At 50.7% G+C, this 259,584-nt stretch overlaps 93 protein-coding genes and 1 pseudogene across 94 annotated transcripts in view, besides 4 other annotated features; 38 read left to right on the top strand and 56 right to left on the bottom strand.

The window, feature by feature from the left end:
* The window catches only part of ANIA_10755 (DNA-directed DNA polymerase alpha catalytic subunit POL1), a gene marked incomplete at its 3' end in the record, with an annotated part of 4,665 nt that extends 163 nt beyond the window's left edge, over positions 1-4,502 (bottom strand). The window contains exons 1-5 of the mRNA XM_050612446.1: positions 4,032-4,502; positions 2,260-3,969; positions 1,657-2,214; positions 870-1,610; positions 1-821 (exon numbers count right to left, since the gene is read on the bottom strand). The exon at positions 1-821 is cut by the window's left edge and continues 163 nt beyond it. Coding sequence (XP_050467045.1) covers positions 1-821; positions 870-1,610; positions 1,657-2,214; positions 2,260-3,969; positions 4,032-4,418 — 4,217 coding nt within the window. The 5' untranslated portion in view covers positions 4,419-4,502. The remainder of the gene's footprint in view (positions 822-869; positions 1,611-1,656; positions 2,215-2,259; positions 3,970-4,031) is intronic.
* Positions 1-103,670: part of a sequence feature (contig 1.101 1..209568(-1)) that runs on past the window's edge.
* ANIA_05933 (uncharacterized protein) lies at positions 4,557-6,830 on the bottom strand. The gene is made up of 7 exons (XM_658445.2): positions 6,628-6,830; positions 6,321-6,569; positions 6,152-6,276; positions 6,047-6,091; positions 5,854-6,001; positions 4,876-5,807; positions 4,557-4,815 (listed from the first exon to the last, which is right to left on the bottom strand). The coding sequence occupies exons 1-7, from the start codon at positions 6,762-6,764 to the stop codon at positions 4,772-4,774; spliced, it is 1,680 nt and encodes a 559-aa protein (XP_663537.1). The 5' UTR covers positions 6,765-6,830; the 3' UTR covers positions 4,557-4,771.
* On the bottom strand, positions 7,468-9,959 carry ANIA_05934 (uncharacterized protein; the record flags this gene model as incomplete). The annotated part of the gene is made up of 6 exons (XM_658446.1): positions 7,468-7,558; positions 7,673-7,797; positions 7,974-8,006; positions 8,037-8,107; positions 8,327-8,605; positions 9,056-9,959. 6 exons carry the CDS (start codon positions 9,957-9,959, stop codon positions 7,468-7,470), a joined length of 1,503 nt encoding a protein of 500 aa, XP_663538.1.
* ANIA_05935 (putative MFS phosphate transporter) lies at positions 10,621-12,775 on the bottom strand (the record flags this gene model as incomplete). Its single annotated transcript, XM_658447.1, has 4 exons — positions 10,621-11,981; positions 12,032-12,174; positions 12,227-12,406; positions 12,468-12,775. The coding sequence occupies 4 exons, from the start codon at positions 12,773-12,775 to the stop codon at positions 10,621-10,623; spliced, it is 1,992 nt and encodes a 663-aa protein (XP_663539.1).
* Positions 21,079-21,547, bottom strand: ANIA_05936 (trypsin inhibitor-like cysteine-rich domain-containing protein; the record flags this gene model as incomplete). Its single annotated transcript, XM_658448.1, has 3 exons — positions 21,079-21,213; positions 21,256-21,390; positions 21,464-21,547. 3 exons carry the CDS (start codon positions 21,545-21,547, stop codon positions 21,079-21,081), a joined length of 354 nt encoding a protein of 117 aa, XP_663540.1.
* ANIA_05937 (germin family protein) lies at positions 22,939-23,763 on the bottom strand (the record flags this gene model as incomplete). The annotated part of the gene is made up of 1 exon (XM_658449.1): positions 22,939-23,763. The coding sequence occupies one exon, from the start codon at positions 23,761-23,763 to the stop codon at positions 22,939-22,941; it is 825 nt and encodes a 274-aa protein (XP_663541.1).
* On the top strand, positions 25,646-26,789 carry ANIA_05938 (CIA30 family protein; the record flags this gene model as incomplete). The annotated part of the gene is made up of 5 exons (XM_658450.1): positions 25,646-25,711; positions 25,806-26,308; positions 26,339-26,496; positions 26,535-26,618; positions 26,782-26,789. 5 exons carry the CDS (start codon positions 25,646-25,648, stop codon positions 26,787-26,789), a joined length of 819 nt encoding a protein of 272 aa, XP_663542.1.
* ANIA_05939 (bifunctional metallophosphatase/5'-nucleotidase) lies at positions 27,472-29,318 on the bottom strand (the record flags this gene model as incomplete). Its single annotated transcript, XM_658451.1, has 2 exons — positions 27,472-29,099; positions 29,198-29,318. The coding sequence occupies 2 exons, from the start codon at positions 29,316-29,318 to the stop codon at positions 27,472-27,474; spliced, it is 1,749 nt and encodes a 582-aa protein (XP_663543.1).
* ANIA_05940 (GFA family protein) lies at positions 32,083-32,661 on the bottom strand (the record flags this gene model as incomplete). The annotated part of the gene is made up of 3 exons (XM_658452.1): positions 32,083-32,282; positions 32,360-32,522; positions 32,596-32,661. The coding sequence occupies 3 exons, from the start codon at positions 32,659-32,661 to the stop codon at positions 32,083-32,085; spliced, it is 429 nt and encodes a 142-aa protein (XP_663544.1).
* ANIA_11495 (uncharacterized protein) lies at positions 34,852-35,153 on the top strand (the record flags this gene model as incomplete). The annotated part of the gene is made up of 2 exons (XM_050612417.1): positions 34,852-34,988; positions 35,042-35,153. 2 exons carry the CDS (start codon positions 34,852-34,854, stop codon positions 35,151-35,153), a joined length of 249 nt encoding a protein of 82 aa, XP_050467044.1.
* On the bottom strand, positions 35,895-37,873 carry ANIA_05941 (uncharacterized protein; the record flags this gene model as incomplete). The annotated part of the gene is made up of 4 exons (XM_658453.1): positions 35,895-35,918; positions 36,315-36,416; positions 36,494-36,643; positions 36,728-37,873. 4 exons carry the CDS (start codon positions 37,871-37,873, stop codon positions 35,895-35,897), a joined length of 1,422 nt encoding a protein of 473 aa, XP_663545.1.
* ANIA_05942 (protein pcrA) lies at positions 39,303-40,517 on the bottom strand. The gene is made up of 2 exons (XM_658454.2): positions 39,814-40,517; positions 39,303-39,742 (listed from the first exon to the last, which is right to left on the bottom strand). The coding sequence occupies exons 1-2, from the start codon at positions 40,029-40,031 to the stop codon at positions 39,490-39,492; spliced, it is 471 nt and encodes a 156-aa protein (XP_663546.1). The 5' UTR covers positions 40,032-40,517; the 3' UTR covers positions 39,303-39,489.
* Positions 41,309-43,130, bottom strand: ANIA_05943 (uncharacterized protein). Its single transcript, XM_050612410.1, has 7 exons — positions 43,074-43,130; positions 42,856-43,021; positions 42,746-42,798; positions 42,430-42,649; positions 42,326-42,376; positions 42,135-42,266; positions 41,309-42,031 (listed from the first exon to the last, which is right to left on the bottom strand). The coding sequence occupies exons 1-7, from the start codon at positions 43,098-43,100 to the stop codon at positions 41,556-41,558; spliced, it is 1,125 nt and encodes a 374-aa protein (XP_050467043.1). The 5' UTR covers positions 43,101-43,130; the 3' UTR covers positions 41,309-41,555.
* ANIA_05944 (uncharacterized protein) lies at positions 46,110-47,912 on the bottom strand (the record flags this gene model as incomplete). Its single annotated transcript, XM_658456.1, has 3 exons — positions 46,110-46,119; positions 46,236-47,262; positions 47,339-47,912. 3 exons carry the CDS (start codon positions 47,910-47,912, stop codon positions 46,110-46,112), a joined length of 1,611 nt encoding a protein of 536 aa, XP_663548.1.
* Positions 50,800-52,203, bottom strand: ANIA_05945 (uncharacterized protein; the record flags this gene model as incomplete). Its single annotated transcript, XM_658457.1, has 1 exon — positions 50,800-52,203. One exon carries the CDS (start codon positions 52,201-52,203, stop codon positions 50,800-50,802), a length of 1,404 nt encoding a protein of 467 aa, XP_663549.1.
* ANIA_05946 (uncharacterized protein) lies at positions 52,511-54,417 on the bottom strand (the record flags this gene model as incomplete). Its single annotated transcript, XM_050612397.1, has 3 exons — positions 52,511-52,737; positions 52,934-54,349; positions 54,399-54,417. 3 exons carry the CDS (start codon positions 54,415-54,417, stop codon positions 52,511-52,513), a joined length of 1,662 nt encoding a protein of 553 aa, XP_050467042.1.
* On the bottom strand, positions 55,457-59,771 carry ANIA_05947 (uncharacterized protein; the record flags this gene model as incomplete). Its single annotated transcript, XM_658459.1, has 7 exons — positions 55,457-55,747; positions 55,870-55,898; positions 56,659-57,324; positions 57,385-58,161; positions 58,247-58,596; positions 58,941-59,530; positions 59,586-59,771. The coding sequence occupies 7 exons, from the start codon at positions 59,769-59,771 to the stop codon at positions 55,457-55,459; spliced, it is 2,889 nt and encodes a 962-aa protein (XP_663551.1).
* On the top strand, positions 61,461-62,004 carry ANIA_10761 (cold-shock protein). Its single transcript, XM_050612390.1, has 2 exons — positions 61,461-61,559; positions 61,631-62,004. Exons 1-2 carry the CDS (start codon positions 61,472-61,474, stop codon positions 61,876-61,878), a joined length of 336 nt encoding a protein of 111 aa, XP_050467041.1. The 5' UTR covers positions 61,461-61,471; the 3' UTR covers positions 61,879-62,004.
* ANIA_05948 (uncharacterized protein) lies at positions 62,062-63,038 on the bottom strand (the record flags this gene model as incomplete). The annotated part of the gene is made up of 4 exons (XM_658460.1): positions 62,062-62,310; positions 62,364-62,624; positions 62,681-62,718; positions 62,786-63,038. 4 exons carry the CDS (start codon positions 63,036-63,038, stop codon positions 62,062-62,064), a joined length of 801 nt encoding a protein of 266 aa, XP_663552.1.
* Positions 63,873-65,292, top strand: cwc25 (U2-type spliceosomal complex subunit CWC25). Its single transcript, XM_658461.2, has 2 exons — positions 63,873-63,917; positions 63,974-65,292. The coding sequence occupies exons 1-2, from the start codon at positions 63,892-63,894 to the stop codon at positions 65,193-65,195; spliced, it is 1,248 nt and encodes a 415-aa protein (XP_663553.1). The 5' UTR covers positions 63,873-63,891; the 3' UTR covers positions 65,196-65,292.
* ANIA_05950 (putative AP-2 adaptor complex subunit beta) lies at positions 65,421-68,447 on the bottom strand. Its single transcript, XM_658462.2, has 7 exons — positions 68,393-68,447; positions 68,068-68,332; positions 67,607-67,791; positions 67,482-67,557; positions 67,073-67,437; positions 66,597-67,025; positions 65,421-66,549 (listed from the first exon to the last, which is right to left on the bottom strand). The coding sequence occupies exons 2-7, from the start codon at positions 68,104-68,106 to the stop codon at positions 65,490-65,492; spliced, it is 2,154 nt and encodes a 717-aa protein (XP_663554.2). The 5' UTR covers positions 68,107-68,332; positions 68,393-68,447; the 3' UTR covers positions 65,421-65,489.
* On the top strand, positions 68,374-69,273 carry ANIA_05951 (chaperone EMC4; the record flags this gene model as incomplete). The annotated part of the gene is made up of 4 exons (XM_658463.1): positions 68,374-68,790; positions 68,853-69,112; positions 69,150-69,202; positions 69,236-69,273. 4 exons carry the CDS (start codon positions 68,374-68,376, stop codon positions 69,271-69,273), a joined length of 768 nt encoding a protein of 255 aa, XP_663555.1.
* Positions 69,495-71,102, bottom strand: bna5-1 (kynureninase; the record flags this gene model as incomplete). Its single annotated transcript, XM_658464.1, has 4 exons — positions 69,495-69,931; positions 69,982-70,465; positions 70,516-70,844; positions 70,889-71,102. 4 exons carry the CDS (start codon positions 71,100-71,102, stop codon positions 69,495-69,497), a joined length of 1,464 nt encoding a protein of 487 aa, XP_663556.1.
* Positions 71,590-72,707, top strand: ANIA_05953 (HesB/IscA family protein; the record flags this gene model as incomplete). The annotated part of the gene is made up of 2 exons (XM_050612380.1): positions 71,590-71,919; positions 72,336-72,707. 2 exons carry the CDS (start codon positions 71,590-71,592, stop codon positions 72,705-72,707), a joined length of 702 nt encoding a protein of 233 aa, XP_050467040.1.
* ANIA_05954 (putative eukaryotic translation initiation factor 3 subunit EifCl) lies at positions 73,400-75,043 on the bottom strand (the record flags this gene model as incomplete). The annotated part of the gene is made up of 2 exons (XM_658466.2): positions 74,663-75,043; positions 73,400-74,521 (listed from the first exon to the last, which is right to left on the bottom strand). The coding sequence occupies exons 1-2, from the start codon at positions 74,969-74,971 to the stop codon at positions 73,400-73,402; spliced, it is 1,431 nt and encodes a 476-aa protein (XP_663558.1). The 5' UTR covers positions 74,972-75,043.
* Positions 75,878-76,435, top strand: ANIA_10759 (uncharacterized protein). The gene has a single exon (XM_050612371.1). The coding sequence runs from the start codon at positions 75,953-75,955 to the stop codon at positions 76,367-76,369; it is 417 nt and encodes a 138-aa protein (XP_050467039.1). The 5' UTR covers positions 75,878-75,952; the 3' UTR covers positions 76,370-76,435.
* ANIA_05955 (putative C6 transcription factor) lies at positions 76,584-78,751 on the bottom strand (the record flags this gene model as incomplete). The annotated part of the gene is made up of 6 exons (XM_658467.1): positions 76,584-77,037; positions 77,092-77,445; positions 77,496-77,675; positions 77,755-77,906; positions 77,961-78,527; positions 78,617-78,751. 6 exons carry the CDS (start codon positions 78,749-78,751, stop codon positions 76,584-76,586), a joined length of 1,842 nt encoding a protein of 613 aa, XP_663559.1.
* ANIA_05956 (uncharacterized protein) lies at positions 80,384-82,275 on the bottom strand (the record flags this gene model as incomplete). The annotated part of the gene is made up of 4 exons (XM_658468.1): positions 80,384-81,464; positions 81,636-81,827; positions 81,940-81,985; positions 82,266-82,275. 4 exons carry the CDS (start codon positions 82,273-82,275, stop codon positions 80,384-80,386), a joined length of 1,329 nt encoding a protein of 442 aa, XP_663560.1.
* On the top strand, positions 84,372-85,971 carry ANIA_05957 (branched-chain amino acid aminotransferase, cytosolic). The gene is made up of 3 exons (XM_658469.2): positions 84,372-84,985; positions 85,039-85,643; positions 85,700-85,971. The coding sequence occupies exons 1-3, from the start codon at positions 84,571-84,573 to the stop codon at positions 85,880-85,882; spliced, it is 1,203 nt and encodes a 400-aa protein (XP_663561.1). The 5' UTR covers positions 84,372-84,570; the 3' UTR covers positions 85,883-85,971.
* ANIA_10758 (AAR2 splicing factor family protein) lies at positions 86,027-87,466 on the bottom strand (the record flags this gene model as incomplete). The annotated part of the gene is made up of 1 exon (XM_050612360.1): positions 86,027-87,466. One exon carries the CDS (start codon positions 87,464-87,466, stop codon positions 86,027-86,029), a length of 1,440 nt encoding a protein of 479 aa, XP_050467038.1.
* Positions 88,311-92,402, bottom strand: ANIA_10756 (TORC2 complex subunit TSC11; the record flags this gene model as incomplete). The annotated part of the gene is made up of 4 exons (XM_658470.2): positions 88,311-88,518; positions 88,572-88,738; positions 88,789-90,621; positions 90,669-92,402. 4 exons carry the CDS (start codon positions 92,400-92,402, stop codon positions 88,311-88,313), a joined length of 3,942 nt encoding a protein of 1,313 aa, XP_663562.2.
* Positions 92,950-95,091, bottom strand: ANIA_05959 (prephenate dehydrogenase (NADP(+))). Its single transcript, XM_050612354.1, has 7 exons — positions 94,888-95,091; positions 94,477-94,537; positions 94,309-94,420; positions 94,113-94,261; positions 93,453-94,058; positions 93,261-93,392; positions 92,950-93,189 (listed from the first exon to the last, which is right to left on the bottom strand). Exons 1-7 carry the CDS (start codon positions 94,980-94,982, stop codon positions 93,031-93,033), a joined length of 1,314 nt encoding a protein of 437 aa, XP_050467037.1. The 5' UTR covers positions 94,983-95,091; the 3' UTR covers positions 92,950-93,030.
* ANIA_05960 (40S ribosomal protein uS11) lies at positions 95,319-96,252 on the top strand. Its single transcript, XM_658472.2, has 4 exons — positions 95,319-95,437; positions 95,506-95,578; positions 95,662-95,822; positions 95,890-96,252. The coding sequence occupies exons 1-4, from the start codon at positions 95,374-95,376 to the stop codon at positions 96,039-96,041; spliced, it is 450 nt and encodes a 149-aa protein (XP_663564.1). The 5' UTR covers positions 95,319-95,373; the 3' UTR covers positions 96,042-96,252.
* On the top strand, positions 96,639-98,737 carry ANIA_05961 (putative ATP-dependent protease (CrgA); the record flags this gene model as incomplete). The annotated part of the gene is made up of 3 exons (XM_658473.1): positions 96,639-96,840; positions 96,886-98,230; positions 98,413-98,737. 3 exons carry the CDS (start codon positions 96,639-96,641, stop codon positions 98,735-98,737), a joined length of 1,872 nt encoding a protein of 623 aa, XP_663565.1.
* Positions 100,091-101,709, top strand: ANIA_05962 (RNA-binding protein; the record flags this gene model as incomplete). The annotated part of the gene is made up of 4 exons (XM_658474.1): positions 100,091-100,143; positions 100,509-100,530; positions 100,705-101,163; positions 101,221-101,709. The coding sequence occupies 4 exons, from the start codon at positions 100,091-100,093 to the stop codon at positions 101,707-101,709; spliced, it is 1,023 nt and encodes a 340-aa protein (XP_663566.1).
* On the bottom strand, positions 102,441-103,658 carry ANIA_05963 (annotated as a pseudogene). The gene has a single exon. A coding segment is annotated over exon 1 (1,218 nt).
* Positions 103,671-111,157: a sequence feature (contig 1.194 740..8226(-1)).
* On the bottom strand, positions 104,115-105,540 carry ANIA_09468 (40S ribosomal protein uS9). The gene is made up of 4 exons (XM_050612346.1): positions 105,362-105,540; positions 105,267-105,289; positions 104,836-104,907; positions 104,115-104,768 (listed from the first exon to the last, which is right to left on the bottom strand). Exons 1-4 carry the CDS (start codon positions 105,405-105,407, stop codon positions 104,478-104,480), a joined length of 432 nt encoding a protein of 143 aa, XP_050467036.1. The 5' UTR covers positions 105,408-105,540; the 3' UTR covers positions 104,115-104,477.
* ANIA_09469 (mitochondrial 54S ribosomal protein YmL23) lies at positions 105,709-106,410 on the top strand (the record flags this gene model as incomplete). Its single annotated transcript, XM_863758.2, has 3 exons — positions 105,709-105,776; positions 105,872-106,232; positions 106,292-106,410. Exons 1-3 carry the CDS (start codon positions 105,756-105,758, stop codon positions 106,408-106,410), a joined length of 501 nt encoding a protein of 166 aa, XP_868851.1. The 5' UTR covers positions 105,709-105,755.
* ANIA_09470 (factor-independent urate hydroxylase uaZ) lies at positions 106,730-107,800 on the bottom strand (the record flags this gene model as incomplete). The annotated part of the gene is made up of 3 exons (XM_863759.2): positions 107,623-107,800; positions 106,906-107,552; positions 106,730-106,851 (listed from the first exon to the last, which is right to left on the bottom strand). Exons 1-3 carry the CDS (start codon positions 107,757-107,759, stop codon positions 106,730-106,732), a joined length of 906 nt encoding a protein of 301 aa, XP_868852.1. The 5' UTR covers positions 107,760-107,800.
* Positions 108,043-108,769, bottom strand: ANIA_09471 (putative DRAP deaminase; the record flags this gene model as incomplete). Its single annotated transcript, XM_863760.2, has 1 exon — positions 108,043-108,769. One exon carries the CDS (start codon positions 108,767-108,769, stop codon positions 108,101-108,103), a length of 669 nt encoding a protein of 222 aa, XP_868853.1. The 3' UTR covers positions 108,043-108,100.
* Positions 108,980-110,982, top strand: ANIA_09472 (uncharacterized protein; the record flags this gene model as incomplete). The annotated part of the gene is made up of 6 exons (XM_863761.1): positions 108,980-109,066; positions 109,124-109,144; positions 109,193-109,250; positions 109,304-110,031; positions 110,088-110,190; positions 110,285-110,982. 6 exons carry the CDS (start codon positions 108,980-108,982, stop codon positions 110,980-110,982), a joined length of 1,695 nt encoding a protein of 564 aa, XP_868854.1.
* Positions 110,602-111,144, top strand: ANIA_05964 (uncharacterized protein; the record flags this gene model as incomplete). The annotated part of the gene is made up of 2 exons (XM_658476.1): positions 110,602-110,978; positions 111,141-111,144. 2 exons carry the CDS (start codon positions 110,602-110,604, stop codon positions 111,142-111,144), a joined length of 381 nt encoding a protein of 126 aa, XP_663568.1.
* Positions 111,158-243,156: a sequence feature (contig 1.102 645..132643(-1)).
* ANIA_05965 (uncharacterized protein) lies at positions 111,205-112,135 on the bottom strand (the record flags this gene model as incomplete). Its single annotated transcript, XM_658477.2, has 1 exon — positions 111,205-112,135. The coding sequence occupies one exon, from the start codon at positions 112,133-112,135 to the stop codon at positions 111,503-111,505; it is 633 nt and encodes a 210-aa protein (XP_663569.1). The 3' UTR covers positions 111,205-111,502.
* On the bottom strand, positions 113,339-115,821 carry ANIA_05966 (protein rfeC). Its single transcript, XM_658478.2, has 3 exons — positions 114,604-115,821; positions 113,792-114,544; positions 113,339-113,736 (listed from the first exon to the last, which is right to left on the bottom strand). The coding sequence occupies exons 1-3, from the start codon at positions 115,382-115,384 to the stop codon at positions 113,711-113,713; spliced, it is 1,560 nt and encodes a 519-aa protein (XP_663570.1). The 5' UTR covers positions 115,385-115,821; the 3' UTR covers positions 113,339-113,710.
* Positions 118,282-118,567, bottom strand: ANIA_11496 (uncharacterized protein; the record flags this gene model as incomplete). The annotated part of the gene is made up of 3 exons (XM_050612332.1): positions 118,282-118,308; positions 118,402-118,437; positions 118,514-118,567. The coding sequence occupies 3 exons, from the start codon at positions 118,565-118,567 to the stop codon at positions 118,282-118,284; spliced, it is 117 nt and encodes a 38-aa protein (XP_050467035.1).
* Positions 123,372-123,570, top strand: ANIA_05967 (uncharacterized protein; the record flags this gene model as incomplete). The annotated part of the gene is made up of 2 exons (XM_658479.1): positions 123,372-123,459; positions 123,527-123,570. The coding sequence occupies 2 exons, from the start codon at positions 123,372-123,374 to the stop codon at positions 123,568-123,570; spliced, it is 132 nt and encodes a 43-aa protein (XP_663571.1).
* On the top strand, positions 124,320-126,201 carry ANIA_05968 (amino acid permease; the record flags this gene model as incomplete). Its single annotated transcript, XM_658480.2, has 3 exons — positions 124,320-124,575; positions 124,628-124,739; positions 124,792-126,201. 3 exons carry the CDS (start codon positions 124,320-124,322, stop codon positions 126,134-126,136), a joined length of 1,713 nt encoding a protein of 570 aa, XP_663572.1. The 3' UTR covers positions 126,137-126,201.
* On the bottom strand, positions 126,635-127,533 carry ANIA_05969 (cytochrome b-c1 complex subunit 10). The gene is made up of 5 exons (XM_050612328.1): positions 127,500-127,533; positions 127,373-127,434; positions 127,082-127,135; positions 126,859-127,006; positions 126,635-126,773 (listed from the first exon to the last, which is right to left on the bottom strand). Exons 1-5 carry the CDS (start codon positions 127,500-127,502, stop codon positions 126,765-126,767), a joined length of 276 nt encoding a protein of 91 aa, XP_050467034.1. The 5' UTR covers positions 127,503-127,533; the 3' UTR covers positions 126,635-126,764.
* Positions 127,825-130,426, bottom strand: ANIA_05970 (putative disulfide isomerase). Its single transcript, XM_050612326.1, has 3 exons — positions 129,967-130,426; positions 129,827-129,908; positions 127,825-129,773 (listed from the first exon to the last, which is right to left on the bottom strand). The coding sequence occupies exons 1-3, from the start codon at positions 130,176-130,178 to the stop codon at positions 127,872-127,874; spliced, it is 2,196 nt and encodes a 731-aa protein (XP_050467033.1). The 5' UTR covers positions 130,179-130,426; the 3' UTR covers positions 127,825-127,871.
* ANIA_05971 (complex I NDUFA5 subunit family protein) lies at positions 130,586-131,602 on the top strand. Its single transcript, XM_658483.2, has 3 exons — positions 130,586-131,192; positions 131,248-131,352; positions 131,412-131,602. Exons 1-3 carry the CDS (start codon positions 130,645-130,647, stop codon positions 131,476-131,478), a joined length of 720 nt encoding a protein of 239 aa, XP_663575.1. The 5' UTR covers positions 130,586-130,644; the 3' UTR covers positions 131,479-131,602.
* ANIA_05972 (coatomer subunit beta') lies at positions 131,913-135,243 on the top strand. Its single transcript, XM_050612323.1, has 6 exons — positions 131,913-132,129; positions 132,241-132,303; positions 132,351-132,372; positions 132,431-132,462; positions 132,520-133,788; positions 133,848-135,243. Exons 1-6 carry the CDS (start codon positions 132,112-132,114, stop codon positions 135,003-135,005), a joined length of 2,562 nt encoding a protein of 853 aa, XP_050467032.1. The 5' UTR covers positions 131,913-132,111; the 3' UTR covers positions 135,006-135,243.
* On the bottom strand, positions 137,037-139,704 carry ANIA_05973 (serine/threonine protein kinase pkcB; the record flags this gene model as incomplete). Its single annotated transcript, XM_658485.2, has 6 exons — positions 139,238-139,704; positions 139,007-139,153; positions 138,196-138,958; positions 137,721-138,136; positions 137,306-137,670; positions 137,037-137,246 (listed from the first exon to the last, which is right to left on the bottom strand). The coding sequence occupies exons 1-6, from the start codon at positions 139,257-139,259 to the stop codon at positions 137,037-137,039; spliced, it is 1,923 nt and encodes a 640-aa protein (XP_663577.1). The 5' UTR covers positions 139,260-139,704.
* adaB (chromatin-binding transcription regulator ADA2) lies at positions 140,177-142,196 on the top strand. The gene is made up of 3 exons (XM_050612319.1): positions 140,177-140,413; positions 140,516-141,907; positions 141,973-142,196. Exons 1-3 carry the CDS (start codon positions 140,321-140,323, stop codon positions 142,039-142,041), a joined length of 1,554 nt encoding a protein of 517 aa, XP_050467031.1. The 5' UTR covers positions 140,177-140,320; the 3' UTR covers positions 142,042-142,196.
* On the top strand, positions 142,451-143,346 carry ANIA_10764 (chromatin-binding transcription regulator ADA2; the record flags this gene model as incomplete). Its single annotated transcript, XM_658486.2, has 2 exons — positions 142,451-142,679; positions 142,757-143,346. 2 exons carry the CDS (start codon positions 142,451-142,453, stop codon positions 143,344-143,346), a joined length of 819 nt encoding a protein of 272 aa, XP_663578.2.
* On the bottom strand, positions 143,354-144,964 carry ANIA_05975 (protein mpdA). Its single transcript, XM_658487.2, has one exon. It carries the CDS (start codon positions 144,841-144,843, stop codon positions 143,683-143,685), a length of 1,161 nt encoding a protein of 386 aa, XP_663579.1. The 5' UTR covers positions 144,844-144,964; the 3' UTR covers positions 143,354-143,682.
* ANIA_11497 (uncharacterized protein) lies at positions 148,861-149,154 on the bottom strand (the record flags this gene model as incomplete). Its single annotated transcript, XM_050612308.1, has 3 exons — positions 148,861-148,910; positions 148,941-149,047; positions 149,123-149,154. 3 exons carry the CDS (start codon positions 149,152-149,154, stop codon positions 148,861-148,863), a joined length of 189 nt encoding a protein of 62 aa, XP_050467030.1.
* Positions 152,615-155,141, top strand: ANIA_05976 (protein bglG; the record flags this gene model as incomplete). The annotated part of the gene is made up of 2 exons (XM_658488.1): positions 152,615-152,795; positions 152,854-155,141. 2 exons carry the CDS (start codon positions 152,615-152,617, stop codon positions 155,139-155,141), a joined length of 2,469 nt encoding a protein of 822 aa, XP_663580.1.
* ANIA_05977 (SDR family oxidoreductase) lies at positions 155,628-157,016 on the top strand. The gene is made up of 5 exons (XM_658489.2): positions 155,628-155,712; positions 155,783-155,834; positions 155,904-156,036; positions 156,110-156,400; positions 156,463-157,016. Exons 1-5 carry the CDS (start codon positions 155,691-155,693, stop codon positions 156,967-156,969), a joined length of 1,005 nt encoding a protein of 334 aa, XP_663581.1. The 5' UTR covers positions 155,628-155,690; the 3' UTR covers positions 156,970-157,016.
* Positions 157,202-158,758, top strand: ANIA_05978 (mitochondrial 37S ribosomal protein bS1m). Its single transcript, XM_658490.2, has one exon. It carries the CDS (start codon positions 157,222-157,224, stop codon positions 158,626-158,628), a length of 1,407 nt encoding a protein of 468 aa, XP_663582.1. The 5' UTR covers positions 157,202-157,221; the 3' UTR covers positions 158,629-158,758.
* On the top strand, positions 158,958-159,783 carry ANIA_05979 (40S ribosomal eS17 domain-containing protein). Its single transcript, XM_658491.2, has 4 exons — positions 158,958-159,013; positions 159,092-159,217; positions 159,298-159,495; positions 159,561-159,783. Exons 1-4 carry the CDS (start codon positions 158,993-158,995, stop codon positions 159,633-159,635), a joined length of 420 nt encoding a protein of 139 aa, XP_663583.1. The 5' UTR covers positions 158,958-158,992; the 3' UTR covers positions 159,636-159,783.
* On the bottom strand, positions 160,040-161,011 carry ANIA_05980 (Rtr1/RPAP2 family protein phosphatase; the record flags this gene model as incomplete). The annotated part of the gene is made up of 1 exon (XM_658492.1): positions 160,040-161,011. The coding sequence occupies one exon, from the start codon at positions 161,009-161,011 to the stop codon at positions 160,040-160,042; it is 972 nt and encodes a 323-aa protein (XP_663584.1).
* On the top strand, positions 161,844-165,607 carry ANIA_05981 (SH3 domain protein; the record flags this gene model as incomplete). The annotated part of the gene is made up of 3 exons (XM_658493.1): positions 161,844-163,596; positions 163,662-163,760; positions 163,821-165,607. 3 exons carry the CDS (start codon positions 161,844-161,846, stop codon positions 165,605-165,607), a joined length of 3,639 nt encoding a protein of 1,212 aa, XP_663585.1.
* On the top strand, positions 167,471-174,826 carry tor (phosphatidylinositol kinase-related protein kinase torA; the record flags this gene model as incomplete). Its single annotated transcript, XM_050612292.1, has 4 exons — positions 167,471-167,597; positions 167,662-168,613; positions 168,699-174,387; positions 174,437-174,826. The coding sequence occupies 4 exons, from the start codon at positions 167,471-167,473 to the stop codon at positions 174,824-174,826; spliced, it is 7,158 nt and encodes a 2,385-aa protein (XP_050467029.1).
* Positions 175,327-177,093, top strand: ANIA_05983 (uncharacterized protein; the record flags this gene model as incomplete). Its single annotated transcript, XM_658495.2, has 4 exons — positions 175,327-175,613; positions 175,678-176,107; positions 176,180-176,292; positions 176,370-177,093. The coding sequence occupies 4 exons, from the start codon at positions 175,327-175,329 to the stop codon at positions 177,037-177,039; spliced, it is 1,500 nt and encodes a 499-aa protein (XP_663587.1). The 3' UTR covers positions 177,040-177,093.
* ANIA_05984 (putative NAD binding Rossmann fold oxidoreductase) lies at positions 177,429-178,571 on the top strand (the record flags this gene model as incomplete). Its single annotated transcript, XM_658496.2, has 1 exon — positions 177,429-178,571. One exon carries the CDS (start codon positions 177,429-177,431, stop codon positions 178,494-178,496), a length of 1,068 nt encoding a protein of 355 aa, XP_663588.1. The 3' UTR covers positions 178,497-178,571.
* Positions 179,058-180,054, bottom strand: ANIA_05985 (inositol oxygenase; the record flags this gene model as incomplete). The annotated part of the gene is made up of 1 exon (XM_658497.2): positions 179,058-180,054. The coding sequence occupies exon 1, from the start codon at positions 179,994-179,996 to the stop codon at positions 179,058-179,060; it is 939 nt and encodes a 312-aa protein (XP_663589.2). The 5' UTR covers positions 179,997-180,054.
* Positions 180,378-181,689, top strand: ANIA_05986 (putative glycerol dehydrogenase). Its single transcript, XM_658498.2, has 3 exons — positions 180,378-180,555; positions 180,603-181,286; positions 181,372-181,689. Exons 1-3 carry the CDS (start codon positions 180,492-180,494, stop codon positions 181,566-181,568), a joined length of 945 nt encoding a protein of 314 aa, XP_663590.1. The 5' UTR covers positions 180,378-180,491; the 3' UTR covers positions 181,569-181,689.
* On the bottom strand, positions 181,754-184,495 carry ANIA_05987 (uncharacterized protein; the record flags this gene model as incomplete). The annotated part of the gene is made up of 2 exons (XM_658499.1): positions 181,754-181,791; positions 181,936-184,495. The coding sequence occupies 2 exons, from the start codon at positions 184,493-184,495 to the stop codon at positions 181,754-181,756; spliced, it is 2,598 nt and encodes an 865-aa protein (XP_663591.1).
* On the bottom strand, positions 185,636-189,064 carry ANIA_05988 (uncharacterized protein; the record flags this gene model as incomplete). The annotated part of the gene is made up of 1 exon (XM_658500.1): positions 185,636-189,064. One exon carries the CDS (start codon positions 189,062-189,064, stop codon positions 185,636-185,638), a length of 3,429 nt encoding a protein of 1,142 aa, XP_663592.1.
* Positions 191,931-192,899, top strand: ANIA_05989 (uncharacterized protein; the record flags this gene model as incomplete). The annotated part of the gene is made up of 2 exons (XM_658501.2): positions 191,931-192,258; positions 192,322-192,899. The coding sequence occupies exons 1-2, from the start codon at positions 191,994-191,996 to the stop codon at positions 192,897-192,899; spliced, it is 843 nt and encodes a 280-aa protein (XP_663593.2). The 5' UTR covers positions 191,931-191,993.
* ANIA_05990 (acyl--CoA ligase) lies at positions 193,012-194,782 on the bottom strand (the record flags this gene model as incomplete). The annotated part of the gene is made up of 2 exons (XM_658502.2): positions 193,012-194,631; positions 194,683-194,782. 2 exons carry the CDS (start codon positions 194,780-194,782, stop codon positions 193,043-193,045), a joined length of 1,689 nt encoding a protein of 562 aa, XP_663594.1. The 3' UTR covers positions 193,012-193,042.
* Positions 195,444-199,299, bottom strand: pex1 (AAA family ATPase peroxin 1; the record flags this gene model as incomplete). The annotated part of the gene is made up of 4 exons (XM_050612271.1): positions 195,444-198,691; positions 198,747-198,825; positions 198,879-199,118; positions 199,189-199,299. The coding sequence occupies 4 exons, from the start codon at positions 199,297-199,299 to the stop codon at positions 195,444-195,446; spliced, it is 3,678 nt and encodes a 1,225-aa protein (XP_050467028.1).
* On the top strand, positions 199,699-202,384 carry ANIA_05992 (mini-chromosome maintenance complex protein 7; the record flags this gene model as incomplete). Its single annotated transcript, XM_658504.2, has 4 exons — positions 199,699-200,098; positions 200,159-200,289; positions 200,342-202,259; positions 202,316-202,384. The coding sequence occupies exons 1-4, from the start codon at positions 199,781-199,783 to the stop codon at positions 202,382-202,384; spliced, it is 2,436 nt and encodes an 811-aa protein (XP_663596.1). The 5' UTR covers positions 199,699-199,780.
* ANIA_05993 (putative adhesin) lies at positions 202,850-203,448 on the bottom strand. Its single transcript, XM_658505.2, has one exon. The coding sequence runs from the start codon at positions 203,392-203,394 to the stop codon at positions 203,044-203,046; it is 351 nt and encodes a 116-aa protein (XP_663597.2). The 5' UTR covers positions 203,395-203,448; the 3' UTR covers positions 202,850-203,043.
* ANIA_05994 (NADHX dehydratase) lies at positions 204,604-205,982 on the bottom strand (the record flags this gene model as incomplete). Its single annotated transcript, XM_658506.1, has 6 exons — positions 204,604-205,488; positions 205,541-205,573; positions 205,623-205,633; positions 205,691-205,737; positions 205,793-205,832; positions 205,889-205,982. The coding sequence occupies 6 exons, from the start codon at positions 205,980-205,982 to the stop codon at positions 204,604-204,606; spliced, it is 1,110 nt and encodes a 369-aa protein (XP_663598.1).
* Positions 206,240-207,831, bottom strand: ANIA_05995 (uncharacterized protein). Its single transcript, XM_658507.2, has 2 exons — positions 207,635-207,831; positions 206,240-207,584 (listed from the first exon to the last, which is right to left on the bottom strand). The coding sequence occupies exons 1-2, from the start codon at positions 207,638-207,640 to the stop codon at positions 206,589-206,591; spliced, it is 1,002 nt and encodes a 333-aa protein (XP_663599.1). The 5' UTR covers positions 207,641-207,831; the 3' UTR covers positions 206,240-206,588.
* aspf8 (ribosomal protein P2) lies at positions 208,073-208,907 on the top strand. The gene is made up of 3 exons (XM_658508.2): positions 208,073-208,161; positions 208,227-208,391; positions 208,454-208,907. Exons 2-3 carry the CDS (start codon positions 208,233-208,235, stop codon positions 208,622-208,624), a joined length of 330 nt encoding a protein of 109 aa, XP_663600.1. The 5' UTR covers positions 208,073-208,161; positions 208,227-208,232; the 3' UTR covers positions 208,625-208,907.
* Positions 209,003-210,071, top strand: ANIA_05997 (40S ribosomal protein uS19; the record flags this gene model as incomplete). The annotated part of the gene is made up of 3 exons (XM_658509.2): positions 209,003-209,126; positions 209,584-209,938; positions 210,002-210,071. The coding sequence occupies 3 exons, from the start codon at positions 209,003-209,005 to the stop codon at positions 210,069-210,071; spliced, it is 549 nt and encodes a 182-aa protein (XP_663601.2).
* On the bottom strand, positions 210,466-212,097 carry ANIA_05998 (S-adenosylmethionine-dependent methyltransferase; the record flags this gene model as incomplete). The annotated part of the gene is made up of 3 exons (XM_658510.1): positions 210,466-211,377; positions 211,449-211,754; positions 211,822-212,097. 3 exons carry the CDS (start codon positions 212,095-212,097, stop codon positions 210,466-210,468), a joined length of 1,494 nt encoding a protein of 497 aa, XP_663602.1.
* Positions 212,579-216,673, bottom strand: ANIA_05999 (carbamoyl-phosphate synthase (glutamine-hydrolyzing) CPA2; the record flags this gene model as incomplete). The annotated part of the gene is made up of 3 exons (XM_658511.2): positions 212,579-213,061; positions 213,115-216,170; positions 216,316-216,673. 3 exons carry the CDS (start codon positions 216,671-216,673, stop codon positions 212,954-212,956), a joined length of 3,522 nt encoding a protein of 1,173 aa, XP_663603.1. The 3' UTR covers positions 212,579-212,953.
* On the bottom strand, positions 217,929-223,474 carry nscA (non-reducing polyketide synthase aptA; the record flags this gene model as incomplete). Its single annotated transcript, XM_658512.1, has 4 exons — positions 217,929-219,245; positions 219,299-221,941; positions 222,003-223,104; positions 223,158-223,474. The coding sequence occupies 4 exons, from the start codon at positions 223,472-223,474 to the stop codon at positions 217,929-217,931; spliced, it is 5,379 nt and encodes a 1,792-aa protein (XP_663604.1).
* nscB (metallo-beta-lactamase type thioesterase aptB) lies at positions 223,907-224,903 on the top strand (the record flags this gene model as incomplete). Its single annotated transcript, XM_658513.1, has 2 exons — positions 223,907-224,116; positions 224,184-224,903. 2 exons carry the CDS (start codon positions 223,907-223,909, stop codon positions 224,901-224,903), a joined length of 930 nt encoding a protein of 309 aa, XP_663605.1.
* Positions 225,049-226,302, bottom strand: nscC (protein aptC; the record flags this gene model as incomplete). The annotated part of the gene is made up of 1 exon (XM_658514.1): positions 225,049-226,302. One exon carries the CDS (start codon positions 226,300-226,302, stop codon positions 225,049-225,051), a length of 1,254 nt encoding a protein of 417 aa, XP_663606.1.
* ANIA_06003 (uncharacterized protein) lies at positions 227,105-228,911 on the bottom strand (the record flags this gene model as incomplete). Its single annotated transcript, XM_658515.1, has 2 exons — positions 227,105-228,737; positions 228,892-228,911. 2 exons carry the CDS (start codon positions 228,909-228,911, stop codon positions 227,105-227,107), a joined length of 1,653 nt encoding a protein of 550 aa, XP_663607.1.
* Positions 230,858-232,211, top strand: vip1 (putative actin cytoskeleton protein (VIP1)). Its single transcript, XM_658516.2, has 3 exons — positions 230,858-230,999; positions 231,050-231,136; positions 231,200-232,211. The coding sequence occupies exons 1-3, from the start codon at positions 230,917-230,919 to the stop codon at positions 231,840-231,842; spliced, it is 813 nt and encodes a 270-aa protein (XP_663608.1). The 5' UTR covers positions 230,858-230,916; the 3' UTR covers positions 231,843-232,211.
* On the bottom strand, positions 232,292-232,687 carry ANIA_06005 (uncharacterized protein). The gene has a single exon (XM_658517.2). The coding sequence runs from the start codon at positions 232,610-232,612 to the stop codon at positions 232,373-232,375; it is 240 nt and encodes a 79-aa protein (XP_663609.2). The 5' UTR covers positions 232,613-232,687; the 3' UTR covers positions 232,292-232,372.
* Positions 233,607-237,191, bottom strand: ANIA_06006 (karyopherin kapD; the record flags this gene model as incomplete). The annotated part of the gene is made up of 8 exons (XM_658518.1): positions 233,607-233,776; positions 233,826-233,946; positions 233,997-234,169; positions 234,217-236,084; positions 236,137-236,321; positions 236,379-236,839; positions 236,959-237,037; positions 237,102-237,191. The coding sequence occupies 8 exons, from the start codon at positions 237,189-237,191 to the stop codon at positions 233,607-233,609; spliced, it is 3,147 nt and encodes a 1,048-aa protein (XP_663610.1).
* On the bottom strand, positions 237,738-241,915 carry ANIA_06007 (SKI complex RNA helicase subunit SKI2; the record flags this gene model as incomplete). Its single annotated transcript, XM_658519.1, has 6 exons — positions 237,738-238,238; positions 238,291-238,470; positions 238,524-238,711; positions 238,762-239,038; positions 239,090-241,598; positions 241,689-241,915. 6 exons carry the CDS (start codon positions 241,913-241,915, stop codon positions 237,738-237,740), a joined length of 3,882 nt encoding a protein of 1,293 aa, XP_663611.1.
* On the bottom strand, positions 242,708-245,511 carry ANIA_06009 (uncharacterized protein; the record flags this gene model as incomplete). Its single annotated transcript, XM_050612223.1, has 5 exons — positions 245,158-245,511; positions 245,017-245,085; positions 244,483-244,959; positions 242,852-244,432; positions 242,708-242,792 (listed from the first exon to the last, which is right to left on the bottom strand). The coding sequence occupies exons 1-5, from the start codon at positions 245,178-245,180 to the stop codon at positions 242,708-242,710; spliced, it is 2,235 nt and encodes a 744-aa protein (XP_050467027.1). The 5' UTR covers positions 245,181-245,511.
* Positions 243,157-259,584: part of a sequence feature (contig 1.103 1882..69272(-1)) that runs on past the window's edge.
* Positions 246,609-249,261, top strand: ANIA_06010 (Hsp70 family ATPase sgdE). Its single transcript, XM_658522.2, has 3 exons — positions 246,609-246,785; positions 246,844-247,027; positions 247,090-249,261. The coding sequence occupies exons 1-3, from the start codon at positions 246,759-246,761 to the stop codon at positions 248,877-248,879; spliced, it is 2,001 nt and encodes a 666-aa protein (XP_663614.1). The 5' UTR covers positions 246,609-246,758; the 3' UTR covers positions 248,880-249,261.
* On the bottom strand, positions 250,389-250,712 carry ANIA_06011 (uncharacterized protein; the record flags this gene model as incomplete). The annotated part of the gene is made up of 2 exons (XM_658523.2): positions 250,498-250,712; positions 250,389-250,416 (listed from the first exon to the last, which is right to left on the bottom strand). The coding sequence occupies exons 1-2, from the start codon at positions 250,560-250,562 to the stop codon at positions 250,389-250,391; spliced, it is 93 nt and encodes a 30-aa protein (XP_663615.1). The 5' UTR covers positions 250,563-250,712.
* On the top strand, positions 251,630-253,577 carry ANIA_06012 (uncharacterized protein; the record flags this gene model as incomplete). The annotated part of the gene is made up of 3 exons (XM_658524.2): positions 251,630-251,842; positions 252,116-252,522; positions 252,585-253,577. The coding sequence occupies exons 2-3, from the start codon at positions 252,127-252,129 to the stop codon at positions 253,575-253,577; spliced, it is 1,389 nt and encodes a 462-aa protein (XP_663616.1). The 5' UTR covers positions 251,630-251,842; positions 252,116-252,126.
* ANIA_06013 (S-adenosylmethionine-dependent RMK5p-like methyltransferase) lies at positions 253,920-255,038 on the bottom strand (the record flags this gene model as incomplete). Its single annotated transcript, XM_658525.1, has 3 exons — positions 253,920-254,680; positions 254,743-254,904; positions 254,978-255,038. The coding sequence occupies 3 exons, from the start codon at positions 255,036-255,038 to the stop codon at positions 253,920-253,922; spliced, it is 984 nt and encodes a 327-aa protein (XP_663617.1).
* On the top strand, positions 256,269-259,081 carry faa4 (long-chain fatty acid-CoA ligase FAA1; the record flags this gene model as incomplete). Its single annotated transcript, XM_050612215.1, has 5 exons — positions 256,269-256,708; positions 256,762-256,787; positions 256,860-257,255; positions 257,304-258,448; positions 258,501-259,081. The coding sequence occupies 5 exons, from the start codon at positions 256,269-256,271 to the stop codon at positions 258,588-258,590; spliced, it is 2,097 nt and encodes a 698-aa protein (XP_050467026.1). The 3' UTR covers positions 258,591-259,081.

The raw sequence follows: 259,584 nt of genomic DNA, 5'->3' as shown, positions 1-259,584 counted from the left end.
GCCGCGGCCCGCGCCTTATCGACGTCCCATAGGCTGGCGAAGTACAATAGCTGGTTGTACATCTGCTTCTCGGAATACTCGTACGCCATGCGTCCCAGGCACCCTTCTGCCTGCCCACGCGGACCCAGACAGCGGTGCCCATACACGCTGATTTGGCGTGTTCGGTTGCCGCATGTTGATTCGTCGCAGACAAGCCATCCCTCGTAGTACTTTGAGGTCTGGGCGCGGATCTGACTCTCGAGCTGGGCGATGATGGTGAGAGTTGAGATTGGGTTTCCACAAGAAGAGTTAGGGCAGAACAAGCCGGTGGGTTTACACATGTGGATTGAGGCTGCGAGCCCCTCAAAGACGGAGCGTTCCTTGCAGCGGCGGCAGGTGAGGGTAAGTCTGGCAGCGGATTCGAAGCGGACAGAGTCAGGAATCTGGGATTCTAACGGGAAGATCTCGGTATTCTGGGTGCTGTTTGTGGTGGTTGTGTTTATTTGGTATTTTCGGACATCAAGACCTAGGCATTCGGCTAGGCGGACGGCGTCAGTGCCGGGTATTGGGGCGCAAAGACGTTCGATGGGGGGGAATATTTGTTTGAGGAGGTAGAACTCGATGTCGGGTTTGAGCCTTGAGTCTGGCTTAATTACGTCTTGGAGGGTGTAAGAGCGTTTGGCTGGGGGAAGAGAGGAGGTTTCTGAGTCGCCGGATGTGACAATGTAAGAGATCACATCATTGGGTCGGACTGTCTTGCCTCGCGCTAGTTCTCGTAATGCAACTTGAGCTGGAGGCATCGTTTCCTTGTTGGGGTACTCTTCCGGGCGTTTAGATAATTTCTAGAGTAAGTCAGCGAGTGCTCAGAAGGAACAAAGGGGCAGGCATACCGTGTAGATCACGTATTTCTGAACAGGAATAGTATACTCCCTCATATTGCCTGCTAGCTCACGCAAATAATCGTGAACACGATTCAGAACAAGCTCCTGGTCGTCGCCGGAAAGGATCTCATTCAGAAGACGCTGCGAAGCCTCCTTGGAAAGCGCACAGTACTCACGCCTCTTCATATCGAGACCCTTGACCTCGAGCTTGTCAACGTATTTACCGTCCACTTCGGTCATATTGATGGCAGCGTACTTTTTCTTGGCGTGCAGGAGGAGACGGCGGAAGACGTTATCAATGTCGATTTCCAGCAGCTTATACCGTTCGTTTACGGCAGTCTTAAGCTCCTCCCCGACCTTGAGCGCATCACTGATAGTGTCCATATTGGTGTTGATCATGACGGAGTCGGTATCGCCATATATGACCCTCAGCTGTTTGCTCTCTACTAGCTCCTTAGTGCTTCGTAGAATCTCACGACCTTTAAACGTCGTGAGCATGGCCAAGGGACGAGCATAGAAGCGGCTCTGTGTGTATCCAAGACATCCGTACATGGAGTTAGCGGTAAGTTTGAAGGCCAACTGCTTTGTGTCCCACAAGGCGAGCTGTTCGGGCGTCGCCCGTTTATCCTTCATCAGCTTCTTGACCTCTCGTCGACGACCGACAAGAGTTGCAATAAGACGAGGTAGGATACCCTGCTCCGCGTCGGACGCGGGGACTTCTGGCACTTTTTCGTCATTCTCGTTCTCGGCCTGGACATGTTAGCTTTGACCAAAAATGAGCGTGAAAATAACATACCGAGGATGTGCGATCCACCGTTGTGAAGCAGATATTGTATTCTTGAATAATACTGGGGTACAGACTGTTAAAGTCCATGACAAGCACGTATCTGTCATATAGACCCCTCTCAGGCTCGAAAACGAGACCACCCTTATATTTGTCCTTTTTCTTCTTATCCGTTGCGTCATCCTCGTCCCCTTCTTGGGCGATTTCTTCCGCCTTCTGCAGCTTAGACGAATACTTGTCTGGGCAAATGTACTTGTTTTTGTAGAACTCATGCAGCAGAATGTACTCGTTACGCTCAGCGCGAGTACCACTTAGTGTTCTAGCCCAAGAATTGCCGGCAATGTTCGTAAGTACCTTGGTCAAGGACAACATCTGAAGCTTCAGTACCAAGGCGGCAATAAAGTAGGTATCGGTATCGCAATGGGTAACGAAATTGACAAGCCCGTCTTTCGAGGTTGCCCAAGTCTTTAGTGCCGCATCGATGTCTAGGTCTTGCCGCCCGTTGCCAGACCCAAGGTAAAGATCGCACATTTCCGTCAAACTCCAGGATTGACATTTCATCATGAGTGACTACCAGCGTTAGTGATTTTCTAGATATACGGTGAGGGTCCTTACCTTGCCCATATCGTTAGCTACATCGCACACCAATCTTCCCGCTACTAGGTGTCGCTCGGTGAAGAAACCACCGCCCTTGTTGAAATTTTTAGGCCACTCTCCGCGCTTGAGTCGTCCAAGGCGATGCCACCCAGGGGTCTTTTTCTCTTTGAGCCTGCTGAGCAAGATACTGAGGTCGACTTCCTGGAGCTGATGCCCCATCAGGACATCCGGATCCATTCTTTCGAATAGAGCTAGAAATTTACTGAGTAGCATTTGCTCACTCTTCTCCAGCATGTACGTGCCCCGTTGCTTCCGGATTTCTGCCTCAAAGTTCACAGGGTACGACGAACCAGCTGGCCGCATCACAGTGAACGTCTTGCAAGGAAGCTTCTCTGGAGGAGTCGTCTCGGTGAGAGAGATATTCTCGTAAACTCGAGCGCTGGCGACTAAGATCTCCTGCTTGTTCTCTTTTACATTGAGCTGCGTTCGGAAAGCAAGACTGATCAAGGTGAGAGTTGGTGGGTCGAGGTTTTCAGAATCGGGGACTGGGCTGATAAGCCCGGGCTTCGAGGTCTGACATTCAAACTTACACCACGAAGCATTGTTGACGGCAGAGAAATCGGCTTCTTCGATTTTGAGCCAGCATGGGCCCATGATGTTCTTCCAGAGAACGAACTGCTCAAATAATGAGGTGTTTGTGCCAAAAACATGAGAAAAGGTCTCTCCCTTGGTGTCCATGGGTAGCGCTGGCTTGTCGTAAGGATAGAGTAGCTTTAAATACTCAGCTTCCTTTGGTATACCAGGCATCTCGAAGGCGTACTTGCGGGTGCATGCTTTGATCTTGTGCATGCCCACTCTGAGTCTCGACATCATCTGGTCGACTTCGTGGTAAACATCTTCCATGTCGACCTCTTCGTCAGTCTCTCGACCGCCCTTGTGTCTGTACTCACGGGGGAGGAAGTAAAGCTTGCGGAGGATGCTGTCGACCTTGACAAATGCACTAGCGTAGGATCCGTTCTGCTTGTTCTTCACCTTTCCGAATAAGCAGAGACTGCCGTTAACTTCAGTATAGTCGAGCCAGAAGAAGCGCAGACTCCCGTCTTGCTCAGCCACATCCTGGGGCCGTAACTTGCCAAAGGCACGTGTCTCAGTTGACGCTGGGCTATTGAGCACGTTCAATTTGTTGCGCACATCGTTCCACGAAGCATTAACATCTGCTGCAGACTTGACCGGAGACGAACTAGCAGGAGTCGCGTAAGGCTGCTTTTTGATTTTGGGCGGAGGCCTACTGCCAGAAATGTTGACACTTGGTGCCTTGGCTTCGTCATGACCGGTAGCTTGGACGACCTCCATCATATTATCATCATCGTCTTCCGGCTCTTCCTTTATGAGGACTGCGCTTTTCCTCTCGACCGCTTTCGTGACGGGGGAGGATGGCATCGTGTCGCTCATTGGGATATCGTCGTTTGTGTCAAGAGGCCCGTCCCCGTTGTCCATGTCCAGAACCGGCTCTTCGGCAACCGGAGGAACTGGACCACTATTTTCGTCTTTAATCGCAGGCTTCGATGTGCGCGTCTTTTCAGAGAGCGGAGGAGATAGAATGCGGACTTTGCGCCGTGTTTCCGACTTAACGACATTGTGCTTAGGAACCGTGTTCGAGACTACATTATTGTCGACCTCGCCAAGCAGGTCCGCGAGAAAGGCATCATCTTCCGCAGTAGCAACAGGCTGCAAGCGTACAAGTTAGCCCAGCGACCTTCAACCATTTTCGTTCAGCAACCCTCGCTCACCTTGGGTTTCGGAGTCGGCGCCGCAGCTCCACTACTGAAGTATTTTGAAATCCCATTGTTGATCTTCTCCTTCCGTTGCTTCTCCTCCTCGCGCTTACGCTTAGCAGCTTTCCCCCTAGCTGGTAAGTCGTCATCATCGCTCTCATCACTGTATTGTCCCGTTTGTTCGTTCCAGACTTCTCGACCGTCGTCTGCGTATCCCTCGCCATTATCGTCGACAACGAAGTCGTCCTCGTCAAGTCTGTTGCGGATGATTTTCTTGTAACCATCATCGTCAACTTCCTCGTAAATATCGCCCTGTTCCTCGACCTCGTATGTTGACAGACGCTTCTTTCCGGCGGCACGAAGAGCGCGGAGCTCCGCCAACTTCGCGCGGGCTGAAGCCATTGTGGTTTGGATTTCAGCCTGGCAATTATTCCATAGAAATGATAGGCATGGAATGTGATATTTGGAGTGAAATTTACCCAGTGGATTACGCACTGGCTGACAATTGTTTTGGGGAAGGATGCTTAGAGGCTCACTCGGCAAATCGTGACGCGGGTTTGGGAGAAGCGCGTTCTCGACGCGGTGGACGCGACGCCCGCAGCAACTCCACCAATCCCGTTGATTAATTTAATCCACATATCTAAGTTACTTAGAACAGACAATAAAAGGACTCAAGATGAAATTCAGATCGCTTGCCTACGCCAATACCGTGTTCAAGTCATCCATATCTGAAGCCCCTCATTTTTGGCGTGTCCCTAATCTGACAATTCAATCTCGGAATCAGGATCGCTGAACTCTTCTGCTACTATGTCAGTATAACTTGATTTCACTGCACGCAGACGACTGTAATAAATCGCACCTTGAGCGAGGCCAAAATCAAACGAGCCTTCCAGACTCCCTGCCAAGATCTCCCGAATCTTCACCTGCATTTCGCCCGGGAATTCAACAGCAGATGTTGCGTTGAGAATGGACAGACTCAGTCCATAATTTCCAGGACCAAGTTGCGATATGAAGTCGATGACCCCGCCCGCTGTGAAGTTGCTAAGGGCATATATGGCCAGACTCTTGAGTTGCGAGAGACACGAGAAGGCGGGCCAGATAGAATCGTTGAATGCTTCGCCGCTGATCCAAAGTCGTTCGAGACTGGGGAGGGACATGGTGAGTTCCCCAGCTTGTTCCATGGTGAAGAAGTCGGACACATCTTTGAGTTCAAGTTCGCGAAGCTCGTGGAGGTCGCCTACGCTCTCGACTAGTAAGTTGTTCTGGGCGGAATCTGGACTTCCTTCGCCGCGTAGGTAGAGATATTGCAGGGATCTGTGGTTTTTAAGGTCGTAAAGGAATCTGAAGCCCTCTTGTAACCTGAAGCCGGCAAAGGATAGGCTGGTGAGGTGGATGTTGTCGTTCATCAATACCTTGCTTAACAGTCTGGAATCGTGCATAAATCTCCTGACTTCGAGACGCTTTAACTTTGTGCAGGTCCCAATCCAATCAGCTGATTCATCAAGAGTCTCGTAGAATGGCTCGTCCCATGCGGCCGGCGCTGAGTCCGTTAGGCTCAGGACCTCTAATTTGGGCAATGGGCCCAATGAGGCCAGTTCGCGTATCGTTTCAATGTTGAGACTGGTCAATTTCAGCTCCGTCAGGGAGTCCTTCTGTGTTCTCAACGCGCTCATTGACCGGGGACCTAGATGAGAAAAGCTAAGCACTTCGAAGTATTCTAAAGAGTTTGGCCGCAGCGCATTGAACAACTCCTCTGCTTCTATCTCTGCGTTCCCGGGCGGTTTGTCTTGCCTGAAACGGCGTTAGTGCTAGGACTCAATAGTATACGAGATCGTACCATATGTAAATCCGGAGCTGTCTGAAATCAGGGCAGTGCTCACGGATTTTCTCGCCAGCTTGCTGCGAGAGTGTACTTCCAGACCAGACGGTCAGGCTTTGTAGTTGAGGTGATACCTCAATCCATTCGTTTAAGACTACGGGCGCAACTGTTGTTTATTAGAAGGGTAACACGTTGACCACGAAACACATACTGTCGCAAGACATTCCTCGTATCATGGCGTTTTTGTTAACGATCACTTCAAGAGGTAAGTAAGAGCCAGCAAAAAAACATCGCTAGTTATGGAACGAGGACCGACCTGACCCAAGCTTCCTTTTAATCCATTCATTATCGATCGCAGTAGTCTGCACACGCCGCCGCTTATTTCCATCTTTAAGACGCTCATGAGAGACAAATTCGAGAAGCTCTCGTGTGAAGAACTGTCTATCAACGGTCAGAGCTTGTACGCAGTGAGAAAAAGCACATACTCCTTGACAGACGGTCCAGAGCCTAGCAGATTCCCTAGGTCGTCTAGATCCAAGTATCGGATATAGCTGTAGTAAGGTAGATAGGTCAAATCCAGCGTTGAGAGAACAATAGATCGCCAGAGCGTAATCCATTTTCTCAGCGACGAATTATGCTCCTCTTTTGCGCCTGAATAGACTGGTTTTCGAGTCTGGGCTCTCAACTGTTCGTCCTCGGTGCCTCCGCCTCGTAAGGGTGAGGCGTCATAGATCCTGCCGGTGTAAGTATAGATCTTCACAGTTGATCCGACTTCACCGGATCTGTTCTCACCGATATAAAGCAGAGAGTGCATGCTCGGTAAAAAGTTTCGATGAGAGTGCACATTGATATAAGCTGTTGTAGTCCTTTTCGTCTCCCAGGTAATCTAGGACCATACAGAGAATCTCACTGGGTAGTGTCGCAGCCATTTCAGCGACAGTTCGACCAAACACCTAGCAGGTCCCTATGTGCAGAATGCTTTTATATGTCATTCCATGAGATCTCGATCAGAACGAAGACATGAAAGCATACGAAGGTGACGTTTGATTGCAGCTGGAGCCTCTCAGTTCATTACATCCTCGGCGTTGCTTATGTAATTACGCGTCTTGGAGCCTGTTCCTGGACCAACAACTTTATCTTTTTGCAATGATCAAAGACAGAAAGGTGATACGATACTGGAAATTCTTCTAAGATCTAGAAGAGATTGCATCTCACCGTAATTCAGCCGCGAATCTGAAGCAGCCAGGAATTGCTGGTCGGGCCCATGACGACTCTATTCTTCTCGCTCCTCCCGGAGGCTCTATCCCAACTACACGATGCCCTAGGATGCCTAGCAAAATACAGTGATACCGTCGGCATTGAAGCCGAATTTGACTTGGTATGTTAGTGGGGACGTTAGAGAGCTAAATGAACAGTTCTGACCATGGCCTCAGCTTCGTCTGAGCTCGCTCAACTCCAGCAAGACTGCATACTCATCCTTTGCGTTTGAAGCCCAAAACTTCTTTGAAGCATACGAATTCGGCATGAATGGTAATAACAGTGGGCCTCGGAAATTTAGCTGCGAAGTATATTTGAAGGTGCGGGTTCTGACTTCATTTTTGAGTTCCTTATGCTAAGAGCCTGCAGGCGTTACTATCCGTCTTCGCCGGGAGGACAAATCGACGAGATAAAGATACTGCAGTTGAACGCTGCGAGTTTGAGGTTCGTGAAGATCCAGACGTGACTGAATGCCGTCTAGTTATTCGGATGATATGCGGACTTGGTTAGGATCCTTGGTTGATTATCTGGTTCGTCGCTTACAGTGCCAGGCGTGATCAAATCATACAAGCTCACTTACGAGTCAACGACAGTCCAACATGCCATCTTTGACCGGTCACAATCTACTAATGAATGGACCGTTGAGCCGGCCTTCCTAAAAGAGATAGCCGTGCATTTCAGTCCTTCGGCGGAGCAGTTGGATATCTATTCAGAGAATTCTAAGGTGATCTTTACTAGCTTTACGACTAAAATAACAGACGGGAAGGGTTCGTCTATCCAGAACTTTCTCTTACTTAGAATGTACTGATCTTGGTCTAGACACCCTCCGACAACCAGTGCACACGTCAGTCGCCGTTGACAAAACAGATTTTGAAAACTACCTTGCCGACGACGGCGTCCACATCGCCATCAGCCTAAAGGACTTCAAAGCAGTGATAACCCACGCCGAGACGGCCAGAGTCCTGATAACCGCGCGATACACCCGTCCATGCCGACCTCTGCAGCTCGCGTACGACTTTGACGGCATCAGAACAGAATTCACCCTAATGACTACCGGCGAAGCAGGCCCAGAGGACCTTCCTAGTTCCGCGAGGCCTGTCCGGGAGCTTTCAGCTAGACAAACGCCTGCTCCTCGGCCTGCGCCTGTACAAGCTCCTCCTCAAACAAATAACAGCAACTCAGCCAGGGAGAGACAAACGGCTCCGCCGCGTGGTAGACCCATCCGCCCTCTTACAGGGACATCCACGCGAGGCACGCAACAAGATACACAGGCTACAGTTGCGACGCAACAGGCGCCGTCCACCAAATTTGATAGTCTTTTTGTACCGACGGATGATGATAGGCAGTGGGATGTCGCTGAGGACGAGGAGGCCGAGGCGGAGGATATGCTCGGCTGGGATGCAACTGCTGATCCAGTATGATCCATCTTTCGCCTTCATTAGCAGTGTTCTTCTAACAGCAGCAGGGCAATCCTGAGAGCCTGGGTCCGCTTTTGCGAGATATCGAGCCGAACCTGGGAAATGGCAACCAAATGGACGCAGGCAACGACGAGATGGGGATTCCGCCGACGCAACGAATGTCCCAGGTAAGTGACACTCGCACTGCAACTGCGTTCATGCTGATAGCCTTAGCTGCATGGCCTCGGACTTTTCGACTAGAATTGTCGTCACGATTACCACTCCCTCACACTAAAATGTGCTTTGCACCACTCAAGCCGCAATAATCCAGCTCGTCGCACAGCCCGCACCAACTCCAACGACCTTAACTCCCTCAGGTAGCGAAATTCGAGCGCAAACGCCTTTAACATCTCCTCTCGCATCCGTCTCAGGCCCGCAATTGCCATGCTCACCCCATCCAAACGCCACAACGCTACAACCAGGATCATCGTCCAGCATTGCAAGGCAATGCTCACTTCCCACGGCCACTTCTCGCGCCTTATGCAGGTTTGCCGGCGGCAACTGACCGCGGTCATTGCGTCCCCAGGCACAGATAGACTGGTCTTTTTGATGTACATAGACACCATGCCAGCTAGCATGTATACGCAAATACCCCTTAACACTTTCGAGCGCCGGGATCCCTGTTTGGATGCTCCACTTATCCTTCTCTCCCGGAGATCCAGAGCCAGGTCCGAGAACAGCAAACTCCCCCTTATCCTTATCACCGCATAAGACTGTAAACTCTCGTCCACAGACGGCGTCAGAGACAGCAAAATTTACGCTTATACCTTCCAGATCAATCTGTCTCGGCTCCCATACAATCTTCTCACTGATTAATTGAGCGCCGAGCTGTCCCTTCCTTGCAGCGCCCCATCCATACACTGATCCATCAGAACAAACAGCAACGGTGTGCCCCATTCCGCCTGCAACCGACAGAACTTCCACATTCCGTGGCGGAAACTTAGGGACCCTGGCTCCAGTAGTCTGAGCCTCTGTCACCTCAGCACCGAGTCCAAGTTCCCCCTTGGACCCAGATCCAAGGACAAAGACCGCGTCACCACGACTGTCCTGACTTTCTTTGGCAGTAGAGACAACCAAGACACTCGCTTCCCACGTCGCGGCCACACTCTTAAAGAGCCCATACTCGGTCCCTGTTTCTGGGTCGCTGACAAAAACCCGCTTGAATACAGATTCTCTGCCTCCCGCAATGTAGACCCGCCCATCGTCTAAAAGGACAAGGGTGTGATTTCCACCCGCTACTATCCGAGAGACATTATCGCTAATTTTCTTCTTCGGTGGCCCAGAATCCAAGCTTTGACAGGAGAAGTCATCTTTAAAAATGCATCTCTCCGGCGTGGAGACGTCCTCCACGTGCCCAATGCCCAGTTGGCCTGAACCGTTGGAGCCGAATGCGAAGAGTACTGGGGACATCCTTTTCTGGTCAAATAAGGTAGAATCGACTTCAGGCTGTGTTGGAAGGGAGAATATTCTAAACAGGCCTGAAATGTCTGTTCATACTAATATCACCAAAGTAAGAATGTGGTGTTGACTGTTGAAATGGTTGTAGACCGCCTAGGCTTTGCCACGCGCGAGAGTAGCGTAGCGCATAAAAAAAACGGCAGAATAAATTACCCATATAGGTCTAGTTAGTGGGGCAACAGAGCCAGGATTCACTGGTCGGGGTCCACCTTCCAGCGCTTCCAGAAGCCAGACGGAAGCCTCGGCTACGTGAGATTTGTTGAGAATTGAGATCTAGATTCATGTTGAGTCCTAAACAACCCTCGACGATTCGCAAGAATGAAACCATGGAGTCGCAAGATGAGATGCTGGGTCAGGGAAAATAGAAGACATGAAGCCACCTGTGGTGAAAGGTCCGATGGACCGCATGCATTGTATGATCGTGAGGCTCGATAATCTATGTACTAGGGTATGTATGTATGTAAAGCAATTCCGCCTGCCCATGAATGCTGAATGCATGCAAGTCTGAGAACATAAACAACGAAGAAGAAAAAAAAACCAATAGATTGCCATGTCTGATTTTGACTGCCTGAAACTCCAACGAAGGGTATTAAAGATTTTAACTATTTCGTGACTATTTTTCTTGAACGGAGTTCTGTGTGGAATCATCTGACCGCGCAGCGGGAGGAAGAGCAAAGTCGTCACCCTTGCCGGGTTTTGCTTCCATTCCACGGAACATTGGGCTTGTGCGATAGAAATAGTTGTTGACGTGGCCGGACAAGAGCTCTTCGTCGGCGTCTTCCTCACCGTCCTTGTCCTTCTCGGAGATCCTGGCAGACATGGCGGCTTCCCATTCAGCGCGGTACTCTTCGACCTTCTGCTTGTAGTCGAGCTCCGCATCATAGTACTTGCCGGTACCACGGACGCGTTCCCAGAGAGACAGGTGCTTGGGGTGGACGGCCGGGCCGTGATAGTCCTGTTCGCGACCTTCCCGGATGTACTTCCAGCGGCGCTCTTGTTCCTTCAAGTCAAGCCCGGTGGTGTCAGGGAGGAAGAAAAAGGTGAGAACGAGACCTGCCAACCCGAACCAGGGGACAACGTAAAACTTTGTCTGTGTGTCGATGTAGTTGTAGAGAACGGATGCAAGGAGAGCACCGAGTTTTCCCGCAGCGGCGGACATTCCATGCGCGGTGGCACGGATGGGCGTCGGGAATACTTCTGCGGCAACCAGGAAAGTGACCGAGTTAGGGCCGAATTGGTTGAAGAAGGAACTCAGGAAGTACATGGCCTGGAATTCCTTGATATGTTCAGGGGAGGTGTAATAGTCGAAGTGGAAGGCGGGAACAATGAAGAGAATAAAGTCCATCAAAAAACCGATGATCTGCATCCATTTGCGGCCATATAGCTTGTTGTCGATCAGGAAGGAAGCCAAGTAGTAACCACAGAGCGAGACTCCAACGTTCACCAAGTTCCAGAGCCAAGTAGGCATGATGGATGTCGACGCGGGGCTAATGACCTTGATAAACTCGGACTGGAACAGCTTGTTGCCGTAGAAAAAGACATCGTTGGCAAACCAAGCGCCGGTTGTTGCGACCAGACGGAATCCAAAGTGTTGGAAGGTCAGTTTCAGCGAGTTTACATCATAACCAGTAACCGACGCCTTCTTCTTTGCGGCCTGCAGCTGTTTGCTGGCGGCCTTCATATGGTACGTACGATAGTAGACGAGCCATAAGGTACCAACAGCGGGAATGGCGAAAGAAATGCGGTAGGTCCACTGAGCAGAGACAGTAGAATAGGGCGGGTTTCCGCTCCCGTGGTGGAAGCAAAGCAGTAAAATGATGAGCAGGACCTGGTTGAAAAATTGACCCCAGCCCTGCATCAAGAAAGCACTGGTGACTTTGCGGCCACGGTGCAGACGATCTTCTTTGGTAGAGACTTTGCCAGAGCCGACAGCATTTTCCATACCGCTGGTGGCAGTCATGGGGTATTCACCTCCTGCAGCGATATTAGCATGATCCGTGGCAGATGAAAGGACTTATCCATACCAACACCGATACCGTAAATAAATAGAGACCATGCATAGCAAATAACCCAGCCATTTTGGGTGACACCCCAGGCCGCCGTAAGCATAACGAGACCGAGAAGCATAATCGCGGCGTCCTGAATCAAACCCCATCGTCGGCCGAGCCTATCGAAAGTCAGAAAATTGCCCTAAACTCCAGTCTACTCCTGACGCATACCAGTCACCCACAATACCGACGAGGATCTGACCAACAATTATACCGCAAATCTCGAGATATTCTATCGCATTGAGCCATTGTGCGTTACAAATATGTTCTCCTTCATAGTCGTGGTCCCAGCACGAGGCAAAGGCAGCTTGGAAAAGGGGTTTCAGGTTTCCGATCGAAAAGAGGACGTAGCTAATAATAAAAACCGGGTTAGCACCATATTCCCGCCCAGAATCAGAATCGGCAGACTCACCCTTCTAGACCCAAACCAGCTCCGGGGAGGACCATATTTTGGAAGTAATAAGACATTGGCGACAAGGGATCGGCCTTGAACATCTTCCAGATATCGCTAAGCTCGCGCTTGGCTTCCCCCGCATCGTATGAGCTCACAAACTTGATTTTCCTGAAAAGCGACAAGTCCGCCCAGTAGGTCCCGTCCGCAGTATAGCTGTCATCGGGGCGAATGAGAGCGTCAAAAGCGTCCTTCTCGTGCGCATCCATATTTTGAAGGGGATCTTGGCCCGGCCCATGGGGCGCATGAAGAAGGCCAATATCGTTCATCTTGTCTTCTCGTGGTGTCTCTGAACTTTCGAGGCAAATGAATGCTCTTGGCCGCCGAAGACAAGACGGAAACCAAGCACGACAAGACTTTTGGCGGTCTTGGGAAGAGTGATGAGCCTTGGAATGATCCAATGGCTGTTTGGATGTGTTACACCTGGGCAAGATCGAAAGGATGCAGGGAAGATAAAATATAAGTACCAAGAAAACTTCGCTGGAAAGAAAGCGGGCAGTCCGAGCCAAACTGGTCCCGCGGAATTGGCACGAGTCTTAAAGTGGCAACCTGATAGGAAGCTGGCCGGTGGACATCCGGAACTCAGCGTTGCAGCCACTGGTCCACACTCAGCCAAGAGGAAGGTGCGACGGTGTCTGGCGAGGTAAGTGGCACTGCCGGGGCGCAGGATGGGGGAGCTTAGAATCCCGGATCTCAATTCGCTCCATTTTGATTTTCCTAGGCATCTTCATGTTCCGAGTTCGTGAGTTGATCTAGCACTTTGGGACTTGGCGGCGGAGAGTCAAAAATTATTTTACAGTAGCTGACCGACTCCTCCGGCCAATCATTTGCGCACGTGTTGGTAGGATTGGCTGTTAGCGGGCGGTAGACCACCCTTTCCGCAATCAGATCATCGCTGACGGCGGGGTTGAATCATGGAGGCCCTCGAACCAGACCAGCAGGCACCATCTTGCACTATGCATCTCCCTGTTATTAGTGCATTGGCATCTCATGGAAGAGGCAGTTGGTCGCGTGTTGAGTTACCAGATTGCGACCCGAGACGACGTGGGGGTACGCGGTAGAGCATGCACAGGTGGACAGCTCAGCCAACTGATGAGTAGGCTCCAGGAATTTTTTTTGTCCTGCTTGGACATCGAATGCACTCCAAAGACCGTGTTCTTGTGTATTCGTCGCGCTCTTGGCAGCCCGCACATTCGTGGAACACTAGCAAATCGCGCTCGGCTCATCGTGCACAACTTTGACAATGTCCACGATAATGGCCATTAGTGACGCCGCTGGCGCCTCTGCCGCTGGCGGCCTATCAACGACCGACTTACGTGAATCGTGGAATCGGCTGTCAGTCAAATCCCGGGCTGCATCTTGGTTTATGGATGTCGGGGTCCGCAGGCCGCCATCAATCGCGTCCGATATCGATCCCCCTAGCATAGGCACGTGCGTCTGTTCCGCAAATCCATAGGACTCTTCTAATGATGTTACGTGCCCCCAACAACCCATCAACAACCACATCAACCGCCATGCAGTATTGAACCTTGCGTTATGGCACTCTGATAGCGGTACACGTTCCATCCTATGCTTCTGCCTGGCAGCAAACATCATCTTTCGAGTCATTTGTCGCAGTCATCCCACGATCGAGGGACACGAGTTTTGGGAGGGCAATCCCAGCGCCGGAGAAGTATACTTGCTTCTGCCGTAGTTCCACTTTGTTTGGGCTCGTCAGATGAGCACGTGCTGCTGTCCCGTCCACCCATAGGGAATTGCGTATTTGCTGAGCGGAAGCACTGTACCCTTAAATGACGATGTGCTCCGTCTCTACCAGGATGATGATAACCTAGTGTCTAGTTAGTGCTGACCTGCGCTTGCGTGTTGCATCACTGAATCTGATGAGCTAGGTATATGGGCCGCCCAGCCGTAGCCAAGTTTGTTTAAGCACCTACAAGGTGTCGAAGCACTCTCGGCGCATGACACGCTGAGGCTTGTTCTGTTGGCGCCTTGTCACGTTCGTGAATGCTCGACATTGACTGGGCGTGTAATATAAACAGGGCGCTCCTGGCGGTCGCACTGGAAGATCCCTCAAACCTTTATGGAAAAGGGGGTTTTGATGAAGGGAATGGATAGACAGGGTCGTGGGTATCGGTTATGAGCGAAGTGGGAAGGAGTGGGATGACCTCTGTGTTTGTGTTTGTAACCACGAGGGAGGAGACAGATGTATACCCACGTGGGTGCGATTTTGGAGTGCATGAGAGTGGTGGCCGTCGTCAGACGGTCAGCGCTGCCGACCGGTAGTTTCATGCTCATGCTGTTAACTGCTCATCCTCATCTCATTTACCACTTATAATCAACGTAGTTTCCAGGAGAACGCCAGCGGATAAATTTGTTCTGATTGACAAAGAGAGCAGTTGATTTTACGTTGGGCCTCCTCCGAGGGTTAGGATTCAGGACGAAAATAGTCTCTGCCATTCTGGTCATTTGCGGTCGTCCTCATACTGGGCACAATGTATCCCGGCTGGTCCGGCCAGTACTCCCAACGTGTCCAACTGGTTGGACATCCTCGCGGTTTTGATCATGCCCCCTTTGTAATACCTTGCCCTGCACCCGCCATACCTGAGCCGACATTCAGTCACTGATCGTCTGTTATGGCCATCATTCTAGACTTCACATAATGCCTCCCATAGGAACTTAAATCTGAAGCAGGAACGGCAGGTAAGTCTGAGAAACGTTTCGCGCCGTGCTACTTGACGGCGCGGGATTCTTCTTATAAGTCGGCAGGCACGAATCGACCTATTCCGAGATCATCAAGAACCGATTTTTCTCTCGATGACTAGTTCTTTCCTTGAAATCCCAAGCAGAGCATGCAGCCGTGTAATGTGTTCGCATGCATGACAAGCGGGTGATAAGGATCGGAAACTGAGACGTGCGGTTCGACTGTTAGCCATCTTCAAAGGACCACTGAACCAGAGACTGATACCTCGCTCGATAATAACTAACACCCTTTCCATCGTGATGGTACGTAGTAGCGAAGCTTCACCTCCTGCCACGAAAATCTCCTAAATCGACAGAATCACGTCCAGATTGCAACGGCATATAAAACTACTGGACGGATGGAGTTCTGCTGGGCTCCGAATCTAGACTGTTGCTTTAAGGCCGTGATACTCTAGAAGTATTCCCTCGATGAGCTGCCGCCAAACCAAGTCAGCCTCTATCTGCTGCGCGCAGCTTCATGGCCATGAAAGGAACTCCTGTAGTTCGGCTCTGGTCTCTCCACTTGATTCTTTGATATTCGGTTGCTTGACCCATACTGACGGTGAATATTGGCGCTCTTGAAAGATGCGACCGCTGCTGATGAGTATAGAGGAAGATGTCTCGAGCAGCTTCTATTCATGGGGAGGAAAACAGAGAAGGGGGAGAACGGTAGACTCGTCGAGCATACTAAGAGACGTGAGTCGGATAAGCCTAAATCATCATGAGTTGGACGGAAGGGCATTGTTGAAGGGAGCAAAAAAGCAGGAGATACGAAGTTGGGAAAGTGCGCGTTAGGTGCCTCGCCTTTCAGAAGGGGCCTATTTCGACTGCCTATCTTCTCAACCTAGCAGGTCTTTTGCTACCCTACAATGGGCCTAAATTAAGTGTAATTTGTTTTAGTTTGCTGCATGATTTTTACGTAGAATAATATTCAAAGAGCAATAAATAGCTATATAATCTTAGCCCGTAACCCTGCCAGTACTGACAAAATAGCCGCTGACAGGTGGTATGAGGCATGGTTTTTACCAATGTTGTGCAAAATATATATAACTGTCCCACGTGTCATCCATTCGTTGTAACGAACTATCGTTCGTGCCTGCAAACATGGATTGGGCAATCAGTATCGATTGGGCGACAAAGAAAGCACGGGGTTGTCTATAGTACTCCCTACAAATTGAAATTCTTCACCAGAAGAAGGTAATTATAGCGGCCAACATTCCGCGTTTTGAGGTATCTGCAGAAATGGACATACGGTATCCCTCATAACCCTCATAAGTCCACACCTCATAATCTGAAGAAGCAGCCTCACCCAGTACAAGATTTGCTTACTCTACAACAACGTGAAATGTGCTCAGAAAGACCATAAGCCCGCTACTTTTCCTGAGAAAGTGGGCGCATCCACGTCGCTTCCACTGCGCACTTCAGGCGGTTCAAGGCCGCTGTTATCTCGATAACACGTCCCCATAAACCTCATTTCTAGCTCCCTGAACCATCTTGAACTCGCTCTTGCTCTGTCTTTGGCATCTATTCCGACTCTCCACCCTAGGACCCTAAGCCGGTCGCCCATAAGTCCCTGTGACAGCGATCACTCCCTGACAATCTCGCTCCAGGTTCCAAGTCAGCGAATAACAGACGGTCCCGACTTCGACACGATCCCGCTAGAAGTACAGTGCTTCTGTGACGAGAGAGATGTGAAATCTGAGAAAAGTGTGGCTATAAAGAGCAACAATATGCAGGACGTGATTGGGGTAAGGGTAGCGTCAGGTAGAGTGTGGGAACCCGCGAAGGATCTCGCTCAACACCTACTGAGCACTCTCTGGCCAGATCTGCTCCCGTGCCAAAGCTAGGTCTATGAAAATTGAAGATCTTTCCAGTGCTGGATGTCTGAACTGGGACTGCCAAGAAGCAAGCAGATGAGAGATGGGGCTGCCGAGTGGCCAGAGACCCGAAGTTCGCAAGGACAACTTATGCATACGATTATCGGAAGGTTGATACAATAATTGTCATGGGTCCAAGTTTCTGTACCGTCTCTCTGATGGGAACAACTCGCCCTGAAGCCACCAAATTTCGTTCTGAGATCCAGAGGACCTTGCCATCATCTGGAACGAAAGAAAACCCGCTGTGCGTGCTTTCCCAGTGAGTTCCCGTTCTCCGTGCCCTGAATGCCCTCACTAGCAACAGCCCTGCAGGTTCAAAAACCGATCGGGATCTTTCAGGCCTAGGTAAGCCATTATGGTATATGTTCTATCAGCTACACGATCACAGAGCGGTGCCAGCTGCAAGCAGAGCTAGTGTAGGACTTCCTACACAGTGGATAACCAATCCTTCCACTCTGATAGTGAGGTGAAGCCTCGAAGTAACCGACGCGCAAATGAAGGGGTACACAGGGTATGGCACAGGTTGCAAGTTTTGGAATCATGCGGTGGCTCTAAGCCCACCAGTTCGCTGTTGCCATAACGCCGGAAAAAGTCGCAATAAGAACGCGGCACCAACAAATGCGTGCTCCATAACATGACAAGGGGATCCAACAAGTCCATATTAAAAAGATTATGCCGCCGTGACAATAGCCACTTGTTGTGTCCTTGCAGGAGATTAATGTAACGGCTTTCGGTCTGCAAGTATAATTCGGAGTCGGCCCAATCCATATTCTGTATTATGGACGTTGAGTTTGACATTCTCATTACAGCGGCATGCAAATCGCAAGAAGAGTTTTCCATAAATTGATAGTGCTCAAATATATCGTGAAGCATGGGGACAGATTGGCTCTCAACAGCCTTGGCACTGGCTTCGATTATCTGAGTCATATCTGGGGATAGATTGGTCGGGCATACTTCCTCCAGCAATATTTTTATTGGCAGCCGTCGCATTATCTCATTGGTAGCTTTGTTGGGAGTCAAAGTACCATGTCCACCCTCAATACTCCAGCATGTCCCGGGCAATGGGACATTTTCCTCGAACAGCAGTTGTAAAACCCGCCGGAGCTTCTGGACAAGAAGAGCGTCTCTCCGCAGGATGAACTTGCACCATTGGCATAATTGCAAGAATCCGTTATCTGCCAGGCCTTTGCCGCGCCGTGTCGTCCACGGCACATCTGTCTGTTTAAGACACCGGAAGCACTCAATAGAAAGAATCTCTGAGCCATCATGATAATCCCATGCCAATTTTGTCATGTTATCAAAGTGCAGCCTGCAGGACGCGGGACATGAATATGTAAGGCTCCTTGGGTCAATACATTGTGAAGCCAGCTGGAGGGGGAACTGATCTTGCTTCAACTGTAAGGACACTACTTATATCAATACGTTTGCAAGCCGCTATCTACAAAGTGAGAATTAAAACAATTGCAATGGTGATGCTTGCATATGTTTGCCGGCTTATTTGAGTTATAGATCTATAGATCTGACAATACCATCCCATATACATATTTGGACGGCGAAGAAACAGAAAGCTCTTGGATTAATTGCCTATGTACGGTACTTCTTCTATCGGGTTTGGCCTTCATCTAGAGATACCTCGGCTCTAGGACTTGAAGAGAGCTCGTTAACGCCATCTGCTCTCTGTGCATCCACAACCTGCGCTAGCAAGTTAGCGAATATCATGCGTTTAGCTCTGGAAGTAATCGTCGCTGTCTTTTCAGCCCTGCAGATCCAACTCTCGCAATGTTATCTGTATGGCCGTGATTTATGTGAAAGGTTGCAACACAAGGGTCATAACAGGTTGGCAATCGTCACTTGATTGGGACTGAGTCAAATAACACAGGTTCGTGGGATAGCGTATACCAGGGATATCCTTTGACACAGGTTGGAACTCACAAGGGAGTGAGAGAGCTCCGTTCAAGGCCGTCAAAACATACCATTGGTTCTTGAACACTGAGCGTCGGGCTATAATCCGCACTGGACTGGTTATTCTAACATGAAGCACTTATGCCCCTTGAGGGTTACAACGCGACGTTCGGGTATGCTTCTATTGGTATGTTCCCCGACGACAGCGTCGACTCTGGCCTTCAGGACTTTGAGCCCAAGGAATGTCCTTGACTGGTGGCCAGGTTTGTTGAGTGCGCCTAATTCGGGAGAGGCTCTCATGGTTTAGAGGTACAGGCCGCGGTTGCGGTAGTCAATGCAAGCTTATTACGGTTATTTTCAGCCAAGAATATGCAAACTATACACCGTAGATCACCAGAAGATCCAACCTGCTCCGTTACAGGCGAGGCGGGTATGATGAGTCTACTCTGTAGGTGATGGTTGCCGATCTTGTGACCGCGGTTGTAGCTATGCCGGAGCCTAACTTAGGCATCACTCATCTCTCAATCTGTAGGCAGTGCTCCGAATTAACTGAAAGTGTTGGTGCCCAATACATTGTTGCATGCTTACAAGATGTAAAGCAATGAGAACCTAGTGCCAATTGTGAATCTCGCATGCTACTGTATGTTCATCACATAATTAGGGGAAGCCCATGGACGCACTGTCTCCAATCTCAATTCACCAAGTCTACAAGAACGTCAAACCCGGCCGTAAGATGGTTTATTCGCCGCTGACAAAAGTTTTGACCTTGCGGCCACGTTCACTTTGAGAGCAATTCAACACGGCGACTATTTGAACTTTGATGTACGAAAGTACTAGCATGAGTTCCAGTGGAGTCAGGAACCATTAGATGATACCAGTCACTTGCTTCCTCTTAGAGCGAATAACCTCTGATCTTACTATACAGACGGCTCGGGACTTCCAACCTCTGAGGCCTATGTTTCGAATAGAAGGTATCCGCGTATTTGCGAGCCTGTCCGCTTCTCTTGGCCCGCTGATCATGGAAGGCGGCTCATCCGGGGTTTGCGAATGCTTTGTCATTAACTTTAGGAGACGTACGAAGGAGTGGCTGAAGAAGCAGTATCCTCATATTGGATGATAGAACGTGGGCCTTTTGGCTGTGGTGGGTGAATTGTATATGTACCGGGGCCGTCCTTGGTATGACGTTAAGAACGCGAGATTGATACGTTGGCTATGCTAACTCGACCTTCTCCGTCTGAGTGGACTAGCCCTTGCGCCTAGATTTGCATAATATCAGGGCATCACTAATGCCTTGCCTCACAGACCCCTTGCATCTTCTGTGGAGCCCGTGCCCTAAGTCAACTTGCAAAAAGCTGTCAGACAGCTCTCTAGCTGTGTCATTGTGTCATGTCCAGCGGTAAGAACTAAATATACGACCCGCGGCTCAATTCTTGAAGTTTAAACCTCATCATGAGTACAAATGAGTATATACCAAGTACAGATGTCAGAGTTGTTCATTCTGGTAGGAATGCCGGGTCGTTCATGCTCTATCAATTCCTGTATTATACTGAAGGGCCCTTCATCCCACGTCAGATTTCAAGATGCCAACTCATATCAGCTACAGCAGAACAGGAGTGACTTCCAGAGAGCTTATGCTTCGTGGAATGCCGTCCCGCAAGAACGCCGCATTCCATTCACTGCCTATTAGGCATTTTTCTAGACCTGGATCGCCTGGTCCAGACATTGATTGCATCCTTGCCGTCATTTGTGCTACATGCGACATCAAATGCATGTCGATAGACGCCGATGCATCCCCGGATGCCCGCAGACATTATCTCCATTCTGGGCAGATCTCCTACTTATACCGATTCTCAACGGTGCCTCCTTCAAGAAACTGAAGCAAATGCATTAAATTTTTTTTGTTTTAATTTACTATCATACTTTTCAAGTGCTACTAACAGCGAGGGATTGGTATCAACCGGTCGAGCCCAGTGCCTGTTACACTCATCCCACCCACCTCTTATGCATTGCCAACAAACGTCCCACAACCGCCCATTATCAGAACGCCAGTTCAACTAGTAGTAGGACCACGTATCTTCATCCGCATCTTCGCCCGCGTCTTCGTCCCCGCCCTCGTCCCCATAGTCGCTCTCACTCCGGCCATCGCCTTGCCCCTGCTTACACTTATCCCCTGGTACGCAAGCACCGCTCTGCACTCGTTAGTATCTAGTGCTTCTAAGCTGTCAAGGTACGTTGGCTACCTCTGTCCTATACAGTCCATCTTTACAATAGCACCCGATGACGCATTGCAGGGTGCAGATATTGACATCGTCTTCGAATGTCTCGCACGTTGGGTGGCAGGCGGACCCGCAGTCTTTGTGGACTTCCTGTATTGATGGTTAGCAGACAAGTGCGAAAACTTGCCGTAGAAGAAGATTGGACTCTGGTAACGGTGCGTACATATTCATTGCATGGCGGACTGCTCACAGCTTCATAAGCCATGACACCAGCAGCCAAGGCTGCAAGGACGAGGAAGTACTTCATTATCAATCGGCCTGTGTTGTTGAATTAGAGACGTATTGAGACCTGGGGATGCCTGGGTTGCAGAGGTGGTCTTATATGGACGGCGAGTCGTGGATTCCTGGTCCCGCCCGGAATGTACTTCCTGCATGGGCTTCAAGGGTCTGATCCTCAATAGTGGCACCGCTAACAAGCGCGAATGCGTCCGTTCTGCGGTACGGAGTATAATTCCTGTCCTGCCACTCGGCTGGATCTGACAAGCATGTACCTGCATTCAGGGTACTCGGTGTCCACTGACATAAGATCCATCCCTTATGCACCCAGGAGTAAAAAGACGCGCCCCGCTGTTGAAACCCAATCTGTGGGTCTTGGCCGGTTTAGATTGTGGTCAGCTCATAATTACAGATGGCCTGGAAGGTTGTCCTTCGCTTGACCACAGATTGACCTTGGACCTTGAAGGAAGAATTGTTGGTGCACTCTATTCGACATTAAGAATCACACTGCTGAATTGCTGAAACATCTACATCAACAGCTTCAGAGTAAGCGGCGGCTATACCTTCCCAGTTGAGCCTCGATAATCGGTTCTTGTTGGTACAGACATGGACTAAAGGATAGCAGCAGCTCCCACCTTCCAACTGAACCAAACTCAGAGTGCGGACGATACTCTGCAGCAAAATGATAAAAGAGAGATCAGCGACATATTGTCAGAGCCCACTGAGTCAGTGTTTAATGCTCTATGAAGCATATCAGGTCTAGTCGCCTGATCTCTGGTAGAAGGAGTTCTAATTCACAACCGTAAAGCTGCGTCGTCCCTTTCATAGATACTTGACAGTGAGACCTCCCTTTTATCTCCTTTCACCACTGGAGAGTTCATCATGCCGGCCTAGACGGACAGGTTTGACTGTGAAGCGGAAATCTAGTAGCTGACCTACATGCCGCAAAGGCCAAACATGTCGACAATTCCGCGCTGCTGGTATCTGGACTTGGTGCCGGGAGGTACCGTTTATACCGCTGTCTACAGTCGATATATTGTATAGCTTTAGGCTTGGGTGGTACTAGCAGAGGGAGGACCCTACCGTACTCAACAGCCATCTACCCTACTCACAAGAAGGGCAAAGAATCTTCTCCGAAAGCATTGTTTCGACTAAAATATTGGTATTGAGCAGCGAGATGGACCGCTTGGATATTTATGAGAGAAAGGACAAATGGAGACTGATGAGACAGAACGGACGCTATGTATGCTAGATAGTCGCACATATATGAGCCACCAATGCAAGGTAAGGTAAGCAGGTAAACAGCCAGATATCAACAAAACTTGAGATGCTAACATGAAGCAAAAGAATCATAGTAACCAAACCAACAACCAATTATTGATTCCTGCCCATCTATTAGGAAGCGAAAACGAGTAGCCCGACTTAGTTCATCAACTCCTTCAACTCCCTCTTCTCATTCTTTTGCAGCCCGCACTTGGCCAAGCAAGCCTCGATGCCGAGCGCGACGTTCTTCGGAATCATCTCGCGGAAGCTCTCAATGTCCTGTCCGTTGAATGTCTGGATGCCACCAAGCGTCGCCTGCACCACATCCCCCCTCAAGCCGAACAGGCCCTGCGCCACCTGGCTGACTCCCGGGTCGGCATCGTTGAAGCCAGCAACAAAGACCGTCTCGCCGCAGTCGGGGTTGAATTCTTGGTGGATTGAGCCCTGCGGAAACACGGCCATCTGGTAGAGGTCCAGCGTGTTCTCGACGGGCGACACTCCGTTCTCAAGGATGAAATTTGTGACCAGCCGCCCCTTGACCACGACGTTGAGCTCGGTAGCGCGATTGTGCACGTGCGGCGTGTTCATCCCGCAGGGGCCTAGAAAGCCCAGCGTCATTGAGGCGCCGTTGCCGATAAGTGCAGGGAAGGTTTTGCTGTGGGCGGCGATGGAGAAGCCGCCTAGCCCTTTTGCCTCGGCGCCCTCGGGGGCGCCGCCCTCGTTGAAATCGAAGATGTAGTCGCCTGGTTCGGTGAGGAGGGCGGCGCGGTCAGCTTGGGTGGGGGCGAGCAGAAGGGAGGTGATGAGCTCCTTGTTGCCGGAGCGCGGGTTCACGGGAACGATGGGAGGGAGAAGGCTGTCGATGTTGCTGCCACTGCCGTCGGTGCTGTTGGAATGGGAGTAGGAGCCCGTGGGGATGGCTAGGGCAGAGCCCGCGAGAAGGGAGATAGAGAGGGAGGTAGAAATGAACTGAGTGAAATGCATTGTGACAGATCGGTGGTGTGTTTCTTGCTTGAAATTGATTGAAGTTGCTCAGGAGAGGAGAGATAGTGCTGGATTAAATGTGATGCTGATTGCTGTTGCTTGCTGTTGCTTGCTGTTTTGATGGTATGCCAACACGGCGACGAGCCTCCTTATATGCTTTTTTTGATCCCAACCGTATCTCTACACAGCTGGACAACATTCTATTACCGTCCATCACATATCCACTGTAGGATACACGGAGGAATAGAGGCTATGCCCTTCCACGCAGAGCCACCGCTCAAGAAGGCCCCATTCGGGCAGGGCTGACTACCATCCTCTACCCGATCAGTAAGCCTTTCCTCCCTCTCTCTATCTTTTTTCCCGCTCCGATGGCTATGCTACGTTAGGCCCCCCGAAGGTCGTGGGTCCAAAATCAAGGTTGCATGTAGGGGCTCCGCCAAAGAAGGAAGGGTCTAGCAGCTAACATTGGAGAGTCAGCCCACAGTCACTAAGCTATGGCACGAAGGATGAAGGCTAAACTGTGTATGGCAGACTATTGTTCTTTGGGAAGGATATGGGGAAGGAATAAGCACTAGAATAGAATACTCTGAATGTCGGGGTTCAACCGCTAGAGTGTGGAGACCATAAGCCTCAGCCCTAAGTGAGAATATCCGAGCACGACCAATCACACCCTTCTCTATACGAGGTGGGCATAATGATGATACCAAAAATAAACACCCTCCGGACGACAGCATGAGTACGAGCCAGACGCGGCTGAGCAAGGATAGCAGCGGCTGAGCCGCGCTCTCATAGGGCCACGACCGCGATAATCCAGAGCTAAGATAGCGACGTTTCCTGGATGCCAGTGCACAATTCGGCGCTGCACTCTGACTGCACAGCTCTGCAGCGGTGGATAAGTATAAACTGGCCTCTATTGGCTGTTCTTGTTGGTAAGACTGCAGGACTACCGTTGGGAGCGGTCCCCATAAGGCTGATGGTACTGCCTGTCGGTAGACACGTGAAGGGGTTTATTCAGTGCTGGTAATTAGGCTTAGCTCTAATCAAAAAGCATGTAGTAGTTTAAGAAAACCTTAATCGACTCTATCCAGTGCACCTCATCATTCCCCGTTTAGGCAATTCTTGATAGATCATCATCTCGTCACCGGGCAGCACCACGTAGCCCCATTACCCACTCCAGCTAGCCATGGGGGCTTTAGGTCATGCTGCTGCCAGATGATTCATCCACCGATATCCAATAATGACAAGGTACACTCATCAGATTCATCGCGAACGTGAGCTTTGGGCCCTCCCGGAGTCCTCCATGGAAAGGCTCAATATGGACAAAACCTACGGCCACAGTTACACTCAGCTTCACAGGATAGTGCTCTAGGAGTAAGTAGATTCGCCAGATCACTGGTACTCGGTGATATGATTCGCTGCCGTCCTGGCCTCCACAATACATACGGATTCGGCATACATAGCCCCCAAGTTGGGGCGCGCAGCCGGGTAAGGTAGCGAGGGTCCAATACCAGCCTAAACTGCACCTGATTACTGCAGCAGCTCCCATCAGCTGAAATTGCGCAGCTTGAATCTCCAAGAACTTTTTTTGGGGAACCGGCAGTCAGGGATTCCGCCATGATCCTGCACTCGAGGATCAAGCGGTTCTACCTGACTGATCCCGCAACGAAGGGAGAGTGGGACACCGCATAGTCCCTGTCAGTCATATCATCGTTTGGATCAGAGACAGCCGGTCTTAATTTTCTGTCTAGCAGGAAATGGTCGTAGAGATTCCGCACTAGTTAATCTGCCTGGCGTACCCTGTATGTATAGCAAAGCGCCGTATATAGAGTGGATCATCGACGTCATTCCTCAACTGCCCGATCAATTTGTGCCAATTGGCAAAATGACCCCAGAGCATTTCTGCTTCTCTTTTCTTGATTCTATAACTGTAAAAGGCTTCACAACCGAGGTATAATGGTTGAGTCACGGAAATACCTCTTCGGGGGTCCTCAGTATGCCTGGCCCCAATCCATCAATCATCCTCTTCTATACAACTCAATCAGCTAACCACCACCACAAGAAGCCCCTGGCTCTCAGCAGACTGGACGTCCACCGACGACCGCGTCCGTGGCGGTTCCTCGCACTCCTATTTAATTCCATCGCACGACGGGAAAACCGCGACATTTAACGGTCATCTCGACACCCGCACCCTCGGCGGTGCCGGCTTCGCATCGCAGCGGACCACCGGAGACCGAAGCTGGGATCTATCCTCATACTCGGGGGTGGAATTGGATATTGACACTGCGAACTCGGACACGAAACTGTACACGCTCATCGTGAAGGATGAGAAGGGGCTTCTCCCGCCTAGAGACGACGGACGCGAGCGGAGCGGGTTGAGCTGGGAGGCGGATTTCAGGCCTGGTTATAACAAGGGCAAAGTGGCTTTCAAATGGGAGGATTTCAGGCCGACGTATAGAGGAAAAGAAGTGCATGACGTCGAGCCGTTGGACTGCAAGGCTATTAAGAGGTTCAGTATTATGATGCGAAGGTTCGTGTTTTTTGGTGAGTAAGTGCTGGGATACTGACTCTTGAGTAGTTTCTTCGGTGAGCAGGAGGGCGACTTTACTCTTTCTATCGTATCTATAGCTGCTTGGAAGGATAGCAGGGAGGACAACCTGGGGCTGGAGAAAGAAGAGGGTGCTATTATTGTGGAGTCCAAAGAGGCGCCTGACTATGGCAGCTGGAGAGTCTACGGTGACGATTCATCACCAGCCTGCTGCGTGATTCTATAGAATTCAAAATATCTCTGCTCTCAGATGCCTGGGTACTTGATGTACCAACATATGGAATCCAGATGGGCTGTGGGATACAGAAGGGTAAGTAGGGTATGAGGGTTCTTGGGGACCCAAGGTTATCCTACCTACACCAGGGTAGATTTCTAAACGTTCTGAATCTGCAAGGCTGTAATAGGCTTGAAGTTGACAGACTCCGGGGCCTCAAATGAAAATCATGAATGATGAACTTAAGCTGTATATACAGAACGATGAATTATGTTGTACATATTTGTCGTTCAGCCGAAAGGTATATATCGTGTCAGCACCAGGTAACGTATCTGGTGGTATAAGCAGTCACAATATATAGTAGGCAATCAACAGCATTATGGCAAGAGGTTTAGTTTCAATAATGGAAGTCAATTGTTCATCTTACTGCTGCATTTGCCTTTCCATGGTATTCATGACACTATGCAAGGCATGGCCAGGACTGTTGGATTTCAAAAAGGTCTTTGGTTCTCTCTGGGACCTGGCGAAGCTAGTAGTTTTAGTCTTGGAAATATTTATGCCTCTTGGCGATACAACTCGGAAAACGACAATTTTGTTTCCTGAGACGGAAGGAATTCTCATCAGCCCGTGTCATGGAAACCACATATACCTCCTCCCTGTCAGCATACTCTTCTGGCTGAGTTCTGGCACTCAGCGTCTTGTTCGAAACCTTGCTCAACCCCGCTGCTGCTTATTTGATGGTTCTAGTAATGTAGAATGACTGTGTTCATATGATGAATCACCATGCTTGCTTAAGAATGATTCGTTATGACATGGGTGTTCCTCTTTTATTAAAACAGACTTACATGGGTTGCATGCGTTACATCGATATAACGTTTGTATGGACTATTTGGCAGGGTAAGAGCACTGAAGGGCATACCTAGCTCACATACCGGATGGTTATGCTGGGCTACATCGCCATTATCGCCACAGCAATACCAGCAAGAGCGGTCCAGGCCGGAACAGCCAGCATGCCAGCTGCGTCAGAAGGTCCATCCACCTCGTCGTTCTGGCTCTCATCCGCATTCTCGCCCTGGCCGTCATTCTCGACCACTCGCTCCTCAAGCTCGGGTGAGAGCGGCGTCCGCGCGACGATGTACTGCGTCAACACCTCATCCTGCGTATCCAGCGTGATGAAATCGTCCGTAGCGACAAAGATGCTGTCTCCACCGCCGGCCAAGAAGTCCAGGGTCACGACGCGGTAGTCACGCTCGTCGTCGATGGCCTCTCCCTGAATAGTTACATTGACGAGCCTGTCGCCCGGCTCGTTATCGGGATTGAACTCGATTCGCACACCGCGTGAGACCTGAAACCACGACGTAATCTCGTCTCCGTTAAATTGGTTGACGTACGAGACCGCACCCTCGAGGATCTTGCGGAGATCCGCACCGGAGAATTCGAGTTCGACAATCGCGTTGCCAAAGGGGAATGCCGTGAGCACTTCGCCGCGGGTGATGGGACCCTCATTGATCTCAGCGCGCACGCCCCCGGAATTGATCAGGGCCAAGGCCGGCTCGTCGTCGGTGCCCTCGGTCTGGTTGTAGCGGTACTCATACATCGCATCTGCCATGACCTGGCCTAGCAGACAGTCGCCCTCCTGGCACGTCTCCTGCACGAGCACCGCGTCCGTCTCGCCGAGCACTTCGGCGGCAAAGTCGGCGAACGCCTCGGCCCATCCCTGAATCTTCGTGTCGAGCTCCTCGTCCAAGCTGGTGCTGTTATCCATGTGGATGGGTGCGCCGTGGTACGCGAGCGCGTGGCCGTCGTCATCGAAGGTCAGGTCGATGGCCCCGAGGTACTCGCCCCAGCGGTAGGCGGTAACGATGAAGACCTCATGACCGTTCAGATCTTCGACGATGGTTGGATAGTCACCCTTGGCGTCTTCCATATCGCCCAGAAGAGTGTGTGAGTGGCCACCGATAATCAAGCTGATTCCCTCCGTCTTGGCGGCGAGGTCCTGGTCCTCCTCGTAGCCGAGGTGAGAGAGCAGGATGATGCGGTTGACCTCCGTCTCATTGCGGATCTGCCAGACGGCCTTCTGGACCTCGGCGACGGGGTCAAGGAAGGTGGTCGTGTTTCCGACACTGGAGATGCCGGGCGTCGTCGTCGTTGTAGCACCAATGACAGCGATCTCGTGCTCCTCGAAGATGTGGTAGTTCTTGATCGTCTCGTTGAGCGACTCGACCTCGCTCTTGACGTTGCACGAGACGATCGGGAAGGTCAGGTTGAGCAGGAATTGGCCGAGCGCCTCGTCGCCACCATCCCACTCGTGGTTACCCAGCGTCATGGCGTCGAATTTGAGCTCGTTAAGTGTCTCGGCGATCTTCTCGCCCCCGTAGTAGGTGTAGAAGAGCGTGCCCTGGAACTCGTCGCCCGCGTTCAGCCACAGGTTATCGGGGTACTGCTCGCGCAGCTCGGTGACCTTGGTCTTGATGCGCGCATAGCCACCGTAGCAGCCTTTTTCTGGATCGTCGCAGCTTGTGCCCGAGGAGGCGAACTGGTCCAGGTGCGCGTGGACATCGTTGACGTGGAAAAACGCTATGCTGGTCAGCTCGGCGTACTACGGGAAAGACAGCGCCATAGCGCCATCACAGTGCCTTCAAAGAGGCAACATTAGCAAACATGGCATTACTTACACACGTTGTAGTGGCCCTCATCGTCGACAAAGCGCTTGGCCAGACGTTTGCTGTAGAGGTAGTCGTCGGCAAGGACGGTGCCAGCTGCCGCAAGGGCGGCCAGCGACAGCGAGGACTTCATTTTTAGCGAGAGGACCTGCAGCCCGGCCTAGTTGGGGAGGATGTGCCATGTAGTACATTTATATATTTATATATAAATGTGTTTAATTTTGTATTGATGACAGGACGGAGGGCGACATGCCAGCCACCGTGAACTTGGCTTGGCAAGGTCTTGGCCCAGATACGAGATACACGTGGGGATGGCGATTGGCCAACACAGCGAAGCGGAGGAGGCCGAATGCAACCTTCAACTGATTGTAAGACTCTGTGAACGGAGCACGGGCAATCTAAAGTTGGAGCAGGTCTCTTGGCAGCTAGCCTGTCCGCCAATAGAGGTTGTCCTTTGTGCAGGAACTGGCAGCTGCCGAGGGACAGTCCTTACTGTAGCCCTGGAGCAGAATTGTAGAAAATTGCCCTATTGCAGCATGCCTGACTACATTATCTGAGGCTCTCAATGGTGGATCTGGATATTCAATTTACTGTGCTCATTGAGCATTCCATATCCCTTTCAGAGTTGCGGTCTGACTGTGTATACCCTGATTTTTAGACACCATGAATACAGACCAAACGATCCATTTCGAAATCCACCTCTCTAAGGATTTTTATCTAGAACTAGTTTGAACGGGAAACAAAAATAGCATATTTCCAACTCATCTGAGCCTACCAAGCCTCCAAGGGGGATCCTAATCATTATCATCTAGTCGACGATTGCACCGCCCAACTTAGTCTTTTTATACCGGTACATGATATCGGTATATAAACCACAAGGATTTCGAATTCTGGGAGTGAAGAGATAGCATTTGCAGAGCGGGTACGATAAATATGGGTAATTTGTTGCTATGAACCGTTCGCGGAATATCATGGATCAAATCTATGGCCGTTAATACGTCTCTTTTTCAATAAAATCAGCAGAAGGTATCAGGTGCTATTAGCGTAGTAGAGTACATCTCAATATCTTGTTGATGAGTTTGGGCAGAAGAGGCCGGTGCTAGCGACGTCGAGGTAGGGCACCAGAAAGCAGCCCTATTCGAGACCATATGACCAACTAAGACAGGGCTGTCATTTCCTCCACCTCCACGCAGCAGATTTCTGACCGGTCTGTATACGCGCTTGTAATAACACGTGGAATGAATCTCTTCTAGCATTGACAGCCAGTGTCAGTGAGTTCAATCCGTTACCGAACTAGAAGCTTCGATATACCGCAAGACAGCTGTGCAGTTAAGGCCGGTAGTCTCACCTTCTGGTAGATCATTTATCAGGGATCAGGAGGAGTACAAGCGCTCAGCACTGAGAACGTGCTAGATTGATTTTTAATCCTAATGGCAGTTTGTAGTCATCTATACAAGTGTCCTCGCCTTACCCGCCACACATACAAAGACACCTAAATTCCATGAGTGCCTGAACAGAACGGTCAGGACAGCATCGTGAGAAAATGGGATACATGATGGCGCATTGCCTCAGAAATATACGTATTGCGTGTTTCTCTGTTCAGTATGATTGTGGGCCCAGCCTGTATACTGAGAGTATCAACTTCGGAATCTGCGATTTGAGAGTGACTTGATGAAGATATATTTATATCGCCGATAGAGATCCTACCATTCGGAGACGCAGGGAGTTACTATCAATCTCTCGAATGTGGGACTAGAAAGGTGCATCAAGCGCGAATAGCCCATGTCTCTGATACTATTCCTTTCGTTGGATCCTTACCGGTCGTTTTGTCTATCTGCTTTTCCTTAGGAGACTATGCGTTCCGCGAAGCTCGCAAAAGTCCAACCCTCACGCACTCACAAAGCCCACTGAATTTAAATACTACAATGGAACGGTTGCTACCTTGACTTGAGACTCCAAAGCTGAGAACCAAAAACCAAGCGAGAGCCCTTCGGAACAGTTTCTCCATACAGAAAATAGAGGAGCCGGAGCCCGGAGCCATCAAATTGTCGAGGGAGTCACTGCACTGTTGGAATGGAAGAATTAGAAGGCTGTACGTGAGAAGCCTGCTGCTCTAGGAGCGCAACGTCCCAGTCTATCCCCATGGTCTCCATTGAGAGCTTAGTACAGCTGCTGCCACAACTCACAACGGTTGCTGAACCCTTCATATTCGATGTTGAGTCTGAAGAGCATCATTCATGGCTCATAATCGTGGTCTATCACTTTAACAAAAATATTCGACCATTACGGTAAGCCCTAAACTCCTAAGATACTACCGATGCCGACAACCGCCAGAGAGCAGTCTCACCTTTGGTGCGAGAAGTTCGGCTCAAACATACCAGGCTGGATAGTGCTACTCACTTTTATTCTTCTAGCCAAACGCAAAACAACGAATTGTTCTCTTTCAAAGGCATGGGCTCTGTGGCCGGGATCGCTGGTCCTGGCGAAATGCCTAGTATGATGGACAAGACCAGAAACAAAAACACAAAAAAGAAATCGCGGAGGACCTCTGGTACCTGTGGCCGTGTGGCTGCCGTATAAGTCCGGGAAACCTCCTTAAACTACAGAGAAATTAGCTTGAGTAAAGTCTATAGCTTTTCGAAGTGGCTTGCTTGAACGGTTGGTGTTGAGTCAGTCCCGAATCTAAACAAATATACGCCTTTCTCTCCAATCCAAAATGTATATTGCAACGCAGCAGACATACTCGTATCACCTGTTACTTCGGAGAATGATTTTTGTATCGATTACTTTATTGGCCTTTATTCAGCCTAGCAATCCCAATCTCAATCCCAATCTCAATCTCAACCTCAGTCTCAACCTCAACCCTCATCTACGCCGTAAGAGGAACAAACAGCTTACTAAGGCAAAGGCACCATCCCAACAAACTGCTCCGCCCCCTCAATCGGACACAGCCAGCTCACCCGTCCATCAACATACAGCTCCGCCTTGGGCTTCACCTGATTGAACAGGCTCAGGTTATCAAAAATTCCCGCCCGTACGATCATGCTCTCGCCTTGACTCCCATCGGGATTGACACGGAGGCCGTAGAGGGGAGTGCCTGCACATCATCATATCGTTAGATCATCCTATCATCAGCATAACGGGATAAACCGGATCGAAACGGCAAGGACGCACCACACTCATCGCAGAAATGGTTCTTGACTGTATTCCCGCTGTCGGCGCGTTTGGTGACTACTTTCGGAGACCCAGTGATCTTGACGTCGGCGTTCCTGAACACGAAACTGTAGGTAAACAGGGAACCGCTGTTCTTGCGGCAGTCGCTGCAGTAGCAGAGGCCCTATGCAATCGAGTCTCCGTCAGGTTCCGGCTATTAGGGGTGGAAGGGGGGGTTACGTAGGGGGAATCCTGACCGATGTAATTGGCGAGTTGGTGAACTCGAGCTGGATTTTCCCGCAAAAGCAGCTTCCGACGGGCATGGTGGCTGTTGTTGTCATTGAGTTTTATTGAAATTGTAAGAGAAGAGTAGCTCTGGGTGGCATGGGATCTATATAAGACGGCTGAGAGGAGAGTGCTCAGCTCGGAGTTTATGTACTCCGGCCTCAAGCTGATGAGAATCTAAGTCGATACTACTCTATACGGCCACAGTTCGGTTGAGGCTGGAACATGAGTCATTGTCTGCAAAGCTAGATCTAGATGTTGAGTATATTAAGAAGGATCTACTGTTAGCTTGGCGGTGCAAGCCTTCTGCGGGGCAGTTCCTAGCTTGTGAATGCTGACAAGCTTCTGGTTTCTGATTTATAACAGCTTACTCAGACTATACTCTAAGTTAGTTACATGCGTGTTCTTAGTCACGAGCCTCGGCCGGGAGAGATTATCTTTAAACGATAATATACTACTGTAAGGACAGAGAGGTAGCAAGGCTCACTTAATGCTGGCCTGGCTCGTGCTCGTAAAACTGAACCTTCGAATCTGAAATCTCTTCTTATCGACCGTAGGCAGTACTAGGAATTGCCAGTGAGGAGGAAAACAGACTGGTATAAGCTAACCTTTCCTTGTTGCCTTGTGCGCCCTCATACTCTTAGCCTCAAATGCTAGTCAATCCTAAGTCCTTCACGAAACTTTCTGCGTGGTTACTCGCACATCGCTTGCGCACGGGTTCGGGCTGGTGGTAGGCACCATGTCAGACTTAGAGAAGGACTGTTGCTACTGTCGCTGTCACTCCACCGGAGCCATTGAGACAATGTTGTGAGACGATTTGCTATTCCCATCAACATTCTGTATTCCACTCAAGTCTCGGGAGACTAAACTAGAAGCAGCATGAGCCTTCTAAAGGAAGACCTTGACGACGTCAAGTAATGACCTGATCTGCTGGGCGCATTTCGGTCTCTCAGGGGTGTCATATGCTAAAGCCCTACTGCCCGGAAAGACCTGTTTTACGGCCCATTAACCAACATACAGTGGTGATTGCTCCACTATACAACCGATATGGTATCTGTTAGTATGAAACTGCAATTGCTTGAACATATTTATATGGTTTTAGTCTTATGCGCTTACTGAGAGCAGAAGCTAGAAGTAGCTAAATGTGGATCATACTGTGGAAAGGACTGGAAAGACCTCTGAAGACTCAAAAGAGGCATTATATTACCGGTAACGAGAGAAGAACAACTAATATGTTGTTATGGTGATTCCTTCCGTTAATTCGTGTCTGATCACGTATAATACCTGGTTCGAAGCTGTTGTTTCACCGGGACTCCCATGAGGCGATGGCAACCAGCTCTGAGATGTCGAGTAAACCCACTTCAAATACAGTCGGCATAACCAATGGCCAGCGTTACTGGCAGATTACTTCCAGAGTACCTCCAATACCCACATTTGCTCCTTGTTGAGTCTGGCTGGGATCCATCACCTGTGATTTTGATAGCCACGTATACGGTCTGGAATAGCCTTCAGTCAGCCCTTAGATGTTGCAATCAAATTTCCTGCCCCGTCAGATACTTTCAGCTTGATCTCAAACTGATAAGACTTATGAAGGCGAGTTGTTTAGGTTGACGATGGTATAACCATCGCTTGCCAATAAGTCTGGCCGCGCGACACGAAAACAAATACAGCGCAGACACCGCATCAGCAACATCTACACGCTAAAATCCCTGCGAGACCATTTTCTTCCCATAGCCGCCTATAGCCGCCTAAGACCAAAACAATTCGTCTGTGCTCGTGCCCAGTTGTTCCGTCCAGGAGATGCCGTCATGGTGCGATAACGTCATGGCCCACTGACCTGTCCCGAACCAGGAGCGATCCGCTATACCAGAACGGGCCCGGTTGAGGGAACCTCGTCATTCGAGTCGAGTGGAAACAGTCTGAATATATAAATTTACTCTTTGTCAACCGCAACTCGCTGAAACAAAACCCCTTTGAGAAGGTTGAGTGGGCGGCCGAGAATCTACCATTGCGGCCTGAGTCACCCGATGAAGAAGCATCAATCACAACCCAAGTCTTTTGATCCACTCTCGAGCCAGGGACTTCGATAGTCGCCGTTCCTGTGTCTAGTTCATTCCAGTCCAGTTAGTTCGTACGTCGCTGTCTAGACCAATACCAACTTCATCACGCCAATAGCTTCACTGCCACCCTGAGCCACCCACGGCAGCTTCGACAACTGCCTCAGCATCATGCCTGGGCTCTCCAAGCTCAAGAAGCGTCTTGCTGCAATCAAGGAGGAATGGGGTCCCCTAATGGCCGCCAAAGAGGAGGGTGATGAGGAGTACAATTTCCCGGCTGGAGGTGGGCCTAGGCCTGGTCAGAACAGGTAGGCCTTCTTTCTCGTTGTCATGGCATGTCTCTAGCTGATCTTGAGCGCAGTTCGAACCAAACGCCCTCACAGAAGGAGAAACAGCCCGAGTCTACCGATTCGGATGGGCGAACGAGTGAACGAGCGCGACGTAGCCCAGATCTTGATGCTATAGCCGAATAGTGATCGAAGAGCTAATAGTTATCTGTGCTCTACTCGATTGGATTTTGTCCTGTTGTTGAACCTCCCCTTTCTGCTTAACTCTGCTTCGACTCTTAGTCCTGTATACTACCAAGTTTCTTTTCCTCTGTCTCGATCCTCGCTCTTCCATCATGTCGTATTTCAAGCCGTTTCGTTCTTCAGTACTGTTTGTGAATCCTTGTTTAAACTCCTTGTTTGTCAGCATTCCAACTCATTTCGCAAGGTATCACCACGAGGCTCTAGCTGAGATGATCGGCGAGCGAGTGATCTTCAATCTATTTTCTTCTTGGAGACTAGCATACTGTATATCTTCTATACCCTTCATATACTGTGGATACCCAGCTTCATCTCTACTCGCAATGATCTTCAAATACGTCGTACGGTTATCTGACCAGTAACCACTGTTTCTGTCACATCGTCGTCGCGGATGGCAGGCCTACACTAACGAACTGGAGTAAGCAATATACCTAATAATGGCCAGCAACTCCAGGTTATTGTTTCATACCGATAAGGACATTTAATCTTACTGAGCACCTATTATAGGGCCCTGATGGGTGCTCTTGAACTCTGCGTAGAGTGCATTTATTTAGGATACATCTGAATACCCTGAGTTCAGGCCGCTATCTCAGGTTGAGTTTTTTTACCTTGTGCATGTGCCACACCTGGCAAGCCCGCTACCGGGTAGCTAACGTAAGGTCACCAAAAAGTTACCTGCCGAAAATATTAGGGACCGATGTTGTAACCGAACTATGTTACTGGAGTAAGCGTGGAATTTGACAAGAAGGGGCTGAAGTTATATGCGTCAATGGTGGCCTGGAGTATTGTCCGTAGTGATAGAAAAGGAACGTGTCTCAGAGCTGGATTGGTTAGGGAAGAATACCTGTTCTTGGCATAGTCCAGCGGCAGAACGTATCTTGCAGCTATTTGCGAAGTAGCTGTTGGTGTTGGACTTCGGCATGGTCATGAGAAGTCCAACTACGGTCGCTATGGACGAGTCGCTGCACCGAATGCACAAGACAAACTTGCCTTTCTGCCCAGCTGACATCTTCTGGACATAGAGCCAGGTTACGCTCTCTGCGCATCCTTCTTGGAGAATACACCTCCAGCCGACAGCCAATAATGCACATAGCTTAGGGTACTGACCTCGAGCAGCTTCCGCGAGATGCCACCATCGCGGAAACGCACTTGATGCGTGCGCCACAGCCAAAACTCTCTTTGGTTTGGCAGGATCTTGCTGTCGCCCTCCTGTTAAGCAATACTAGAAGTGTCTTTCATTGATGTCGGCTTCATATCATCCCGCCGGAGTCATGATAAGGACTAACCAAACGGTTCCTGCTGAGACTGATACATCGGCATGACTGAGTATATGTACGTGTTTTTGTGAGCTGCGTGAGGTTACCGATTGGGTTTGCACCGCACATAGCAATATGACCTTTGAAGAGGGCATATATGCCTGGTACGGTGAGTCCGGCCTCCGCAAAAGTATTATGGTGCCTTCGAGCTTCTGAAAGTGTGCTAGGAAGTTGTCCCACGACGTTGGCAGGCTCTCAGACTACGAATGCGGAACGACTGTTTTCATCCTGAGCATCGGCAAATAGAGCCGCTGCAATGCGCCCGTGAACATTCGCATCATAGATCAACCCCGGATAGTCCCACAACGTCCCATCCAAAGCCCGCGCACCCGTCCATTCCTGAAATGTCGCGTAATCCTCTGCATCAAATGGCCCTGTTTTTGGCTCATTGATATACACCAGCTCCGGCTGAAACTGAAGGACTGATGTGGACCGAGCGGCAGTTTGCATGGTAACCATCAGTTTTCCCAGAAAGCTCTGCTCCCAGTTTCCTCGGTCAACATGCTGGGTAACCATCCTGCTCTCCCAAAAGTCCCACGGATGTGTAATTTCTAGAGGACCATCGCCTTGAAGGATGAGCACACGTTGCAGATGGCTAAATGTCTTTGCAAAGTCTAGTGACTGTACTGCTCGATCGGTATACAGAGACTCCATCTTGGAAGGACAAGTGAAAGCCAGATGCGTGAGATTTGAGCTCTGCCGCAGCGTCTCCACCAACAGGTGGTCAAAGGCTGGGTTGCACAAGGCCAGACGACGGAGCCGCGGCCACATAAGCGTCACTCCTAACGACCAGGCAGAGATGTCCAAGCGGTTAAGCCAGGTGTGCCTGTAAGGTGCAGTGCCGAGACCATCTCGCAAATAGCAGAACTCCTCTACGGCCTCAAGGCGCAAAATCGCGCCGTACACGACATTCTGAGCCCTACGATTTTCGGTATCGTTGAAAATCAGATGCCGCAGTGGCAGATCAATAATGAGGCAGCGGACGTTGGTGCTGAAGAGGGATAAAAGGCTGTCGATTTGTCGGTCTGTTGAGTTTAGGCTGATGGTTACTGGTGAGGGGAAGGCGAGGAATAGGGACCTCGCCCGCGTTCCTTTGTCTACACCCGCAGGGCCGTAGCGGCCGAACCTGTACAGTTGGCTCTGGTTGAGGACATTTTCAATTCGCTTGCCAGAGTTCAGGTAGAGACAGTGAGTGAAGAGGAGCTCGCGGGCCAGAGGATAGGTTAGCTTGCAGGTGAGGCTGAGGCTGAGGAGAGTGCGGGTGACAATGTGGCCAGGAGGCAGGATGCGTGACTTGAACGGAATGAGGGCCTCTATGACAAGCAGGATCAATTCGGGAGGGAGTTGCATTATGCCTCTGATCGTGGGTAGGAATATTGACGAAAGGTTAGGAGTTCATACAGAGTAGACACACAGATGGCGCTAGTCCTGATTTGACTATCACATGACCAGTCTAGGGTACTGAGAGGAAATTATCCTAGTATGATATCATTCCTAAATGTATATAGTGGGATTGATAGATACATACCCATATGGAAAGTCAGTTCAACAGGAAATTGCTAACACTGTCTTTCCACCGACTGAATAGTGTCGTTATACGGAGTCTAAGCTAGCCCAATGCCCTTCTGGCTAAAGCCATGATCAACCGAACGTCAGTGGATGCGTTAGTGTCCTCTATGCTTGAGCATTATCTCTCAATAATTCACTACATACTCAAACGGTCTTTATTTGAAGAACATGATCGTGTCTAAGCTCGGCGACCCCTCAACATCGGCCTCAGTAGCCAGCCAAAAATATCTCATAGAGAATTCTCAAAGAGGGTGCAAGCGCGCACATCGTCTCTTCGAATGCCAGCAACGTCACCGAAGCCACCGACACTCTACAGGAAGAGCACCCTTCTGCAAAATTTACCGACCATGTCTTGGGAATTAGTGGTGATCATGCAGAGCAAAACCTCATCAAGCTTTTTGACCACATTTTTCTCGCAGAGGACGGCTTGCTCACTATCAAACTACTGAGTATCGATATCTCCTCCATTCATCAAACCGGAAATCTGCTCTGTTATCCCTATTTTTCAAGCAAAGCTAGGCTCTTCGAACTTCCAGGCACATAATACCGGATAAAAGCTGTCACTTATCCCTACAACTGCAGTAATGCCGATAGCCGATACTGAACTAGACACTCAAACGCGTATATGACTGCTCTGGATGGGGCTATAAAGAACCTTGCACCAGTTTTTACCAGTTTTTAAACTGTCAGGGACCAGTATTGTCAGTGCCTGAACGCAGCGAACTCGTCGTGGGGCTAGCCGGGTTGTTCGAGGATGTAGACGACATTCGTTGACGGGCAAGGTTAGCACAGTGCATGAAATTGCAGAGGCGTATCTTTATCATCCAATGGAAGATCTGACTGCGGTGGCCTTTGTGCCAGGACAAAATCAACGTCTGCTTTGTTGATCAGTCTACCTGGAATTTGGATGGTGGCTTCGCTGAGAAAGCTGGTCCATAAAAACTAGAATCACGATACTGGAAGAGCTATCAGCTGCCACGAATAATAAAATGAGAGACAACACTTCTTTCCGAATGGAACCCTCTAAAGTGGTTTCTAAGTGATTCCAAAGGTATATCCTTGCTCTGCCATGACGGAAGTATACTAACAAGGCCACTCTTGTACTACCTAACCTTGATTCGCCCCTGATAGGTAGACAAGTAACCTCGTAGCGGTCATTTCTTCATGCAAGATTGACTGTAATTGCAATGTGATGAAGGAAGAAAATGCTGCATATGAAAACGGTATATCTCATGCAAAAAAATTAGTCTACTGATAACATCTCTAAATAAAGCCCCCTACCTGCCGTCCCTGCAATGCAAATGCTACAGTCTGAATGAATACATCCGCCATACATTATTCCCATACCCTATTCGTCTCCCACAATCCTCCAACCAATCAGTCCTTGATGTCATAACTTAAGCCTCCCTCTCCCGCAGGAAGAACCACCCTCCGTTCCTAGTCGAACACTCCACATCAATATTCCCAATTTCTCCCTCATACGGCTCACATCTGTACTTGGGGCCAAACTCAATGGACCCCTCGCCCTGCCCGGCTGGCCCGTCTACGACGACAGTCCAGTGCTGCGGATCCGGTGCGCCGTTCGGCAACCAGAAGGAATAGTTGGTGTCCTCGCAGACCTCAGGTGCAACGTAGGTGGCGCCGTCGATCCTGTTTCGAATCAGTATGGCTCTAGCTAAGTTGTAGGGCTTGCGGGGGAAAGAGTGAGGGGGTGGAGTTACCAGGCACTGTGGCAGGTAGTGGAACCCAGTGCGGCTCCGTAGGGATCGCGCGAAGTCACTTTGATGGTGAGATCCCAGGTGTTGCTTTCTTTCAGGTGGTAGAGCTTGACGTCATCGATGCTGAAGGGGAAGGGAGAGGGAGAGCTGGCTGATTCGGTAGCGGGAGCAGCAAAGGCGGCGCCAGCAAGGGCAAGCAGGGTAGCGATGGTGGTCTTCATGATGAAGGCGTCTATGTTGGAGATACTATATTGGTTAAGCGAATGTTCTTGATTTAGTGTATGCTGAGTATCGTTCTCCTCTACCAGGAGATCTGGGAATATTTATATCCCTTCGGTGGCAGTTGTACAGAAAGGCCACCATATGATGATGACGGTGATGATGATGATGATGATGCTGCAGATGCAGATGCAGACGCAGATGCAGGTGCTTGATCGTACGCCTTGAGTAGCATGTCTCACACCTCGTATTCACCGTCGTCGCCATCAAGGACTCAGCCCACTTCCACACCTTGCGTGGCGATAGTCACACAGTGTGAAGGTGGCTCTGTACCACTCTAAGGCTGCAATCCAGGCGAAGGCGTGTCACAAAGATAGATGGATTCGAGACATACCGAGGGGTAAGCATTACAAAGCACAAGTGGCCAACAGTCAGTTTAGGGCTGGAGTGAGACATCGCCAAGCCGCAGCTGGCACAAGCATAGCTGCTACTGGGTGATTTTTTTTGGACAGGCTTATTTGATGAGGATACATTGGCCGTGCCCTTATAAGGATTCTTACTCCAGAACGAATCATATGACATTCCTGCGTCAAAAAATAGATCGTTGGACTGTGAGATCACGGATCTTTCCGTGCAGGGGCCTCCCTGGTCCTTCAGGAGCATCGTGAGACAGATGCGTCCTATCATCCATGCAACCTGGACGGTCTCTGCTCTGGTAGGTACCTCCATCGGTCATTAATGGGTGCGAAGGGAGGTGGCGTAATGTGCTCGAGGCCATAGGCTATTCCTAGACTGCATCATCGCGAGCTCCTGCTGACAGCGAGCCCTGCAATCTGTGGTGTGCGAAGCCAACTATTTCCTTAGCGTGCATCTCTACGCCTGCATTCTACTTGTCGCTCGTTTTGCTAATAATAGCCTAGACAGGAGTAGGGTTTTGCTCGTCATGGGTTCAACACATCCGGTGCTGCACTCGGCAAGATGGCTGCCTATTGAACAGGATCAGCTCAGCTCAGCTCCTATGCATGGCCGCCACTAAAAGTCTAATAGTAGAATCAAACCGTCACTCGATAGTATTGGTCTGTGTTTTTTTAGTGTCTGAGTGAAGTCCATCCCCGGCCTCCGACCTTCCTCTATACGGTTATGGATTGGCCGTTCTAGCCCCGGCCATCGCTTGCAGGGCAGAATAAAAACCACTCTTTACTACGCCTAGCTGGCCAAGTTGATGCATTTCATGCCAGCTAATGGTGATTTTTAGTCCATCATCCGTCGTCCTTCAAAATATAATCAGATATGTGATATGTAGTTTAAGCCGCCACCACAAAGCAAGCGACCCTCTAGGTTGGTAGGGTATATACACGGGGTCCCAGGAGGGTAAGCTAGAATAAGTATACTCCCAAGTGGGTCTGTTAGGACTTTGAAGCACAAAGGAAAGAAAAGAAATGAATGAAAAATCGCCCTCGGCGATCAGTCAGGCTGTCCATGGGATCCCTGCCGAGCCAACAGTGAACTGAATCAAGCGCAGGCAGCTACCGCGCATGCAGACTCTGTCCATCCTCATGGACGAAATATTCGTGGCGCACTGCAATTCCAGGGCCCATATTGACCGGCTTCTCGACCAGCTCGTCCTCGCTCTCATGTCTTGAGAATTCAGTCTCATGATCCCGCTCATCTTGACTTCCCAGACGAGTCCCACTGCGGGCTCCAAATGTACCGCTCAGGCCCGGCGTGCTGATGACGGTTTGGCTTCGCGAGAGCGAGACACTGACAGTCGTCCTGTGCTTGCTGTTCACATTGGCGCTGTTGCTGTGGAGACCTCCCGAGCTAGAAAGCTCATAACCCCGCCGCTTGTTGGAGCTGTAGGTGCCGGTGCGGGAGTGCGAGCCAAAGACGAGCGTCCGGAGGACGGGGAGACAGGAGGCAATGATGGCGATGGCAGTTTCAATCATGGACACGGTGCAGGTGATCATCTGTTCATTGCGGTGGGAATAGATTGCTCTTATGACTGTGCCGAATAAGTGTGTGTTAGTCTACGCCCAGTCGGCCCGTCGATATAGGGTTAGGGGTAGAAGGAGTTGAATGGAGGGTTAGAGAACGGGGTAACGTACTGCTTGTGATAACGACAAGACCGCCGAGCAGGAAGACAGAAATCACACCCCATTTCTGTCTCGAGGGCATCTTTAACCGTGCGACTTGCGAAATTGGTAGGCAGATAATGAAGACGTCGGAGAAGATGTTGACTAGCAGTCGAGGTGAGGTTAGTATAAGCCCATGACATACCATATCAGAGAGTTCGTACAGAGGATCGTGAGCCAGTAATTGACTGTCGTCGGTTTCTCAGGGCACGCCACTAATGCACAGTTAGAACCTTTTTATCTGGCTTTACAAGGGGAAAGGACATACGAGTCGGATCCGTCAGTCCCTTCCATTGGCGGTTCGGCGGATAGCATTTGAGAACGATATCGAGAAACAAGACCAGCCATGTTGCGCCGAGCACGGCAAGCGTGATGTTATAGATTGTTTGGTACTTTGTACGATCGGCAAGCCGCTTGTAGAAGATCACCATGCTGGCCTTGATCAGCCAAAGCGAGGTGACATAGAGAGTGGATCCGGGGATGATCATCTGCAGCAGGGCCGTTCTTAGTCTCTTTCTTTTTTTGTTTTTTATTTTATTTTTTTTTTTCTTTTCTCAGCGGTAATGAAGTTCCTGCAGTGTTACCTTCATCATTCTGATCGCATTCTCGGTGCTGGCATGGGCCATGTCGGACATTCCTGTGCCAATGTTAACGCCTGCGCAGTGAATCTCTAGAGGGAAAGGTGTAAGCCCACCCTGATTAAACATGTAATGCTGGATCGCCAGATCTCCTATTAGACACAAGGCGGCCAGGGCGACGAATACATCATCGATGTAGAGGCGCTTGAGCAACCGCCATCGGACTGCGAGACGGGCGACCAGGAAGACGCAAGCGACGACGGTACAGACATACCAGGCCACCTGCACGCGACTTTAATTGGAGTGACTTCGACAAGGAGGAGAAGAAGCGTACCACTTGGCCAGTATCCGGACGCGCCATGCTACTTGTAGGCACAATCAGAGCACTGATAAATCGAGCATGATGGCCAGCAGCACCGGCAGCCGCAGGCAAGCAGGCAGGCAGGCAGGGTTATAACTCGCGGTCTGTCGTTCAGTGTTTGGCCAGCCAGAACAAGACGAGAGTGGTCGATGATGACCAGTACCAGTGGCAAAGAGCGATTATTCGTTAGACTTCAACCAAGGAACTCAATTATGGGGAGACGCAGTTGTGCCTGGGTCGGATGGAGCCCCAGCCATTGAAGGAGGGGAGAACCCCAATCATGAGCTGGGCTGCTGCCCTATTTACACGAGGGTCCTATTTCCTTTAGCAGAGTAAAGACGGCTACGTCGTCGAGCTGTTCTTTTCAACGAGACAATTCACACTGGAGTAACTATACTGCAGTCCGTTGTGGTCGTCTACCGCAGATATGATGTACTGAATCCTTTCCACCCCTCTGGCCAGAAAGCTGATACAGAGGTGCACGCAAAAACATCCCGCATGAACCAAGATCGTGTAATTGAAATAGAATGGACCCCGAGACAAAACCTGGCAGGGAATAGAGTTGATTTCCACGGAGTCTTTATCCAGATCTTCATATTCTCCGAGCCCATGGGCCCGGCTGGTTTGAGACCATACTCGCGTAGCCCTAGCGCAGCAGGCCAAGCATTCTTTTTCGTCTTCGTCTTGCTGAGCCCACGGGAGATCGAATTATTTTGACTTCGATCGATGCGATCATGCGCATCCATCGGTTATTAGATCCACGCTAAGAAACCACATATATGTGGGTCGGTCGACCCAAATTCCAGCCTAGCCTGCTGGCTGCTGAAGCTCCTGTTGGCCGTCTGGCAAAACCTCGGGGCCCATCCAACGTTGGCCCCCACCGCTAGGACACTTAGGGCAGTCGCTACGTCTGCTTGGGAAGTTACGGGGTACAGTTAGGGCTGTGGAGAGGCCTGAAACAGCAGTAATCACGACGGATGGGGCCATTCAATAGCTTCGGTCTCTACTACGGAGTACTCCGTAGGTCCAAGGTTCCGGCCCTTCCGAGGTCCATATAATCTCGAAATCCAAACTCTGATTTTCCTGCACGGCTAGTTGGTGGCTTCGGTTGGCTGCGGTGGGCTGAGGCTTCTGTTTTGATGCGACCCAGGTCCACAATGAGTGAAAGCGAGAGAGAGAGAGAGAGAGAGGGAGAGACGGAATGTGCGTGCGCGCACATGTTTGAGGGAGATCGTAAGAGAGTCCTGTGTCCAATTTAAGAGTGGTCCGTGGCGCAATTTCTTATTGCTTCACGAGAGCATAAGGTACAAGCTAAGCAGCTAGGCGCTATACGGACGTCCACTGCCGGTGCCGTATTCCGCGTATACGGGCTCGTTCCTGCATGCGCCACGGGCTTATGGCAGCGACACCGTATAGCGCAGGCAGGCTGAACAGGGATTCTGATCCTGCGAAAGTATAACTTTGAGAGAATTTATTCTGAAACTTTAGGTGAAGTGGGCAGGAAATGTAATTCAGGCCAATTGGTCAACAGTGCTGTGGGTTTGACTATGGATGCACGCCCGAGATGCGCTCAACAGCTACGCAAAGCGAATCATTGAACGAGTCTCATATTCCGTATCTTTGAGGTATGAAACATTGATATTGTTTTGACTAGCCCGTAAACGAGCTACGGTAGCTTTGCGACCCAGCCTGGGTCCGTATCTGGTCTCTCGAAGTCTGATATTGGCGCTGCCACCGTCGGCCACAGAAGAATAATAATAGCAGCTATGTTCGTCCAAACCTTCCCTTCAGGATACAAAACCCGATTCTCTGACTCGCTTCGACAACCTTCTCCTCGAGGGAGGATTTGTGGCGCTGGAAACTATTGAATCGCCGAGGTTCGAGGTTGGGCGAGTCATGGTCTTTTTACGTAGGCAGAGCTGGAGTTAGGTAACAAGATACAATGTCGGCGTTAGAATGTGACTTGGGTGCCGGCGCTATGGTAGTATATCAATACAAGTGTTCAATGGTCTAGGCCCCGTCATGCTTCGCAGGATCATCTACTCCTGGATCTTGCAGGTAGTGTCTCAGCTGGCTGGCCTTGGCCATACTCACAAGTCGCGCCACTAACAGCTCAGCCCACTTGGTACACCGAGCTTAGTCTGGCTGCCTTGTACCTCGGCTATCGGAGTCAAAGATCGGAAAATCTTGACACTGCTCAACTGCGTATTCTTCTCATTCGGGATTGATTGCATCTCGGCTTTCGCGGGGGGGGGGGGGGGGGGGGGCCGGTTAGGCCTGCCTGGTGGGTATTTATGTCTGAACTTTGACATGCCGTTCCACACTAGTTGCCGCTTTGAAAGCAATAGAGGCAGAGCTCCTGGTCAGGACGGGCGCATAGAAGCGTTTGCAAACGACTTCGCATGCGGCTAAGGCGGCGGTAGGCTACGGTACCATACCTAGGTATAGGCAGTTCAGGGATGATGCAGACACAGGTTGACGAGCCTGTCATAATGCTAAAAATCCAACGCCAACTATATAGGATAGTGGCTTCTCTCTTCTTCTGGTCGAACCATAAAGAACTGCCGAGGAACAATTTAAGTCTCGAATAAGGGTTACGGCCCGCTGGTGAACCGCCGTGCCAGGCCGCCTGGCCGAGGAGTCGGTGAATCATGGAGCCAAGGTCTCTTGATTCAATAAACTCAGAAGATTGAGTTGTTTGAACACTTAGCTACAGGAGAAGAGCGATGGCTCGATAGAAATTGGGATTGCTAATGGCGAAGTCAGTGGGTATCTGGTTAAAGGTTATTTCAGTATAGATACTTGCATACTCGTCATGTACTCTGCTTGAACATCTGGCGAATGCGTACGGTAGATCGCTATGTTAGAGCACATTAGCACTGGACTGTATCTGTCTGCCGTGTGGTGATCTTGTACAGAGAGTGAGAAGAATGAAGAGACGGGAGAAAGGAGTATGTGGTAAGTTTATTGCATACAAGGTGAGGGGCAATGGGGAACGCCAAGTTGTTCTCATGAGGCTCTATATTAGGATACAGGTAACTAGGGCAACAGTAGTCTATAGAACATTTGAATACAAGTCCAAAAAAGGAGTTTAAGCCTTCCCCTCTGCGGCCAGCCATTGCGATGCGAACTCACGAACTAGCCGCCAGCTCGACCGGGTTCAGCACATGCGGATAGTTGGGGTAGTTTGGCTTATACGTCTTCTGGCAGCGACTGTTGTACTCGCCAGTGGTGCTCTTGACAACCGCCTCCTCGCTACCAGGAACACCCAGTCTGGCCAGCGGCCCATCGACTGGCGTCGCACGTTCCCACCCAGGTCCGGAAGCGGGATTTTTAATCCATGCCACGAACCAGTCATTCATGTAGTCAGCTAGAGCCTGCTCGGCGTCCGTGACGCCGGAGATCGACTCAAAGCACTCGTTACCGCCGTGGAAGAACGGCACTTCGCTGCCGTGCGAGGGGCCCAGCCCCGGGATGGGGAGGACGTTGTCGTACTGCCCGAACCACCGGTAGATCCACGTTGGCTGAGCGGCGGCGCGAAGATCGAGGAGGTAGTCTGTTGCGCAGAAGAAGCGGGCGTCACCGTAGGAGGCGCCGCTCATGGCGGCGACGGAAGCATAATCGGCAGGGTCGTAAGCAGACAGAAGCTCATCCGCAGGGACAAAGGCAAGGTCTGCGTCAAAGGTGCCGATCCAGCTGCTGAAGTTGGTGTTTTCGCTGCCGTAAACGTAGCCAAAGATCGCGCCCTCTCGGTCGGAGTTGCCAACGATCAGGGGGAGCGAGGTCGGATACTGGCCCGCCGCGAAGCGGTCCGCATAGCTGGAAAATCGGGTGATGTTGTCGACGATGGGAGAGAACCAGGTGTTGGAGGTGGAGTTGAAGTAGGAGGTCTGGAAGGCGTAGGTGTCGACGGCGCGAAGGCAGTCGAGGGTGTAGTCGTCGGCGGTGCAGGAGAGGGCGACGCCTGCGTCGAGCATGTCCTGGACGACCTTCTTGAGGCCGACGCCGGACGGGGTGATGGCCGGGCCGGACTGGGCGTTGGCGGACATCTCGATGGCGCCGGCGAGGAAGGTCGAGGGGTGGTTCCAGAGATAGTGGTCAACGTGCACGCCGCCGGAAGAGTGGCCGCCCAGGACTATGTGCGATTTGTTTCCACCAAAGGCTGCAGGTCGTGTTAGAAGTTAAACCTTAGCAAACGTGGAGGTAAACAAGTATCAGGAGAAGACTAGATCTCGTACCTTCAATGTTGTCGTAGACCCATTGCAGCGCCAGCTCGACGTCCATGATGCCAAAGTTCTGGCTCTGCCCCTCCAGTTCGGGCGCATTCGGCGAGGCGTACAAACTTTCGCGGTAGTTGAAGTTGACATAGATGACATCCTTGCGCGCGAAGTTGTAGCCCTGCCACTGGGCATTACTGCTGCCTCCAGTAACCATCGCACCGCCATAGATGTAGACAAACACGGGCAGTTCCTGGTTACCGCTTGCAGCATGCGGGGTCCAGATGTTCAGGCTCAGGCAGTCCTCGCTCTGCGCCGTAATGGCCGTGCCAGACATCGCCTGCGCGCACGACGGGCCGTACGCGGTCGCGTCGAAGCTTCCGCCGGGGAACGAGGTCAGCGGGACAGGCGCCTTCCAGCGGTTCTGGCCGGCAGTCGACTCAGCAAAGGGTATGCCCAGGTAGACGTTGGTGTCGTTCTGGGTGAAGCCCTTGACCTTGCCCTGGTTCAGCTGGATGGTTGGCGTGCAGGCGCATGCCTGAGCAGCGCCCAGCAGAGCCGCCGTCACGCTGAAGGTGCCGCGGATGAAGCCCATGGTGACTGGCACAGACTGACGATCTGCGGGGAGGGAAGAGGTAGCAGGGCAGGGGCTGGCGATGAGGGGAGAGGCAGATGATAAAGAGGGGCACTGGAGATCGAGATCTAGTATTTATACCGGTTGCAGTAAGGATCTGTAGTACCGGGTCTTCTTCGGGGTAGTAGGCGAACCGTAAGTGCGACCTGCAGCTTCTAGATCGAATCCATGGAACGAGTCTATATTAACCAATCACATTTGCAGTTTCCTGCAGCTGGTGGGGAGAGTCTCTGTATTACCACGTGGCGCAGATACAACAAGAAACTTACCATACCGCTATATACCATTTACGAGTCAGGCTCCCACTGCTAGCGCTCGAGGCTGCAGCTCGTCTGCAGCTCGCCAAGAAGCAAGTTTGGGACTGCTTGGTGTCTCGTCTTCACGAAAATTCAGCAGCTGTCAGAATGGGCAGTTAACTGCCATTCTGCAGAAGGAAACCCGCTGCAGTCGCCCCCGAGAATACAAAGAACTGGAGTAGAGAAAGAACACATCATTAAGGGACAAGAGCTCACGCTACCAAGAAGCAATTTCATGACGTCTAGACCATCAGCCGAGCCTGAGGAGCCCCAAGCTCTTCTCGCTGGCAGGAGGAGTCCGATTTCCGATTAAAAACCATGTGGGTTTCCTACAATTCTCTGGATGTAGTGGGGACGTGACAAATAGTTGACGGAGGGGAGAGGGGAAAAGAAAACAAAAATAGCCTTGCATCTATCTGTATCCTGTATAACTCGTGGCCTTGTAATCTGCCGTAGCTGCACAGTCGAACGGAGGAACGTTTCCTGTTCTTGCTCAGGGCCAAGGAGCAGGCATTGGTCGCTCCCAGTCTAACTGGCAACTGCTGTGTTATGGAGATCTTGGCTGCGGTTCGGTCTGACGATAGAGATAAATGGAGGCGATATCTTCGAGTCGGCGATGGGTCTTGGATCTTGGGCGATTTCATTCAAGCTTTGCGTTTGTCAAGTCCTGAGAATGTTTCTGCTTGTGCGACGGCGAGAATTGCTGAGACATACCAGCACGCTGTGCTCCAGCTGTTATCTCTTTCATGAGCTCTGCTGTCTGATTTGCTTTCGGGTTGCTGGAGTGGTATATAAAGTGGATTGTTCACTTTCTGAGGTATATAATATCCAAGCAGGAGCGACTACTAGAGAAAGACTACTCTCGGTCAACTTGAGCAGGCTTTTTGAAAGAGCTACTGCGACGGGGACTAGGATGTGCGAAATATTCTAGATCTGCTCCTATATTACCGCAATGTGGACATCCGCCAAAGAAAAGTAGAGAGACCAATCTGGCGATTGCAGTGAAACAACAGTACTTGAAAACCTCCAGTCAGCAGTATCACCGGAAATACAGCACGCCAACCACCTCGAAATTGGCTCGTTGGCCTCTGGGGGCACAGGAGAGACCCTGAGAAACTGGCTGGCTTGGGTCTCTTGTCCTGGGGTGGTATCGGGCATCCACAGTAACCTGCATCTTGTTAACGCCAGAGATGCCACCCCTGCCAGTCGCAGTGACAATGTATGGGAACTATAATAGCGTATTGACCAGAGCATTTCCAGTGTCATCATCAACAGACAGTCTTCCACCAATACCTAGGCTACACAGTCCCTGGACAGCCTCTCGCGGAGTTGAGCAGCACATTTGTCGTTCCAGATGCCGGCTAGCGCAGATACGTGCTGGAGATGTGCTGCGAAGTGATCGGTATGTGGAGGGATTCTAAATTCTGTCTACTGATAGACTAGAAGTAATACGCGCACGGGTTATGCTTGTACCTAGAGTCCTTCTTCTCTTCGCTCTTTCGGCTTTCACAGCGGCATCCAAACAGCCTTGGACCCAAAGGCATGATGTGTAGACGTTGAAGATGGTTCCCTACAAATCTGGAATCGATAGCCAGCCTGCTGCGCAGGGAACCACGGTAAATGCTGTCCAAGTGCGTTTACAGTAGGTGTCGTTGAGCATGGCATCAAATTTTTGTGCGTATTAACGGTCAAACCCGGCCAGTTTAAGAAAAGTCGTGAGCTATCTCATGTAAAGTTTGCGTAGCATGGATTTTCAGCCTCTGGAAGGCAACAGCTTGGTGAGCCTTAGCGACTCCAAGGAGAACAATGCCCCGAATGTCCGGGGAAGTGGATGAGGCTTAAGAGTCCGCCCGGGGACTATACATCGCCCCGTTCTACAGGCGTACTCCATAGACTTGATTATATCGAGCGAGTATTCTCGAGCGTGTATTCTTCAAAGTCTCCAGCCCACAGGAGAGCTCGCACGCCGGGTCTCCAACACTACGGAAGGTCAAGCTTGGAAGCATTTTGAAGCCATGAAAGGCTGGCGCATTCATATTTCGGGGTGCTCTTCAATATATGATTTAGTTTATTTACACCCGCCTATTTTAGGAACACAACATGACCTTTCTCAGATCCTGGTAGACTGGTGCAGAATATAAGAGAGGACTCACCGGCAAGTCTGAGGGGTTATCTCTAAAGTAAACAGTCATGGCGCTGAAGAACATATTAGCAGCGTGAGAACAGCCCAGAATTTGTGTTCGGCAGTATGTAAAACAGAATCATCCAACCGGACAGAATATTCCTGAACCCTGGGAGGTTCTAAGCTTGAGAATGTGCAATGCTGATGTTGTAGCTTAGGTCTAGTACCTTGGATTACGGGAGTCATATCGTGACAATAGAATAGATCTATGAAATCTAACCACGCCCCTCCAATTCGTCATAACCCATACTCGCTGAGTCTCAGGGTCTCAGAGGTCAGGCTAATTACTGACCCCAGCCCATTTTGAGAAGCCAAAGCTATATTCTTCTCCGTATGGCATGGTAGAAGTCAGTCCCATCTTTGCTGACCTCTAATCCGGCCCTGGCCCGTCATCGGCGTAGGGGCCACTCACCCAGCCAAAGTAAATTCGCGATTCAGCCAGTAAGCGAAAGTCAATTCGCGGGTCGTGTTCACACAAGAAAAAATCCGTAAATTGTCCTTTTTTAGGCCAGTTGTCATAGACACTAAAATAGTCCTTCCTCTTCAGATGCATCTTGACCGACTTTAACCAGGGCAGATGCTGCCCGTCTCTCGCTGCCTCCGCTAGGTCCTGAAACTGCAGCAAATAATCGTTGTCCTCCCAAAGTCTATCCGAGTCCTCCGCCCCATGTAGGTCAGGAAGATTCAAGCCCGTAAAGTACTGCAATTGCGTGGGCAGGACATCTTTCAGTTGCAGTCCATCCGAGGGCGTCCCGAGTAAGACCTCCAGCTGCATGACCAGCCCTTGCAGTCTCGTGAAACTTTTCATTGAGCCAAAGTAGCCCTTGATGTTACTGAATTCCTGTTCCTTGCGCCAATCCTTTTCGTCGTTATTCGTCAGACAGATGGAGAGATATGTTAGGGTCGCGGCGGCGTGTTGCTCTAGGATCCGCTTCAGTTTAGGCGCGTCATGGAGGACGGGCCTGAAGCCCGTTCCGCTCATGTCCTCGAACCTGAGAGACCTCAGCCGGCTGGTAGAGCTGATTATTGTTTCCAATATCTCTATTGGGGGAACATAGTCGATCGCTCTGTGGGCGTCACTATCCACACCGGGGGCCAGCACAGCAAAGTCCAGTTCTTCCAGGTAGGGCAGCCGGAGAAACAAGGCCATGTTGGTAAACTTATCCGTGCGGGCCGTCAGGGCGAGCGACTTGAGGTTTGAGAGCTGGAAGAGCAGAATCCATTTTCGGGTCTTCAGAGTCGATCTCGTGAGCCAATTCAGATCGTTCTTCTCCAGGGCCTGGGAATACCTCGAGGCTGGATCGGACTCGAATGCGCGTTTGATGGCTTCTGCGGCTGCAATTATTACATCTCGGTCCCTTTTAGCCTTCCGTCGAGCCTCTGCCTTTAAATTGGAATCTGAACCCGGGTCGTCTTCGTCCTCGTCTTCCGATTCGTCTTCCTCTTCATCTTCGTCTTCGTCTTCGTCTTCGAACTCGTCTTCGAACTCGTCTTCGAACTCGTCTTCCGAGTTTTCCGCCCCTTCGTCCTCTTCTAGGCAAATCTGCTCAACTCGAGCACCGAGACCAGGCTGTGCGATCATTCTGTGGCAGAGGATCTCCACCGCACGATCTGATGGAGACCCGAGTTGCCTGTCTAGTAGAGGGTCAATGATAGCTCGGATAGTCTTTGAGACCAGCCGCAGCTTGAATGCATGTTTGCGACCATCCCTCTCATCGGCAAGCAGATGCTTGAATATACAGGTGTATATTTTCAAAGGAAGGCGAATGGCCATCTTCCCAGAGAAGAGAGGGAAAGATAGCGGACCAGAGCTCCATAGAGTCTGGTTTGTGGTGCTTTTTATACTCTGGCGGCATTTGAGGGGTCGATGTAGCCTAACGAGGCGGAATACGAGGCTGCGCCTAGAAGTGGGTCTACAAACTAATGGCAGTGATCTACAGGCTCCTGCCACTACTCACTACAGGGTATAGGATCTGCAGCACAGCAGTGGCTGTACGAAAGATCATAGGACGGCGGAGAGCAGCCTAGGGTTGACTGGGTCGGCCGCTGCCTGAATTTGGTATATCCACATGTTACTAGAACTAGGTAGGCAGGTCGACGGATGCGATATGACTCAGCAGGAGTTCGAGCTGCCCACAGTTTGGCGGTCCTTGTGTGAAGAGCATTCCACCTTGGTTGCGTGATTTGGGGGCCGTCACTGGGTTCACAAGACACTGCCTACGGTATAGGACTATCCTCGCCGCATCCGGAGTCAACATGATAAATACCAGCAGGCCGGCAAGCAGGACGGTTTGGAATACGAAATATGCTATACATTGCGTTAATAGTGCATTACTGGAAAACATTTACCAGTGTGTGCTGGCTTCAGAGCCAAATAGTGACGGGGTCTTGACCATGGAAAAGCCAGCAGCCCTATATCAGGCCAGTCACCTTGCTCAACAGCCCTAAACTCCGCATCCCACGGGAGCCTTGCGGGCACACGTCTCAATATTGCACGCTCAAACCCTCAAAATCAGATCTAATAGAATCACAGACCGCATTAACAAAATCGTCCTCCTCTTCGTGAGGCACACCCAGAGCTCCAACCTGCCAGTTGACCGCGATGACCGAGTTCCCACCCTTGACACTGATAATATTAAACACCAGCGGGCCACTGACCACGTTCGCCGGGGTTGCAAAGATCATCTTGGTGATTTTGCATTTACCCCCTTCATGAGCAGCACTGTCGAATGCAAGCAAATTGCTCACTTCATACGAACAGTCCCTCTGTTGCCCTACCTTTCCGGCCGTCCAGTTCCTAATGCTCGGCGCATATCGGAGCAGTCCAATTGCCTGATCCTGGAGACTGGTTGCGCAGAGGGCGAGGTCCTCGGTGATGGATCTGGCGGACAACCAGAATCCATCGCTGAATGTAGACGGAGACCCTTTCTCTGGCAGATCAGACGGGCGTGGATGGGTCTGGTTGTGTCCAGATACATAAAGACCCCAAGCGCAGCGCGGAATACCCACAGACCTCCGTAAATCGACCGCCGTTCCCGAGACATAATTCGTGACCTTCTCATCTGGGAGGACTCTGCTTAAAGCCATGATGATCATTTGATGTATTAGGCCCGTCAGTTTCGACCCATGTGCCCTTGAGGCCCTCAACGCCGCTTGAACAAGCGACGAATCAATCTCAAGCAGACGGATTCGGCTACTGTTGGGCGTTGACGGGTCAAAGAACATGGGCGAGCCGGTCCAAGTTCCTGCATCGATGGTGGTAACCGCTGCGCGAAGGCCGAGCAGTGTGGATAGACATCTTGGTAGATAGACTGCTAGAAGCGGGCTTAGGAGAAACTTCCATGAGATCGGGAGTCTCGAGGGGATGTCGAAGGGTGGCGGGAGCTGTTGGGTTGACGGGGTGATCAGAGAGGCGCTGTCTTCCTCCACAATACGCTCTTGCAACGCGTGGAGAAAGGTCTGGTGGAAGGCGTGTCCTACCAAGCCATCGCCCAGGGTATGCGAGAATGAAAAGGCTATGAAGACGCGCGTCGTTTGCTCGTCGCGTGGAGGGAGAGGGAGGACGACAATGCGCCAGGGCGGTATATCGGCTGGCCAAGGCCGGTCAAGAATTGGGAGGAGGAACTCCTCTATGGATTTGATTTCTGTTTGAGTGTTGATATCTTCATTATGGATGACTGAGATGTGGTTGTTGAGGTCTATGCTCGGTACTTTCTCGTAGAATGGCTTCTCAGTGTGCTTGTCTCTGACGACAACACCTAGAAATGGATACTCCTGGATACAATGTTTCAGAGGAGTGATATAGGACGCGGCTGCCTTCACGTCGATCTCTTTGTCGGTGACCTCGTAGACCCCTGCGATGACTAGGGCGTTGTAGAAGCCGAGATCCTCACGGCTGATGGTCCGGCGTTCATTGGGGCCTGCCACCTTGTTAGCCCTCACTCTCTTTCGCTGGAGACGCGCACTTGCTTGCGAATCTCATGAACATTCTGACGGCCCTGTCTTAAGCTGATGAGAACAGGCTGCAGGCCATGGCCTGTATAAATAACCGATTGAGAGCGGAGCCAATAGGTGTCTATTTATCCCTAGCCAATAATTAAATCACGCTAAATATCGGCCCCATCAGGTAATTCGGATGAATTCAACGGCCGTCAAGCCACCATCCCGCAAGAATTTCCTTTTTGGTACAAAGGAGGCAGATCGGGGTGCTTTTGTCCTGTATAGGTAACCAGGACTGGGCTGAACATGAGCCACACAGGGAGCCCAAAGCAGAACTTGCAGTGGCTTCTACTCCTGTTCTAATCTCGTGGTACTAACTGGGATTAAACTGTCATAATGTCTGTTTGACTAATTAATCATATTTTATCCAAGGGGGATTGAGAGTAGTCCATCGCATACACCCGACAACCCTGGGAACCGTAAATCCTAAAAACTTTAAACTTTCTACATAAGAAACAAAGTATCAGGTCAGAGTGGTTGCATTTTTCTTGTCTCAACACAGACATTGAGTCGCTCATGGCCTCCTCGACATCCGCTCGTCCATTTCTCTGTCATCACCATTCAAATTTCTCGCCTTGCGCTTTCAGCCCGCGGCATTCAATTGTTTGTTGGTGCTCCTTTTCTTCTCTTATTGGCCTTTTATTACATGACACTGCAGTTAAGGCTCAAGTACTATTGCAACAAGACTCAGTAAATCCATAAGAAGTGACGAGAATTGTTGAGGCAGCGTAGCTGAACATGAGAGCACTCGCAGCTGCGGTCCTCGATGGACTGTAAGGATAGGAGGGAAGTTCGAATCAGAAGAGCCATGGAATAACACCTTTGTTAGATACAATATTATATTGACATTACTAGAGTTTTATTTGCTCAAGATTTGGCCGCATGCTCATACCGTTGCGCTCTCTTCGGCCGGCCAGAAACTTAGGGCTTCCAAAGTCACGCTACTGTGCTTTTTGCATAGTCCTTCTCTGGTTGCATGTACCTACCGAGGTTATCACCCCGAATAGAAGGTATAGAAGATCTGGGACCTAAGGCAGAATGTTTGCTGCACGTAGACTATGGATTAATGGGTTTCTCCGAGAGCGCCATGTGGATGGCCAACCACCGCAGGGCACATTGAAGGGGAGTAAGAAGAAGGCCAAAAATACATTCTTGGATGACTGTGCACTTGTGAGGACAGTCCCAATTCTGGGTAGGACGGTCCCATTCAGGATGGATGGGACACTTTGGCAGGCCACGTCATCTTGACCCGCAATGTGCATGCCACGAACAAGTCCTCTTTCACCTTCATGTCTAGCCAGATATTGGCTGCCCTCCATCTAAACTGTCGAAAGCAAGCCAGTTGCAGGTGTACCTCACGAACTCAGAATTTTGCAGTAAGCACAAGCCAACCAGTTGGCCGACCACGGCTCGCACTACCTACCACTCAGTAAATACTTACCTGATAACAAGCAGCAGATGCGAAACCAGCTATTGCTCAGGTAGGATATCACCCTACCCGCACAGAAACGTGCCTTTCTTATTTGTAAGCTCGAGTTTCTCTGTTTTCTGTGTGTCTTCACTGCAGGAGTAGACATCACTGTACCGAGGCATACAATTCGACAACCCGAAAAGATAGGGCAACTATTGCGGACCAGAGCTGAAGCGGACATGGAAGGGTTCTAATTAATGACCTAGGGCTTATCATTTATCCTTTCTGGAAATGGAAATAAACAGGCCAAACAAAGCAACGCTCATCCCCTCTAATAAGCAGGGTAGGGGTATCCGGTCTTAGGCGTGTCTAACGAAGCCCTACTCTTCAGCCTGAGGATAGCCCTTTCAACTCCACTTTGTATGCAAGAACCCATGTGCGAAGACGGCATACATGCAATGAAAGCACACCTAAAAGGGAAGAATGGTTACTCACCGGGTTTACCCTATGCCATACTTTCGATTAGGCTGGCATTGCTGTGGATTGTTGAATTAGCGTAATGGTATGTATATGGACCGTCTACATCTGGTAGGGCAGATAGTAACGCTGGTTGACTGGGTCCAGACAGGTATAGATGTGGATGCCACAACAGAATCAAGACAAGTAATCCTCAACATCTACACGCAAAACATTTACAATACATTCACAATACCCAAGATCAAGTGGCGCGGGACGGAAGTGGGCGCTATGCGATGCAAACGACAGACGACGGATCCTTTGCCTTTTGAACAGCCTCATATACACATTCACAACACACACCCTCCTTAACAACGTAAGCAGCACCACCCTGCGCAATAGTAATCGCCGTTGCTGCAAGTTGTGCCTGCCAATTCAAACTTGCTACCACTATCGATGGCAGCTCCGGTCTTGCTAGATACTCGGCCCAGTTCTGGAGCGCGACCAGTAGATTTGGGCCGGATGAGCTCTCACGCTCCTTCCGGTCGTGGCTATGTTTACAGAAGTGCTTCTCACCTGGCGAAGGCTGCTCATGGCTGTCGGGTATTCGAAAAAGAAGAGAGCTTTGTAATGCCTCAAGGATGTCTAGGTCTGCCACCCATTCACCCCGTTCGTGCACACTTACAACAGACTCCAGCATGTATATTTCCCAGTCTTGCGCCCCGCGCGCCCCGACATCAAGAGGGACGTTGTAGCCGGTATAGGAGAGATGTAATGAAGTATTGTCGAAGTAGTCAACGTACTCTCCATCCCAAGAGTCATGATTACACAAATTCCATGAGTCGACAGTGCTTTCTCGAATCCGAGGTGCGGCCGGTGGGATTAGCAGTGCCATTCCACCACGTCCGATGTTTCCGGTGACATGGTGGATCTCATGCGTAGGGGGCTTCTCGGCAGGGCTACACAACATAGGCGCGGCGATGAATAGAGAACCATTGCTAGAGATTGCCATAACGGAAGTCAGCTTGCCTGGCGAAATGTCGTATTGTCCCGACTCGAAGAGAATTATACATGCGAATGCCTACTCACGCGTCGTGGTGAAAGGAATTAAAAAAGACCCAACTTGAAGCCCGATATGCCTCATATCAAGGACGTGTATGTCGGCTTCATCTGGAGCCTCAGCTAAATCGTCGTCCATGTCACCGGAAGTATGGGCGAGATCAGTCATGCTCAGCTGGGCCTCAAATTCACCCTCCTGCTCAGAGATCTTGACCTTGTCGGCGCCTGCAAACGGGTCATGTCGTGACCGGGCAAATGATCTGTAACTTGCGTTCGTCGGTTTCAACATGCTCATCAGCGGATGATCCAAGGTCTGAGAACTCGCCAGGGTCGCTGATGCTTGCAGCAGGCATACGGTCCTGCGAGCGATATTCAATCGAGAATTGCACCCAATGGGTAGACGATAATTGGTTTTCAACACTTTTATATCCACGGTCGCTCCCGGAAGGATTTTGTAGAGATCAACCATGGTTGCCACAGCCCTAAGAGAGGTGAGGTATGGCTTCCCCATTTGCTGCAGTCCTTTATCAAGAGCAATTAGCAGGCTAGGCGGCTGGGGCTTCGCCGTCTTGAAGAGCTGAACCAGCTGAGATAACTGAAAAGGTGCCAACTCAGGGGGCGATATAGTGTCCTGTGCATAAAACAGGGCTGCTTCATTTTCGTCTCCAAGCCAGAATGTGAAGTTATTCGATCTGCCAGCACAGCCAGCTGAGTCCCATTGAAATGCTGTTTCCCCTGCCAATTTGAAGTTCCTAATAATCTCGCAGTCAAGTGGCTGGACTTCTTCCTGTGGAAACATCCGGCTGCCTGCCTTATTTGGGTTATAGTAATATCGACCATCAATATTCTCAATAAACTGCCTTTGCAAAAAGCGCTGAGAGGCCATTCTCACCCAGCGTGTATGGCTCATGGAGTGAACGCTTTGGTCGTGGAAGTGCTGTTGCGTACTCGAAACTGGCAGATGTGGCAGATGAGTCTGGCCGATATCGAATCACTATGTCCGCGGATTCAAAAGCGGTGTTTTGAGCAATAGTCCTGAGATAGTGTATCCTCCCCTCAACGTCCGGGGGCAACCGCACAAAGATTCCGGGTTCGCTGAGAGCAAAGAAGGTCCGGTCCGGTTTTCCTATGAGTGCGGTCTTCCTTCGACCCAGATTGAGCAGCCTCGAGTACACCCGGCGATCCAGGTCGTCCGCGTAGAGATGCTCGTGCGCTGCCTCGGCAAGAATAGACAGCCAAGACCTGTGAAGGTCAATAGCAGAAATTGTCGGGAATGCTCCAGAATGGCTGCCTTGACCTCTTCATCCAACTCAATAATCCACTTCAAAGCAGAGGTTGTTTGTCGAGGATCGACTCCCCAGCCGCCCAGAACGCAGCCAAGGATAACTTGGCGGAATTGAGCAAGCGTCAGTCTGGAACCCTCAACGCGCGCCAGCCGAGTTCGCTGGACAGGGTCCCCGTAGTATCGAAGGCGCGCAAATGGGGGAGATCATTGAATGCCTGCGTCGTCATTGGCGTTGGTCCTCGAGAACCCGACGGTCAGAATACCGGGAACCAGGTCATCGTCTTGCCGGACCATGGGTTACTTCAGCGTGAGGACGTCCATGTCGGGGTAGAGATGCCACGCAGATAGCCCTAGGAGGACGTTGACGCTCCGCAACTCCTGCGACGAGCCGCTGACCAGCAGTTCAATCCCTGCCAGAGTGTCCTTCCAAACCTCAATGACACTGTCGTATGTGCTGGAGCGATTTATCACTCTGAGATCGAATTTGTCAATCGCGAGCCAGAACCTACTCTGCTGAACACTCTTGATTTTATCGGCAACGCACAACCAGGCCCGCGCACTGGCATGCCAGTCGCGCAGCTCCTTCCGGCTGAACTGTTGCTTGGCCACCACCCACGAAACCATATCGACGCTACCGCCTTCATTGCACTTAGCCAGAATCACCTGCTTCTGTGTACTCACAATCTCGTCCCAGATAGCCGTTGCCTCACCCGACTCCCAAATCCGAGCAAGGATGCAAGCCAGAAGATGGACCTTGATGGCCGCCGAAGTCGCCGATGCCCAGATGCTCGTTGCATCTGGGCCAACCTGACTCTCAAAGACCCCATAGTTTGTGTTCCGATTCTCATTCTTTGATTTGATGGCGATTTCCGACGCGCGGGAGCCGTAGGCCTTTATCAGCTGCAGCGTATCCGGGAGGAGAGGATCGAACAATGAGTTTACGCACAGTAGTATGTACGACGCCACTCTCTGCGGATTCTCGACGAATTGATGAAAACGCGTTCCCCACCGGGGAAAATTCTTTGGGTGCTTCGATCTTGAACAGCGAAAAGTCGAGGATGAGATTGACGAGAGTGGCGGTTGCTTCGCTGATGTTACTGACAACGGCCGCTTTGAACCTTCCTATTGACATTTTATCCAGCTGTCGTTGTAAGTGGACAGTTGGGTAAGTAATAAGGGCTGTAATCATTTGACTTGAACCTGCCCCTCATGCCAACGCTTCGCAAGGCTGAGCGAGAGCTACTGCACACTTGATTAGCTGCCGGCGCTTCGCTTCATCTTGCCTCGTCATGAAGATCTGTCACACGAAGCACGAGGAATCAGACTGCTGGAAGTCTGTGACATGTTTAGGAGGGGATGCGGTTTTCTTCGGGTTATAAGAGTATGTCGAATGAGTATATCTTCTGCGTCGATTGCTCGGAAGCAGCACCGCAGCACCGCAACAGGTCTCGCTCGAGATGTACCCAGATGTATATCACATTTCAAACGAGCATCTGGGGTCTGCCGGTAGAGGCATTGATGCGCTGGGTAGTGATGAAGGGAAGGGAAATTCCTTCATACTAACTTCGTTACCCGAGCTTGCGCCGAGTGACAAAGCGCCCCCTTTCCCCTTATTGGCGGATCTGGCTATCATAGCAGCCAGCTGATCGGGATAGACTTAGTCACCCTTTTGTCTCCGCACTCGTTGCTTGACTGGATCCCTAGGGGAGTCCTAGAGAGCCGCTGACAGGGGCTCTCCCTTGTGGACCGAGACAAGGAACCGCAGGCTTATATCTCGAATTGATATCTTGAAGAAGACGGAATTGGGTGAACCGTCTCCAGCTACAGTTCGATAGGAAGGAACAGCCATATGAGGCCATGTGGAATGACATGGCCAATAGACCTCAGCACCACTTGGGCTCAATCTTCGGTTGATGGAACAGCAGCACAATGCAAGCAAATCAGATCGACTTGTCTTCTAACCCATAAAGCCACGGAAGAAAAGAGAACTTCCTTGGAATCGACCTCTACCACTCCGGGAGGCCGGGGCTGGCAGCGTCGACCATTAGAAACACGGCACGAAGCAATTTTCGTCACGCGAGACCAAACCCATGGCATAACGGTCTGTGGATGAAAGTCTGGGTGCGGGGAAATCGGTCTTCTTTGCCTCGTAGCGAGGTCGTTTCCCGGTTCCTGCCAGGCGTGCGAATAGGATCAGGCCTCGCCTCGAGGGCCTGAGGACGAGCCTGACTGGTTCCTCTCACCAACTAATCTCAGTGGATTGGGTAATTTCTTAATCTCGAGGTCTAGGCTTTTTTCTGGTCTTCTGATGGATTGCGATTCAGTGCGCATTTGTCCATAGTGCCGAATTGGCGCCCCTGCAGACGCTTGCAGATAACTCGGAATGCCTCATTCGCGGTAGACACCGTCTGTATCAAGCCTACTATACTGTCAACCCGGGGCATTTTCGTATGAGCAGACACTTGCATTTACCTTTCAGCTCCTTCACAGTCCGCGTAGTGCGCAGCGGACGGCGTTGTACATTCAGAGGATCTTATCAATCGTTCACCAGTCTGCAATCGACGAACAATGGCTATTGAATTGAAATCAGTCGATCATGACATCACGTCGGTAAATGCAGCCAGTGCTAGCCAATGTTATGTCCTGGCCTGTTCTCCACCAGTTGCAGAGATCGCCAACCGTGGGGTCTCCGTGCTTCTGTAACGCCCTCGTCAGACCCAACCCGAATCTTTGCCGAGGACCGGGAAGAACCGGATGATATCATTCTGAGGGAGAAGTATAAATATGGGCAGAGGGGCACACGAGCAATTGCAATTATTTAGGCAAGGTCATATGTCGGACACGTCTGCGTCTGTTTCGCTCCCGCTGCATACCAAATCTCCATCTTCCTCTACTTCCTCTTCTTCCACACCGGCTCAAGGTACATTCTCACCTTCCCAGTTCACGTTTCTCTAAAATACGCTGAAGAAGATTAAGACTAACGATGAACAGCCAAAGAACAGCCCAAAATGCCTGTCGCCGCTCCTGCCTCTCCCAATCGCCAATTCGGCACGGTCAAATGGTACAATGACGCGCAGGGTTTTGGCTTTATAACCTCCGACTTTGGTGGCGAGCTCATCCTCCGCCGCCAGTCGATCACTGAGCACACACAGCGCCTGAAGGAGGGGATGAAGGTCTCCTATGAGGCGGTACATTTGCCCATGTTGCTCATGGCAGAGCAGGTGCAGCCGGAGGAATAGCTGTCTGACTTGAGGCTATAAGCCTGTGCTCATTCTTTGGGGTTTGGGTTTGGTTCTAGGTTTTGGTTTCGGTTTGATTTATAGCGAGTACCATCAATGATACCATGCATACTATCTTCTACCTTTCACGTTGCTGTTTCCTGGTCTAGATGGCTTTTCACACTAGAGGCTCGAGATTGTAGCCTAGAGTAGGAGTAGCCCCGCTGCTACAGCACCAAGCACTGCAACTCGCCCTGTAATGGCTAGTTTCTCCCCCGCATCTGTTGGAGTCGGACTTGGCTCGTCACTCGTGATCGACGCACTCGAGGCCGAGCCAGACGCCGCTCCTTCCTCAGAAACCTCGTCAGCTGAGTTCGAACTCGACTTCGGGCTTGAAGTCGAGGTCGATGTAGCCTCGACTTCAGTAAGCCATGGCGTTGTAGGCGTCGAGTCCTATTACATTCAGAACCTTCCTAGGGTGAACTCAGAGAGGGAGTAGCTCATACCACGATATCGCAGCAGTCCTCCCCTTCACAGAAATGCCCGTCCTCGCAGCAGGTCTGCCGCGTCGAGTTGTAGCAGGTTACCGACGGGTACTCCCCAGTGCACCAGTGAATATCCGGCCCGCCGCCTGAGCAGCACTCCTCGCCGGTCATGGTCGTATCGCACGTCCAGGATGTGTATTCTTCATCTTCGTCTTCATCTTCTTCGAGACTTGTATCGCTGGGGTAAGTGATCGTCCCATCTTCTCCTGGTTCGCCGGGACCCTAATTGTTCCAATTAATTCTGATAGGTTTATTCTATGCGGGGGGATCTACATTACATTCGGACAGCAGGAATCATCCCGCCCAACGCACATGTCTGTATCAAGACTGATCAGCAAGGATTCCAACTGTATCCATGCTACGCCGTATCTGTGGAAACATACACCCGTCCTTGCAGCATTGCTCGCCGTCGTCTGGGTTGAAGCAGCCCGAATTGTCGCAGAGGACGTAACCAAACCCGAAGCACTCCCCGCAAGTGTCACGGATAGTGCACTCGCTTGCATTGTCGTTTAGTCTGCGTGGAATAAGTTCGCCAATGCTTTCGACATGCATACCGGGGAAAAATCTGTGGGTTTGGGCAGAGGCTATAGTAGCCACCTGCAGCGCAGCCAGAAGAAGGATATTGGCAAATGACATCTCTGCGTGAGTTGGGTCTCTAACAACCCCAGTTCTGGAGCGCGAAAAGAAGAGAGGGGGAAAAACAAAAAGACGTTAGGGTCCCTAGTATAATTTCAGTCGGGGAGCATGGCATTTAAGTCACCGCGGCTCAAGCCAAGGTAGCTTAGCAGAAGCCATTTTTTGCTTCAGACGGAATGACCTGCGTAGGATTGCCTACCAAGGCTAACGGATGTCTGAGAATACGAGAACCTGGATTGACATCGAGAAAAGCGCCAATAAGATCGTCACCTTGTATTGGTGTTAGCGGCGCTTCCTTTGGCCGCTGGCGAGGCGAGCAAGAACAGTACTAGTATAACTGGTACTTGTGCTACAGTTTGATTAGATCTCGTATTTGCGGGGCCGGAGAGCCAGGAGAGCTTGGGCATGCTTGTTCTCGCACTCATCAGGGCCCTAGTCAGGGATAAGCTGCTTTGTTGCGCGGAAGAGAGGAAGAAATTAGAATTGAATACTGGAGGATGTTGGTGCAGTCGCGGTTCAGTGGCCGATAATACCAGGGAAAACATCAATGTCGACGCCCAATGAGTAAAATTATGTCTGCTCAGATAAGCATATTCGTCAGAGTCAGAATGTTCTCTTTGATAGGCCCAGTAGAGATGTGATGATATGGTCCTCTCCGGAGGTTTTAACTCATCCAGAAGCCAGAGGAGTGACACCATTCTTGTCGAGCAATGGGAGGTGGCCCTGATGCCTGACTTACTGCCTCGCCTCTCAGGCATCATGTGGCAACCCCGTGATTGGCTTTCCTGATTTGGAACCCTCGAGCTCAGCGACTCTTCTCCAACAACACCATCTCAACAACAAAACCGGCAAAATGGGTGGTGATCTGAACTTGAAGAAGTATGTCCTTCTCTTTCTACTTCAGCTTCCAGAGGAGTTTACTGACTTTTCACCAGATCATGGCACCCCTCTCTTCTCCGGAACCAAGAGCGCGTCTGGGCCGAAGAAAAGCGCGCCCTAGAGGAACGTAAACGCATCGACCAACTTAAGCGCGAACGGGATGAAGAACGACAGATCCAAGAACTGCAACGACTACAAGAGAGCGCGGGCGGTACTCGACAGCTCCAGCGCGTCGACTGGATGTACCAGGAGCCCTCGAGCGCGTCGGGACACTACGCCGAGGAAATGGAAGGGTATTTGCTGGGGAAACGACGTATTGATGGGATATTGCTAAAGAATGATGAGAGTAAGAAGTTGGAGAAGGGGGCGGCGACTGGCCCAGGCGCAGCCGCTGGGCTTCCGCCCGTCGTGCACAATACGCGCGATACGATGGCCAAGGTCATGGCGGATCCATTGCTTGAGATCAGGAAGCGAGAGCAAGCGGCGTATGAGGCTATGGTTAAGGAATCGGTCAGACGGCGCGAACGGGAACAAGGGAGGGAGAGACATCAAGAGAGGGAAAGAGAAAGAGGTCACAGGCACAGACGGGATAGTGGGAATGATTCACATCGGAGTCATCGGCATCGGCGCCGCTCCAGGTCGAGGTCAAGATCTCCGCGGGTGGAAAAGGACGATCGCCGGCATAGGGATCGAGAACACGATCGCAGAAGTCATCGGGACCGCGATGGGGAGCGAGAGAATAGGGTGGAGAGAGTTTATCATTCGAGCCGCCGGGACCATGATCGCGACGAGCGGTACGATCGAGCAGCGCGCAGATCCGCCTCCCCTCGACCGGACCGTCGCCGAGACGATAGACGAGATCGAGACCAAGACCAGGACTACCGGAGAGACAGAAACAGCCGCAGCAGTCGGCGAGATGCCCGTTCGTCAAGAGACAGGGACACCGATGCCTTCGGGCGAGATCGAAATCGAGACCGAGGGTCACATAGCAGAAACGGGAACGCAGACGCAAACGCGGACCAGCACGCTCAAGAGCTGGAAGAACAGCGCAAGCGCCGACTCGCCGAGATGCAGGCGAACGCTCAGGACATGGAAGCTACGCGACGGCAACGCGTTGCCGAAGTCACGGCCCTTGAAGAGAAGCAGCGTGAGGAAGATGACAAGCGGCGGTCAGACCGGGGTCAGTTCATGTCGGGTCTGCATCGGCAGCTGCAGGAGGACAGTCTGGATGAACGGATTCGGCGGAGTCGCGGTGCGTTGACAAAGGATGAGGATTGATGCTGCCGTCTACGCATGGCCATTCATCGTATTTATCTCAATATATCATATTACGGAACCTTTCCTAGACAGATTGATTGTGTCTAGTCTAATGATATGACTTCGGACTTTCGTCCATGATGCGCTTTCCAGATAAGCAAAAAAAAAATTCTCCTCGAAAAATATTATACAGAAAAGGTTTGTAGCAAGGAATATGGATTGTACAGGAGGTGTAAAAAGCCTCTAAAATTCGCTATAATGTGCGAAAACTACGAATACAAGCTGAAATTAAGATAACCTCCCTCCAAGCATCAATCACAGCAGCAACAGCTCCCCCGTCGCCGCTCCCCCTGCTAAATGCGGCTGATACGCCTGCTGCTGGCTCTGATTAACAACATACTGCGTCTGCGGCGCGCCACCACCACCGAACCCTCCATCCTCCCGCCCGCCCAAATCCAAGGCGGCCATCTGCTGTGTTCCTACGGCAACGCTATTGAAGTAGTTATCCGCTGCACTAATGGCGGCGCTCGTGTTCCCCGTTGGCGTCGAAGCGGATCCGTTCGCTGACGTTGCGGTTGCCGCAGTGGGCGAAGTAACGGGGTTTAGGCTTAGAGGTGGTGCCGGGAATTGCCAGGAGTTTGAGCCGTATTCTTCAACCCGTTTTTGAAGAGCCGGACTGTACTGGAGACGACGGGTACGCGCGGACCTGAAAACTTGTTGTACAGGCTTTAGATAGACCGTTGCGAGGGTTCCGACGTTGAGGCAGAGTTCCTCGAGGGTGCGGTTGTCGAGTTTCTCGCTCTCAGCGGAGATGGGTGGTTTCTGGCCCATGACGACTTGGCGGGCGGTTGTTGGGTCAGATGAAAGAAGACGCCAGTACATGTATCCTCTGTCACGGAGATCCGGATCATCTGTTTCCTCTGTACACCATTTTAGGACTTGCGGAACGAGTTGCTGGGCCTTCGTTGGGCGCTGGATGAAGAGCTTGACAGTTGCTGTAAGAAGGGAGAGTTGCACTTCAATTGTCTCGTCGTGGAATGTAGCGAGATAGTCTTGCAAGAGGTCGGCTGAGTTCTCGATGCGGTCTGCGTACTGGCCAATGATCCAGATTACGGCCGCCTTGGCTTCTGGTTCGTCCAGGTCATCGATGTTTTGGATGACTTGGCCGATGATGCTTTCGTACTGGTTGGGGTATTTGCGGAAGATATTACGGATGACGACGGTTGCCTCTTGCACGATATACGGAATCTTGGCGTTTACCAAGTCCAGGAGACAATCGATACACTGTTTGGCAGCGGACTCGATCTTGATGGCCAGTTTCCCAATCGCCCGGACTGCCTTGCGCACAAAGTGGACATCGATCTCAGTTGCGTACCTAATTAAATTAGCAGTGCTCTTTGCAAAAACACAGAAGCTGCTTACTCTCTCAGTTCTGCCAGCACAACTGAGATGTTCTCCTTAGTGGTCAACATGAATATCAACTCGAGCTTGGTCACCTTGACGTAGATTGGGTCATTGTAATTGCAGAAGAAGACCCGAATGTCGTTACGCAGAACTTCGGGCCGCTTCTGCAGGATAAGAATGGCATTGCGGAGGACAAGATATTGCACCTCTGGCGGTTTGGACAGAAGCGTCACGAGAGGTGGTGATAATTTCTTTGAGAGTGATGTGAGATGCCGTTCTTCGGCGATATAGTTCATAAGGTAGAGGATGACGCGGATGGAAGTGAGGACAACGGCGGAGTTCTGATGAGAGAGTCGAGGAGCGATACGTTCCGCCAAAAGGAGGGCTTCTGCGGAATCTTGTGGAACATAGGACATTAGGGCTTCCAGTATATAGGATTGACCCCATCTGCGCAATGTTAGACACGAACAGAACTTCAGTTGGTATATCCGTACTCTGAACAGTCTGGTAAGATTGATACCAGTTTAGACGCGCTTGCGTAATCAATCGTCAAAGATATTGTTTCGCTTCGTCCCCAGATATCCACTAATGAAGCCAGGACGCTTGAAACAACCGTTGGGTTTTCATCCTTCAGCATCGCATTCAGCCGGTCAATCAAATCGGATGCCTCCACCATCTTCCTATCATGCTCGTAGAGTTTGGCTACGCAAAAAGCGGCCGTCTTGCGAACATAGGGATCCATATCTCCCATCAGCCTCTTGAGCGGTTGTACAGTGGCCTCGACATATTCTCGAACATGGATATACGCGATTGTTCGAAGCGCCAAAGCGCGGACAAGCGGGTTCGTCGCCTCCATATCCTGCGGCCGTTAGCTTATATAGTTGGGCAGAAATAGCGTCGTACATTAATTAATATAGGAAGAGCCTTTAGTGCGATGTCAGGCTTCATCCTTGAGTAGTTGACCAGGAATAGAAAGCACCTGGGACAGCTGTCAATATCGCGTCACCCAAATATCGTCCCAGACCTACATCTTCTTGATCTCCAAGCTCGGCAAATTCATACAGTCGATAACATCCGGGAACAAGGCGATCATATCGTTGTTGCTCATGGTCATGTTGGCAACGATCTTCTTCAACGCAATCTTCTTGGCCGAATAGTTCTTGTCCTTCTTGCCGCCGCTGTTGAGTTCCTGCCGGAGCTCGGCAACTTTGCCCTGTGAAGTGCGAACCCATGGTGGTAAGCTAGATTGTACATAAGGCGCAATAAACATGGGGACAGTAGCAAGTAAGTGCTGGGTTGGAGATGCAAAACATAAAGTACAGATGCAGCATTAGAAAGAGGAGCAAAGAGGGGTATCAAGACCAAGGAAAGAGCACAGTTAATTCGCGGACAAAGTCATGAGACGAGCTTCATAAAGGGGGGTAGCGATAAACTATCGCGCAACTGGAAGGGCCAATGCGATAGAGATATAGTTTTTTTTTCCACATACCCTAGCGAACAGCTTTGCATCTCCCCCACTCGAACTCATGGCGGATTATATAGCTTCACGGCAGCGAATCGGACAGGTCTCTTCGTTTCTTGAAGGATACGGGTTTCCCAGTATGGTTCGCGCGGCTTCTTAGGTCGTCGTATCACATAAGAATTGCTGAGACAAGGAGGAATTCAAAATAGCGAATAGCTTCGACGGCGGGACGACTCCTTAGCTGGCACGATGCTTCGAAACGTCCATACCTTAGGTTATGACGGGATTTAGACTGTCAGCCCAGAAGAGTCAGCGTGGCACAAGCGTAGCCATATGCAGGCGGCAAACTCACCTAGACCGAGCGAATCCAGCCTGGCCTTCAACTACGAGCTGAGATTGGAATCATCTGGCGTCAGAGAGAATAGGAGTTCGAGACTGAGAATCAGGAGTGGACCGGCGCCGCCAGCTCCGCGGTTTTTGTGGAGAATCCTTTGCTTCCTGATTTTCCAGGCGATGATCAACTTCGACCTCCGCTGTCGTGCCGCTGAGCTAGCTAAAGCTCCCTTCGCAAACCCAGGACCTTCAACCATCTGTAATATTGGCTCTATCGCAATGGCCACTCAGCAAACTCTACCCCCTCTTCCACCCCCTAAATGGGTCGTCGATCTCAAATCACCGTTACCGCGCCCGTCAATTTCAGCGTCCAGCATCCCCGACCCGCCCGGCTTCTCGCGCAAGGCTGGTAAAGGCGTGGGTACCCCAAAGCATCCCATACATATATATACATCATGTCATACTAACTGTATATATAGCGCTCGGAAAAATCGACCACTTCCTCCGCCCCGTCCAAGCCCGCCGAAACCGACACGCTGAAGCTCAAGAAAGCTTGGGAAATCGCCCTCGCGCCGTCGAAGCAGATTCCCATGAACGCGATCATGATGTACATGTCCGGAAACAGTCTGCAGATCTTCAGCATTATGATGGTCTTTATGTTGTTCAAGGGCCCTATCCAGGGCCTCATCAACACCAATAATGTGTTTGCCAAGTTTGATTCGGAGACATTGCGGGGCAAGTTGCTAGGTGTAAAGGCTGTGTACGTCCTGATGCAGTTCGTTCTGCTGGGGCTGGGGGTGTGGAAGGTTAATGCTATGGGTCTTCTGCCGTATGTTCTCGTTACCTTACTCCTGCTTTGTAGGAGGTCCTTATGCGCTCTTCTGGCTTGCTAATGTGTGATGACAGAACTACGAGATCGGATTGGCTGGCTTGGGAATCGGAGCGGCAGCCTTTAGAAAGAGTTCACTTTGCTTTTGGTTGAAGTTCTTATGTGATACTGAAGTGGGTTTATATAAGAGTGATTGGTCATACTCGAAAAGAAATTTGAGCACGCAGATTGCCCTAAAACTGTGCCTTGGGTAAAATAGATCGTATAATGCACCCATAGAGAGACAAGGCTGCTAGTCTTTCTTTTCAAGAGCTTTGCGGCAGGCTTCTGAAAAAATCTGGCAAAACTGCCACACCTCCTCGTACGTGTTGTACAAGGGCGCGGGTGCAACCCTAATGACATCTGGCTTCCTCTCGTCGATCACAACTGCATATTCTTCCAACGTTTCTAAAACGCTATCCAGGAGACCTGGCGCCAGCCGCAAACTTAGCTGAGCACCGCGTTCTGAGGGGTTCGGCGGGGTAATGATAGAAAAAGGCTTGTCGGAAACTCCATCAAGAGACGCAAGGAGGAGATGCTCGAGATAGCCTGTTAGATTGAGGGACTTTTGACGAATCTCGGCCATGGATGTCCGGTTGAACAGTTCCAGAGAGGCTACAACCGCATTCATGTCAAGCACGGAAGGATTGGACAATTGATATCCTGCCGCCCCGGATTGGGGGACGAAATCTAGGTAATAGTCAGCAGAGCTCGTTAGTGTCCTTGGTCGGTGTGCATACGATTATCCATCAGAAATCTGGTAGCTTTGTCTCCTCCCCACCAGCCGGAAAGCCGAGGGCGAAATAATTCCAGTTCCCCGTCGCCTTGACCTGCCTTCACCTCTCCATGTTTTTCATGCACGAATATCCCGGCCATTCCGCCTGGGCCACTATTGAGGTACTTATAGTTGCACCACGCAGCGAAGTCCACGTTCCAATCGTGTAATTTCAAGTCGACATTTCCCGCTGCATGGGCACAGTCCCAACCGACCACGATGCCTTTAGACTGGGCGTGTGCAGTGATCTTCTCGATGTTAAAGTACTGGCCTGTGTAGTACTGGATAGCAGAGAGAAGAAGTAAAGCCGTAGTTGAAGCATGCTCGTCAATGACTCGAAGAATACGGTCAGTTTCGAGAATCGGATGTTCAGGATCCTGCGGTTCAATGAGAACCATGGCATCTTTGGGCTGGAGATTATGGTGCTTGATCTGAGATTCGACCGCGTACTGAGGAGAGTCAATTAGTCCATGTTCGACTGCACAGTCAAGAGACATACATGGTCACTGGGAAAAGCTTTCCCTTCGATGATGATCTTATATCTCTCAGTAGTTGGTCGGTAGAAACTAGCCATGAGCAAATGCAAGTTTGTTGTTAGACTGCCCATAACAGCTACCTCGCTCTCCAACGCCCCAACAACTGGTGCCATGAGCTTTGCGCCCGCTGAGTCGACGTCGACAAACGGAGGGAGCAATTCATCGTCGTGATGGGTGAAATGGCCCGTTACGCCCTTAATGGCCCAGGTTCGCAAATAGTAGTTAATGTACTTCTTAGTGTTGCGAGGCTGGAGGCCTAGGGAGTTTCCGCAGAGATAGATACAGCGGGCGTCTGAGCCATCAGAGATAGAAGCTGCAAGAGTCAGTGGACCACACCCAGGTACATAGAACTGTACTCGCCTTCAGAAGGATCCAGCGTTTTTCGCTTGAGGTCTTTTACAGAGGGAATGATAAACTCTTCTCGAAAGTGACTTAGGGGGTCTTGAGCGTCTAGAGATGCTGCATAGTCCCTGGTGAAAGCCCTGATATCGTCCTTGTACGGAAGTGGCGGGCCGTTCTTGATCTGCTGGACGTGGAGCCTGGAACCCATGTCGGAAATATGGCTCAATTGTTAGCCAGATCACTTTAATTGCACGTAACTAAACTTCAAGCCGGAGTGACTGCTATTATTATGGGAAGTATGGATAGAGGATGTGAGGGCCCCGCGGTATATTTCCCGCAACACACCCCGCCTCAAATCACGACAGAACTATCTTCACATCCTACAAATGTTACTATCACAAGTTACGGGCTCAGGACCACTTTATAGAAAGCGTATAGTTGTCTCAGGGTTCATCGAGCGGCCTCCAAACTCGATATCCTCCTTTCAGAACAAAAGATATAATGCACAAAGACTAATGCGCAGCTTAGTAATATGACATATGTCTGTGTTCAGCGGGAATTTTATTCTGCCGCAATCTCCCGACTAGATTCGCCCAATCGCATCTTCTGGATTGCTCTTGCTCGCCATGCGAACTGTATGATTATAAAGCGTCCAAAGGTCACTCAATCCAAAATCTTGCATATTACACCTCAATATGTCACGTCCAGCAGTGTCATCCGCCGCTCGCCAGATGCTCTGGGCTCGTCGCGCCGTCCCTGCCACCCCTCATGTCTCATGCTCGAGTCCAACATTGAACTTCGCATCGTTTTGTCATGCTTCATACCGAACATTGGCCATTTCGACATCTCCTGCGCCAGCGCGGAATATTCGACCTAGGATATCGAAGCAATTCCTGAGCCGAACACAACCTCGCTCAGCGTTCTCCTCAACGACTGCCACATCCGCGGCTCAAGTTACGCAGAATCCAAGGACCGATGACGATGGAAACACATTAATGGTGGAAATCTCAGAGCGAGCTGCAAATGTACGTGAAATGATTTCCATGCAGCTTTTGTTTAGTGTTGTTGGGTGAGTTGGCGCATATTGCGACAACGGCGTGGCAAGAGCATGGCTGTGATGCTTCGGGAAGAAACCTGCATATTCTTGTCCGCCCGATATGGTATGAAAGAGCCGGGGAATCTACTGCATTACATAAACCGTGCTCTGTATGCAATAAGTACATACGACCACAGGGTGTGGAAAACAGGGCTTCCCGTCCGCTCAGCCGTACTTAAGCCACACGCCGGTTGGTTAGTAGTATGGTGGGTGACCACATGCGAATCCCAACTGTTGTATGTTTTTTTTGCTAATCGTCAACCTGCACCTTTGCAATGTGCCTTTTTTCATTACTTTCTTGATCAAAAGCAGTTACGAGCGTGTTTGCTAATCCATGCCCTTCAGCGCCTCCGTCAAATAACAGACCCATCTTCGTCGCCCTCCGCCACAAAGGATGAAAACCCCTACCATCACCTTCGCATCACCGTCACCAGCGGCGGTTGTCACGGCTTCCAGTACCTGATGTCACTCGAGCCGGCATCCAAAATCGATCCTGAAGAGGACACGATATTTGAAGCAGAGCCGCCGGAGCAGGGTTCGGATGTGGCGGGCAATGGCACTGCGAAGATCGTCATGGATGAGCCCTCGTTGGAACTTTTGTCTGGGAGTACAGTTGACTATACGACTGAGCTGATCGGGAGCCAGTTCAAGATAGTGGATAACCCACGCGCGACGAGCAGTTGTGGGTGTGGGACCAGCTTTGATGTTGTTGATTAGAGCTCAGTCTATCGTTTGCGCATGTGCATCGAGGAATCATGTGTTGATGATAGGGCAGACGTCTAATCTCCACTCTTGTAGGTATTATGTTCGATAAAGCAAGCTAGATAGGGTATTATTGGTATATAATGCTGTACTATACTATATTATTTACATACACGGAAATAATCATTTATACTTTATTTTGATCGTGTTCACTGTTTCTCTACATACAGGTCTCTTAAGAAGAAGAAAAAGAAACCTCTTTTTATGCGCTGCGCAGAAAAGGATGCACAGCAGGACATATCACATATCGAACAACCAAAACAAAAACGTAAAATCAACTTGTGCAAATAGAAGAGCCCTACTGAAGAAAGGCTTAGAAAAGCCCTCGTAGATCCTTTTGTCACTCCAACCAGCCCTAGACCCTTATTAAGTAGTAAGGGTTAGAAGACGCGTGAACAATCATGCAATAATTTAAAACTGAAAATGGGAGAAAAGGGTCTTGATGTCGGCAAGAGACAAGACTCTCCTTGCGCCATGTGCGCCCTTAGTTCATGTCATGTCATGTCTTCTCCTTGTTGTTTCGTAATGCGAAGGTCCCCCTGGGGGTATCCACGCAAATGGCATACCGTCCAATTCATGTACCGGCAAGTAGCCATCCACTCGAACTCATTAGGACACACTTCCACAATCCAGGTGGGCTGGCTAGTTTAGTAAACGCGGGCAAGGTTCCTGAGATACCAGTCGACAAGGCGACGGCCAGCCTTGGTCTCGCTGACATGGATAAGATCCTTCTCGAGAGCATAGTCAAGGTCGTTGGCGCTGACGGTTTCACCTTCTAGTAGTCCTCCCTCAACCCAGCGGACCTGGCGGCTACGCTGCTTATTGACGAGGAGCCAGGAGCGGAGCTTCTCGGGCTCGACGTCGAGGAAGCCAGCGAGCTTCTGCAGGTCCATTGTTGTGTAGAGCTTGAGGTATGACCGAATTGTAGGATTGTAGAGGGTGTTCTTGACCTCGTCCATAAAGATGGCGGTGTGGTGGTCGACAGGGTCGACATTAAGGGCGGGGTTGTCGAAGTCAGGAGGGGTGGGGCTAATGAACTTGGGGCAAGCGGAGCGGAATAGTTCCTCGAAGAGAGGGAGGGCTTCGGGGCCGCCCTGCTGGAGGCGGTGAAGTTGCTCGCCGTACTTCTCGCGGAGAGCGGAGTGGATGGTGTCGTCGAGGCGAGTGGGGTGGAGGGCGACACAGATAGCAATCAGAGCGTACATCTGGTCATTCTTTTTGGCGATAGCATCGTAGCTATTTCCGCCCTTCTGGAAGTTCTTGGTCCGGGAGACATAGACGAGAATGTGGCTGAACATGCGGATGGCGTCGCCGTAGCGGCGGGTCATCATGTAGGAGAAACCGACATAGTAGTAGGTGGTGAAGTGGGCGGCCATGACACGGGCGAACATGGCCTTCTTGTTCATCTCGATGTCGTCAAGAGTCTTGAGGGCAAGAGTGAAGTCACCGAGCAAGCAGTGAACGCGAAGCAGACCAATGATGGAGAAGTATCCCAGCATCTTGTAGAGTGGGCGGGATCCGTATTCTCCAGCAAACGCGGCAGGGTCCTCACCACGCTTCATAGCAGCGAGTTGTTCGTTGATCTGAGACTTCTGGATGAGGGAGTAGAGCACGTTGAGCACTGAGTAGCAGCCCCAGGTATTCGGGTTCTCGCGGAGGAGCTGGGCTTCCTCCTCGTTGGAGCCGCTGCGGGCAACGCGGTTGCGGTAACGGCAGAACGACTCGAACTGGTAGATGAACTCATCGATAACATCCCAGGCCCAGTAGTACTATTAGAACGGAAAATTAGTACATCATATCATCTCATGGAAAACATTAGCCTGGCCCACACAAAGAGCTTAAGCTTTCAATGAGCAGCAGGAACAAATCCAGCAATAAAAGTGGATAATACATGGAGAATGGCCACATACAGAAGGAACCTCAAGTTCCACCGGCCCATCTGAGTTCAGAATGTAGTGGAAAAGACTGCAGTAGTTGTCGTAACTCGCAAACTTGGTTTCCAGCGTGGCCTGGTACTCAAGGGGAGTCGCGGCAGCAGCCAGCTGTGCCTGAAGGTCCTGCGTCTGCGAGGCTGCGCCGAGTGATGTAGTCCGGTCCAGCTCGCTCATGCCATCGTCGAAGTTGACCTGTTCGCGGTAGTCATTAACAAGCGCTTCCTCCTCGACATCAGACTCATCGTTCAAATTGGGGTGCGCATTGGCGCGCTCGTCGTAGGACATGTTGGATCAGAAAGTCGATAGACAACGACTACGAACTCGTCCAGATAATTGGCGACGGGAGAGGGAGAAGCGAGCACGGAGGTTGACTGGCGGAGACTCGGCGTTTCGAGGTGTGGGTTTTCAACCTTTGGGCGGTATCGAATTTTGAGGGTTTTCGCTTGGACGATTTGTGCTTATCTTATCTACGGATAAGTTGTTGCTGAGTCATCTATATGTGCATTCGTCTGTCAAATGAAACCTGCACAAATTTGGCGCTCGGGCAGAGACAACAAGCAAATCTCTCTTTGAACTAGTACCAGAAAGCCTGCCCCATATATACTCCGTCTTCCTATACAGTTCTTTCTTTCTGTAGAAAAATCCTATCCCCTTAGCGGCCAGTGCCTAAAGCAAGACGATGAAGCTCACTGATCCCCAAAAATGAGACACCGTTCGCTTTAGCCCCGAGTTGCGTACAACCATGTCAGCCTATACAGAGTAGTTAAGCGAAAGTATTAACTTGTAGTCGAAGATCTATATCCATGACAATTACGCTTCAAACGCAAGCACTTCTAAACCAGGAGCTATAGGGCTGTGACTAGTAAAAACAATGATTAAGGGAACAGTGCAGGGTTGTGGTGTCCTTGATATGACGGAATCTCGCGTGTCTTTCGTGTATTGTTCGTTGCATTAAGAACTCCAGCAGTAGTACGTCCGCGCCCTCGAGTTGGCCTTGAGGTACTTCAGCTAGCAATATTTATTGCCACTGCGCGCATTGTAATATAGCAATACCAATGTCATCATCGGTTAACGTTTTCATGGAATGTCCAGTTCTGTTGCATTATAGAGTCTCGGTGTTATAGAAGAACGTCATTACTCATAATTTGGGGCACAGACATTGGATTTCAGTCGAGTGGCGATATTGCAGCGTCATCAAATAGGCCGCGGAGTCCGTATGGATCTCAGCTAGGCGTTGTATTCATCTTTCTTGATCTGTCTATAAACATGTCTACAAGATATAGAGTTATCTGCAGTACCCTTAGAAGAAAGCCCAGAGTAAGGGTGGAGTCCCGAGCCATGACATCTCTGGCTGGCCTGTTGCATGCTACGGATCTTATATCCGCAACCGAATATCGCCCCATAGGGATCTCAAAATCGCCATCAGGACTCCCATTCAACAAGCTGTCAACGTCACGTTCAGGCGGACATAACTTTTCTTTATCCTACCTGTTCATGTACTCCTCTGTTAGCCGCCTGCCTCCTCAAAAGAAGTCACGCGCGTTCGTTGATAACACTCATACCGTCCATGGTAATGACTGGTATGAACTTTTGGCGAGAAAACACTGCCAGTCACTCGAAGTTCGGCTGTTATTCCGCGCGACGCCTTTTGTGGCATCGTCAACGTACACGTTCCCGTCGTAACAGCTGACTTTTTGCCGATTCTGCTGCCACCAGGTGCGATTCTAGGATGCCCTCTGATGTGAGCAGTCTCGTCGAATCGACTTTTTTTTCGAAACCCCTGAACTATCACGGTCAACGCTTTCCGGCCCAACGGGTCCCTCATCATAGCAGGCATTTCAAACGTCGCTAGGATATCCACGTTCGTGTCCAGATTTCCGGTTGTCACTCTATACACTCATTTGCGAGCAACTGAAACACGTTCCTGAAAGCCCTTACGAGTATTCCGAGCCCCGACGGTCAGCTGTCCCGACATCTCTAAGGGCGATGCAAGGTTCGAGTCACGAAAGAAGGCGTCGATCTCACATTTCGTTTGCTTAGCCGCCGAAAACCTCCGACTGAAAGATTCAAGGAAATCATAAAGCTGATTGAAAGCATTATAAGCCGATTCGTCATTCAGGAATGGGAGGAGTGCTAGGGCACTGCTCTTCGCGGGCCCAAACATCAAATTTGGAGTCTGCTGTAAATCATAATGCTCACGATATATCTGAAGATAATGAGCGATCTGCATTGCAGCATGAAACCGGGCCGATTTCACTTGTTCGATTTTCAATGGTCCTATTGATCTCTCGAAGTCTTGCTGCTCTAGCAGGAACTCGAACAGCGTAATAATGATTTGATTGCCTTTGACACTGGAAAGTTAAGTCAGATTAACGTCGCGACAACTAATGTCCTACGGCCCTTACTGCAGAAAAAGGATTTGCGGAACAGGTGGCGTCTCGATGACTGTCATGCCGTCCAGGAAAGCTTGGAGACGTGAATGCAACCTCTCTGCCTCTTTCAACAACTCCTTGATGCTCAGGTTAAGGTCAAGTGCTTTGTCAAAGAAAAGATCCTGCATGTCAATGATCGTTTCCGCGAGGTCGACCAGTCCGGCCATCACCTCACGAAGAAGGGCTGGCTTCCTAACGAGTTCTGTGTCGCTCGAGCGAGAGTGGTACGGTATCCAAACCGTGTCCTTTTCGGTGAGAGATATTCGGTCAAATGATAGTCTGGGAACTGCTAGATTTCCCGACTTTCGAGAATCCATGCAAAACTGCCTGCACAAAACATCAGCAGATGTCATACTATCAAGCATTGGTGTCAATACGAATTCAGGATGAAGAGACTCCAAGCAGTCCGTGCACTAGAATGCCGGACACGATCAGGCAATTGATCCCAATTGCCGTGCCCTGACTTGGGTATGTTGAATAAGCCAATATCCTGCCCAAGCTGCACGGCTTGTCTGATATAAAGCCAGCTAGCATCGTCTTTCCCTTGGAGTTTCAGACTACAATTTGTTAGCCATCAGCCTTTTGCGCGCACACACACTCATTTATAGCATTGCAAGACCTTCGCAGACAACTCACTTATGGCTCATTATTGCCAGGGCTTGAATGCTTGCCAGTGAAGGCCGACCTTCCTCAGCTTTCCAGCGCATCTCCGCTTCCTCAAAGAAGTGCTGGCCTCGAGAAGCCACATCGCCAGGCACGGCGTATACTTCAGGGTAGGGCGAATATGTCTTGTGGTAAGTTAGAAGGCTCAACCTTGGATTGAAGCTCTTGAGGAAACTTACGCTAGCCACCGCTAGAATACTATTCACCAGAACAGGGCTGCAGAACTCTGAACTCGTGTCACCCGCACTCATATCACGCAGGAACAACTCCTGGTCAACAACCTGCATAAGGGGATGATCCCATGTGAAGTATAAAGATATCAAGCCAGAGATAAGGTGGTCGTCACTTGTGACCTTCGTCCAAGGTTTGCACGGTACCTGGAACAAGGGACTATCACAGAGCTTCTCAACGCTTATCCTGGAGTCTCTGCGGACTTCGTTGGTGTCCATTGCTGTATCCTCGATAGGGGATCCCTCAGCGGAAGCTGTTTGAATGATTAGGGCAATATTCTTCTCTACATTCCCGTCGTCGCCACCAGCGCGTATTATCTCCAAGATTCGATAAATCCTTTCATCGTCGGCAGTGCGCAGATACTTTATAAGATCCCACAACAATTGCCTGTAGCGTTCCAAGTCGCCTTGGGCTTTTTGTGCAGCAATCTTCCGTCTCAAATCAAGGTGTTCATTGAAGACGCAATTGCCATTAGTGGCCTCGCATGCTTTACATGGAGCCGGTCGTCCGGTGCACTATGATCGAAAGCAAGAACCGTTAGCTAAGCACAGCGAATGCAAATTTGGGGAAAGTTCGGATGGCATTCTATGCTCCCAAGCACTACCTTTCTCTTCGCTTGCTTGCAGGGCAGGCACGCACTAGAACTCTTCTTGTTTTTCGTCAAAGGCCGAATCTCACGCAGCGGACCGGGACCGGGGGCAATTGAGGGGAGCTGTTTATCTTTGCTGTTGGAGGCCATTTCGGCAGTTCAGGTACGGGTGTGTCGACAAGGGCCCACGCTGCCAGAAAGATGTCTGAGTCAGGAAAGTTACTCCGGCAGCAAGAGACCCAGAGAACTTAAGGGCGCGACGCCGGTGATTTCAAAGGGAGTACTTCGTGAACGCATTTGAGGTCCGCCACCGTCGTCCGCGCGGTTGGTTAGCTCATACGCTGACAGTCGAGTCGCTGCTCGTAGAAATTCGCCACGATAGAAGCCGGTGTCGCGGGGGAAAGAGAGCCTGTTTGGAGAGGCTCTTCTGTTGGCGCTACGACGTTAGGGAAACAGCAGGAGAAGCAGGAGAAAGTTCGAAATTGGAGGGAAATCGGCGGTATGACGAGAAGGTCCCTATTGTTGATGGTAATATCACAGATGGCCCAACGGTTTTGAGTGCAGAGGATATGCGTCCTAGAGAGAGTAAGACTTTAGATACCGAAAAGCCAATGTTCGAAGAGAAAAGAGGCCTTGGAAGGGGCAACAAAAAAACAGGGTCCTCTAGATAGAGCGGGAGCGCCAACAAGGGTGGAACAGCGAAATCCATGATTGAAAGTGACAGCTCCGGGAGTTTGGAAAACAAATCCGACAAGCAAACACGCGTGATGTATGGGGCGCAGAATCACCGACGGCGGACGCATACTTACTCTGGTTGTGTGGAGCGGACCGAGGGGAGCAGGGCGGTTTGGGATTGAGCAGACGCGGTGGTCGACAGATCGAAGGCAACGTCGGCGTGCTCCAGTTCAGTGAACACCCTTCCTATTATGTCATTCGCTGGGCGCAGCATCGTCGGCCGCCACAAAGCTCCCAGAGCGTTGGTCTGCCGGGTGGGGGGAGACCTGATTTCATGCTGATGCTGATGCTCAGCGATAGCCTTTAACGACAGTTGGAAGTCTCGACCTTGCGCCTTGGCTCTCTGTCCCCCGTGACAACAGCTGTGCCCACTGCCTGCTACGCGCACGCCCTAATTTAACGACACTCGCTCCTTCAAGGCCCCCAATCTGCACACTCTCCAATTCTCAGGACAGGGGAAAGACCGGAGATCGTATTCGTGGGGATGGGCGAAAGCAGAAATCATGGCACGACCCAGTACTCGCAACGGGGTTCCGACAAACCAGTCAACAACATCGATTGACGGCTCCCCGATAATCCTTTTACAGGGGCCGGAAAGAATCCATTAACATCCAGCAGGCTGGACCCTCGGACACGTAACAACGTGCCCCCAATGAAAGACATATACAAAAATACCTACAGATAATTTCCTCACGGAAACAACGCCTGCGGATAAATTATCCGACAATCCAGGCCTATCAGAAATGGGCCTGAGTTTACTTTCGTCTATGAATCTTTAAGCAGAACCCTGTCTCTGCCGCTGCTGCTGGCTGGCCCTTTTTTTTTTGGGCCAGCTGTCCGGGAGAAGATTTGGAATTCACAAGATGTGGATAACCGATATATGTACACATTATCGGGCATGACTACCGAGCGACTCGCCTGAAGACTTCGGGATATGGACATCCAGACGTCTACTCTGGTATACCCCGGTAAGAATGTTAGTCCGGTGGGCCTTACAAGGATATGACTCCTTTGGATTCTGCCGTTCGTATTAATGCTAATATCTTACTAATATTTTGTATGGCCACCCTCTGCCTCGATTACTGCCTGACATCTGGCTTGCATAGACCCAATAAGGCCTTTCAAAAAGTCTGTAGGGACTGCATCCCATGAAGCTCGTACAATTTCTCGTAGGGCATCATAAGATAGCTGGCGGTCATCTGGATATCTCTCTTGGATCCAGTCTTTCATCCAGTTCCATACCATCTCAATAGGGTTCAGATCAGGGGAGAAGGCAGGCCAACTAATAGGATAGATACTACGCTCATGAAGCTCTGCTATAGTATCTTTGCTGGCATGGCCAGGTGCTCCATCATGCATAAGACAAAGATAGTTACCTTGCTGTCGGTTCAGGCGAAGATAGCCGTCAATAATAGGCATAATTCGCTCACAGTAACTCTCTACATTGATAGAGCCCCATTCTTTCTCCCAGAAAAGGCAAGGGCCTTTAGTATCTCCATAAAATGATCCCCAAAACATCCAACCACGCTTTTTGGGGGTAGACAAACGAATACAGGTCTCATCTAGCTCTTCTCCTGCTCTTCTGGTAACCCAGATTCTGGTATGGAAGCCTGGAGTAACCCAAGTCTCATCAGACCAAAGTATTCGATTCCATTGCTCAATTGTCCAATTCACATGCTCAAGGGCCCAGGCAAGACGTACACGCTTTGTATCGTCCGATAAAGGTGGCTTTCGAAGAGCTTTGCATCGGGAATAGCCTCGTTTTTTAAGTGCTCGAGCAAGTGCAGTTTCTCCGCAGGGAAGATTTAGTTCTTCAATAACTCGTTTATAAGATAGTCGGCGCGTACGTTGTGATGAAGAGATAAAGGTAATGATATTGTCCATATCCTCTTCTGATAGCTTCGGGCGCTGGCCAGGAGGCTTTCGAGGAGTAGATTGCTCATTCTGGCAGGTATATTGCACCTGACGATAGGTAAATCCAAGCTGAGAAGAGATCTGTTGATAGGTAAAACCAGCATCTCGTAGAGTCAAAATGCGAATCCGATCATCGCGACTTAGCCATCTAGAACTTTGGCTCCTTTCAGATATCTCAGTCACCTCCAAAGGCGCCTCTGGAGGGGTGCTAGGTCTGGGGATAGCCATATTAGCAATGCTCACCACCATGGATCTCAGGAGGATGGCGATATTGGAGGTTTTACTAGCTTCAAAACTAGGCTGAATTAAGAAAGCGGTGCTTTGAAGGCCTCACCGCTTCAGAGGAGTCATATCCTTGTAAGGCCCACCGGACTAACATTCTTACCGGGGTATACCAGAGTAACTCAGAACCATACCAGCGCCGGTCGCTATTGGATGGATAATTTCGAGTCGCAAATTTGTGCAAGGGCTCGCAGTCAGGAGACTCGAATTTGGCTGCTTCCATGTATCAGTTCCGTACCGGCCCGCTCGTTTAAACGGGACCAGCCAGGCTCTAAAGCCGACGGACATGGCTCGTCTATTATCGAGGATTGTCACTTATCAAGCTCAAAAGTGGCTCTATACCCCACAGCATACTGTCTGATCCTTCAGAAATGGAGCTCGGAAGTCTGATTGAGCTACTAGCTTACAACCGTGGCTCAGCATGCGTAGCTTTAATTGGCCGGAAGTGACTTCCTTGGAAAAAGTTTCCAGTCCGGTCACGCTTACCACGGTTTGGCCGCTTTCTTTAGAAGCTCGGAAGTCTATACCGACCACACTTGGCTGCTCCCTATGCCGCATGCGATAGTAGTCCGAAACACTTGCAAAACCAATGTTAAATACGGGTCAGTCGACTCGGACCATCTGATTGAAGACATTGATGGGAACTCCTGATGGAACTCCCGACGCCCAAGGTCGATTCGCAAGCCAGTTTTCGACGCAATCCGGTTGGACTTGCAGCATAAGACACGCTTACTCATAATCATGCTGTACTGCCAAGCATCATTTCAAGCCTTATATTTAAGGCTACAATTGCAATTGCACAAATATTGACTCCGCATAATAGCTTGCTTACACATCAAAATGCTTTAACGTAATCCACCACCGAGCTGCGCGGACCACCGAGCTGCGCGGTCACCGCCAAACAACGCGGCCACCCCTTTACCAGTTCATCATTCAAACACAACAACATGGCTGAGCTTTCAAAAGAAGGGTGTATGAAGCTAGCTATCGATGCTTATAGCTCAGGCCTTTTTCCGTCAAAAACCGCTGCTGCAAAGGCATTTGATGTACCACCAAGGACTTTGATGACCCGGCTTAATGGAACAGCTTCTTGGAAAGAAGTAATTGCCAATTGCAGAAAATTGACAGATCTTGAGGAATCAATATTAAAGAAATGGATTATTGATATGGGTCAGCGTGGTCTTCCTCTATAAATATCAACTGTTTGCTACCTAGCGCGGCTTCTACTTGCAGCATGATTATCTCCATTAAAGAATCCTACAGTTGGTGAAAACTGGGTGAATTGTTATATTAACCGACATGCAGAGCTAAGCTCTAAATATACACAAAAATATAACTATCAGCAAGTAAGATGTGATGATCCTGAGCTATTCCAGGAGTAGTTCTGCCAGTTTTCCAGTACTATTGAGAAGTATGGGATTGCTAAGGAGGACATCTATAATATAGATGAAACTGGCTTTCAGATGGGTGTGATATTAACTGCAAAGGTTATCTGTAGAGTAGATATAAGAGACAGTCGCGCCAAAGCTGTTCAGCCTAGGAATAGAGAGTGGACTACTGCAATTATTGCAGTAAATATATCTAGATAGGCTCTACTACTATATATTATCCTGGCTGCAGAGAACCATCAGTCTCAGTAGTATAATAATATACCAAGCAACTATCAACTCAGTATTAGCAAAAATGGGTGGACAAATAATAAATTAGGTTTGGACTGGCTTCAAAATTGCTTCGAGATTCATACAGCTCCACAAACAGTTGGAAGATATTGCCTATTAATTCTGGATGGCTATAGCAGTCATACTGCTGCAGGATTTGATAAGTTCTATACAGAAAGGATGATTATTCTATTATATATGCCTCCTTATTTATCTCATGGCCTTTAACTACTTAATATGACCTGCTTCTCACCGTTGAAGCATTTCTATGGCAACCAGACTGCAAGAATAATAGAAAATGGGATCTTCTTAATTAAGAAGGAAGATTTCCTATATATCTTCCCCTCTGTTTTTAAATGTTCTATATCTTTATCAAGCATCTAGAGTAGTTTTGCAGCAACTGGTCTTATCCTACTTGTACCTGAGAAAGTCCTATCAAGGTTACCAAAGCCTAAAACACCAACACCACCATCTACTTCTGAAAGCAACTAATTATTTGGTATAGGCAAGACTCCAGCAAATCTATGTTAGTTAGAAAAGCAGAAGCAGCAAATTGAACACCTTCAAAGCTGCTAATCAATATCTCCTAGTACAATAGAGCAGGCAGTGGATAAGATTGTTAAAAGTGCAGAGATTACTATACAGAATACTGTTCTAGTGCAGCAAGAGATCCAGCAACTTCATGCAGGTATAATATACCAAAAAAAGAAGCAGAAGACATCAAGGTATTTTATCTAGACTAGTGGCAGTCTGACAGGCAGTGAAGGGCAGCAAAAGGCTCGAGAACATGAAGAACTTGCCCAACAGGTACCAAAGCAATGTAGGCCACCAACCTGCAGCAACTGCAATCAGACCGGACATAATAGATTGTCATGTACTAATAGATAGTACTGTTCTATCTGATAGGAAAAATATAATATTTGTATTGCCTGAAGCCTGCAGTTCTCATTTATATTTCTGAACATTGTTTTTCTACATTTGGCCGCGCAGCTCGGTGGTCCGCGCAGCTCGGTGGTGGATTACGTTATGCTCACATTGCTTCTGCACTGCGCTCGGCTATCCGCGGCGTAAAATGCAAACGGTGGGGATTCTCATTAAAAAAATCATCGTGAAGTTTCTTGAATATTAATCTGTAGCACGGCAATTATCTGAAGAACTTTCTTTTCATTTTACCTTCACACTCTCTATCTCGGTTTGCGCATCATATACGCCAACTGAGATCTCAATTGACGCCGGAGCGAAGTCGGCGCTCGTTTGGATTCCTTATCGTGACTCACTCCCGAGATCGCGCTCAATCTATAACTAACACCAGAGTCTCGTCTACAACTCAGCACCCGATTCTCCCGCTTTTGTCTATATCTATCCCACGTCATTTAAACCATGGGCTCCATTGGCAACACTCTAGCTGAGCTCGACGCCTCGGTCGTCAAGATCACTCGTTCGACCGAACTACGCCATGTCCCCCTCCCAGGCTCGCTTGAGGAGCTAAGTCACTCCTACTGCACCGACCACATGGTTACCGCGCGCTGGACTGCTGCTGGCGGATGGGAGACACCCGAGGTGAAACCATTCCAGAATCTCAGCATCCCTCCGACGGCGTCATGCCTGCACTACGCTACGGAATGTTTTGAGGGCATGAAGGTGTATCGCGGCTTCGATGGGAAACTGCGCCTTTTTAGACCAGACCTCAACGGTGAGCGTCTATCGAACAGCGCTGTCAGGGCGTCCCTGCCGAGTTTCCGGTTCCAGGAGCTCAAGACCCTCATCGCCAAACTGATGCAGATTGACGGTTTACGTATGTTTCCCCGCACCATTTCCCCATCCCTACCGTCAAGCTAACATAAACAGGCTGGCTTCCTAAGGACCAGCCTGGTCGTTTCCTCTACCTTCGTCCAACCCTCATCGGATCCGGCACGCAGCTTGGCGTTCAAGCACCCGCCGAAGCCCTCCTTTTCATCATCGCCGTCCCCTGGCCCGATCCAGCCACCCGGCTCAAGGCAACCCCCGGCGAAGCCCTTGGCCTAAAACTCCTCACCTCCGCACCCGACACCATCCGCGCCTGGCCTGGCGGTTTCGGATACGCCAAGCTCGGCGCCAACTACGGCCCCTCGCTCGCAGCGCACGGCAAGGCGCAGGCGCAGGGCTTCGACCAGGTTCTTTGGCTCTTCGGTGAAGACCGTCAAGTGACTGAGGCCGGTGCAAGCAACTTTTTCATTGTCTGGGAGAATGCGCAGACGGGGAAGCGGGAGCTTGTGACTGCTCCGTTAGAGAATCAGCTTATCCTCCCAGGCGTAACGAGACGTAGTGTTCTGGAGCTTGCACGGTCAAGGCTCAACCAGGCTGTGGGCGACCTCGAGGCTGTCGAAGTTGTTGAGAAGACATTTACAATCTGGGATGTTGAGGCGGCGTGGAAGGAGGGCAGGGTTGTCGAGGCTTTTGTTTGTGGGACTGCAGTATGTTGCTTCCTCTCCATTTTCTTCAGAGCTCGAAATGTCTAACGTGATTACAGTTCTTCATCACCCCTGTCAAGCTCATCCGTAACGGTGCTGTCGATATCCAGCTCCTCAAGCCGGGCCAGACTGCGGGATACGCTGCTCAGATCAAGTCGTGGCTTGAGGCGGTTATGTACGGCAAGGATGGCGCTGAGAACCACGAGTGGTCGTACATTATTGAGAATGAGAGCGAAAAGTAAAGGATTTTATGCACAGCGGTAGACCGACGATCTGTTCATAGACGCAAAAAAGACTAGAACTATATAAATGCACGAATTACGAGCTCGCCTATGTACTGGGTATCATCCTTGACTTTTACGTAGCGCAGTAGCTACCTCATCTCACTAATAAATGCCATCCAATTCCACAACAACAGGCGCGTACTCCTCCTCTTCATGGTCCACCATTTCCAACTCCACCTCCTCCCCATCCTCCAGCTGCACCATCCCCTTCCTAAGCACCGCGTCCCGATCCAATTCCCAGTCAAGTTCTCGCCTCACCCACTCCTCCAGTTTCCCGAATTCCCTCTTAACTGGTGACTCTCCCCTATCCTCAAGAACCTCATACATAGCTGTCCTGAACCCCTTCAGCAACCGCCGCAGGAATTCGCCCCCCTCCGCGCCTCCTTCATTGCCCAGTTGGTCAAAGAGCCCGCCCTCCACATCGTCCGCCCGCTTTAGTTGCGTAAGAAGCAAGCGTAGGGCCTCCGCCATGAAAGGTGCCCTATCCGTGATGGCGGAGCGGCAGGTGAGGATCAGTCCGAGAAGGCGCTTCCACTGTTGAAGGCAGGAGTAATTCATCAATGTCAGGCCCATAAGGAAGGTGAATTGCAGCTCGCCAAGGATCTGGGCTTCGCCGAAGGCGTTTATATCCGTTTCAACACCGCCATCGGCAGCAATCTCAGAATGCGGCGACGAAGACGATGACACTCTGTGGATGATCTCGCCCAATGCCCAGGATCGATCGCGCGCTGCTTCGGTCCTCTCGCGGCCGATCGCGCCCTCGCGCCAGGTCCTTTTCAAATCCACAGGGAGAAATGAGAACTGTCTCTCCGTGTAGTCCTCAAGTCGTCCTTGACCCTCAGCACCAGACACGCCATCATCTATGGGATTCGAGTCCGGGTTTATATCAATTCCAGGAATATCATCGTCGTCCTGTTGCGCCGTACTTCCCGACGTAACCAACCACCTCGCCCTTCCGTCCCAATCTAGCGCAGGCTCACCCGTAATTCTGCTTAGGAGCTGCGGCGACAACCTATTTGTCAACGCAGTCCATTCCCTCCGCCCTTCCTCCTCCTCCTCCTCCTCCTCCTCTTCTTCTTCTAAGCCCCCGTTATCACCTCGACCGGCACCGCTGTCACCACCACTTCTCTGCAACGCCCCGGCATCCGCTGCAATCGCTGCAGAAGGTACCCGACTCCGATATCGCCACAGCCCACCGGAACCCCAGGCACTACCAATATTAGCCCTATAGCGCAGCCCCTCGCCCATCTGATGGGATCTCAATGGCTCAAGAGCTTCTGTGTTGTCATTCCATCGCCAGACAAGTATATCTTTTCCAATTTCTGTTTCCGTGCTGTTACCGCGGTCTACGTAAAACCACCCGCCCAGCCGCAGACTCAGCCCCGCCGTTGTACCGGTGTACACGAAATGCCAACCTGGCGGGATATCACGGATTCCGTGGAAATTTGGCGTCGATGTAAATGTGATTAGGTCGATGCCGACGAGGGTTTTTGGTGGGAGGTGCGGGATGAGGAGGGTTGGTGTTGGCGTTAGGGAGGTCATAGTATGAGTATGGTAGCGCTAGTTCCGTTTAGAGTTATATTTTAATAAGAAAAAGTAGGTAGGTTGCTAAATTATCCAGTTATGTGATGGTCATTTCGGTTCTTGTTCCGAGCAGCTGAGGCTTCGTGTTCGCAATAAGGTTGTTTGATTTTTTGTATCAAAAGTGCGGGGAGCATGAAGAATCTGGATTTTGACGTCAGTGTTGTTCTCAATCAAATAGATACGGTGACGGGAACCCCAGACTCGTGAGGCCTTTAGGTACAAAATAAATTATTATTCAACACAACGGATCTAATCAGCAAATTTGCATGCTTTGGCTCCGTACAAGCGCCAGGTTTCAAAGCAGTGATTGCGATATATATTAGGGACAAAATATCAATCCTCAGTGTGAGAAACCAAAGCCACCCACTTCAGGTTACACTTCTCAACAGGCTAGTTATCCAAAAAACAAATGCAAGTATATTGTCTTATACGCAATAATGCAACCGTAGCCAGCGGTTTAACGAATATATAAGAAGCACGTCTCGTAAACATCCCAATACGAACCCCCTTTGATGTCGTATGGAGGTATGTACAGTATATGACCGCTAAAGAGCAGGACATAGACCCCGAAAGACCAATCAGATAATAACAAAAGAGGATTCCAAAGGGAACCTCCTCGACTAGCTCCCTACCTACCCCGAACTTCGATCAACAGTATCCCTTTCACTCGAGAACAGAAAAGCACCAACTGGATTGCTTGGGGAGGAAATGACAGATATGATTATCCGATTGGACATAAGAAAACAGGTAACAAGTTTTCGCAATTTTAACGCCGAAAAAGACGCAACATGTAGCAAGCATGTTACTCCGATGCCTGCGAGGAGGTTGCTTCCGAGTCGGAATCAGACTGCGGCTGTTCGCCTAATACCACGCGTCGCATCACGCTCTTGTCGAAAAGATCAAGAGCGAACCGCCGGGCAGGGAGCCGGAAGTGGTGGCTTTCAATAATACTCAAAGTTTTGGTGAAAAGGTGAGGTTGATGGAACCGCTCGGGGTCTTTGGATTTGATGCTGCAGTTTGAAACGTAAGCCTCAGAAGCGGATTATAAGTTTGTCAGGCTTACCTATGAAGATCCGCTGCGGCTCTCTTGGACAGAACAGTGTTGCCCATATCGGCGATCAGCCTAAGAATTTTCTCGTTCACAGGGTCTGGATCCGATGTTGCTTCTTTGTGTTTTTCTTGAGAAGTGCGCTTCGCTTCCGCGGGTCTGGAATAAGATGGGAAATCAATCTAGAGTACCAGTCAGCAGGGATATCCGAGAAGCAGGTGCTGCAACGTACCAGGAAGAGCTTGCCAAAGTCCGTAGGAAGACATAGGCCGAGCGAATTTCCCTTCTGATCAATAGCAGAATCCCATCCAGCTTGTCTTAGAACCTCAAGACCATGTTGGCTGCGGGATATTAAGCCCAGGACAAAGAAAGCAGTCCCCCTCATTGTCAAAACCTCTGCACACTCGGCAACTTTTACGATATTTTGGACGAGCTCCAGACTCAGGAATGGCGCACCCAGCTCCATCGAGCCAACATTTCCCACCGCCCAGAGACAGCCTTTGACTTTGAGGAGAGTCTCATGGTCCTCTTCATCTAGTCGAAAATCAGAGATCGTTGCAGCAAACTCGTAAAAGTGACCTGATTGCTCTAATAGTTTGCAGCCTTCTGCTGTCCGAGCCAGTTCTCTGTAGAAGTGTGGAGGCACAAGACCAATATCCTGGAGATCAACGAGATCTTCAGGTACCAAGCTGTTTCTACGGGGATGGTCCACATAGGCTCGAGACAAAGCGGCTTCGACCAGGCTGACGTATGCATCGTTCCGTCCTAGGAACCAATCATCCATTTCCTGCGTGATATAGTCGAGTCCATCAAGATAATGGTAGCCGACTGAAGTGGACAAGAAGCGTAACAGCAGAGGCGCACCAATTTCACCTAGATGGTCCAGAGACGGCCGACATTTGACCACAAACTCAAGGTAATCGCGCTGATTGCATGCCTCCTCCAGAATCTTCACTGCTACTTGGCAGACGGAGACATCAGGGTCATATAATTGAGTTACAAGGAGCTTGATGACCCAGTCTGCATTGCTAACTGATGTGGGTGACACATTCCCCACAGTATATTTTCGAAGTAGCCTTGTCCCAAAAATGCGAATATCTTTGGAGCCAGTAGTAAGAGCTTTAGATAGCATAACCCGTAGATGGCTTGCCTGGGTGTAATCCATGTTCCCGATGAGCGTCTGGATTAGGTCGTCGCGATCCCGGAGTTCAATGATATGATAGAACATATTAAGCATATGCCATCGTTCCATCATCGCGAGCCCGTTGGGGTCGGCGCTCAGCGTCCCTAGCATGGCAAAGTAGCCGCCGCTCAGTGTGTTTGCCATTTGTTCTCGCGAGAACAACGGCGCCGACGATGTCAAACCACTCATATGGTCAACCTGCGCAAGACATTCGGCAACCTGTCGGAGGAATTTGTTCTCCGCCAAATATTTTATGCCTTCCGGCGTCTGCACCAGACAGCGCATCAAGGCGCAACCAGTGCGAACATATCGCTGATTTGGTTTCGTATTCGGGAGCACTGAGAATCTGTATTTGAAAGGACGATAAAATCCCATGAGACGTTTCATGAACTTTGATCCCTTGATTGCCTCGTCCAGCCTCTTGGGGTTTGAGAGAGGACCTTCCACGATGCGGTGGATCAAATCCCACTTCCACTTCAGGTAGTTCACAGTATTCAAGACATGCGTCTCCAGAATCGCGTTGCGGAATTGTGTCTCATCCATGGCTGGGCTCAGTTTGTCTTTGTTCTGATCTCCGGACAAAAGAGAGGCGGATATATCAACATCCACGCTATATCTGCCGGCTCCATTGGCGAGACCACCGAGGGACCGGGCCAATGTTCTATTGATACTTTCTATTTGGTAGATTGTAGATGTAGACACATCATGGTTCTCGACATCGAATCTAATGGCAGACGGTATCAAGTGTGGGAGCACCTGGAGCTTCGCACTGATATTTGAAGGTAGAGAATGGTGGGCCAGCTTTAGAACTTCTGTCAGAAGCAGGGTCGCTTTTCGCCTGAGGGACAAATCTTCCTCCTCTTCAATGAGATCACATAGTGCCTGCGGGATGTCAATACACATGGGCCACTCAATTGGGAATAAATTACCTTGGACAATCCAGCATCGATCAAAGCGGCGAGAATGAGAGTGGAGAAGTGAGCAGTTAGGTCAAATTGGCTTTCGCTGCTGTCAAAGAAGTTCCGGAGTTGTCTTGTGTCAGACTCAGATCTCAGGTTCGCGACCCGGCCGTATGTTGTAAGTCTTCGTCCAGCGAGAAACGAGGAGGACCACGATGGTGGCTTAATCCTCAGAGCATCGAATAGAAGTTCCATGATTAGATCCCTTGCCTGAGGGTCCGGATAATGTAATGACTCCAGAAGCGACTTTAGAGGCTTTGCCCCGTTCTTTCCAAGAATCACCAATCCTGGCCATGTCTTTAGCATCGCGGATATTGCCTTTGCTGATGACTTTAGACGCCCGTTGCGAATGTTGTCGGACAATGAATCGGTAAAAGGTGCGAGTACAGCCTCAAGTTCACACCCTCCCCGTAAATGCATCCTGCTGTGGGGAGTATCGAGCACATGCAGGAAGCATGTTATCAAACTCTCTGATGCCCCAAATGTTCCTTCTGATAATGCGTCATGCAACGGAGAAAAGCCACCAGCGTACGCTATTAGTTGAGGGTCTTTCACCAGGATTTCGGCGAGCGTCATAAGCGAAATATTTCGAAGACGATCATCATGGTGCTCAGCTACGGAGACGATTGTCCGAACAACAGCACGTGAAATCTCCTTCACTCCATCCTTGACATCGAGGAATGCACGCACGAATTTCAGAGCTTGCTCACGCTCGAGATTTGCTTTGCTTTCCTTGACCAATGACAGGATAACGAGCTCATCTGTGTGAAGTGACCGGATCATCTGAAGAGATTTCCGATCTGCGATGGCATAGCGAGTCAACCGATATCCGGCCGCCACAACTTCCTTGCTATCACTTAGAAGCATAACTTGAACGCGTAAGCCGAATACCGACCAAGCAAGGTCATACTTCAGTGTAGGATGTCGTCTGAAGAGTTCGACTAGACTGTTCGCACGCTCGACGTAGTAATCCGGTGACATTAACTCAATTTCTAAAGCCTGAAGGGTCTCCGCAAGGACATAGGTTGGCGACTCCATCTCCGCCTCGGTATCGTCCAACCGCTCAATATCGGACATATTCGCGCGAGAGGGTGACCGTATTGAAGGGCCCTGAAACAGACCGGAGAGACGACTTCGAGGAGGGGTTGATGGCGCCTGCGCACGCAGTTGTTCCTCCTCAAGTTCATGATGCAGTTCAGCGAGCTTACGATTAGACGAGCTCAGCTCCGACTCCGCCCTTAGTCTCTGCTCCCGCGTCTGTTTTGGATTTTTTGTCAACAGTACTTCCAACATATTCTCCGTTCCTGTCTTGATTTTCATCTCTTTGGCGATCCTATCTCTTATCGCGGCCTGGCGGTCTTCTGAGGTTGGTAGGTCGTCATAGTCGATGCTGCTGGGTCTTCGTGCGTAGTCAGGCCGTACTTCAGCTCGCGGAGTGGTACTTCGAGACGACTTCATGCTTTTCAGTTCCGCGCTAAAACTGCCGGGTCCTGTTGTTGAAGGCGCCAGCGACCCTCCCCGCGGGCCAATGCTAGTACTACCGCCAGACTCGGAGCGACGATTCCTCCCTGGTTTCGAGGAAGCAGGGCCGGGCCAACTACCATCCGCAAGTCCACCATCCTGACTAGACAAGGAGCGTCCATCGCCGGCGGCGCGGTGTTGGATCGACGTCCCAGAGAAATTCGAGTTGTATCCGGACGCCATGGGGCTCCATCTAGCCGCAAACGAGGCGTCTCAATCACCTGTCGCGAAGGGGATGAGGAGTAAAGAGCCGCATTGAGTACACGACAGATCTTTAGTATACAAAAGCAGACGGGAACTGGCGAACGTAGAAGTGCTCGTTTCGAGTGTTGCCGCCGATGTGTTGGAGGGGACAGGGCGTTGTGATCGCGGACGTCGCTAGTCGAATCGGAAAGCAAGTCACACGGGACAAGGGACGAACTAAGCAATCGGATGGGCGTCAATAATCCATTAGCTCTTTCTTTTTTAGGACAGCTGCCTTCTATCAAAGCATATCCTGTCAGTCGGTTTCGGGCTCAAGAAGTACGAAGTCAACCTGGGACTGCTGACTAACCAGCTATCATGAATTACCCAGTCGTGGGTCCGTACCTGTACATTCAGCTCTATTCAATATCTATTCAGGAACCAGGTACAGTCCCAGTTCACCGGATGAATTTACTTGCGACGGGATCGCTTAGATTATCTCAACAGGGTACCTATAGAAGCTTCTACGCTCTACAGTTCCTTCAGCCAAGTTGTCAAACTATTGCGTAGGGAGGTCTAGAGACCTCACTTGAGCATCCGACGATAATACATACTTGGTCCTCCACCGTTACGAACTCTCATTGCTAGTCTTCTCCAGAATTCTTTTCATCATCTCATTCCCAAGCTTGACGGCATCAGGGAACCGCGGAGCAAAGTACTGCTGGATTCTCTCGAATCGGTCACGGTACGATTCAAAGTCTCCAAATGAAACACAATCAGACCATGCCTGGACGGGAAGTAAGTTAGCACATAGAAGGATTGCCTGGTCGAGTACCAGCCAGAGCGGGTTGAACTTACGCGAGCCGCAAATGTGAATTCGAGGTCGTCAGACCTAAACGTCTTGTCGTCGATTGCTGTATCCAAGGCCTCGTCGAGAAGGTCTGGATTTCGAAACAGATATTCCGTTACTCCAAGCCACAAACGAAATAGCTATTCACATTAGCGAAGAAGTTCTAGGTATGCTTGATAATGAGGACAATGTAAACTAACCGGAGTCGAGCAGATCATATGGTCATAGGGCACGATGCCCAATTTCGACCAGCAGTCCACAATAGCTAGCAAACTGAGATGATTATTTGGCGGCGGCGGAGACGACTCGCGGGTCCCCTTTGACAGCGAAAATCGGTCAAGAACCTCATCGCTGAGCAGCAAATCCTGTTTCTCCGTACCGTCCCTAAATACTGCTGCACCCGCAGCCCTAACTCGGCGTTTAAGTTCATCTCGCTTCCCTTCAATCATGAGCTTGTAGAGCTCTGTTACGGACTCTGCATATTGGCGTATCTGCTTCTTAGCGGCTGGATTGAGGATCGCCAGGCCCGCGTAAACGTGCCATTTGTTCGAGTAGATGCGCAACGTGATGTTGATCTTGACGTTCTCGATTCCACCAACCCAGCGAGAGATCTCCCACGGGAATTGTTTGTTCGCCTGCCATGCTGTTCCCATGCTGAGGAAGGCTGCATGTGTGACGGCCTGGGTATCTGCTGTGATGCGGTCGTGCATTTCGCCGCTGAGGTAGACATACTTCGAGTTAAAGCAAGACAAAACTTCCTCAACGAACCGGAGACTTGAGTCTTTTGCACGGTGTTGTATAAGAACCTATGGCTGTGTTACTCCGGCTTGCTTCGTGAAAGGTGAACGACGTATGCATACCAAAGGCTGGCCCTTCGGGTTCACTTGAGGACCATGTAGTGAGTGACATGAGATGATTTCTACATCCTGCGGAAGATGTTTATCGAAAGCTGCGAGCTCAGGGGCTTTACAGGATGTTTGCCCACCGACAATAGCGCCGACCTTTGTTGCTTCCGACGGTTAGCTGCAGCCTTGACTGGCTATGGACAGGACATACAGGGCCCATACTCTGCGACCACTTTATCGATGACGCCGGCCTCTACACTGTAAAGTATGAAATCGCTAATCCTGGAGACAAGATGTCCATTCGGATATATTGTTACGCCACTCTATACATACAATGAGTTTAGGGACAGACAGCATGAGCTGCGAGTCGAAGACGTACATAGGCTTCAAATTCTTGCTTCAAATTATTAAAACTATCGGGTTTGTCACAAGCATTTATCCTTGAAAATTAGTACGAATGTTAGTTAACAAATACTTTATAAAGCGCAATTACAGTCGTCCTAATAATATCAAGTTAGCACAAGACACGACCGACTAACGATGAATCATGTAATGAGATGGCAATGAATAATTCAGACAAAGATAGTAAGGTAGCGAGAGTTTTACATCATCGACGGCCTGCCAGCTCACCAAACACCAGAATGGCGTCGGAAGGCTACACTGACAGACCATGCTCGAGCCAAATGCACTCGGGTCATCATATGAAAGGAGACAACAGAGCAAATAAGGGAGCTTACCATAAGGAATAATGAAACCACGTTGCAGACAGAATCAAAGTGATCATGATTACCTCCATCCTGCGGCACTCAACCGCTGGGTGTACATCTTGCCCATATCTCCCATCCCAATGATGCCAATGGAGGCGGTTTCCTTCGTAAACGCCATCTTACAATATGCTGTGCTCTGGAAGAGACACCCAGCAAATTAGAAGCTGACCTCAATTGAAACCCTGATCAAAATTTGTGCAGAGCCTGCTGCTTCGTTGTCGACTTAGTGTTGAAACAAAAAAACTTAAAAAGTTGACTGGCAAAAGAATTCTTAAATAGTAACGAAAACCGTCTCCTCACCGCCCGCCGGCCCGATCCAAGCCGGTACTTTTAATGCCTCAGGCTATAGATGCCTCTCGCTTGATCTTGCAATCCTCCAATCATAGAGCGCCAATCACTTATAGGGCACACGCACCTCCACCAGAGATTTTCCTTGTATCTTCAGAGCGGCACTGTAACTACTTCTTGCTTTCTCTCCATATTCCATCCCACATCAGCAAGTCGACACAATGGCTCCCAAGACCAAGGCCCCCGCTAAGGACAACGTCACTCTCGGCCCTCTCGCCGGTGATGGTATGCGCCCACCTAATATTATTCCAAGCGGCAGTTTGCCAGAGCAGATCTAATCAATATGTTTCCAGGCAAGCTCGTTTTCGGCGTTGCGCGTATCTTCGCCTCTTTCAACGACACCTTCGTCCACGTTACCGATCTCTCGTTCGTCTCCCTTATGCCTACGCCCTAATGGGTTGCATATATATAATACACATTGCGAGCAGTGAACACTAACGTTCTATCAGCGGTCGCGAAACCATCTGCCGTGTCACCGGTGGTATGAAGGTCAAGGCTGACCGTGACGAGTCTTCTCCCTACGCCGCCATGTTGGCTGCTCAGGACGTTGCCGCCCGCTGCAAGGAGCTCGGCATTAACGCTCTTCACATCAAGATCCGTGCTACTGGTGGTGCGTACTCTTATTTCACTATCAAATTACGGACCATGCGAGCAAATACTGATACCAAATGCTACAGGTAACGGCACCAAGACCCCCGGTCCCGGAGCCCAGTCTGCCCTTCGTGCTCTCGCCCGTTCCGGTATGAGAATCGGTCGTATTGAGGACGTCACCCCTACTCCTTCCGACTCTACTCGTCGCAAGGGTGGTCGCCGCGGTCGTCGTCTGTAGGTATGTGCGAGTCTGCAGCGCGCATCTATTTGTCTTGTATTCCGGTTGGCAGAGTTATTTACGCCATGTGGCTGGACTTTATGGGACATGGATTTGCTAGCTAGGCTTATTACCTGCTGAATGTGGATGGAATAAACGCGAAGAACGGCAATTTTGCCTGGTCTTCAACTTATCATGTCCAATATATGATAAAAAATTTTCGGTTCGCTGGAATGTTTTTCGTCGTAGACAACGAGTTCGCGTAGCTCCGTTATTCTTGAGTCAGTCAGCGTGTTATACGCTCACTCAATCTCGGGCTATCTTCAATAGCTTCGTAACCGCTCACTGCGACATTGTATACCTCGCTTGAGATTCTCTTCCAAGCTGATCGAAGATTCCCTGCAGCAAATGCTTACATAATTCATCAGAATCCCGCGGTCCGTGTACCGGTGCCGGAGTATCTTATTGCCCAGACCAAGGCAACTTGTTTTGTCGACAACTCACCTCAGCGCCATGAAGAAACGGCTAGCTTGCATTTGATACGAACAAAGTTTCCTTTCCATATATACTTTACTCGTATATAATCTACCACATACATACAAAACCAATAATACCAACATGGAAGATGAGGCTTCTCAGCACACTCTCCCGCACGGCGATGACCCTGATTCTCGCTCTACATCTCGCTGCATGACGCCGTCATTGATGAACCAGACTTTCGAGGAGGCGACTACTATCTCTCCGCATGCCATTATTCGATTGATACAATGCTCTCGTTGCTCGTTTCCTCTCCAAACACCCCTTCGACTTCCGTGTGGAGGTACGTTTTGTCGGAGCTGCTTACCGCCGATTAGGCCACGCATAGGGGTTTCATATCCTGCAATCGAGGAGCGGAAGCAGGGCTTTACGTGTTACGGGGGTGAAGGTGGATGCGGTGCCGATCATTGTCTGGGTGATTGTGGTACTGATGTCCTTTTATCGAGGTTGGTTGAGGTGTTTGACGAGGTGCTGGAGGACGACTCAAGTACAACTAAGGATGGAAATCCTGGGCAAACAGTCGCATGGGTGGGAGCTTTACCTGACAGGGGGAAGCTGGAGCAGAGTGCCGAGATTGGTCCGGAACCCCTGACGGGAGTGTTCAACTTGGTTAAGGGAGGTCGATTTGGCTATAACGTCTCGGAAGTCAGCTACCAACCTCCCCTATCTGCCTGCTACACAAAGTATACCCGCACGCTTACCAAACTTCGAGCCACAGTGCGCAATGAGCTAGATTGCCAGGTTTGCTACTCGCTGATTCTCGACCCATTGACGACGCCCTGCGGTCATACTTTCTGTCGTAGATGCGTCGCTATGGCTTTATCTCATAGTAATTTATGCCCCATATGTCGGCGGAAGCTGAATATGCCTTCATCTGTCAGGTCGGAGCGAAACAACAAAAGCCTATCGGATATCATTGAGACTCTTCTACCTGATGAGGTGGCATCTCGACGAGCAGACGTTGCTTCTAACATCGAGTTGAATAGTGAAGGCAAGCTTCCGCTTGCTGTAGTATCTCTTGCATTTCCGACTATGCCAATTGGACTTCATATCTTTGAACCGCGGTACCGTCTTATGATCCAAAGAGTCATGGAAAGCGGGAGTCGAAAATTTGGCATGGTGATGCCCAACCGAAGAGGCCATCTTCAACAGGGACTTGGAAGGGCACCGTTCATGCGGTATGGGACTATACTGGCCATCAACCGCCATGAACTGCTACCTGATGGAAGGAGCCTCCTTATTGCTACCGGAACATCCCGCTTTAAAGTGCTCAGTTGGGAGCTGGTGGATGGCTACCACGTTGGTAAGATCCAGCGGGTTGACGATGTTTCAATTTCCGAGGAGGAGGCCCAGGAATCAAGAGAGACTGCTACTATTGAACCAGGAAGCAGCACTTCCGACAGGTCCATAGATTCCATGTCAACCCAGGAACTATACCAGTTGGCGCTGGATTTTGTGCTCAGAGAGCGCAGACTAGGAGCACCATGGTTACACCCTCGTGTTTTGCTAGCTTATGGGGCATTACCGACTGACCCCGCTCTATTTCCGTGGTGGTTTGCGACAGTCCTGCCTAGGTGGGAGGAGGAAAAATATATGCTGTTGGAAACAACGTCAGTTAGGCAAAGGCTGAAAATTACCGCGCGATGGGTCAAAAGACTAGAGTCTCGACAGTGGTAAGTAGCCTACGAGTATTCCAAGCTGAGAGTAGGCAAATAAGCATTGATACTCACGCATGGTCTAGGTTCGCCCGCGGCCGTCCACCAATATCTGCTGTCTTATGACTAGCCGTCCCTCTCCTCGTCTTTACCATCATCTCTTGGCTCGTAGGGCCTGGGACAAGTATCTCGGGATCTAGGGTTGTCACGACTTTCGGGCCATTCCCCATGTCCGTCTCAATAACGTTCGGGCCGGGTGGGGCAGTTTCTCAGTTTGGTGGCCCGGACTTGGTTGCAACCAATAGCTCAGATACGTATTTGTCTCAGACCCTAGTGCTGGGGGTCTTCCTAGCCATTTTCATGGCACAGATGGCTGCCAACGTCGTCCAAGTAGTAAGGTCAAGGCAGCCGGCAAGAGTAGAAAACACCCAAACGCAGCGAGAGCAGCCCGATCTACCCGCAGAGGTACAAGAGGGGGCTGAGCAAGGACAACGCCAGAATCCAGCTGATATGGAACCTGGATGACACATCTGAACATTTGTGTTTATGCAGATTTAAGAACAAACTGGCAGTGGTGAAGCCGTCAGATCCAGCGCAATGTGTTGGTGAAAATAGCTTGGTCGCCAGCAATACTAACCAGACAGTATTTTCCTAGGTCAAACGCTTGAAAGCGAGGCTTATTGCTTTCCAAGGTTCCAGCCTACAACAGCCTAGAGGGAGACGGCGTGCTTCAGTTCATGATATCCGCAAGTCATCGAAATACAGTGTGATATCGGGACCATAATGCTTCTGTTTTCAGAGGATGTCTATTGAGCCTCCCGGTATGTGGAGTCAGCATAGCTGCACGAGTAACCATTGATGTTGCAATACTGATAGAGGCTTGTGGAGTCTGGAAGCAGTCCATGTACCAAATCTAATAAACCCAGGTTAGAAGAGAATAGAACGCACGCTTATTCGCCCATTGTCTATAGCTTTGGAGTCGGCGCTGGCCCGCAGTCACTTGACAGCTTGTCCATTAGTCGCTTTGTTGACACGAGCCACTGGCGAATCATTGCAATAAGGCCGCACGGACTTCCGCGCAAGAGAGGCCTAGGATGTTTCCGGACGTAGCGGTAGCCAGCCTTATCCAGTCTCAGAAAACCTCGCTGACTTGTCTGACGCCGCGATGACAGTTGTTTGTGGTTCCCGATCCTGGTGGCGCCATCCTCCAGCTTGCGCTGATCAATCGGAGCGGCGGTCCCAAGCCTCATTTACGAACTGACTAGTTGCGATAGATGATGGGCGCCGCTTTCTTGCCGCAGAATGTGGCTAGGGTAGTGGGAGAGGATAACGGAGATAAGGAGGAGCTGGCGTTATAACCTTTCATGCTTGCTGGTGTCTCGTGAGCCCGTTCGGTGTCGTGTCCAGTCCAAGATATTTGCGGAGTCTTAGCAGATCTGTAAATCGCAGCGGGACCAGGGACTACTGCAATCCTAGTGAGAGTGATTGGGTAGAGCTGTTGAGAGTTGGGAGAGAGACTTACAGTACGTAAGAGCCGGAAGCAAGAGTAAAGACCTGTTGGTGAAGAGAAGGCTGTAGCGGGAAACCGCAGAGGGACAAAACAGAAAGTCTCTAGGTCAGTCTGGAAGAAGGAAAAGCAAAATGGTGCAAGTGTTTCAGGCGTCGATCGCAGTTGCAGCGGCAAACGTGGGCTGCCGTGGGTGGTTGTGGTTGATATCAATATCTCTTTGGCCGTGCCAGCCTTGCGTCTTTCCCACTTCTTCTCTCCGTCCCAACTGTAAGGTACTGCGTACTTTTATACCCTTGCTTTTCATTAGAAATCTGTTCGTCTTCTCTTGGTTGATGCATCCTCACTAACAAAGCTCAGATCCAACCATAATGTCATCTTCTGTTGTCTCCGGGACTGTCTCTCCTGGGTGTTTGTCGCAAAGGTGAGACTTTATCCCATTTCTCCATAGGCTGTGGTTTTCTGTCACCCCGCAAGACTGGCTGTTTATCTTATGTCTTATCTGCCTTATCTACGCATCTTCTGTTGCTCTCTCTATCGCCTTATTGATCTATCATTTGCGGTGAATAGCTACTCACATATATCAAATCTTGACAGACCAAATTCTGTGAGTGTGGATTTCCACCTCTTTTACCTTTAACCTTGCACTACTTACTCCCTCACTCCGCCAGATTATGCCTTCTAATCCGGGTTTTGTGACCATCTCCAATGCTGAATATCAACGTCTGGTCAGTTGCCAACCCTCTCAGTGTTATACTCACGCTGACTGGTATGAAATCGGAGAAATAGCTTGAAACGGCGCGTCATTTCAGTATGTTATCAGCTTCTCAGCTTGCATGCTGATTGCTGTCGAGCTCGGACAATCGTTGACGGAGTACGATAGCAAAGCTCAAAGATTCGCTCATGAGCGGAGGGCTGTCTCGTGAAACCCTCGATGTAGGAGCATACTTGCCTAGGCCCATACCTTTCCTGGCTAAACCTGTAGATAATACTATACGGAACCCCCCCCTTTCCATCTGAGGCTCATGAAAACGGAGAAGAGTCCGTCAGAAACAAAGTTCCGCTGTCAAATGGTTACTCAGAACCCTTCTCTGCCGAACCCGACCATAGCCATCACAATATCCCGACCGAGCTCTGCGATGGCGGTGACAATGACGAGGATGCGCTGACAGACTCCCACAGCGATGAGAGGGATGATTACGGCGAGTCTTCAGGAAGCGCATCATCCTCGCCCCAGGCTGAGCAACGAACTATACTAATTTGCGGTCTTCCTGACAAGGCTACGCATCGCAATATTGTGGATGTTGTAAGAGGCGGTGCCATTCTACACATATATGTTTGGGCCCGTGACCACACAGCAAGTGTTTCGTTCGTTGAGGAATCTGCTGCTCAGGATTTTCTTGACCACACAAGGAGATATGGCTTGTATGTAGCTGAAAAAAGGGTACGTACTGCATGCTGGCAGCAACATAGTTGAATACTTACCTAGCTTGCCCTTCAGGTGGACGTCCTATGGAATGACCGGCAGTTTTATCTTCCACCTTTTGTTCGCTCCAAAATTTGCAGTGGAGCCTCTCGGAATCTGGTTATCTACAATGTGAACCCCAATATCACTGAAGGGCTCATCAGACGAGACATGGAACATATCCACAATCTGATTGTCATCTCTGTCAAGTTCAGACATGGCAATGCCTACATATCAACGAACTCTGTACACAATGCTCTCTTTGCGCGCTCTTGTTTGATGTCTCGTCTTACCTACAAAGGGATGAAGATCGGCTTTTACCCTGATGAATGCGCCGAACCGCTGACAAGGATCCCTGCCGGGCCCAGGCGGGACGCTCCAGCTTCGAAGAGGCCCGCTTCGTTGCCGAACAGGTTCCATCTTCTCTCTATTGATGTGTCTGAAGATGAGGAAAGTGAAGAACATGCACTGGGAGTCAGTCTCAACGGTGGTGTCTGCTGGCCAGACAACAGCGTGTCTGCTTAACATCCATTGTCAGGGCTTCGCACTTTTTCACGATGATAAAGATCTGAACCTTGCCTCGAATCTTCAAATCCTGGTTGAGACGGAACGTCCGTTCCAATTCCCCTCGATCTCTGAACCCGCCAAGAGCGAAGCAACGATCTGATGAAGCTGATAAGGGCATTACCAATTTGCCTCCCTTTTAAGTTCTTTTCCGTTCTTAGTGCCGTCTTTTTCCTCTGTAATAAGTGACCGGCTTACTTCATTGTAATTTGTCTTGTTTCAGCAGCCACATTTAGATGTGAAAGGGGGGTGTATTGTTGGCAGATACGGTGGGTATCGTGGAAAAATGATGGCTGAGACGAAGACTTCATTTAGCGATATGTACGGAGGCGTGCACCAAAAGTTTTTGCGCGACGCTAGTAATTTAATGCGCCGACGTAACAAGCTTACATACAAATTACTATAGCAACATGTTTTTTGACCCACAACTAACTATATCCGCATAAACCCCGAAATCAAAAACAAGAGAAATGAAGCTATTCAGGGGCCTCTATTGGCTGTAGAGCGAGGTCTACACGTGGTGATAGTCGCCCTTTAATCCGCCTGCCTGCCCAACTACGCGTATTGTGATCCTCACGGCCCTCCTTGTATTTATTACCCCCTTCTAGCTCGATAACAATCTGAATATGACGAATTAGACGCTCAATCCAGTGTTGTATAGTCTCCTGTGGGAGATCCGCCCAAGCCTGCCTCTATTCTGCTTCTCCTGTCTTCTTATCGCGGGGCGCACCGCGGGATGTTGTACGCTTCTTCATCCAAGCCCAGCACGGCTCAATTGCGTTGAGATCTGGTGAATTGCCAGGCCAGTCAAGGATCTTTTGCACATCTTCTGCTTTATAGACATGCTGCTGGATTCAGTGACAGTGGGCAGGCGCGCTATCCTCTAAAACAATAGTATTTAGGCGCTCAATCATGCATTCTTTTGCAAATGGAATAAGAAGAGGTTTAAGGACTTCCTAGGCAGTAAAATAAGTAATTAGCACGTGCTTAACTACTCTATAATAGAGAATTATAGAGATAAGGGAGCAAACTGTTTGATATCTCCACCAATCAATCCCCCCTTTACCTTTACATATAAGCTTACCGTTCTTCTCGTTCCAATTCCATTTAGGAACACGGCCGCGATTTGGGCGTAAATGAACACGAGAAAGACCTGTAGCCAACTCCCATTCCTCCCGGCATAGAGGTTCCAGCTCACGATTCATGGCTTCAATCTCTATATCTGCCTGCTTCCGCATGGCAGCAGTCTCCGGCTTGTAGATATGTAAAGGGCCCTTCTTATTATATGAGAAGCAACCCCATACCATGAAGTCAGAGCAGGCCTTCCAGCGCCTCCGTACACAATTCCTTGTATGTGAATCTTTCACAGTCCTCCACACTCGTATTGCTCCGCGGCGGTGGCCAAGAATAACACCAGTCTCGTCGGTAAAGATCACGCGTTTCCAGTCTTCTAATGTCCAATGTTGGTGGGCAAGGCAGAATTCAAGACACCTAAGACGAGCAGCTTCAGTCAGACCAGGCTTCCAGGAAGATTTTGCAATAACAAAGCCATGAGAATGAAGGATACGAAGAACAGAAGAATGGGAGATACCAGCTTCATAAGCAAGAATTTCTGATCATTTCTCATGCCCTGCTCGATCTGCAGTTACTAAAGTAATAACAGTATTCTGAGTAGCTTCAGTAATCTCAACAGGCCGGCCAGATTGCTTTCTATCCTCAACAAATTCAAGCTGCACGCGCAGGCTTACTTCCGGCCGGTAGCCACGATCTCTGCCTTTCTTTACGATGCTCTGGACCGTACGAGGAGAGAGATTCAAAGATTTTGAGATCTTCTCTGTACTAAATCCGATAGCTGATAAAGTAAGAACTTGGACACGGAGTTCTACTGGATGAAAGCCACCGCGAGGCATCATGAAGCTGGTGTTGAGGAAGGAGAGCAACTGTGGCAGGATAAGTTGAATTAGTATAAAAAGCGTGCTAAGCGTGCTAAAACACCAAATTGATCAGTCAAATAGAATATATGAGCAGTGTGAATAGCTTCAAGAGGCTGCAGGCAGCTGAAACAATGAAGAAGCAATATATGTCAAAATATTGATGTATGTATGGTAGTGGGGTTGCCATAGAAATTGTTATGTAGGGCGTAACAGTATTACATGGCGTGACACTAGCGTCGCGCAAAAACTTTTGGTGCACGCCTCCGTACCAATACCACTTATTCAACTATTAACGTGAATAAATTAAGTATCTAATTGTGGCGGCGTAGGGAAGTTAGGGTTCGTTTCTGATGGGGGCTTTGCGCCAAGAGTACATTCTATCGAGTATGACCAGACCTAGGCCCAGCACTAGAAGCACAGAAAGACGCGGTTGAAGAAAGGAAATTTGGGTGATATTTAATTTTTCTGGCCTATACTAATCCAGTCATGACAGAGCCAGTACCGAACCATTATTCCACCCCTGCTGTGACAACCACAGGTTGTGCATGATCCCTCCAATTGCACAGCAGAACGCGACATTATCATCCCTGCATCCTAGGGGTCCCAATACACCTCGCCAAGCACAGACACAGACACCAGTTCCTCTCTATTATCTTCTCATCATTGTTTCCCAGCAGTAAATACCGTTAAGAAAAGAAATTCTTAATATTCTTTTTTTAATTCCGAGCAAAGAGAAGATAGCATAGATAACAGGAACCGCGCGCCCACCCAACCATCGCAGCAGCAAACGACGCTTTAACGGTAGGATTTCTGGTACCTGGCGCGAGCACCGCGACCACCGAACTTCTTGGGCTCGGCACGGCGGTTGTCGGCAACGAGGAGTGTGCGGTCGTACTGAACGAAAGCCTGCTTCAACTGGTTCTTGGAGTGCTCATCGACGTACTTCTGGTAGTAGGCGACAAGGGACTTGGCGATGGCCTGGCGGATGGCGTAGACCTGAGAGGTGTGACCACCACCGGTGACACGGACGCGGATGTCAACGCCGGCGAATTTGTCGGCACCGACGATGAGGACGGGCTCGTAGGCCTATTCCATGTGATGTTAGAGAGATTTGTCTTCAGGTGAAGCCGGGTTTGGTTGGTGGTGGGTGTACCTTGAAGCGGAGGATCTCAGGCTGGACGAGCTGGAGAGGCTGGCCGTTGACCTTGATAAGACCCTTGCCTTGCTATGTGACTATTAGCTTCGTTGTGTTCCACATGTCCAAGTGTAGTGTTCGCGATTCAAAACAAGTCAGGTTCTGGCCAGGTTCGAATATCGGGTTCAGAGTCTTTTTGGCGTGCGATCGGGGTGTCGGGTAAGATAATGCCCGTCTCTTGATTTTCTTGATCCCTTCCTTCGCTAGACCATATTTATTTTGCCCCAAGTCAAATCTCACATATCCAATTCGCAGTACCAAACCGTCGTCTACCCGACCCGAATCCCGCACGCACATAACCAGACCATGTTTCAGAACCCAAACTCGTGCGGACGCGATGGCGATATCTAGTTGTGTAGGTGTATAAAAACGAAAACAATATCTCATACCTTGCAGTGGGCGACAGCGGTAGCTAAAGAAATTCAATGCGATTAGCCTCAACTCGTCTTCTTTTTTCAAGCCATGCGGGACGTCGAAAACCTACCCGTCTTCTTCTTGCCGAAGCATTGCACACTCGGGACGGAAGCCATGGTGAGTATATGGCCCTTGTCGGTGTCGAAAGGGGAGTGTGCTGGGTGGATTTGGTGGGATGAAGTTGTCGTCGACGTCTTGCACACTTCTTTCGACTTGGGATTGATGGGGACACAATAATCCGTGCGGGTGACCTTCGCTTAGTCTCGCGCTAGGCAGTTTTGGGTCAGGCATGGTAGGGCTTCCGCTCGAGTCACGTGCCTACTGTTTTGAGTGCGGTGTATGGTTCATCCGGTCCGGACAGACTCCGCGGACGCAAGTTTGGTTTAGCTGTGTTGGTGCAGTGCTCTGTTAGCAAGTCAGGCATTGGCGATAGAACCTGACAAGCCAGGTTAATCATTCTGAAGATGTCGCAAACTGTTGGAAAGGTTTGTATACCTCTTTTCTGCCCAGCACTCATACCCTTTCTCGTCTCCCTCTACTGCGCCTCCGAAAAAAGTTCGCCTACTGACGACCCATCCAGACCCGACTTGCCTACTCCCGAGCATGGCACCTCGTGGACGTCGGCTCGGACGGCCGCAGTCTCGGTCGCCTTGCCTCTTCCATTGCCCTCATCCTCATGGGCAAGAACAAGCCTATCTATGACCCATCCACAGACTGCGGTGACTACGTTGTCGCTGTCGGCTGCCACGATCTCCACACAACGGGCAAGAAGCGTTTTCAGAAAAAGTACTACACGCACACCACCCGCCCCGGTAGTCTGCGGAGCATGACGATGGACAAGATGTTTGAGAAGTGGGGTGGAGGTGAGGTCTTGCGACGTGCTGTGAGAGGCATGCTGCCGAAGAATCGGCTGCGAGATAAGCGATTGGCGAGGCTGAAGAGTAAGACTCCTTTCTTGCTACTTGATTGGCATTTATGATAGGTTACTGACTGCGTGTAGCGTTCGAAGGCGTCGACCATCCGTATAAGGATAACATTGTCCGCATTGGGGCTCCGTCGAACATTGGGGCGTTACCGGAAGTCAAGGCGGCTTTCCAGGAGGCTAAGACCTCGCAGTAAGAGGTTCCCGTGGTGACTGTTTCGTTTGATTGCTCGACTAGATACCAGCGGCATATACTGTATTTTATGTATCACTTTTGTATGATATTTCTAGCGCATGGGTGGGAGTTAAATGTTCAATTGTTTTCCAATTGCCGTCTTCCGTCAACATACGCAGATCTTGTATGATTCCTTGGAGCCCTACAATGCGTTTGACAGCTTACATGACTATGGGGCTTTTCGTGGCAGAAGTAAATGATATTCCAGATCCCGCTATGTACAGTCGCCCAACTCCTTGTGCAATGAATAGAGAAAAAAAAAAAACCTAGTCTATAGACGTCTATAGCTTAGCCTTGGACTTCCGGCCGACAGTGCACTTGATCAGTCCGTTAGGGTTTGTCTGGGGAACAAACACCTCAGCATCCTTGCCCGTGTTCTTAAGGCCCTTGTGCCAGCTCAGATCTAAACAAGCAGTCAGCCGCAGAAGCAAATGGAGGATATGTGGTAACGACTCACCAATCTCAAAGTAATGTTTATTCGGCAACGAGTACTCGACAGTCTCAAGAAGCGGCTGGTACGCTAGAATCTGCTCGCCCATCTTGTACATAGTCGCCTGGACACTAGCACTCTCCTCCTCGGCAAATGTCTTGAGCGTAATGTTCCGCGCCGCCTCCCAAGTCTCATCGAACTTGGGCACATTCCCACGGACCTCATCCAGCCCAGAGAACCTTTTCCATGCCCACGTCGCTTCAACATCGGTACTAAGGATGCGGTCCCATACTTCGGGGAGTGTTGTGTACTCGTCGCGGACGAAGCCCCAGAATTGCGAACCCGTGCTCTTGAGCACGGTGAGCTTGTTGATTGAGGACTTGATATCAATGCCGACGCCCTCGGTCACGTCGACTTGCACGTTGCGGGTTTCCTCGCTGTCGCGGACAAAGGAGTGTGAGTGTGGTTTGCCGTCGATGTTAAGGCGGGTCCAGCGGTGCGTGATGATGTTGGTATGCGCGACGTGGATGTGCTTGTACTTGTTGATGAAATGGGTACCAAGAATGGAGCCAAAGAGCTCGGGAGGCGTGACGGGGTTCTGCTTGGCCAGAATAAAGATGGTATTCTTGATGGAGTCTGTTGCGACGATGACGCTGTTGTCGGCTTTGGTGTAGCTGTGATCTATATTAGCGTCCTTCTACGCTTTATACTATAGGACTAAGAGAGGTGGGAGGCTGCGCTTACGAAGTATCGATTTCACCTTCCAGGAGGACGCAGACGGTCATTTCAGTGACGGTCTGAACTCCAGTCTTCGGGTCCTTGTGGACCTTGTAGACTCGAACATTGTCCTTACCATAGCGGGCAGCTGCAACGGTCGACATGGTGATGGGCTTAGTGAACGGACGAGACGATACGGATGAAGAGATCTAAGCAGTCTAGCTGCGGACGATAGCTTCACGGGCAGATCACCGTCTTTAAAGAACCGGGACAGGAAATCTGCGGCGCATGGCCTGATGAAAGACCATCGGCCACCTCCGATGGCCGCAAGCGATGGCCGGCCGCAGCCTCCCAGCTTTATCTTATCAGTCTAACCCAGTCAGCGCCAAACGCCATACACCAAATCCCGAGTCCCCAACGCTGAGGTGGACAGGAAGAATAATATATCCGGAAGCAGATACAGCTCATTATTATTACTGTACATTTTTATTAGTAGTATAGGGTACTACCGGGGAACGGTCGTCTCCATCACCCTCTTCATCGGATTCCGCCTCAACAAATCCTGCCTCTTTGCCTCATCTTCACTAATATCATCTAGGTTTGTCTCGACTTTGCTCAAGGCCTCCTTGACCTCCTTCTCTGAATTCTCATGTCCCGCCGTCGCAACTGTCAGGATCTCCCTCTCAAGCCCTTGCACAACCCTCCACTGGATCCCGGCCTCTGTCAGCATCTTGCACCCCTCCGACTCCCCTACAAACGTGGTTGGCTCCTTTACGCCAAAGTAGACCTTCTCGATACCTCTCCGTCCATTCTTCCTTGTCTGGATAATTCGTTGTACGCAGGGTAGGTTACCTGATAGGCGCTTTCCACACGGCTCCATCGTCACGTAGAGGACTAGTTTGCGGCCTGGCGTGTCAGGGAGGACTTCTGACACACGGTCCTCCGGAACGGAGTGTCTAGAGGCGTAATTTGACAGAAGGCATTGCTCGGCGTGAGTGTTCCCGGGTAATTCCATTGTGTAGCCCGTCGAGAGAAGCTCATCGTGTTCGGTCATGAGATCGCCGTCTTTGCGGGAGACGAGGAGGGCGCCGACGCGGAAATTTGTGGGAAGAGAAGGAGCTTGCTCGGCGAGGGAAAGGCATTTTTGAAGATACTGGAGGTGTGGAGAGCGCATTGTGTATAAGCAGGCAGTGGAATTGCTTCTTGTGTTTTGAGTTGGAGAGCTGCAGCCGGTGATTTATAGGCGTGGTGGGGAACTGATGTCAGTAGTCAAGCTTAGCGGCGATCCCTTGCTCCCTTGCTCGCGATCTGTGAGAGTACATCCATTGAAGAGATCGAGATATCTTTAGGGCGCAACGTATCAATTAAAAGTTAAGAGAACATAATGCAGTTGACACGGCCCCCTTGGCTCCTCCGGTTCCGTTCATCAACGGTCTTTATCATTGCGACAGTTTGGGTCTCCTCGTTCACAGTAAGTCAATCGCCGTCAATCGCAAAGTATCCGACGCCTTACTGACGTTTGTTATAGGGCTACTTTCTCTATGCAATGGTAAGAACCATATTCAAACTCTGACGAATCCGGTTGACATCTGTCTAGGTGGTGCCGATCCTCCCAACAGCCCTGGCTGAACGAGCGCATGTTCCATATCAAGACCGTAATTTTATGATCCATCCTCCATCAACAACAAAGAGCTAAAACAAAGCACAGGTGGCTACTGGGTAAGCCTGCTCCTAATGAGCGAAGCCTTGACAGCGTTCCTCTGCTGCCCGCTCTTTGGCTACCTTGTCGACATCGCGCCTACCCGACGTCTCCCCTACCTCCTAGGCCTGATCTTCCTCGGTGCCTCAATGGGCCTCCTGGCTATTGCCAAGACAACGGTCATGTTTGTGATCGCACGCCTTTTGCAAGGTGGCGCGACGGCTATGGTCGCTGTGGCGGGCCTCGCACTCCTCACGGACTCCGTTCCGCTCGATAATTTAGGGCAGACCATTGGGTATCAGGGGTCTGCCGTTGCGCTGGGGTTTCTGCTTGGTCCGTTGTTAGGTGGTATTGTTTATGATAAAGCAGGGTATGATGTTGTTTTTCGGATGGCATTTGCACTTGTGGGTTTGGACCTGGTCATGAGGGTTGCGATGATTGAGCAAGGAGTTGCTGCTAAGTGGACTATCACGAACCCTTCCGCTGCGACTTCAGAGGAGACTATCCTATCTTCTCAGGGAGATGCCGGATATCAAACCTTTGCGGAGGCCCAAGAAACTGAGACCGGGTCCGGTGAATCTACACTCACAGATGGGCGATCTCAGGACTACGAACAGAAATTTGAAAATGGGGATGCCCAGTCCCCAACGTTCTTCCAGATCGCAAAACAGCCCCGGGTCGTCATCTCTTCGTTTGGTCTTCTTGTCCAAGGCCTCTTATTCTCCGCTTTCGATGCCGTACGTACGCTTCATTCCCTTGGCAATCCTAAAGTTTTCGCATTCTAATAAACTAGACAATACCCATCTTCGTCGAAACAACATTCAACTGGACACCCCTAGGCGCAGGCCTCGCCTTCCTCCCATCGGCTCTAACAGCGCTATTTGAGCCATTCTTCGGTACGTATTCTCTTTTTTATCAACCCCAGTCCTACCCCCAATCCGCGATACCATCAGTGTTGACGCAGGAAAGGCTATATATCCGACAAACAAGGCCCACGACTCCCAGCATTCACTTCCTTCTTCATTCTCCCTTTCCCTCTCATGTCCCTCGCCTTCGTCACCACAAACTCCCCCGCCATGATCTCCCTCCTCCTAACCCTCCTAACCCTAATCGGTCTACTGATCAACTTTGCAACACCGGCTCTCTTCGTTGAAACACAGGATGTCCTTGTGCGGCTACAACAGTCAGTGCGCTCCCCGCTCCTCTCCACCCAAGATCGAACCCAGACCCAAATGAAGCGGGATGAGAGCCAAAGTCGGAAACAGAGCCAAGTCAAAGGCATAGCTCGAGCGTTCGGCATACAAACGATGGCACAGTTCCTGGGCATGCTCTTAGGCTCATTGTGGGGAGGGTTTGTAGAGTGGCGGTTCGGCTGGAAGACCATGGTTTATTCGCTGGGTGTGCTGTGTTTTGCTACAAGCTGGATGATGTTAGGGCTTGGAGAAGATGTGGGTGGGTACGGGACGAAGAACGGGGCCGTGGATGCGGAAGCTGGTACAGATACCGACGGCCCTGACAGGGTGTCTTGGTTTAGGAGGATGGATTTGCGAACTCGAACGATCTGGGGAAACATGAAGAGGGGCTGGAATGGGATCCCGGTACTTGGGAGGCAGGTTAACTCTGGGGCACAAACTGTAGATGGAGACACTGAGAGGGAAGGACTTTTGGCGGGAAGTGGGAGGGAGTAAGTTGGTAGCTATATTGTCCCTTGTCTCATCTCCTTTCTGTACCTGTAGGCAGTAAAGGAGTTATGTAACATCAGTCCAAGCCAAATGGAACGGGGATGAGCCTAAGACACAAGAGTGAATAGTAATGTATTTGCATCTATATTTTTTTTAAGACATAGTTAGATACAGTCATACAGGAATAACTGATCAAAGCCAGAGCAAGTCAACTCCGATGTCTCATATACAGGTAGGCTCTGTTTTTTTAGGGATCAGCGCGAACAGCACAATCACCAAGTCAATCATTCACAAAGGAAACGAACGAAACCTCAAACCAAGCAAAGCAACGAAAGAAAATAGCAGCCGAAGCAGGCTATAAGCCAACGCCCCCAAATGCCGAGCTTCGAACGCCCAATCCAGCCAGCCAGTCCAAACACATAAAAGCAGGAACTTTATTTTATCAATAGAGAATCATCCCATCCAACCCCGTCCCAAACTGAACCGCTCAGCAAAAAAGCAAACCATGTAATTGTAAGGCAGGCAATCACAGACTCAACTGATCAAAACTGCCGACTCTTCCACTCCCTCCTAACCGTCCACCACCCTTAGTCACCATTCCAAGCCGATAGAACCTCTCCTCTCCGGCCGCGGTCCTTCCCCCAATATACCATTTCTCGGGTCCCAGAGCATCGCGAAACCCGCCCGATCCGCTAGAACTGTCGCTTCCGCGCCGCTGACGGTCGCTATTTCTAATGGGGATGGGCGTTGAGGAGGAAGTTGGCGGCGAGGAAGGAGATGAATAGGAATCGGTTGCGGAGTTGTTTAGGTGTGATTGCGAGTTTAACGGTGCTGCGCGGCTGTGAGAGTGTGGTCTTGAGGGCTGATGGTGGTGGCTGTGATGGTGGTGGTAGTGGGAGGGCGAGGAGACCGTCTCAGATGATGATGGGGCATTGGTTGGGACTGTGGATGGCGAGGCGGAAGAGGATGAGGACGATGAAGATGAAGAAGGAGAGGATGTGGTTTTTGTAGCTATTGCTCGAGCGCCCTGTGAAATCTGAGATGGGGAGAGCGACGATGAGCCGGTGGCGGATTGAGAGCCGGCAGTTGATGCTTTGTAGGTTGACTGCGCGCGGAACGCAGCGAGGAAGTTTGCCAAGAAAGGCCGGTTGGTGGACATTCTGACCTGGATTGTCGGCCTATGGACTCCAGGGGGAGAGAGGAGAGTAGGATGATGGTAGTTTGAGGCTTAAACCAGTCAGTGTGGGGATGCTTGGACGATCAAAGCCGGCTCGAAATCGTGATATTATCAGGAGACGAGGATACCGGTATTGGTGCGGATGGTGCGGATGGTGCGGATATTTGCAGTTGTTATTGGGAATAATAACTGTCGGTTTGGCGCAGGTTGCTAGGGATTAGAGATGGAGAGGAGAGGAGGCACGCCGGGTAGTCTAGTACAGGCGATGGTGATGACTTCAGGAGTTGAATGAAGGTGGGAAAAGTTATCGCGAGCTCTCCGATTCGACCCGCGGGCGACCACCAATCAGAGGGTGCTGATATCTCCGTGCACCGGTGACGTCGTTTCAAACCCCACGTTGACTCCAGTTTGAATCTCCAGGTTCGATGGTCTCCAGACTCCATAGTTTGCAGTAGTACGCAGTAGATGGACAGGGTATTTATTCTTTAAAGCCCCCAACTGAGCCAAAGAGGGGTCAGGCGTTGGCGTAGGGAATTCTCGGGACTCGGATGAAAGGCTGGCAATAATACATCCTACTATGATTATAGAATAGATAGATGGCTTGCAGGACAGATCTATAATGTATCTCTTATTCTCTCGAATTTCGCTCTATATTCTAGTTTTTGGCCTTCTTGGCATTTTCTCACCAGAGCCCTGCCGGAACCGTGCAAACAACAGGACTGTAAAATGAAACACAGACGTATGGAACCTCGAGCAAACCAGGGTGCATATCAGAGCAGAGCAAACAGAAAGCCGACTGCATCTCTGTCGGGGATGTTGCACTCCCAGACATAAACGTATGGACATAAACGTATGTATCCGGTTAAGAGACATGGGGCCGTGACAGTAAAGATACACAAACATCGGCTTGTAACGGACGCAGAACGCAAGAGACAACAGCAACTCTCCGAGGTTGCAAGTAGCCATATCCGACCAAAACATACAGACCTACTTACATCGTTTTGAACGGAAAAGAACATGTGGTTGAAACGGCCGTAAATTTATGCAAATAACGCCCGAACACACATGTGGATCGGAATCGATAGTCGACAGAAGCCTTCCGCGAGAAAGAGATCCTTTGGCCGTATTTGGAAGAGAAAAACGAGAGGAACCAGAATCGCAAACACAAGAAACATGCCCGAGTCTATAGTTGGACGCCGGATAAACCACACCCCGTACCATCGGCCACTCATGATACCGCACTCGCCGTTGGAAAATGCTGAAACGATTTTTTGACAAGCTGAAGAAAATCAAACAAACTTGGCCAGATACCCACGGATAGAGAAATCGTTTTCGTAACTGAATGTTGCTGGGAAATCGAAGAAAAATATCATGTTGAGAGTATGCATGCTGGTCTGACCCCGTTGAGTATTCCGACCTCTTCGTAACGTACTCGGAAATCGCAGCGTCTTTGGTTGTAGAAACAGGAAAGCGTAAATCTATTTTTGACGAATAAGAACTCAAGCGGAGTAAAATACAGGACACGCGGTGACCCCCGAATGTCGATTTAATTCGCATCTATTGTCTGGCGGGCTGAACGGTGCCTATTGTTGATCAGTGACTGTTTGTGAGCGGAGTTAGAGACTAGGTAGTCCTTACCGTCGCCACTCATAGTCGAAGCCAGATAGAGACCGTTCATTCCACTCTCTTGACCAGCGGTAGTGGTGGGGTAATACTTTCGCTCGGTCTCGACATGAGCGTGGATGGGCTCTTGACCACCAGGCATAGACTGGGAGAACATGTAGCCCTCGGGAGCTTGAGGTTGGAACATAGACGTCCAGTCAAGCTCACCGGGGTGGCCGGGATGTCCTGGCATCACAGGGCGCTTGGGGTCTTGAACAACCGGTTGTTTTACCTGCTCGATGTTTCGGTCAATATTCAACTGGTGGCCAGAAGGGTCAGCACCCGGCTGCACGAGATACGGGCTCTGCTTGGGAGCTTGTGGCCAAGGGGCTCCTTGATGCGGCCGGCCGCCGGGAAACGCGTCTTCAGGCTGACCACGGCCCATCCCGTTGACGGATGACATTGGGAAGCCCATAGTCTGGTGATCCGCGTACCCTGGCCGGGCCGGAGCTAGTCCATTGCCGTTGACGGCTCCCTCGCCGTAAGTCGTGCCCGGGATGCCACTGGGAGGCGGGACGGTACTACTGACTTCATCCTGGACAGGTTTTACAGGATTCGCCGCAGCCTGCTGTTGGGACCTCTTCACATGCGCATTGGGGTGCGACAAGTGCGTTGCTCCGGTGGGGTTACCACGCCTGATTGAGCATTTTTGGAAATGACGTTTCAGGATATCACTGCGAGAGAAGGTGTCTTTGCAAAGAACACACATGTACGGGCGGTCACCAGTGTCTAGAAGACAGCAGTAGTTAGCAACTGATCAGCCATTGTATACAGACTGGAAAACTCACGGCGTAGCAGATGGCGCTTGAGATGCTTGGCATGAAGATAAGTCTTGTTACAGTTCGGGCAAGGGAACTTTCCATCGGCATCCTTGGCCGGGATAGTAGTGTTCTTGCCGGTGCCGTTAACACCATTTGTGACCGGAGTTGCGCGTCCCGGAACACTCGGAAGGATACCGCGTCGCCCCTGAGAACCAACAACCTGGGTTCGGGGGGAGTCCTTCCCGGGATACGGCGCAGCACCATTCGCAGCAACGGGGTCCCAACCTTGAGGCTTTCCGTCCGAATAACTGAATGCTCCTGAAGGAAGTCCATTGTTGAAGTCAGCACGACGGTCCCGGGGAGGCGCCGGCGCAATTGGCTGCGGGTACGACTGAGCGCTGGAAGCGGGCGGGAGCACGCTATGAGGAGGAGGATAGTGCGGCGATTGCTGCGCCTGTGCCTGCGCCTGCGGATTGGGATGAGAAAGGAAAGATGTCGGAGGCAAGCTGCCCACGGTAGTGTGGGGCATTATCGGCGCAGCAGAAGACGCGTAAACATCGTGACTTGATGCGGGGTACCTGTTCAGATCAGGCCGGTACGGCGGCTGCCCCATGTACGAGTGAGGAGCGGGCGACTGGCTATGATGGGGTTGCAGAGGAGGCAGGGTGTGCGGCTGAGAGACTGGGTACTGAGGCTGCATCGTGTACTGAGGCATTGGCATGCTCGAGATGGGAGCAGAAGGAAGAGGCGCCGATCCTTGAGGCAGACTGGTAGACGGAGGCCGAGAGGGATGGTTTCTAGGATCCATCACGACGCGGAGTGTGTTTGACAAGGACTGTAGATGGAGGGGTGGGAGATGACAGGGACTGAGGACTGGCGAGGGGCAAATTTCACGGTATCCCGATCATTGATCGCAAAACGTGAAAACTCTTTTTTCAGGTGTCTCTTCGACGCAGAAGCACTCGATTCGAGTGCGAAAAGCAACTGCCCACTCGATGACTTTAACTTATCGCGTCCTCGAAGAATTTTTTTCCCACGAGGGTTATCTCAGATCTTTCGTCCTCAATTCTTCGCCGCGATTGATGCCTTCCGACGCGACTTTGCTCGATCTAACCGAGAGGGCGAACAAAAAAAAAAAAAAGACAGGTAGGGAGACCGTGAGCGAGCGCAATCTTCACAAAGAGTGCTGTCTCGACGTGCTCGGTCAAGGGCGACGATGTTGTTGTACAGGAACAAGGCGACTCCACTGAAGGGAAGAAAGTCAGGACAGGTTGAGATGCTTAATCTGAGGTCTCCACGGCCACCCACCAGGAAAATCACAGCGTGTGGGAACTTCTTTTTATCCGCACGTTGTCAAAAACAGAAGATGGTTATGATCCACCACGAAAAGCCGGCGTGTAGGTGGGTCTTGACCAGCAGCAGACAAGGAGGATTGCTAGCCGATTTCTGCTTCGCGTCAACAACAATGCGCGATATCGACTAGGATATTTTGTTTGATCGTGCAATCTAGCCAGGGACAGGCGCGTATAGGTGCGGAGATCAAGAAGAAAAGAAACTGAAGAGGTGGAAGAAAAAGAAACTGTGGAAAAAAAAAGTATAATTTCACTTCTTTTTTGGAAAAGACAGGAAACGAAAAAAAAAAAAATTTAAAGACGTGATTCGGTAGGCAGAGGACCCAAGGAAAGCTAGCGAGACCTCCCACGGGAATGGAGGGAGGAGGGGAGGCGAGCACGGAGGGCGGCGGAGCAGCAGCAAGTTAGGGGAATTGAAAAGTACAGAGGAAAAGAAAGAGAGGAACTGAGGAAGAGAGGGGGGAAAAGTGAGCGTGAACGATTGAGCGGTGACGATCAGGCTCGGGGAGGCGAAAATGGATTTCTGATTATTATTTTTATTATTTCCAGAATTATTTCCAAAATTATTTCCAGATGATGATGATATGCTCATGTTATTATTCAACACGTTGACTTGCGCTGATTCGTGGCTCACTGATCAGATTCGAGGCCACCTCCTTCATCAATTGAGAGGAAGCCAGTCGAAAAGTGTTTCTGGTGTTTCTAGTGTTTCTTGTGTTTCTATTGTTTCTATATAATCACAAGGATAATTTCCTTGATACCGAGCGCAGATTGCGGTTTCTCTCTGAGGATCTGGTTGTTTCGCCTGATACAGGAACGTACGATGGACCAGGACAAGTCTCGACTTGCTGGGACGAACCAAGGCCGAACATTGCCCGGCAGAGCGGGATCTGGTTGGCAGCAGCGGCAAACAGGGGAAAATAGTATGATGTGGTCTGCACAGTTAGACTCGCTCCGTTGGCTCGTTTTATTGGGCTATCACAAGCCCAAAATCATCAGCTACAAGACATCTCCAAGTCCTTCCTTTCTGCGGTACTCTATAGGGTGCGGTGGCTGGTGATTGTCGGACGTGTGCCGAGAACGGTGATGATGCTTCACGCAGTTCCGCATCCAGCACGACCCAAGTCATTTTGGGTCGTCTTCACGAGTCCAACGCGATTCGAACGCACTAACGCAAGCGGAGTCGGCGAATGCACCTCTTTCCATGCTAAGGAAAGTATGTTAAGGAAAGCAAGCCTAAGGTGAAGTCGAAACTCGCAGCCGGTGCGCTTACCGGAGTCGGTCGATCCGATCTTACGACAGGCAATTACGCTGTAGTCTGGCTTACCAGGATGAAAGTCCAGGATGAAGGCTGTTGCTGCTCATTGGCCCTGGTCGATAAGCCAGGGAGCGGAATTGTATGCGCACAGTATACGCACAGGATGGCAGCAGTGTTGAGCTTCTGAGTGGCTGCGGCCGTGAATTTGCCAAAGGCTTTTCGAAGCCTTTTCCAGCTGCAATCTGGGTGCAATCTGGCTGCATTCCTGAAGGATCTCGACGCCCCTGTACTTTTGTCCGCGCGTTCAATGCTCAACAGCGCCAGCATGCAGAATCATCCTTCATCCCGTTGTCCCATAGGGCTTGGATCCATGCACATTATCCATTTCTCCGCAGTTGACAGTCTCCGCAGGCAGAATATTGGTCCAGCGACCTCATGGCACATCCACATTTCCACATCTCCAGGTAGGGGTGTCAACCTTATCAGTGTTATCAAGTGGAGAGATCCTGAGCTGAAGAAATGTCGAGTCCAAAGCACATCGTATGCCCACTTGACTCCACGGCAGGATCAATCTGCCGTCTGGAGATCCAGGCACGATTTTGCACGACTATGGGTGCTGTGGATACACTCAGATAAGCTTAATCTGTCTCCAGTACAGCATCCAGACAAATAAGCAACCAACCCCGGTGTTTATAGAGCACATCCTGGTCTTCAATTCTTACAGAAGGGATACAAGTCACCGCAGACGGCTTACTCGATGTGGGTATCCCTTAAACAAGTCGAACCGATCCTTCATGCCTCTAACGGCGCACAATTCGGCAAATCCTACGATTATATATTTAATCTTTTAATCTCGTACCGAGTACACTATCTGCTTCCGTGTTAGTCCTTTATTTCTTGGGTTACGATAAGCGCCAGTCTGTGATGGTGACGTCCTACGGTAGCAGGCGGAATATCCCAGCATTCCGCGCAGGCACCCTTCATTTCAATCGCTAAACGCGCGAACGCCGAAAGCCAACCTTCCATGTTTAATGACGGGATGTGGCAGATCCAGTGCGATTAGCACGCCAGCTTCCACGCACTCCCTTGATCAGTTTAACCCTGAAAGGGGCCAGCGCCAGCCTAGGTTGCGATTGTCAGAGACTTCCCCTAACAGGATAGAGTTTACCGTCCAGTCATGGTTTTGGTAAACTCTGCGCAATGTGATACACAAACCTTCGTATACATTATCCCCGCGGCTGTGACTGGCTCCTATTTAGAAACAGAGTTGGCGGCTGAGTTCCACAATAAAATCGTCACTGCTTCTTCGGCTTGATGTGGGCCTTACCATGGTGGCGGACTCGACAGCTGATCTGAGCCTGACGGTTCTGGTACTCGACATTTTGGTTACAGCACACCTTGTAGAAGTGATGCCACACCATGAATGCATCCACCATTTTCGGATTATGGCAAGCGAAAATGCTGAGAGATTTTTTTTTCCAAGACATAATCAAACGATGCGACCAGCCGGCAAGGCGCGGAACGGCTTGTCCCGAAAGGGAAGGTTTCCCCGGAAAGGATCGGGATGTTGTAAAGCCAGAGACACGCGGTCGGACGGAGAACACAACTCTTAGAGCTAGAGATTCTGTTCCAGATGGATGGATTCGCAGACTAACGTTCACTACTGACTCTTCGCACGTCACCCGACCATCATTGTCTCATTTTATGGCTATCGTGATCCTTCCATCCTCGTTCTAAGTTGGAGTACTAACCTCTTGCAGCTTGCAGAACCTCGCCCTACTTGCCACTTGTGAACGCTCCCATGGAACGTCCGCTGGCCCAGTCTGCACCTAGGATTTAGTCCACCTCTCAAACGCAACTAGCGAACCTATCCCTGCACCATACCCTATGTGGCGGTCCGATCACGGCAAGTCAACTCCACACAGAAGCCGAAGGCCCGCTCATGGAATCTTCCACGGGAGAAGCCCAGCCAGGCGGTGAGCGTCCCCTGTCTAACCCCGACGGTGCGGCGTGCGCAGCGTTATGCTCATCGCATCGCGCCTAGAGGATCTCCCTTCGAGGATACATAGAAGCAACAATACGGGTCTAGGAGAGCTTCTGGTTCCCACCCTGCAGCATGAAGAATTGCCCGTGTGGATCTCTATTTTGCACTCTTGAAGCTTCGCCCCGGATTATATAGAGGTCCCTTCCCGAGTACACCGTATGCTCAGCATTCCGCAAAGATATCTTCCGTGGGTTACCTATCGAGCCTTCGAGATATGTTGATACTACGTAACTGATTATGCACACGCCAATTACAAATCTTGGAAACCCAAAAAAAAAAAAAATATCATACGTGGCAGAGGTAAAGGCGCACAGTGGCTGGCGTCGATATCGGAAGGTTTTCTCTGCTTTACTAGACTCGCCGGAGACATCCGCCGCCCTCCTCCCACCTACCTGCTTCGGCATGGCGCGTCTGGTACCTTCGACCACTACTGCACGGCCTGCCTCAAACTTGCAGATCGTCGCTGCTCCAGCAAGACCTGGAATCGCGAATCATTGGAAAGGGGGGCGCATCAAAATGAAGCCTGCCTCGGCACTTTTCAACTTCTGCTATCCCGGCGAAGTTCTTCCGGGCTAGGACGGAGGAAGACCGAAGCCAAGTTTGGTTCGCTCTATTCTCAGGAGACCTGGAAGCCAATCACACCAGCGACCTAAACGCCACATACCTCATCTGCATGGGTGAATGTATGAGCGTGGTCTGAGCCAGACTTCGACCTTTTGAGTTGGCGCTTTTTCCCCGACTCATGATTGGGCAACAAAGACGAGGCAAGGATGCGATACTCAACAGTTCAACAAGGAAAAAGGTGATAGATTGAGTCCGACAATGCGTCCTGTGGTGTGCTGAGCTGCAAACCGTTGCAGCAAACGCTATCGGTTATACAAATACCTATAGTACTTTGTACAGTACGTATCGGCGAGTTTCATGCTGCGCAGGCCGGGGCGATGAATCCTCGAAAGTTGCCAGGCTTTCTATAATTAATGAGAGTCTAGAACTCTTAACCGTATGGGCTTGTGATCCTATAAGCCATGTCTTATATAACGCATGTCATTTCACACGCATGGGTTGTTGTACCGCGTTTACTCGGTCGATAACTCGATATCTGAACGGTCCGCCAGATATCAGCCGTGTCCACAATGGCATTTGCTTCGGCTAGCAATAATATGCCAGCACTCACAGCACGAATTTGACCTTGGCTCCCAATACCTGTCCAGTATTGTCATCGCAAGTTGCGACCCCTTCTCCTTTTGCCCCTGACACAACTGCGCGATTTTTGTGCAAGAGCAGGACTACGCGGACGATTGAACAAATCAAGGAAATTCTACCCCCCCAATCCTGAAGCTCAAGGCGTTTAGTACTACTATATTCCTTCGTGGTTTCAGGTGCTGTAGTTACAGGAGCACTCTGATGGCGTGCGAGTATCTGGCTGTGCGTACGGGACTGCATCGTCAACACTTAGCGCTACCATAGCTCCGCGTTATCCCAGAGTAGTAAAACCGACCATGAGTGATGATATCGAGCTAAGTAATAGGCTACCATATTCACGATTATAGCCACTACGGAGTAGGGTTGGAGACAAAGCGCGTCGGTACTCCGAGTACCTTGCTGGCTTGGGTACTGAGACACGTAGAGTACGACCGTCAACCCGCACCGTTCAACGTTTGTTGATTCTGGGCATCTTACTCCGTATTCAGATATAATCCAGATATATGCTATCTAATTTGACTCGGTGGCTTACATAGATAATCCTTTACTCCGGAGCTTCCCCAGAATAGCAAAAGGTAGGCTTCACTAGCACTCCACCCCAGAAGAGCCCCTTCCCCCTCCGGCAATTTCACACCACGTTGTAGGGGCTCGGGCTTGGAGGCTTGGGGACTCGGGGACTCGGGGTACAATTATTGTACGACGGTACATGTGAGTCGGATCTACCTCCAGGATTCCAGCACGAAATTGTCCCCTTGCACCACTTTCTGTTTGCCGCGCGGCCCTGCGTCGTGAGCCGCCAAAGCCCTGTCATACTACGTAGGTACTCCGTACGGGGAAAGCAGGTACAAAGTTACTAGTACTGCATAGAGTGCGCCCCTCCAGCTCTAGGTCAACCGTCAATAGTATTGTCTCCGTACCTATACTTAGACAAGGCTGTGCTAACTAGTAACCTTGCACTACTAACCGCTAAGGCACTAAGCACCAACATCTCCTCACCCTAAAACAGGCTACCTATCCAGGTGGGGACTTTCTAGAAGCTGAAGGCTGCAGCTAGGGTAGCCTTAGTGCACTCCGTATCTTGATAGCATCAACAACCCATCAATCACAACTACGATTTACGGAATACCGTCGAGATCCGGGATAGAGACTCGGCTAATTCGAATAAATAGGAGCATTGCTCTGACTTCGTTGGTTGTCGTTGTACCCAGATATTCTTATATATAATAGTAAAATACAGAGAACGGGTGAGCCTAGCATTCAGTATTTTACTCTATGTGGGGAATATCCAGCACGAAAGCAACTATATTGTAGCAGTATTGTACCATTATTGTGAAGTGAAGAATCTACTCCTAGCCGTCAAGAATTAATGATGCCAGGGAGTAGAGTACAACCTTCTATATTGTATACCAGTGTAATAAACCTCAGAACCTGAGACTGGTCTTGGCAACAAATGCGGTAGACATTACTATACATGATCCATAGCCCAGGCTAGCAGCTGCTCATGTAGACAAACAATTTCTGCAGTAGCCATGTTGTTGTTGTTGTTGTCGTAGATGCCTACTATGGATCATATTATGGATAGGTCGTTCATCCAGGTAAGAACTAACTGCAGCACCCACCGTTCTTTTCACTTTGTCGATGTGTCGCATCCCATACTATTACTGACGTACTGGATTTTAAATTGACATGTCGCAGTGGAGCACAGCTGGAGAGGTCTAAACTCACCCATGCAAGAACCATGCAGATGCATGTGAGCTGTAAGCTACCTGGGTAAGCTGTCGGGGTTGCCCGTCGGCCCGGCCGGGTGTAATCGAGATCCTCCGAGTGCTGTGGCAGATGTAGCAGCATAAGCGCTCCTGGCTAACTTTCGCACTCGGGATTTTGTATGGAGTTGCTGGTAACGCGGAACGCTCATAGAAGCTGACTTGCGGGGCTCACTGTTAGATTAGCTGTGTAAGGTTGTGATGACGTAGAGAATAAAGTAGAGCACTTGTCAATGCACATAGTCTGCAAAAAAAGTCTAAAGTGGTTATGATATTGACATACTCTTTATGACGAGTATATTTGCAGATGGTACAACGTTACCGGGCACTCAGTTTTCCTTCGACAGATGTGGGCGCATTTCAGTCGAGTTTCTTTATTTCTCAGACAGCTCAAGGATTAACTCTTATTTCCAAGAAAGAACAAAAACTGGCGTTCGGAAAACTGATCCAGTCTATGAGATCTGCCAGTCGGTATTGCTAGTGATATCACAACACCATTTACAAGTTCTTGAGCAGGCGGCGATCTGCCGCCTGAAAGATACTTGTGGGTAACTTTTCTGGTATAAAAAGCCTTTCCATGGCACTGACTAACAGGGATCCCTCACTCGAGAATACTATCCCTGTAGAAGTAAAATAGGGGACCAAGTAGGCGTGACCTTGCACACACCTTGGTTCAGGCGGCCTCCCTGAGGGTAGGAGCTTGCATAGAACGGTCGAAAGCAGAAGCTAGCCTGATCACGTATGGTATATTGTCTGCATTAGTCGTGGTTGGACGAGAGCTGGTAGTTTCTGTCAAAGTGAAGACATCGGCAAATATTAGTGTTAACCAGAAGTATAGGCATCGACTGTCAGACCGTGATTAAATTTGTGCACAAAAACTGTCGAGTTAGCGGTTGATACAATTGCCCGATGTCCAGATCTCTCGCTCAAAATCTATGTCCATTTCGCACATGAAGAATTGGGCTGCTTCCTAGGGTCATACTCCACGATAATGTACTCCGCGCGTCCAGGGTCTTCAGTCAAATTTCTGGTTCTAGTTCTGAGCCATAATTTGGAAAGTTCAGAGTGCCCTGTAGCCAAAGATGTAGTGATGGTTTATGAGGAAGATCGCAGCACGACTTACAAATTCATTAGTTACGACCTCTTGGGCGTCGTCGTAAGGAACGCAGTCGAACATGGGGATTCGATACACTGCGACACTTGTCGATCTGTTGTCTAGGTCTATGCTCGCTATCTTTCGCTTGGACTTTCAGTACGAGCACAGTAAGTTGGTGAGGGCGCCTTCATGGCAGCTTTCTGTAGCTGGGAATAACAACACATTTTTACCTAGAACGAAGTGCGAGGATCCGGATAACGGTGTCTGACGGAGGTTAGGTTAGCTGTTCATTAAAGACCATCGCCTGGTCCAAGGTTGTCTTCAGCTCTGTGAATGCCAGTACGTGCTGTGTGAACACCCAAAGAGCACAGTCTTCGCTATATAGGCTGGCGGTGATGAGGGGGAGTGGTGCGGAGTAGACAGCAGAGAGTAGAAAGCTGGGCTTGGCTTCGTGCAACACTGCCTGCAAGGAATTTCTTCTCCCTCGCTTCATTCTGAAACCAAAAACCCTCTGAAACACAGCATATCCAACCAGGATGTCATCGAGTCTTGAACTCGATAATCCTGTGCACTCCCATCCACAATCCATGACGGACAAATACTCTTATCTCCAGCTTATCTTCTCCATGCGCCTTGTCTGATAACCCGTCAAAGCTTTCCCCAGCCAGTCCTCAAGCCTCCGCCTGAACCTGCCTACTTGGGGATGGTTAGAATGCTTGCATTGACGGGCGGGGTGCTAAGTTCCCTATCGCCCAGCCTTCAGAGGCCCCTGTCTTGGATATCTGGGTTATCATGAAGATGATCTTGACAACGTCCCATCGGGGTCTCCGTCATCTTGCATCGACTCGGAAGCACCCCCGTGCTGGATGCATATATATGCATCTGGTGTTACCCAAAGCAGGACTTTGGCCATCCTCGTCATCCCTTGTACGATCGTTTTCCTTCCAAAGGTCGTGGCTCGTGGTCTCTAAAGAGTTTCTCTGGCCAACTGGACGCGAGTGAATGCGACCGCAATTGAACGACCACTATGTCTCTCCCAGGCAAAGCGCTAGCCGTGTCGGATACGCACGGTTATCGCGATGTTAGCCATGACCCTGTTACCTCAGCCCTACCGAACGGGGACGTCCCCGTATTCGACGACTCGATGGACGCCGATGAGCGCGTCATCACGGCTCTTGGATACAAACAGGAATTCAAGCGCGAGTTTTCACTATGGACTACATTCTGCGTTAGCTTTGCGGTGCTGGGACTGCTTCCGTCGTTTGCGAGCACTATGTATTATGGTACTCCCGCGGCTCGTCGAGATCACACAGCTGGACTGACTCGCGGCTGCAGGTATGGGATATGCAGGAACCGCAGGAATGGTCTGGGGCTGGATCATTGCCATGATCTTCATCCAATGTGTTGCAATGTCTATGGCAGAGCTATGTTCCGCTATGCCCACCAGGTACGTACACCGACCATAATATTTGACGTCCCACTTATGCTGATGTGCGCAGCGGAGGGTTGTACTATGCCGCTGCAGTGCTTGCGCCTCCAGGCTACGGCCCTTTTGCGGCATGGATTACTGGGTGGTCCAACTGGATCGGTCAGATCACTGCAGCTCCATCGGTGGACTACGCCTTAGCTGCAATGATTCTCGCTGCAGGGTCCATCCAAAATCCGGATTACATCCCTACACAATGGCAGACCTATCTTTTAACCGTATTTATCTTGATAGTCCACACTGGTATTAGCAGCATGCCAACAAAATGGGTAGCGGTTTTCAACTCTTGGGGTTCGACTTTCAATATGCTCGCACTGGTGGCTGTCATTATCGCCATTCCTGCCGGGACCACTAACTCTCCCAAGTTCACACCATCTAGGGAGGTTTGGGGGAACATTACGAACATGACCGACTATCCTGACGGAGTAGCCGTGCTCATGACATTCGTTGCTGTTATTTGGACCATGTCTGGCTATGACTCGCCCTTCCATCTCAGTGAAGAGTGTTCCAACGCAAATATCGCCTCCCCACGGGCCATTGTTATCACCTCGGGCGTTGGCGGTCTCATGGGATGGTTCTTGCAGCTCGTCGTCGCCTACACCGTGGTAGACATTGACGCAGTATTGAACTCGGATCTAGGACAGCCCTGGGCGTCGTACCTCTTCCAGGTGATGTCCCGTAAGGGTGCGCTTGCCATCCTCGCACTCACCATCGTCTGTGGTTTCTCGATGGGCCAAGGATGTATGGTGGCGGCATCTCGAGTCACTTATGCTTACGCTCGCGACGACTGCTTTCCCTTTTCGAAGCACTGGAAGCGCATCAACAACACCACCCAAACCCCGGTAAATGCTGTCATACTGAACACCGTCCTTGGAATTCTGATGTGTCTCCTCTTATTTGCCGGCGACGTCGCCATCGGTGCTTTGTTCTCCATTGGAGCTATTGCGCAATTCGTCGCCTTCATAATCCCTATTGCAATCCGCGTCTTCTTTGTCGGTGACCGGTTTCGCAAAGGACCATGGCATCTGGGTTCTTTCGGTCCCTGGATAGGAGCCCTAGGAGTAGGCTTTGTCCTGCTGATGGTGCCTATCCTGTGCCTACCTGCTGACACAGGTTCGGACCTCACCCCAGATCTGATGAACTGGACCTGTCTGGTCTGGGGAGGACCTATGATTGCGGTGAGCATTTGGTGGATATTTGATGCACATAAATGGTTCAAGGGGCCAAAGGTTAACTTGGAACACGTTATCCACGGAAATATAATTGATGGCATAGATGGTAGTCAGGAACAGACGACTGTGGTGCCAGGTGCAGGCGCACCTGCAGATGTCTCGCATAGGTCGTCTCCCAAGCTTTAGGTTACTAGTCTCCATCATATTTTAGGGGCTCCTAGGCTTCATTTAGTTTATTTATTGTCTATTAAATGGTCTTGCGCTCGAACCTAATATGTCGTAGCGTTTCCAGCCCTACTTGATTATGCGGAGTTGTTGCGTCACTTTGTTACGGCCAACCTACTTGTCGTGGTGTTTGCACCATTTAGTATCTACTTGGTCGGTAGATGTCCTTTCCAGGGATTACCGTATGGGCTCGGGTCCTCCTTGATAAAGTAGTCTACGTTGCGAACAGGTCTTACATCAATGAGATAATGATATATATAAATGAGCAATTGTATGCAAATCAGCTACGTGATCCGAACTTCAGACCTACGAAGACTAGGCTTGACTAGTGTTCCATTAAACTAAGAAAGGTCAAGATTCGTATGATGTAGATGTGTCTACCTGAGGCCCCATGCTTAGAACAGACTCTACTAATTTTCTATACTCCGAACTTAGCGGATTAGTCGGAGCAACCGAAGTCTATGTGCTAGTGCATCTTATTGCTATTCTACAGAGTACAGACCATCTCCATTTCCTCTATTTATCCACGACCCCGACGTACATAGCGAAGAAACAACAACGCGGGACACGACGAAGAAAAATGACTCATTTAGAAGGGCTGGACGCAGAGTAATCGGTTAGCAAACTGCAGTGAGCCCGCGAGAGCGATGCGACAAAGAGAACACGGGAAAAGAATGACATACGTTGTCCTCAGGAGCAATAGTCCGGTCGAGGTAGGTGTCAAAGAAAGGGAGCTTCTGGAGGATATCCTTGCGGACACGGGGAACTTCGCCAAAGAAGAAGAGGGCGAAGACACCGGCACTGACACCAAAGGTGGCGGCAATTCCACCGCTGTTAATGTCATGGGTTAGTCGGACTCTTCCTGTCCGAGGCGGTTGATCGGATCCTTGGGGATATAGCACTCACAGCTTGGTAGCGTCGTTGATGGTATAGCCGCCAATGTGAGGGGAGGGGGTGAACCTGTGTGTTTGATTCGAGTTAGTTACGTAGCATGGGGCTTGTGGTTCTCGTCGCGTTGGGTTGTGTAGTTAGTTTGCCGCTTGGTGCGTGCTTTTGTCCGTGTTCAACGGCTAAATTGATTGTCACAGATACCCAGTAGTCTGCCGCAGAAGTATCACATCAAGAATATAGGTAGGTAGGTAGACAGGGAAGGTATAGACAGTATGTGTGGCATAGCTTCGCCCGGGGAGTTCTCACCTTCCGGCAAGAGGAGATGACCGGACAGACTGAGCTGCGGCACGGCGGAGGGTCTGAGAGAACTGGGTTGAACCGCAACGTTAGCAATTAGCTAGCATAGAATACCAATGTTTAGGAATGTACACACCATTTTGTATGGTTCTTGTGGATTGAAACTTGCCAGCAGAGGACGTCAGACAATCGAGGTTGAGCGGATTCGCGACACTTCCGTCGACGAAAACCGGAGCCGGAGACTGTGTCGCCCGAAGCCAATCAGCGACTCAGAAATTGTAAACACGTGATCCTCAATTGATACAAGGGCCAAGGCTTAAGTTTCGAAGTTTATAATATATAGGCCCAAGAAGTAGAAATGGAAGAAGCATCCAAATTTCCAGTCATTCAATAATATAGTAAAGAACTAGGTTTATTCAAGTATTATCAAGAAAACAAGAAAGGAATATGAAAGCCTAAATATAGGGTAAACAAAGTAGCTTATAACTGCGCTGCTTTACATTCCACATCAGTCTACCTTTCCGGTTGAACCTCCGTTTAGAAGCCCTTCCTTCCCGTCAAGCTGAAGGAAGCCACCAGCATTGCCAGCAATGCCGAGGATTCCGCCACGAATTCCGCGCTTATGTGCTCTCCCCCGGGCAACATATGTCACACCAGCGATGGACAGAATTAGGAGGATGACGAAGAGAATAGGGTGACCTGTGATGAATGCGTGGGAGACGAAGAAAATGGACTCAAAAGTGCCGATAGTAGACTTAGGCGTCAGCTTGGGAGGGTTGGCAATGACGAGAGGGATGGTTTCAAGAATGGAGGTTCGCGAAGCCATTATGGAAGCACCACTGGAAGCAGTATCCCAGTAACGGCGGTTGTCTTGGTCGTTAATAATGACACGCTCGCCTTTGCTCACATCGATGCCATAGGTAGTTCTCAACCAGCGTTCCCAGAAATCACCATCAACCCAGGCAAACCTCACTTGCTTCTTATCGTCCTCGCGAATGGAGACGTGCATATTCTTGGCTGCACGCAACGCTCGCTGATCATTGCGATCCTCTGCCTCTTCAATCCGTAGCTGTTTAGCATCCCGTAGCTCTTGTCGTTCCAACTGGAACAGCTGCACTTGTTTATCCATCCACTCAAGCGCCGCATTCTTCAGCTCCCGCTTCGCTTCGACAAACTCGTTTGCACGACTGCGACTTAGAATACCGAGTACCACAAACTTGCCATCCATAAGCTCGCGGGCATTAGACGCCGTAAGTTCGGGGACAATGGGGAGCCAAACGGTCTGCATCCAATTGAGAATTTGCCGGATATCTCTCATATCTCTAGGGGCGATAGGATTGTAATAGTTCGCACGCCCACTTCGAGAGACGAGAAGGCGTGGCCACGTGGAAATTCTGAATCTTTCAGCGAGAGCAGCACTGTCTGTTTTCACCAATTTCGCGTGACCGATGAGCGGAAGGGCGAGACGTTCCAGGGCCTCGAAATCTTCAGACACTGTTGCATGGTCATAAAAGTACAAGAAAATCACATCTTCTGTTTCTTCCAGAGCCTTGAAAGACTCGGCATCGACATCCTGAATGCCGTTCCGAATCTCAACAGCTCTATTGGCGTAGCTGACTAGGTCGCCGAGACCTCGAAGACCGTTGTACTCCACTCTCTCTGTTCCGCGGAAGAAATACATGGTGGGGAATGCAGTAACACGGGCATCTTTGCAAAGTCTGCGTTCGACCTCACAATTAACTTCGCCAACGTTGAGTGTGTGTTGCATCTCTTTGGCCATTTGTGCCCAATTAGGGGCCAACGCCTGGCAATGGTGGCACCACGGAGCATAGAACTTGATAAACCAGGGTTCATCAGTCGGCGTAACAAGTTTCTGAAAGCTCTCAGCGGTAAGAGGAACAGATATTCCCTGAGGATTCACTGGCGCCTTGGCCTTCTGCTTCGACTTCGAAGTAGCGTCTCTCTCGTTGGCCGGATTCTCAAGGGCCATCTCGGCAGCATGTTGAGCAGCTTTCTCATTATGTTTCTCACCGGCCTTGACGCCAGCCTCAGGGTCCTTGTCCTTGGAAGCAGCGGTATCCGGGTTCGCCTTGGTGTCGACTGCCTTATCACCGGGTTCTGGTAGCTTAAGACCTTTCGCGGGGCGTGACCCAGGTTTGATAGCTTCCAGCTTCTCCTCAATATACTCACTGAAAGCCTCCATTGTTTTTGCTCCATCGTATCGTTCGACTTGCTTCCCATCATGGTATAAAGAAAAGGTTGGGTAACCGTCGATTTCGAGCTTCTTGCACAAATCACCGTATGCCAGACAATTCATGGCGGCAAAATGGAAGTTGTAAAAGCCCTCGAACGAGTTCAGAGACCAGCTGTCAGATTGTTTTGTAGAGGCTGCGGAGAGGGGATTCGAAGTCTAATATTTCCTGTCAGACAATGACACACAAAAGCACACTTCAAGATGCTCACATAATAAAACTCGTATAAAGTCTGCCAAGTGGGTGCAATCGCTACGCAATGAGGACATGCCGGAGAGTATTGCTTGATGAACCTAGTGAGATGTCAGGCCGCCTGCTCAGTTTGGTCTGGGAGTCGGTATTGAGGCGCACCAATAACCATCTTTAACCGTTTCCGCAAAGTTCTCAGGAGTTAGCTCCTTCATAGGCGGAACCTCGACGCCATTGAAGAGCGTCGGTGTCGAGTCATCAGAGTCAGCCCTTTTCACGAGGCGTTGGGCCGGGGTTGACCCTTCAGAATGAGAGGCAAAAGTCGGGAGGGAAAAGAGTGAAAGCAACGACCATGTCAATAAAGAGACGCGCATATTGGACAGATGTCAAGGTTTATGGCCTTGATGTTGTCTGAGGAAAACGAGAGTGCAAGTAAGGCGACCTAGTTCGGATTTATTTAAAGGTGGCACATGGGGGAACAAAGGTCGAAGGCGGGTCGATCGAAAAAGATGCGCCGTACAACCGCAATAGCAGAAGGCGTATGTGAGATCTCAAAGTCGGCAATATCGAGAAATATGCGGAGTAACCCGCACGCCCTCAGACGGAAAGACTTGAAAAGAATGTCTGGGATAAACGGGGGTGAGGTTAATCTCCTTTGCTAGGATTCAGACGAAGTGGCCGTTGCTGCCTCAGGCTCTGGAACGCTAGTTTCTCCGCCTCCCGATGGCACCTCAACCTTGTACAGTCCCGACGTACCCTATCCCGTGCGCAAGAGAGACTCTCATTCGGCATCCCTTTCGGGTCAATCCCTTTATTAGTTTTTATATACACCAGATCACGATGAGAGCTACACTTCGGCTGCTGGCCAGCGTTAAACCGGCCCGGTACTTGGAACCCTTTACTCCCACCGGTTTGACGGGTTTGAACACACACCCAAGCCCTCGTCCGACCCTGATCTACCTCTACACATCTACACTGGAGAAACTTAAGGCCTTCCCCGAATCTTCCGCCTACCGCCAGGCCACTGAGGCATTGACTCGTCACCGCTTGCAGATCGTCGAGTCGACGAAGCCGGCCGGATACGAAGCTTGGTTGGAACGCGTGAAGAAGGCTGTTGCCGCCGAGCCCGAGCGATTTGCTTCCCTACGTCTGGCAGACGGTTCCTATGCTGCAATTCAACGTGACGACAACAGCGATAACCCCCGTGGAGAAGAGTGGGATGGAGAAAAGTTGGAACCAACTACGGAAGGCCCTGCTCGCACGGCGGAACAACAGGCGCGCTGGGAGAAGGAAATTGAGGAAGCTACCTCCTCTGCTGCGGACGCCAAATCGGACTTCCACACTAAGCAGATGAAGTGGGAGAATGAACCGGCCCTGGACGCTGACCAGTAAGTTGATTCGCTTTCCGAGTCGTAGAGCGACAGACTGACAAAATCTTCGCAGGATCGCCGAAATTGAGAAGAAGATTGGTGCTGGCCTCATTGAAGAAGTCATTCAAGTCGCCGAGGGTGAATTGAAGCTTGTGGACGAGCTGTACAAGTCCAAGTCGTAAGTTTTCATACGCGATCCCTGATAGCAGGTTATTGTCCTAACTGATGCCTTTGTAGTTGGGAGGAGCTTGAAGAGAAGCCTAGACCTGGTCAGTGGACTTACTTTGAACGCAAAACGGATTAAAGGATTGTTGCTACCATGAATGATCAATAGAACCACAAATTACTTGTACTTATTAGCCGACGGTGTCCATTGGGTTGGACGCAAATGTGACAATTATACTTTTTGTAGTCACATACACTCATTGTTTCAAATTTAGTTTGTGTTCGCTGTTTTTCAGTCCACTGGATTGCAAATTTATACTCGCATGAGAGCTCGGGCTTCGCAATTGACTCATTACTGCACTTATGAAGTCGGTACCGCAACCAGCAAGGTCAAACAAATAGAATGAATCCGGCTCCATGTGATTATCGCACCTGCTCGCTATATGATAGTGGTGAAGCTGGAGCCAAAGATGACTAGAATCGTAGGCGGTGAGAGGAGCATCGCTAGGTCGTCCACTGCGGATGGGCGATTTGGCGGGATTATTGCCGTCTCCTTGTGGACACATCGCTGGAGTCCCGTCGACGTTCTACAAGGCTTCTCCCCTCGGCTGCTCTCTCTTGTGCTTATATTTCGCCGTCGAACTATACTTTTGCCGAAAGTTTTCTGCAATTCCGGGCTGGGCTGTTAGAACGGCTCGTGGCCTGGCTCCCCTCCCTGATCGATCACCTCCGACGCCGCACATAGTTGCGATACTCCTTTCCCCATCACAACATGAGATTGGATATCAAGGTACGGCCTTGACTTGAACATCATGATTGCATACTCTGGGACAATGGCGACATTTCTGCTGCATATATCACTGCGATTGGGAGCTCCTGCTGACAAGAGCATTGAATCCAGAGACAACTCTTCGCTCGCTCGGAGCGAGTGAAGGGCATTGACTTCCACCCGACAGAGCCATGGGTAAGTTATCTGTACACTGGGGGGCTGCATTATGCTAACGGCCATAGATTTTGACAACATTATACAGCGGTTCGTGGCTGAATTTCAGCATGTGCGTTTAGTTGTTCATGCTGATCAACATGTGTAGGTCATGTATACATATGGTCTTATGAGACTCAGGTAGGTATCCCGCTCAAAAGAAACCATTGATCGATATCTGACTGCCCCTTTTACTAGTCGATCATTAAAACCTTCGAACTTACCGATGTCCCTGTCCGAGCTGGGCGATTTATTGCTCGTAAGAACTGGATCGTCTGTGGTTCAGACGATTTCCAGCTTCGCATCTACAATTACAACACCTCCGAGAAGATTGCCTCATTCGAGGCGCATCCAGATTACATTCGTTCCATCGCAGTTCATCCGACACAGCCATTCGTGCTTACAGCTTCCGATGACATGACGATTAAGTTATGGGATTGGGAGAAGGGATGGAAGTGTGTGCAGGTGTACGAGGGCCACAGCCACTATGTGATGGGGCTAGCAATCAACCCCAAGGATACAAACACATTCGCGTCTGCGTGTCTGGATCGGACTGTTAAAATCTGGAGCCTGGGTTCACCACACGCCAATTTCACGCTCGAGGCCCACGAAACGAAAGGTGTTAACCATGTTGACTACTATCCGCAGGCCGATAAGCCATACCTTCTCACTACTTCGGATGATAAGACTGTAAAGGTCTGGGATTACACCACCAAGGCACTAATTGCAACTCTGGAAGGACACACGAGCAATGTCTCTTTCGCTTGTTATCATCCTGAATTGCCTGTCATTATCTCTGGGTCTGAAGATGGAACCATCAAGATATGGCACGCCAACACTTATAGACTGGAGCAATCTCTGAGTTACGGCTTAGAGAGAGCTTGGTGTGTTTCATACCAACGCGGCAAGCAAGGTGTTGCACTTGGCTTTGACGATGGTGCAGTAGTAGTGAAGATGGGCAGAGAAGAACCAGCTGTTTCCATGGATGGTTCCGGAAAGATTGTGTGGGCGCGGCACAATGAGGTAGTTTCCACCGTCATCAAGGGTGGAGATACTAGCGTCAAGGATGGAGCACCGATTTCTCTTCCTACCAAGGATTTAGGCTCATGTGAAGTGTACCCTCAGACACTGTCACACTCACCCAATGGGCGCTTTGTTTCCGTCTGTGGGGATGGCGAATATATCATTTACACCGCCCTGGCTTGGAGAAACAAGGCTTTTGGGCAAGCTTTGGACTTTGCTTGGGGCTCAAAAGATAACAGCAACGACTATGCTATTCGCGAGTCGGCTACGAGTGTCAAGATCTTCAAGAACTTCAAGGAGGTGAGCGGTGGCCTCGATGTAGGTTTCCAGGCCGAAGGCCTTACGGGCGGTGTTCTGCTTGGTGTTCGAGGACAGGGGGGTATCGGTATGTTCGATTGGGAGACTGGAAACCTAGTTCGACGTATTGAGGTTGAGCCGCGGAACGTAAGCGTGTTCCCTGAAACATTCTCACCCTATCGTCAGCAAGCTGATATTTTCATTAGGTCTATTGGTCTGAGTCTGGAGAATTGGTAACCCTTGCTTGTGATGACACATTCTATGTTCTGCGATTTTCTCGAGAGAATTATATCAACGGGTTGAATGCGGGTGAGGCTGACGAGGATGGTGTTGAGTCTGCCTTCGAAGTTGTCACCGATGTCAATGAATCTGTCAGGACAGGTCAATGGGTTGGAGACTGCTTCATCTACACGAATTCTACAAATCGCCTAAACTACCTTGTCGGCGATCAAACGTATACGATCTCACACTTTGATCAGCCAATGTATGTTTTGGGATACCTACCTCGTGATGGCCGAGTTTACGTTGCAGACAAGGACGTCAATGCCGTCTCGTTTGCTCTGTCTCTCAGCATGGTTGAGTACCAGACTGTCGTGCTCCGTGGAGACATGGAACTCGCAGCGGAGCTGCTCCAGGACATCCCACAGGACCAGATGAACAAGGTGGCACGGTTCCTCGAAGGTCAGGGATACAAGGAATTAGCCCTGGAGGTTGCAACCGATCAAGAGCACCGCTTTGAGCTCGCCCTTGCCCTCAACAACCTCGACATTGCCCTTGAAATCGCTCGTGCTGCTAATGCGGAACACAAGTGGAAGGTCGTTGGTGATGCTGCTTTGTCAGCCTGGAATTTGTCCCTGGCACAGGAATGTTTCATTTCCGCCAAAGATGTTGGCTCTCTTCTGCTACTGCATACTGCTAGTGGCAACAGAGAAGGCCTACAAGCGCTGGCGTCGCAAGCCTCTGATGCTGGCCTTCACAATGTCGCGTTCTCTACCCTCTGGTCGCTCGGAGATGTCGATGGTTGTATCGACCTCCTCGTCCAAACCAACCGTTTAGCTGAATCTGTTCTCTTCGCCCAGACATACAAGCCGTCCCGAGCCCCGGAGCTTGTGGTCAGGTGGAAGGAGTCGTTGGAACAATCTGGAAAGGCCAAGATCTCTCGGCTCATCGGTGTCCCACCTGGCGCACCAGGCGTGCCGGCGGATGATGACTTGTTCCCTGAGTGGGAAGAGTATCTTCGACTAGAGAAGGAAGGCGTTGTTACTGAGCCAGCATCATCGGGCTCCCTTATCGACGTTGATGGGGAGGACGCTGAACCTGAACCAGAGACGAACGGCACGCAGGAGGTGGAGACGGAGGCATGAATGCTTTACCTGGGTAGAGTTTAATGTGGGCATGACTATTTACACTGCTTTGAAGCTGCCTAGGCGGACTTGCGAAGAGCTTCATGGAGAGGAGGGTTTTACAATGTGGCATTTTAAATGTTAATACTCAGCTAAAACTCGCTTCGGGGAGCGCTTGTTTTCTGTATCGGATATCTGGTTGTCTTAGCTTCCCTTCCCCAAATATTATATTTGTCTCGAATTAGATTTTTGAAATGCTTCTTGCAACGTGTCGGTTCATCTATAATACTCACGACTCATTGCATATGATCTCCAAAATATTCTTGCTTTGGCACAGTCGTGTTTTGATGCATCTTTCCCTCACCACGAGTTTCGGGGTTGAGCATAGACGAAATAATGTGCCGCAGAATATAGTCAACAGATCAGCAGCAGCTACTGGGCAAGATATCTCTTTCTATTGATATGTTGCAAAAGTCCAAGGAATATGAGGACTCGAACCATTTTCTACTTGCAATATCTTACCAAGATCATACTGCACAACACCACTGTATAACCTCATCGGCCTGCTACTACATCCCCAATGCTGAAACAGATATTACGGCTCTCGCTCAGTAACCATCGTGATCCCATACATCATGCCAAACTTGATTTGTGTATCGTAGAGACCATTTTGGAAACTGCTGCACCGACTAAGACTGTCCCCCGTAATTGAAAATTGGGGCAACTAATCACGATGTGAGAGCTTGCAATTGATCCCAGCGCATACGCATCATTCTCTCTCCCAATGAGCCTGCACTTGAGTATCGGCCCAGCCTTGTAATTGCGACTATCATCTCTCGCAGAAATGCGCATATCCAGCGTAGTTCTTAATGCGAGCGCATCATTTAGGGCCCAAGGACAAAGTATTTTTAAAGTTGCAGAGATGCTAGACTGTTAGACGTTTGGCCGCTGAAACGGAATGCGACATACTAGTCATTTCATTCTCAGGGTCGTTCCAAGCTCCGCTGTTGAGACGCCCAGAAATGTGAGGCGCATAATAGATATATCTTGATCGACGCTCGGCCTATGGCTTAGGCAAGTTTAGCAGCTAATGACTATGGAATATTCACTCAACACTCGGGACACGGCCAGTACTATGGTCTTTGTGGAGTGATAGCTCAGTGATGTTGTATCACATCCGACCACGCAAGTGACGAGTCTGGTCAATACGATCTATTCAGTTTGCTATGGTTGAGCACATCGCTTCGTTAAGCGAGACACCCGAGTTGGAAAATCTTAGACGATAATATGAACAATTCGTTGTTGATCTATGAACCGGCCATTTCAATAAACACCCATACTTCCGCAGATCCGTAACTTGCTTGGGCCCTCCTAGTGCGCAAGAAACCCACCGGGGGAATGAAAAAGGAAATAACGTAACAACGAAAAAGAAGGAACAAGAACCACGGCAACCATAGAACAGGAGCGAAATCGAAGTGATTCTCTAGACGACATGGGACTATTTGAAGATGATGATGAATCAGCTCCGTTTGAGAAACAGCCCGAATGAATTGTTTGCTCAAAGCGAATGTGTGGTTCAGTTAAGAAGCCAGGTTGAATAGATCAGACCAGCAGATCGGGGGAAAAAGAAAGTTTATGAAGTTCGGTTGGCAGCCGAGGCGACAAGTCTTTGAGCAGTGAACATAGACATGCAAACGGACACGCGCCTTAAGTTACAGACCGAACCCGGAAACTGCGCAAAGCCCCAAGGTAGACAGATGTGCAGAAGACATGCGAGAAATGAACGCGTAGGGTCCTGCCTGGATGTATTTCGATGCAAGGATAAACAAATTGATGAAAGACACAACTCGCTCAAACTGAAATCACTGCCACATACTAATCCAATCAGAACAGGTATCCGGAAATAAGTAAGACCGGGGCTTGGAAAATAAAACGACGACAAAGGTGGCAGGATATGCATAGGCAACAGGGAAATGCAAGGGTAGATCAGAAAGGTCCCTATATCTCGAAGCCTGTCGTGTGCGGTTGGCTTAGCCAGACCGTCGCGGATGTTTAGAATCGAGAATCCTCAGGGATACTGGCGAATGATGGATCCTTGACACTGCCGCCTGCATCGCCGAGACCAGCAACGGGACGGTTGTAAGACCACCCCTCGAATTGCTGTTGTTGAGTCGAAGATAACATGGGCCCATCCACATATGAATCCTTTGGAGCCTCGGATGTAAACTCGGCATCGAAATTTTTAGTGTCGCGGGCATCAGCCTATATAGCTGTTAGTACTGAACGATGATTATCTCTAGGGGCGCAGAATTGCTACATACCACATTGGGCCTGAAGCTCGGCTCATACTTCCTCTGGAGCAACTTACGCCAATCGATGTTGGCAAAGAAGTGGTGAGATTTGATCTCCGCGGCACCATTGGCACCCAGTCGGCGGTTAGGATCACGGTCAAGAAGTCGAGTAAGTAAGTCTCGTGCAGCTGGAGGCACGATGTCACTGCTTGGGAAGGTCAAAGGTTCTTGAAGGATCTTTCGGTACATATCATTTGTGTTTTCATCATAAAACGGTGGGAGGCCCGTCAACATCTCATAGAGAAGTACGCCCAGAGTCCACCAGTCGACAGTCTTGGTGTAACCTTGACCGAGGAGGAGCTCTGGTGCAAGGTACTCCGGAGTACCGCAGAATGCTGTACCTCATTAGCTACTTAGAACGCAAAGGGGACGCTGAATGTCCTACTGTTTGTCCGATCCTCATCTTTCATGTCGAGTTTGCACAGTCCGAAGTCGCACAAAGCGATATGTCCAGTATAGTCAAGAAGGATGTTCTCGGGTTTCAGGTCGCGGTAGATGACCTTGAAGCCATGCAAGCACTCGAGAGCGCAGAGCAGCTCGGCAGTATAAAAACGAGCACGGTTAACGTCGAATCGCTGTTCTCGTTGAAGGTGATGGAACAGCTCTCCACCATTCACAAAGGCCAAAACAAAGTACAACTTCTCAGGTGACTGGAAGGAGAACTTGAGAGGCACGATGAAAGGATTGTTAATCTGCGCAAGTACGGATCTTTCTGCGAGAGTGTGCGTGACTTCCGACCGTGAAATGATGTGTGCTTTACGAATGGTCTTGAGAGCATAGATACGGCCCGTGTCCTTTTTCCTGTGAATGTGTTAGTTGACGAGAAATCAATGAGCAGGAAGATTTTGATGAGTACGCACATAACCTGCATGACCTTTCCGAAGCTGCCCTTGCCAACCACTTTGAGCAAATCAAAGTCCTCCAATTTTAGGCTACGGTGCTTGCTCTCAACAAAAGACACGCTAATTTTGAGTGAACCAGAACCGAATTGGAGGTCATGCCATTCGGCACCAACTTGCCCAAGTGCGCGTTCCTGTTCGGCGTGAGCGGCAGCGGCCTTCTGGTTGTCCTTTTTGCTCAGCTTTGGGTCGTCAATGTAAGGCTGAATTTCCTCCTCGAATCGAGGGTGAACCTTGACGGCACCCAAAAAGATATCGTCGTTCCGGCCGGCACCTGGCCGAGCAGCAGGGTTGCGGAGATATAATTGAACATTCAGATCAGTCTTTCGAGACACATCAAACTTGAATGCGGTGTTGTCGCCTGCCCAAAGTGGGTTTTCTGGCGTCCCTGAGACCGCATCGACGAAGACTTGATTCTTATCAAAATCAAGAAGGGCGTACGGAAGGTACTTGGTTGAGTACCGACCGTGAATAGTGGGAGCCGCGTTGATGCCCGAACTTGTGGATTGAGGACGGTTGCTCGGCACAAACGAACTGGACTGCGAATGCGTCGAGTGAGAAGATGAAGAACTAGGGCGCATCGAATAGCCATTCTGAATGTGTGAACTGAAAACTTGTTGATAATGCTGCGGAAGAGCAAAGCTGCGGCCTTCGTGTAGGGTGACTATCAAAATCCCGGGCTTTACGGGCGCCACGGGAGGAGAAACGAGTGCTTCCGAGGCAGCTTTACAAAATTAGATACACCGGTTCTGAAAACGGGACTCGAACATACCAATTCCATTGGAGGAGGCGCTCGAGGAAATAGTCGGAGTCTGTGCAGGGGCCTGTGCTTCCTCGCCAGAATCACCCTTGATAGTAGATGTGGAGGAGGAACGTGTAAATGTTTGTGTTAAAGGAGCAAGGTGCGTCTCCTTGAGCTCTGTCAAAGTACAAACAATGTCAGTTCCTATATCGATAAAATAACAAATATTGGAGGGAGATATGGGAGACCAACTGAACATACTTTTAGTAAGCTTCCAGGACATTGTGAAGGCGGCGGTCTGGTGTATCAAGGGAGGAGGGAGTTGATCCTGAAAGACAAACTCAAAGCGAACCCGAAGTTTGTTCACGAATCTCGGGTGGAAGAGTAAAGTGAGAAAAGAGAGCGGAGATAGACGGCTGAAAAAGAAAAACAAGAAGAGACGGATAGAGATCAAAAGAAGGCACCTCTTCGGCGCTGAGAGTTAACGGAGAAATGAGGAGATGCAAGACCGCCACAGCCACAGCAGTCAGCAGTAAAACGCAGCGACAGGGACGATCAGGAACTGGTACGAGCGATTGAGACCCCAACAAAAGAAGCGAGAGAAAGACAGGCCCGCTTGTATAGACAGGCGAGCGGGACAGATATTCGATAGGTCTAGAGAAGCATATCTAGACCTGGTTGTATAAGGGTAGAGAAGCGCGAAGGAACGAAGCAGCAGTGACTGATCGGTGTCGGGAGAGTTGAGAACAACTGTGACGGAGGCTGAAGAGGGGAAATCGACGGCTTTCCCGAAGGGAGCGAACAAAGAGGGGGGCCAGAGGCGGGTGAGAGCAGCCATTGATTGGGCTGTCCGTGGGTTGCCTGGGCTGGGAGGCGATACTTGCCTTGTTTACAAGGCATTTTGCGCCACAGGGGCTGTACTCCAGGCTCCGGACTTGATTTGCAAGAGGGATTCGTAACCAGAGCACAGCCACCGCCTATGGGACGTCGCCCGCCCTGGACTGAGTCTTGGGCGCTGGTTGAAGGAACAGGACGAATAGTCGCATTCAGCATTATTATTCGAGACACCAACACCACGATAATCGAGCTACCGAGTCCAATAACGACTTCCATTTTCGGCGATCCATTCCAGCCCTACGAACCACTGTCAATCGCTGACCTGCTGCATATCCACTTAGTCAGCTGCGGAGACATCAAGCATCCCTTTATCTGGGTATTATCTGCGGCCATTGACTATATTATTGACTCGAACTCGCTAAACCGCCCTCTATCCGCACCGGAGGGCGTGTAATCTTCGTCGAAACGGATCAGGGTATCGCGGAGGATGAAAGGCTCTCGGGATCGATGGGTGTAATACGAAAGAAGACCGCTACGCGCGGTACAGAAGCCGGCACCAAATATCACTGTGATGTGTGCTCTGTGGACGTCACTTCGACTGTAAGAAGCTCAACCCCGCTGTAAAAGTGTTCTTTGTTTCGTCCCAATCTTTGTTCCCCTCCCTCCGGGCCCGTCTTCATTGCTGACCCCGTCGTGCGTTAGGTTCGCATATCATGCGCTCACCCATCTTGCCCTGAATACGATCTATGTGTGCCATGCTTCGCGGCCGGAGAGAAAACAAAAAACCATGACCCATCTACGCATCCGTTTCAGGTTATAGAACAGAATTCGGTGCCCATCTTCCAAGAAGATTGGGGTGCCGACGAGGAGCTCTTGTTGCTGGAAGGTGCCGAGATCTATGGCTTGGGTTCGTGGGCCGATATCGCAGACCATATTGGTGGATATCGGACGAAGGAGGAGGTGCGTGATCATTATTTGAGCACATATATTGATAGCCCAAACTTCCCATTACCTGAGCGCGCTGATCCGGAGGATACGCGTCTCCAAGACTCGATTTCCAAGGAGGAATTCCAGGCTCGGAAGAAAAGGCGCATTGAAGAGCGCAAAGAGGCAGCTAAAGCTGCACCTCCTACCACACCAAAGCAGAAGCCTACAGCTAGTGTACCCGCTTGTCATGAGGTGCAAGGTTACATGCCGGGACGACTGGAATTCGAGACGGAATTTATGAACGATGCTGAGGAAGCTGTGCAACACATGACCTTTGAGCCTGGTGCGGGCGAGACGCCTAATGGTGAAACCGACGCCGAGATGGAATTGAAGATGACTGTTGTCGACATTTATAATACGCGCCTTACGGCGCGAACAGAGCGCAAGAAAATATTGTTTGAGCATAATCTCCTCGAATACCGGAAAAACACAGCTTTAGAGAAAAAGCGCACAAAGGAGGAGCGAGAGTTACTGAACAAGGCAAAACCATTCGCACGGATGATGAACCATGAAGACTTTGAGGAATTCAACAAGGGCCTAGAATACGAGCACAATCTCCGCCTGGCTATTGCACAACTTCAAGAATGGCGGCAGATGGGAATTGCTGATCTTAAGGGCGGCGAGAAATATGAGCAGGAGAAACAACAACGAGCTCAGCGGCTCATGCCACAAGGATCATTCGACAGATTTGCGAGTACACGGCCCAAGCAGAATCAGCAATCTGAGCAGCCTACTGCCGCCAACCAACTAACAACCCCAGAGCTCCCATTACGGCTCCAAAAAGCCGCTGACGCGTCTTCTAAGGCGCAAGAACCTAATGTCCCCTTGAACGATTTCGATCGTATGTTTGCCGCGAACGGTGACGGACCGGCCACTCAGCCCCCCAAAACTAAATTTGTCGTTCAGCCCTTGAACGGGGTGATTCCGTGGAAACTGGAGAATGAAGGCGCGCCGGACCTCCATCTGCTAACAAAGGAGGAAGTGGAGCTCTGCGATGCCCTTCATATCCAGCCGAAACCCTACTTGGTGATCAAGGAGACGCTATTGAAGGAATCAATGAAAGCTGGTGGGAGCTTGAAGAAGAAAGATGCTCGGGCTCTTTGCAAGGTATGTTTTTTCTTCACACATATTCCATAGTACCGGCATACACCACTAACAACTTGCCCAATCAGATCGACGGCAATAAGTCTAGTCGAATATTCGATTTCATGGTGCACAGCGGTTGGATTAACAAGGGATAATGTACGCTCTGTGGCTGTTGCGCAATGTGAAAATTATCCTAGATCGACTCTTGTATATATTACACAGCGCCAGCGAGAGGAAGGAGTAGGGAGTTGCAGGCGTTGGGACACGAATCATCACGAAGCTTTGAATTTAGAGGCCAAGTCTGATAGCCTTACAAGTTTTATCAAATATCATTTCAGTCTCGTTAATCACTATGAGGTCCAGATGAGCCGTAGACAAGGATATATAGGACATTGGATTCTTCCCCGCAACTCCAACTCCAGCGCCGGCCTTAACCCAAAGGACCTCGGTAACTCCAACTCCTTATATCATAGCCACCTAAGTCTCACCCAGACGTTGAGGTAGAAACTCATTGCCAACTCTCCCAAATACATAGTACTCACAACCAAAAGAACCAAGAGGACGATGTCCTTCAAAAGCCCACCACCAACTCCAACCCACAGCACCCTAACTTTTCCCGCACCTACAATCCTCCTCGTTACGCTCTCCCGACCTAAAGACCTCAACTGCATCAATTCAACCGGCCACAATGAGCTTCACGCAATCTGGGAGTGGATGGACGAGGAGCCGTCACTTCGAGTTGGGATTATAACTGGTGAAGGGAGAGCGTTTTGTGCTGGGGCTGATTTGAAAGGTACATTCTATATTCTTACTCTCTGAACATTGATTTCGCGGGGATATTGCTAAGGCGTTATATATGATTCGGAGCAGAATGGAATGCTAGCACGCAATCTTCAAAGCCGCGCAGTCCTATGCCCTCCAGCGGTTTCGGGGGGCTTTCGCGCCGGAACGGGAAGAAGCCAATCATTGCTGCTGTGAATGGGTTATGTCTAGGCGGAGGGTGTGAAATGATCACGAACACGGATGTAGTGATTGCATCCGAGAAGGCATTTTTTGGGTTTCCGGAGGTGCAGCGCGGGGTAGTCGCTTGGGCCGGGGCGTTGCCACGGATTGTGAGGACGGTTGGAAAGCAGCGGGCAATGGAAATGGTGCTTACTGGGCGTAGGGTAGAGGCGAGTGAGGCGGAGAAGTGGGGCTTTGTGAATGAGGTTGTTAGTGCAGAGAAAGTTGTTAAGAGGGCTGTTGAGGTTGCGCTGCAGATCGCGGGCAATAGTCCTGACGCCGTGATTGTGAGCCGGCAAGGGGTCAAGATGGGATGGGAGGGAGTTAGTGCCGAGGAAGGGACACGCCTGCTTGTTGAGAACTGGGAGAAGAAGCTGACTGCTGGCGAGAATATCAAGGAGGGTCTGAAAGCATTTGTCGAAAAGAGAAAGCCGGAATGGAAAGAAAGTAAATTGTAGTAAAGGGACAACTCGATATCATGATCATCAATTCATTAGCTTAGTGCACTGCATCTAAGCGATTACATACAAATCATAACGCTAAACCGAGATTTCCATAATACATAACCCCATGCCGAGACCATATTCGCCGTATCCCATGCACAATCAAGTTCCGTCCTGCGGCCAGACATGTTCAACGTCGTTTGGAGAAGAAACTCGCCTGGGGACTTTCAAATCCGTGATCGAGTCGGCTCCCTTCATGGCAGTGAGTAAGCGTGTGTTCGAAACGCGATAAGGGAGGGTGTAGTTGTGACAACGAGGCGCTGAGACAACTTTGCCGGGGTGGTGTTGATCCTACTTGGACTCTTGTTGAACAGTTCTCACACGTTCAAGCACGTGGGAATACAGAGGGTGATCCTTCTCGAGCTCAGTCAACTCGCTGGTAGCTTCCTCAGCCGTCTTTTCCTTGAGAATCTTAGCGAGTTCTTTGCTCTCTTCGTCTCCCTCAACGTTCTGGAAGCGGAGAGCCTGCTCGATAGCGCCGAGGAGAGCATCGAATTTGAGGCCGCGCTCAGCAAGCTGGGAGGCAGGTCCGATAAAGCGTTCGTTACGGGAGAGCTTGCGCAGTGGGGCCCGACCCACACGCTCAACGCCGTCCTCGAGGTAGGGGTTGGAGATACGGCTGATGATCTTATCGACATACTCCTTCTGTTCTTGTTCAGAGATGCCGTGCTTGTTAATGATCAGGGAAGCAGTCTCGTCTAGGACCTTGTGGACATTTTCACGGATCTTCGGGTCGTGGAGAGCATCGGCAATAGTCTTCTTACCAGCAAGGTGGCCATAGTAGGCAGTCGTGGCGTGTCCGGTGTTGACGGTGAACAGCTTGCGTTCAATGTAGGGGTCGAGCTTATCCACCCAGTGGATGGCGGAGACGTTGGGGTGCGCGACGCCCTTCTCCTTGAAGGGAGTTTGCTCAACAACCCATTCCCAGTATTTCTCGATCCGGACGTTGAGACCGTTGTTCGGAGGCTGGTTAGGGACAATACGGTCGATGGCGCAGTTGGCAAAAACGGCACGCTCGCTGATTATCTCTGGCTTGGTCTTCTTCTCAATATGGCCGCGGAGGGTATCGGTAGCGTTGATAGCGTTCTCGCAAGCGATGACAGTGAGTGGGGTGGAAACATTGCGAGATTCGAGACCCTTGGCGATGACGGGAGCAATGAACTGGAGGACCCGCGGTCCAACAGCGCACGTCACAATATCGGCAGTCGCGATTTCTTGGACCACGTCGGCTTCATGAGACTTGGAGTTGAGTGCGCGGTAGTTAGTAATCTTCTTTGTCTTCTCGCCGTCTTCGCTGATCTCGGTGATCTCGTATGAGGGAGTGTTCTGAATTGAAGTGATCAGGTCGTCGACAACATCGACGAAGACGACTTCGTAGCCAGCCTCATGGAGGAACTCTCCAACGAAGCCACGGCCGATATTCCCGCCACCGAAGTGAATAGCCTTGCCCATTGTGAGAGGATGTGTTATGCAAGGGTTAAGAAGTGCTCAAGTGACCTAGCGTAGATAGAGTAGGTATAGGTGAGGTAGTAGAGAGAAAGAGGATGGTATGTGTCTTGGGTTGTGTTGTGTTATGAGGATGGTTGTGAAGGAAGGGAGAGTGTGACTTGACTGGGCGGGGATGGGATTATATAGACTTCTGAAGCAGAAGGCAGCCAAACAAGGAAGGCACGATGGAAGGGTAGAGAAGAAGCGTTCACAGTGGACCGGTGAGTCGAAAGAGAAGTGAGACTTCGAGATTGAGGCCAATAATGACCGAGATGCAGCCTGAAGTGAAGGTCATAGCCATACTGTGGCTCGGGGTGGGGAACCGGTCGTTATCCACAGCCCATTGCATCAGGACGGAGCACCAGACCATTCAACCGGCCTCTGATTGGTTTTTCGAACTACGCAGATCTGGGGTCCTGGAAAACAGGATTACTCCTTGCTCGAAATACTACCATTGTTGCCGACACTATTGCCTACGAACGCGTTGAATATGCAACTGGGCTAATGCCATCATGTCTGCCCAGTCACACCCGCCGCTTGTACGACGTTCTGTGCTGCCCGACGAGCCCCTGGTTATGTCGGAAATTGCAACCGTCGAGCCGGAACAACGAGGCAACTGCGGACCCGAGGCTGGCGTAGCGTCAGATATAGCGCACCCCGTTTTACTACTCTTTAAGTATGCAGAGTATCTATTACTATCTACTTGGAGTAGATACCTTCAAGCATCGAATCCATTTACGCTGCCGGATCATGACGTTTGTACCTGGATGTGCCTTGAAGATTATGACCCACCGTTTGCTGCCTTGTTATCTTTATCCAAAGACGTCGTAACTTGAAGTGATAACATGTTTACTGGTACAGAGAAGTTGGGACTCAATTCGGTGTCGTCATCTGCCGTTAGACTGACTCCACATGTGACATAGTTGATGCCTCAGGCTAAAATCTACACAATATCCACAACAGCCATTTTGACTTCATGCAGCATTCTTTCTACCCATAGCGCATGTCAGCCAGAAAGACAAGAGGCGCTCCCTCTTCGCTATGACCCCTTGAATGCTGCGTGAAAACTCATAACCTTGCATTTCCCAAACTATCCAAGTACGCACGCTTTCTTTGACATGCATTCGGGGGTCTTCTGTGGGTCTGTTTCTCTCGCAACTACAGCCAATCCCGAAACAGTTCTGAACCTCTTCAGGCCACTCTAACGGGCCCATCCGAGGCCGTTCACAATAATGGGTCTCCATCGAGTATTCGATTCGCGAGTTGGGGATCAATTCTTTCATCTTCCTTTTTGTTCGCCGGGTTTCGTTCTCATACGGTCCCATCTCTCCTAGCAGTATTCGGGCTCTTCTTTCCAGGATACCATACGATTCTCTATTTGCAGATCGTCGATGCCGCTTCGCCAAGTTACCGCCGCCCAATCCTATCGTGAGACGGCAATTGCTCCCGAAACCACCCGCTGCCGTTGATAGCCTCACTCATCGTGGCATGTCGCGCTTTGATGTCCCGGAATTGTCCCCATTAGTGCCTTTACCACGGCTTACTCCGCTCCGTTAGTTCAAATTCGTCCAATCCAGCGAATTGAATGCCGTCCTTGCTTCCGATATTGGTCCGCCAGGAACTACTAGCCACAAAGAACGAGCTAGACGCCCATTTTTTGGGTTAGTTTCTATGGAGGACAAAACCCCTCTTTGCCTGTCGTTGGCTGCCCGAAGGGCAGTGTTACCCTTCCCGGGATTCTGCGAATACCCTCGATTCGAACCGGAGCAGTCACGGCCGAATCCAAGGATCAAAGTGCGAGAAATGCGCCATTTTGGTGGATTGGTTGTTATCTCGGTATGCTAGGGCTTCGGGAGAAACGGGAGGGAGGACAAGGACAGCATGGTCGTCCTGGATCCGTCGCAACCAAAAGCATCACGGCTCAGTGACGATTTCTGGAGCCATATTGGGCTTCGCGCTATCTGACACGGCGACCAAAGCTGTCAATGGGCCGTAGGAAGCGCTGTATTTTCACGAGCTTGCGAGATGTCATAAGGTCAGTAGTCGTCCTATATTTTGCGCTCCTGAAGTTGGCGGAGAATCCCTCCCTGCCTGGTCAAGGACAGATCTCCACAGATATGGCTCCCATCAACATGTTGTTTGTGCCGTCTGAGAAAGAACACACTCAGTATGCTGCCATGGCTGAAGGCCAATGATTGATGGCTATCGCATCGACTTCATTATTAGGGCTTGATGGATCAAGCCTGAGCAAGAGGATATCAAGTCCTCCGCTCAACGTAAGTGACCGCGTTTCTCTATGGCAGATCGTCACTATACGACGGTGGCAACAGGAGTTCTCATGGAAAGGAGACCCCTTTTATATTTCAGTGTCCTGTCTAACTGATGGCTTGCGGCCTTACATCATCGCGATATAATCATATTCTACCTGGTTCTATGGCGCAAGCCTAGGGTTCTGGGCTCCGACTCTGGAAGCCACAATACCTGGAAAAGGCAAAGGCATAGAGATAGCTCGTTATGTGGCTCCTTGTGACCAGCAAAGAAACTAATTTAAGCGTTCATCGTGAGCATGTAGTTTAGCATGCCCGCCTTTCATACTCCCCAGCTATGCTCCTCAGCTACAGGTGCGGCCCGGATACCACCGCCTAGGAATAATGTGTCTTCGCAGGCATGTTTACATCAAGTAAAGAAGAGCATTCGCAGTTGCTCATGTACACTCAATATATCAGCCAAGTCGTTTGACCATTTGCCTTCCACAGAACGGACCAACGTGTGATCATGAATCATCAACAACGTAACAATCGCAAACAATCGCCCATTTCTGAAGCCACCATGGAAGTCAAAACATCCTTAACGGCAGGAATAACATGAGCCACCTCCCAATATATAATCGCAGGAATATGACATCCTTAAATGCTCTCCTTTTCCCACACGCACGATAAAGAATCGCTCCTGAGCTTCCGGAACATGGTCTGACTGTGACCCACTGCAAGGCTATATATTGCGATTCCAAAAACGCGAAAATCAGATTTCATCTTGGGGAGAGCTGTAAAAAGCTGCTCATCAACAATAAGGCCATGTACTGCTCTGCATACGGAGAATAATATATATTAGCCGCCGCGGACAGCCAGGCTGGACTCAAGACATGATATTGCTCACTGGCAAGTTTGTGACAATGGCCCCTGAGGGCAACAGACTTGGAGGAATATACGCAGCCTATTAAAACTGTATGCAGCACACCCGATCAGATTAGACCGCATCCCCAGCGGCCCTTGCAAGTTCCATGGTCTATAATATTTCCTGCATAAGATATACCAAACACCACCCTAATTAATCATGTTTGCCGGCAATATTCGCGGCGCAGGGACATTCATAGGGTTCTAGGAAGTCCATCATAATACTTGGGATAAGGTAGCACATCTGCGGCCAGAACGTAATATGTGTGGTTGTTGCATCCTTTAGACGGCAGCGACAATGCCTCGCGCAGTATTGATACTTGCAGCGCTGACAGTTTCAGGGTCCGATCTGGGGGTTGCACGCTCGAGATTGCACCTGAAGCTTGAATAATTCATATATTCCAGTATCATGGTCATAACAGGCTAGACTGGGGAGATAGGACTCTGAGTGCAATGGAAAAAGTGGGTGGGATGCTACTCACCTCTATGACTGCAATAATTGACAAGGTGAGTTGTTATAATTGTCGCTTATTTTGCTGGCCCTAAGATTTGGCCCAAGACGATTCTAAACCATAAAAGGAAGTATTCTTGTATCTGAAAGTGTCAATAGCTGTAGAAAAATCTCATGGTCTACCCGTATACTAGATGTTTATGATCCTGGTAGCACGGTGTTTAGTTTAGTACCCACTCCTCGACCAGGGATGCGATTAGGCCGAAGATCACATCCACTTCGCTCCACAGATCAACGTCGCCCTGCATGAGCTAGTAGCTCGAATATGTGGTGTCGCTGGGCAGTTTTCTTTCAAATTCATCTTGGGGTTGTCTTAGCGATCGTGATCGTGGTGTTTGTGGCAAAATCTTTACACGCATATGTAGCTAACTACGTACTATAGTTTCTAGAGTCTAAGGCATAAATAGGATGTCCTAATAGTAAATGCTCACGAATCTCTATAGAAACATGATCAAACTCGTATACTTGTGGTACGAAGTCAACACTATGAAGCGATCGTGTGGTAGAACAGTAGATATATATTGCGGACAGTATAAAGCACGTGAAAGCGCATACTTACCAATTCAAGATTTCAACACCGTGATGGGGCATATGTCACAGGTAGACAAGAGGCTAATAGCATATTTACAGAAAATGACCCTTGAGAGCTTCAGTGTGACTATTATATATTGAATCCAGAATACTAGCTCTACCATCAAAATTACTCTCATCAGACCGCGTCAGCACAATACCCGGGACAACCAACCATGCTCGAGGTGCTTCCGTATTATGCCTGAAACAGCATTAATATATGCACAAGCAGGCCATCAGCCTGACCTAGGTGCATCTTTTGGAAAGCGGCAGCCCATCCCAAGCCTCAGCAGCGCTGTCAATGCTCGATACTTGCTTGTTTCATGCATCATCCACATACCAGATAATAGGATACCTTCCTCAAGGAGCAGAGGTGTGAAGAGCTGAACACTCTGACCCAGTCCTTTGACATATGCCCGACTTTAGTAGATTGGTAGCTCGATGCAAAGGCCACTATGGGCTCTGCTTAAGAACCGCAAGTCTGTAGATCAACGCCCAATAGAAGCTGCCGGGTATCGGCACGACATCGGCATCGAATTACTTACAAGAAGAGTCCTGCATTAATACAGCGCTTTCATGGGTTGTGTGTACTTTATGATCAGCCGGAACACACATTAATCATTGATGCCCAAGGCTATGCTAACAAGTTCTGGAGACGACGGATTTTAGAGAGAACTTCTATTAGGCGCAACAATAAGCCCATGCTCGAGCTCTGAGTGCCTGGACCGGGCCAGAATGGTTATATAAGAGAAGACGTCCTCTTCGGTCTGAAAAAAAAAGACGCGGGGTCAGGTGGGAAATGCTTGCAGAATAATATAGCAGACCCCGCCGCTGCTGTTGTGTGAATGATCGGGCTGTAACAGGATACTAATAGGAAGACGTCAGCATCTGCTATTAACGTCGCCTGGACTGATGAATATTGTGCAGCATTTTAATCATCAATGTACTACGAGGTTGGTGAAATTGTGGTGGAGCGGGGTCTACAGAACCAAGAAAGCACCCCCGCCATCTGGAAATGGAGTCAGCCATTCTGACTCTGGCACTTTGTCCAGGACTGGGAATATCTACGAGCAAACTAGGCAGTTACTGCTATTATTGAGCCTAGGTTACCCGGTGCGGAATCCCTGGCTTGCGTCAACATGCGGTTGATAGATTAATCGTCCACCTCATGCGCTCAGCTTCATCTACAGCATTCTTTTCTTAGAAAGTTCTAGTCTACAAGATTGCTTGTGAGGAGTTGATTGCTGGAGGTAACTGATTTGGTCTTTTTCAGTGATGCAGAGTAAATGGCGCACGGGAATAATGCATGTACTGCGTAGCCATATATATTTTCTCCTCTTTTTTTTTTTGGCCCTGCGTAGGACTACGCCGATCAAGTCCCTGTCGATACGTACTACTCAGAGGCCTCGCACTTCGGCAAACCGATAGGGTACTCCTGTAGGATATATGTGTATATGCCATCGAGAAATAGAACTCGTGCTTGCAAGCGCCAGGAGACACACCAAATGTAACTCGGCAAAGTCCATTCGGCCCTGTATACGGCCGCCTCGATGAAGATGGCAAGCTTGAGCACAGCATGCGGCTTCTCAGTAATGGTCACATCCCGTTATAATCAAGCCTACCTTGACCGGCATTTCATCGCCACTCCAGTTTTCAGTCCTCCGGCTCTAGTCACCCCACCCAAACCCGTACTATCGGCACCACTCCGATGTTTTCATACCACGCGACTCGTCTCGCGCCTCCGTGCGTCCCGTCTGCTGCCATCCTATGGGCAATGATTTGGAGCAGGACCATCTGAGTCCGCAAAAAATCTCCGGAGACGGCCGGGCCCAGAGGCTTGCTTGCTGGACTCCAGTTGGGAATCCGGTCGTCACATCGGGGAAAGGTCGGGATATCTGATATCATCGTGTAGCCTGCAGTCTACAGACTCTACACAGTACGGTGACATCGGCATAAGTATGCCGTTGTGTCATTTGCACGAGTCGGATGGCCCGTATTCTTGGCACTCATGAGCAAGGAGAAAGTTGGCATCGGACGGGCGATCCGGCAGCCACTTAGTCTGTAGTACGCGCAGGCGCCATGATACCGTCCCGCCATGTCGTAAGGTGCCCGGAACACTTCCAGCCGTAGAGAAAAACTCATGGTCAGATTTCCCGCTGGCTCCAGGCTGCCAAGTTGAGAGAAGTATACTCGACGTACGTCACTTCGGAGCTAGAGTAGGTCTTGGTCGGGCTAGGTCAAGCCACAAGTGTGCTTAGCACTGGGAAGGATTTGGCGCACGGGTGTAGGCGCAACCTGCTTACGAGCTTGTAAAGGTTGAATCCTTCACGGCCGAGCCAAGTACGTACGGCAAGACTCCTTCGGGACCTCGGTCAACGGCAGATTACCTTGGTCCATGGAGTAGTCGGCGTGTGTTCCTTGGACACGGCTATATGCCGACGATCATGACAGTGAATGATTGTTAACAGATATTGACCTGTCCCATAGCGACGGAGTAAGACCGTAGTACCAGTGGACGACTAAAAGGCATATAGGCTTTGTCCACGGTACTCCAAAACGGCCATTTCTTCATCCGGCCGGGGAGATATTGGAATTTGGATCGTCGTGAGCTTGAGCCCTCTGGCTCTTTGGACACTAATGCACGTTCATTCCATGACAGACTCGATTTCGGAAGAAACAGTTGCTTGGACCAGGAGAACCGTGGTTATTAATGAGCGAACACGAAGTAGATTCTTGCAGGCAGAATATTCCTGTATTTGGACCCCGTCCCGTCATTTACCCCACTGCCGCCTCAGCAATGACACCATGTGCGAATATCGGGGTATTGCCGAGGGTGAATATTGGGGATTGGGATTGGGGAAACCCTGCCTAGCGTAAGTCCAACTAGTCATGCACTCCACACCCCACATCTCCGTATAAACCACAGCGACCACGGTCACTGGAGTTGCCTCGTGCCAGCTTCAGAGGGACTTGACCGAGTCAGGCCATATCTCCGTCGATCATTGTCACTGAGGAGCCCCAAAGCGCAACGTGGGTAAACGTCGGCTAAACCTCAGAGTCAAGAATGACTCGGTATAGCAAATTTTACCGCCAACCTCCCCATCTGTAAGCATGTCTTTTATCCTCATTCGCCTGCTCCTCCGCTCCGCCCGTCCCCATACCCCACATAGGGTTAGGTTAGGTCTCCAGGTGGACAACTGGGGAGAGTTTGCTTGGTACTATTGTGATTGTCAACGATCCGTGGTATAGCATCCAAGACATGACTTCATGCGAGTTGAGGTACCGGTCCGCTGCGAATTGAGTAGTACTGCGAAAGTGCGGAGTAGAGGCAGGAAGAACATTCCGACATCCCGTAAAGTCGGCTTGCCATGCTGGGCCGTACCTGCCGATGGAATCTATAAGTAGGAGACACCGATCACTGCCAAAATCTCTTCTTTTCTCAACAGCAGCCTTGAGCTTCGTCAATTTCACAGCTGCGACAATGACGATAATGACGAGCGCTTCTCAAATTCTCGTCTGGGGTCTGTTGGCTGCCTCTGGCGCCCAAGCCCAGAACTATGGCGGTGGCTCTTCTCGGAGTGACGATGCGTTCAGCTATGTCCAGCCAAAGAACACAACCATCCTGGGTGCTTATGGGCATTCTCCAGCCGTCTATCCCTCACGTAAGACCCCTATCTTATAACTTGACCATGTAAAGGCTATTGTTGACGTCGATGGCAGCCAACACAACTGGTAGTGGTGGATGGGAGACAGCTCTTGCTCAAGCGCAGGACTTCGTTGCTCAGTTGACCCTTGAGGAGAAGGCAAACATGGTTACTGGGCAGCCCGGGCCATGCGTGGGCAACATAATTGCCATCCCTCGGCTCAACTTCAGCGGTCTTTGCTTGCAGGACGGTCCGCTGGCCATCCGCGTGACAGACATGGCCAGCGTCTTCAGTGCTGGTGTCACCGCCGCAGCCTCCTGGGATAGGAAGATTCTATATGAACGCGGTTATGCCATGGGCCAGGAGTTCAAAGCCAAGGGTGCTCACGTCGCCCTCGGTCCCGTCGCTGGACCGCTGGGACGCTCTGCATACTCAGGCCGAAACTGGGAAGGCTTCGCTGCCGACCCGTATCTCACCGGTGTCGCCATGGAGGAAACTATTCAGGGTTACCAGGATGCGGGTGTTCAGGCATGCCCAAAACACTTCATTGGCAACGAGCAGGAGACGATGCGTAACCCCACCTTCAATGACAGTGCACCATTGGGAACTGTCATCCAAGAAGCCGTCTCTTCCAACATTGACGACCGAACCATGCATGAGCTTTACTTGTGGCCGTTTGCTAACGCGGTCCACGCAAAGGCAGCCAGTATCATGTGCTCCTACCAGCGTATCAACGGCTCCTATGGATGCGAGAACTCCAAGACACTCAACGGACTGCTGAAAGGTGAGCTCGGCTTCCAGGGCTATGTCATGTCCGATTGGGGTGCTACCCACTCCGGTGTCGCTGGTATCAAGAGCGGACAGGATATGGACATGCCTGGTGGTCTCGGTGCGTACGGCCAGACCTTTATAAACCGCTCTTTCTTCGGCGGAAATGTGACAGCCGCGGTGAACAACGGCACTCTAGAAGAATCTCGCATAGATGATATGATTCTCCGTATCATGACCCCCTACTTCTGGCTTGGTCAGGACCAGGACTACCCTACGGTCGACCCGTCAACTGCCGACTACAACACTTTCTCTCCCCGCAACACCTGGTACCAAGACTTTAACCTCACTGGCGAGCGGAGCCGTGATGTTCGTGGTAACCATGCTGCGCTCATCCGCAAACAGGCAGCTGAAGCGACTGTTCTGCTCAAGAACAAGAACAACGCTCTTCCTCTGAAAGCGCCCAAAACTCTCGCTGTGTTCGGTAACGACGCGAGTGACATAACCAACGGACCGTACAATGATGCAACCTATGAGTACGGAACCCTCGCTGCCGGCGGTGGCTCGGGAACTGGTCGCTTCACCTATCTCGTCTCGCCATTGACGGCTATCAATGCCCGTGCCCAGAAGGACAACACCAGCCTCGTGCAGTTCTGGCTCAACAACACACAAATAGCGACTTCCGACGTCCAGGCTGATCTTCTGCGCGTTCCTACCCCTCCAACTGCCTGCCTTGTTTTTGTCAAGACCTGGGCAGAGGAGGGCGCAGACCGCGAACACCTGAGACTCGATTATAATGGCACCGAGGTGGTCGAAGCCGTCGCCGCAGCTTGCAACAACACCATAGTCGTCACCCACTCCTCCGGAATCAATGAGCTTCCCTTCGCCAACCACCCCAACGTCACTGCCATCCTAGCCGCCCATTTCCCCGGCCAAGAATCCGGAAATTCTATCGTCGATGTCCTGTACGGCGACGTCAACCCCTCCGGACGTCTTCCATACACCATTGCCCGCAACGGCAGTGATTACAACGCTCCTCCTACCACTGCTGTGACCACTAGCGGCCGTGAGGACTGGCAGTCCTGGTTCGATGAAAAACTCGAGATCGATTACCGCTACTTTGACGCACACAACATCCCCGTGTTGTACGAGTTCGGTTTCGGTCTGTCATATACGACCTTTAACATTTCCGATATCTACGCTACCCGCGTTGTCGACTCCATCACCTCAGCCCCGGAGGACAGAGCTATTCAACCGGGAGGTAACCCCGAGCTCTGGGAGACTATCTATAACGTCACTGTGTCTGTCACTAATACCGGAGACGTCGAGGGTGCCACCGTGCCTCAATTGTACGTCACCTTCCCTGACAGCACGCCTGAGGGCACCCCGCCTAAGCAGCTCCGTGGCTTCGACAAGGTTTCTCTGCAACCTGGCGAGTCGACTAAGGTGATATTTGAGCTGATGCGGAGGGACTTGAGCTACTGGGACACTGTGTCTCAGCAATGGCTGATTCCCGAGGGCGATTTCACTATTCGAGTCGGATTCAGCAGCAGGAACCTCAAGGAGGTTACGACGATTACTCCTGTGTCAGAATAGAAGATCAGGAAGTTCAAAAAGCCTTGACTTAACGAAGTGAATTTAACGTGAACATGTCAATGTCCATAGTTGCAGTAATGAATATATAATTCTTTACTTTTATGCGTGCAAAATTGTTTGTCAGGGAGACTGGTTGTAGCTCGATGTAAAACTTCCAGGCACTGATCTCTCAGTAATTCGTGCTAGTTCAAACTGAAAAGCTGCAGATCATCCAGGGATCCATTGATGACAATGAGCAACCGGTTATACCGCTAGGTCCGCTATATCCGCGTCGGTTTAAAGAGCTGAGTCAGCTGACGCAAACAACAATATGAACAAACGTGATGTTGCGATGATAATAGCGTCCTATCACATTGAAACGATACTCGAAGTGGTGGATCAAGGTGGGGGTGCTGGATGAGGGGTAAGACTACGGTCCGTATACGCCATACTTATAGATGCCGTCGCAACCGACCTGGAGTTTAAAGGTCCAGCTGCTTGCTGATTATCAGTGACAGTGAGCTCGACAAGCATTACCACAGTCCTCGACAAGATATTCACCCCACAATCATGCCTAAGGTATTGTTGACAGGTATGAGTCCTTAAGAAGGGTCAATTCCCGACTACTTTAGCCTGCAACTAACTGGGCTTGAATCATTCAGGAGGCAGCGGCTTCATTGCTGCTCATATCCTCGACCAATTGCTGGAGAGAGGGTAAATAAAGTCCCTTAACCTATCGCTGCCAAACAGTGGCTTGAACTTGTGCTGACTGGGCTTTTGAAGCTTTGATGTCGTCACGACAGTGCGGTCAAAAGAGAAGGGCGAGAAGATCCTAGCTGCTCATCCAAATACGCCAAAGGAGAAGCTTTCGTATGTCATCGTTAAGGACGTTGCGCAAGATGGGGCTTTTGATGAGGTATGTACTTGTACCCTCCGCTACGATATTTCACGCTATAACCCAGTACTGATGAATGGTGAACACATAATAGGCTGTCAAATCTGACCCCCCGTTCGACTATGTCCTTCACACGGCGTCCCCTTTTCACTACAACGTCCAGGATCCGGTAAGAGATTTCCTTGACCCGGCTATCAAGGGAACAACGGGCATCTTGAAAGCTATCAAGGCCTACGCACCCAACGTGAAAAGGGTGACGATCACTTCGTCCTTCGCAGCGATCGTCAACGTGAAAAACCACGCAAAGGTCTATAGTGAGGAAGTTTGGAATCCTATCACTTGGGAGGAAGGTTTAGACTCCTCACAGACTTATCGGGCGAGCAAGGTATGAACCCAATCTCCCTGTAAAAGCGCGTCGTAACAAAGCTGACCGCGAACGACGAACAGACCCTGGCAGAAAAAGCCGCTTGGGACTTCGTGGAGAAGGAGAAGCCCAGCTTTGACCTTGCAACAATCAATCCGCCCCTAGTTCTAGGACCTGTCGTGCACTACCTTAGCTCCCTTGACTCCATCAACACCTCCAATGCGCGGATCAGCAGTTTCGTGCGGGGGTTCAGTAAGGATGCGTTACCGCCAACCGGCACGTATGTTTGGGTGGATGTCCGTGATGTCGCGCTAGCCCATGTCAGAACCATCGAGGTGCCGGAGGCCGGAGGGCAGCGATTCTTCATCACCGCTGGTCACTATTCGAACAAGGACATCGTCGACATTATCCGTGACGCGTATCCTGAGCTGGAGGATAGACTGCCGCCTAAGGACGCCCCGAGTGACATGCCTAAAGATGTATACGGATATGACAACTCAAAATCAATGCAGGTTCTGGGTCTTAAGTACCGTGGGTTAAAGGAGTCGGTTGTTGACACGGTCAAGAGCCTGCTGGAGAATGGTGCCTAGAATGGTTTGGTAGATAAGAATTAAACTTAACAGAATATATAGAGGCTCGATTGACTGCACTTTCAGATATAGAGGATTGTAGTCTGGGGACTTATAGTATAGTGGAAGATTGCGTTGACCTCCCAAACGGGCAGGGACTCGTGGTGGAGATTGCGTTTTGTGCGCTCCCGTCCACCGTAGGACTCTATTCGCAACTCCGAGCGGCCGAGCCCAAAATTCTTCCGCGTGTCTCGAGGTATTATAGCGAGCAACATGGCATCAGCAGCCAGGCTATCACCGACAGCGAATTTGCTGCGGAAGTCTCGTCTGTTTGCACTTCCGCAGGCTCTTACTCCCGTGGAGGCTCCTACCTCGAGGCCCTACGCTGAATCCGACACCGCAACCCGGCCTCATCCTATCCGAGCATCTATCGTCACACCGGCATCGTCATTAGCGAGAGGAGATTGGGGTCTCAAGAGACCGCTACCCGCCAAGTCGACATCACAGAAGTCTTCAAGGCCAGTTGTCAGGATCAATGAACTAGACACCTTCGAACATGTCACCGACTTCGAGTCCGCGTCCGATCACACCGTGACTCTGGAGAAATTCCAAGAATTACATATGCCAATCTCCCTCCCTGCGAAGGTACACTTTTCGTCGAACATGGTCACAAGACATCACAGTGTTTTTGATCAGGATGTCGACAACACGGAGGCGAGCGAAAACATTGATCAACCCGACATTAAACAAATCAGACACACTGGACCCTGGCTTTCAGGGCTTACGGATGCGGAGTTCGCTGCTTACTTAAAGAAGGTACAGAAACAGAAACCTCAACTTGTGTTCAAACTTCGAGAGCGTTTCCTGGAAAAGCGAATGGCCGAGATCAGGAATCAGGCTCAAGACAAAGGCGAAGATTTGGAGAATCTGCCCGCTCCTACAGAGGAGGACTTCCAGACATACTTGAAGACGCTGCGCGCCGACCCGTTCGCTCTAGGTCCTGTGGTGTATGAACTGTTGGATCTTCCTGCTACTGCTCCGGTGCCGAATGAGCGGATGCCCAAGAAGTACTACCAGTCGCCCCCAAGTAAAATGGCTTCTCCGGAATACGTGACCAGCGGACCCCCAATAACGCACCCTTCAGCTGGTTTGTCTTATGCAAGGTCGCATGCTTCGATCTACAACCACCCGCAGTATGGTCCTCAGGCCCATCCACGCCCAGTTGAGGCACGTATTTTGCGGCCCAGGGGCAGAGTCAGGGGTAAGAGCGGCAAACCGATTCTCGGTGTTGGTGGTATTGCGGTCGAGGACACGAGCACTATTGCCTTCTCGGAGCAAGGAGGACCCGCGGGTCTATCGGCCTTTGACCCATCCATCCCCGGTGGTGCCAGATATCATGTCACCCCTATCCGGGCTTTTGTCGGCTCAACCGGGCGGATCAGCCTCATAACTAACCGCGCTACCACAAATGCTAAGGCCCCATACGGCATCAAAGACCACAAGGCGGCCAAGTCTTCTCCCCAACGTTACACTTCCTTCGATTTGCGCGCCAGCGACAGAAGAGTCCCCAGGCTAGACCGAGCTCGCACTTTCTCAAAACCCGCTACCGGCTTCGAGCAGCCGGAGAAGTCGACCGAGGACGTTGCGAAGAACCTCCTGAGGACGATCAAGTCCCAATAAACGAATTTGTTGTCGCAATTCTTGTACTTTAAATCCGAACCCTGTTTTCCGTTTCTCAATTACTGTACGAATAGTTTGGGCTTCTGCTGTAGGACTCTACATCAAGCTCATCATGGGCAGCACCGAATACATATGGCAATAATCCTATTAACTAAGTAACTACATACAAGTGATAAGCATTGAGTTGAACCCCAAAACAACCCGCTGGAAGCTGTAAGTGATGACTCAGCAAGCACCAGCCCCAATCACGTGGGCGGTAAATTAGGGCAAGAGCAGGCACCACCAGACATACCCGACAAGCCGACACAATCTCAAATTCCAGCTCGCAAACCGTCAATCAACCAGCCAGCCAACAACCGCCAAAATGGGTCGCGTCAGGACTAAGGTGAGTTGCTAATCTGTTGCAATTGAAGCTGAGGGAGTCGAAATCTTATTAACAACAATTTTTTCTCGCAAAAAATAGACCGTCAAGCGCTCCGCCAAGGTCGTCATTGAGCGTTACTACCCCAAGCTCACGCTCGACTTCGAGACCAACAAGCGTGTCTGCGATGAGATCGCTATCATCCCCTCCAAGCGTCTTCGCAACAAGGTTAGTGCACGAATAAATCACGGCTTGGAAGAAGCGATCGATAAGGAGACGAAAAGGCTAACCCTGGGAATTGCGTTTAGATCGCTGGTTACACCACCCACCTCATGAAGCGTATCCAGCGTGGCCCTGTCCGCGGTATCTCCTTCAAGCTACAGGAGGAGGAGCGTGAGCGTAAGGACCAGTACGTTCCTGAGATCTCTGCGCTCGACGTCTCCCAGACCGAGTCCGGTCAGCTCGATGTCGACTCCGACACCAAGGATCTCCTCAAGAGCCTCGGCGTAAGTTCACTCTTAAGGCCACTATTATAGATGATGCTGGGTCATGGCTAATTTGGTACTCGTAGTTCGACAACCTCAAGGTCAACGTTGTTGCTGTTACCCAGCAGCAGCCCGAGCGCCCTCGCCGCTTCCGCTCTTAGAGGACAATCGGAAAAAAAGTTTAATGATCTTATGCGGCTGATCTATGGTCTGTGACTGTCCGGTCGTGTTTTTGTTACCCTCTGGCTGGCGTGCCGGACTTCGGTAATTTTAGAAACAGCATATGAGAAATGGAACATGGTTGCTGCTGAGAAAGGTGTCGCCGATTCCTTCGGGATGACGCTTGATCGCCAATATATTTCTCGTGTCTTTGAGTCTTCTACGGAAGATGAAGTAGCTGCTAGATGTGAGGGAAGTGTTATGCTGCTAGCCAGCTAGGCTCTCCTGATTCGATGGACCCTGAGAATCATTCGCAGGAAAGGTATGTATGCTGTGCCTGTATAACATTGGGTATCGATATGTAGAACGCCTCGAAAAAGTAAAGATAATTTGCCCATACATAAAATCAAGATTCATGCGGCATATAACCTTCAATGGAGCCTCCCCTTTCGTCTCCAGGCCGCATTTCCGGCGCAGTGGCCTGTGTTACGTTCGCCTTCTCCTGAATGTGGATATCCACCCTGCCGTTTTGGAGGGCAGGATTCAGGTCGCCTCGTTCCATAGCGAGCTCGAGCGACCGAGTATCGTCCCTGACTGATAGCTTCGAGATGTCTTCTGCTACTGCATTGGGTTCCGGCGTTGTGTCCATGTGAAGGTTGTCCAATCGACCAAGGACCTCTTTGACGCTCCCTGAATCCCACATCGCGTTCTTCCCTTTCGCTGATCTGCCCTCTTCAAGTAAAAGGAGCTCTTTTCCTCGCAGGTCGTCTGCCCGTCTCTCCCATACAGGTTCTTCTGCAAGCTGAACGCGAATATACATCGCTCTCTCGGCACATTCATCTGAACACCACATCTCATACTTTTCCTTTGGAACAATGTTCATATCTCGCCCGCGACCTCCAGGTCCGCTCCCCCTAGCGCCCCAGGTTATCCGAAACGCGCCCCTTGACTTCTCTTTGCGGTGCTCCTTCGGACAGAGCCCATAACCGCAGAGGCCTTCGATGTTCCTCTCCTGTATCAGATTATCATAATCCGTAGGCTGAAAGATAATCAGAGAAGATTTGAATTTATGCGTGTCCTCAGCGGAGGGCGCGGCTGGATCGGCCGATGGAGATGACGGAATGGTAAGAAGTTCGAGGATGCGATCGAGAATGAGGTCTTGTGCATTTTTTTGAGCTTGAATGCGGTGGGCATGATGTAGAGCTATTGCCAGATGGCGAGGATCTGTCTCTGGTTTTGAGGGCTTCTGCTTAGGTTTCAGCGGCGAACGTCGAGAACTGCTGGGTCTTGACTTGGGTGGGCTTGTGTTTGACTGTCGAGCGGATGACGCATGAATCGAGGGTAGAGAAGTTTTTAGACCGGAATTATCAGAAGACATGATTCAAAATTTTTTGGTCATATATGGAGAGTTAAATGTGGGATAAAGCTGAGAGATTAGCTTGCGGTTGAGGTGGAACAGGCACGAAGGAGGATGGTCGGGCCGGCAGAAGGCGAAACCCCGGATTCAAGCTGTAGACTTGGTATAAGCTCAATACATGACGACGAGGCACAAAGTTCAAGACCACGCTCTGAAACCGCCAGCTCTCTCTACTGTGACTAGCTTTGTTACACCACGTTGCTCCCTCCTGCAATCGTGGCAGTGTCCTTCATTTCTGCCTGTTGGCTCCGTCATTCTTAGCCGCCGATCGTGCCGTTGGTGGAGCAGAAGCAGGCGGTCTTTACGCTTTACTCTTTCCTCCCTCCGTCTCTCACACTCCAAACCTCCTGCCACTCCTCTTTGCTACTACTGCCCGCCCCTATATCATTGTCGCTGTTGTCCCCTCCTCTTGGCGGTTTTTTTTGCCTCAACCGGATCGTGTGGCAGCCCATACGTATTTGCTTTCTGTAAGTAAATGCATGCCTTCGTTCTCTAGCCGCACCTCTCTCCTTGACACATTCCCACTTCACATCCGCACACCAACCCCACGACGTAGACGTACCCGACATACGTCAACCCCGTCTGACAGTATCCTTCCTTATCTCTCCCAATTATTCATAAAGCATCTCTTACTGCATGGTTCCCGCCTATCTAATTCATGTTAAACCTGCAACAGCTAATGCCAGTGTCGCACCTGATTTCTAGTTACGTGTTGGAACCTCCTCTACTTAGCTCCATCGCGGTCCGCACCTACTGATTACCAACTTCCTCCGCGTGAGGGCCGGCCTCCCCAATGTCTAGCCCGCCATTCACGGTCAAGGCGGTTTTCGAATACGTTTCGGACCACGAGGATGACCTTAATTTTACCATCGGCCAGATCATAACAGTTACTGGTGTGGAGGATGATGAGTGGTACTATGGCGAGTACCTCAGTGAGTCGGGGAACAAGGTAGAAGGCATCTTCCCCAAAAACTTTGTGGAGAAATATGAACCCCCCGCTCCACCGCGGCCAACGCGCCTCAATAGACCGAAGAAAGAACCTGAGGCTGCTGCGCCGCCTGAGCCGGCCACGGCCGAATCGCCTATTGCAGAAACTCGTCCATCTAAGTCCGAGGAAGAGCTAGCTCCTCCACCACGGGAGACGAGAGCGATACCTCCTCCCCAGTCTCCTCCCGCGACTGTGGAACAGACGCCCACTGCTGAGTCGGCACCCACTAAGCCGGCACCGGCGTCCGCGCCAGTCCTTCCACCTGCACCTGCAGCCCAGAGTCCTCCGGAAGAGCCCAGTGAGCCTGCGCCTGCGCCTGCTCCTAAACTTGCATCGAAGCCCTCGCCTCCTGTTGCAGAGAAACCTGCGAGCTCTTCATTTAAGGATCGCATTGCCGCTTTCAATAAACCTGCAGCACCGCCGATTGCGCCGTTTAAGCCGAGCGGCTACTCCTCTCAGTCTTTCATCAAGAAACCCTTTGTTGCACCGCCTCCGAGTAAAAATGCGTATATACCGCCGCCTCGAGAGACACCCGCAGTTCCCTACAAGCGAGAAGAGGACCCTGACATCCGCGATCGGCCAGCACCCGAGCCACCGGTTTCTGAGAACCGACCTGCGCCAACTGAAGGTGCCGAGGAGAATGCGGAGGATCAGCCTAAGCCCACAAGCTTAAAAGAAAGGATTGCACTGCTGCAAAAGCAACAGATGGAGCAAGCCGCTCGTCATGCTGAAGCTGCCCAGAAGAAAGAGAAAGCCAAACGACCTCCAAAGAAGCGTTCAGAAACCCAGGACGAGGGGTTAACTACAGCGGATCCAGCGCCCGAAGACTCCGAGTCTCCAGAGGTCGGCCGGGACCACAGCGTCGAAACGCTGAAGGGTGCAACGGCTGCTGTACCAGCAGTGCATCCCGCCGTTCAAGACCTTGCGAGTGATACAAACGACGCAGATGATTCCGCGGCAGCAGACACTGAGGATGCCGATGAGACTTCTACAGGGAAAGAAGATTCAGAGGATCGCTCACGCGCTCCGGCGCAACGTGAACCCCTCACACGAAAGCTGGCAGAAGAGCACGGAGACGAGGAAGTAGAGAAGGGGAATGAAAAACAAGAGGAAGAGGACGAGGAAGAAGAGGAGGATGAGGAAGAAGATATAGATCCAGAAGTCAGGCGCAGAATGGAACTTCGCGAAAGGATGGCGAAGATGAGTGGCGGCATGGGTATGATGGGTTTCTTTGGTCCTCCTGGTGGCATGCCGGCTCCTGGGCCTGTATCCCGAAAGCCTAAGGCTCCCGTTCAAAGCGAGAAAGACTCTGGTGAATCGGAGACAGTTGCGGCTCCAAGTGCGCCGCCGGTTCCTGTCATGGCCCTACCTGGAATGAACGCCGTTAGATCGCCATTGGCTTCCCCCACTTTGGAAAGGAACGACGAGCCTCGATCAATCGCATCGGTTGAACAATATGGTTCGGCCGGACCTTCTGACAGTGCACCTGTTCCAGAAGATGAGTCTGAGGAGGAAACCCCTCGTCGATCCGTCGATAGGCCACCCCCTACTCCCCATGGTATGTTCCTCATTCACCGTCAATGTCTTCTCTATGTTTTTTGACTGACAATTTCGCTACTTCAGAACGCCCTGTGCCCCCTCCGCTCCCCCCGATGGATACGCGCCCTACTCCTCCTTCTAGCTCTCATGGTCTGCCATCGTCCCCTCCTCAAATTCCGGGAGGTGAGTATTGAGACACCCATTGTCTAGTTCCTTTACCTAATATAAACCCATGTCACCTAGGTCGTCCTGTACCTCCTCCTCCCCCGATGAGGAGCCCTACTTCTGGCGGCGAGGACTCTGATGATGAGCTCTCCGTACACGCGAAAAACATGTCTCTGAACGCTGCGGCTACAAATCAACATTCGGAGCCAGCACCTCCAGTGCCAGACCATCTCGACTCTCGTCGTTCATCAACCTACGATATGACTTCACCGAAGTCACCGACCGTTTCTTCCGAGAAAAGACTGAGTCGACCTCCTCCGCCTGTTCCACAAAATAACCCTCCTGTTCCTACTCAAAATCGGCCGCCTCCCCCACCGCCTCAGCTACCTATTCGACGTAGTTCTACGGCTGATAGTCGGGCCAGTATTCCTCACCCACGTCAGGCTGGTGAGGACGTTGAAGGCGAGGTCACCGAATATGATGGTGATTATGATACCGACATCGCTTCCGGTGCCAAGTTCAAGGATGCATTGAAAGCACATGGTCGGGACTCTAGCATTGATGAAGGAACTGCCACCGACGATCAATCTCTTCAGTCGCCTCGCAGTCCGCCAGAGAACCGTCCACCACCACCGCCTCTTTCTGCTCCCAGAGGGGTTCCGCCTCCTCCACCCTCTCAACCACCAAAAAGTTCCGGTTCTGGCAGAGCTTCTATAGATGCGCCCAGGGCGCCTCCTCCCCCTCCGCCTCAACCCCAGAGGGAGCTCTCTTATGGTCACGATGATGAGTATGATCCATACCGTTATACAGCACCACAACACGGATTGCCTGCACCAAAAGCAGCTCCTGTGCCGACGGGACGACCCGACCTGCCTCCACCACCGCCGCCCCCTGTTCAAGAAGATGACTCGGACGGTCTGTACGACGCATCCCCTGTGCAGACAGCTCCGGAAACCTCGGCACCTCCTCTACCGAGCCAGCCTCCAGCGGCAATCCCGCCGCCGACTCCATTGAGCAACCGTGCATCTTTGGACGTCCCGAGGGCACAACCTGCTGTACGAAGGTCCATGGATGTAGGCCGTCCATCCATGGACCAAGGTTTCATTGCTATGGATCTGGACTTAGCTGAGGGCACGCTGTGGTGGGCTCAGCCGAACGTTCCTCCCCCTGTCCTTCAGAATCGGCAGGATATCCTCCTTGAGTTCGAAGAGTCTAGCTCTTCGAAGCGAGGCGGGAAGACTACGATCACCAAGGACGTGTACGTCCTATTCCGTGATTACTCCCAGACTGTGATTTCTGTGAGTTTTGATGCCCGCAACCCAGCGGACGCAGTGCTGGAACAACGTCATGAGCAGCCTCCTCTACCTCCTCGCCAGGATCAGCTTGAGAATGCCCATGTCCAAGTCGGTACTCGTGTTTCTGAGGGCGTTACGGCTATTCAGAACACCACTGTAGCTGATGGTACGCCGTTCGGACTTGTTAAGCACTTATTAGACCCCTTGTCAGACGCACTTCGCCCTGTCGGTAACCGTGCGTACGGTGCTTTGGTTTACTCCAATATGGCCAATGCTTCCGTGCAGCAACATGACGAGATCCGCCCCGGCGATATCGTAAGCTTCCGCAATGCACGCTTCCAAGGCCACCGCGGTACAATGCATCAAAAGTACAGTGCTGAGGTTGGCAAACCCGACCACGTTGGCGTCGTTGTTGACTGGGATGGAAAGAAGAAGAAGATTCGTGCCTGGGAGCAGGGCCGCGAGAGCAAGAAGGTCAAGATGGAAAGTTTCAAGCTGGACGACCTCCGTAGCGGCGAGTGCAAGGTTTGGCGAGTAATGCCTCGCAGCTGGGTCGGATGGGATAATTAAAAGACAACAACGCGCACCTTGCCTAATAATGCTTGATGACGACCTTAACGTGGGATGAGCTTCCAGATCAAACCCGCAATGACACCTGATGATTGATTCCCTTCAAGCGAGAGTTCAACATGCACATGCGCCTCGTTCAATCTTACTCTCCTGCTACACTACAAGCTCGACACGAAGAGAAGATGGATGGATAGATGATTTGTTTCTGGTACATTTTAATGTTCTGCACGTACATGGATTAATACGACCTTTTAGCCAACCCCTGTATTGTTCGCCGTCCATTCTGTGATCACCTCAATCTGTTCTCGAATATAGCATTTGTTCCATGTACTTATTGATCCTGTTATCGTTTCATGTAGCATTGCTCAAAAACCGTTCTCTTATCTTGTGGACCGAAGAGTCGTAGTATGTATGCTCATATACTTCTCTGATAACATAGGACTTTGTTCTCGTACTCTCTCCCGCTTGGTATTCGGACTTCCTTGTGCCCTGATTCCGGTACTATGGAAACAGCCTTTAGTTCAGAAGGTGCTAGACACTGGGATTAGAGCTGGGCCGAGCACTGGAATAATCGAATGCTCCATTTTATCGACCAGTGTAAACAAGAAAAATCATCATAAAAGTCTTAATGCATCCATGTTTGCTGACCAGAGAAATCATACAGCAATCCGCTATACTTGTTGATAGCGAAGCAGCCTACAGCCCGTTGGCTGCCTATCACAAGGTTTGTAACTTGCGTTAAGGGGTGCAATGTGACTGTCGCAGTATCGTCAATCAACGTTAGTAGTCTTCCAATATCTGGTCGGCTTGTCCATCCCGGACGGATTGCCTCCACGTCCCAGCTGGAAGCTCCAGGATTAGTTTCGAGGATCTGGGACAAGTGTTTGCTATTCTGCTCAAAAAAGGAGAAATGATCACCATATCCCTGCCACGAGAAGTCCGGCAGTAGATCGAGCAGGTCTTTGCTCTTCTACTACCGTGAATGGAAGAGGACATTGCAAGAGGCCTGTGACTGTTTGACCAGACGCAACGCTATATTCGAAATCTTTGTCTTTTTCACTCTTTGAAAATTGGGGCCATTGGTAACCAGAATCCTTCTGCTAAACGGTCTATAGCACGAAGGTTGTTAGCCCCGTTGGAAAACTTGGTGCGCTTGATTTATGTTGATTATCTTCAGGAAAACGTATCAGCAACCTGTACATTTAATCTGAGAGATTCCAGTTACCAAGAACCATGAATTCATACGTGGACCGGGATGTTGTAACTGTAAGGATGGCCCTATAGCTTTCCTGCAAAGGATTAGAGCGTCCTCTACAGACTTCGGCTGGATAACGCTGTAAATACTTTCTGAATTATGCTCGGGAACCTAAGGTAATGATCGGCCCCAACAGACTAAGCGTAAAATGACTGTTTCTGACGAAAGAATGTTAAGTGACTCGAAAGCAAGACGGAAAGGATAACACGCTTCATACTCCATAATGCTTGGAGTGAGCGAAGCAGCCACGATCACTGTCTACAAGACCCTTCGCGTAGAAAGGATAAGAGGGCCTCAAACTGAGAAGGGAGATAATTTGGTAGCTTTGTAATAATAACACTGAACAGGAAGGCGCAATGAGATGCTCATGATGTGCGGTACTAGTAGTAGGTAAGGCAGCAAATAGCGCTGCCCCAGGCATCATTGACCAGTGCGTGACCAACAAGCGGAACTAACTCTAGGCCCTTCTGACCTCCAGGCTCCGTGCCGCCTCTCCTTCTGTCCCACAGACTCACACTACGCCTTGAATTCTTCCTCATGCTCTTGTTGTCATCTTGAATGCCCCAGAGGCTGCCGTCAAATGTGCCCCCTAGGGAGCGGTTTCAAAGATGGCGCAAGCAGGTCCGATCACGGACGTCACCCAGAGGCTCTTCATCGAGCTGAAGTCTAAGAACGAGGAAACGCGGGTCCGAGCTGCTTACGAGCTTTACGAAAATGTTCTTGCCATCTCAAGAGGTAGACTAAGTTTTCACGTCATCATTCTATGCTGAGTGCTGATTTGCGGATTACTTTCTCATAGACTGGCCTCCCGAGAAGTTCATTGAATTCTATAACGCCGTTAGTCAACGCATCGCCCAGCTTGTTGTCACCGGCAGTGATGCACACGAAAGGATCGGCGGTCTCCTAGCTCTTGACCGACTAATAGATTTCGATGGCGTGGACAATGCGCAGAAGACAACGAGGTTCGCCAGCTATTTGCGGAGCGCCCTGCGCAGCAGCGATAATGCCGTACTTGTCTACGCCGCTCGGGCACTTGGTCGCCTGGCGAAGCCCGGTGGTGCCCTTACTGCAGAATTGGTTGAGAGTGAAATACAGTCGGCACTGGAATGGCTTCAGTCTGAACGACAAGAAGGTCGACGGTTTGCTGCGGTGCTGGTTATTCGGGAGCTCGCTAAAGGGTCGCCCACGCTTCTTTACGGGTTCGTTCCTCAGATCTTCGAACTCATCTGGGTTGCTCTGAGAGACCCCAAGGTACTTATCCGAGAGACTGCTGCAGAAGCAGTAAGTGAATGCTTCGAAATCATTGCTGCGAGAGATATACAGGTTCGGCAGCTATGGTTTGCGAGAATATACGAGGAAGCGCTCCAGGGCTTGAAGTCGAATAATGTGGACTGGATCCATGGATCACTCTTGGTTCTTAAGGAACTTCTCCTCAAAGGAGCCATGTTCATGAATGAACATTATCGAAATGCGTGTGAAATCGTGCTTCGTCTCAAGGACCACCGAGACCCGAAAATTCGGACGCAAGTTGTTCTCACAATTCCCATTCTTGCCTCCTACGCTCCGGTTGATTTCACCGAAACATACCTGCATAGATTCATGGTGTATCTTCAAGCCCAGCTCAAAAAGGACAAGGAGCGCAATGCTGCTTTCATAGCTATCGGAAAGATTGCAAATGCGGTGGGTGTAGCTATTGCACAATACCTTGATGGTATCATTGTTTACATCCGCGAAGGACTGGCCCTGAAAGCGTAAGTATAAACTCCCAACCTTTCTTTTCCCTTTTGTTATTTTTATATATCCCCCCAGCCTTAATCTGACGCTAATGATTGGCAGCAAAAATCGAGCTGCCATTAATGAAGCGCCAATGTTTGAGTGTATTAGTATGCTCTCGCTGGCTGTTGGGCAGGCTCTCAGCAAATACATGGAATCGCTCCTCGATCCCATCTTTGCATGTGGCTTAAGTGAATCCCTGACACAGGCTCTTGTTGATATGGCTCATTATATTCCACCAATCAAGCCCACGATTCAAGTAAAGCTGCTGGATATGCTTAGCCTGATTCTTGATGGGACGCCTTTTCGCCCCCTAGGTTGTCCGGAAAGCAGGCTACCTCCGCTGCCGTCTTTCGCCAAAGACTTCACCCTGCAAGAACTGCATTCTGACGCTGAAATTGCGCTGGCTCTCCACACCCTGGGAAGCTTCGATTTTTCTGGTCATATTTTGAATGAATTTGTGCGCGACGTTGCCATTCACTATGTTGAAAACGACAACCCTGAAATTCGGAAGGCTGCGGCTCTTACCTGCTGCCAGCTATTTGTGCATGACCCCATTATCAATCAGACCAGCAGCCACTCAATACAGGTTGTTAGCGAGGTCATCGACAAGCTATTGACCGTTGGTGTCGGCGACCCTGATCCTGAGATTAGACGCACTGTGCTATGGTCCTTGGATCGCAAATTTGACCGGCACCTTGCACGGCCAGAAAATATCCGATGCCTCTTCTTGGCCGTGAATGATGAAGTGTTCGCTGTCAGAGAGGCAGCGATCTGCATAATTGGCCGCCTTTCCAGTGTCAACCCAGCCTACGTATTCCCTCCCCTAAGGAAGTTGCTGGTGAACTTGCTCACTGGACTTGGGTTCGCAAGCACTGCTCGCCAGAAGGAAGAAAGTGCACAGCTTATTAGCCTTTTTGTTTCGAATGCCACGAAACTTATCCGGTCGTACGTCGACCCTATGGTTACGACTCTGCTACCGAAAGCAGTTGATGCCAATCACGGCGTCGCCTCCACAACACTGAAAGCTGTCGGAGAACTTGCAAGCGTTGGGGGCAGCGATATGAAAGCCTACCTGCCTAAGCTGATGCCAATCGTTCTGGATGCCTTGCAGGACCTTTCATCTCATGCTAAGAGAGAAGCGGCTTTGCGAACATTGGGCCAGATAGCCAGCAACTCAGGCTACGTTATCGACCCGTACACCGACCACCCTCATCTGCTGGCGGTGCTTATTGGTATCATCAAGACGGAGCAGGCAGGATCGCTTCGCAAGGAAACGATAAAAGTTCTAGGAATTCTAGGTGCACTGGACCCTTATAAATACCAGCAAATAAGCGAAACCGCACCAGACGTCCACCATATCAACGAAGTACAAGTGGTGTCAGACGTTAGTCTTATTATGCAAGGCCTTGCCCCTTCCAATGAAGAGTACTACCCAACTGTTGTTATCCATACTCTCATGCAGAACATACTTCGCGAGAACTCCCTTGCGCAATATCATTCTGCTGTCATCGACGCGATTGTTACGATCTTTAAGACCCTTGGCTTGAAGTGTGTCCCCTTCCTTGGCCAGATCATTCCTGGTTTCATTTCTGTCATTCGAGGTTCACCCTCAAGCCGGCTCGAATCTTATTTCAACCAAATGGCAATCCTTGTCAATATTGTGCGGCAGCACATCAGAGCCTTTCTTCCTGAAATAATTGAGGTCATTCGGGAATTCTGGGACACGTCATATCAGGTTCAAGCGACCATTCTCTCGCTTGTGGACGCGATAGCCAAGTCCCTTGAGGGTGAATTTAAGAAGTACCTTGCAAATCTCATTCCTCCAATGCTGGACACACTGGAAAAGGATAATACTCCGCGCCGCCAGCCTTCCGAGAGGATTTTGCATAGCTTCTTAGTATTCGGCTCCAGTGGCGAAGAGTACATGCATCTGATTGTGCCCTCCATTGTGCGTCTGTTTGATAGGTCCCAGAACCCAGCGAGCATCAGAAAGTCAGCTATTGACAGCTTGACCAAACTTTCGCGACAAGTGAATGTCTCCGATTTTGCGTCCTTGATTGTACACTCCCTTTCTCGAGTCGTTGCCGGCAACGACCGTATGTTACGACAGGCTGCTATGGATTGCATATGCTCTTTGATATTCCAGCTTGGCCAGGATTTCAACCATTATATTCATCTGCTGAACAAGGTCTTGAAGCATCATCAAGTCAATCACGTGAACTATCAGATCCTTGTCACAAAGCTCCAGAAAGGAGACCCGCTCCCACAGGATCTCAATCCTGACGAGAGCTATGCCCCATTGGCGGATGACGCGAACTATGCAGAGATCGGTCAAAAGAAGATGGTGGTCAATCAACAACATCTTAAGAACGCCTGGGACGCTTCGCAAAAGTCGACTCGCGAAGACTGGCAAGAATGGATCCGGAGGTTCAGTGTAGAGCTTTTGAAAGAATCACCTTCGCCGGCGCTGCGTGCTTGTGCCAGCCTGGCGGGCATCTACCAACCCCTCGCTAGGGATCTATTCAATGCCGCTTTCGTCTCCTGTTGGACGGAATTGTACGACCAGTACCAGGAAGAGCTGGTTCGGTCAATCGAAAAAGCCCTCACCTCGCCGAACATTCCACCGGAAATTCTTCAGATCTTGCTCAATCTTGCTGAGTTTATGGAGCACGACGACAAGGCGCTGCCGATTGATATCCGCACTCTTGGAAAATATGCTGCCAAATGTCACGCGTTCGCAAAGGCGCTCCACTACAAAGAACTCGAGTTCGAGCAAGATCAGAACTCTGGAGCTGTAGAGGCACTCATTACTATCAACAATCAGCTCCAGCAATCCGATGCCGCTATTGGTATCCTTCGGAAGGCTCAGGCGTATCGGGATGTTGAACTGAAGGAGACCTGGTTTGAGAAACTTCAGCGATGGGAAGAAGCCCTTGCAGCTTACAAACGTCGTGAGAAGATTGACCCCGACTCTTTCGGTATCACAATGGGGAAAATGCGCTGTCTACATGCTCTTGGAGAATGGAAAGTGTTGTCTGACCTCGCTCAGGAGAAGTGGAACCAGGCCTCTCTAGAACACCGGAAATCAATCGCTCCTCTCGCTGCGGCAGCTGCATGGGGTCGCGGTCAATGGGAGCTGATGGATTCGTACCTAGGAGTTATGAAAGAACAATCTCCTGACCGTTCGTTCTTTGGGGCAATACTGGCAATTCATCGCAACCAATTTGATGAAGCCATTATGTACATCGAAAAGGCCCGGAACGGCCTTGACACGGAACTCTCAGCACTTCTCGGAGAGTCATATAACCGTGCCTACAATGTAGTTGTTCGCGTTCAAATGCTTGCTGAACTCGAGGAGATCATCACCTACAAACAGAATGTTGGTGATCCCGAGAGACAAGAGGCAATGCGCCAGACCTGGAACAGGCGACTTCTCGGCTGCCAGCAGAATGTAGAGGTATGGCAGCGCATGCTCAAGGTCAGAGCACTTGTTACAACACCGCGAGAGAACCTAGACATGTGGATCAAGTTTGCCAATTTGTGTCGCAAATCAAACCGCATGGGGTTAGCGGAACGTTCTCTCGCCTCTCTAGAAACTGTCATCCCTGACGGCAACGGCGGCACTCGCACTATCTCCCCACCAGAAGTCACATATGCTCGCTTGAAGTTTAGCTGGGCAACTGGCCGCCAACGCGAGGCCCTTCATATGCTCCGTGAATTTACTGCCAACCTAACAGAAGACTTCACTCGCTTCAATGCACTTGTTGCCTCACAATCTGACCATAACGGTATCAACGGCGTTAATGGTATCGCAGAAGGAAACCATACCGATATCATGGCCCTTCGAGAGCGCGTTGGTGATGTCAACAAGTTTAGAAAGCTCCTTGCAAAGAGTTATCTAAGACTTGGTGAGTGGCAAACGGCTCTACAACGAGGGGACTGGCGGCCAGAGCATGTCCGCGAAGTACTCAACGCATATTCAGCAGCCACCAGGTACAACCGCGATTCCTACAAAGCCTGGCACTCATGGGCCCTGGCCAACTTTGAGGTCGTGACGACAATTGCCAGCCAGGCAAGTAAGGACGGCGGAAATCTGGCATTGGTTCCAGGGCATATCGTAACAGAACATGTGATTCCTGCGATTCGCGGCTTTTTTAGGTCCATTGCCCTCTCTTCGACGTCGTCTCTTCAGGATACTCTTCGGTTGCTCACTCTCTGGTTCAACCATGGTGGTGACCAGGAGGTGAACTCGGTCGTTACAGAGGGTTTCACGGCTGTTAATATCGACACGTGGCTCGCCGTCACTCCTCAGCTTATTGCCCGCATCAATCAGCCCAACTTCAGGGTTCGCAGCGCCGTTCATCGCTTGCTTGCTGAAGTTGGCAAGGCACATCCCCAAGCCCTCGTGTATCCGCTCACAGTTGCGATGAAGTCGAATGTTGCCCGACGATCACAGTCCGCAGGCAACATTATGGAGAGCATGCGGACACACAGTGCAAACCTAGTGGAGCAGGCTGATCTTGTAAGTCATGAGCTGATTAGGGTCGCTGTTCTGTGGCACGAACTCTGGCACGAAGGACTGGAAGAGGCGTCACGTCTCTATTTCGGTGACCATAACGTGGATGGGATGTTTGCAACTCTCGCACCGCTTCATGAAATGCTTGATAAAGGTGCTGAAACCCTGCGCGAAGTATCGTTTGCCCAAGCTTTCGGACGTGACCTGGCTGAGGCCAAGCATTACTGCATGCTCTATCGCGAGACGGAAGAAATCGGTGACCTAAACCAAGCGTGGGATTTGTATTACACAGTGTTCCGCAAAATCAGCCGACAGCTACCACAGTTATCAACCCTAGATCTCAAATACGTCTCGCCCAAACTCAAGGATTGCGTGGACCTTGATCTCGCTGTTCCTGGTACCTACCAAAGTGGCAGGCCCATTATCCGAATCATCAGTTTCGATCCAATCCTACATGTTCTTCAAACGAAGAAGCGACCACGGAGGATGACTTTGAAGGGCAGTGACGGCAGCTCCTACATGTATGTGGTGAAGGGCCACGAAGATATCCGACAAGATGAGAGAGTCATGCAGTTATTCGGCCTGGTCAACACTCTTCTCGATAACGATAGTGAAAGCTTCAAGCGGCATCTAACGGTGCAGCGCTTCCCGGCCATTCCTCTGTCTCAGAACTCTGGTATCATCGGCTGGGTCACCAATAGTGACACCCTCCATGCTTTGATAAAAGAATACCGGGAAACGCGGCGTATTCTCCTCAACATCGAGCATAGGATCATGTTACAGATGGCTCCAGACTATGACAATCTAACGCTCATGCAGAAGGTTGAAGTATTTGGCTATGCGATGGACAACACAACCGGGAAGGATCTGTACCGTGTTCTGTGGTTGAAGAGTAAGAGCTCCGAAGCCTGGCTTGAGCGTCGTACCAACTACACTCGTTCACTTGGAGTCATGTCCATGGTCGGCTACATCCTTGGTCTAGGTGACCGCCACCCGTCCAATCTTCTTCTGGACAGAGTGACCGGCAAAGTGGTTCATATTGACTTTGGTGACTGCTTCGAAGTTGCCATGCATCGTGAAAAGTATCCGGAGCGCGTGCCATTCCGTTTGACGCGTATGTTGACGTTTGCGATGGAAGTCAGCAACATTGAAGGAAGCTACCGGATCACTTGTGAAGCTGTCATGCGGGTGATACGTGAGAACAAGGACTCGCTGATGGCCGTTCTGGAGGCTGTAAGTTACCTTTTCCTCATATAATCCACTATTTGCTAACTTAATATAGTTTATTCACGACCCTCTAATCAACTGGCGTCTGGGAATTCGCGAGTCTCCTGACCGAATGCCATTTAACGCGGAGCGTCGTCAATCGATTGTCTCCAATGTCAACCTCGAGCACGGCGTCCAACCCAGCAACTTCTCTCGGCACCGTCGGCCTTCAATCCTTGAAGGTGGTATTCTCGACGCTCAAGAAGGGGTGCCTAATGAGGCACGTGAGGCTCAGAATGCAAGAGCCTTACAGGTGCTTGCTCGGGTGCGGGAGAAGCTGACCGGCCGGGACTTTAAGCCTAGCGAAGAGCTCAATGTTAGCGATCAAGTTGACAAGCTTCTTGCACAGGCAACTAGTGTTGAGAACATCTGTCAGCATTGGATTGGATGGTGCAGTTTCTGGTGATTGTTTTTCTTTTCATTCCCTCCGTGGATTTTTTGTGTTCAGGGTCTCTCGATGGCGATGACGGTTTTGCATGGATGAGTTTCATGAGTTCGGCTGTAGCATAATGTTCTGCTATGCCGTCTATTTCTAAGAGAGGATTGGTGGTTATGATTCTAGTTGTCTAGACGGCTTTCTACTGCTACCGGTGGAGTATATAATATGAATCTTTCACGTGCTCACCTTCAAATGTGTGGAACTACTGCCAGCAGTGAATGAGTAGATAGAAGCTCTGATAGTTTACTGAACATTTACCAGTTTGAAAGGAGTGATCAGAGTTAGGCCTCGGCGCAGTGATCCAATCTAAGTGTTATTAGCCACAACTGCAGAGGGCCCGAACCGAGGTCACGGGCAGAAATCAACTCCAGCTTCGACTCCTCATCGTCTTCTATTCCTCTTCATCTAGCTACAGTTGCATCTTGTCATTCTATTATCATCTAGTGTCCTCACAGGACAGGAGCATCATGCCTCCCGCTCCACAACCCGATCCTGGGGTAAATCCGGTCCTCCGCAACGCCCTCGCTATCTCCTTGAGCGCCAAAGAATACAGGGCCCTTCACGACCACGTCCAGTTGTATCCCTCCATACAGAGCAAACTGCTCACTCCAGCACGATTCGAAGCGATTACTCGGTCGAAAAATAAATACAATGAAGCTGCCGTGCGGTCGGCGCTGCGCGTCTTCTTGGGATCGGGAGTCGCTCTGAAGATACTCAAATTTATCGCCGGTCGCATCTCGAAGGTCCCAGTAGAGTGAGAACACCTACTCTATCGGTCATTATGGAAGAACAGGAGACCGCTAAACCTTGCTTGTTAGAACGAAGGACCGCACTTCACTACTCCGCTCTGCGATCTTGCGCATATCTACAGCGCTGTCGCTCATGGTATTGCTGCACCGACTCCTTCATCGCTTCTTCGTCCGATTACGCGCGAACCTACGCACCGATGAAGCCGCACCTTTCCGTGAGCGCAACCCGCGGGTCTCGAAAGCACTAACATCGCGATGTGCGCCCGCTGTCGGAGCCAGTTTGGCGGGCCTTGCTCTGGGAATCTGCACAAGCGACCAGCTGCGGATGACGCTCGCAATCTACACAGCTACACGGGGGTTGGAGGCGGTCTACAATGTGATGGACGAGAAAGGATGGCTGAAGAACAAACCGCGGTGGTTTGGAAGCTGGCTGTTGATGCCCGTGTCGCTCGCGCAGCTGTTCCACGCGTTTGTGTTTGACCGCGAGGCGATGCCCAAGGTTGGTGGTCCGGTTATCGCTCGGGATGCAGTAACTGACTAGCAGCAGTGGATGGCAGCTGCAATCTTGAAGCTATCTCCAACTTATATCCACGCCCGGCCAGCTACTCTGCCACTAGAATTTGCCTGGCCTGAGAGGGAAGCGATCGTGGACTCACTTGCGGTGATTGCTAAGCTTCGATGGCCGTAAGTTTCTCGAACTCTTCTGAAGGCGACGCTAACAGTTGCAGGGCGTTTGTCTCGCCTATACTTCACCCGGCCAGTCCCAATGTCTTGCCTACGGGACTCCAGTTCATCTCGCCCATAACTGGACCAGCACATCCATCAATCCCCAATTTATCATGTGCCCTGCTCCATCCCAGTAGCCCAAGCTGTGCCACAGCTTTCACGCACCACCTCCTCACCTCTGTATCCGCCTTGGGGCAGTTCTTCACATTGGTAGCATTCGCGCGGTCGGCGCTCGATGTAAAAGGCTGGCTCACTCAGCCGATCACCACGATAAACGAACTCTCAAGACATATCATCGCAAGCACCGCGGTCGTCGCAGCAGCGGTCGGATCGGCCTGGGGAAGCTTGTGCCTGTGTAATGCAGTGCTGCCCCGGTCAGTATTTCCGACGCAGCGGTTCTACCTTAGCGGCGCACTTGCGGGAATACCGTTCGCCTTCCTTGGAAAAGGAAAAAATAGCCGCAACGTGTGCTTGTACTTTTTCCGCACTGCCGTGGACTCAGTATGGAAGGCCGGGGTCAAGCGGGGATTGTGGAAAGGGTGGAGAGGCGGAGAGCTTTGGCTCTTTGTCGTTGCCTGGGCCACTCTGGGCTGCGTTCTCGAGGCGCGACCGGGCGCGCTGCAGGGTCCTGGATTTAGGAAGCTGCTGGCCTGGTCGAGGGGAGAAGGATGGACCGATCCGCTTGAGAAGCGGAGGCGACGGTGATCTTATTTCTTGTACAGAGCAATTCCGCTTTCATGCACTAATGATCTATGTTGAGAGTAGTCAACTTGTAGTGTACAGGAAGGGCAGTTTTCCCCGCATCTACAGCTCGGAATCCTTTTCTCCTCTGGAAGCCCTTTTCCGGCCTCCACACAATCGGACTTTGGTCCTTACTCGCTCTCGGACTTGCTCCTGCGATATTGCTTTTGCTTGAAACCAGACCGACTTTGTTTGCGCCTGAGGAGACTTTAAATTCGTGTCTCGCTGTTGGTTGTGTAGTTTTCCCCTCATCAATCTTAATCCCCAACCTCATCTTCTTTCTCACTCAATTGCTCTCCCAGTATTACAGCTCTCTTCCCACCTAAACGTTTCTCATTTCCAAAAACATCACAATGGCCGCTAAACGACTCAAGATCGGCTGCGCCGGCCTCGGGCGCATGGGTAAGCGGCATGCGCTCAACTTCCTTGAGCGCACTCCGCGCGCCGAGCTCGTCGCCGCCAGCACACCGGACGACACCGAGATCGAATGGGCTAAGGTCCACCTGGAGCCGTACGGCGTCAAGCTCTACAAGAACTACGACGATATGCTGAAGCACGAAGGCCTCGAAGCCGTCATTGTTGCCTCCGCTACTGCCGTGCACGCCGAACAAGCCATCAAGGCCATCGAAGCTGAGAAGCATGTCCTCTGCGAGAAGCCGCTGAGCACGAGCGTTGAGATCTCCCAGTCCGTCCTTGATGCCGCGAACGCAAAGCCGCACCTCAAAGTCATGTGCGGATTCTCGCGCCGGTTCGATGCTTCGTACCGGGATGCGTACAACAAGATGTCCTCTGGTGCGCTGGGAACGCCCAGCGTCATCCGCAGCCAGACCTGTGATAAGCTCGATCCGACGGGGTTCTTTGTGGCGTACGCCGAGTTCTCGGGCGGCATTTTTGTCGACTGCTCCATCCACGACATCGATCTGACCCTGTGGTTCTTCGGCCAAGACTCCAAGGTCCGCTCTGTTTCCGCGGTTGGCATCACAGCTGTTGAGCCGGATCTTCGCAAGCACAACGACCGCGACAACGCCGTCGGGCTCGTCGAGTTCTACGACGGCAAGATGGCGTACTTTTACGCCTCCCGGATGATGGCCGCGGGCCAGGAGGACACGTCCGAGTTCATTGGGACCAAAGGCAAGGTCACAGTGAACGCGCAGCCTCAGCTAAATCTGGTGCAAACGTTCGACGCAGGCGGCGTTAAGAAGGAGATTCCGCAGCACTACTATGACCGCTTTGAGTATGCATTTGTTACCGAAGCGAATGAGTTTACTGCGGCTGTTTTGGAGAACAAGCCCGTGCCCTTAAAACTGGAGGGGGCCGTGCAGGCGGTGCGCATTGGCGCAGCGTTGCAGGAGAGTCTGATCACGGGGGAAAAGATCTTCTTCGATGAGAATGGACGGCGGGTGGAGAAGAATAAGCTGTGAATGAATTATGACTTGGCATTGGTATTGACTTTTATGGGTATAAAGCTAGATTGTCGATAGACATAATCTTATGAATTGGAAACGCACATCTCTTACCTTTCTAGCTACAATCTTCCCCTTATAAGGATAAAAGAGAGGAAAGACAGACTCGTCCGCCTGAACTAAGTCACCTGGGAGGTAGCTCTAGCGTCCATAATGCTTCATGGCTTGGGCACCTTTGACCCTATCGCTGTTGAACAGTGGACCGCACAGGCAGCGGAGCTTGGGCTTGAGCATTGGAGTGCGGGGAATAATTCCCTATCTAACCTGCATAAGGAGGGGAAGCTAAAAGGCTTTAGCTTCTTTCCTCTTATACTACTACTAGATCTACAGAGCACGGTGAAAGGGCGATGGAATGTGGAGTTAAGATACAATCACTCGATTTGAGATGAGATCCTCCAATCAGTGAGGTCCAAGAAGGTAATATTCAAAGAATCAAAAGATAAAGCTAAATCGTAACTCGTAATATAACCAGAATATCAACACAAATCCATCCAAAGCCACAAATGTTAGAAAGAGGTTCTACCACTTGATCTGCTTATTAGGGAAGAACTCATCGATCAGCTCCAGATAGTACGGCTTCAGCTCCTCCACACTCGGCACCTCATCACTTTTGCTGTACAGGTCATATGGGTTGAACGCCTTGACGGCCTTCAGCATCGCCTCATCCTTCTCGTTCATTAGGTGCCGGTACGCCCCAGCGTTGTGCCAGGGGTAGAAAGAGTGGTACCGGATCATGGCGAGCGCCTCATCAGGCAGCGTGCTCTGGTCCTTGACAACATGGTACAAGTATTCGTCGTGGCCCCAGCTGAGCATGACGTTGTCGAGACCGCAGCCCGGGGTGTAGATGCCGTTCTCAGTTGAATAGATGGGGTGATTGAAATCCTCGTTGTCTTTGAAGGACTCGGTCCCGTAGATGATGCGATCGTCAAATGCGCACCCGACAGGGAACGTATCGCCGACAACATCCCACTGCCCGCGGGCGTCATAGAAGAAAAGGAGCTTGCCGAGATCGTGGATGAGGCCCGTCAGCTGCATCCAGCGGGGCTTGCCGTCCCGTCTGATAGCCTCTGCGCTTTGCAGAAGGTGCTCGATCTGCGAAAGAGAGGTATCCGGGTCGCTCTCGTCAATGAGCGTGTTCAGCTTCTCCATCGCCTCCCAGATAGACATCACGGCGCGCGTCTTGGAATGGAAGTCATTACGGGCTTTGAGATTGTATGCGACGGTCTGCTTGGTGTGTTGTTCCTTGTAGAAGTTTTTGACGCGGTCGCAGGCGTCCTCGTACTGCCGAAACTGGGTCTTGTCCTTTTCCTTGTCGAACTCGGATTCATCGTACAAGCCCTTTTCAACGGCCTTTGCCTCGTTCTGCGATTTGAGGTTTTGCTTCAAGACGTTGACATTGTCAATTGCGTCAGAGAGTTCTTCGAGGGCCGCACCGTTGGCGTTGGAGTGAGGCGACATCTTGCTCTTTTTTGCTTGGTCTTTTTTTTTTCTAGAGAGTCGTCGTAGTATAGAAAGGTAGATTTCGATTGATGATGATGTTTGACTTGAGGCAAGTCAAGAATGCCATATATATCAGAGCCATTGTGGCGATCAGTGTGATTTCCGATCTAGGGCAAGCTGAGGCTGTTGACGGATTCTGGAATCCGCAGAGAAGAGGGAATCCAGTTTCCGAGCGGCGTTAGGCCAGCTTGCCCAATCCAGCTCTTTTAGTGTCATTTTATTTCAAGCTAATTAGCGGTAATAGCATAACTCGGAACTCTTCCGGTTGATGGAATTACTTGAGCTGTATCAACGGAGCATTCGCCGCCATTTAACCCGATACCCCTCCCCCCTCTTCTATGCTGTCCGGGGTATATCACTCCGCTTTCTTCTCCTCTCTGTTACTCTTCTTCCTCCTTTCCTCATTCTCTCACTTCTCCTGTCAATCCGTACATACTATAATCATCCACCAAAATGTCCCTCGCAGATACTACCTACAAACTCAACACCGGCGCCGAGATCCCCGCGCTTGGTCTGGGTAAGTCCCGTATACACTCGACCCATTATAACAGCTAATATTTGCAGGAACGTGGCAATCCGCGCCCGGTGAAGTCAGTGCAGCCGTCTACCACGCCCTCAAAGTAGGCTATCGTCATATCGACGCAGCCCAATGTTACGGCAACGAGACCGAGGTCGGCGAGGGCATCAAACGCGCCCTCTCTGAAGGCATCGTGAAGCGCTCCGAGATTTTCGTGACCACGAAACTCTGGTGCACATACCACACGCGTATACAGCAAGCACTAGATCTCTCTCTATCAAAGCTCGGTCTCGATTACGTAGACTTGTACCTAGTCCACTGGCCTCTTGCCATGAACCCCAACGGCAACCACGACCTCTTCCCTAAGCTTCCAGACGGCAGCCGCGATCTGGTTCGCGAACACAGCCACGTAACGACGTGGAAGGGAATGGAAGAGCTAATCACGAACAACCCCGATAAGGTAAAGGCGATCGGAGTCTCCAACTACTCGAAGCGGTATCTCGAGCAGTTGCTCCCGCAAGCCAAGATCGTGCCGGCCGTCAACCAGATCGAGAACCACCCTGCACTACCGCAGCAGGAGATCGTGGATCTGTGTAAGGAGAAGGGGATCTTGATTACGGCGTATAGTCCTCTTGGAAGCACAGGAAGTCCGCTGTTCAAGGCCGAAGCCATTGTGGCCGTTGCAGAGAGGAGGGGCGTTACGCCCGCGTCGGTTCTGTTGAGCTGGCATTGTACGTATCCCTATCCCATACCGTACTAACTTCGGACCTGAACATATTTGATGCGAGTGAGAAATGCTAATGTGTGCTTGTACAGTGGCCCGCGGCTCCTCCGTCCTCGCCAAATCGGTTACACCTTCGCGCATTGAGGAGAACAGGAAGTTGGTGAAGCTGGAGCCCGAGGATGTCGAGTTAATTGGCAAGTACTCGGCGGAACTGGCTGCGACAAACGGGTTCCAGCGATATGTGTACCCGCCGTTTGGGGTTGACTTTGGATTCCCGGATAAGTCGTGACTACATGGGTCGAAGCTGTGAATAAGATTATTATACCCGTGGGGTGGGATAGATTGTATATAAAAGGAACTAAATGACTTTTCTTTTGTTTTGGTTTTGTTGGAAATCTGTGAATGAAATATACAAATTGGGATTGTACATGAGAGGAAAGACAAAAGGTATACATACTCTGTACATGATAGCACCTATCTTCTCCAGATGCATTTTCGCGTGGTGTCATATCCTATCAAGCCCATTATTATCCAAGGGCATATCAGGGACCTGTTTCGGGAACAATCAAGACATTGACAAAGCAATCGAGTCAAAATCATGTCAAGATAGCTAGAAGTAAGGACATGGAGTTAATATTGAAATCCAGCCCACTCACGCTCAAGCACAATCTCAATCTCGACTTGGCCGCTCTCATCATCATCCCATCTTCCACTGCCACCAACCAACTTGCTAATAAAAAATTCGCGATAGCACAGCTCCCTCACATCATCAGGCAGATGCACCACCGTCGCGGTCGCCGTTTCGAACTCCTTTGAGGCATCCTTAGCAGCTTCTTTCGCCTCTTTGGCCGCCTTCCTCGCTTTACCTTTGGGTCTGCCCTTCTTCGGACTCGACCCGCCGGTAGTAGGAGCCTCGGTGCTTAGAGTCACCGCACCGACACCTACGCCCTCGGTGCCAGCAGGACGAGCCAGAACCGTAACAGTGTCATGCTTCCCCTTCGAGTTGGATGAAAGAAGGAGAGCGGCGTAGTTCCGCAACGCCTGGCGCCTTCGGGTCTCCCGCTCGAGAACAATCGCCTGGGCAAGGGTCGATGTCATGACACCGCGTCTCGACAGCATCGAAAAGACGAACTGGAGTTCAGGATAGTCGAGAGCGAGGAGGATGGCGGAGGGAATGGTGATCTCTTTGCCAGGGACATCGGCACTAGAAGCGGGAGGAGACTTTTTGCTCCGGGGAGTGGGTGTATGGGGAGTGTGTCTTGCTGCACACTTCTCCCTCTCACTCTTATGGATCTCCTCAATGGCGGTCTGGTTCTGGCTAGGAAGTGAGCCGAACTGCACATCTGCAAGGCGCGGGTTGTTGGCGACTGTGGCAGAAGACGTTGCAGGGACTGTGGTTACGGGGACGTACGGGAAATCTCCATGGACCTTGACTGGAGTGTTACGTCTATCTGCGGCGGTTGTAACGGGGACAGTTTTGAGAAAGGCCGGGATACGATCGGGGACGATCTTCGACTGCGCGGAGCAGTCGAGCTTGAAATCTGGTTTGATGTTTTCGACGACAAAGGCCAATGACGCGGTGATGATGCGCCGCGACCAGTCATTTTTTATGAGGGGGATCGGGTATGGTGGTTGAGCTTCTCTTGCTGGGTTCTGGCTTGCAGCAGCTGCGTTCTCGGCGCCCTGACTGGCAGTGTTATTAGGCTTAGGTCTGGTCTTGTCTGAGGCTTCGCCAGCCTCGCCCTCGCCCTGAGCGAGCCTATCACACTTGAGAGAAGTATCGGACCCTTGAAGCCAAGGCGGATTGGGAAACACGACACAGAAGTCGCCGGTACGGAGTCCAAAATAGAGAATTTGCTCGAGAGTCTCCCAGCTGAGGAGGTCAAGGGCGAGCCTGAACCCTCTGTCCGCGAGGTCGGTCATGTAGAAGAAGGCCCCAGACACGGCATAGCCCAGCGCCATATCGGCCATGGCCAACTTGAGCGAGAACGGATATTCAGGCTCGTACCCGGGGTACGGGTCGTAGCCCAGCGCCTCGAGAGTAGCAGGTTTGAGAGTCGTCATTGTCAGCATATTCCTGCCGTAGAGGTAATGCACAGCCTGTTCCCATGCCTTGATCATTGTAAAGTGTCTACCCGCAAAAGCCTTGATATCGGAACAAGCGTGGTCGTTCTTCAGGATGTTGGTGACGAGGGGACTGCGCGCCAGAACACATTTATGAGCGGTCATCACGATCGGCCAGAACTGCTCGTTTGCTGACTGTAGGGTAAGGGTGATGTCGCTCATATGGCTGCACTCCATCATCTGGATCAGGGCATTGGACAGTTCGAAGGCGGCTTGTTGGGCCAACGTCTTGGTGTCTTCGGCGCCCCCCATCTTGCGAACGGGCTCGATGGTTTGCGAGGCAGTTGGGGAAGGGGGTGTCACTCTAACCTCAACGCCCGAGGGCTTTTCAGGAGTGGCTGCTGAGGCAGCGATGGTGGTTGTGTTAGGTTCACATTTACCTTCACCTTCGCCTTCGCCTCCACCCCCGCGTTCAGGTGGAGGGGTGGCAGGGGAAGACCCGAGTGAGAGCGTTTTCGACTCCTCTTCGGCGTCGGCGTCGGCGTCGACGCTAACACTCTTCTCGACTGGTTTGGTCTGGCAATGGCAGCAATCGCCTGCGTGGTGGATGCAGCAGCACGACCACCGAGGGGGGCAGCCGCAGCCTGAAACGACAGGTTTGTGGACGCAGCACGCGCGGTGAAACTGGCATTCGGGGCGGTAATGAATGCGGCAAACAACACCATCATCCCTTCTAACTTCCAACTCTGCTCTCTGTTCTCCCTGCAAAGTCTCCAGCCGCTGCTGCTGCAGTTCGATCTCTGGTTCGGGCCCCGGTGACTTAACACCGCGATTTCCATGCACAATGAACACGCCTGAATCTCGAGATAGCGGACGCTCCTCCTCTCTATCTTGTCGAGCTTGAACATCAACCTCAACCTCACTCACATCTCTATCCCCATCCATATTCCTTTCCTGGCTAACATTTTCGTTATCATCCTCCTCAGCAGTACTCTCCTTCTCTTCGTCCCTCCTCCTCCTTCTCTTCTTCTTTTTCTTCCTCGACTTCTCCATCCTCTTCACTTTCCGTCTCGCTACAGTCCCATCAACCTGCGGTAGCACGTACTCCTCCACAATATCGCCCAGCTCCGGCCCGAACTCAGACGAAGTCATTGTTCCAGCACTGTACGCGCGAGCTCGCAGCGGCGTCCAACATATCGGGGATTTCGGCAGCTCAGACAGGCTTGGATGGGGGCGGACGATCTGGAAAAAGAGGTCGAGCTTGCGGGCGATGGACGGAAGATCAGAAGAACAAAAGGTGTTGCGCCTTATCATAGCGCTCTGGCTTCGGTATGGATTATTGGTTGACGGGGATATTGGTTTGATGAAGGTGATAAGGTTCTATCAAAGGATGGGATTGAAGGGAAAGGTAAAAGAATGGTTGTGTTATAGAGAAATGCAGATGGAGAGAAAAGAGTAGGAATCTTTCACTCTTCACGTAATGTCTCACTGCTGTCGCTACGGCAATGAAAGCCTGAACAGTGGTGTCTCTTTGCTGTCTTGCCTTGTTTTATTTGACCCTATTTGCCAGTAGTAAACAATTTCTGCCATTTATATATGAAGAAATATTCACTAAGATGCTCCAGTTCTGAAAATTTTGAAAAAATCAGTACGCCTAAGCCATGTGAATCTAAACATGATGTCTTTCACAGTCTTTGTATAGGGCTTGTTTTCCACGTGACTTACTCTCACGTTTATTCACGAAGGACATTGCAGCCTTCTAAACAGCTGGAACCACATTAACTCTATCAGTTAACCATGACTTTCTCTTTCTTAGACCAATCTGGTAGGGAGAGAAGCACCCGAGGTGGTCAGGGCTCGCTCCGTCGGCAGCTGGGTATTTCTCTGACTGGTCCGCAGTAGACACCAAACCGTCTGTTCTCATTATTCCTTGCGAAATTGTTTTTCTCCACGTCTTCTCTAAGTCGACGTTGAAGTCAGACAAGCGGCAAGTCATATGGCAGATATCTCGCCTACAGAAAACATTGCCGACTCGCATCGTCGCAATCTGAGTTCGAACAAAGCATCAGCGCTTTTACGGGTCTCTACTCGAGACATACAATTCGGCTGACAGTTGTGAGGGCCTATATCAATGCACAATGAATATAAATAGTATATTGTCAATATAGACAACATGAAAACCCACCGCTAAAACACAATGGTATCTCTCATCAGATCAACAATAAGGTATCTTAGAACATACATACGCATACATGAGTAGAAGAAAATTGGGAAAGATCGACGTAAAGCTAATCAGAACATGCCTCCGTCCATAGGGATGCGAGGTTGGTAGGGTGTAGGAGATGGCGATGCGCTGGCACCAGGCGCTGTACTCTGCCGAGCCATGGCATCAGCAGTGGCGTTCAGCTCGCCTTGCTCGCTAGAGACCTTACGCAGGCGGTTGCGCGGCCTCGACCGGGACCGGGAACGCTTCTGGCCTTCGTCGTCGAAGGTGCTGCGTTCTTGCGCTTGGGAGGGCTCATAGTCAGATTGCGATTTGAACGCGTTGAGGATTGTTTGCGTAGTTGTTTGGCGCCGACGACGTGGGTTCATTGGAGGAATAGGAGGGGTTTCCATGCCATTGCTCAGGCTTGCGCCAGGAGGAAGCCCGACCGTTGGGACGTTGGATGTGCAGGAGATGAAGGTGGGTTCGGAGATTTTTGATTTGTCGATGATGCGCTTCTGAAGACCAGTGTGACCTGCGGCACGCTGGGGAAGGGGCTGAGGAAGAGTGGTCGTAGACGCAGCCGGAGAGTCGCCGTTCGCATCGTTGAGAGGGGGCGTTGCGTTAGCCGAGAAGGGCGGAGCGGCCGGCGAAGGGCGAGGAGCTCCGATTATTGGCGAGTTGGCGATGGGCGCAGCGAATGGTCGATCAACCGGTGTTGCGGACCGACTTTCTTGGAAATATGCACCTGATGCGGCGGATGGCGCCCTGTTGTCAAACATAGGGCGCTCGTAATTCTCCAAAGAAGGGCGGGTAGACGACGTAACCGACGTCACACGTCGCCTTCCATAAGTGAAGCCGTTATCAGAGCTTATCTCGTCTTCTTCCAAAGTAGTGAGATTGTCGCGATCGCGGCGAGAGCGGCTCTTGGAACGGCTGGATGCATTCGAACTCGATCGTTCTCGGCGAGACCGGAAGCTCGAGTGAGGGGATGCACCACGGCTGCGGCTCGATTCGCGAGATTCCTCTTGGCTGCGGCGACTGAAGCTTGCAATTCTAGAGCGCATGGACCGTTCTCCTACATGTGGAGAGCTTGAGTTGTTATGCCTTCCTATATGAGGAAACGCCATTCTGTCCTCCTCTCCCCATGGGTCATCCGAGACCAAGGCTGGTGTGGATGCATTGCCGCCGAAAGGAAGACCCCTCGGGCCGCGAGACTCTCCCCGACCAAAGAGATGGTGCTTGCCGGTCTTACTTTTGAGAAGGGCAAACGCATTTCCAGGCTTGGGCTGGCCAAAATCAGGAGTTTGACGGCCAGACACAGGGCTTGCTGCACGGCTTTCATCGGCAAAGTCTCGAAGCTTTTCCTGCACGCGGCGACGTCGCTCTGCGAGCTCGTTGGCGAATTCTTCTCGCTCTCTTTGTGTCTCTGTGCTTGCCTGGCGCTGATGCCGGCTGATACCCAGTTCGTCCCGCCAATCTGGAATTGGGTCGGGAACTACTGGAACTGACGGTGGAGCAGCCGTGGGAGGGTGAGATGGTTGGCCGAATTGAGGCTGTTCGGTGGAAGGTTCCGGGGCAGTCTCAGGTTCAGTAGGTGGAGGGAAGCGAGGAGACGGCGGGGGCATGATAGAAGATTTGTCACTGTCCTGTCGGAGATGTGTACGCACGAGACCACTGAGGCCGAGTCCTGCAGGTATGGTGGGAGAATCAGGCTTCTCGGGGCTGGCCGGGGTGTTGCTACCCTGCTCGGCAATGCTCTCCCGGTGCTCTGCGATGGGCTTCAGGTCGCCCAAATCCGAGAACCGCACTTCAGGCAGAGTGTTGTTGTTCTCTTCCGCAGTTGGCGTTGTCGGCCTTGATGGAGTTCGGGAGCGGAAAGCAGGGTGGTTGCTATGAATAGAGTAGTCATCGCGCGAAACCGGCCTATACCCTTCATCTTCGGTCTCGCTCGGGCTTGAATTATCAAAGAAAGTACCGATTTGGCCGGGCCTGGCAGGGGATGCATATACACTCTTCCCAGTGGATCGACTGCCGGGGCGATGTGCCTCGCTGTAGTTAGAAGACCCGGCAGAGCCCGACCGCGACCGATGGCTGGCATTTGAGAAGCCCCGTTGACGCGTCAGTTCATCTTGAGAAGGTGCTGGCGCTGGAGATTGTTGTCGTAGAGGCGGTGTGTTTCGACCTTGGAACAGTTGAAGTTGACGGTGGGAAAATTGACTATCATCATAGGCAGTCCGCGGCTTATTGAACATGCCCATGGCTGTTGCTTTTCCACGATCTTCAGGTTGCAAAGCGGACATCAGAGTCGCCTCTTCGTTTTCACTAACTGGGGGACTCAACGGAGGCTGTCCGGGAGGTTTTAGTTCAGACTCGATTTGTGGCCTTGAAGGTGAGGTAGCAGATGATGGAGGACTCGTGGGTCGGGATGCAGCTGGCGACGACTCGGCAGTGGTCAGTTTCAGCAGTCCGTTACGCAGGTTTACAGCACTTCGGGAATAGTTTCTGTTGAGAGAAGGAATCTCCGGAGTGCCTGCGCGCTGGCGGCTCAGACTCTCCAGTCGATGAAGGGCCGATGCCTGCTGAGTGTGAGCCGATTGCTCCAAGGCCTGGCCATACAAACGCCGCGTCCTAACGGACGCTCTCTCAGTAGCCATGCCAGGGCCAGTTGGTTTTGGTTGGATGGACTCCGAACTACTGTTATGTGTCTGGGCAGGTGACGTAGACAATGGATGCTCGTCCACAGAAGTCGCAGCAGTTGATATGCGGGTATTGCTCATCGGCCCTGAAGTTGTCGAAGAGAAGGTGGTGCGGTTAACAGAAGACACTCTGGACAATGCATCTTCAGATTCTTGTGGAGAGTTTGGCGCGTGTTCCTCTTCATTGCCCTTCTTTACACTGGGTTTCCGTCGAAAAAGCGAATTGTTGACATCATGTTCATAAAGTGCTCGCCCAGAGCGGCCAGACCCTGAAGACGGAATCTTATATACCTTCTGCCGCCCTCCGAACAAGTTGTTTCCCTCAGTACGTCTACCCCGGCTCATTATGCTACCTTGATGTTGGGAATCGTCATCTCCATTATACCCATCACTTCCCGACGCATAGGACCCACGCTCATGGTTGAACGACGGCCGACCTGAAGAGGATACTTCGTCAATGTCGGTGAGGAGACTCGGATTGTGGCCGAAAAGGTTCAATCTCGAAGCGCGCCTAGGAAATAAGACACTGTCATCGCTGGCCTTTCCGATAAGCGATTCGGGGTCGTCTTGTTCTCGTAGCATACTGAAGCGCGCTGATAGTTTCGGCATAAGCAAGCTAGTTCGGAAATCATCGGTAGACGGTAATGCGCTTGAGAGGTCGATGTCAAGATCGGGCTTTGACTCGGGCTCTTTCTTGTTCTTCTTGAGAATCGCGCCGAATGTAGTAGGGGGAACACTGGTTTCGGTAACCACGACATCCTCCTTGGCCTTCTCCCTCTTGACCTCCTTCTCCTTCTTCGACTTGCGAAAACGATTCATGATGGCGACGACTCCACCAGGGACAAATATCGCGTTGACCAAAACGAGTGCCGCTCAATCCAGTCTTTCGAAGTCAGAATCAAGCGCGCAGGTGATACAGTGGGTTGGCGGGAACATAAGAATGACCTACTGAGCAAAAAGCGAATGACGGAAAGGCAAAGCCTTCAGTAGATAACGAAGAGACGAAAGGAGAAATTCAGGTACGGAAAACGAATGTGAGCATCAGATCAACCCCTGGGGCAGATTGCGGAACCGGTCCGTGGCCGATTGGTGGTGCAATAATGCGAGGTGTAGGACGAGCGAAGTACCGCGGTGAGAGGTGTCGCAAACAACGGCTGAGGACGAGTAAAAGAATCAATTGGGATGATGAAGATGATGAATCAGTCCGTCAATCAGCTCGCCCCAGATCATTCGATGAGGGGGTTGGTGGGAGGAATGTGGCTGCGGCGGAGGCGACGATAGAGTATGGAGTCAAAAAGAATGGACTGGAACCTAGGCTAAGGTCAAACTAGATAGGGAGAGACAAGTCGACTAAAAGATCTGATTCGATCTGATTGAGTCCACTAATTGAAGTCGAATGGGTATTGAATGAGTAGAGAGTGTGGTCGACAAGAGAGATCTCGAGTAAAGAGTGACTGGAAGAGAAAACGAGAGAGAGACAATCTTAGAGAGCGTGATGACCGAGAAAAGAAGGATCTCGATCGACGATTTAATTTTTAATCCAAGTCAGGACAGTCTGAAGAAAATAATATTAACAATAAATAATAATACAAAGTCCAGACTCTTTTCAGCTCCAGCTAGTTTGTTGGGTCGCGGAGTCGATCAGCACGCACATAATACATACGGAGTACGCTGGTACACTGGTACAACTATAATTTCCTCCGTCTCCAGTACCGACAAACAAGGCGCGCACTCTGAGCAGTCCCAGGCTCAAACCAATGGCTGAGTCCTCATCCTCAATGTCTCGTCTCCGCCGATCCGCTGCATGAATCATCCCATCCCATCTATTTCACACTCTCTGGATTCTGCTGTGGCTGACTGCCCTCCATCGTGTGTGGACGGAGACTCCTCACTCCATCCCTCCGAATTAAAGTGTTTGGAACCATGGTCGATACTGTACGGTACAGGGGGTACTGGGGCAGTCACGACCGAGCCCTTGCAGGTCCACTGCGCCTGCCCAATCAGTCACTTCCCGGAATGCCGGGAATACCGGTTAGTGGTTCTATGTGATTTAGCGACTAAGCTCTACAGAGTATCGAGTCTATCGACTCCAAGAAGGAAAGAATACGATCACTCGGAAGAACAGGTTGAAACTCGGCAGAACTTGGAAGAAAAACATGATCTCATCACGACATCAATTGCGTCGGTTGGATTTCATGTTTCCACGCCAAGCAGGCACTCTGCAATCGCAGCCTCCAATATCCTAGCTCCTGCATATGGATTCCGTATTTAACAAGTCCTCGGGACCGAATCGAATCCAATAGTCCTCACACTATAGTGGCGGCGCATCAGCTGAGCTGGACGCTCGTATGTGACCTATCTTCTTGAGGACTCGCCCCCCTCAGTCGGGTGTTTCACAACCCCATTCAGCGCGGCTATTCGTCGCGCTCGCGCAGGATCTCCCTTGACCATAATGCTCAGATTGGAGCGATCACTTTGTTGTACAGCATACTAGCAGGACACTGCAGAACCCGAGAGACGGAGTGGCGGCATTGTGCCGTGCAATGTGCGCCGTCTGTGCCACTGCATGCTCATGACTGCATCTCGGTACGATCAAGATCGCAGGACGACCACGGTCGTTAGAGTTTTCATCCCCGTTACCCCGTGGCTTTCATCCCAAGGTTAATCTTGTATCATTATTACCAAGGATGTCGGGATTGGAGCCCGGCTTCTGAGGTTTGAGATTATACTTCGTACTTTTTTTTTTGACAGCCGTTGAATTGGAGACAGTCTTGCGGCGTAATGCCAGGACAGTCACAGACTGGCTGTGCCCCTGACGCTAAGCAAATTTGAGGATGGCTAGGCAGGCGACTCGGGAGGGGCGCAGCCCTAGCTGGGAGACGAATCCCTTTGTAATGTCAGCTAATTGTATCACACATAAAGCAATGGTGAAAGTGGTGAAGGCGAGCGATAAAAAAAGGCATTAGGTACCGAGATCACAGACCCAGATCCGTAGTTCTTCACTTTTTGTCTGAGCTTTTAATCCAAGCCGTCCTGCAATAATCAAAATTGCATGCCGCACTCGATCTGAATCAGATCTAAAGCGGAGAGTCCCCCTTCAATTTCATCAGCCAATGATGCCCAAACAGCCGTATTCCCTCCACTGGGTGATGCGCAATCGCAACCGCCGGCGTTTCAGTTACCTTCAGGCTGAGGACTGGCAACCAACCAACAGCGCCCCGTCGGAGCTGACCGGTCGGCCCTCTGAGCCTCTTTACTTGAATGACGCCTGGAGTATGAATCGACGACGGCTTCAAAGTCTTCTAAAGCGGCGCTAGAAGGTCGAAGAACCGTTGGTCTTTTGCTTATCTCGGGGCAACATTTCCCAACGTTGTCGGCCCCTAGTCCCTCTTGGTGCGAGTTCGCACACTAGTTTGGGGCATCGGGCAGCAATAGGACAGGGCAAGGATTTCACATCATGAATCATGAACCATGAACCTATCTCATTCTGAAAATATTCTGATGCACTGTTGATCTGCAATCTGAGAATGGAAAAAGAAAAACAGCTCCCGCTCCAGCTCCAGCAGCTTGAAGGTCGGCCGCCGATGACGTTGTATTATTCATCTGCCCCCGCATCACGCAAGAGTTGCAGTAAACTCGAGGAACTTTGAACTTCAATTCAATATTGGACATAAACAGAACCAAACTTTTACAACTAACCAGACCCACAAACTGATTGACGTTTAGAGCGCAGAGTAGCCTTCTAAGTATGTCTAACATGAATGTCCTCCTCCTCGGCGGCCACGGCAAAGTCGCCCTCCACCTGACCCCTCTCCTTCTCGCCCGCTCCTGGAACGTCACCAGCGTCATCCGCAACCCAGCGCACGAGTCTGAGATCCTCGCGCTCGCAGAGTCTGAAAAGGTCCGCGGGAAGCTTTCCGTCCTGGTTTCCAGCCTAGACGATGTGAAAACCTCCGCCGACGCCGCAAAGATCATCAGTCAGGTTGATCCAGATTATGTCGTTTGGTCTGCTGGTACGTTTACTACAAATTCCTGAACGAGAAGGAAAAGCGGATGCTCATTAATGACTCATATAGGAGCCGGCGGCAAAGGCGGCCCTTCACGTACCATTGCCGTTGACGAAGTCGCCGCCAAAGCATTCATCTCCGCTTCCTATGCGCACCCGCGCGTCAAGAAATTCCTCCTCGTCTCGTGGATCGGGTCGCGACGCACAAAACCTTCCTGGTTCACTGACGCAGATTGGAGCCACAGCCGTAACGTATTTGACAATGTCCTTCCCACCTACGCAAAGGCAAAACTCGAAGCAGACGAGTTCTTGACTGCACATGCGGCTGTGCGGGACAGACTATCTGCTGCTGGAAAAGCGAGTAGGCTTGACGCGATTTGTCTAAGGCCGGGTCTGTTGACCGATGAGCCGGCGACGGGAAAGGTTACGTTGGGGAAGACGAAGAGCGAGGGGAAGGTCTCAAGGGAGAACGTGGCGAGGGTTGCGGATGCGTTACTGGCGAAGGAGGGGAGTAAGGGCTGGGTTGATTTGCTAGATGGTGAGGAGGAGATAGGGGACGCGGTTGAGAGGGTTGTGAGAGAAGGGGTTGATGTTGTCGAGGGGGAGGATATCGATGCTATGGTTAGGCGGTTTGGGCTGGACGGTTGAACGATCGTCTATGACCTTAAGGTATTTAATGATATATTCGATAGCACCACTTTATCTGGAAGGGTTCATATTGTGTAGATATATATAGTCTATATGCATTCAGAACGCTGACATATAGTGCAATGCTATGATTCACTTTAGGATTAAAGCTTCGCCTTCGGAGAAGCCGCCTCCTCTTGCGCTTGCTTCTTAAGTAGTCTCCTCAAAATCTTTCCTGCAGCACTCTTCGGAATCTCATCAACAAATCGCACGCCGCCGCGCAGGCGCTTGTGATGCGCAACCTTGCCATCCAGCCACTTGGCGATATTCTTTGCTTCCTCCGCCGCCGAAACACCCGAGCTCTTGCTCTTCGCGCTCCTTACGACAAATGCAACAGGGACCTCAGTCCCATGTTCAGCGCTCTCGACACCGACAACGGCAACATCGTCGACTGCAGGATTATCGACCAGGATACCCTCGAGCTCGGCTGGAGCGACTTGGAAGCCCTTGTATTTGATGAGTTCTTTGACACGGTCTGTGATATAGAAGTTGCCCTTGGAGTCCTGGTAGCCGACGTCGCCGGTGCGAAACCACCCATCTGGAGAGATTGAGTCTGCTGTTGCGGCTGGGTTGTTGTGATAGCCTTGGAAGACATTCGGTCCACGGAGATAGAGCTCCCCAACCTCACCTGTAGGCACCTCGGTGGGTTCTGAACCGTCCTCGGGCATCGTCATATACTTGGCCTCCATGTTGGGGAGGAGTTTACCGACCGAGCCGACACTCTCGCGCCATTCACCCCATGGTTGAGTGTGAGTAGTAGGGCTGGTCTCACTAAGACCGTAACCCTGTTTGATACCGATGTGGAGGCGGTTGTAGACAGCTTCAACAAGCTCCTGAGTAAGCGGCGCGGCACCGGAGTTCATCATTCGTAGACTGGAAAGATCGTACTTTTCGACTATAGGGTGTTTGCCCAGAAGGAGAACAACCGGAGGAACTACGTAGCTGAATGTGATACGGTAGTTCTGAACATGCTGGCACCATTTTTCGAGGTCAAACTTGGCCATGACAAAAAGCTCATAGCCCTTGTAGATCGTTTGGTGGACAAGACATGTCAAGCCGTATATGTGGAAGAATGGAAGGAAAGCAAGTAAGCGGTCACCCTTACCATCTGCCCCGCCATTCCACGTCAGGTTACCGGCTTCGCCTGCAGCCAACTGAAGGCTGTTGGCGACAATGTTGCGATGGCTGAGCATGACACCCTTGGGAACCCCAGTGGTGCCAGAGCTGTAAACAAGAAACGAGAGATCTTTCTCCGGGTTGATCTTCGTGCGACGATAACGAGTGGCTCCGGAGATATTGCGGATAGAGGTGAAGTGTTTGAACCTGGCCTCAGGATCGCGCTGGTCTCCTATCAAGATAATGCGGTCGTCAGGGATGCCTACCTCTTTCGCCGCGGCTCGCGCAACTGAGAGAACAGGTAGTTGAGTAACAACTGCCTTTGCACCAGAATTCCTTAGCTGGAACGCGAGTTCCTCAACTGTATACGCTGGGTTAGAGGGCGAGACAACACCGCCTGCCCAGAGCGCGCCATACATGACAATGGGAGTGTCGATGCTGTTAGGGGTAAAGAGCGCGAGCACATCGCCTTTACGCCAGTCAAAGAGAGACTTCAGGCCTTGGCCAAAAGTAATGGCAGACTGTTTCACATCATTGTAGGTATAGGAGCGTCGGGTGTCGGCATCCGTGTAGATAACTTGAAAACGTCAGTTGGGGTTTGGCAAAACTACGCAAGAGGTAACCTCACCCTTGTTGTCAGGGAACTGCCTATCCTTTCGCTCAAAGAGGAATGCCCATAAGTCGATGTTGGGAATGTCCACTGGAGGGTATTGCGAATAGACAGGCATGTCGAGAAGAGGGCTTGCGGAGTTGGAGAGGGGACGGCTTGGCAACGGAGAATGCGGGGGGACAAAGCGAACGAGTGCCTGGACGGTGACAGACAAGCCGCGAGGAGAAACTGGGAGATGAAGGGAAGAAAAATTTAAATGTACGGATTGTCTAGGCGAATAAATCCTGAATATTGGAGAGATAGATTACTAAACAGCACCCAAGGCTCCGGCTATACGATCGTCTATCCTCCATCCGCAGTGCTCGGCCCTCGGCACCTTGTCACCTGACTTGACCCCAGATTACCGCATCCGGAAGGAGCCAAACGTTTCCAACGGTCTCGGCCAGACAACGCTTATCAGCGGTGCAGCGGTGATCAACATCAGGTACACTGGGTCTTTGCAAGCTGCAGATTAATTGAATAGAGCAATGGTGCTATATCTATCTATTTTCAATATATTTCCGAATTACTTTCTATGTATGCTGTATACAGAGTACAGAAAACGCCATTGTTCGACTTGCTCGACTACCTGGACTTATAAGCTGCCGGCAGTTGGTCGATCACTTCGGTGTACCCGCTCCCGTCGGCACTCCTACAGTGGGACATCTACCGGCCGACTTTGCGGCTTTGCGGATATTTCGAATAATATACACTCAATTGTCATCTATATCTATCATATTCTACATCAAACTCGTGCGCCCCCCAACTTCCCTGGCCCCTTCCCCATTCGGCATCTCACCATTTCGACCTTCCACAAACTCTCGGTAGATAGCTAGCAGTCGTCTACGTTCTGCTTCGCTAAGCGAACTGCGCGTCGTGTTCAAAGACCGCTCCATGTGCTCCCATCGCACTACTATTTCTTCCCGACCTTCGGCTGGCCCTGTCTCATGGGCATTGTCCGTCGCAGTTGTAGGCGCTAAGCTACCGGCGGCTTGCTCGAATTGCCGTTGGCGACGTCGCGCGTTCTTCAGCGCATCGAGCTTGGACGCCACAACTGCCGGTGCCGGCATTGCCACTGTTCCAGCTCGCTGCTCCAGATCAGAGTACAGGAATTGGATGAACGAGCGACTACTCGTGCTGGGTGTGGACGACTTGGCGGTCTTCGCTGGCGGCTTATCGCCCGACCGATCGCCTAATGCGTCATGTACTGCCTCCAGGTGCGCGTTGTAGACAACAGCCTGTAGATCAGCACCGGAAAATCCTGCTGTACGCGCTGCTACCTCATCAATCCGGGCCACCACCTCATTGCTCATCGCAAGCTTCTTGCTAACAGCTCGAATAATATCAGCACGATCAGCATGGTTGGGCATATCACAGAGTAGCGACTTATCCAAACGACCGGGACGGAGCAACGCTGGGTCAATCAGATCCGGCCGTGATGTAGCCGCGAGAACGTATACGCCCGAGAGACCCTCAGCTCCATCCATCTGGGTGAGAAGCTGGTTGACCACTCGGTCCGTCACTCCAGTTGAGTCATGACCACGCTTGGGCGCAATACTGTCAAACTCATCAAAGAAGAGGATACATGGCCGAGCTGCCTGCGCTCGTTCAAACAGATCCCGTACACTCTTCTCACTGGCGCCGATGTACTTGTTAAGGATTTCCGGTCCTTTCACGCTGATAAAGTTGAGACCGCACTCGCCTGCCACTGCGCTGGCCAGCATGGTTTTACCGCACCCAGGGTATCCATAGAGCAACAAACCGGAGCGTAATCGGAGTGGGCACTGTGCGAAGATAGGAGCATACTTTGTTGGGTACTGCAGTGTCTCCAGGAGCATCTTCCGAGTCTCGTGCAGACCACCAATAGCGGAAAAGGTCGTGGTGGATGAAGTCAGAGTTACATTGCGTAAAGATGCCGGGGTGAATCCTTTAATGGCATTATCAAAATCCGCTGCTCCGAGGATGATCGCCCTGGACTCATCCGATGCCTCGCTGATAGATCGAATGAGGGCTTCGTTGCGAGCGCGAGCGACCAGTAACACCAAGTCTCCAGGCATGAATCCGTCGGTCTTTCCAGCTAGGTCGAGAAAGTCGACATCACGCCCAAGAATGAAGCCGTCACCACCGGATGAGCTTGGCCGACTGCCTGGATTTGAAGGGTCCAGCCAGGAATCGTTGGTCGACGTGCTGACTGTCCTTGTGTGGCCATTAGTCGCGCCGGATGGACCAGCTTCCGCCGTCGCACTGGTCGTCCTGCGATCCTGACTTGTGAGGTACTCCAGCACTTTACGGCGTCCCTCTTTGTCAGGAGCCCTTAGATGGATTACTTCTCGGAAAACATGGCCGCCCACAATGACGTTATTTAACGATTCCTTGGACTGCGCCGTTGCAAGAAGTACAACGCCCGAATTCATAGAACAGAACTCGCGGACCATAGAGCAGATGACTTCACTGTTCTGACGGCTACGGCCATTATCTCCTCCCACTTGTAATTCAGTTTCGACTGGGCACAGCTTGTCAAGGTCATCCAGGATCACAGTTGATTGCCCGCCAAGGCGAGCGCACCATGCCGCGGACATAAACAGCCGGTTCAAGGTCTCTTTGATGTTGGATATCCGAGTCTCGTCAGTCACGAGTTTTCGACACGAGAAGTACTTCACGTTGAACAGCGATTCTTTCTGCAAACGATGCGCCAGGAGCTGACCCAGCGCAGTCTTTCCGGACCCCAGCCCACCGGTCACCAAAACCGAACAGGATTTGTTGAGGTTATCCAATGCTTGCGAGATAACTTGATCAATCCCGACCATGGGCGGTGCAGTGGCCGGGATTGGGTCCTCCATTGTCAGGTTCAATGCGCTTTGATTTGCTGGTTTTGGTATTTCAGCTTGAATTTCAAGGGGCAACTTCGCGTCAGACCCTAATAGCCACCCGAACACAGACTTAGACGCATCGGAAGTGCTCTTCAAAGGGGGGTCAAATCGTATTAGAGCCCCGTCAAATGCAGACACTGTTCCTTGATTATCTGATTTTGGAAGAACCATACCGTCCGTTATGGGCCCTGTGAGTAGGCCCCTGCCGGAGCCAGTACTACCATACAGGACTTTGATGCGCTCCACTAGTGCATCCTTTGCTGCAATAGTGTCCGCTCCGAATTTCAGTCCATCATTTCGCTTCGTGGCATCTGCAAGGAAAGGATAGACTTTGAGGGCCCTAGTGGCCGACCGTTGCAGCGGTGGCGGTGCGGCCTCGACTCGAATGATACCGCCTACCATCCCTTCTGCTCCTATTGCCGAGCAAAGCAGGGAAGAAAGACCGGCATGTTGAGTGTCGGGTGCATCAATCCAAGGAAGCAATTTGGCCACAAGCTTCGTCGTGGGGGCACCCGAATCACTAGCCTTTTGCTCGGCTTGGCTCATCTGTTGCTGGGGATCAGATGGTGGTTTTAGCCCGGACGGCTGGACGAGCGTGACACATGCCCATTCAGCACCCCGAAGTTCATTTGATGCGAGGACATCAGGGTCAAGCCAGACACGGAAGCCCTCATTATTATCCTCTTCTGACTCTTCATCAAAGTACTGGTCCGACCATTGACGATCAAGTCCTCTAAAATAGAGAGCACCCCGGCTTGTTTCAGACTTGCTACTTTTACCGCGCGCGGTGCTCCCCCCACTACTTCGTCCTCCAGCACTCCTTTTACTGCTCCCTGTGACACTCCGGTTATCCCCTCGAGACACCCGAGTATTCGCTTTTGGACGAGTTTTAGGAGCAACGATAACTTCTGCATCAGGAGCAATCTTAGCAAAGGGAGACGTGCTCGGCGGAGCTGGAGTCAACGAGGTGATCACAATGTTTGCTGTGGATGTGGGAGAGAGGTGTAATGTTAAAGGGTGCATGTGATCAGCTTGTGCTGCCGTATATGTAGGGTTGGGTAGAGCTCGGATTTGTGACAAGAGATTAAGCTCTAGAAATGTCGCATGCAGTTCGATAACTGGACATAGGATCAGCGGCTGAACGTGCCCGCTCAGAGAGGAACGCAAACATACTCTCCCAATCTTCGGGTGTCAACGGCTCAATGTTGATCGTATGGGCTACCGGAGGATCAAGATGGATGAATATGCCGACCTATTTCACGATTAGGAACTCCGGAATAGCGAGAACTATCAGAACACGCTTACTCTTTGTCCATCCCCCAAGCCAAGAAACCTTCCGAATGTGGTATCCAGCTCAACTGTCGCGGCATCCTGTTCTCTTGTAGATGGGGAATTGTTTATGCCATCCCTTCCCACGACAGGTGCGATTCTGCGCTTGCTCGGCATTCCTGTCCACCCCAGATAACACGATCGCGGGGTAGTACTGCCGCTGTTGGTCCGTCCGGTCGGGCGGAACTGTAACTCGACAATCACATTCTGTGCAGGCTAACGCGTAGGCAATGATACATTAACATAACAGTCTTTGGAGTCCAGGAAAGTTAGCGAAAGGACCTACTGTATTGGCGTTGACCAAAAGAGAAACGAGCGAGGGCGGCAGGTTCACAAGACAGTTCTTCAGAGAGACCAGGGCGACTTCCGCCGTGGTGGAGGGTTTCCTAGGCGCCATTCTCAGGCGCACACGAGCGGAGACTTGCCTATGGAAGTATAGTAGAAATACAGATGTAAGGGATGCTAGGGAAAAGAAGTCTGGGCTGAGAGCGTGGTGATGAAGTGCCAGCCGCCGGCTCCAACCCCGGACTCCGCAATCACTCGCCGAGCCGAGAGTTGATGCCTCGCGACCGTCGGACCGAGACTTTTTCCGCTCCGTTACACGTGCCGCTATGCTTCCCCTTAGACCCATTTCAGGACTAGCGTTTCCGCTTAAGAATTCTGCCTTGGGAAAATGGCTGCATTACCCAAGACGCGTCTTTCGCGACGCGAACGTGCTTTACGCCTCAGGCTGCAAACTCCTTTGGTGGAGGAACGCAGAAAACTGCCTGGCGCCCAGTCTTGTCAAGTTACAACTTCCGCAGCACCTGCGCCCTCTTCTTGCTGAGCTTCTGGACTCTCTCGGTTGAGCCAATTGTTCCTGTCGCGGTCGCTCTATCATGGCTTTGAACCAGTACCCTGCCCCGGTTGATTACCATGGGCAGCTTGAGGCCTTCAAGGATTTCCTCAAACACTTCAAAAGCTTTGAGTCCGCCTCTGCATCAGCCGCAACAGAAGCTATCGAAGACCTACACATCGACGAAGATGGCATCAGCGACGAGTACGATTTTATGGAGGACGCTGATGAGAGTGGAGCGCAGAGCAGGGCAGGGCGCCGCCGAAACAAGGAGCCCAAGCTGAAGTACATGCAGATGTTACAGGACGTAGCTGACCGGGAACGTTTAGACGTCCTCGTTGAGCTGGATGATCTCGTAAATGTAAGCGCTTGCTTCTCTTCTTACTCATTCCAGTCAATGTCTAACCGCGCCGTCTTCTAGTATGAGCGTTCGCTCCCGGAGGAGGTTGACTTGAAACTTGCTCAGTCCGTCCAGAGAAATACCAAGCGTTATATTGAGGTCATGTCTCAGGCAGTGGACGCTGTTATGCCGAAGGAAACAAAAGAAATCTCGTATGTCAGGCTGCTCCATGAATTACGAGTGCTGGAACTGAGTTGCATCTAGGTTCAAGGACGATGTCCTCGATGTGATCATGTCGCAACGTGAGAAGCGAAACGAAGCCATGACCATGGCTGCTGAAGCCGACCCAGAAGCCGCCCTAGATGCGTCAATGTTCCCTCCCGAGCTTACTCGTCGATATACCCTTCACTTCAAGCCCCTTACTCCTTCTGGATCCAGCAGCGAACGTGCTTCGAAAGCTCTCGCTGTGCGCAACGTGCGCGCCGAGCATCTTGGTAGCCTCATCACAGTTCGCGGCATCACAACTCGAGTATCGGACGTTAAGCCAGCTGTCCAGATCAACGCTTACACATGTGACCGCTGTGGTAACGAAGTTTTCCAGCCGGTCACGACAAAGCAGTTCACCCCGATGTCAGAGTGTCCGTCGAAAGAGTGCAAGGAGAACAACACGAAGGGTCAACTCTTCCTGTCCACAAGGGCGTCAAAGTTTGTGCCCTTCCAAGAAGTCAAGATTCAAGAGATGGCGGATCAAGTGCCTGTCGGCCACATTCCACGGACTATGACTGTTAACTGCACTGGCACCCTTACGCGGCAGCTCAATCCGGGTGATCTAGTAGATATCGCTGGTATCTTCCTTCCTACACCTTACACCGGCTTCAGAGCGATTCGCGCTGGATTGCTCACAGACACCTATCTCGAAGCCCAGCACATCACCCACCACAAGAAGTCTTACAACGACATCGGCATAGACAGCCGAACCCTACGCAAGATCGAACAACACCAAAAGTCCGGCAACATGTATGAGTACCTCGCCCGGTCCATTGCGCCTGAAATCTACGGCCACTTGGATGTCAAGAAAGCGCTGCTTCTGCTCCTCATTGGCGGTGTCACTAAAGAGATGGGCGACGGCATGCACATTCGTGGTGACATCAACATCTGCCTGATGGGTGATCCCGGTGTTGCCAAATCGCAACTGTTAAAATACATTGCCAAGGTCGCCCCGCGAGGTGTTTACACGACAGGTCGTGGTAGCAGTGGTGTTGGTCTCACAGCTGCTGTTATGCGTGACCCTGTTACGGACGAAATGATTCTTGAGGGTGGTGCCCTGGTACTCGCAGATAATGGTATCTGTTGCATCGATGAATTCGACAAGATGGAAGACGGGGACCGAACAGCCATTCACGAAGTCATGGAACAACAGACTATCTCCATTTCCAAAGCCGGCATCACCACCACCCTTAATGCTCGTACTTCTATCCTTGCTGCAGCCAACCCGCTGTACGGTCGCTACAACCCCCGAGTTTCTCCAGTCGAGAACATCAATCTTCCAGCAGCTCTACTTTCTCGCTTCGACGTGATGTTCCTCATCCTCGACACTCCGTCCCGCGATGCAGACGAGGAGCTGGCCAGTCACGTCGCTTACGTCCACATGCACAACAAGCACCCCGAAAACGAAGATGCAGGCGTCATGTTCACACCACACGAGGTCCGCCAATATATTGCCAAGGCACGAACATACCGTCCCGTTGTTCCCTCACGGGTCTCTGACTACATGGTCGGCGCCTATGTGCAAATGAGAAAGCGCCAGAAGCGCGACGAAGCGAACAAAAAGCAGTTCTCCCACGTCACCCCGCGTACCCTGCTCGGTGTTGTCCGTATCTCCCAGGCTCTTGCGCGCCTTCGGTTCAGTGAAGAGGTCGTTACAGAGGACGTCGACGAGGCCCTGCGCCTGATTGAGGTCAGCCGAGCGTCCCTGTCCAACGATGGCCAATCGCACCTTGACCAAAGCCCTACATCTAAGATCTACAACCTCATCCGTGGTATGCTCGAGAGCGGTGCAGCTGCCGTCGGAGACGGCGAAGACGGCGAGCTCAGCATGAGGAGAATCCGAGAGAGGGTTCTGGCAAAGGGCTTTACAGAGGATCAACTCACAATGACGATCGACGAGTATGAAAACTCTCACGTACGTCTCTTAATTTCCCCACGTTACCTGCATCTTCCGCTAACATTCAACTCCAGGTCTGGCAAGTTATCGCCAACGGCACGCGTCTCGTATTCCTCGACAACGTTGATGACATGGACATGTAAAGGACTTCCATCTCCTAATATACCAAACTCATTTGCTATGCTACGCTATGCTACCTGGTTATGTATTGGTTCCGCATTCTAGAGTAATTCATGAAGTGGGATGAATCGGGTCGGTGTTATGGTGTATTTTATATTAGGCTAATACTTTTTGCGTTATCATATATGATCTGAGCCTATTCCACAATTCGTCATTATCTTTTTACCCTCAGTCAAAGTTTTCAGTAAAGTAATAATTCATACTGATGTGTCCTTATTTAGCGAAAATGCTCCATCTAATCTCAACCCTATGAGAATTCTGGGAGACATAAAAGGGCGACACCCCCTAATAAGGCGGCTGTTATTAGAACTACTCCTGTAGCTGAGCCCACTGCCTATAAATCCGAATAGAGTTATAGTGACAAACTGGTTATGACTAGATATACAAAATTTTGTGAAGGAGAGTATAATTATATATAAGGAGTGGTGCCCGTTGAATCAATCATGAAATTTTCAAGGGGAAGCTATCCACTAAACCAATCAATATTAACAAGCTTTGAATGATCCGTAAATCGTTCCATCATCTCACATATATAAGGCATTCAAGTCTTATCAACAACCACTCGTCACAATCACCTTCTCCGCCCAACCTTTCTTGCACTTCCCAAACCTAACGAAGAACCTTAAACAGCACACTTATCATATACCGGTACCTCCTTACACAAATCCTTGCTATTTCCATACGGGTTATCGCAGAGTGTATCACAGGTGGTATACTCAGGCGTAAACACCAAGAACTCATAATCCGGCATCGGCAGGCGGAACTGCTTGGTCACGTCATTGTTCTTCTTAGAAGCCTTGTAGCCAGCACGGCAGGCACAGTGGAAGCGGGTTCCCGTGTTGATGCACGAGGTTGTGATGTCGCAGCCGTTGACCCCGGAGATAGGATTGCACACTCCACACTTGGGGGGCGGGGTTGGTTTGGCGAGGGCCAGGGCGGCTGTTGAAAGGAGGAGAAGGGCAGAGAGCTTCATTTTCGGGTTGGGTTGGATTGTAGTGGATCTATTTAAATATTGATATGGTTTGGTTTAGAGGAGAAATGCTTGCTGAGGAGGAAGAAGATGAGAAATGAGAATGAGGAGATCCCTCGAGAGTCGGCCGTCTTTATATACTTCGATCTGGGCTATTTCTCGACCTTCTCCTTGGTAGTTGTCAAGCTGAGAGGGAAAGCGTATGCGATAGGCGCTGCCACTTATGATCACAACAAGCCAGTCCGTAAGCCCTAATTGAGACATGGCAAAGTCAAGATCCCACCTCGACCCAATAAATAAGCCCTCTAAACCCCTGGATGCAGAAGGACGACAAAGAAGGATTGAAGACACTGACACCTAGCCCCGGAAAGGGCTGATTTTGACCCTGCATCGCTTGGTCTCACCTCCCGCGGCTGAACTAGAAAGCCACCGTTCTGCTAGGGCTGAGAACAGATTTGAATACGAGATTTGCGTCACCATGAGATCGAACTCTAGCTGCGGCGCCGGCTCAGTCTCCTTCTTACCTTCTAGTGTTGTCCAGAGTTCAGGGCATGGCTGTTTTGAGTAACAATGTGATCTTGATCCGATGCTGTCACTGATGCTTCTTTACGAAGTATCCGAGGGGGTTTGCAGGATCCCTGTTCGAGCTATGATCTGGGATTACTCCCCCGCTTTTGTCTAAATGGATTCTGCTGTCAGCAAAAGCATCTGGTGGTGACAAATGAATATTCAATACCAATCAGTATCTGCCTTTAGGACTATGGGCAGGAATAAACTAATCTTCTCAAGTGAGACATCTTGACCTCATCATTGGGAAAAAGAGTAAGACATGGGGTTGCTGGGAATGTGGAGGAGAGAAAGTTCGAAACCTGGCAAATGATTGAAGCTGGGAAACGAGATTCCGCTGCAGGGCTCCGAGGATCCGAAGTCCCGTTCGAGTCCTGGCCTTTGAGCGTAATAAGTTGCTTACAAAGTGCAGATGTGGTTACCTCATACTGGCCAATTCGAGAAACTAATCTAACTGACTTATACGATTGCATATTTGTTCAGGCCGGTGAGAAGGAAGGTACTGCAGTCTGGTCCGGCTGACGAGAAACTGGACCAAAAAAGAAAAGCTCTGCGAGAAACTGCGATCTATTATGCGGAGTCGTGAGATTGTACAGGTTTTGTTAACGATGGCGAGCATATAGCACGCCACTCGCTACCATATGTCTAAAGACGTTCGGGCACCTTCGACCCCTCAGGCTCCCCGATGAGCGTTAGGAAACTTTCGTGCACCTCATCCGTAAGATCACTAGCCTGCATGCTCCTCCCCTTTGCCTTGAAAGCGCGACGGGAACACTCCCTGGTAATTGCAGCTCCTGCCCACGCAGCCAGCAGCAAAGTTGTGCTTGGAGACATTCTTTTGTTCGACTCCAGCTCCCCTTGGACCTCCTCCTTATTCTCCGCCTCCTTTGAGTGTTCTTGCTCGCCCGAGTCCCAAAGTGCATCGTGGTAAGCCGCTCGCCAGGCCAATAAGGTGCCCAACGATCCAGTGAGAGTATCGCCCTGTCCGCCACTGCGCTTCAGGCCTCCTGGTAGATCAGAGACAATGCTCGTGACTCCGTTTGAAATGACATCGTGTGGTCCCTTCTGGATTATGGTGACGCCGCCCAGGGCTTGCGAGAGCTTCTCGCAGGCTTCCGCTTCCTTGCTTGTTTTGTCTCCGCTCTCTTTTGACGAGATTTGGGCTAGACTTGGGACCTCGATATTAAGAGCCTTGGCTAGGCGACTGAACTCATTGACGTTAGGCGTTAGGATACAGTCCTTGTACCCCTTCACCAGATCTGGGTTCTCTGTGACCAGGAGCAGGCCATCCGCATCTAGGACAAAGGGTATTGAGCGGGACCGTGCCTCCTTCATCACCTCTGTGACTACTTTAAGAGTAACGCCATCCCGACCTAGACCGGGTCCAATAACAAGTGCATGGAGCCGCCCGAGCATTGCGATGATCGGGCTTGCAAGAGACGGAGCATCAATGGAGCTGGGGTCCTTGACGGAAGCGCTGCTCGGTAAGATCGGGTGCACCATCAAATTGGGTGAGTATGATTTAATGACCTAGGCGCGAGGTAAGCCGCTATTTGAGATGTTGTTTAGTTGAGGAGCCTACAGTAGCAGCCGAGCTTTCGCAGATAACATGACTCTGCGAAAAACAATTAGTAGAGCTTAGACACCACCTGATGCACTCGTACCAGATCACACCCTAGCGCATTATTAGCAATCAAGCATCGAAGGTCAGGTTAAGCATAAGCTTAAATACCTAGTCTAGCTGACGCCATAGCAGAGAAGTATGGTGCGCCTGTGTAGCTTTATGGGTTCAGCTTATTCTGCTTGCAAGACCCACGGAGACGACATGACATACTCTAGCGAGCCTCCAATAACAGCAACTCTACCCTGTTGTCCTGTAATTATTGCCAGATCAGTAGGTTGTCACTGCAGCATTGTCAGGATTATTTACCCTTGTGAAATTTCTCCAGCATTGGAGGAACAAGCTTGCGGGCTTTTTGGAACAGCACCTTAGATGGCACCGAGATATGGTGAACGTTAGCCATAGTTGCAGAGCTTCCCAGCGTGAACCGATGTTTTGGCAGAGTGTGAGTATGAGATTATGTAGGAAAGAAAAGTAATACCCCGCGAAACATGAAGAATGTCAACGCGCTGATGCGCTGATGAGCCGGTGATGTCAGCGCCTAGTGGGGCTGATGCAATCAGGAACTATTCAATCTTGTACTCCATAGGAGACCCAGATATAGAGCAACCTGGAATCAAGTAAACATCGCATCTGTCTACTGATACGAAAAGCAGCTTATGAAAATAGTTCAATCATGAAAGTATCTACATCGGATCTACCCAAGTAAGAAACGGCAACGCCCGCATAACCACAATGCTGAAAGGAACCCGAAAGAGAGAACAGGGGTTGCCCCCATCTATCAATACCGTAACGCTCGCTGATGCTGAAGACATAGAAACAAGAATGAAAATCAAAGAAAGGAGTATAGGGGCAGTCAAATGTAATCGAAAAAAGTCACTTCTGCAATGCACCTCCGGGTATTCCATGCTGATGCTCCAATCCCAAACTTAGCAGTCAAACGATTACCGATAAAATAACGAAAATGAGAAGGCAAGGTGCAGCTGGATAGCGGCAAAGGAAATACACGCTACTGGCGCTTAGAGGCCAGCATGGCGAGTTTCTTGCGACGCTCCATCTTTTCTCTCTTAGCTGCGGCCTCTGCCCGCATATCCTCTTCATCCTCACGTCGAGCTGCAGCCAGAGCTGCTGCTTCCTCGGCCTCCACATCATCTATGCCTGCCTCCATGTCAGATGATTCCGAGTAATAATCATCATAGTCATCTGCGTAATCGTCTTCATCCTCTTCATCTGTTCCGAGATAATCGTCCATTCTGGATCGTTTGTTAGACCTGAATTGGCCTCTTCGGACGCCATTCCGGCTTGGCAAATTGGCCGTGCCACGGTAAACCGGCTCCGTAGATGTCGGCCTTGCGGTGCCCTTGTAGGTTGGTTCTTCCTGCTCGCGCTTGATTGAGGGCTTTGCACTACCGACCTTGGTAGCAGAGACACTGGAAGCAGCACCTGCTTTCTTAGCTAGCTTTGATTCCCTCTCCTTCGCCTGCGCCTCCATCATTCGTTTCTTGCGTTCCATCCTGCTCAACTTCTCCTTGGGCACTGGCTGATGTTTGAACATTCCAATCTGCGCGGGAGCATTCTGCTGTGCAGCTTTTGCCTGCGCCATAATGTCCGCGAAAGAACCTTTCGGCGCTGGCTTCGAAGGTGCCGGTGGAGTTTTCCTAGTAACGGGCGCATTGTTGCTCGTCGGAGGTTTCATGCTTTTCGATGTTGTTGCTGGACGTTGATTGGAAGGCGCTGGTGCGTTAGCTGGTTTCGCGGCAGCAGGTCTTGCGGGTATTTGTGATCCGGGCTTCTGCGTCCGTGGCAACGGCTCCTCGGCTTTTCGCTTTGTTCCCGTTTGGAGCCCATTCTTCCGTTCATCTGTGGCAGGACGAACAGCCGGGGTTGGTTTCCGAGCCTCTGGTCTAGAGTTGGATGAAGAGACAGTGGGAGAAGGTGCGGTAGATGGGGTAGGGATAGGAGTCGGTTTGCCCGTCTCGATAGACGAAAGGACAGAATCGAGGAACTAGACATCGTTAATGGCAAACGTGAAAAGTCAGGAGTGATTAATCTCACACTCATGGTGTCGATTATTCCTGATGAGTTCGGCACCAAGGAGCGACGTCAGGTATTTATGTAAAAAGGTTCACCGTCGGTGGTGGGTGCAAACAGGCAACTTCATGACTTCGTCAGTGGACACCACCGGCAAACCAGTAGTTCGACGAGTGATAAGCCTATTCACACGAGGTGACAAAAAGGGCTATTGAATCAAGGTACGTGATGCCAAACTTTTGCTGGTGCAGTGTGAGTTTTCAGGACCTTCAGAAGAAGCTGTCTTATTGCGCGTGACAGATAAGGAACATCCATCCATGCTGTCTTCTAGAATGAGCCAGTCACGTGACTACTTAACCGCCACAGAGCTCGCTTAGTCGGCTCAGCCACTAGCACCAGCCACAACGCACTTTTCCGCTAATTTGGTGATCTCGAACTTTTCGTTTCTTTCCCTCTTCACGACATCAACCCAACCCGAACTCGACGTTTCAGTCTCCGCCCAACTTGCGGTTAAATCGATTGATTCTCTTGTTCGATAGTTAAATCAAACAGTATGTGATTTCCTCAATTGACGGCTGACACTGAGATTAGCGACTGATCGGATTTTGTGCTATAGTTCAAAATGAAGCACCTCGCAGCCTACCTCCTCCTCGCCCTTGCTGGCAACGAGTCTCCCTCCGCCTCCGACATCAAGGAGGTTCTCTCTTCCGTCGGTGTTGACGCCGACGACGAGCGCCTCGAGAAGCTCATTGCTGAGCTCCAGGGCAAGGACATCAACGAGGTTCGTTATTGCATATAGAGTTGGAAGACGCGGACTGCGGGCTAACGATAATCTTTAAACAGCTGATCGCTGAGGGTACCACCAAGCTTGCCTCCGTTCCCTCCGGCGGTGCTGGTGGTGCTGCCCCTGCTGCCGCTGCCGGTGGTGCTGCTGCTGCCGAGGCCCCCGCTGCTGAGAAGGAGGAGGAGAAGGAGGAGTCCGATGAGGACATGGGCTTCGGTCTCTTCGACTAAGCGCGTCCCTCTACAGACGAAAAGTCCATCATTCGGGGGGATTGGAATCTGGCTATTAAGTTCAGTATTGGAAAGAACGCTGCTAAAAGGAATAGTCGAGCCTGCATTTCTAAGGCTTGTCTAATGCCGTTACGAATTATGCATACGTGAGCTTGAAAGAGCTGCTAGCCCAATACAGATTCTCTTGACCTCCTCGGAATATTATGTGTCCTTGTAATATGATGTGCCTACCTGAAAATCGCACATAATGTAAATAAGGCCTAATGAACGACCAGTAAAAGCATACTCAAAGTCACATGTACTTCTATCAAAAAAGCGCTTGATAGGCCGAATCAAAAGCATTGATAATGGACCCAGTTTGAACTTGATGGCTGGCCCATGAATGTATGTTTCCTGAAAGAGTTAGCGTGGAAGGCTTTAGGGCTTGACCCTTCGCTTAGACGAGCCCTTCGGCCACGGCCACCCTCATCCAGAAGCGGTACAGAGAGCGAGCCCGCCCAAAGTTCAAACAGCGACACGCCATCCGACAACCATCGTCCTTTTCGCTTTTCGAGTTTCATTCGAGAAGCGACCTTGAGAGGAACAACCCGCCAAAATGTCTGACGTCGAATACGTGAGTTCTCCTCGACCTCAAAATAGAGTATTCTGGTTTGAAGAGGGTTGCTTGTACTAACATTTTTCTTAGAACGCCGAGGAGGCTGCCGGTATGTGAACACGCAACTACTCTTTCCTGTTCCCCAATCCCCCGTGGACATGCGCTATGAAGAATTATTTGGATGAAAATGCGAGGAGGCGGAACGTTCGATATGGTTATGGAACGATGATGGGCGGTGGTGAATATGTGAAGATTTGAATGGAAGAGAACTTCGCCAACCCTCAGCCGCGCCAACACAAACACCACATCCACACGAATAACGCAGAAATATCAGAATCAGGGCGCTGACAGGTTACTCCGACAGAGATCAAGAAGAGAAGACAGTTCCGCAAGTTTACCTATCGCGGAATCGACCTCGACCAGCTCCTCGACCTCTCCTCTGAACAGCTTCGCGATGTCGTGCACGCTCGTGCCCGCCGTAGGTTCAACCGCGGTCTGAAGCGCAAGCCCATGGGCTTGATTAAGAAGCTCCGCAAGGCCAAGCAGGAGGCCAAGCCTAACGAGAAGCCCGACCTCGTCAAGACTCACCTCCGTGACATGATCGTTGTCCCCGAGATGATCGGCTCCGTCATTGGTATCTACTCCGGTAAGGAGTTTAACCAGATTGAGGTCAAGCCCGAGATGGTTGGCCACTACCTCGGTGAATTCTCTATCTCTTAGTACGTATTCCGGTTCTTGGCTTGGATGGATGGATTTGGATTAAATTCTAACACTCCCAACAGCAAGCCTGTCAAGCACGGTCGTCCCGGTATTGGTGCCACCCACTCTTCCCGTTTCATTCCCCTCAAGTAAAGAAGAAAAGCTTTTCTTGGGTGTTGCGTGGAGGATTTGGGCGTACAGGAGAACAAAATAAAAATACGAGAGGATCAGATGGATACCATTTGCGTTACATTGGGTTTCATCTGCTTGTATGTCAAGTGCGGGTCAGCTTTTGCATCTCAATACAATGGTCTTGTCGGCATGAAAATAACGAGTCCTGCACTCTGGACTTCTACACTCCTGTCCCGCTGGGTGGGAGGTAGGAGTCTTGTCTCTTTCTCGTGTAGAAAGGTCTAATTAACGAAATTTATTTCTTTATCTTCATGTTACGCTTGAAGCTAATTACCAACCAACTGTAAAGCTAAATGGCTTCCCTGAAGCACATTCATTTCCCCATCAATGCGGAATGGTCTTCTCTGCGTTTAGGTCACCGAACAGGCAGCATGTGGAGCTTATCCACAAGCATCGCAAGCTTCCTCCGTTCCCGTTTTATTTCCTTCTCCATGCGTCCTGGATCTATCCCCTGGCTCATGAGCCACTTCTCTACCTCGGCGAAGCCATTACGAACCCGTTCCTTAAACCCTGGGACCGTACAATACTCCCCTTCCTTCGCAACAAGGTCGCTAAATAGGGCCCAAGCAAGCAAGCCGAAATGCAGCTGGGACTTCTTCTGTGGTCCCTCGACACCCAGACTATTCTTCTCATAGCTCGAAAGTTGACAGGAAGACTGGTATGAATACAACGCAAGTTTTGCTAATGTCAGCGCATGACTTGCGCGTAAAGGATGTGCTTCATAGGGATAAACTTGGGGATCAATGCGAGTGACCCTGAGTGCGGAGTTGAAGAAGGCTTGGTCGAATTTTCCTGTGGAGATATCAGAGACAATCTTTTCGTCTAGGATTGAGATGAAGGGTTGTTTGGTTTTTGGCAGGTCGTGCGAGAGCAGAGATTTGGTGACATCTACAAGTTTCTGCTCATCCGTGACGCAGGAGCTAGCCCGAGACTCTTCTAGGAGCGCATAGGCTTCTCTTGCAGCAGCGCCTGCTTCGCCAGTTGGCTCTGGGTCCTTCGCGCATAAGCACTTCGCGCAATTGCAGGTGAAAAAGTATCTCTCCTGCAGCTCTTTCTGCCGGATACGGGTTGGATATGTGGTGTCAATGTAGGATATGAAGATCTGCTCGCCTGTGGCAATTGGGCGGATTGCTTTCACGAAGATTTCGGAGCCGTCAAATCCAACCACGGCATTGTAGTCGCAGCTGTGGTTGATCAGAGCTGCATAGGGATGTAGGTATATACCAATGTCATCGTCATTGGTCAGGTTAAAGGAATTCAAATCAAGCTGAGACAACCATCAGAGCCATTCAATGGCATAAGGAGTACCCTAGTCGTGTGAAGATAAACTGAACTCACCCTTGCGTGATAAGCAACTATCTTCTCTTCCTCCATATCCGTCTTCGAATACTCCTTTACAGCCCTCGAAGTGAGAGCAATGCGTTCCGCCTGCGGCGCGTTTCTATTGAGTATGTCGTCAATGTGAGTTTCAAGAGTTTGAAACAGCACTAGTTCCTCCTCTGTGTACGCGTTCTTCCTCGCCTCAGTGCGCAGCACCATACGCAAAAGCGCTCTCGCATTAACTGGCAAAACCTTTGGCTTCAGGTTTCTGAAAATAACGCATTCGCGAGAATGGGTCAGTTTCCAATCCTTTGATTGACAAGACTATATCACTGTAAGCATTGCGTCGGAGCGAGTCTTTCCCTCCCCTCTACCACGGCACGGTTCTCACCTTGTCACAGTACTTCACAACATGGCATCCTGTGCAGGCTTTCAAAGAGACCTCCTGCCCGCTGTAACTGTCAAAATGTCTCTTACCAAAACATCCAGAGCAGGTATCTTGGAGTCGCTCAGTTTTCAAGACCGCGACGAACGGATCCTGGATGTGCAAGATATCATCGCATGTGCGAATGTCTGTGTACGCAAAGAGCCCTCTCCCTAAGCCATTTGAAGCCGGCCCAGGGGTTGCCTTCGTTTTAACTGATGGCAAAGGGGTTGAGTTGGACATCGGTGTTGTGGCTTGACCGAGACGGAATAGTAGAGGATCCTAGAGCATCCTCGTCCGAAGAGCTATAATTCCGGTAGATTTCGAAAGGTATCGGAATACTTATCCAAGATAAACAACCTCTTATAGTTCCTTTTGAAATAGAATGAAGAGCTGGTTTAGCCGCAAGTTGGTCTTTCTGCCTCGGGATGTTAGCCTCTGCTCTTAAAATTCGTGGATGACTAACCAGCTGATGATCTAAGGAGGGAACGACTTATTAGACTCTGTCACAGATACCTTCAAATCGTTTTCGTTTGACTGGCGAAAGGCAATGGTGGGTGGTGGCTACGACGAAAAGTTATGGAGAGGAGTTAAGAGATGTGTGCGGTTCGGCCGTCCACTGCTCGGAAAATTCTCTGCTACACTACGCAAAGACATTACTTCACTTTCACCAGAGGACGAATCTGATGTCAGCTCCACCTAGATTCATACTGAAAGACGAGATAGGATATAACCACTATACTACAATTAAAACATACACTGCCAATGCTGCAAACAATTCAAATCAGTCGTAATATCCAGTTCAAAATCTTTTCTCGCTCACGCACAACCTGCCTGTAGAAACCAGCAGAGTATAAGCAACTAATAAGATATCAAAGGCCGCGAGAGCGATAGCGAGTCGTCACACCGCAGCGCGGGTCCTTCGTTCTGTAGGAGAAGAAACAGGTAGCCAATTAGCAAGGCTACGGGAGAAATGGTCTATCAAGAGGTGGTGTTCCATCTGCTACGCCGACCGGCACGGCGTTCGTGTCTGGAAAAAAAATGAACACAGTATAACACCAAGAGGTTATCGTATCCAGAAACTTTTAATCTTTTGCGTTTACAGAAGCTTGCCGCCAACGAAGTTGGACCAGGTCCGGACTTCGGAGGGAATGCCCTCAGGACGAGGGAGCTTCTGGTTCATGGCTTGAGCGAATAGTTGGGCAGTCTAGTGAAGTTGATTAGCTCAAGATCTCATTTACCTGAAGTGTGGTGCCTTACCTTGGTTTCCATGAAGAGAGGGACACCAAAGTCGACTGCGTTTCGGCGCATAACATAGTCCTCGTCGAGAAGGGTCTTGCCGCGAGTCTTGGCAAGGTTGAAGCAGCCCCGGATGTCGTACTTCTGGAAGACCTCACGAAGGGCACGCTTGTCCTTCTTGGGAAACTCGATCACCTGGACAGGGGTGTGCTCCTTGGTTGCAGACTCGATGTGAGCCTTAACTTCAGGACTGGCAGCGAAGAATTTGAAGCCCAGAGGGTGGAGGAGGTCAACAATCTGGGCCAGAGCAGGGTTGGTGATATCACCGCCCAGCAGGATACCCTCACCAGGCTCAGGCACGCGGAAGTTCATGGTGGACTGCAGGGAAGCCCAGTAGGCCTCAACAACGTCCTTACCAAAGCAAGCGATTTCTCCAGTACTGGCCATCTCGACGCCGAGGAAAGGATCAGCACCAGCGAGACGGGTCCAAGAGAATTGAGGAACCTTAGTGGCAAGGTAGTCACGCTTGACTTCCATAAGGTCGACAGGCTCAGGGACATCACGGCCAACAAGGGCCTTGGTAGCGACGTCAATGAAGTTGGTTCCAAGAACCTTGCTGACGAAGGGGAAAGAGCGAGAAGCACGGAGGTTGCACTCAATGACCTTGAGCTGGGGCTCGGCACCCTCCTGGTCGGCCTTGATGATCTGCATGTTGAAGGGACCGGTGATGTTCCATGCTTTGGCAACCTTCTCAGCGATTTCCTTAACACGGCTCATCACGGGCTTCTCCAGGGAAGCGGGGGGAAGGACAAGGGTGGCGTCACCAGAATGGACACCGGCAGGCTCAACGTGTTCACTGATGGCGTGCAGAAGAAGCTTTCCATTGGAGGCAACGGCATCAACATCAATTTCCTGGGCACCTTCAATGAACTTGGTGATAACAACAGGGTGATCGGGAGAAACGGCACTGGCGTTCAGGAGCTTCTCCTTCAGCTCATCCTGGCTGTGGATAACACTCATGGCAGCACCGGAGAGGACGTAACTGGGACGAACCAACACAGGGTAGCCAACAGCCTCAGCGAAGCGCTCAGCCTCAGCAACAGAGGTGAGCTCCTTCCAAGCAGGCTGATCAACACCAATGCTGTCCAGGATCTGAGAGAACTTGTGGCGATCCTCAGCGTTGTCAATGTCCTTGGGGTTAGTACCGAGGACATTGGCACCGCCGGTTTCCTGTAGCCGGAGGGCGATGTTCTGAGGAAGCTGGCCACCGACGGAGACAACCACCCCGCTGGCGCTCTCGAGCTCATAGATATCCATGACACGCTCGTAGCTGAGTTCTTCAAAGTACAGCTTGTCAGCAGTGTCGAAGTCGGTGGAGTAGGTTTCAGGGTTGTAATTAATCATAACAGTCTTCTTGCCCATGTTCCTGAGAGAAAGAGTGGCGTTGACGGCACACCAGTCAAATTCGACAGAGCTACCAATACGGTACACGCCGCTTCCAAGAATGATGGTTCCATGGTCATCAAAGGTAACATCGTGGGAAGTAGCGTTGTACGTGGTGTAGAGATAATTGGTGTCAGCAGGGAACTCAGCAGCCAGTGTATCAATCTTCTTCACCCAAGGTCTGATGCCAAACCCCTTCCTGCGGGCACGGACATCATCTTCAGACGCACCAACGAGCTGAGCAATCTGCTTGTCAGAGAAACCAAGCTTCTTGGACTTCAGCATCAGCTCCTTGTTGACACCGAAGAGGCTGCCAATTTCCTTGAGTTCGTTGTGGTTGTCAACGATGTTCTGGAGCTTGTACAAGAACCACTTATCGATCTTGGTCAGCTCGTGAACCTTGTCCACAGAGTAGTTTTCGTGAAGCATAGCCTGGCCGACAGCCAACCAGCGGCGGTCGGTAGGGTTCTTCAAGACCTCATCCAGGTTCTCGAACTTGTCACCCTGGAATCCAACGAAGCGAGGATCGACCTGGCGGATAGCCTTCTGGAACGATTCCTCGAAGGTACGGCCGATAGCCATGACCTCACCAACGGACTTCATAGCACTGCCAATATCACGGTTAACGTGCTGGAACTTGCTCAGGTCCCAACGAGGAATCTTGGTAACGATGTAGTCCAAGCTGGGCTCGAAGTTTGCGGTTGTGGTCTTGGTAACAGCGTTGGGGAGCTCAGGCAAAGTGTGTCCCAGACCGATCTTCGCAGCGGTATAGGCAAGAGGGTAACCGGTGGCCTTGGAGGCAAGAGCCGAGGAGCGGGAAAGACGAGCGTTGACTTCAATGACACGGTAGTCGAGTCCATCAGGTTGCAGAGCGTACTGGACGTTACATTCACCAACAACACCAAGATGGCGGACAATTTTGATGGCGGCGGTACGGAGCATATGGTACTCCTCATCGGACAGAGTCTGACTCGGCGCAACGACGATACTGTCACCAGTGTGGATTCCCAGGGGATCGAAGTTCTCCATGTTACAGACAGTAATGCAGTTGTTGGAAGCATCACGGACGACTTCGTACTCGACCTCCTTCCAGCCACGAAGAGACTTCTCAACCAAAATCTGGGGGGAGAGAGTCAAGGAACGTGAGGCCAAGTTCTTCAACTCCTCGGGGTTGTTCGCAAAGCCGGAACCGAGACCACCGAGAGCGTAGGCCGAACGGACGATGATGGGATAGCCAACCTCATCAGCAGCCTTCAGAGCCTCATCAACGGTGCCAACGGCGATAGACTCGGCAATAGGAATGTTGATTTCATTTAGGGCCTTGGCGAACAGGTCACGGTCTTCACTGGTCTCCAGGGTCTTGATGCTGGTTCCAAGGACACGCACACCGTAGCGCTCAAAGGTGCCCATGCGGTTCATTTGCACACCGAGGTTCAGGGCGGTCTGCCCACCGAAGGAAAGGAAGATACCGTCAGGGCGCTCCCTTTCGATAACGTATGTTACGTACTCCGGCGTGACGGGGAGGTAGTAAACTTCATCAGCAAGCTTGTGGTCTGTCTGAATCGTAGCAATGTTGGGGTTGATCAAAACCGACTGCACACCGGCTTCCTTGAGAGCTTTGAGGGCCTGGGAACCTAAGAGTGAATGCACAAGTATCAGCAACCACGTCCATAGACCATGTTGGCAGACCCCTTCACGCTTGCAACTGGTCCTCCTCCTGATCGACACAACAGGCTGCGCTGCCTCTACTAGAATAAACCACAGGACTCATTGACCTACCAGAGTAATCGAACTCTCCAGCCTGGCCAATGCTCAGACCACCACTACCGATAACCAGCACCTTCTTGACGTCAACCAAGTTAGCACCAGGGTTGACAATTCCGCTAGAGAATAGACTGTCGCCGACAGAGGACGACTCGGCAGCTAGACGGCAGAGCGCGCTGGAGAAGTTGCGCAACTGCTGCGACCGCCATGGCGAAGGAGTCTTCTGTTGCAATCGAAGTGCCGATGCTGTGGAACGGGTGGTGCTCGGGGACGTGAAAGACCGCAATGCCAGTGCAGAGCGACGGGTCTCAGCGAGACATCGTTGACGCAGGAGGGAGGACGTAGCCTGCCCGCACCGAGCAGCAAGAACCATTGCGGCGCGCACTATTTGACAGGTAGGTGAAAGAGAGTAAAGCGAAGAGGATGCAGTCCAATTGAGCTGTCACTACGCTCTGCTCCTCGGGTGTAGACTCGGCGACGGAGGCCTGGACACTCGCACCGCTATAGCTCCAAGGGCACTGTTTCCTTCTCGCTCGGCCTAGACAAATCCCTACCGACGTCCCGCCTTCTGCCGCACGCCCAAGACTGAGGGAGGGGGTAGGATGGAGGGAATTGAAAAATTGGCTTGAGATGGTGGGTGAGTCAAGGAGAGGAGGACGGTGAAAGCAGCCAGAGGCGGAGGGACACAAAAAAATTTATGGAGGTACGTAAAGGCGGCGATGAGTCAATCAGCGGGAGAGAAACTGGAATAGCGCCAACAGGTCGACAAACGTTCCTCCCAGGAAAGACGCCCTGAATTCAGGGCCGATAAGACACCGGTGTGTGGGGATTCCAATAGAAGCAGAAAAAATGGTCCCTAAAATCGGAGTTCGGCCACGGTCGGACTCAACAAGTGAGCACTTCCCAAAAGCCCTCTTCTTCACCGCCTGCTTAATAAGTCTGGCTATAGTCTCCTATTTGTCGGGCGACTGAGCCTGAAGATTTTCCTTTTGTGGTAATAGTGGATCTTATCATCTCCAGAATAGAAGAGTTCCTTGAAATTATCCAAAAGTATCGGTTAACTCAAGGGACCAACCCAAGAAACCGTTAGGGCCCCATGGTTGCTTGGTATCTATTCGTCTAGCGAAAAATTCTCGGCTTCCATGTTCTTCGTGGAGTCACCAGCGAGAAGGATGGCCAGACGATGCTGCATGGAACACCCTATACTGTATAGTCACGTGTACTGATGGACAATGACACCTTCCAAGCTTTCCGTCTGCAGACCCAACATCATGCATGATGAACGTCTCGTTCCTTATGATCCTGTCTTTTCACCCGGGGAAGGAATGACAAGATATAGGATGGTCGAACAATTCCTAGCCGACGTTGCATGTCTACGGAATGAGATCCAATCAATCTCGACAGAGACGAACCCTTGAAAGCCAATGATGCCGAGTCGAGCACTCTGTATACCATAACACCAGAGTTCCAGAGAGTTTATTGATTTCTCTCTTCCAAATTCCACGCGGGGAACCATCGAAATGAATTGATAATGGGCTAAATTGGTAGCTGAAGCGTATGGAGATCATTCTAATACTCATTCTTCATTGAAACTACAGAAAGCTATACTGATTTCCAAGCATCTTTCTCTAACAGTACTGCTCTAACCAGTCCATCATATCTCCAACTGTCGGGCACTCTAGGAAAAGCGAGCTCTTGACCTCCAAACCAAGCTCGGCCCGGAATTTCTCTGAGAGCACAAGTGACATGAGCGAGTCAACTCCTAGCTGCACAAAAGTGGCATCCGGTGTCAACTCATTCACGCTTTGTCCTGTCTCGTTAGCGATCAATTGCAGGCATTGGCCAACTACGCCGGTCGCTTCTGGTTGAGAGGTCGTTCCGTTCGGACCTTCGGCATCTGCTTTGCCGGGCTTCTCCTCTTCAGGCGTTTTCACGCCGTTCATTGCGGGTTTCGACGGCGTTACTTGTTGAGGGGGGCTGGTATTCTGTGCTTGAACTGTGGGAAGCGACGAGGGTGTTGGTTCAGCTGGTGCTTGGGCCGGTTTGGAGGCCGGCAGCGGGGCATGTTTGGTTGCAGTCTTAGGCGCAGAAGACGCAGAAGCCGCCACTGATTGTTTTGAGGCTGCTTCAGCCGAAAAGAATCGATCCATGAGCAGGCGTGGTACTCGTCTGAACTTGAAATGACCAACCATGCCAATGATCTGATTATCCTGCAAAATGTACAAATCGCCTCCGTACATGTTGGCCTCTGGCAGTGGGAACATGCGCACATAGCTCTGATACTTGACGTCAGGGTCCAGTTTTGCCAGCAAACGGAAACTCTCATAGCCTGGTGTGACGAAGAAGTAATCGCGGGTGTTGGAGGCATCGCTCCCGTTCATGATAAGACCAGCAAGATGGGAAACACTATCGATCCAGTGCGGCGGCGTATGGAACATACCTCGGCGTTCTGGCGTGAGCTTGATATCGCAGAACGCTTCATAGTCGTGCATTACCACCCGTTCCATGCCGCGATAATGGTCAGCGTAATCAACCACGTTCTTGAATAGGGCATAGGATAACGCCTTGGACAACTGGCTTGCTTGTCCGTCCTTGGCCATGCTCTCTAATGTCTCGATTCGGCCGAGCACCAAGTGTGTCAGACGCTCCCATTCAGACTTCCACTTCTCCGCATCAGCCTCGAAACGCACAGATCCAGTAGCATAAGATTCGGCTGCCTTGCTCCCAGTTGCAGGATCGACATTAAACCAGGCAAGTGACATCTTCTGCGTGCGTAAGTCTAGATGGGCGTCAAGGTACAGGTTCTGGGTGCAGTTTTTGGCAGGATTGGCCACAGTTGCGTGCAAGACCTCAAGCTCGCCCACATTCATGTGTACCTTTGATCCGGGTGCTAGTTTGTTATACAGATATTCGCCAACCGTCAACGACATGTCGGTCCAGATTGACTGAGGGCTATCGTTAGTTTACTTAACTAAAAGGATAAAACAGCTGAACCTACTGATGTTGCTACGCCACAATTATTCATCCGATGACCATGAACAGCCTCGAGGAATTCCGGGTGTTGCAAGTCAGAGACGGTTTTGAGCGTGGCCGTTTCTTCGCCAATGGTCTCTTCGATGATTTCGTGGATCAGAGATGTGCGCAATGCCGAAGACGACGGCTTAACCTGCGGTGGTCCATTTGTTCCAGTATACTTCAGATGAGCCTTATCCAACGTCCATGTGCCGATATATTGGATCCAGTAGTTGACATCGTTCCAGGCGTATTTGGGCAGAGTAAGCAGGTTGTACGCCTTTTCATTAGCCCGGAAATACTCGTCCCAGACAGGAGTGCAACCAGCCAGGTGCAGAGCTACAAGGTTCTTCGCCATCGTTGCATAGTTGTCCTCATTTCTCCGGCATGACGAAGCGACACGCGCCTTGGGGATCAAACTGCGCACAAAGCTAGCGCAAATAGGATGCGGTCCAACATCGACCCATACTGTTTTATCATTCACCATGCCGAGATCCTGCGCAGCCTCTATGGCACCAGCAAAGTGGACGGGCTCGCGTGTGGCTCTAATCAAGTAACTGGAATTGATAGTCTTGCCGTCAAACACCACGCTTCTCAACAATGGCGATATGATTGGAATACTGGGGGCCTTGAAGTGCACAGTCTCAGCGACTCGGGTTAGTTGGTCTAGTACTGGGTCGACCTGCTCGGTGTGAAATGCAAAGGGCACGTCTACCGGCACACACTTAATGCTGCTAGACTCGAGAACTTGACGGGCAGCGTCCAGATTTGCCTTGGTGCCGCCAATAACTGTATCGTTGAGAGTATTCTGGCAGGATATCTCGTACTTGGCATTGCCTAGAAGCTTGCTGATCTCCGATACTGATGCACGAACCGACAACATCGCGTGGCTGCCAGCTGTACAACACTTTTCAATCAACTGGGCACGTCGCCCGGCGAGGAAGATACCGTCCGCGGTAGATAGGACGCCCGCAACGACCAGCGCGGCATACTCGCCTAGACTGTGGCCGATGACGGCGCTAGGTTGCATGCCGAGCAGTAGAGTCCAGAGATGCGCAAGCGCAATCTCGATCACGACAATGCTAAGCTGCGACACGGTTGCTGATGGATTCTCGCCAATACTTCCGTCAATCACGGGCACAATGGACTGGAAACCAAGCCGTTGGACAATGTGGTCAAGTTGCAATACTTCGTCACGGAAGTAAGAGAATGACTCGAATAGCTCCCGGGCAATGCCCTGGTAGAAGGCTCCCTGGCCGGTGAAGGCGAAAACGACCGGAGGAACGTCCCCTGGTGTTGGACGGACCTCAGCAAGAGCCTCTTTCTCGCCAGCCTTGCGTAGGGCTTCCTTTAGCCCGGCGATGCTCGAGACCGCGAAGCCAACGCGCAGAGTGTAATGGATGCGACGTGCGCAGGTTGTGTATGACAAATCGCCCAGATCGATGTCAGGATTCTCCTCCAGATGCAGCGCTAGGTTTGCAATATTGGCTTGGAGAGACTTCTTAGATTTGGCCGATATGACGACGGTATGAGTCGAGCGGTTCTCTCGGGCAACATCCTTGTTACGCTCAGGCGCATCCTCCAACAGAACAGTCGTGTTTCCACCATGAGCTCCAAAGGAGTTGACCATTGCAATCCGTTTCTTACCCGGTAGACGCGGCCAAGGCGTGTTCGTCTGAGTCAACCGGACCCGACGCTGTTCAAGATCTTTGGGAATAGTCGGGTTAATAACTGTATGAATACCAATGTGCGCGGGGATCATGTTCTTCTGGTACATTAACAGCACTTTCAGAAACGACGCAATACCTGCTGCCGCTTCACCGTGCCCGATATTGCTTTTGACCGCACCCAGCTGTAACAACTGATCGGGACGTCGTGGCGGCGATCGAGGCGCGAATACATCGAGCACAGATTCAGACTCCACGGCGTCACCGGCCTGGGTCCCTGTTCCATGAAGCTCAATATAGCTCACATCCAACGGGTTAACGGCAGCCATATCGATAACCTGGCGGTAATTGTCTTTCTGATTCCCTGCGTGGGGATGGGTGATCGAGATAGCCTCGGCTGAGTGATTCGTAGCTGCAGAGAGTACGACGGCGATGATATTATCGTTATCTGCCTCAGCATCCTCCAAACGTTTGATGACGACGGAGCCGATCCCATCAGCACGACAGTAGCCGTCCGCAGTTTCGTCCCAAACCTTGCACTGCCCTGTTTTGGAGAGGAAGTGACCACACCCCAAACCTGCATAGTTGTCGGGGTCGGTGATGATATTCAGGCCCCCAGCAAGAACTGTATCCGCCTCCCCCGCCCAAAGAGCCGAGCATGCGACCTGGACGGCAGCCAGCCCGCTAGAACAGGCCGTGTCGACGTTGAATGAGGGCCCAGGAAACTTGAAATAGTAGTTGATGCGCCCGTTGCCAAAGGCACGTACACCACCCGTCACTGCGTATGTGCCAATGTTCTGCGAGGCATTCAGTTCTCGCCAGTCGTCACTCGCCTGCCCGTAGTAAGTACCAATGCGTTTGGGGTTCGACGATGCAGTTCGACCGGGGACTACACCGGCCATCTCCAGAGCTTCATATGCAGTGACGAGCGCCAGTCGCTGCATAGGGTCTGTTTGTTCAGCCTGCATCTGTCAGCATACCTGTATTTTTGCATCGAGTTCCGGTCTGGATGGGGCGACGTACCTCTTTCGGCGACATGTTGAAAAACCCAGCATCGAACAATCCCGGTTTATCAACAAAGTTACCGTAGGGAGTCGTTGCAGCATTATCTGTTTTGCCACTAGGATCGTAATGAGTCGACAAGTCGAAACGATCTGCCGGCACTGTTGTGTGAACGTCACGTCCCTGCTCCAGAATCTCCCAGAAAAGCTCGGTATCATTGCCACCACCCGGCATACGACAGGCCATACCGACAACAGCCAGCTTCGAATGGGCGAAAGAACGCGGCAGACGAGGACCATAGTCTCTGAAAGCCCAAGGGATCAAGTCGGTTATCTTGATCTCCAAGTCAGGGAACTCACCCTCAAGAGCCGCTCGTACGCTCTTAAACACTATTGACGTGCGAAAAGTCTCGACTTGAAGATCACTCGGGTTGAACCCTTCAATGCGTTTTATGATTCCGTCAATGATGTTGTCAAGGTAGATGGTACCAGTCAGCAGCTCCTTGCCGATGGCTTGGAACAGCTCGTGAGCTGTAGCCGCTGGGAAAGGCTGGCCAGTATTGGAAGAATGAAGCGAAAGCTGCACCGGACGAGAGACAGGAATGACTGACTCTGCACTGTTGATAACTGTGTTGATCGAGTCCTCGTTATACAGATGCGACGCATGGCATAGACCGTCGTATACTGGGAGGGCGAAAGACTTGGAATACCGCAAGAGGTGCGAACTGCTGAAGCAGGCTTTCATGCGTGATGGCGGCCCGCTTACACTGACGGAAGTCTTATCGGCAGCGCTAATGAAGACTTTAAGAAGCTCTGGCGTGCCTGATTCTGAGTTGTATTTTGACAGCTCGTCTTGGATGGCGGACTTTGTCTCTCCGGTAACAACATGAGCCCAGCTCAGTAATGTACCGTCTGCTTGAGGCGCCTCGAGTTTCCGCGAGATCTCGCTGACGTATACTCCTAGTCGAAAAGACACGCGAACGCACTCTGCTCCATTCTGGGCGACCTCTGCTAAGTTGGTGGATAGGGCCACACCAGCAGCAGCTAAAAGGCCGATACTCAAGCCAGCAAGGGTGGTGTTGTGCTCAAGCAAATTCCAGTCACGGCCTTCAGCTTCATAATGCCTAATGGTTTCTATCAGCTCTCTTTGTCCGCAACTAAACAACGGGTATTTTACCCTATGAACATGCCAAGTTCCAGCACAGTCAAGAGTGCACTCTCCATAGCAGCCCCTAGAGGACCTTGACGAAAGTCACCAAGCTCCGCGAGGGGCAATACCGTGTGAAAATGCGGTACGAGATCCCTCAGGGGCTGTGGAAGTGCAGCGACTTCTTTCTTGAGGACCAAAGTCGACTCCTCGAGAAAGGCAGCCAGTTGACGAAACCTGCGGTCCTTGCTAAGCCGCAGCAGGCAGCGGAACAGCCCTTTGAGATCATCGTTGGGAAACTCATTTCCAAAGAAGATTAGGGTTGTGCTATGCGTATTGTCTTTCATTGTTACTTCTCTGCTGGTCGAGCTCAAGCGCTCATTACGTTCAAATCAGAGCAGAGCGTTCCCAAGCAATCATTCGCACACAGAATCGACTGATACACCCGGGGTTTTGATGCTATTGTTCAATGAGGGCAAAATGCCCGCACGGGAAGTTTCGCAAATTGCGATGGAATTACCATCCTGTGATGGGACCCTGTGTAAAATGCCATACGGGGACTTTTGGAGAAATGACTGCTCGAGCCTCCGGCATGAGCTGGCCCGGACCTGCATTTTATCTCGTTCGGGTCTTATTTCTATACTACTGTGGATCATAAAATATGCCCGATTAAAATCCCGTCATAGGGCGATAGGGCCGAAGAGCAGAACCTCTGCCGATATTACAGACTCGACGCACATTCCTTCGCTCGGCATCCCCATGGCGCTTCAGTCACCAACATGGCCTTCAGAATACCATTTGCCCAGGACTTCTGGAATGAGTACCTTTCCGGCAGAGAAAACACTATCCCTACTCTGCCTGTGGTGACGGATATCACTGAACGGGTCATCCGAGTTTTGGGCGGAAATGCTGGACCAATGAGACTGCAGGGGACAAATACATATCTCGTTGGAACAGGCAGATCCCGTATCCTAGTTGATACTGGTCAGGTACGTCGTGACTGTTTACCGACCTTGCATGGAGGGCGACGTGGCTCACACTCCCTGTCTGCTCCAGGGAATGCCCTCGTGGATCCGTGATATCGCCAAAGTCCTCGAAGAGAGGGATATAGACATCTCCTATGTACTCCTTACACACTGGCATGGCGATCATACAGGTGGTGTGCCGGACCTGATAGCGTACAATCCAGCGCTATCCTCTCGCATATACAAAAACCGACCCGATGCCGGACAAAAGGATATTCTCGACGGCCAGGTCTTTCGCGTTGAAGGCGCCACTCTCCGCGCCGTTCATACCCCCGGCCACGCTGCCGACCATATGTGCTTTCTCTTTGAAGAAGAGAACGCCCTCTTCACAGGCGACAATGTGCTCGGCCATGGATACTCGGTGGTGGAAGACTTGGGACAATACATGAATAGCATGGTACAGATGGCTAACCTGAACCTTCCATTGGGCTACCCAGCGCACGGGGCAGTGATCGATGACCTTCCGGATAAAATGCGAGAGTACATCAAGCACAGAGAGTTCCGCGTGCAGCAGGTTTACGCGATACTCGAGGAGAGCCGAGCAGCTGGGCAGGGGCGGGGGCGGGGTGGCTTGACGCTACACGAAATCATCCTAGCAATGTATGGGGAGATTACAGACGAGGTTGAGAAAGCTCTTGCGCCGTTCTTGAGCCAGGTTCTGTGGAAGCTAGCTGAGGATCGAAAAGTCGGGTTTGAGCCGGGGAGTGCTGCAAAAAGGCGATGGTACGTCAGGTCGCGCCGGCCGAATTAACTGATTAGATGTTGTTCGCCATGTAGTAAACTATTTAGATTGCTTTGCTCTTATTTACGCTGAAGATTGAATTCTTCTTTTGTACCGAGAAAAGGATTCTGTCCCTACTGTACCAAGATCAAACCCTAATTAATGAACGAGCAAATTACGCACGCATCTTCTGCTTCTCCGCAATCTCAATCCACTCGCTAATAGGTCGATGAAGCTGATAGAACCTCTGCTTTGACCTTCGCACAGCATCATTACACCGTCTCCAAGACTTGTCATAGTACTTCCCGATCGCTGCCTGCACATCCTCCTTGGAACGTCCCCAAGCCACTTCCAACATCTTCGCCAACTCAATCCCATCGAATATTGCATGGTTTCCACCCTCGCCTCCAAAGATTGGCATGGCATGCCACGAGTCTCCGACGAAGACGACCCCTTTGCCCGTACAGGAATTCACGTCACTCCTTTCCATCGAAACACATCGCGTCAGCCAATTGAACACCCGATGCCTGCGCATCGCCTCCCCATTCAGGAACAGCGACCATGGTTCTCCCAGCTTTTTCGCATTGATTTCCTCGATCAAAGCCTCGGGAATGACTTTAGCTTCCTCCGACGTAATATTGGGATTATACAGAGGGTCGTTGTCACCAATGCTGGGCCGCGAGTACGTCCAGTCCATGTGCACTGTCGTTGACGTGACGTCGCAGACAGTCAGCGGCGTGTTAAACCCGTCGCCCACGCCCGCGACGATCGTGGACTCGCCTGCATGCGGCCGGATCACACACTCGTATTCCTCGCGACTGAGCTTGAAGTCGCCATGGTAGACGAGGACGGGTAAAATCTCCGGCTTCACAGCGGGAAGGATCAGTGTCCGTACTGTGGAGTGTACCCCGTCCGCAGCGATCAGAAGGGAACCGGTGTATGTGGCGCCGTTTGCGAACTCGGCTGTTACCACATTTCCATCTCCACCCTCTCTCAACAGCTGCACGCCGACAAGCCGATGTCCATACCTGACATCAATCTCCTCGTCTTCCCCCACACCTGCATCCGCAATCCACTGCCTAAGCGCATTGCGATTAGCGCGCAGTATGGTCGGTTTCTCTTTTGACTCTTTGGGTGGCATCATGATTATCTCCCCGGTCTGGTTATTCCGCCATGACTGGTCAAGCCAGCCCCAGCCGCCAATGTGGCGATCAGGTGCGACGGCCCGGGTGAGGCTGGATAGGGGGAGGTTTCCCAGGGCCCTGAGGAGGGCGTTGAAGCCCCAGTCGCGGAGGGAGATGGCGTAGCCTTGAGTGCGGGAGGGAGGGGAGGCTTCGAAGACGATGCAGGGAATGTGGGCGTTTGTGAGAAGACGCGCGGTTGTGAGACCTGAGAGGCCGGCACCGATGATGAGGACTGGGAGTGTCATTGTTCGTTGACTGTGCACAGTAGTGGTGGTGCTGGTGTTGGGACACACGGTGAGGCGGTAGGTGCCGGGTTGGTGGGTAGGGTTGTATTGAGTACAATGGATTCGGGGTATTGGGTTTGTTTATCACAAGACAAGACTGATTGCCTGGGCGATGGGTTAAAACCCGAGCGGTAGGTTTAGATCTCGGTTCTTAAGTACGTGTCAGGTACCAGTGAGTAGTTAAGGTAGAATTTGCGAAGCTCGACTTAATTATCCGGGATGTTCAGGGGTCCTCCATGGTGAGCTGTGCACAGAGGCACTATTCTGGTACGTCAGGCCAATGGTGGACTTTAAAAAATCTACCAGGTAGCTATAGCTTGGGAGTCGCACAAAAGCCTGCAGATAGATCACTCCATGAAGCAAAGCATGCATCCATGCTTGCGACACTGCAGACTACAACAGAGCATTCGCCAGGCCCAAACCAGCTGGACTTTGTATGCATAGCGTCCTTAGCGAACTCACCGCACCTGTCGCCAGGAATTTGCGTGAAAGAGCAAGAACCAAAGCCACTGCAATTCTCTAGATTGTTGTTGAGCTGATGGTAAGCCTGTGCGCAGGGAGTTCGTCGGTATATAATGTACCGGAGCTCGCTATTGGCCAACAATCTGCATTCATTAAGCCGAACGTTGACAAGTCGCCATGACGACCATGGCTTGCTTGTAGTTGATAGGCAGAAGTTTGGACATGTACCTTGTACCGACGTATGGGGCCGAGAACTAGTGTTGCTAATGACGCGCGGCTGCGCTTTTAGAGGGCCCAGGTTCTAATCCGCGACTCCCACATTACCGATCAAGCGCGTCCAAGGCCCCTTCGGGCGCTTCTCAGCCTGAAGCCTCGCTGAAGACCTAGTTGAGCGAGCTTCATGTGCCCATATATCGCTGTCGTTCTTTTCCTGGGCACCCTCGAGAGCCTCCTCGAGGTCCTGGTTCAGCAGTTTATAGACCTTCTCTAGCTCCTGATACGCCCCATCTGCATGTTCGCTACCATCTTCAACCTTTTTCCCCACATACTCCTTCTCGTTAGATCCAGCCGCAGAGGATGCGAACGCCCATGCCTCGGCCAATCTGACAATTTCGTCCTCCTTCGCCGAATCTGCTTGATTGGCAGTATCCCGAGGGTTAAGTGCTGCAGTCGCATGCTTGAAACGGGGTTGTCGGGCAAGGATCGGATATTCAGGGAGTAGGTGACTCTCGTCACTTAGACGATTGAGCATGCGCATGGTGGTGCTTTTCTCCTTAGCAAGCATGCCGGACAGATAGAATTTCTGTAGCGCTAGAGACCGCTGAATCTTGGACATTGGGTGAAGGACATCGCTAGCATAGGACAGAACCTCCAACGGCTCGATTGGTAACTCCTTTTCCGTGGAGGGTGTGCGGACTTCTAGGGGTCGCGATGCAGTCTTGGCGGAAGCTGTTGACACAGGCTGGCAAGCTCGAGCAACTGTCTCTAACAGGCGCTTGCGGGTTTCCGTGTAAACTGTGTACTGCTGTATAATCCGCATCCTCTGCTCCTCAAGGATACGAGCGGACTCCTCTATCTCTTCAGCAGGTATCTCCTGTATAGGAGCTTCTTCACTGTCCCCACTGCCTACAAGCTTATCCTCTACCCATTGTACAAGCTCATTGCGGGTTACCTGGAGAGCTGCGGCTTTCAAAGCTGGGGCGGGCTCTTCCTCCCCATAACTCTCGAACGCACTGCGAGCTTTCAGTTCCGCGTATAGCTTTTTTTCCCGATCAAGTTGTGACTTTGCACGAATGACTGCTCTCTCTAGCTTATGCACAAGCTCCTCAATATCAGCACTAGCTTCACCGCTGGCTTGACCCTCATCTTCAAACTCTTCCAGCAAAGCGGTCTGGTTCTGGCGTTCCTGATTATCGAAATCTTCCGGGCGAGGGGTATCGCGGTTTCGCAGCTCTTGAAGATATTGCTCGAAGACTTGAAGCTTTGCGTGGCGTCGTCGATCGCGGACGAGTCGAAGGTAAGCCTGCAATTCCAGGGAGCTGTCTTGAGAGGACAATCCTATCTCACTTCCATCGGAGCGCTCAGCAGACAGCTTCTCGACGATCAATTGTCGTTGTTTCCTTGCAGCCACATTCGCTTGTAACGCCTGGAGGTATTTCTTCCTCAGTCCCGTAAGCTCTGCAGGTATTCGCTTCACATCCGACACCGCATTATCCGAGACACATAGCGAAAGATGGGAATTGGAGAGACACTCTGCGTGCTCAGGGTCATTATCAACGAAGGTAATCTGAGAGCGGAGATAGATTGTCAAGGCCTGCCGGATTCGAAGAGCTTCTGCGCGACTTTTGATGTAAGGAGCAAGAGGCTGTGCGAAGGGAGGAATGTCGGAGGAACCCGCAGGTGTTGCCGACTCCATTTGACAGGGGATGAGGGGCCTAAAGATGATTAAAGGAGTGCTGATCCAAAGTTAGCTAGAAATATTAATAATGCTCAAGTTCAAGCTCTGATGCAAAGCACACTCGATCTGAAACGCCAGAGGCGCCGCGGTGCATCATTATCTTTTCCCTCTGCTGGTTTGTTTTGTTGTACTGGACGGTGTAGATCACCATCGTTACTAAGCTGTATGCTCACGTGATACTCTTAAGAGTGCAGGCAAGTAGAGCAAGCAGAACAGATCCAATGATGGTTTAGGCGTTCACGGTCCTTATCCTGGCTGGTTTAAGGATCTGATAAAACCTGGTGTCTCAGTGTGCTGCAATAGATATGCGAGATGATCTATGCACGTAAGCGACTTCTCCGCCTCCGCAACTCAGCTATGGCTTTGATCTTCTCAGCTGCACAATATCAATATAATATTGCTGCCATGGAAGTTTTTCTTAGACTCTTAATGGCCATTGAACGCCCCAAATATTATTTCTATTTACCCCAATTCTATTATGTCATGGCTTGATAGGGAAGCGAAACAAAGACGGCCACTCATAGTGTTGACGAGTCTTATGCATTCTCTTTGTTTCTCCGTCTGTGTCTGGCATGCTTTCAATACTGCTCTAAGTTCTATCAAGGGATGACCTGCAGACCTGCAGGCTTGAACCGACTCATCACGAATTATCATCCCTCTGTTTGTTATGCCCCTTGAAGCGAAGATAGTGCTGCGCACACCGTCGTCATACTTTACACGTCCGTCTCCCTTGTATCCCTATTTCTCAGAGACATCCTTCAGAATGTCCCCAGAAAGTCCTCAAGGACCCTTCTCTCATCTAAGAACCAGAGCCCGTGCAGCAACGGCCAGTGCAAGTCCTGCTGAAAAGTCGCGTCCATCATCTCATCTGTCGCCGTCCCAAGCAATGAACCCACCGGCTGGTTCTATCTCTCAAGACGCGAATTCAGGAGGTCAGACTAGGGTTGACATGCATGCGCGTGCAAGAGCAGCATCTGGTAACACCGCAATACACGGTAGTCTGTCCAGGCACTCTTCTAACATCTATGGAAGGACCCCTACGGCAACCGAAGCCCCTCTCGCCCTCAGATATACATTTGATCCTCGAGCAGGAGCAAGAGGCAATGGTTAGATACCACCTGCATCCCCTTAGATCCCTGGCCTAATCCGTTGCCTGCTAGGTCAACCGTTTGTCAAGGGAGCTCTCTCTCCTGCGGAACCAAACTTCCTCTGTCGCGTCAACGACATCATCCACCTCAACCACGCTCAATGAACCGCTCGATACACTACATAAGTCAGCATACATAGCCGGACCTACATACCCCACAGTATCACGGCGGAATCGCTCCTCCTCGAGCTTGAGTGCTTCATACTTTCCAGTAGTACAGGGGCCAAGGACTAGCGGGCGGAGCCGGCGGCCATCTGCTGCGTCTCCTCCTTCCCAGGGCCTTATATCAGTCATATCCCAGCCTCAGGAACGAAAGCATGACGTATCGACCAATACTCCACATGGCTCGCACTTGTATACGCGGAGGAGCTCTTTCTCACAGCAACGAACTCCATCGAGGTCAAAAAACACAGTTCACTCAGATGATATAACATCACGAGATATAGAAACCCTCGTTCATGAGAACGAGGTGCTGCGGCAGCGCATTCGGGCCCTTGAGCACGAGCTTAACGTCCAGAAAAAGCACGCACATTCAAGAGTCTAAAACATTCCGAGTCGATAGAGCTCTTGTTACCGCCTGGCGACTCTGTATATTTGGCCATAGTTCATAGAGGTAACGGACACCATTTCGATATCTGGTAAAAGTCGCCTAAAGGTGGCCCTTATGGCACGAGATTTAGATAGATAGTTTGTTCTCTCATTATCTGTCCTCTTCTCTGAATTTAATCAACTCTATTTTTGTCGAATTCTACTGCCTTCCAGCTCGTTTAGATTTAAACTAAAATAATGTATCAACCTGACGTTTGCACATGAAAGCAAGCTATGACCATGGGCCACCCCACCGTGGCTGTGCCGCAAACGTCATAACGTACGGTGTGGCTGCGTTCGTCATCGTCTAGAATAAATACCCCGCGGCCACTCTGTTCCTGTTCCTAGGTCAACATCCTAGCAATTGCTCTACGACTTTCTCATCTGTATTTGCATTCCGAACCAACTCTTCATCGCCAAAATGTCCGACCGCACCACCGTCCACGTTTCCAACATCGACCCCTCCACCTCGGAGAAGGAGGTCCAGGACTTCTTCAGCTTCTGGTATGCAGCCTCTTCCGTAAGGAAAATTATTTATCTAACGAGTCCAACAGTGGCAAGATCGTCAGTATCTCAGTTACTCCCACCTCCGGCGAGCCAGGCTCTCTTAAGTCGGCGACCGTGACATTCGAAAAGGATGCGTAAGTCTAAACCACCCACCGCACCCTCCATATCGTCATTATTTACCATTTAACACGGAACAGGGCTGCTAAAACCGCCCTTCTCCTCGACCAGACCCAGCTCGGCCCCTCTGTAGTCACCGTTAAGGCCGCGCAAACCCTTGATGAGATCGCAGGAGAGCATAGTGCTACCGCCGCTGAAGCTAAAGACGAGAACCAAAACGACCTCGAGCAGGAAGACAAGCCTCGCTCCCGCATTATTGCAGAATACCTTGCCCATGGATACACGATTAGCGACCAGGCTATCCAGAAGGCTATTGCCATCGACAAAAAGCATGGCTTCACGTCTCGCTTCACCAGCGTCCTGAGCAACTTCGACAAGAAAACTGGTGCCAGCGAGCGCGCCAAGGGTCTTGATGAGAGCTATAAGATCAGCGACAAGGCCGCCAACAGCTGGCGCGGCTTGCACAGCTACTTTGAGAAGGCTATCAACACCCCCTCGGGCCGGAAGCTGCGTGACTTTTACTCTCAGACCGATAAGCAAGTTCGCGATATTCACGCTGAGGCTCGAAGACTGGCGGATCTGAAGGCTGGAAAGACTGAGGAGAAGAAAGCTGAGGGTGAAAGCAGCTCTCCTGCGACGGAGTCTAACCCTGCCCCTGCCCCTGCTCCTGGTGTTGAGCCCGAGGCTGCCCAGGCGGCTCCTGCTACGACCGAGAAGGCGTAGTGGAGTCACCCTTTGTCAATTATTGTATTCGACGATGACTTTTAACGTCCTAATGACTTTCGCGGATGTGTTTTTAGCATGACATCCTTTCAATTTTCTCCACGTTCATACTCTATTCCCCTTTGTTTATTGTCTGGAAAAGAAGCTTTCAAATTGAGCCTAATGGCACAGTCTCGTGACGTATCTCAGTAACGTTTCTTCATTTATAGACCTCGGCAAAGTACCGCGGTCATAACTGGCGCACTCGTCATTCTAGATCATAAGACACCCGTAAACAGACATCAACATTACAGAGAGATTTTCTGGAAAGTCGAAGCCGTCATCTAGCTGGACTCTGTGTTTTGGCAGAAAAATCGCAGCATGTTCATCCAAATTCTACGCTACAATGTTTTAATAAACTACTCTTTAAGAGAAGATCCATGCAAAATAACAGAGTACTAAGAAAGATGTCTCAATTCCATCTTAAGTGGTGATATTCATGTATAATTAGAGTCAAGTCATGCATTCATCCTCAGAACACGATCCTTAAGTCAATTTCCTGTCCCCTTCTTATACTTTGCTGCCTCAATATCCTCCAGGATATGCTTCGGGTTACTGCTCAAGCCCGCCGTCTGGCTTTGACCCTCGCCCTCAGAGCTTGACTTGGGTGCGTACTCTGGCGGAGGGGCGAACTTGGGGTCTGTGCGGCCGGAACCCGGGGGGGAGTTCTCTTGTGCGCCTGTTTGACTCTCGGGGGGTGGAGATTGGCGGCCGGAGAACTGAGCAGACATTTTGATTCTTGTTCCTTGGTTGTAGAAAGGTTTGTAAGGTGAGGTGAGGTTGTTCAATCAAGTTGTGGTGGTGGGCTGGAGTCGTTAAATGAATGCTCGTAGTAGAAGATTGACAGATGATGGTAGCTTACCTCGAAACAGTGAGCGTGAGAATACTATTAATTCTTCATAAATGCGATTCAGATTAGAGAAAACTTGTGAGAAGAGAGATTTATATAAGGTGATATCGTCGTATCAAGTTACTATGTACGTTTTTAGTAGCATCATAATGACGTTGCGGGTCTAGAGCATCATATCGCAGATAGAAGACCAAGAGCTTTGTCGTGATTGTTCACGTGCATGAAGGCTAAGATGCTGTATATGGCCAATCACCCTGATTCACTCCACAACATAATCTTGGTGTCTGACAGAAGCTTAGAGTATTTGTTGGGTGGGATTGAATGTTACAGGAAACGGTGCTCAAGTGTCTCAACTATATACGTCACGTGCTAATATTTAACATCTGGAATCCAGTCCCTATGGTGGTTACTTCCTTGCTCTTGTGATTGTTCACGGTTGTCTTGTTCCTCGATGGGAAATGACAGATTAAATTGCTCTTGCTCATCCTTGGTGGACAGTAGAAGAAAAGTGTATTCATGTTCATTAACTCGGGGATTTCAGGAAGGAGGGAGGGTAAGAATGTGTGCAGGGGAGGGTAGTGGGACTTTTGGCAGAAATCGTAACCAATAGAGTATGGGTCATGAGGGTAAAACGAAAAGGGAAGAAGAATCTTGCGACAAAGCGTTCTAAATAGGAAAAGAAACAACGAGCATAGGTCACGTTAGGCCGGATTTAGTGGCTGCTTGGCCGTCGACACAAGGGGAAGAGATGTGTCCAAAAAAAGCGACGCCAAACCGACATGACAATGCATCTTTTATATCATAGACTATGCTTGGCTTCCAGAGTCGATCTGACTATATGTCGGCTACCGGTTGCTTTTTGTTGACGTTGGGAACTATTGATTCCCGTTAGCTTGGAGGGCAGCCGCTTTGGCAGCTTCTTCATTGGCCGCGGCCAGAGCCTTTGCGTCGGCTTCATGGAACACAGACTCGATGATCTTCTTCTCTTCGTCGTTTAGAATATTCGTCAGATTTTCGTAGAGCTGAGGTTGTTGTTGTTGGAGGTCTGGTTGCAAGTTAGCTAAATCCTATTAGAGGAATAAAGTAACACGTACTCATGAACACCTGCTTGAACAGCCCATATGGTTCAACCTTGTCGAGAGGAGTCTCAAGTAAACTCTCCTCATCAAGCTCGTCGTCATCGTCGTCCCCAGCGAAAGAGCCGAATTTTGCCGCCTGGTGATGATTTAGCCACAAGCTGAAAAGCACATGCTGCCATCACTCACCTCTTTGTTCAGGAAGTCCAGGTAAGCAGCACTCTCGTCGGGAATATCGCCCTCGGGACCAGCCTCATCATCACCCTCAGTCCATTCCACTTCGCCCTCCCAGTCGTTACCTTCATCATCCTCGTCTTCCTCTTCGTATTGGAAGTCCGACTCCTTTGTCGCCTCTTGTCGATCTGTGTAACGTTAGTCTAAGTCGCTTGGGCTGGATGAAAATACATACTCTGAATAGCGGCGGGCAATGTGTGGAACAGTCTGGTAACTCCCTGAAGCAACCTTGGCCAACCTTGTTGAACGCTAGTTGGCACGTCGGCAGGGTTCAAAGTGAGCAGCGAGGTGATGGCGACAATGGACAGTGTCTTGTCGTGAACACGTCTGAAGCTGTCAATGCTAGAGAACCAGGCGCTGAAGAACTTGTTGGTCCACCCCTTGGCCTCTAGGACTTGGAGACTGAGAACTGGGTTGTAATATATGGCGTTGATGACCATCTCCATCAGATGGAGACGGTAAGATTTGGTACGCGCTTCTCCAGCATCGATGACACGCATCGCAAGCTCGATAAAGACAGGGATGTATTGGTCAACATAGCCGCGCAGGTTTAGCATGACAGTCTCGGCAAGCTTGCAACCACAGATCCTGTCTACGCCGCCCACTTTCTCATCATTGAAAATATCTTCGACCATACCCACGATGGCTGCGAGGTAGGCAGGATTTTGAACAAGCGTCTGAGAACCGTACGCCACGTAGTTGTCGAGCGCGGGCAGCATGTCCTCCAGGTACAGCTCAGCTCCCGCCTTGAAGGTCTTGTGGATGAGCTCAAAAGCCTGCCACATGGTCGGAGAAATAGACTTCGAGGCGAATGTGCAGCTGTCGATGATCTCAAATACTTCATTGTAGAGGTCGTAAAGCTTGTTCTCAAGGGTGATGCTAATGACAGGCATAAGGACTGTTTCGAGGTGCAAAAGCACGTCGGGCGTGCTCTCTAGAGTAAGAATCAATGTGCCAATTGTCTGCAAAACACCAAGAGCGGTGATACTCTTGTCGTCCAGGAAATCGCCGTACGTGTCCTCCTCGCCCTTGGCTGCGTTTCTCTCCAGGAGCTCACCAACGATACGCATGTATGTGTCACGCAACTGCTCACTCAGAGCAACGGCGAAAGGAGTCAGCTCCGCAGAGAAAACCTCGACGAAATCTTCCATAACATTAGCCAAAGCATCAACATCAACCTCATTGGCAAGCTTGAGAAGTTGCTGCATGATCTGCGGGATATTCTGCTGCATAGAGGTGCGGATCACGTCGTGACGAATGAGAGGCTGAAGAGCAAGGGCGGCCTCGACACGAACAGGCAGTTCTGAATCAGTCATGGATTCGAGGATATTCCGGTAAATGATCATCAGATTGTTGGGGTCCTGGAAATCGAGCTGCTCAAATTTCTCCAACGTGTCACAGGCACGCGCACGAAGGAAACCATGGGGACTGCGGAACTCAGGGAAAACATGGCGTACGAAAAAGTATTCAACCTGGTCCGCGATGGGGCTCTTCTTCCCCAGAATGACAGAAGCCAGAGATCCAATCATGCGCAGGGCGCCCTCCTTCTCCCTTGGCAATTTCTGGTCATCCGGAGCAGCCTCATACTTACTAACAATACCGTTGACGAATGTAAGGATAGAGAAAGTCTGCTTCTTCCGGTTCTTGGTGAGAGTAATCAGGAAGTTTGTAGCAGCAACATCGGGCGCCGAGACCTCCTCGTAGTAGTTCAACTTTCGGTGGAGATATTCAGACGGGTCCGTCTCGAACAACTCGATGTCCTCGTCACTCTGGCACAGAATCGGGAAGACGAAGTGAGCAATGAGGTTCTCCATGTGCGGCTTTAGGTGATCCCACATTGACTTCGGCTTGACGCACTCTTCGAAAAAGATCAAAGTGTAGGAAAGTGCTGGGTTGCTCAGCCATTGACCCTTGGAAACGTATTTGTCAATCTCCTGTAGGTACCCCTTAAGAATTTCCGGGGCGAATGTTGTAATGAACGACTTGGCAAACTGAGAGTAGTCCGGGGTACTGGACTTGGGAATGGTCGTGGGGTTTCCGTATCTAAACATCCATGTTAGGTGAGAAGCACCACTGATGCGAAAGGCCTACGCACCTGATGAATAGACGGTTCAGATTGGCATATGCCCATTTCTTGCACTTCCACCAATGGGCAAGTTCTCTCTCCTCCTTGGATTCCATCATAGAATTTGCCGGAGGTTCTTTGGCAATGATCCGTAGGAACAAAGTGCACCAGTCGACTGTCGCCTGGTGCGATTGAAGATGAGGTGAGAGCTCGAACTATTCACCCGTCAGTTCTAACCACCCATATGCTTCTTGGCTTCCTGCATCACCCACGTAAATAGCATGCTTGTATGATTTCACCACGATGCGGAGCATCTCGGCCGCCTCTACACTCTCCTCATCCACGAGCCTCGATCCTATGCTGAGCAACTGAGGGAATGAGTGCTCAATAATCTTGTCAAACTCCTCCCGTTTATCCCCCGCTTTAAATCGGTACACACGGCAGATGGCTAACAGGCACTGCAGACCCGCATAGACCGAACCGGCATCGTTAGTGCCGAGCAGCTGCATTGTGATGTCCAGGAACCCAGGCCATTGTTCGGGGAAGTCATGTTGAAGAATCTTCTGAAGTAGAGGAACGAGCTGAGCGCGGACGTTGGGGGGGGTGGAAACCAAGGCGGGAATCAGCCGCTCGCGGAAACCTGGTTTCTCCTCCTCTGCAATAGGTGCGCGCAACGGACTATCCTCAATAGTTGACCACCCTCGGTTGATACGGTTCTTCAGGTAAACACCCGCTATCGATCCCTTCCAGTCAGTAAAGGCGGTTCAAGGCACGGGTCTGGCGGATAATTTCACAGGGCCGATGGGCTCCGATTCAACATCAGCAAGGAGATGAGGAGTCGACAAAACGTACCCGACAGTTGGACGGCGTTGACCTGCTCCCCCTGCAGAATATCCAACAGAGCATTTATGAAACCCGGTTGCGTCTCGGCCTGCGGAATGGAAGAGGTTTGGTTAGCAAAACCACCATCTGCATGCCCGTAGCCCAGGACTAACATATTTCAGATCAAGTTCCGCCTGCCGTCTGATATCAGCATTGGCATCTAGCGTGGACTGGATGCGGTTCCGCAGGGCTGCAACATCCATCTCGCTCCGGCAACGACCCCCTGGTTGCAAAAATCAAGACTGAAAGGAACTGAGGGAAACCCCGGTACAAATAAATGAGACAGACGGCGGTCAGAGGAGACAAGGAGGGGGAGATAAAAAGAGGGATCAATAAGATTTAGGAGGCCTCAGCACTTCTGGTTTTCTTCTCTCGTGGATTTTCATTTCAGGCGGTGTTGGCCCCGCGTCTAGGGCAGCGAATCAGACCGCCTGCCGCCCCGCGCGGTAAGAGAATTTTCGTGAAAGGGTTACGCCAAAAGAGTTCAGGTCACTGGATATTATTACAATAAAGCTGAATCTGGTCCCAGTTAATTAGCACAGTTATGTGCCTAATAGAATCTATGCTTACACTGTTCTGTGCCCTGCTGGCGTGGCTGTACCTGATCCCTGCGTCTTGCGTTTGTGAATTCTTCTGGCAGAAAAAAAAAAAAAAACAAAGACCCGGCGGTGCCCACGTGGTTTTCCGAGACAGGGAACCATACCTACACCCCGTACTAAATAATTACAGTCTTTTGACGCCTAGACTACCTACATATACAGAGACGCCGCGAAGATCACATCCCTCTTGATCTTCTCCTGCGCTTCTTGCATCTTTGCGTACAGCGTTGGATCTCCAACCAATTTGGCTGCATTCTTCACCTCGCGACAGGTCTCGTCGAGCCGAGTAATAGTCCTGACAATGGTTCCCTCCATCACATCCGTGAGATCCGTAATCCGGTTGAACGACATCCCCTTGGCCCACTCGTAAACCACCTCTGCCAGTCCAAATCGCGGTTGGCTGGCAAAATCGTTGATATCCTCGGTCGACTGAAGGACCTGGTGCTGTATCTGCACATCGTTCACCTTCTCGGAAATGCGAATAATTGCTTCCTTGCCCTTCTCCAGACGGGGGTTCAAGGTCGGCACATTTTCTGTCTTTTCTTGGAACACAAAAGCGGATAGTAAAGCGACTATCTCTTCGGGTTCGTATTCCGCGAGAACGTTTTCCAATATAAGCTCCGTCAAAACGAGCTCATCCGCAGAATGAATCTAACACATGTCTCAGCACATTTATGGAGAATACCTTATTTTGAAGTCTTACCTCGCAAGCTACCTTTCCTTTCAGCTGCACACGGGATTGTTCGTCAACGAAGCCCAAGTCTTTTAGTACTTGAATACGCTGCTCGTAGTCTGGGAGTAGTTGGAGGTTCTGATCCGACATGAGTTGCTTCAACTGCGAGATATTCTCCTTAATTTGCCACTCATCACGTTGCATCTCAAACTAAAAGGTCGTGAGTATGGCAGGAATCGTCAAAGGGTAGAATATGAACATACGTGTTTCAAGAATTTGGGGCATTTCAGGCAGTCGCATGACTGGGCGATATTTGCCTGCTCTCGTCGTTTATCTAGGATGTCCCTTAATTGGAGCTCCTTGATTCGAGCCCAATCTAGCTCATCCCAGACCGGAGTAGTCCACGAGGAGCATAGCTTGGATAGCTCCTTGTCTGCGAATCTGATTGCCTCTTTAAACTAATGTCAGCAAGACCCTTGTACCAAATGCATTGAGACCAACCTTTCTTGATATTGAGGTACCACGTTGGGCCACTCAGTTTGACTATAGTGTTTGTGACGCACTCGATATCCGCAATTGGGATCTTAAAAACTTTCAGAGTCATATCGGCGGCACGGGTCGGTAGAGGATTCAGAAATCCCCTGAACGCTGGAAGGAATGGGAGAATCTCGCTTGGGTGACGCTTGCTGTTCAGTTTACCTATCTCGAGAATCTGTATGACGGGGTTGGGGCCCCCTCCGACTTCTCGCACAATGACACCTGCGGTTCGGTATCCATCCTGCAAAGTGTCAGCTTAAGCTGCGGCTAATTATGGAGATCCATTAATCACCTTCCGGTATACAACTAAGCGCTTCGGCATAAGAAGGCGTTTGCCGACAGGCGATGAAAGTAGGTTGAGGTGTAGCTCGCTCGTCAATTTTCCATACTCGATCGATGCATCATGACAGGCAGCGAGATCAACATCGCAGATCTCGCAGGGCTCTCGCTTGATCTTTTCTAAGCTGGCTTCAGAAATTTGTACCTGTTTCTCGTGCTCTGGGAGCAGGGCCTGGGTGGCATTTTCGCTGAAACTTCTCTTGATCATTTCTTCAATCTTCAGAGCTTCCACACGCAGTAGATTCAGGATCATGTTATAAGTCAGCCTGAACTGGGATCGAAGTTTCGTTGGGTCCCCGAGGATCATCTTTCTCAACGCTCCAGCAGGCGGTGCCTCGTCCTTGCCAGAGTTAACAACAATCACATAGCCGACGTTGTCGAGACCTCTTCGACCGGCACGCCCCGCCATTTGGGTATATTCGCCGGGCAGTAGATCTCTGAAACCTTTGCCATCATGCTTGCGAAATCCCGAGAAGACCACTGTACGTGTAGGCAGGTTCAGGCCCATGGCAAATGTCTCAGTGGCGAAGAGAACTTTAACAAGAGTCTTGGCAAACAGGATCTCGACGATTTCTTTCATTATCGGTAGAAGCCCACCATGGTGAACAGCAATACCGCGACTTAGCAGTTCGCGAAGTCGAAGAATCTGCGGCAGCGTCCTGTCTTCCTGTTTGAGTCGAGTAAGGGACTTTTCGATCGTTATATGAATAAGGCTTTTCTCGGACGCATTGCAAAAGTCCTGGTTGGACAATGAGTCGGCGTTCTGTTCACATCTTTTCTTAGAAAATACGAAGATACAGGCTGGCAACAGATTCTCCTTGCGCAGATGTTGCACAACCTGGACCCAGACAGTCTTGTCCTGTGCGGCAGTTGTACGTCCGCCGCCTCTCCCTGTACGAGCAATGTTGCCTGTTCCTCGGTTTGCCGGCTGGCCTCGGCCTCGTTGTCCTCCTCCACGTTGTCCTCCTCCCCCTCCCCTCGGGCCACCCCTGGCGGGCGCTTGTCCCCGTCCCCGTCCCTGTGAACCACCTCTGCTTGCTTGAGACTGCGCTTGAGCTTCTGCTGCTTTCTGAGCTTTGATCTTGTCCTTGCCGGATATTATATCATCTGCTTGTTTCCAGCCGCTTTCGAGGAACCTTTTGTTGGAGTCAACAATCTTGAACTTGTCCTTTCCAGCCCAAAGATAGTGTTCAAGAGGTACAGGTCTCTTCGCGGTCGAGATGACATAAATATCCTTTTTTTTCGTCCTGCCCACCCACGAGGCGAATTCCTGGGTATTGGGTACTGTAGCAGAAAGAAGGATGAGAGTGACGTGCTCAGGAAGCATGATGATAACCTCCTCCCATACGACACCGCGTTCAAGGTCGTTCACGTAGTGGACCTCGTCAAAAATCACGAATTCCACATCTCTAATGAGGTCTGCTCCACGGTAAAGCATACTCCGCAGAATCTCAGTGGTCATGATCAGACAACTTGCTTCCGGATTGATTTGAACATCACCCGTCAGAATACCTACATCGTCAAAGGTATTCTTGAAATCGCGAAATTTTTGGTTACTCAGGGCTTTGATCGGGGACGTATAGATTGCCTTTGTCATATGCTTAGCGGCCAATGCAATAGCATACTCCGCAACGACAGTTTTACCAGCTGACGTATGTGCAGCCACGAAAACAGAATCCCCATTCTCGAGGTGATAGACAGCTTCTTTCTGGAACGTGTCCAGCTCGAATGGCCATTCGCGAGCCATATCTGGAACGAGTTCGTGGAAATTGGAAATTTCCTTATTAACATCCACGACGTGTGCCCATTCTTTGCCACCCTTTTTCTGGAAGGCTGAGAGCAGCGGAGCACGCGGCTCCAAAGACGGGAACTCGACAGGTAATAGGGTGTCGATATCGTCTTCTTCCTCGTCCTCACTGGCGGATTCCTCGTCTTCGATCTTCACACCTCCCACGTCGGATGCTGTTTCATCCTGTTCAGGATTGATGTTGCTTTCCTCTTCCTGGAGAGTCTGTTCGACTTCTTCATCGTCGTCCGCAGCTTCTTTCGACTTTGCTTCTTCAAATTTCAGTCCGCGCGAAAATCCAGGAGCTACCTCTAATAAACCCCCCTCAGACGCGAAGTTAATGATGCGATCCAGGCCGGCCTGTTTTCCAGCAGACCCAGAGGGCCCTGCTGTCTGAACTTCAGCCTCCATCTCCGCGATCGCCTCAACGCCATCCAGACCCCCTGGCGCGAACGGAAAGAACCCTGCAGCGCCCCGCACGAAATCAGCCCTTCCTGCTGGCCTGCGTAGCAAAGACGTCGAGTTTTTTGCGTTCGCGCTGTTAGCCGGAACCGTCACTTCATGATACCCAGTGACACGCCCCTCTAGGCCTTCGCGGTCGAATCGAACGATTGTTCGGGTTTGTGTATCAGCGATCTCAAAGAGATCCGTGTAGTCCGTTGATACATCCCATCTCCTAGTTTCCCGTTAGCACACTGCAGAGAGGAAGCAGAACCATAGGTAAGATTATATAGATTATAACAACATCAAAGGTCATCAACCCTACCTCTGCAGGCGGTTTAACCACTCGGAGCTAAACCGAGGGGATGGGGTTAGAAACTCGTTCTCTAGATCGCGTCGCAGTTCCGCGGCGGATGGGCGAGCTCTGCGCTTGCGTGCGCGGTTCTGATACGTCCCATTCCCTTCAGCGGCAATGAGCTCATCAAAAGCCTTTCCGCCAATATTCTGCGAGCCCAGATCGAGCTGGGCTAAGGTTGAACTGAGTGTTTCCATCTAAGCTCGATATTGCTTGTAACAGGGCTCCTGAAAATCGTGTATCCTATAGGCTGGGATGCACCTCGCTCCAGCTGCTGGTCCTCAAGGGACTTCCCAAACTCAGTGCGGAAGCTAGACAATTTCCGAAAGATCGCGACGGGAAAAATCAATTCTATGTATGGTTGAGTTTTGGGGGGGGGGGTTGTTGACTCTAGGTGAATAATCTGGAGCTTATGGAGCAAGACACATGTTAAGGTTGGATGGAGGACATGGCGGGGGAGAAACAAGAGCTTTCCGGCAGAAAGTGACGTTGGGCCATGGCCGGTGGAGCCCCATCTGCGGCAGCCGCAGGATCTATACGGCAGAGTGATTAACTACAAGGTAGCGAACAATTATCCACTGTTCTATAATTGGTTCCTATAACATTCCAGAAACCGTGTAGAGGGTAGTAAATTAGATTATGAAATCAAAACATAAATCCCTAACGCCACCAATGAGTGCACTTAAAGGTTGGAAACTAACAACTATACATGAGACTCCAGAAGATCCAGAATGTGCCTATGGTCAATGACGCACAGAAATATGGACAGTTAGAATAATTATGATTAGTAGCCAAAGCACCAACTGCTTGCTCGTTGACGGGGAGGGTTTTTGATTCCTCGCCATAGCATCAAAACTGGACAATCCTGACAATGATAATAGGTCATTATTTGTGAAACTGCTTTTATTGATGCCATTGCACCTTTTGAGAATGGCTGTGTCCTGCAATAGGTCGGACCGCAAGGGTCCACAATTTCTTTTTCTTTCTGATCACCTATACGTGATCACTGGGAATGTCTTCCGGTCCATTATGTTAATCTGGTATTCGAAGATGCCAGTCACAGTTGCAATATAGCTAAATATCGGGTTAGTGCATCCGCGCCAGTGTGAAAATATCGGTCAGCCACTACTTACAGCGATCTCCCATCAGCCCCAAATCCAAGTCCAGCAGAACTACTAGGATCCTGGTCTCGGCGTCCAATCCCGTAACTGCGCTCTGGAAGATCGTTGATGACGGTTCGAATCCACCGTGGGGAGCGGCTATGGTCAAAGCCGAACGAGGATTGTTGAGTATAACGCTGCTCACGTAGGTTGTTTCGGCTTAGCGTCTCTGCTTCGTTAATGAGCTGCCGCTGTCGTCGAAGCCGCTCTACGGCCACGATGTTGGCTCTCAGATTGTGGGGAATATCCATACTATTATCTTGCCTCTCGGAGCGTCTATGGACAGAGCGAGACCGTTGGTGGTTTCTCCCCGACAACAACGGGATACTGGAATAGTTAAAATTTGCCGACGGTCGGGTTAGGGTCCCACGATGCCGACTGGTACTTCCTCCCTCATTACCTGAGCCACCTTGGTCACTTGAGCTGGAATCCGTAGTATGGGTCTGATTAGCCAATGCGGCGGACTCTAGCTCTCCTGGCGAAGCGGTCCAGCTCAGTGTGATACTTGGCTGCGGATCGGGCGTCGAATCGTCCAGATTTGCATCTTGGTTTCTTGCGTCATGATTGATGTGCGAGAGTATGACAGGTCGAGGGGAAGTAGGACGGGGTGCTCGATTAGCTCCGCTTGTAGGACCTTGATGTCTAGCGCGAGAGCCAGAATGTGAATGCGAATTAGCACTGCCGCTGGCCAGCCGGTCAGGCGGGCCATCTTCGAATCTTGACGACCAGCGCGCCGTATTCAGGAATTCCAATACCAACCTCTCCCTTTCAGTTAAATCATGTATCATTCTCTCTCGCAATGGCGAGGTACTGAAGTCACTCGCCCGATCGCCCGAGTACCCTTCAATGGAGTCAAGAAGACCCCGTGCATCAAGGTCATGCCGTGGTTCGGGAGAAGGTTGAAAATCGAGGTCAAACCCTAAGCTCGTAGATTCATCAATAATCGGCTCTGTATCGACTTCCTCAACGGCAGGATCATTCATATCTAGCTGAATAATCTGTCTGCGGACAAAGGCCTGGCGCACGTCTGCAATTCCAGCACGCCCTTTATCTTCAAGCCACACAAGGAGGTCCCAAGGTTCAGGCGAAAAACTCATACAGCGCACAGCTCCACCGTTACAGCAAGGCCGCGAGGAATTGAAATAACAGACAATTGGACTCTCCTCAGATGGCCCTAGGGCACGTTCTTGAATGCTTCTAACGTCGAAAATAGTGATCACGCCAGATTGAGAGCCGATGGCACAAAGTCTGTTGGACTGCGAGAAAGCAATGGTGAAACAACAACGGTCTTCAATTCTCGGCCCAATCTCCATCTCAATGCAGAGAAGAAGGTCCAGTGTCCAGCCACTCAGCTTCTCCCCGGTCTCAGTCGAAACCACGGTGGAGAAATCCCGAGAAAGGCCATAAAAATATGCGTTAGCTTCGTCACCAACAGCAGCCAAGATGCTTGAATCCGGTGAAATGATTGCATAATTCATACATGCCGGGTGGCTGAGCTTTTTCAGAACCTTTGAGCGCGTCAATGAATAGACTGTCACGGACTTATCATTGTTGCTGCAAACATATTAGTGAGATTCATTAGAGCTTGACATTGACCGCAATACCTTAGCACCGCAACGTCCTCGTCTAAAAACCCTTTCTCCTCGGCTGGTAAACGGTGAATGATCACAGAGTTCACAATGCTGCCGCCAAATTTATGCAATTGAACCTCCGGTAGTTGGCTGACACCAGACCCCGAGTTTGTCTGTTCAGCTCCTGCTGATGCTCGTGGGGAGGTCGTCTGAGAAGGCTCGAGATCAATTGGCAAGGCGCTGTCCACATCCACCGATTGGCTGCCCGGTGTCTCTCGAGACGCACGCACATTGCGATCGGAAAGCTTCACAAAAGCGCACTCGCCATTATTGGTTCCTCCGATACCGATCCAGCCATATCCAGCAGCGAGGCACTTCGGCTCGAATGGGATAACAGCAATGGTCTCCCGCTTTCGCGATGAAATGTGAATTGCGTAGACCACTCTATCGACGACGACGTATATTCGATCCCGATCGGCGGTGCTGATATAATGGCGAAGTTGTTGATGGCTATGGGGCGTTAGTCCATGGGCTGATGATCCTGACCAGTTAAAGGGTGCGACAGACTAGTTGGGTATTTTGAATGGGAAGAAACGGCGCTTTGTTGGAAGAATAAGGGAATCTGTTGGCTGATACCTGAATTGGATTGGATAGCGTCAGTATGGAACAAAATATCTGGAGGAGAAAGGGTTGTGGGCAAACACTAACGACAGGGCACTATCTGTAGTCATGATGAGAGTCGGTAAAGGCCACACATTGTTGTTGACAACCGGAAGAAAGCGCCGTTGTTGTCAACGCGGTCAAAAGCGAAGCGACAAGGCGACAACGATGACGGTAATCCCCGAGCTTGGGATAACGATAGTCTTGTTCTAGCAGATGGATTATTTGCGTGTGGTGGACCTCTAGGAATGTCGAGATACCTGGGAGATTGGCACGGGCCAGCCTAATCCAGCTCAGTCCAGAGGTCGCCAATTCGTAACTATGAGCGCAGGCTATGCTCTCTGCTTTCCACACCCGTTTGCTGCCTATAAAGGGGAATGGAGAAAGGAAACGAAATGCGTGCCTCAGATGGTCTTACTAGGTAGATATTGGTGTTACTGGGCGGATGGGTTCAGTGGAAGTGAAGGCCTCATCGAACGGATGACGTAAGATCTGGGGAAACTGCCGTTGCGGCGGTCGAGTAATAGGGCCTCGAGTCACAGGCCTGGCTTTCGCTCACTGGTGGTATGATCTAGTAACAGAATGTTTGAAGTCTTTTTTAGGTCATGAGCCTTGTAACCTGGGTTGGCTTTGACTATACGGGTGCTTATACATATACAACTCTCTAGCAGCACCAGCGCAGAACCCGAAATAACAGGCGCTTCGAGTGTCGAGCATCATACCTGTTCGTATAAGTAGGAGAAATATTCTACTTTTATCAAGTTCAGTGGACTCTCGCGTCGTTAGACCATGGTATTAATTAACTCTGCGATTACTGTACGCACATGGGTGTGATATGTTCCAGGTATATATTTTGAGCATACGGTTCAAATAAGGTACATCGTTAAATTACAAATTAGAGGTTTAATAAATCTGCAATTTCAAGGACTGGGCAAGTGACTCGAGAGATAGCATTGTCGTTTTGTGAATTACTAGGTAAACTAAACAGCATTTGACCTTGCCTCTTCATATTCTTCAGTGGCGACAAAGAAGTGGCTTCCTTGATGTCTACCGGCTATAGCGGAGCGAGGCGGCAAGCCTCGGTCGGAAGCTCGTAATGCTGTAACTGGTCACGTGGACACAATATGCACTTTCATATTGAAAACGGACCATGGAATGCTGCAATAGGGATGATGAGATATCTTGTAGCTCATGGCCTCTCTGCAGAGCTTGAACAGGTCGCCTTTCCTTTCGACCAAACTGGAAGATGCTAGACTAGATCTACACCGTAATTGAAGTCGTAGAACTGCAAGATCAGCCCCATGAAATGGGCCAGTGTAGCTCAGTTCGATGTTTCCTATTGGCTAAATTGACTGATCATTTCCATGAGTTTCCTCAGGCTTCGCCCTTTTCAGGCCTAGTTCATAGCTGCTCGTCCACGGCCCGAAGCTCTCCGGGCTGTCCTCTTAAGGTTTTCCTTGCCGTTTCCCTTCCTCCAGATTCTTAAAGCCAAAAAAAACTCTTTCTCTCTCCATCCTCCATCTTATACCCCTACCCCTTCCTATCCATCTCTCTTTCCTCTCGATTGAATCGATTGGAGTGTGTCCCATAGTCATTCTAATTACTGTATTATTCTATTATTTGTCCTTTCTGCTCTTAATCCCGTCACAATGCTGTCATCCCGTCTCTCACGCGCGGTATGATTTAGCCCCTGTATAGCTGCAAACCACGATCTTGAAGCTGACTCTTTTCCAGCTGCCGCGCACTGCCCCCTTTGCTCGTGCTCCTGCTTTCAGACTTCCCAGCACAGCTGCCCGGAGATGGAACTCAACAGAGGAGAAGGTGAAGGGCCAGGTCATCGGTATTGACTTGGGTACCACCAACTCTGCTGTTGCTGTCATGGAGGGCAAGACCCCCAAGATCATTGAGAACGCTGAAGGTGAGTGGCGACAAGCTTATATTCCTTTTCACCAGTACTGAGCGATGGCTAATAATAAAAAGGTGCCCGCACAACACCCTCCGTTGTCGCTTTCGCCCAGGACGGCGAGCGTCTCGTCGGTATTGCCGCCAAGCGCCAGGCTGTTGTCAACCCTGAAAACACTCTGTTCGCCACCAAGCGTCTTATCGGTCGTAAGTTCACCGATGCTGAGGTCCAGCGTGATATCAAGGAGGTCCCCTACAAGATCGTCCAGCACACCAATGGTGATGCCTGGGTTGAGGCTCGCGGAGAGAAGTACTCTCCTGCCCAGATCGGTGGTTTCGTTCTGGGCAAGATGAAGGAGACCGCTGAGAACTACCTCAGCAAGCCCGTCAAGAATGCTGTTGTTACTGTCCCTGCCTACTTCAACGACTCCCAGCGTCAGGCCACCAAGGACGCCGGTCAGATCGCCGGTCTCAACGTCCTCCGTGTCGTTAACGAACCCACCGCCGCTGCCCTTGCTTACGGTCTTGAGAAGGAGGCTGACCGCGTTGTCGCCGTCTACGATCTTGGTGGTGGTACCTTCGATATCTCCGTTCTCGAAATTCAGAAGGGTGTTTTCGAGGTTAAGTCCACGAACGGTGACACCCACCTTGGTGGTGAGGACTTCGATATCAGCCTTGTGCGCCACATTGTTCAGCAGTTCAAGAAGGAGTCTGGCCTCGACCTTTCCAACGACCGCATGGCTATCCAGCGTATTCGTGAGGCTGCTGAGAAGGCCAAGATTGAGCTGTCTTCTTCTCTCCAGACTGAGATCAACCTTCCTTTCATCACTGCTGATGCCAGCGGTGCTAAGCACATCAACCTCAAGATGACCCGTGCTCAGCTCGAGTCTCTTGTTGAGCCTCTCATCAGCCGCACTGTTGACCCCGTGCGCAAGGCCCTTAAGGACGCCAACCTCCAGTCCAGCGAGGTTCAGGACATCATCCTCGTCGGTGGTATGACCCGTATGCCCAAGGTCACTGAGTCTGTTAAGTCTCTGTTCGGTCGTGAGCCCGCTAAGTCCGTCAACCCCGATGAGGCTGTTGCCATTGGTGCTGCGATCCAGGGTGCTGTCCTTGCCGGTGAGGTTACTGACGTTCTTCTCCTCGACGTCACCCCTCTGTCTCTCGGTATTGAGACTCTCGGTGGTGTCTTCACTCGTCTGATCAACCGCAACACTACCATCCCTACCAAGAAGTCGCAGACCTTCTCTACTGCTGCTGACTTCCAGACTGCCGTCGAGATCAAGGTCTTCCAGGGTGAGCGTGAGCTTGTCAAGGACAACAAGCTCCTTGGAAACTTCCAGCTTGTTGGCATTCCTCCTGCCCACCGTGGTGTCCCTCAGATCGAGGTCACCTTCGACATTGACGCTGACTCCATTGTCCACGTCCACGCGAAGGACAAGTCCACCAACAAGGACCAGTCCATCACCATTGCCTCTGGCTCCGGTCTCTCCGACGCCGAGATCCAGTCCATGGTTGAGGATGCTGAGAAGTATGGTGCTCAGGACAAGGAGCGCAAGGCGGCCATTGAGGCTGCCAACCGTGCCGACAGCGTCCTGAACGACACTGAGAAGGCTCTCAAGGAATTCGAGGACCGTCTTGACAAGGCTGAGGCTGAGCAGATCCGTGAGAAGATCAACACCCTCCGTGAATTCGTTGCCAAGAACCAGTCTGGTGAAGTCGCTGCTACCGCTGAGGAGCTCAAGCAGAAGACCGATGAGCTCCAGACTGCCAGCTTGACCCTCTTCGACAAGATGCACAAGGCCCAGTCTGAGCAGCAGCAGCAGCCCAACCAGGGCGAGACCGGCCAGGGTGAGAACAAGCCCTAAATGTACCATCATGATTGACAGTCATGCGCAACTGCATGGTTTGTCATTGTATTTTCTACCATTTCCCTACTGTTTTTTTTTAGATATGATCTCCTTTTATTTCCGCATTTTGTGTATACATACTGATAGGGTTGTTTGATGTGCCCTCGTCTCGGTGTACGGGTGTTTGATCGTCTTTACTCTTTTTCCCGCCTGGCTTCATACCCTTTGATCGGGCAAGCATACTGATTTATTCGGGGAGCAACCATTGGATGGGACAGCGGGTTTGCCTACAATTTGTAACTTAATGACATTACGGCTTTGGGACCACAAAAGCAAGCATGATGTGGTGGGCTTGGAGCATGTGAGATAATAGAATAGGAAATTCTCCTCTCGATTTAACAAAACTTGGATTTCGCTGTAATCGTAGCCGTAGTTTTGAGGCCCAGACAAGGCAAGGTAGCCAGTAATGCGCTTTGGAGCAGAAATCCAGCAGAGATGGATGCTCGAGTCTCGGCGCCTCAACGCCTCACCATGCTGGCCACAATATCTGGTTCATGCCTGACAAGTCGGATCCCTACCGTACCTCAATTTCAACCGGAGCTTGCGCGGTCAGTTAGCTCCATCAGCCGCTCTGGATACTTCTAGGCTCTACTATGTTGTTGTGCTGGTCTGCCAGCTGTCCAAATCAACCCAACATCCACAGATCCAAGTGGGCTTGTACCCAACAATTCTTGTTTGGGCTCTGGGGATAGTTTAGTGCAAATCCCGATAGTCCACTCCTGTTCGATCCTGAAGCATTTCCCGTTAGAATGTGCACCACGACCTATGAGATGGCCCGCGACTCTGGGAAACTGCCCGGGTAAAACTCACAGGGTGAGGTGCAGTCAGTGCATGGATGGGTCCTACGTTACTCAGTGGGCGGAAGAGAGGCAGTTGAGAATTGAATGCGATACTTTGAGGTTTTGGACTTGTCATTCTCATGGAATTTGTTGGATTGAACCCAAGACATGACGCAATTTTGCGAAATAAGGACCTTACCGCCCACTGAGGTCAGGTGGCCGTCGACGGCCATTGGCTCATCAATCTTCGAACCTGGATAGACAGGTACTTTGCAGAAAAGTATAGCAGCGTCGTAATACGCCCGCAAACAATAGTATGCGAGCAATATTGATGTTATTCTGGCTGCCAATCCTAGGGTACTTCCGGCTCTACTCTAGAGTACTCTTATCGGCAGCGTACAGCCGTGGCCCTTCTCCACTGGGAGAGGTGCAGAGACAATGCAGCCCAGGAGCAAATCATGATTGTACACAAATGCACAATTATGAGCCCAAACACCGAGCTCCAAACCTAGACCACAAGCCAAGCGCAGAATGACGACGAGAAGGCGTCGGGACCGCCTCATCATATCTGAAGTTGGAGAAACAATGTAACGGAATGACCGTTGGGCAATCAGGATAAGTCCCTCGTGCCACACTACTGGTCCTGAGAATTAATTCGCTGATCAATCAATAGTAATAATAGTAATAATCAACTGACTCTGCTGACTCTGCCCTGGCTGAATTTGATTGTGTGGTGTTCCCCACCGGGATGATTTTTTGGTACACAATCATATTTAGTCTACCTGAGTGATACATACAAAGTACTAGTCTTCCAGACTTTGTGTCCCGTGTTTTGGATCTGTTTATCGTGATTTTGATTCATTTGGATTCTCGAAGGATCAATTTTGGACCTTGCTTCAGTCCGACTCTGTAAGACCCGGGCTGATTCTGAATTCTGCACTCCACATATGCATGACTCTGTTAGACTCTGTTAGATTCTGTTAGAGATTCGAACTAAGCCTAAGCCTAAGCCTAAGCCTCCCTGACCCAAGACGCAGACACACAATTGAAACCGCAGACCAGTTCTCCCTCTCATTTAAAGTGTTACACAATGCCAGTAGATCAGTTGCTTCCCATTGGCCGAATGCCACTAAACTAAAAATAAATAAGCCAGATTGTAGCAGAATCGCTAAAAGACCTGGCTCGACACGCTTGTTGATCTGCCTATGAGCGATGTTCTGGTTGGCTTGTTTGCTCTCAGACACCAACCCATTCTTCACTGGATGATGGATCTTTTACGGTTTTTATTGACACTCAGGTATCTTTGACTAGACCAAGGGGTGACTTTGGCCCAGCTGATTCTAGGTACATTGTTGAGATGACTGTGTTTGTCACTAGTGCGGCAGGAGTGGGTTTCCGATCCATCAAGCGCCCCTATTAGAGCCAGTAGACCACACAATTCGTCTGGCAATAACAGGGTCAGAATTCAAGTGGGGAAGAATGGAAAAGTCAACAATTGTCAGTCCCAGTATCGAGCAGAGATTAATATTCAGTCGCACCGTCACGGGCACAGTGTTGATGATCCTTATCATTCAAAATTTGAGGTCCTGTGTCAGTGTAGCCTGCAGGACCGCAGGTGTTAAAGAATAGAATGGTGCATAAGGAACGGTGTAGATAGCATGGATATTATGGATATTGACAATTATTACTACATCTGATACCGGCCCTCACTAGTGCAGCTTCCAGTGCCGATTCTGTCCATTTGATTCCATGGCTTGTTTGACCGCAGAATCCCACTGGCCTGCTAGCTGTGCTAGTCCAAGATCCTCTCAACTCGAGACTTCCTTGGCAAAGGGTCTCTTTTTCGTGACTATTTCTCTGCCTTTTCCCTCTGCTTCTGCTTGCGTTCCTCTCCTCGATCCATACAGCTGCCGTCCAGTAGGATCCAACCCGCATCAATAAATCCCCTTGCGTGGCCACTGACCATTGCAAGAGAAGACCCGGGATTGGAAATCCTCCTAGTCTTCTCTTAAGCGCAACGAAAGAAAAAAAAACGTTAAACGGGCAAAGTGCAGCGCGCTAGTCTCTTTGTTTTTCTCTTCCTGGTCTGAGAGTGACAGCCGAGAAGCCAAGCGACATCTTCAATACTTTTACTCGCTTCATGTAAGTACATCCAATTCATCTAATTCATCCAGCTTGCCACCAAGTTTCCCCTCCTGGTTCCCTCTTGGGTTATCAGCTTCCCACACTGTCTTATCCCGCTCGACCTGTCAAGTCTTGATCCCCCGGGCTGTCCCTCTCCGCTTTCTTTTGTTCATCTCCCCCAGTTCACTGCTCTCTTCAGCTACAAGTTTCCTCTATCTGCAGTTGTATATCTTCTATACTGATTATTAGAACCAATTCAACGCAGTCCACTAACCTCGTGCTGCACCCTAGTCGCCCTCGCCATGACCGTTGCTGCACCTCCAGTGCCTCCAGTGCATGAGAATGGCATGAACGGCAGCGTCTCTAGCCACCATGTCAACATGAGTCTGCCGCGGTTTCACCCCATTGCCATGAACCCTGGCCAGCCAGGGCCCACGGAGGCCATGATGCATGGCCATCAGCCCTATCGTCATTTCCCACCACCGCCGATGCAAGAGCAAGCCCCGTCAATGCCTTCCGGCCCTCCAGGGCCCCCGACGCCGAACCTAGCTAGTATAGATCACATCGAGGCTCGCCTGAGGCAACTGGAACATGAGGAAGCCGCTCGGATGGCAGCCCGTAGCCACTTACTTGCTATTCGAAAGCGAGAGGATGAAGAATTCCGTAGGATGACCGAGAGCGCCGAGGTAGAGGAAGAGGTATGGTAAACGCGAATCTTCGACTTAAAGAGCCCATTCTGACCCGCGATCTATTTTTATAGGAACTGCGTAGGCAACGGAAACGACTGAAGCGGGAATCCATGGGCCTTTATAATTCAAGCGTTGAATCTCCTCCCCTCCGTCCCACGCCGCCGCGCCGTTTGTCAGAGACAAATGCGGCCACCACACTCGCCTTTCTCCAGCAACAGAAACCCCAAGAACCCCGAAATATCGCTCCTCCCCCACCGCCGCAAGCACATATTCCTCAACCACCTCATCCGCAACATATGCACCACGATTCCACGGGCAACGGTTCGATTCGACGGAAGCAGAAATACACTATCAAGAACGTGGAAGCCTGGGGCGAGCGCCACGGACGACCGGCAGCACATGACCCCACTGGACGGGCTCTCTGGAAGCGTCCTTCAGACGGCAGCCTGGTTTACCTCACATGCCCGGTGGCCGGCTGCGGCAAGGCCGACTTCGTAACGCTCCATGGCTTTATGTGCCATCTCACCAAGAAGCACAAAGATCGTAGCCTAGGCAGCCAGTCCCGGGCTCTCGAGGTCTGCGGCGTTGTTTACGACCCCGCCGCTCCCCTTCCACCTGTTTCCGCGCGCCACCGCGCCTCAACAGAGGAAAGCCGAGTCGACTCTGCGCCAACGGATCCGGAGGTGTATCCTCAGGACAACGAGTACTATACCGGATCGGACGATGAGAGCCCCGGCCACTCGGTAGTCAAGACCGAGGCCACAGACAGACCGCTTCCTCCCCCCGGAGCTCTCCTCACGCCGGCCGAGGAACAACCGCCGGTAGCGGCACCCGCACCCCCCAAGACGAACAGCTCCACGCGGCAGTCGATTTCTTCCATCATTGACCGTGAGCCTGAAACGGGACCTGCCCTCCGGGAACACGATCACTCCCCCTTCCCTCCCCTCTACAACACCATCTCGAAAATGGAGCCCACGACGCCGGAAGAAGCAGAGCTAAAAGCGCGAGAGCTGAAGCTCAAAGGCGAGCTGGGCGAAAATAAGGAAAACACAGAGGCGAAATGAACACGGTTCAAGTTTGATCTTGCTACACCCACATACGGCACTATCTATACATACATACGTGAAACACCTGTTTGTCTAACTTGACGGTTGCATTGCGTTGCGTTGCATTGTTGTCGACTTTGCATTATCTTGCTGGGCTGAGTTGAACGGAGCGTGAGCATGCTGGGCTTCTGTGTCGATAGTACATACCCTATTGTTACGGTATACCAGGTGGATCTCCTAAGTAGCTTCCATCTTTAATAAATAATGTTTATAGACGCCCATTCCGTTCCATGCTGTAACTGAGCGATGCTCTGCTGTCCGAAAGATAATGCATCATATACTTGATGAATTACGGGTATCTTAATCTTTTAAAACAAGCCCATGCACCAAATACCCACTACCCACGCCCAAACTCTCCCCGAGGACATCGTCATTAAGTCTGTAAACCCTGAAATACCGCATCGTCTCCCGCAGCCACGCCTCAAACACATCAGGTGAACGCTGCTGCTGTGCGACGACGCATACCGTTGGCTTCCGCGCAGTCCCAATCCCCGTGGACGTTGACGGAGAAGGTCTTAGCCGCGCAATCTCGGCACACGTGCGCACATACGGGGCAATCAGTGCTTCGTTATAGATACAGTCGCAGGAGAGTAGGAGGTCAAAGCCAGGATCGTCCGTTTCCTCCTGTTGTCCTCCCTCCCGGACAACCTGCGCCTTCAGTGTCTCTGGGTGATCGGTCTCCCAATCCAGGGCCGTGAACGTGATGTTCGAATGCGAGTGGGCGGTATCGCCCTGAATTGACGATGACGCTGAAGCCTTCTGTCCTCTCTTCCCCTTCCTACCTTGATTCGATGAAGCCTGGGTCCGTTGAGGTTTTGGAGGATTACTCTGCAAATTCTGCCGGAAGAGCCGATGAACATATTCCTGGTCGGTGGCGATATAATGCCCATCCCCGTTGCTTTCAGGTTCAAGGAGAGGCGAGAGCGCAAGCGCTGTAAGGGCGGATATCCCGCATCCCAACTCGACAATTGTCGAAGCGGACGTGAGGACGTTGTCTGTCCAGAACGGATTGGTTGTGTTCGAGACCCAGGAGGCGAAAAGGGGCGTGATTTTCCATAACACTGGCACAATTCATGAGCATCGTCATATACGTAAAAGCGCCCAAGGTTGGACGGGCACATACCTGCACCGGTTGTCCCGCCAGCACGAGACGACGAGAGTAATGTGGGCGATTGGTGGACAGTGTACTCGCGCTCGTGGACGGTGATCTGGACGGTTGACGCCTTCGAGTCAACGAAGCCGAGGTTTGAGGAGGGGATGTCTTGGGAGAAGAGGAGAAAGGATTCTAGAGTTCCATTTATTGATCAACTACCGTTTTTGGGAATAGTGCTACAGAGCCCAGGTCGACTGTGACGTACCCTCGTCGGCGTCTTCGACCTCTTGGCCAATGGTGGATAGGAAGCTGATTAGGTCACCCATTTTGTTGACTACGTCGAGCTCGGCGAATAGCCCTGTAACCACTTCAGCTACTAGTGAACGATGACGGCTATGAGCTCTCTTGCGACATAGATTAGGTCAAAGTGAAACTTTTTCCTCCCAGGGTTGAAAAAGCGAGATTCTGTGATTGGCTTGTTCTAGTGTGGGGAAGATGGAAGCTCGTTTATCACGTGACCCTACGAACGGACAGCATCGCGTCGCCATCTGGCACCGGGTGTTGTGGCAGCAGGCTTAACGGGGTCAGATTATAAGAGAGTTCTGAAAACCAAAAAAAGTGCATCGGCGTTCATTAGAATTTATTCCGTGTTCTGGCGATAAGAGGCGCCATCAAAGTCATTTCAATTTCTGACAGAGCTCCGACGATCATCCGCCTAGCACGGTTCGAGACGGCGTTGGGGCTAAAATCCCAACAGAAGCCTGGTGCAAATGAGATGCGCTCAGGGACCTGAATACGAGCGAGAATCAGAAGCTCAAGACCGGGGTATGTGTCTGAGTGTACCGCGGCACCTGGCATCTCAATTTAAATGACAGAGTTTCTGGGCTTTCTGGGCGGTGCCGTGGTGTAGCCAGAGACATGCATTCATTGTCCTGTGCCTGCTGTGTCTGTGCTCTGTACGCTGTTGGACACAGTTCGAACAAGACCAAAACACTGAGTAGCGAGACAATATGAATGGCAGTACAGGATGAATAGCGGAAGCTGGCTATTGTGTATTGAAATGAAATTAGCGCTTGTACCTCTGGTTGCATAGCACCGAATCAAATAATCGAACCGTAATTGAACCGACAGCTTTCCAAGGAAGGAGCCCGTTGCAACTTACCGGAAGCACTTTGGTGCGGCTATGCAAAGCGACCGGAGTGACTTCATTGCCCGCGGCCAGTCCAGCCACCTCTGACCTTTTACCTCTCACCTCTCCCCACGAGACACGGCTTCATTAAACCTTCCTTAGGCCTACGTGCTAGTTCCTTAGCCGTTCCTTTCCCCGCGGCTCTCCTTAAGAACCGTCTGCGTCCGTCTCCCCGCATTTCCTCAACTCTCCCCGTCGCAGCTTCCGTCAGTTTCTGCTCCTGAACCTGGGAACGCCATAGCTGAGCTGCCACCTGTACGTTACGCAAGTGTTATTTTGATTTCTCGCCAACTCTGACCGTTTTTTTGAAACCCGCTTCAGAATCTAATCTTTTTCGTTGTCTTTTTCCCCGGCTGGAAACTGCAAAATGACGAAAGACGGCAGCGTAGTCTACCCGCGCATGAGCAAAAAGGGTCCCTTCACCGTGGAAGCCCCTGGTGTTGAGCCCGTCCCCGGAGAGACCGTACCGCGGCGCCACCCCAGGGCTAAGGATGGCCTCCTTTTAAGACCTGCCGAGGACCTGGCGACCACCTATGACGCCTTCCGCTGGGCGGCGCGCAGCTATGGCAACGCCAAAGCTGTTGCCAGCCGTCGGCTCATCAAGACCCACATCGAGACCAAGAAGGTCAAGAAGGTTATTGATGGAGTCGAGCAGGAGGTTGACAAGCAGTGGACGTACTTTGAGAAGGGGCCCTACTCTTACAAAAGTTTTATCGAGTATGAGACGCTGGCGCTCGAGCTCGGTAAGGGGTTGCGAAAAATTGGTCTGAACAAGGGCGATAAGGTTCACCTCTATGGCGCAACGAGGTATGTGTAATTGTTGTGGAGCTTGGCGTGAAAGCTGACGTTGGGTTTTGCAGCGCAAACTGGCTGGCGATGTCTCACGGTTCGTATTCGAGATTCCCCAACTTCAGTAAAGGTAAAACGTACCGCGCAGGTCTGACTGGTTGCTAAATAGGTTCCGCATCCCAGTCCCTGACTGTCGTTACCGCGTACGATACCCTTGGCGAGGAGGGATTGGCGCATTCTATTGTGCAGACCGAAAGCGATGCTATTTTCCTGGATCCCACCCTCATCAAATCTCTCACGAATGTTTTGGACCGAGCGAAATCTATCAAACATGTTATTTGGAATTCCGACGAGGAACTCAAACAGGAGGATATGGACCGGTTGAAGACCGAGTTCAGCCATCTCAACATTTTGAGCTTCGAGGACTTGCGGAAGCTGGGAGAGGAAAATCATTACGACCCCGTGCCCCCGGCTCCGGAAGACCTGTGCTGCATTATGTACACATCTGGCTCTACTGGCCCGCCAAAGGGCGTTCCACTCACTCACGCGAATGTCGTTGCTGCGAGTACGTCACCCAATCAGATGATGAGAATGCGCGAGCTAATATGAATAGTGGCGGGCGTTGACGCTATCATCGGACCGTACGTCGGCCCATCGGACGCGTTGCTCACGTATCTCCCCCAGTCGCATATTCTTGAATTCATGTTTGAGAACCTGTGTCTCTTCTGGGGCGGTACCATGGGTTACGGAAACCCACGCACGCTTTCCGATGCTTCCATGCGTAACTGCAAGGGTGATATCCGCGAGTTCCGACCTACCATCCTTGTGGGTGTTCCCGCAGTTTGGGAGTCTGTAAAGAAGGGTGTTCTGAATAACCTGAACAAGAACAGCGCTCTTGTGAAGGGCCTGTTCTGGGGCGCTTTGTCTGCCAAGAACTTCCTGATGTCCACTGGTTTCCCCGGCGCAAGCATGGGTGCCTGGTTTCTCGATAATGTGATCTTCCGCAAATTGAAGGATGCAACCGGTGGCCGTCTGCGTGTCGTCATGAACGGTGGTGGTCCTGTGTCCAAGGAGACGCAGAAGTTCCTGTCCATGGCCATCGCTCCTATGATTAGCGGCTATGGTCTGACTGAGACTTCGGCCATGGGCGCCTTGAATGACCCTGGAGCGTGGAACCCGAATGCTCTTGGTGAAATCCCCGCCTGCATTGAAGTCAAACTGGTTGACTTCGCGGATGCCGGGTACTTCACAAAGAACAATCCTCCTCAGGGAGAGATCTGGATCCGGGGAGGCAGTGTGTCAACACACTATTTCAAGAATGAGGAGGAGACCAAGGCAGCATATGCCGAGGGAGGATGGTTCATGACCGGTGATATCGGTGAATTTGACAAGAATGGCCACCTCAAAATCATCGACCGCAAGAAAAACCTTGTGAAAACGCAAAATGGCGAGTACATTGCTCTCGAGAAGCTCGAGTCCGTCTACCGATCTTCTCCTATCGTTGGCAACATCTGCGTCTACGCAGCCGAAGACCAGGACAAGCCTATTGCCATCATTGTTCCAGTGGAAATTGCTTTGAAGAAGATTGCGAGCGAGAACGGTATTGAGGGTGACTCTGTAGAAACCCTCGTGCACAACGAGAAGCTCAAGTCTATTGTCCTCAAGCAGCTCCAGACTGCCGGTCGTGCTAGCGGCCTCAAGGGCATTGAGATTATCAACGGTGTTGTCCTTTCTGATGAGGAGTGGACTCCTCAGAACGTACGTCTTTTCTTCTCTCGCTTTGTTTCAGGACGTAACTAACATCCAACAGGGCTTCATGACCGCCGCTCAAAAGCTCCAACGCAAGAAGATTATCAACAGGTACCACAAGGACATTGACCGTGCTTATGGAAAGAAATAATTGTGGCGATTCTTTCCGTTGAATATACCCTCGATTTGCCTATCATGCCAGCAAGCGAAACAGTGAGCGTGCGAGCATATGTTGATGTTGACGATTACTAACGTTGCCATGATGTGCCCACGCACGCCATGAACTGATCCCTGCTTACCGTCTTCGATATACCTCTTTGTCTATTTCTCCTATTAGTTACAATGTATGGTTCCAATTCTTATCCTCTTCTCGAGACTGTCCTGCTCTGTTTCCTGCGCTCTGTATGCTATGCCCCTGTACTGCTATGATTGTTATCTCAGTATCATGACTCCTGTCGCGCTGTCTCGGTATAAAACCTATGCCCAGTTCAGTCTTGTCCATTGGACATCAGATTAGGTACCTTCTTTACGCGGTACGCTAGGTTGTTTGGCTGATAGCATTGATATACATATCCTCTATACAACCCTTTTACATTTATGTAAGCTAGCCAGTCACATAGCATATACAGCGATCATAATAATCATAGGATGAGTCGGTAATGGGATGTTGTATCAAGCTCTAACAAGAAGGCGGAGGAGACCGGCACTATTGAGTACAACCAACGATTAAGGAACATCGACCTAAGCCGCTTTCACCTGGATTACGAAGTACGTTCAGGTTTATATTCCCCTACAAGGGCTGTTTTCTGGAACCTAGGACTACAAGATTTCTGGCGGACGCAGCCTGATTACACAATACAAGATGTCTCTCTGGAAGTCAGTATGCCCTGTTCAAGCTCCAGCTGACTCCCGCACTTTCCCCCAATTTCCGATTCGCCTCTCGCTCTTGCGTGTCTCAGTACGAACAAGCACTTTGCAAAAAAGAAATCTTGTATTGATTCGACTGACTGATTGAGCAACTTTATATACAGCTCCTACAAATCCCTCTCGCCCAAGACGCGCGCGATATTTGGTGTCGGAGTCATGGTGTGGGCGTCGATTGGGCTTTGGACATCCTCCCAAGTCGAGCAGGCGATGGGAATGGT

This window comes from Aspergillus nidulans, chromosome I (assembly GCF_000011425.1).
Source record: "Aspergillus nidulans FGSC A4 chromosome I".
In the NCBI taxonomy this organism is placed as follows: domain Eukaryota; kingdom Fungi; phylum Ascomycota; class Eurotiomycetes; order Eurotiales; family Aspergillaceae; genus Aspergillus; species Aspergillus nidulans.
This window is presented reverse-complemented; position numbering and strand designations above follow the sequence as displayed.

Bases quoted from the DNA above. Each gene is read 5' to 3' on its own strand.
- ANIA_05933 (XM_658445.2), bottom strand. From the start codon at position 6,764: ATGGCTGCGACACTACCCAGTGAGATTCTCTGTATGGTCCTAGATTAC. The intron at 6,570-6,627 runs GTGAGAACAGAT...TTACACCGGCAG, and splicing joins GCACTCTCTGCTTTATATCG to GATCTATGACGCCTCACCCT. The intron at 5,808-5,853 runs GTACGATCTCGT...ACGCCGTTTCAG, and splicing joins CAGCTCCGGATTTACATATG to GCAAGACAAACCGCCCGGGA.
- ANIA_09468 (XM_050612346.1), bottom strand. From the start codon at position 105,407: ATGGCTTCCGTCCCGAGTGTGCAATGCTTCGGCAAGAAGAAGACGG. The intron at 105,290-105,361 runs GTAGGTTTTCGA...GAATTTCTTTAG, and splicing joins CTTCGGCAAGAAGAAGACGG to CTACCGCTGTCGCCCACTGC. The intron at 104,908-105,266 runs GTATGAGATATT...ATAGTCACATAG, and splicing joins CCGCTGTCGCCCACTGCAAG to CAAGGCAAGGGTCTTATCAA.
- ANIA_06005 (XM_658517.2), bottom strand. From the start codon at position 232,612: ATGTCTGCTCAGTTCTCCGGCCGCCAATCTCCACCCCCCGAGAGTCAA.
- ANIA_10759 (XM_050612371.1), top strand. From the start codon at position 75,953: ATGTCTACAAGATATAGAGTTATCTGCAGTACCCTTAGAAGAAAGCCC.
- ANIA_05959 (XM_050612354.1), bottom strand. From the start codon at position 94,982: ATGGCGTTTACGAAGGAAACCGCCTCCATTGGCATCATTGGGATGGGA. The intron at 94,421-94,476 runs GTACGTCTTCGA...TTGTATGTATAG, and splicing joins AGCAAGAATTTGAAGCCTAT to AGTGGCGTAACAATATATCC. The intron at 94,262-94,308 runs GTATGTCCTGTC...AACCGTCGGAAG, and splicing joins GGTCGCAGAGTATGGGCCCT to CAACAAAGGTCGGCGCTATT.
- aspf8 (XM_658508.2), top strand. From the start codon at position 208,233: ATGAAGCACCTCGCAGCCTACCTCCTCCTCGCCCTTGCTGGCAACGAG. The intron at 208,392-208,453 runs GTTCGTTATTGC...ATCTTTAAACAG, and splicing joins AGGGCAAGGACATCAACGAG to CTGATCGCTGAGGGTACCAC.
- adaB (XM_050612319.1), top strand. From the start codon at position 140,321: ATGGGTGTAATACGAAAGAAGACCGCTACGCGCGGTACAGAAGCCGGC. The intron at 140,414-140,515 runs GTAAGAAGCTCA...GTCGTGCGTTAG, and splicing joins CTGTGGACGTCACTTCGACT to GTTCGCATATCATGCGCTCA. The intron at 141,908-141,972 runs GTATGTTTTTTC...TTGCCCAATCAG, and splicing joins ATGCTCGGGCTCTTTGCAAG to ATCGACGGCAATAAGTCTAG.
- ANIA_05957 (XM_658469.2), top strand. From the start codon at position 84,571: ATGGGCTCCATTGGCAACACTCTAGCTGAGCTCGACGCCTCGGTCGTC. The intron at 84,986-85,038 runs GTATGTTTCCCC...TAACATAAACAG, and splicing joins GATGCAGATTGACGGTTTAC to GCTGGCTTCCTAAGGACCAG. The intron at 85,644-85,699 runs GTATGTTGCTTC...ACGTGATTACAG, and splicing joins CTTTTGTTTGTGGGACTGCA to TTCTTCATCACCCCTGTCAA.
- ANIA_05942 (XM_658454.2), bottom strand. From the start codon at position 40,031: ATGAAGACCACCATCGCTACCCTGCTTGCCCTTGCTGGCGCCGCCTTT. The intron at 39,743-39,813 runs GTAACTCCACCC...GATTCGAAACAG, and splicing joins ACTACCTGCCACAGTGCCTG to GATCGACGGCGCCACCTACG.
- ANIA_06010 (XM_658522.2), top strand. From the start codon at position 246,759: ATGCTGTCATCCCGTCTCTCACGCGCG. The intron at 246,786-246,843 runs GTATGATTTAGC...ACTCTTTTCCAG, and splicing joins CATCCCGTCTCTCACGCGCG to CTGCCGCGCACTGCCCCCTT. The intron at 247,028-247,089 runs GTGAGTGGCGAC...AATAATAAAAAG, and splicing joins GATCATTGAGAACGCTGAAG to GTGCCCGCACAACACCCTCC.
- ANIA_05972 (XM_050612323.1), top strand. The intron at 132,463-132,519 runs GTAGGTATCCCG...CCCTTTTACTAG, and splicing joins TATGGTCTTATGAGACTCAG to TCGATCATTAAAACCTTCGA. The intron at 133,789-133,847 runs GTAAGCGTGTTC...TATTTTCATTAG, and splicing joins TTGAGGTTGAGCCGCGGAAC to GTCTATTGGTCTGAGTCTGG.
- ANIA_05993 (XM_658505.2), bottom strand. From the start codon at position 203,394: ATGAAGCTCTCTGCCCTTCTCCTCCTTTCAACAGCCGCCCTGGCCCTC.
- ANIA_05977 (XM_658489.2), top strand. From the start codon at position 155,691: ATGCCTAAGGTATTGTTGACAG. The intron at 155,835-155,903 runs GTAAATAAAGTC...GGGCTTTTGAAG, and splicing joins GACCAATTGCTGGAGAGAGG to CTTTGATGTCGTCACGACAG. The intron at 156,037-156,109 runs GTATGTACTTGT...AACACATAATAG, and splicing joins AAGATGGGGCTTTTGATGAG to GCTGTCAAATCTGACCCCCC.
- ANIA_05950 (XM_658462.2), bottom strand. From the start codon at position 68,106: ATGAGTTCGAGTGGGGGAGATGCAAAGCTGTTCGCTAGG. The intron at 67,558-67,606 runs GTAGGTCTGGGA...CAGCTGTCCCAG, and splicing joins AGCTTGGAGATCAAGAAGAT to GTGCTTTCTATTCCTGGTCA. The intron at 67,026-67,072 runs GTACGGATATAC...AACATTGCGCAG, and splicing joins ATCTTACCAGACTGTTCAGA to ATGGGGTCAATCCTATATAC.
- ANIA_05986 (XM_658498.2), top strand. From the start codon at position 180,492: ATGTCCCTCGCAGATACTACCTACAAACTCAACACCGGCGCCGAGATC. The intron at 180,556-180,602 runs GTAAGTCCCGTA...TAATATTTGCAG, and splicing joins GATCCCCGCGCTTGGTCTGG to GAACGTGGCAATCCGCGCCC. The intron at 181,287-181,371 runs GTACGTATCCCT...GTGCTTGTACAG, and splicing joins GGTTCTGTTGAGCTGGCATT to TGGCCCGCGGCTCCTCCGTC.
- ANIA_05966 (XM_658478.2), bottom strand. From the start codon at position 115,384: ATGGATCCTAGAAACCATCCCTCTCGGCCTCCGTCTACCAGTCTGCCT. The intron at 114,545-114,603 runs GTGAGTTTTCCA...GCTGTCTTCTAG, and splicing joins CAAGCGCCATCTGCTACGCC to ACACTGGTGACCGCCCGTAC. The intron at 113,737-113,791 runs GTAAGGACTACC...GATCAACAATAG, and splicing joins TTCGACTATGAGTGGCGACG to GCACCGTTCAGCCCGCCAGA.
- ANIA_05969 (XM_050612328.1), bottom strand. The intron at 127,136-127,372 runs GTGAGAACTCCC...TCAAACACACAG, and splicing joins TCATCTCCTCTTGCCGGAAG to GTTCACCCCCTCCCCTCACA. The intron at 127,007-127,081 runs GTGAGTGCTATA...TGACATTAACAG, and splicing joins ATCAACGACGCTACCAAGCT to CGGTGGAATTGCCGCCACCT.
- vip1 (XM_658516.2), top strand. From the start codon at position 230,917: ATGTCCGACCGCACCACCGTCCACGTTTCCAACATCGACCCCTCCACC. The intron at 231,000-231,049 runs GTATGCAGCCTC...CGAGTCCAACAG, and splicing joins CAGGACTTCTTCAGCTTCTG to TGGCAAGATCGTCAGTATCT. The intron at 231,137-231,199 runs GTAAGTCTAAAC...AACACGGAACAG, and splicing joins GTGACATTCGAAAAGGATGC to GGCTGCTAAAACCGCCCTTC.
- ANIA_05943 (XM_050612410.1), bottom strand. From the start codon at position 43,100: ATGGCGCGTCCGGATACTGGCCAAGTG. The intron at 43,022-43,073 runs GTACGCTTCTTC...AGTCGCGTGCAG, and splicing joins GTCCGGATACTGGCCAAGTG to GTGGCCTGGTATGTCTGTAC. The intron at 42,267-42,325 runs GTACGAACTCTC...CTCGACTGCTAG, and splicing joins TTACTGGCTCACGATCCTCT to TCAACATCTTCTCCGACGTC.
- cwc25 (XM_658461.2), top strand. From the start codon at position 63,892: ATGGGTGGTGATCTGAACTTGAAGAA. The intron at 63,918-63,973 runs GTATGTCCTTCT...ACTTTTCACCAG, and splicing joins GGTGATCTGAACTTGAAGAA to ATCATGGCACCCCTCTCTTC.
- ANIA_05970 (XM_050612326.1), bottom strand. From the start codon at position 130,178: ATGCGCGTCTCTTTATTGACATGGTCGTTGCTTTCACTCTTTTCCCTC. The intron at 129,909-129,966 runs GTGCGCCTCAAT...ACATCTCACTAG, and splicing joins ACGGTTAAAGATGGTTATTG to GTTCATCAAGCAATACTCTC. The intron at 129,774-129,826 runs GTGAGCATCTTG...AGGAAATATTAG, and splicing joins CTTTATACGAGTTTTATTAT to ACTTCGAATCCCCTCTCCGC.
- ANIA_10761 (XM_050612390.1), top strand. From the start codon at position 61,472: ATGTCGGACACGTCTGCGTCTGTTTCGCTCCCGCTGCATACCAAATCT. The intron at 61,560-61,630 runs GTACATTCTCAC...AACGATGAACAG, and splicing joins TTCTTCCACACCGGCTCAAG to CCAAAGAACAGCCCAAAATG.
- ANIA_05975 (XM_658487.2), bottom strand. From the start codon at position 144,843: ATGGGCAAGGCTATTCACTTCGGTGGCGGGAATATCGGCCGTGGCTTC.
- ANIA_05971 (XM_658483.2), top strand. From the start codon at position 130,645: ATGAGAGCTACACTTCGGCTGCTGGCCAGCGTTAAACCGGCCCGGTAC. The intron at 131,193-131,247 runs GTAAGTTGATTC...AAATCTTCGCAG, and splicing joins CCGGCCCTGGACGCTGACCA to GATCGCCGAAATTGAGAAGA. The intron at 131,353-131,411 runs GTAAGTTTTCAT...ATGCCTTTGTAG, and splicing joins GAGCTGTACAAGTCCAAGTC to TTGGGAGGAGCTTGAAGAGA.
- ANIA_05979 (XM_658491.2), top strand. From the start codon at position 158,993: ATGGGTCGCGTCAGGACTAAG. The intron at 159,014-159,091 runs GTGAGTTGCTAA...CGCAAAAAATAG, and splicing joins TGGGTCGCGTCAGGACTAAG to ACCGTCAAGCGCTCCGCCAA. The intron at 159,218-159,297 runs GTTAGTGCACGA...AATTGCGTTTAG, and splicing joins CCAAGCGTCTTCGCAACAAG to ATCGCTGGTTACACCACCCA.
- ANIA_05978 (XM_658490.2), top strand. From the start codon at position 157,222: ATGGCATCAGCAGCCAGGCTATCACCGACAGCGAATTTGCTGCGGAAG.
- ANIA_05960 (XM_658472.2), top strand. From the start codon at position 95,374: ATGGCTCCCAAGACCAAGGCCCCCGCTAAGGACAACGTCACTCTCGGC. The intron at 95,438-95,505 runs GTATGCGCCCAC...ATATGTTTCCAG, and splicing joins CGGCCCTCTCGCCGGTGATG to GCAAGCTCGTTTTCGGCGTT. The intron at 95,579-95,661 runs GTTCGTCTCCCT...ACGTTCTATCAG, and splicing joins GTCCACGTTACCGATCTCTC to CGGTCGCGAAACCATCTGCC.